This window comes from Petromyzon marinus, chromosome 8, assembly GCF_048934315.1.
Source record: "Petromyzon marinus isolate PM22_M1 ecotype Great Lakes invasive population chromosome 8, UKy_Petmar_22M1.pri1.0, whole genome shotgun sequence".
NCBI classification, from domain to species: domain Eukaryota; kingdom Metazoa; phylum Chordata; class Hyperoartia; order Petromyzontiformes; family Petromyzontidae; genus Petromyzon; species Petromyzon marinus.
This window is the reverse complement of record NC_133674.1, coordinates 4539803-4828160: the sequence shown is the minus strand read 5'-3', so window position 1 is coordinate 4828160 and position 288358 is coordinate 4539803. Positions and strand designations below refer to the sequence as shown.

Here is a 288358-nt window from a genome sequence, read left to right as displayed (position 1 = left end):
TACCATGGAAGTCCAGTTCACTATGGAAGTCCAGTTCACCATGGAAGTCCAGTTCACCACGGAAGTCCAGTTTACCATGGAAGTCCAGTTCACTATGGAAGTCCAGTTCACCATGAAAGTCCAGTTAACCGTGAAAGCCCAGTTTACCATGAAAGTCCAGTTTACCTTAAAAGTCCAGTTTACCTTGGAAATCCAGTTCACCATGGACGTTCAGTTTACCATGAAAGTCCAGTTCACCACGGAAGTCTAGTTTACCACGGGAGTCCAGTTCACCATCGAAATCCAAATCACCATGGAAATCAAGTTCACCATGGAAGTCAAGTTCACCGTGAAAGTCCAGTTCACCATGGAAGCCCAGCTTGCCATGGAAGTCAAGGTCACCATGGAAGTCCAGTTCAAAATATAAGTCCAGTTTACCACGAAGATCGGTTGACCATGGAAGTCCATCTTCTTTGGTTCTTTCGGTAAAGTCACGTAGAATGAGAATAAAATAAATTGATAAAATAAAATAACACAATAATATTCTCACGACGTTTCGGCCACAACACAAGCGGCCTTCATCAGGTGAAGGGACGAGACTGTCTGGTAGGACAGCGCTGTCCTACCAGACAGTCTCGTCTTATTTTATTTTATCAATTTATTTTATTCTCATTCTACGTGACTTTACCGAAAGAACCAAAGAAGATGAATCATTGCAGTCACGAAAGCTTTAAATCGAAACATGGAAGTCCAGTTTACCACGGGCAGGGGTCGGTAGCTTTTGGCTACGGAACCACATGCGGCTCACTAAGGACTGTTTCGTGACGTTATTCAGGACGACCGTCTCGTATTCATGTGCATTGTGGCTCTTGAAATATTGTGGGTTTTTTTACCGAATTAAAAAAATGGCTCTTCTTGTTTTTTGATTTGCCGGACTTATCGTAATGTCCAAATCGTAAAAAACCCGGAACACAGCGAAACAGACCTCTGGCAAGTATATCTACGTTTAGAATAGAAGGGACTTCAGTTGATTGTTTGTCATGGTTCAGACCAATTGTATCCAGCCGGAGGGCTCGGCGGAAAAAGTGAAAACTCTCGTGGGAAGGTTGCGAATTCAAATCCTGGTTATGGGGTTCACTCAGCCCATAGTCCTTGCAAGGTCGATTTAAAAAAAAACAAGTAGCCACTAGAGAATTCAACAGTGGCTACCACTCTCGTCCCCGTAGGAATGTGGAATTTCCACCAGTGGCTCAGGACGGTAAACTAGGAGATTAGCGATTGCCTCGGTGCTGATCTGAGCGGGACATCGCTGCGCTTGCTTCCACCACAACGACAATCAATGCGTGGCCACTCGAGAGAGAGAGAGGCGCGACCCCAGCCGCGTCGCTCATTCACAGAGCGCCCAGCAGGCGGCAGCGGAGCAGCGCCACCACGGGGCCCTCGCGCCCGCAGAGGCGCGGGGCCACGCGGTGGCGCTGCTGCCCCCAACCCCGGCCGTCACTGCTCGCCAGAGCCCCCCCCCCAGCCTCCTACTTCTCAAGGCGGCCACTGCTTGCGGTGCCCACAGTCGGTGGCTCGCTGCACACAAAGCGACGCGTGCAAAAAATACAACCGGTGGTCCTGGGCCTGCCCACCCTTCACCAACCCGCACTCACCAGCGCGGTGAAGTATGGTCGAGCATGTTTTTGGTCTGTTTCGTAAATATGAACTTTATAGCAGGATCAGAGCCCATTGAGACGTCATTATTGCAATTGGTTCACGTGGGCCCGATCGCGGAGTCGAGGGGGCTGGTGAAGGAAACTGAAAGGGGACACATCCAGCAGCCTTGAGACATCCCCCTGTCCCCTCTGCCCTTGATATCCCCCATACCCCATATCCAACTTCTGCTGTCCACCAATGCCGGCAGTGGCTCCGTGTGGCAGCATTCATTGCTTTCATACCCGTGCATGTGGGCATCACGCGTTGACTTCATGAGACCCTCCAGGCTTGTAAGGGAGGGCGTGACGTTCGGGAGAGTTGTTTGGTGTTGTACACGCGATTGGTAGGAAACGGAGTGCCCGGAGAAAAACCGCACGCAAAAGAGAAGAAAACAAAAAAAACACTCCACGCGAATAGATTCAATAATTCCATCAATATAAAGGCATCCTCTGGCCACCGCTGTGCAGTAGGAAACTGTTTTAATGACGCGTGTTTACCCAAGAACGTCCCACGGAGGATCCTGCCAAGATTTGGCAGTGGCGATTTCGCTCTGTGTAGTCCCAATTGAGGTATTTTGCAGGTAAGTGCATAACATTGGGATGTCTTGGTCAATACCAGTTACATGGGAGGACCTGGGGGAGAACATACATACTCCAGAAAAAGGCGCCCGAGTCGGCAATCGAACCCAGGGCCTGCCTTGCTATGAGGCACTCGCGCTACCACTGCGTCACCACCCTGCCGCCCAGATTTGTTCTTGTTTGACACCAGATCAACAGGAGGAATACTACAGAACTAGTGCATCATTTGACTTCTTCCGTCACGGAGTCATGAATATATTAAGAGGGCTCATCATTTCACTCGACATGTTGTGGAACGCAACTAGGCTGTCTTGGTGTCAGTGTTATAGGCGTATGGCACTGCCATCTATCCATAATAATGTTATATCATTGTGATCTATATTCCCGAGTTCACGCACGTGGTCTGCCACTGTCGTAGGATGACGTGAACACAATAAAGAGACTGACGTGGCGTAGCCAACAATTTTCTGAACAGTGTTCAGGACTGTTCTGGCTGAAATCAAACACTATACTAATTACCATTTATTATACTTTGCATGTTAGAGCAATGCATTATTTAATTGCATGGTGCGGGGGTTTTACTGTCAGTCTATCTCATAGCGTGGCGACTGTATTTAAGATGTGCACGTTATTCCCAAGTGCTTAAACACTCTTTGATGAGCACATTTACCAGGGTCCTGTTTCTCGATGCAGGACCCTGCTAAACCGAGATTCTCTGGACTCAGGGAGGCTTCCGTGGGTAACTTAGCAGAGCACGTTGCTCGTGTTGCATTTTCTCCCCCCCCCGCCCCCCTAGTTCACATTCAGACCAGCGCGCAGTGATGGACGCGAGCAGGAAAGTGGACACTGTGGGGGGCTGTGTTGGCTGTCGCGGGACGGGTGAGAGGTGGGTGGAGGGGGTTGACGAGGTGGGGAGGGGGGGTGCAGACCGGGGACCCCATCCTGAGGCGTGAGACGGCTGAGCGGGCTGGCTGGCTGGCTGGCTCTCCGGCTGTGTCTATGTTGCCCGGCACCGGTTGCCGGGTGAGTTTGGAGTCTGCGCTCGGAGCGAAGTCGCCAGCCCACGTCACTCCGCGCATTGAGAGGCCGCCCCGTGTCGAATGGGACACGGGACCCTGGCGGCGGGGCGCCCTTTTTAATTAACTCGCTCGCACCACCTCCAACCTGTTGTCGGCCCAATCGATCGATTAAGCGACACGGGCCGTGCAGAATAGGGAGCGGGGGGGGGGAGAGGCACGGAGGGGTGGCGCGGTGGGGGTGAACACCCCAGAAATAACAATATACTGTAATGAAAAGTGAATGAGGGCGCCCGCCTTTGTCTAGCGTTTGCGATAGTTCAACCCCTACTCACACCGCACAGCCCTAACCCCGCCAGCTCCCCCAAGCGAAGGCTCCTCCATCCCACACCCCCGTCTCCTCCCTGTGCGGAGCCTTTGTCTCGCTGGTCCGTGGAGGGGGCCGCTGTATAAACCGTGGCTATAATTTCCCCGAGTGGTCCCCGTGCTCGGCGCACCCACCGTCTGCGGCGTCGTGGCTGCCTCCCGTATGTCTCGCTCGCGCGTGCGAGGCGACACGCGACTCCCAGCCCAATCCATTACGCGTGGCACAAAAGCCCTTGGCTTCGACTGCATCGTGTCGCCGCACAATGACTCGTACTCCCCGTGGCATGTACACACACAAACACACAAGCAACCGCTAGACCGACAACTTATCCAGCTCGGAGAGCGCGAGTTGGGCTGTTGGAGCGCCCTGGTTTATTTATTTATTTGTTGATCACAACTCTGTGTGTGTGAAAATGTTTTCTGTGTGACCAGTGCGCGTCAGTTCGCAACTTTGTTCGGGGAATTCTTTGTACAGGTCACGTCCAGTATCGGGCACGATAATATCGGAGTGTTATGGATATGTGTACTCTAGTGATCCCTACTCCAAGCCGGCCGAGCAGCGATCCGGAAAACATCGAGTGAGAGATTAAGCCCGACGTTTGTGACTGTATTTAATACTTCTTGTAATACCGCGTCTGTAACGTGTACTATTCCATGTATCCTTAAAATTGTAACATTTGGTTGTTCAATTAGGGTTTAAATGACGTATCGAATACTTCGAAACAGAAATTTTAAAAATGATTTTACAATAAAATAAGGATATGAATACTGACATTAAAGTGCTGCTCCTCCCATAATCGGTTACCATCAGCGCAGTTTAAGTGCTCATCTGCAACGGCAGATATAACCTATCCACTGCCGGATGAAGGCCTCCCAACACGTCGCCACAATCCATCTCGCTCGCACGCATGATCCGATCTGATCGTTCCATCTCCGCGGAGGTCATGGCTGTCTGGCGTGTTCGCTCTATTGGCTACAATTCCGTCATTAATCTTGGCCATTGGCCATCATCATGCCTTCTGGCGATGTGTGGCCCGATATTTTGCTCTTAATAATCAATGTGATAGACATGCATGCACGACGTCTCTAATTTGAGTGAGTTCTCTGATCCACGTGTTCCTTTCGGTCCCTCAGTGTGAATCAGAACATGAACCTCCCGGTATTTATTTGCACACGTTTCAGCTTGGGCTCTGTGGTTTGTGTCAGTATTTCCGACCCATGTATCATGGCAGGTAATACGCACCGATCGAAAACGTTCAACTTTTAAGTTGTTTTGTTGCTACATTACTCTCTCGCTTTTCTTTAAATTTTATTTCCAACAAAAAACCCCTCCCGTCATATTCTCGCTTCGACTGTTTCAAAAATGCTGATCCCGGTCCGCCGTCAACGATTTCCCTCTCGATGTAAACAACTCTGCTGCGTTCCACACTCGAGTCCCTCCAGCAAACTGGTACCTTGTGCTCAGCAAACGTACGATGCACCATCAATTGTGGTAATCTGTACGGCGACCCCTTATTACGTTTATTCCAAGATGAAAAAATCACGTCAACTATAGACACTGAATAGCTGCGCCTATCTTCACCCATGCGGCATAACACACGGGCGCCAATACGTGCTTCGTGCCGGCAACTTGAGTTTCGCAGCTCACGAGTAGCGAGTTCATGATGATGGTGGTGGTGGTACTGTCGATTTTTAAGTGTTCTGCACAAAACTTAGAACAATGTAGGACGTAAGGCTGACCCTGCCCCGAAGCACCAAACAATCCTGATAATCTTCTTTGGTTCTTTCGGTAAAGTCACGTAGAATGAGAATAAAATAATAAATTGATAAAATAAAATAACACAATAATATTAACACAATAATGTTATTTTATTTTATCAATTTATTATTTTATTCTCATTCTACGTGACTTTACCGAAAGAACCAAAGAAGATGAATCATTGCACTCACGAAAGCTTTAAATCGAAATCCTGATAATGTTTCTAGACATGAGCCGACGAAACTGATGCTGTTGGGTGACCGATGTGTGCATCGGTCACCCAACAGCGATCATCGCCTCCGTTGGCACAATCCGCGTGAACCCTTTCGCGGCTCGTGGCTCGGCAAATCAAAGGCGGCGGCGGCGGCGGTGCTGCCGCTTCCTCCGCGCGGATCAATGCGTCGTCTCCCCAGGGCCGCGCTGCGCGACCCGGCGATCGCGTCCGCCAGTTTGCAGACGCTGCTGCTGCTGCGTCTTATGGATTTTCCCTCCCTAGCGGACAATGACTTCGACGCACGCGTTAGGAGTAAGAGCCACCGCAAGCGTCCATCATTGGATCTCTCCCCGAAGATTTCAGAATTTAAAAAACCAATAAAACTCTGCATCGTAGCACAAGCAAGCAGTCTTTGATCAACAAACCCATCGCGGGTGGAGACCACGGGGCGCATGCGCGCACGGGCTTATGAGACGAGCTGCATCTCTGTGAGTGACAGCACTTGTATGGAAGGTCGGCACATCCTGAGATTCGTGGTGGGAGGGACCGTGTTTAATGGGCGCCAACTGATATTTGTTTCCGCATGCGTTTGGGCTCTCATATCATAATGTGGCGAGCGCGGAAAGTATGTTAACGTGATTGCGAAGATTTTAAAACAATGACATTGGATTTTATTTTTTTTCTTTAAAGCTTTCGTGACTGCAGTGATTCATATTCTTGGTTTCTTTGGTAAAGTCACGTTTAAGGGATACAATAAAATAACAAAATATATATAAAACAATAAAATTCTCACGACGTTTCGACTGTAACACAAACAGTCATCATCAGGTGTAAAAAAACCAACGGCAAGAAGCATTTGAAAGAAGTGGCGGTTTGTATTTATTAATTTATTTTCAAACGTTGTTTGTATTTATTTATAAACAGTGTTTGTATTTATTTCTTTTTAAAAACGTTGGCACCACGGATAGCGATTTGACAGTTTGTTTAGAAGGACGAGTCCATCTATGTTCGGAAAAGAGGAGGGGGGAGACGAAAATTTAATGTATGCTGTCTGAAAGCCACCGTAAGCGTGAACAATCAATTAAGACCCGAAATGGTTTATCAAATCCTTCCAATGATTGCTAAGCCAGAATCCATCTTCTCGGTTGAAATTGTCTCTGTGTTTGTATATGTGGATAGCCTCATAAACGAATCTCTCATGGTAGCCCGATGGCTTGCAAAGAACCTCTGTCTTGGAGAAGTCAATGTCATGTGAGCCTACTGAATTATAACAGTAATCTGCCACGGCCGAGGTGTTGGTCCTACCGTGTTTAAGGTCTGCTTTGTGTTCACGAATGCGGTCCGAGACATGTCGTTTGGTTTCTCCAATGTAACTACTACCACATAGGCAACTTAGTTTGTAGACACCAGGGTACTGTATGTCCGGAATCACATCTTTTACAGATGGAACCAGATCACGGATTTTATGTCATGTGTTGAAACGGACCTGGATCTTGTGTTTGTTCAAGATTTTGGAGATCTTTTTTGTGATCCCCGCAATGTAAGGTAAAGTGATAGTTTTGAAAGGCTCCTCAAGAGGGTCCTTCTTCATGGTTTGAGTGATAGCTTTGCGGATTGTATAGTCGGAGTAACCATTAGCCTTAAGAGCTTTGTGTACGTGCTTGAGTTCACTGCCTATGTGTTCCCGGTCGGATATGCATTGGGCTCTATGGTGCAGAGTCTTGATGAGAGAATTCTTCTGTGATGGATGGTGGTGGGAATCCGGTTTCAGATAAGCATCCGTATGGGTAGCTTTCCTGTAGACAGAGTGGCTCATTGAACCATCAGGTCTCTTTTTTTATTAGGACATCCAAAAAAGGTAGCTTGCCATCTTTTTCGACTTCCATGGTAAATCTGATGGCTGGGTGTATGGAATTGATGTGATCGAGGAATTGGTCTAGAGCAGGCCGGCCATGTGGCCAGATGACAAAAGTGTCATCCACGTACCCCTTCCATAAGTTTGGGCGCAGAGTGGCAGTCTGGATGGCGTCAGTCTCAAATTTCTCCATAAAAATGTTGGCTACAACCGGAGATAGGGGGGAGCCCATTGGGGTACCCTCAGTTTGTTTGATGAAAAGAAAAAATGCCAAGTGAAGTATGTATTGGTTAAGCAGTGTCACACCAGGGGGGGTACCTCAGTGTTTAGTCCTTGATGAACCAAGTCTTCAATGATTGCGATGGTGTCAGGTACTGGAACTTTGGTGAATAAGGAAACTACATCAAAACTGACAAGCAGGTCGTCTGGGGACAGGGAAATACCCTTGATTGTCGATACCAGGTGAGTAGAATTTTGTACCGCAGAGGTGGTTTTTCCAGTGAAAGGCCGCAGGATTTCAGACAGAAAACGAGCCAGTTTGTAGGTGGGGGAGTTGATAGTAGAGACGATGGGACGAAGGGGTGTATCTACTTTATGTATTTTTGGTAATCCGTATAATCTTGGTGGCCTGGCAGCAGAAGGTTTCAACGAAAACTGTTTAGTTTGATCAATTAATGCGGTTGAATCAGAAATTATTTTGTTGGTTTGTGTGACGAGGCTGTTGGTGGGATCTCTTTTTATTTTTGTATAGCTGCCATCGTCGAGTAATTCTTTAATTTTGTTGTTATATTCTATTTTATCCATGATGACAGTAGCATTGCCCTTGTCGGCTGAGAGGATTACAATGCCATCCCTCTTTTTTATTTATATAATTCAAAACGCTCATCTTTGCTGAGATTTCTAGCTAGCATCTTAGCGTTTTTGAGGGTTGCAGCGGTTTCAGATCTTGATACGTCTGCAGCGATACATTTGGTCGACATGTAAGGACAACCTGATTTCCAAATTTAACCTCCTCTCCAACAAAAGACCGGACCGACACACCAAAAAGCTTGATGTTAACAAAGTCGTAATTAATCGCAGTAACAGTTCTATTTCCGATGGGCTGAAATCCGTTTTAGCTAAAGGCCTAAACTTTGCAGTCAGACCTAAACACATACCAGTTAATGATATCATTGCCCAAGTAGACGTTGCTCTCAAGGGCCTGGGTCACATCGCTGCAGACGTATCAAGATCTGAAATCGCTGCAACCCTCAAAAACGCTAAGATGCCAGCTAGCAACCTCAGCAAAGATGAGCGTTTTGAATTATATAAGTTAAAAAAGAGGGATGACATTGTAATCCTCTCAGCCGACAAGGGCAATGCTACTGTCATGGATAAAATAGAATATAACAACAAAATTAAAGAATTACTCGACGATGGCAGCTATACAAAAATAAAAAGAGATCCCACCAACAGCCTCGTCACACAAACCAACAAAATAATTTTTTATTCCACCGCATTAATTGATCAAACTAAACAGTTTTCGTTGAAACCTTCTGCTGCCAGGCCACCAAGATTATACGGCTTTCCAAAAATACATAAAGTAGATACACCCCTTCGTCCCATAGTCTCTACTATCAACTCCCCCACCTACAAACTGGCTCGTTTTCTGTCTGAAATCCTGCGGCCTTTCACTGGAAAAACCACCTCTGCGGTACAAAATTCTACTCACCTGGTATCGACAATCAAGGGTATTTCCCTGTCCCCAGACGACCTGCTTGTCAGTTTTGATGTAGTTTCCTTATTCACCAAAGTTCCAGTACCTGACACCATCGCAATCATTGAAGACTTGGTTCATCAAGGACTAAACACTGAGGTACCCCCCCTGGTGAGACACTGCTTAACCAACACATACTTCACTTGGATTTTTTTCTTTTCATCAAACAAACTGAGGGCACCCCAATGGGCTCCCCCCTATCTCCGGTTGTAGCCAACATTTTCATGGAGAAATTTGAGACTGACGCCATCCAGACTGCCACTCTGCGCCCAACCTTATGGAAGGGGTACGTGGATGACACTTTTGTCATCTGGCCACATGGCTGGCCTGCTCTAGACCAATTCCTCGACTACATCAATTCCATACACCCTGCCATCAGATTTACCATGGAAGTCGAAAAAGATAGCAAGCTACCTTTTTTGGATGTCCTAATAAAAAAGAGACCTGATGGTTCAATGAGCCATTCTGTCTACAGGAAAGCTACCCATACGGATGCTTATCGGAAACCGGATTCCCACCACCATCCATCACAGAAGAATTATCTCATCAAGACTCTGCACCATAGAGCCCAATGCATATCCGACCGGGAACACATAGGCAGTGAACTCAAGCACGTACACAAAGCTCTTAAGGCTAATGGTTACTCCGACTATACAATCCGCAAAGCTATCACTCAAACCATGAAGAAGGACCCTCTTGAGGAGCCTTTCAAAACTATCACTTTACCTTACATTGCGGGGATCACAAAAAAAGATCTCCAAAATCTTGAACAAACACAAGATCCAGGTCCGTTTCAACACATGACATAAAATCCGTGATCTGGTTCCATCTGTAAAAGATGTGATTCCGGACATACAGTACCCTGGTGTCTACAAACTAAGTTGCCTATGTGGTAGTAGTTACATTGGAGAAACCAAACGACATGTCTCGGACCGCATTCGTGAACACAAAGCAGACCTTAAACACGGTAGGACCAACACCTCGGCCGTGGCAGATTACTGTTATAATTCAGTAGGCTCACATGACATTGACTTCTCCAAGACAGAGGTTCTTTGCAAGCCATCGGGCTACCATGAGAGATTCGTTCATGAGGCTATCCACATATACAAACACAGAAACAATTTCAACCGAGAAGATGGATTCTTGCTTAGCAATCATTGGAAGGATTTGATAAACCATTTCGGGTCTTAATTGATTGTTCACGCTTACGGTGGCTTTCAGACAGCATACATTAAATTTTCGTCTCCCCCCTCCTCTTTTCCGAACATAGATGGACTCGTCCTTCTAAACAAACTGTCTAATCGCTATCCATGGTGCCAACGTTTTTAAAAATAAATAAATACAAACACCGTTTATAAATAAATACATAAATAGATAAACTACGTTTGATTATAAATGAATAAATACAAACCGCCACTTCTTTCAAATGCTTCTTGCCGTTGGTTTTTTCACACCTGATGATGACTGTTTGTGTTACAGTTGAAACGTCGTGAGAATTTTATTGTTTTATATATTTTATTATTTTATTGTTTCCCTTCAACGTGACTTTACCGAAAGAACCAATAATATAATGACATTGGAATTTAATACGTGCCGCATATAATCTTATATTCATTTACAGCCCTTTATCATCCACTGTTTGATGAAAAGCATTCGCACACTTGTTCTTATAGACCGAATATACCATCTTTTTTTCCTGAAATAACCAGATCAAGTCTACATTATAGACTGCCAGTACGCTGACTCAGGTTAATAACCATTGCTACAGTCTACATCATAGACTGCCAGTACGCTGACTCAGGTTAATAACCATTGCTACAGTCTACATCATAGACTGCCAACACGCTTACCAGCTTAAAAACCAGGCTACAGTCTACATTATAGACTGCCAGTACACTCACCGAGGTTAAGAACCAGGCTACAGTCTACATTATAGACTTCCAGTATGCTCACCGAGGTTAAAGAACCAGGCTACAGTCTACATTATAGCCTGACAGTACACTCACCCAGCTTAATAACCATTGCTACAGTCTACAATATAGACTGTCAGTACACTCACCAAACTTAATAACCAGGCTACAGTCTACAATATAGACTGCCAGTACACTCACCAAACTTAATAACCAGGCTACAGTCTACAATATATACTGCCAGTACACTCACCAAACTTAATAACCAGGCTACAGTCTACAATATAGACTGCCAGTACACTCACCAAACTTAATAACCAGGCTACAGTCTACATTATAGACTGTCAGTACACTCACCAAACTTAATAACCAGGCTACAGTCTACATTATAGACTGCCAGTACACTCACCAAACTTAATAACCAGGCTACAGTCTACATTATAGACTGCCAGTACACTCACCAAACTTAATAACCAGGCTACAGTCTACATTATAGACTGCCAGTACACTCATCAAACTTAATAACCAGGCTACAGTCTACATTATAGACTGCCAGTACACTCACCAAACTTAATAACCAGGCTACAGTCTACAATATAGACTGCCAGTACACTCACCAAACTTAATAACCATTGCTACAGTCTACAATATAGACTGCCAGTACACTCACTCCGATTAAGAACCAGGCTCGTCTACAGCAGTGGTTTTTTTCATTTGTATTTTTTATTCACTTTCTTTTGAATATACATTTTTCTATCTACGTGCCTTTACCGAAAAAAAAACAAATAATACGACCGAATATACTGTCTATGAAATAGAATTGAAGTGAGCATTAGCCTCAAGGCGAACCTTTTTCCACGCCGACAAAAACCACAAAGGCTACATTTCAAAAATTATGAACACCGCATTTGTATTGATCGCGCGCTTTGCGAGATACGGAAAAGGAATGGGGAGTTCTGAGCAAGCACCCCTTGACCAATGAAGGGCACATCATACAAAGACATAGATCCCCCGTATAGCCTACCTGGGCACTCTGTTGGGGGCAAGTGCTGAGCACCTATGGCACACAAAAGGATGGGAGGCCAGCACCTCGCCCGACCGCCTTTGTCTGCCTAGTAGCGATGTTTACACACCGCACCAGGTACTCATTTGAGTCTGAGTCGACTTACGGGAAGCCCAGGGCCGGTTCAGATAATCGCCACTGGTGTTGGCCGTGAGCGGGAATTGAACTCTGGCCGCCAGGTTCGTAGCGCAGCGCGCTAACCGCGACCCTACCGCTCCCCACTCATCATATATATATACACACACACGGATATTATTCTTACAGGCTCTTCGGTAATTCCACTAAAAGTGATCAGACTCAGGATTCTTGCAGCCAAGTTGTTAGGAACGGAAAACTGTTACACGAGCAACCGGCCACGTTTCACGCCGCTCCATAAACTGGTGTGGTAAGACGAAACCCCTGGATGGAGCTGTGACACGGGGCCTTCGTCTGGCTTCGAGTGCCGCCGTTAGAATACCAGCCCCTTTAACTGTTCCACATGCGGTATAAAAACGCACGCTCAATGTAACGTTCAGAAAAGGTGCGCTTAGGAATTCAGGCTGTATGCCACGTCGAGAGCGCGGTGGCTTTCAGCGACGAAACGTGAATGCACGTCCCGTCGAGTATAGCGCGCGCTCTGCGTGGCGACGAACTCTGTGAGCAGTGCGCCAACCACAGCGACACCGCTCACACGCGCACGCAGACATCCCTCTTTATCCAGGTGCTCTAGCGAACCCCCTATTAAAACCACAGCAGCATATGATAGTAGAGTGCTGAGTACTCAGTCGCCTTTGTCTCCCCAGCGCTGGTATTCACGCACGAGCAACTGTGCGATGCAATACCGTCTGGGTGTATACATTGTGCAGACGGCGGCGTTAATTCAAGGCATAAATGTTATGCCGAGTCAACCTATCGACATGGCAGAAATAAGTTCAACAAATACAATTCCCCACGGTCAGGAACTCGAGCCCCAGTCGCGCACGGCTCGTGGCGCAGAGCGTTCACCGCTCAGCGCCACACGCGCGCGCGCATTCGTAACTAAGGAACCCAATAAGTGCATAGGAAAGTCCCCACTGTGGCGGCGTGCTGGTGTGGGTCTAGCCCCCCGCTCGCGGACAGGTCAATACTCCACGCCAGCCGCAATTACTCGACACGAGGCAGTGCCGCTAATCCTGTTTGGTGCATTACACGCGACGCTGTCGCTCGCCCCGCATCGACACCCGAAGCGCCACTCACCACCCCCACTTCATTCACTTCGCCGCTCCCTAGCGGCCGCGTGTCGATGTCTCCCATTCCCTTGGCTATGCGATGATCCGCAAGCGGCATCGTTGCATCGAGGAACTGAAGGCGGTTCGTGGGAGTGCACTGGATGAATTGGCTCGAGAGATCACGCACGAACAAGCGATTTCCTACTCTCAAAGTGAGCATCCCGGAGGCGCTCATCTCGTGTTCGTAGCACTGAACCAGGGGTGGAGTGATATCTACATTCCTATCGCGGAGGCGAGTCTCAGTGATTATATACAGTGGCATAAAGTTGTTTCAGCATATAACCTTTGTTTAACACGAAAAAACCTGCATAGGTAGTGTTCAAGCGTTGAAGGCAACCTTATGTTTAAACCATCGACCTTCCAACTGCAATGAGATATCGTCACAGGTTTCTACCAGGACGGCGCTTTGTTCAAATGCCCATATTTACGTCTGATCAATGAGCCTGAACACATTGAACAGTGTGGTGAAGTATGGTCAAGCACCCCCCACGACCTGCATGGCGTGCAGAGGCCGTCATATAGCAGTGGATTGACAGAGGAGCGCGCTGGTAGTACATCACGATCACTGCGGTTGCATGAAGAGCGTGTGTGTGACCCAGTGTCTCACTAGGTCACACACACGGCTCACCCTCCCCCCCCCCCCCCCCCACGATCTTCCTCCCGCACAATGCGCCAAACGGACCCAGAACCGAGGCACGATGGGGCGGTATTTCTCTCCTCCCCGTCACGGACCCACAACGGAAACGGATCAATCGAAAATCATTGCACAGAGGCCGCCGATCTGCTCGCCTCAAGACCATCCAATTCAAATGTCTACAATGACACCCACCGTACTATTTGTACTTACTCTTTTTATTTGACCGGGTAAGGCCCCACTGAGCTTTGTAGCTCTTTTTCAGAAGCGACCTGGCCATCATAAACTAGGTGGCTTATCATCACGTGGACATTTACAGCAGCCAAATATTCTTAAACGCATGATTCTAAATGTGGAGGGGAAAACCGGTGGACCTGGAGAATGAAAATACACGCTGCCACGGGGAGAGCGGGAACATGAAACATCCACAAATATACAGGCGTCAGGGTCGGGATCGAATCCACGACCTGTTGTATACCAGGGGAGGTTGTTAACATCTCGCCACCGTGGTGCCACCTTACAAACCAAAAACGAGCCAAGTTCGACAGAAACTCATCACCAGGTGACTCCAGATGCCCACAAGAACCGACTCAAACACACAATCACGCATTCCTGTCCGGACAAAAGCAGAATTTTATGCGACCATCACCAAACTTTACAACTAAATTAGTGCCCTATCAATAGCAACAACACTTCTAGGCATCAAACCCTGGTTATCTATGGGACCTTTTTTGCCAGTATCAAAATTATGAGAGAAAAAAAAGTATAGAATAAAAAATAATAGGTTTTACCGTTTCTGAAAATGAAACAGGTGTTTAGATTTGATTTGGCGCTTTCGTGACTGCAGGAATTATTCTTTGGTTCTTTCGGTAAAGTCACGTAGAAATAGAAAATAATAAATTAGATGTTAAACATCAAATAGATGCATTTCGTGTGGTTAATGCAGACTTAATGCCCTGCGAAATGTATCTATTTGACGTGTGAACATCTTAACACCTGATTTATTGCCAGAAAATGTAAAACCTATTCTTAACCCCCTGGGTATCTCAACATACCCAGCACGCCCTAACTCCAAACATACTCAGCGGCTCATCAAACTCTACTGAATACTTGAAACGTCCACGAGCCCTCCTCACTGGACCAACACCCTAAACCAGTTAGCCCCCCCCACCCCCCGGATCAATCACCTGGCACACAAAATACAGTGACATGAGACAGATTTTGGTTATCCATTCATGAGTAACCACTCCATGAATATCCCCCACCTTCCTTATAACATCACCCCCCCCAGCTAACATAGGCAGCCCCACATCCTTTCACATAACGTCACCCCTCACCTTCCCTCCCTACCCGCTCCCTCAATGAGTTAAAGATAAATCCAACCAACCCCCGCAGGGTCCCAACGAGAGAGACCCCGAGACGAGCGAAACTCGCGATGTTCATTGTCGGAGGTGCGTTCCACATTTTTCAGAAAATGCGAAGCACAACGTAGAGGAGAGAGACAGAGAGTCGTGCAAGCGCCACGTCCGTGCATTGCTTGGCGACTCACACGCACGCGGTTACACGGCACGCCGCGGGGTGCTTTTATACCGACAGATATCAACACAAACGCGGCGCTCGGCCGATGACTAAGCCCCGCTTATTGCGGTTTGGTAAACACGCAGGTTGAGCGCTTGTCAATGCGCCCGTCGTCACTGACCGAACCCACGCACGTGACACGCGACACGCGCACACAGACACAGATGCCCAAATAGCTGCAGGGGGCAAGCGGTGTTAGCGAGCACCTATTAAGGGCGAAATCGTATGTACTGTATGTATGTTGAAACGTGTTAACCGGACGTGCGGGGGGGGGGAGAACAACAAACTAAACACAACAAGCAGTTCTAAAGGAATGATTTTCAATCTAGATTTTAAAGTGCATATCTCCCAGTAGCTTCCTAATGGTACACAAGGTGGAGGTGTGGTTATCAGAACCACAAACAATGAGTTCGATGTTCATACACCGCACCAGTTGCTCATTTCACGTTGAGTCGACCCAACAGTTTCCCAGAACTGATTGCCCCTCATGTTGTTATCTGAACTCGCACACAAGACATACAGAATAGCTACTTCGCGTGATTTACGGAGCACTTTGCAAAATGAGTGTCCGACAGTATAACACGCGTATACTGCACACGTACGTATATGCTATGTGCATACGAAATAGATATGTGTATATATATACTGTACATATATGCTGATGAGCAGTATTTTTGTTTTACACCGTACATATGAGTTCACGAATGCGTTAAAAGTATTTTATTTATTTTATTTGGGGACGCACTAATGATGAGACGTTCGACATCGGGGTGGGAAACGCTTTGAGAGCGAATATCTCTCGGAGTCAGTCCACGATGGTCATCACGTGGTTCATTTAAAGTGTTTTCGTTGCGCAGTATGACAAATAAGCGCTATGGAAATTTGAACAACGGTTGCTTTCGACAAGTCCGTGAAAACAATTGCAAAAATATTCCATACCTTCGCGAGACTTTGTTCAGTTGTTAAAATATCTAATAATAAAATACGTGGTCGTTAAGAATATGCTCAAATCTACACTTACCACCACGTTAATATATTATTCAATATGTGTATCTACAAGAGGAGGAGATTAAACGCATTAAATGTCTAGATACATTAAAACATGAAGAAGCACCTTTGTTCTCGATACTCGGAACTAGAAAACAAAACAAAACCCCGACTCGGTGGGTGTTGCGCGCCTCTCATCGCGAATAGTATCCATCCACCCCTCCTCCTCCTCCCCTCCGCCTCCCTTCCTACACACAGCATCCACCTTCATCCTCCACCCCCGCCCATCCCACCCACCCCCCCGCCCCAAAAGAAGAAGTCTACACCTCGGGTCGCGCGCACGACGCACGCGCACGCACGCGACCCGCTCGCGTCCATTGGTCCCGCGCACGCGACCGGCGCGCGCCCCGCGTATAAAGCGCGCACGCGACTCCGCTTGGGCCACGCAGCGCGCGCGCGCCAACCCCACAGACACGCGCGCACACGCACACACGCACGTGTGTGCGTACCTACACACAGACACGCGCGCGCGCACGCCCCCAACCAGGTGCCACTAATCAGACACACAGTGAGTGGCACAAGGTCGCACAGAGACTCTGATCCGTGCACAAATATTAAGGGGCACCATTGCGTGTGGGCGTGTGCGTATGCGCGACAAACAATTGCCTGTTCAGAACTCGTACGACGGGCAGCATCTGTAATCTCTCAATAACTCGCATACTGCTTGTTTGACTGTGCAGCAAGACACTCTACATACACACAGAGAGATAGAGAGATAAGGAATCCGCATTTAGGGCTGCACTCTCATCTGAGCGCGACCCGCGTGTGGCCACCCCTTCTCTCTGGTCGTGATCCCCCCCCCCGGCTGGCTGCATGCTGCTGCACCTGTGCGGCCTCGAGATGCTCACCGTGGCGAGGGAGGGCTTTCCGCCGTCGCCTCGAGAGTGGAGCGGCTCCGAGAGCAGCGGCCGCGACTCGTGGCTGCAGCAGGGGTCGCCGCCCTCCGCCGAGTCCGCGGAGCTGGAAGCGGACGGGTTCATGCTGATGGGCGCGGAGGGAGGAGGCAGCAGCGGCGGGTACTCGCCGCCAGCCTCGGGCAGAACGCGTCGAGAGCTCTTCAAAGGTACTCCCTCCCCCCCCCCCCCCCCCCCGCCTCTCCTCTCTGCCGCTCTCCCGTCTCCCTCTACCTGTCCAACCCGAACTCTATCCGCCTCTAACCCTCGATCGTCCCGGCCACCTGAGTGGCGCACACCTGTTGGATCACGCGCCTTTGATGTTGAAATTTTGCAAATGCCTCCTTTGAAAAGGAACACTTTTAGTGTAGCTGAAGATCATAAAAAGATACAATATACATTTCAAACCAAGACATGAATGTTCCTACCCTTCAAATGCCTCTTCATGCCTTACATATGTAGCCTGGGGAGAAATCATCGTTTTAATAGTGATATCATGTCAATGTGGATTTCAGACTCAGTTATATCACTTCAGGTGACAATCATTTTCCAATGTCCAATTAGGAACGTTTTTTAAACATCGGAAATGTGATGTGTGTAACAGAGCCATGAATTATTTTAGAAATATTCATTCAAGTGCGTTGGTTATTTAATATTAGTACAATATTAGTACAATAAAGTACAATAAAACCAAGCTTTGGTTCCTCTCGGTTATTGTATTAATCGTAGGGTTCAAAAGATTAAACAGATTACACTCCACACGGGGTGTTGGGTCGAGTTCCAGTGGAGCACCGTGCACGCCGGTGCTTCAACTCCATTGCACAGCCCTCGTCAGTGCCCACGCCGTGTCGCCACGCTGGTCGGTGCTTGATGGTGACAACGGTCTTAAGACTCGCCAATGATGTTAGTCGTCGCCTGGAATTGAACCCAGGTGGGTCGGTTTCCTAGCGTGGTGAGCTAACCACAGCGCCCCGGCTCCCCCAGCCTAGTTTTACATTACTTGGACGAACCGAGTGAAGGTGAAACCAACGCTGTGCCCATCCCTGGTGAAACCTTACACCGTGAACAACCTTCAGAAAACAGCGCCCTCCAGGGCCGATTTAAACCCAGCAGCGCTGATTATAAAAACAAACAGACAGCGAGTTGTAAAACAGCACGCGGGCGTCCCGACACCGCGGTGGCGTGAAATTGTTATTGCCCCTTAAACGTCTCGGCTGGCACAGCTCACGGGCCTCCACGCGTCAAGCGTAATCACCTCGCCTTGTTGCAAAACTCCAATGTCTGATGTAGGTATTCCGCTGCATACGTCTTTGCCTGTTTGCTTCTTGAGATATTGAAACTGATTTTGAACCAACTGCCCTGTGCAGCGCCCCCTTAACGAAAGAGCTGGACAGAATCGCAGACAATAATGACGACGATGATGATGTGAATCATCGTCCAGTGATCGTGTCGCGTTGAGGCCACAGAAATAGCAAGCCGAGTGTGTGGCCTTTTGAATGAGACACTTTAATCGTATGTACATCATCATTATCATTCAGTAGTATTCTTATTTCTCCATCGTTTTTATTTACCTAGCGACATGTAACGGGGCATGTATATGTTAGGTATCGTCAATTTATTGTAATTCGTTACGGAGTAACTATTGTATAAGTGCTCGGATTAATAATGCACGCGATATAGTGCCGGGTGTTGTGTGACACTGGGCGCAGAAGCGCCACTTCTCGTGTCAATGTCTTTAGAGCTTAATCGGGCCTCGAGGCTGAGCGCAAGCCCCAAGCATCTGCGTGGCTGATCTCGGCGTACGGTGAAGCAGTGCACGTGGCGTTGCACCACAGACCTTCAGGAGTTTTACCCTGGTTTTAAATAAATACGTGAATGCCAACGTTACGTGGTTGCGTATATTCGGGTATTGCATGTTGCCCATAAGTATACTAATTTTCATATAGCACTGTTCAGAATTAAAAAAGAGTATTCAATCAAACAATTACGGATATATCTAAGTGGTGCGAACGTTGATGCGTGAGCATTCACGTCGCGGTCGTCTTAAACGCACTTTGCCCAACGACCACGCGTAAGTGAACGATGAGCCGCTAACAAATACAGACACCGATTGATCGTTGCCCTCACCCTAAACCAAACTCCGTCGGCACAGCGCCGCTCCGCGCGAGCTCTCGCCTCTGCACCAGAGCCCTGAAACCAGCGTCTGTCTCCCGTCCCTCCTTCTCCCTCCCCCTGCTCTCCCCCAGCTCTCGGCGGCGGCGGCGGTGACGGCTCGCTCACGCCGAGCCCCGAGGAGCGGCCCCTGCAGGGCCTCGCGTTGCGCCCCGAGTTCAGGGGAGCCGCCGTGGCCGCCTCCGCCGCGGCTCCGGTGGTCGTGCAGAAGCAACGGCGCCTCGCGGCGAACGCGCGCGAGCGGCGCCGCATGCACGGCCTCAACCACGCGTTCGACCGCCTGCGCAACGTCATCCCCTCGTTCGCGGGCGACAAGAAACTCTCCAAGTACGAGACACTGCAGATGGCGCAGATTTACATCGGCGCTCTCGCCGAGCTCCTCAAGGGGGAGGCGGCAGCCGCGGCGACGGTGACCGACACCCAGGGCGTGGGGCCCGGGAAGGCGGAGAGCGACGACTGCGAACGCGTCAAGGTGGAGCCCTGCCTCCCGCGGCGAGCCGAGGCGTGAGATCGCGGGGGACAGGATTGAGGCGCGGACGGACGCGTTCAAGTGATGGGTGGCTCTGGTCAACAATTCACGAGGACTCGAACGCACGCGAGACACCCTCGTGCCAGAGGCAGTGCATATACTGTATATAGTGCATACTGTACGGCGCACGTGCGACTTGGGGCCAGCCAGAGTCGCGTCGTCACGGAACGGCCGAAGCGATTCGTCTCATTGTTGCTTGGTGATGGAGACGTCGGCGCGTTTTCGCCAAAAAAGACTCGGACGAAAAGGAACATCCGCCAACAACACGTGAATTGGGCCCTCTGTGTGTGTGTGTCCTCTCTATAGACGAGCCGATTGCACGCGTGTGTGCGTGTGTGTGAGGTCTGTGTATGAAGCACGCCGCTTTTACGCGCTAAGTTGTCCGCGTGTGTGTGAATCAAAGACCGCCAATGGAACACGACTCACGCACAATGCTGTTTAGAATGCGCGCATCGGATTGCTAAGAGTCCATTTTGCGCACAGAATGGTCCCGTGACATTAATGCCAGTAGAACTTGTCTTGCTATTAATACGCCCCAAGAGAAGTCTCACAAGTTGTTGCCTTTTATCATTATATGAAAACAATCGAATGTTCTTCTTACGAAAACATGCGCCTTAAACAAACAAAAATGCCCAAACAATTCTTGACATTTCACGTCTGTGGCGTCCGACAGCTACAAATGTGATGTTCCCTCAGAGAGGCGACAACGGCTGCAGATGATCGTTGACCCGAATATTGCCATAGGAGCCTTGCTCGAGACGCGCGTGCGAGATGACGGCGCTGCGCGTCTGACGGCAACTGTCGCGCGTTCCGCAAAGTCTCGCGCGTTCCGCAAAGTCTCGCGCGTTCCGCAAAGTCTCGCGCGCCTCCACGAAGGGCCGCGACGAATGGGGATCGGAGCGCGCGAATTGTAATGCTCGCGAGTGAACCCGCGTGCTTTATGTACAATCCAAGCGCTTCCAGTCCGACTTTTAAGTCAAACATGTTTTAGAAGTCTATGAAATAATATGAATACACCAATGTTGACCGTGCCACTGTGCTAGTTTTGTATTTAAAAAAAAATAAGTTTGAGGTAGGCGAGTTGATTAGGGAAAGCGGGTTGGGTACGTTTTCGTCATGTTCTAGACAACTCCACTCTCCGTCAAAAGTGAGTGGTGGTTCGTTTCACTCGTGAGAGCTCACACCGCTACGTGGCGGATGTCACTCAACGAAGCCAATCGACTCGTTGCAGACAAAGTCCGTTCATGAGAAAACCCAACTGGCCAAGTGAAACACAGGCAACCAAACCGAGGCGCACTGGCCACGCGAAGCAGAGAGGACGCGTTTATCGCGAAGTGCATTCGGCAGACAGTTTTCGAGACTCTTGTCTACGGCGATGTTCATGTCGCGCTATTGTGCTCCACTCATCGAGTCCACGAAGTGGCGTTTGTCGAGTACAGTACAGCACGTATCGAAACAAAGAATGCACTTTTTTTCCATTGCGAGAGAGAAATAGACACACGTTCAAATTGGTAACAAGATAACACGTTAGAAATACTGCAATGACACAACATGACATCGTTGTTATTTCCATACGGTGCCTGGGTGCGTGTGTGTGCGTGTACACGGTGGGGAGCGGTAGTGTAGTGGTTAGCGCGCTGCGCTACGAACCTGGCGACCCGAGTTCAATCCCCGCTCACGGCCAAAATCAGTGACGATTATATGAGCCGGTCCTGGACCTCTCCCCTAGGTCGACTCAGCCTCAAATTAGTATTTGGTGCGGTGTGTAGACATCGCCACTAGGAAGACAAAGGCGATCGGGCGTGGTGCTGGCCACCCCCCCCCCCCCCCCTCGTGTGGCGTTCTGGCCTTCGTAGGTGCTCGCTAACAGCACTTGCCCCTACAGTCTGTTACAGACTATACGGGGGATCTTTGTTTTTTGTACACAGTGTGTTGTGACGCGCGCACGTCGTGTTCACGGGTGCCCTGTGAGCCCCGCATCGTGGTCATGGCCAATGAAGTCAGCACCGCGGCGACTCCGCGTGCGCGGACTGTCACCGCGTCCCACGTTTGCCTGTGCTCGTGAATCGAAGCGACTATTGTTGCGTTGGACAAGGGTGACCAACGCGTTTCTCGAATATTTTTACGCAATTGTTGTTGTAATTTATAACTTATTTCTTTATATATATAAAAAAACAATGTCATTAAATGGAGAAAATAAAATGTTTTTTGAAATGAACACTCTTCGTGTATATCGTTGTTTAGCTACCAGAGAGGGCTGTCACTCACACACCCTACGGTCACAGACACAGGGCGCTGTGAACCTGGTCAAGTGAGTTCGATTCTTGGCCACGGCTATATGAGCGGTGAGTGAAATCCGAGCTGCTCCAGTCCTCACACCACCCACCTTCACCATCCTGCAATGACCAGCGTGGTGAAGTATGGTCAAACAACTCCCTTCACCGACACTGTATGGGGAGGCCTTCATCCAGCAGTGGAGTGACACGTGGACCGTCACGTATTATTATATATTAGCACGCAGGTACATATGAGGATACTGCGTGCATAAAACACGCACGCACACGTCAAGCTGGCGCACAATTCGTTTCACGTGCACACACGCGCACGAGCCATTTAGTCCAAGTACTGGGCACCTATCATTCGGTTGTCATACATATCTAATAGAAACCCAATAGGCGCCCACAGCCCGAGTCAGTGGACACTGAATTAATTGGGCACGCCCGGCGAGTTACCGAGTGGAGATCCGCATTGATGGGGGCTGAACACTAAGAGCCGCCTTGTTATTGCGTGCGCGTGTGTGGCGTGGTGCTACAAAGCGCACGGCGTGTGGTGGGTGGTTGCACGGGTGACTGGCTGGGTAGTGAGCGGCTACGAGGATGGATGGTGAGTGGCTGGATGGTTGGGAGACTGGATGGATGACTAGCTGGGTGGTGAGTGGGTGAATGGATGGATGTTTGGCCCTTTGATGAGTGGCTGAGTAGATGGATGGGTGTGCAAGGTGGCTGGGTGGCTTATAGCCTGCATGGCTGTGACTTTAATGCCTGGGTAGTTGTGCCTGTAAGTAGGTGGAAGGAGGCTGAGTGGCTTGGAGTCTCTGTTGCCTGTGTGGCTGGGGGAAGAGTCGGGGCTATAATGTGACTACCACGCGACCCCCCATCTTTTTGTGCGGCTCCGCGAAGCTCCGATTCCAATTCAGCTGGGCGCTCAATGGGCCCTGTTTAAAACAACTCTTTCAAAAGTTTAACAAAACGCGGGGAGCATTGTGGCCGCGAATGGGAGCTGGTATCGTGTTTGATCTGCCGCCTGAAATGAACACTTCCCGGCACCCCTCGAATGCGCGTTGGTTCTGGCCATGCTCACGGTAAACTGCGGCGGAAGACGGAACGATTGCCGAGAATTAGGGGAGAAGTGAAGAGTTCTGAATAGGAATTTGGCTCGAGCTGAATTCGCCGCTCGTGCCATCTCTCGTTTGTGTCGAGGGATCGTGTTTACACAGCGCAAGGGACGAGGAACCCGCGTGAAGATGCGGGCAGAAGAGGGCATCGCCGTCAGAAGAGATCGTCAGCGTCCCACACACGGGGCTGTCTTCGCTCTCGTCAAGGACATGTCTCACAAGTTTGAGAGCGACATCATCATTCGCCGCTGGATGAAGAACTCCCAACACCCCCACCCCCCCCGTCCCCACGGTCCTGCGATGCCACAGTTCCGTCTCTGTGCATGATAAGCAAATATCATCTCTGCATCTCCGCGGTTTTGTCTGTCATTCCATCACAAGTCTCGTCCATCAGCTATCATCGCTGCTCGCGATGTCTCCTGCCGAAGCCCACCTTCTGTCCTTAAGCCAAAATGAAGTTTCCGATTTGCCTTCTCTCCGATCCACGCGTTCCTCACTTGCTCGGTGCAATTCCCGTCTTGCACGTTTCGTTGCAAACTCTTCGGCTTCTGTTTCAGTCTTTGCGGGTGCTGACGGCGTGTGATCCACACGCGAAATCAGCGGACAAGGATCGCAAAACACTCACGAAGAAAATGAAACAACGGCTGAAATGTAGAATACCAATGGGAATAATAACATTGTGCAAACATAAATCAACAACTGCATTTTAATTACGCTGCATTGTTAGGGCCAAACGGCCAGTGAGACTTGTAGTCAGCGAAAGTATACCTATGATTTAGGCGCGTAGCCTGCGATCAGGGTCATTAATACTTTAAGCAAAATTACTTATGCTGTACGAACAACAAATAATCAGAATCTGTATTTATCCGGCCTGATGTACACATTTAAAACACAGGCCCAAAGGCCGAAAACTTCAAACGGCCATGCACTGTCGACGGTGTAATCTTTGGGAGTGCACGCGCTTCTTCAAGTGAGCCAGGTTTATAAGATTAAGATAAAGAGAAGGAGGGAATTGCAAAGTAGCGTAGTGCGAGAGAAAAAGCAGAAAGGGAAGCGTTACTAACTGTTACGAAGCTGTTTTATTTTTCCAAGTAAGGCCCACTTAGCTGTGTAGCTCTTTTTCAGAAGCTACCTGCCCACGAATAAAAGCTCAGCGAAGTGGCTTATCACGTGGAAATGTATAGCGGCCAAATTCTCTAAACGCGTGTTTCTAAATGTGGAGGGGAAAACCGGAGGAACCCGGACGAAAATCTACGCGACCACGGGGAGAGAGACACGCAAACTCCAAATATACAGATATCGTCAGTGTCGGGATCGAACCCATGACCACCTGTATACCAAGCGAGGTAGTTAACATTTCACCCCCGTGGCGGCCCCTATGACCTACAGAGAGGTGGTTGAACTAATGATGTATCTCACAGACATAGTGGGCAAACTGGCTGTGTCCAGGCTTTGTCTGTTACGAATTTGAGGCGTTGTTAATGGGAGAAATGGACTAAAGTTAGGTTAATACACCAATCATCCATATGTATCTGCATATACACACACATTACGCAAAGACAAACGCGTACACATCTATACAGACACACACTACATACATACATATCTACCCAGACGTAATACACACAATGCATACATACATACACATGCATATCAACACAAACGTACGTTAAATACACACACAATGCATACGTACATAAATACATATGTACACATACATACGTTATATATATACACACACACAATGCATACGTATATACATACAAACATACACACGTTATATACACACAGTATCACACACACACAGAGTCCACGGCCGCGAGTTACACGCGGAGGGCGTGGGTTGGAGATGAATCTCAGTGACAGAATCTTAAATGCGTCGCCCCGAACCACGGCTTCGCCGAACATCAAACACAGGGCAGGAAACCCGAGACGGCGCCACTCGGGCCCGGGATGTTGGAGCCCGGCACGGCGCGATGCAGCGGGGTGCCCGGCCAGGGCTCCTAGCAGTGCGAGCAGCAACGAGGAAGCGTGCTCCATCCACCATTCGGGGCTTTGTCCGTCGGCAGACTTCAGACATCCGCACATTACAAAAGTCCTTCGCCGCTATTGCCCGCGAACTATGTTGCCGCGATCGTTGCAGAAGGCTGTGAGTTCTAGTCTTGATTGGGGAGTTGAATGAGCCCCATCGTTCCTCTCTCCAGGGCCGATACAATTCCTCCCGCCCCCGCCATAGGAATGTAGACTATCCACCTCTAGCTCAGAGTTGTGTACATGAGATCATCACCAATGCCTCAACACTAATTTTGCAGGAAATCGTTCAGACTTGTTTTAGTAACGGAGTAATGGATAGCTATATCTTCATGTATGTTGGCCTGCACATTTGTGGTTTGCGTGTTCTCCCCATGGTCGCGTGGATTTTTCTCCGGGTCCTCCGGTTTTCCCCTCCACATTTCGAACCAACATGCGTTTAGAGTATTTGGCTGCTATAAATGTCCATGTAATAAGCCACTTCGTGGAGCTATCGTATATAGCCAGGTCGCTTCCGAAAAAGAGTTATACAGCTCAGTGCGCCTTACCTGTTAAAATAAAATAAAACAGTTTGTCAGTTTAACACGTAGTAGGCTTTCGCGACCAATATCATCCATAATAGAGTTTTGTTTCTGTTAGATCGCGTAAATATATAAATGTGTCGTTAAAACCCGCCGCCACCCGACATAGCCAAGTAGTAAGGGTTGTCACGTAAACAGAACGTGGCCAATTCGTCACTAGTACAGCACACCGGTGTGTTGGAGAGCCAAGCCACAACATTTACAAACTAATTACAACTATCTTCATCAGGCGACAGCCAGATTTGTGGAGAAAATTGTAAATAATGTGACGATGCGAATTATTCTAGATTTGAAGTTTTCGGTTATTTATTTATTTCAATTAGTTATAGCAAGTTATTTATTTATTTATTACATACGTGACTTTACCGAAATAACCAAAGAGTATCGATACGGATTAGTTGGTCACGTTTGTGATATCCCCTCGCTAGCGTGGTGGGGTTTTTCCAGGCTCGTCAGTTTTCCTCACGAAGAGCTCAACAAAACATCCCACTGCAGGATCCTCGTGAAAAAGAAGAGCTCTCTTTTGACGCGGTGAAGCTTTCCTGGATCAACAAATGGCACCGATATTTAATGAGCGCTATATCCTTGACCCCCATCGCCTACCTACGGTGCGATTGTCTCGACTGGATGCTGTTTGATTGGTTTAAAGGGTCGTTGGGCACGCGTCCAACGCAGAACTCTCAACTCAGTTAAACGCACTCGTGTGAGCATGCCATGGTAGCGGTAGACAAGTGCAAACATGGAAAACTCACATTAACCAATAATATTAATGCCTTCAGAGGCGATATATCACATCGAATTAGCAATGTCCTTATTTAAAGTACCTGTCACAGTGCGCGTTTACAATCCCGGTTAAAACAATGAACCTTAGATACATTTACAGTTTCATGCTGTGCATGGCTCTATAAAGTTGTGTCTTAGAGCAAACCGCACATATTCCATCAAGCCGACTGCCGGAAAGTCCTCGTGGTGAAGTCTGAATGAATGCCACAAAGAGCGTAGCAACGCGAGTGAGATGAGCAAGGGTCTCGTGAATGTTCCCAGTCGCCGGGCACTCGCACCAAGCACTCACAACTCTCCCCTCCTCTGTACGGCTACATCTTTGTGATGATGCCAGGCGCTGCAATCCCAGCCTCTGTCACTCCTCTCACATGATCACACAACGCAGCTCGTATGTTGTAGATACACACCTAGGCTGCGTGTGCCGCGCTGTCCGACACGAATTTTAAGTTCAGTTAATACCAACATTAACAAACAAAAAACCCTTTTAAAGTGACTTCCAGATGCAGTGAAGTCACAGCAGCAGCAGCAGCAATCCGAGGACGTCGCTGGCGGTCAGAAGAAAGTCGTTTAGCAGTGATGTTCTCATTCACGACGTTTCAAACCCGGTGTCTGCACTGACAGTCTGGAACACACTGCCACGGTGTGTAGCTGCAAGAACAGAATTGTCTATCATTGCGTGTTCGTTTAAGAAGAACAAAAAAAAAACCCTTTGCCGTTAAAGTTTCGTACAGAGCCACATTGACGAGGCACGGCGTGCGGGGCTGGGCGTCTCTAGCGCAGAAACAAAGCGATACAAGAGGGAGACAAGGAGGAGAGGATGAGACTCGGAGCGAGACACAGGCTCTGGTCGTGCGGACAAAGGAGGCTGGAGGAGAGGGCATAATGAGGCCGTGTTCTATATCGGGTTCTGCCAGTGAAAGGCGCTCCCCGCCCCGCTGCTTTCTCCCCTTGCGCCTCCGATATTAACCCTTTGCGGGGTCGCCACCTGATCAACGTGGCGAGCAGCCACCCCCCCCCGGCCTCCACTCCACCTCGCCCCGACCCATGCGCAGCGAGGAGTAGTGGTTATTAGCCCAGCAGCGAGGCGTGTGCGCGCGCGTGCTACGTCTGCATGTGTGTGCCCACGTGCGTGGGGAGCGGTAGTGGTCAGCGCGCTACCTTACAACCCCGGGTTCGATTCCCACTCACGGCCAACGCCAGTGACGATTATCCGTACCGGTCCTGGAGCTCCCATCGGTTGACTCAGCCTCAAATGAGTACCTGGTGGGGTGTGTAAACATCGCCACTAGGGAGACAAAGGCGGCCGGGTGTGGTGTTGGCAACACCCCCCCCCCCCCTCGTGTGCGGTGTCAGCCTTCATAGGTGATCGCAAACAGCACTTGCTCCTACAGTCGGTTAAGGCTATACGCGGGATCGATCTTTGTATTGTCCCCCACGTGTATATGTGCGCGTGTTTGGGAGCGTTAACGTAGCGGTTGGTGCGCTGCGCTACGAACCCGTAAACCCAAGTTCGATTCCCGCTCACGGCTAAGGTCGACTCAGCCTGACATGAGTACCTACTGTGGTGTGTAAACATCGCCACTGGGGTCAAGAATTGCGCTGGCTAAATCATAAGGACATCTACTTGTATGTATCTGTGTGTGTGTTGAACCATGTTTCACAGAGCCGAGACTCAGGAGTTCGATCCAGGCCGTGGTACAGAAATCCCATGAGTAAATCGATGGCCCAGACTAGACATAACATTCATCGATACCACCAGAAACTGCAAAACAAATTTCATCACAAAACTAATAACAGTGAATAATCAGACACAATATTCAAGTATTTGGGTCATTACAATTAATCGAATAACAACACAAATACGTGGCCACTTCAGTTTGTACCGATGTGTGTATGCTTTACATCCGAAGAGAGCTTCCTATATACTACATAACACGCCGATATTAGGAGGCCACTGGAGCTATGCACTTTTAAATATATATTAACGTTTCCCTCGCACCTCAGATTATCACGGTTGATAACACACACGCTAAACACACACACACACCACCCACACACACCAAACACACCACACACACTACACACACACCATCCACACGCACCAAACACACCACACGCCACCCACACCACCCACACACACACCACCCACAAACACCACACACTACACACACACCACCCACACACACCACACACACAAACACACCACCCACACACACACCACTCACACACACCACACACACACCACACACACCACCCACACACACCACCCACACACACCACACACACCACTCACACACACCACACCCACACCACACACCACACACCACACACACACCACACACCACCCACACACTCACCACACACCACCCACACAAACACCACATACACACAACACACCACCCACACACACACCACACACCACCCACACACACCACATACACACCACACACCACCCACACACACACCACCCACACACACACCACTCACACACCACCCACACACACATCACTCACACATACGCACCGCCCACACACACAGAACTCGCACACACACCACACACACACCACACACCACCCACACACCACACACACCACACACAAACACCACCCACACACACACCACACACACACCACTCACACACACACTACACACACACGCCACCTACACACACACCACACACACACGCCACCCACACACACTCCACACACACACACCACACACCACTGACACACCACAAACCACACACACACCTCACACACACATACCACACACACACAAACCACACACACACCACAAACACACACATACCACACACCACACACACCACCCACACACACACCACACACACACCACCCACACACACACCACCCACACACACCACACATACACGCCACACACACACGCCACCCACACACCACACACACCACACACACCACACACCACTCACACACCACACACACACCACACACACACATACCACACACACACAAACCACACACACACCACACACACACACATACCACACACACACACCACACACACCACCCACACACACACCACACACACACACCACCCACACACACCACACATACACGCCACACACACACACACCACTCACACACACACCACACACACACGCCACCCACACACACCACACACACGCCACCCAGACACATCACACACACACACACCACTCACACACCACAAACCACACACACACACCACACACACACATACCACACACACACACCACCCACACACGCCACCCACACAAACCACACACACCACTCACACACACACACCACACACACCACAAACCACCACACACACATTCACACACAAACATACCACACACACACACACACCACTCACACACACACGACCCACACACAACAACAACCGCCATTCGCACTAAGTGGCGGTGACGTCACCACGGCGCTTGTGCCAGGCTATGTGTACTTTGAGGCCACGTGAAGTGTCGAACACCCGCTGGCAAAAGGTCACGGGACAGACCTAGGTGCCACGGATCGACTGAGATAACTGGCCGATGCACCACCTGTGCCCCTTACTGTGCGAACTTGCTGTGCTTTAGCCACCCGGCGCTCCGCTTGTTGTTGTGAGCGTCGCTCCTCCGCCCTCCGTTGTTGTCGGAGGGCGACTGCCTCAAACTGCCCAGGAGCGTCCTTCACGAGCCTCCTCCTCCACAGAGGCCGATCTTGACACCGCTGGCTCGAGTCATCGGCAAGTCCACTCAGCTCCACGTCCTTTTGTACCACATCACTCCATCTCTTCTCTAGCACGTGTTCGAAATAGATGTTAAATAATGTTGGAGCCAGAGGACATCGCTGTCGCACCCCAAGGTGAACAGGTAATGGCTCCGACTCCCGGCCACGTAGTTTTACTGGGGCCCACACACACACACCAACAACAACCGCCATTCGCCACTAACTGCCGGTGACGTCACCACGGCGCTTGTGGCAGGCTAGGTGCTCATTGAGGCCATGAGAAGTGTCGAAGACCTAGGTGCCATGGGTTGGTTGACTGAGATGACTGCCAGATGCACCAACTGTGCCTCCCCACCGCGCCAACTTTCTGCGTTTTATCCATCCGGTGTTTTTCTTGTTGTTGTGAGCGTCGCTCCTCTGCCCTCCGTTGTTGCTGGAGGGCGACAGCCTCCAACTCCCCACCAGCCTTCTTCACGAACCGCCTCCACAGAGGCCGATTTTTGACACTGCTAGTTCCAGTCATCAACAAGTCCAATCAGCTCCATATCCTTCTGTACCACATCACTCCATCTCTTCTCCAACCCGTCCCGCGCGTATTTAATCCCCCATCTATCCGACCAAACAGAAGCTGCGTGGGCATGCGGTGGCTGGGCATGCTGGCTACATGACCAAGCCAACGCAACCTCGCTTGCCGGAGGAGCTCACCGATGGGACTTTGTCCAGATCTTTCAAGGATCCGTGAGCTCCTCGCAACATCTAGTCTGGTTAAACCCAAAATGGATTTTAGGCAAGCCAGCCTGAATGTTTTAAACCGGCGCAAATTTTCCTTTTGTGGGGTCCACGTCGTCTCGTAAGCATAGAGAAGGGAGGGCATGACTGTGGCCGAGAAGACACGGAGCTTTGTACGGAGCGACAGGACAGGTAGCTTCCGCACAGCGTTACGCAGCTGATGAAAAGATATGCCGCTCGACCAATTCGGAGTGAGACCTCGGCTGCCAAACCGGAGTTGGTCACATACACACACCGCACACACGTATTCGTATATACCACCCACACACACCACCCACACACAGCGCCCAGGGCTCTATCTCAATCACTCAATTAGAACCCCTCCCCCTATCTTCCCCCCTGCAAACAGGGACGCGACAAAACATCAAAGATTAGAAGCGCAGTGCAGCGCACGCCTCTCGCGTGTTATGTTTCTCGCACACGCTGCCGTCTCCACACGCTGTGAATCACGGGTTGAGGATGCGGGGGGGCGGGGGGACGATGTTACACAAACAGGCGCACAACAACTCCAGGGCGAGACGGTGGCGTCTTTGCGAAAGGTAAAGGCACAGCCTTGCAATTGTTTTGGTCGCCCCACTGCTCGTGGAAGGGTCTACGCTAGAGGGCCATATTTTTGGCCTACTCTAACAGACGTCTCGGAAGAGGTGACTACCCACACTTTACCCCACCGCGAAGCGACTGTGAGCGTCTTTGTAAGTCGCGACATAATTAATTGTGCCGACACGGGAGCTTGCGGGAAATGGGTGTAGGATGTCAACAATTAATAATACAACCAGCTTCATCAGGCGATTTACCAGAATGGTGGCCGCGAGGAGTGAACGAAACTCTCGCGGCCGGCACTTGGCAGCCTACCCGTTGCTCTACCGACCAGGGCGATGTTACTGAGTAAGCAGCAAGCATCGCCACAGCATCCGAGCTTCAAACGTAGTGCCCTTCAAACGCCAACACGACCAGGACATTGCGCGCTAAAGTCAGTGGGGCACACACTCGTACGTTCCATCCGAGGTGGCACAACACCGTCGCTGTTTAAAAAAAAACGACAATAGCCATGGATGATATTTGAATGTGATCACTATTGAGCATGCTGTTACGTAAGTTTTAAATATATTGATCACTTCAACAATTTGGTGCCACTGAAGTGTGTTTCCCGTCTCGGGTTGTACCGGTGTTTATCCCTGCTCTCATAACAGGGCTGTAGTTGTAATGTAAATTGCCTTTATTTTACCTGTAAAGCCTCACTTAGTGTGGCGACTTTTTCAGGAGGGCCCTGAATGTGAATGTTCACTAAATCGTTTTCGGTCAATTTCACCATTCGTTCCTGTGCAAAATATGGCATATTAGTGGCACTATCGATTAAAATTATCTTGTTCGGCATCTCTATATTCGTAAATAACGCTCTGGTCTTTAAAGAAAAATATACAATAGGCGACATTTCTGGTAAGGACCCTTCATCCTAGCACAATTTTAGCATCACAGCGAGCTTGGAAGTGGTAACTCGAAATACATTTTTATCCACAGTAACAACCTATCCTGTTGGCCAATCTATGTGCTCTAGACTCCCACAATCGTATTCAACGCTGTATGAGCATACAGCTGTGTGCATCGACGAGTGATTGGAATATTATGATATCCACGTGGACAGACAATAATATTACATTCGTTAACGTCATTATTTCGTGCATAGCGGTAAGAATTTATTCCTACTAAAACAATGTTCGCCCTTTATGCGTTTCACTCATCCATCGTAAAAACCAGCGAAACCAGCGGCTACAATGTTTACCCAAGAAAGCTTCCCTCCTTCACCAAAAGTGTCGCTCGGCACAACTTTTTTCACGATTGTTGTCGGTAAAAGCCACACACGCACGGGGAAGGGGGAGGGGGGGGGCATTGCCGAGAGTTCAAGAACTCCTCGCACACACACGCACGGTGTTCGCCCTGTCAGTCGCCGTCGTGTGTCATTGCAATTGTCACAATTCCCGATGCGCCGCATTGCCTCCTCTCGCTGTGTGTGTGTGTATTTGCTTACAGTGGCCCTCCGCGAATAATGCACGCCGCGACACCCGATATCCAGGCGCGGCAACGCACGCGGCGGCAGCCCGCCCCCGCCCCCGCCCCCCCCACCACCGGTTTGTGCCGAGCGCACAAAAGCGAACGCCCCCCACAAACTCGGCCCCGAAAACCGAGTCAAGTGCGCGCGTCAGTAGCGCGGCGCGCATTAAGGGGCCCGCGCTGAATGAGCGAGCGTTGTGTGCCCGGTCCCGCTGGGAGCTCGGGCTGCTCTGCACGGGTTACCCTAGCCTGCCGCCTTTGTGCGCGTGTGTGACTTGGGGCGTTTGTACGTGTAAGCGAGATCTGAGCACGCAGGGTGGGGGGGGGGGGTGCTGAAGGCGGAGGGCGGGGGGGGGGGATGGGCAGGAAGATGAGGAGGGTGGTCGTGGTGAGGTTGGTGATTGTGTGGCTGTTGGTGTCAGTGATGGAGCTGCAGTTTTAGGGGAAAGCTCTTCGCTTTGGTTTGTTCGGAAGACGAACTTTCATGTTTGTGCCTTTGAATCTTTGATGGGCGAGACGACGTCCCGAGGGCGTGGTTATTTACGCGGGTGGGTGTTGCAGATAATGCCTTGATGCGAGCTCATCATCTACGCCATAATCGTCGAAGTCGATAGGGACCGAGCTCCACAGGTGACAGTGAGTTAAGTGGCGCTAATTAATTACTAATTTAAACGAGACACTGCAGCCGTTAAATTTGTACCTTAGCTTATTAGTCGTAATGAAATATATCCAGGAAAAAAAAAACAATCTTAGTACACTTATTTTCAGAAAGGTCCAGCTTTGGGACGTTTGATTAATGATATTGATGACGGTCGTGCTGTGTCCATGCACGGGTTAAAGCACTCGCGGTGGTGGTTATTAGAGTGAGAGTTACGGGTGGGGCGATTGGATTGCTGTTGATAGAAGGGGCCCCACCAGTCCGGTATAATGCCCACGTGTGCGCGCGTTGGGCATTCACGTGAGCGAGCAAGGGGGAGGGGGGCGTGGAGAGTAGGGGGCTGTGGGGGGGGGAAGAGAGCACATAACGGGGACTGTGAAGTGTGGAGCGACACACAAAAGGGGAGCCACCCGTCGCAACTGTCCCCACTCTTAACAAGGAGGATCTCCGACACCCCCCCCCCTCCCCCGAACCCTCCCCTCGGGTCTCCACCTCTCTCCCTCTTGCTCCTCAATTCACCTCCCGTCTCTCGCTTCGTGCACCGGCCTGGAGGAGGGAGATGCGACCGGTGAAAAGAGAGGAGGCGGACTGCCCCCACCACACTCCCCGCGCACACAGCCCCTGAGCGCGGCACGTGCTGTGCGAGTGTAAATACGGACCCTCGCCTCATAATGGACCCGTGCCTTTTGAGGGTCCCCCGCTCGCGTCGCGTGGTAACGCGTCCCCGTTTCGCTTTCTCTTCTGCGCAGGGACCTCCGCTCTGAACGCAACTGAACACCGCGATCTTTATTTACGTGCCTGTCGGCGAGTTAACTCGAGCAGCACGCTCCGTGCAGCAACCCCTCTCCCCCCCCCGCCGCCGCCCCCTCCTCACTCGAACCCCTTCGGCTTTGGTGCGATGCCACGCAAGGACTGTGGCCGCGTCCCCCGGTAACGCCACCTGCGGTTCTGTGCACGACGGCGGCGCCCGAGCTACGGGGACAGCGGCGTCAGTGGCGGCAGCAGCAGCAACAGCAGCAGCAATAGCAGCAGCAACAGAAGCAGCAACAGCAGCAGCAGCCCTTCGCCGGGGACGTCGCTGCTGCTGATGCTGCGCCGAGCACGGCCACTCTCTGCGGTGTGAGCGATGGAGCTTGCGCGTTGATGCGTTGTGTTGGCGCCGGAGCCAGACTTTCATGCGACGCCTTTGAGCCTTCGGACAAAGCAACGTCACGAGGGAGTGGAGCTCTTTTTTTTAAGCATGAACGGGCGTGCTCATAAATGTCTGCATATCGCGTGTGGGTGTTAATCATCTGTCATTATCGTGGTCGATAGGGAATTTGCTCCAATGTCAATTGGTATTACGGAACTATAATTAATTAGACTAACTCATATGAGGCAGCTGTTTAGTGTTAATTCTACCCCAATGGCCAGTGAGCAAGGTACATTTATGAGTTTAATTAGGGAATATTTTCCGGTCACCAGATATCGCGACCCCCACTGTCTCTCGACGTTGCACAGTCCCAACTCGAATACTTATTCGGCCGATGCGCGCAGCGGCTGAGTAATGATTGGCGAACGCGTAACGTGGGACGTGGAGTAAAGCGTTTGCAGTAGAGTGTGGGGTCCTTCGTGTGTGAATGGGCGACCCCACTCGACCCAGTACCATTCAGCGTGAACGTTCGCAATCGGTGGGTGCAACGATCGGACATCTCGCACGCAGTGGGTTTGCAATGTAGAGCAGCCGTTTATCTTGATGGAGACGACGAATATCCAGCACTTGTTAAGGACCGGCCAAAGTTCACGTTGGCGAATTGACGTTGGTGTATTCTGCGATGTGATTGTTGTGCCCGCCTCGTCGTGATAAATGGATCAGCCGCAGGTGAATAGGACCAAAAGAACGCACAATCCCAGTTTATGCAACTGCCTTATCCGTAAAGACACTTGCGCGTCTTCTAAACAGATATGGTCAATATGATATTCACGTACTCTTTGGTTTTATTCGGTAAAGTCACGGCGTTTCGGAAGCAACACAAGCTTCCGTCATCAGGCGGGACAACCACAGCAATTTTTTTTACCGAATAAAACCAAAGAGTATGGATTCTTGCAGTCACGAAAACTTCAAATCTAGAATGATATTCACGTATTGGCTACGTTGTAAGCCACGCGTGTACTTAACGGAATTAAACGAATTATTCTCAGCAAAACACCGCTGTGCAGCGGTGGCAGTGTCATTATATCACCGTGTGCTGCACACAGGACACGAACTGGCACCACCGGCACGGCACGGCGCTCACAATCCCGCTTAGCCGCTCCTGACCTCACGGACAAATACGTCCCACGTATGGTATCTATGTGTGTATGTTGAACATCTTTCGCACCGTACATAGCCAAGCGTGTTAATCGGAGGTGCGGCGGGAGGACAACAAGCGAAACATAACAAGCAGTTCTCACGAAATGAGTTGTCGACCGAGATTTGTGGTGACTCGGCTCTGAAAACACCACCAAAACCACCTTCCCCATCATCGCCACCACTTTCATCACCTCCGCCACCACCAAGGTGCTGAAGTGAATATGAACCAGTGGTCTGTTAATTAATACTACTTCTGAATAAATGTGTGTGGATGAGAAATGGCACGAGGCATCCATAATTCTTATATGAACCCTCCATTAATCGTCGATTGTTACTCGAGATGTTTTATGTAGCCGGTCACAGACCGTGCCCCGTGGTATTATCGAGCTATCGTCTCACTCTTCACACCTTGACAGCACGCGCCACCTCGGCGATTCGCTCCTTGGGCACAGTTTCCCCCGCAGTAAAACCGCCCCGCTTAAAAAAATCACAATTTGCGCTCTATGCCATCGGCCACAAACCCCATGATGCGGTCCACCGCAGAGTCGCGCGACATGCAATGGATGATGGCTCGCGCCATCTCTCATCCCTCGTTCATCCGCCTGCATTCACCGAGGCGCACGGAAACGCGCGCGCAGTTTCGCGAGACGCGCGAAGCTCCCTTACGACGGCTCCACGGAGCAATCAAATAACGCGGCGTCGCCCCCCCTCCCTCGCCCCCATTCCGGCGGCGTCTCAGCCACCCAACTCGTTCCGTTCCTTCCCTTCCGACTCCATTCCCTTTCTTTCTTCCATCCCCAGAGCAGACAACAGCTTTGGGCCGATAGCGAGGCGCGCGCGTCCACCAGCTGCTGCGACGCGCGTGCGCCCCTGCCGTCACATTTGCATGTGCGTCCCGGTGTGTCCGTGTGTGCGCGTGAGTGTGTGTGTGTCCGTGTGTGTGTGTCCGTGTGTGTGTGTCCGTGTGTGTGTGTCCATGAGTGTGTGTCCGTGAGTGTGTGTGTGTGTCCGTGTGTGTGTGTCCGTGTGTGTCCGTGAGTGTGTCCGTGTGCGTCCCGGTGTGTCCGTGTGTGTGTGTCCGTGTGTGTGTGTCCGTGTGTGTGTCCGTGAGTGTGTGTCCGTGTGTGTGTGTGTCCGTGTGTGTGTGTGTCCGTGTGTGTGTGTCCGTGTGTGTCCGTGAGTGTGTGTGTCCGTGTGTGTCCGTGAGTGTGTCCGTGTGTGTGTGGAACATCTTCGCCGGTTAGAAACATTTAGGCTGGCCTGCCTACGATCCATCCTGGGTTTAACCAGGCTGGATTGTGTGAGAAGCTCACAAATCCTTGAAAGATCTGGGCACGGTTCCATCGGTGAGCTCCTCCGGCAGGCAAGGCTGCGTTGGCTGGGTCATGTAGCCCGCATGCCCAGCCACCGCATGCCGAAACAGCTTTTGTTTGGCCGGATCGAGGGGGCTAAACGGGCGCGGCACGGGCTAGAGACGACATGGAGTGATGTGGTACAGGAGGACGTGGAGCTGAGTGGACTTGCCGATGACTGGTACCAGCGGTGTCAAGATCGGCCTCTGTGGAGGAGGCTCGTGAAGGACGCTACTGGGCAGTTGGAGGCAGTCGCCCTCCAACAACAACGGAGGGTGGAGGAGCGACGCTCACAACAACGAGCGGAGCGCCGGGTGGCTAAAGCACAGCAGGTTGGCACAGTAGGGGGCACAGGTGGTGCATCACCCAGTCATCTCAGTCATCTTAGTCAGTCGACCCGTGGCACTTGGGTCTGCCCCGTGACCTCCTGCCCGCGGGCGTTCGACACTTCACGTGGCCTCAAGGTGCACATGGCCTGGCACAAGCGTCGTGGTGACGTCACCGCCACTTAGTGGCGAATGGCGGTTGTTGTTGTGTGTCCGTGTGTGTGAGTGTGCATGTGTCCGTGTGTGTCCGTGTGTGTGAGTGTGTGTGTCCGTGTGTGTGTCCGTGTGTGTGAGTGTGCATGTGTCCGTGCCTGAGTGTGTCCGTTTGTGGGAGCCGTAGTGTAGCGGTAAGCGCGCTGCGCTATGAAACTAGCGACCCGGGTTCGATTATCTGAACTGCTCCTGGGCCTCCCCTAGGTTGACTCAGCCTCAAATGAGTGCCTGGTGCGCTGTGTAAACGTCGCCACTGGGGAGACAAAGGCGGTCGGGCGTGGTGCTGGCCACCCATCCATCTCCTCGTGTACAATTCCGGCCTTCATAGGTGCTCGCTAACGGCACTTCCCCTTTCAGTCTGGCAAGGCTATACGGGGGATCTTTGTCTTTGTTTGTGTGTGTGTGCGTGTGTGCGAGTGTGTGTGTGTGAGTGTGCATGTGTATGTGTGCATGTGTGTGAGTGTGCATGTGTGTGAGTGTGCATGTGTGCATGTGTGCATGTGTGCATGTGTGTGCGAGTGTGCATGTGCGAGTGTGCGTGTGTGAGTGTGCATGTGTGAGTGTGCATGCGTGAGTGTGCATGTTTGAGTGTGTGTGATTGTGCATGTGTAAGTATTTGGGCATGTGTGAGTATGTGTGAGTGTGTGTAAGTGTGCATGTTTGAGTGTGTGTAAGTGTGCATGTGTCCGTGTGTGTGAGTGTGTGTGGGCGTGAGTGTGTATATGTGTGTGAGTGTGTCCGGCAAAAACAACCCCCTTGCCTCCTCGCGGTGCCGGACGGGCAACGCTGTTGTGGACAGTGCTGTGGGGGGGAGGGCCAATTCCGATTGGCCTTTCCCCTCATGGCGTCTATGACCACCACGGTGGCTAAATGGGGGCTCTGGACGGGTGCGAGGGGCTGGTAACCCCTCCACCTTCAAAGAATTACCACTAAACCACGACTGAAATATCTAACTAATAAGCTTGTGCCGGAGGCCCCAGGGGGACAGGCGTCTATGACATCTGGCCAAACCCCACTTGGCAGAGCCAGGAGATTGAATATTTACCCTCGGGGCTCCTCCAGAAACAACGAAAAGCCACTACGGATGGCCACGTCGAATGTTCGAACGCTCACTGCAGAGGAGAGGCTGCCACTCCTCTGTCGGGAGCTGGACCGGTACTGCCTGGATCTCTGTGGCATTCAGGAGGTCCGGTGGACTGGCTCTGGCTCCTGCCACCATGAGGGGTGAACACTCCTCTACTCGGGGCAGGAGACTGCCAAACAACAGTGTGTGGCTCTTCTTCTGAACAAAAGAATGAAGGGGCCGTGGGAGCGTGGCGGTGAGGTGTGGGAAGCTGTAAGCCACAGGCTACTTTGGGCTCGCCTTCCCATCAACGGGAGGCGAGGAGTGGTGGTCGTGGTTACTTATGCCCCCACCGAAGACGAACATCCGTGGAGGGATGCAGGCAAGGCCAATGAGTCAGATGCCTTCTATGACCTCCTGTCACAGGTGCTGGCTAAAGTGGCCCCTCGGGATAGAGTCATCTTGTTGGGTGCCTTTAATGCCCGAGTTGGTCATGATGCTGGCACCTGGTCTGGAGTGATTGGAAGGCATGGGCCAGATCAGCTCAATAACAACGGTAGGAGGCTGCTAGATTTATGTGCAGCCCATGGACTTGTAATTACCAACACGCTGTTCCGGCATCGGCGCATCCATACAACATCATGGATGCATGCCGGGCCCAAGCAGGAACATCTGCTGGACTACATAGTGACAGACCAGCGGATGCGAGCCCATGTCCTTGACACCAGAACCTACCGTGGAGCTGATCTGCCCATCGACTAGTCATCTGTAAGATATGTCTGCCATTATTCCACTCCGGTGGGGGGTGTACACCCAGGACCCCATTCCAACCTAAGGTCGCCTGGTCTCAGTTAGCTGATGAAAGATGTAAGCGAGAATTTCACCATCGCTTGCAGCTGGGGTTGGCATCGTCCCCCACTCCTCTTGATGCCGAGGGTAAATGGGCGAGGTTTAGGACTGTGACTCATGCAGCTGCAATGGCTGCTTTCGGTACGTGGTCCTGACCTCCCCAGAGACCCTGGCTGAGAGAGGAGGTGTTCAGGATGGTTGAGAAAAAGCGACAGGCCCAATCTAATCGTCTACAGCATCCCACGTCAGAGAATGAGGAGGCTTACCGCAGCCTTCGCTCGGTGGTTCGGAGAGCTGTGAGGCGCTGCAAGGAAGGGTGGTGGTCGCGGGTTGCTGAGGAGATGGAGTCTCCCTCAGTAGCCCGCGATCACAAATCCCTATGTAACTCCATCAAAACCATTATTAGGGGAAAAACGGTGATCCAATCTCCGACTCCCGGGAACAGGTTTGTAGATTTGCTGAGCATTTCTGTGAGGTCCTGGGGGAGGGGAAATCCCTCAGCCAGGAAAACATCGTGGCACGAAGTGTGGATGACCCTGCTGAGGCTGCGGTGCCTCAAATATTGGAAGAAGAAGTCACCCCCTGTGAGTGTCTGGCTGAGTTGCCATCTGTTGAGGAAGTAGTGAAGGCGATCTAAAGTCTGAGACCAGGAAAGGCACCGGACAGAGATGATCTCCCAAGTGAAATGCTGAGGAGGGTGGCGTTTGTGCACAGACTGCCCTACATGACATCATAACAACAGTCTGGACCACTGGACGGGTTCCGCAGGACTGAAAAGATGCCCTGGTGGTCCCCCTCTTTAAGAAGGGGGACTGCAGAGACTGTAACAACTACAGGGGTATCTCACTCCTCAGTGTGCCGGAAAGATCCTGGCAAGGATTATTCAACATCGCCTTGCTAGGCACGCTGAGGAGAGGCTTGCGGAGCCCCAATGCGGTTTCAGGAAAGGGCGGTCCTGTACAGATGCCATATTTTCTGTCCGTCTGCTACAGCAGAGGTGTAGGGAATTCCAACAAGACCTACATCTCTGCTTTATTGACCTGGTCAAGGCCTATGATACCATCAGTAGGCCTGGGCTCTGGGTTATTCTTCATGCTTTTGGAGTCCCTGACCCTCTGCTCACGATCATTAAGGACCTTCATGATGGTGAGCGGGCCCGGGTAAAACTACGTGGCCGGGAGTCAGAGCCATTCCCTGTACACCTTGGGGTGCGACAGGGATGTCCTCTGGCTCCCACATTATTTAACAACAATTTTGACCACGTAGTTCGTGAAGCCTTCAATAGCTGTACCGGGGGAATTTCCGTTTGGTACAGATATAATGGGAGGCTGATCGATGCCCGGGTGCGGTCAAGGGATGGCTCCCTATTGGTCAACCACGTTATGTATGGCGATGATTTGGTAATTGCTGCTCATGCAGAGGAGTTGGAGACACTACTGCTGAAACTGGAACGTGCCACTAAGAGGTGGGGCCTTATCATCAGCCCCACTAAAACTAAGCACCTTCCTGGGTATTTTGTACCATCGAACACTCCACCCCCACAACTCCCAATCGGTGATGGGGCAGTTGTGGAGAGAGTGGAGAGTTTCCCATACCTGGGCAGTGTGCTCATGACCGGCTCCGGTTTAACAGCAGAGGTCTCACTCCGAATCAGTCGAGCGGCAATATCTTTTCATCGGTTGCGTAACGCTGTGTGGAAGCTACCTGGTCTGTCGCTCCGCACTAAGCTTCAGGTCTTCTCGGCCACGGTTATTCCCTCCCTTCTCTACGCTTGCGAAACGTGGACCCCCCTCATGGAGCATCTTCACCAGTTAGAAACATTTAGGCTGGCTTGCCTACGATCCATCCTGGGTTTAACCAGTTTGGATTGTGTGAGGAGCTCACAAATCCTTGAAAGATCTGGGCAAAGTCCCATCGGTGAGCTCTTCCCGCAGGCAAGGCTGCGTTGGCTGGGTCATGTAGCCCGCATGCCCAGCCACCGCATGCCTAAACAACTTTTGTTCGGCCGGAGAGAGGGGGCAAAATGGGTACGGCACGGGCTAGAGAAGAGATGGAGTGATGTGGTACAGGAGGATGTGGAGCTGAGTGGACTTGCCGATGACTGGTACCAGCGGTGTCAAGATCGGCCTCAGTGGAGGAGGCTCGTGAAGGACGCTACTGGACAGTTGGAGGCAGTCGCCCTCCAACAACAACGGAGGGCGGAGGAGCGACGCTCACAACAACGAGCGGAGCGCCGGGTGGCTAAAGCACAGCAGGTTGGCACAGTAGGGGGCACAGGTGGTGCATCACCCAGTCATCTCAGTCATCTTAGTCAGTCGACCCGTGGCACTTGGGTCTGCCCCGTGACCTCCTGCCCGCGGGCGTTCGACACTTCACGTGGCCTCAAGGTGCACATGGCCTGGCACAAGCGTCGTGGTGACGTCACCGCCACTTAGTGGCGAATAGCTGTTGTTGTTGAGTGTGTCCGTGTGTGTCCGTGTGTGTGTGTGCGCGCGTGCGTGCGTGAGTGAGTGTCCTTGGGTAGTGGTAGTATTTGTTTAGCGCACTACGCTGTGAACCCGGCGACCCGAGTTCAATTTCCGTTCACAGCCAACATCGATTATGAAAATGTGAACCGGTCCTGGGCCTTCCCGAGAACAACTCATTAAGTGCATACCTCGTGCCGTGTAAATGTCGCCAACTCTGGGTATACAAAGGCGGTCGGGCGTAGTGCTAGCCCCCTCGTGTGCCGTGATGCCCTTCGTAGGTGATTGCGAACAGCACTTTCCCCAATAGCCTGTTAAGGCTATAGCGGAGGACTTTGTGTCATTGTTCATGCGCGTGTGTTTACGCGACCGTGTATGCGGGTGGTAGTGCACGGTGATGGTGCAGCGGTCTGCGCACTAGGCTATGAACCCAGCCCTGTCACGGTTAACGACAGTTCAGCGGCGTCAGGTTAAAATGAGCGACTTGTCGAGTGTGTACGCAACTCACGATCACAGGACAGAGAAAGGCGGTCGAGGGTCAGTGTCAGTAACACGCTATGCCCTCGTGTGCTATGCCGACCTTAATAAGGAGCACAACTTGTCGCAGGACTCTCCGACGCGTCTGGAGGGGTTTGTGCCTGTGAATGCGGCTACTTTGTGGGGTTGCGGTGGAGCGGAAGATGATGCACAGCCCTGCCGGTGAGTTTCATCCCGGGTTTAACACCTGGTGGCGAGGCGCCGCGCCTGTAGCCATTTGCATCTGCAGCTGAGCCGGTTCGCCTTGGATGCGGGATCCTTTCACCTTCTTAATTGTGCAGTCCTCGAACCCAGCAAAACAACGCGTGCCGAAACATCGCCCCCTCTTTTGTGCCAACTATCATCTCCAACTCGCATTGGGCATTCCGAGTTGGCGGATGTGAGGAATTTAAAATCTACCCACAAGCCCAAAAGATTGGACATCCATTGGAAAACATTATCAGGATTTATCCAAAATAAACCGCGTATGACTCTGTAGAGGAAGAGTTCTGATGTGTAAATAATGGACCTCTAAATGTGTTACCTAATATCAGTATCCTTTACATTGGCTACACGAGCCTGTAATAGAGCACGTTTTTTTAATCAAGGGTTGGTGGATCACGCTTATTTGTGAAAGTTAAAGCTGAACTTCGAAGTGGCCAACAGATGACAGTAACACAAGTAGGGGTTCTTGTACCCATCTGTGCAAAATGAGTTTCACCTCTACGCAAATCTCCCTTACAATAGAACTGGGCCAAGCACCTTCCAGAAAGTAGCCTTGAACACTCCATGACCGTGGCATCACCACTCGCGGTCCAGGACTCGCGCTCAGCCACCGTGAGCGACGACTCTCAGACGGCATCGACCGCCACGCACGGGAGCAGGGGCAGAAAGACGAGCCCTCGATCCGGCTCCCTGCGGCCCGCCGCCGCTCGCCGCTCGCCACCCGATACGAGCAGTCGCCCCTTTCTCCTTCTCGGCCGTCGCACGCGCTCCGGAATGGGCGCCCCCCTCTCTCTGCTTAAATAATTGAAGCGCGCGGTCCTGGCTCCACGGCTTGCCCGCTCGCCCGCTCGCCCGCTCGCCGGCTGCCTCGGCTATCTTGCTCCGAGCCTCCCCCCCCCCCCCCCTGCACCACCCGATCCCTTGACCAAACTGAATTTTTTATGAGCGTGATCTGTTGATTAATCTTCAATGTCTGCTGTGTCGGTGTGTGTGTGTGGGAGTTAATGTACTGCGCTGCGAAGCCGGCGACCCGAGTTCGATTCCCGCTCACGACCACCAACACAAGTGACGATTATCTGATCCGTTCATGGGAATCCCCTAGGTCGACTCAGCCTCAACTGAGTACCTGGTGCAGTGTTGTTAACATAGCCACTAGGGAGACAAAGGCGGCTGGGCGGCCTTCATAGGTGCTCGCAAACAGCATTCGCCCCAAGAGTCAAGTTGAACGTCTTTGTCCTCTGTCTTTGCGTGTGGGATTGGTACGGGGCTGGTGCTGGCTTGGAGAAGCGGCTGCTGTTGTTGTATAGGGCTCATTTCTTGGCTTTGGAACTGTTTTGTTTGAGGTCAGAATGCCACGTGAACGCTTGGGGATATTCATAGATGCCAAGATTTGAGTTTTCTCCAAATGCGCCTCGGACGTTGCTGTTGTTTAACAGTCAGCTGTGAGCTGTCGTACTCACGGGAGATGCCGCGTCTTATTTAGCACCCGCACAACCAATCCGACGACCCTGGACGTTTAGACAAAGTACAATGAATTTAGTGCCCGCACAACTAATGGTGTGACTCTGGAAGTTTAGACAAAGTACAATGTAAAACATTTTTAAACACATATAAGATGATTGCAAATATATTTATTTATCAGATATACATGTGCTAGATATCGTCCGGTCTCTTCCCATAGCTAAAAAAGATGTACAATTTAACTTTATTGGACAAATATCTCAGTGCCAACAAATAAAATACACGCAAATTCATCCATTGTTATCTCACGTATAGAAACTTGGCTCCGACTGTGAAACTTGGCAAGATATTCTTGGTTCTTTCGGTAAAGTCACGTAGAAGGGAAATAATAAAATAACAAAAAATAATAAAATAAAATTCTCACGACGTTTCGGCCACAACGCAAGCAGGACGCTGTCTTTGTTCAGGTGAAGAACAAAGACAGCGTCCTGTCTTTCCGACAGCTATGTTCCTCACCTGAGGACGGCTGCTTGCCTTTTGGCCAAAACGTCGTGATAATTTTATTTTATTATGTTTTATTTTTATTATTTTATTATTCCCCTTCTACGTGACTTTACCGAAAGAACCAAGAATATGAATCCCTGCAGTGACGAAAGCTTTAAATCGAAACTTGGCAAGACCTTGCAGAATAAGAGTCGAGACTCAGTGAGGCTGTTCTGGGTAAACAAGCCCGCATGGCCTGTATATCTGGGAACACAATATAAGCATTCTGGTTGCTCATGTTCGGCCTATGCTGAAGGACAAACGATTACCCATTGCCTAAGAAGTCAACGTTCCTTGTTCATGTTTATAACTGTGTGCGTTAAAGACGACAGAGTTTAAACGTTTTGATCCGCCCTCACGTCAATGCAATGGAGAATAAAGAATAGTTCATCTTTGAGCGAAATCAGCAGGGAATCTACAGATTCAGTAACGATAGTGTGAGGTGTGCGCGCGCCCACGCAAGCACACAGTTACACGCGCACACACACATGTGCACGTACACACACATGTGCACGTACACACACATGTGTACGTACACACACACATGTGCACGCACACACACACATGTACACGCACACACATGTGTGCGCGCACCCCTTGCAGACTGTTGGGGCACCGTGCTGTGAGCTTGGTTCAGTGACGTGGCCCTGCGGGTGCGCATTTGCCACTTGTTGCAGAGGTGCGCGGTTCAATTTCAGCGGCCGCCCTGATTATTACTGCGATTGTAATAACCATAAAATATGTATATACTACGCGCCATTTATGCAAAAAAAAAATCCCCTCATATCTTTCGCAAGGGCAGGCCATTGTGTGTGACGACGTCAGTGTCAAAATTTGCCACGTTTTAACATCACGCTGCAAATTACTCAATTGGGACGATATGTACAGTGAGGGGAAAAAGTATTTGATCCCCTGCTGATTTTGTACGTTTGCCCACTGACAAATAAATTATCAGTCTATAATTTTAATGTTAGGTTTATTTGAACAGTGAGAGACAGAATAACAACAACAAAATCCAGAAAAATGCATGTCAAAAATGTTATAAATTGATTTGCATTTTAATGAGGGAAATAAGTATTTGACCCCTCTGCAAAACATGACTTAGTACTTGGTGGCAAAACCCTTGTTGGCAATCACAGAGGTCAGACGTTTCTTGTAGTTGGCCACCAGGTTTGCACACATCTCAGGAGGGATTTTGTCCCACTCTTTGCAGATCTTCTCCAAGTCATTAAGGTTTCGAGGCTAACGTTTGGCAACTCGAACCTTCAGCTCCCTCCACAGATTTTCTATGGGATTAAGGTCTGGAGACTGGCTCGGCCACTCCAGGACCTTAATGTGCTTCTTCTTGAGCCACTCCTTTGCTGCCTTGGCCGTGTGTTTTGGGTCATTGTCATGCTGGAATACCCATCCACGACCCATTTTCAATGCCCTGGCAGAGGGAAGGAGGTTCTCACCCAAGATTTGATGCTACATGGCCCCGTCCATCGTCCCTTTGATGTGGTGAAGTTGTCCTGTCCCGTTAGCAGAAAAACACCCCCAAAGCATAATGTTTCCACCTTCATGTTTGACGGTGGGGATGGTGTTCTTGGGGTCATAGGCAGCATTCCTCCTCTTCCAAACACGGCGAGTTGAGTTGATGCCAACGAGCTCCATTTTGGTCGCATCTGACCACAACACTTTCACCCAGTTGTCCTCTGAATCATTCAGATGTTCATTGGCAAACTTCAGACGGGCATGTATATGTACTTTCTTGAGCAGGGGGACCTTGCGGGCGCTGCAGGATTTCAGTCCTTCACGGCGTAGTGTGTTACCAATTGTTTTCTTGGTGACTATGGTCCCAGCTGCCTTGAGATCATTGACAAGATCCTCCCGTGTAGTTCTGGACTGATTCCTCACCGTTCTCATGATCATTGCAACTCCACGAGGTGAGATCTTGCATGAAGCCCTAGGCCGAGGGAGATTGAGAGTTATTTTGTGTTTCTTCCATTTGCGAATAATCGCACCAACTGTTGTCACCTTCTCACCAAGCTGCTTGGCAATGGTCTTGTAGCCCATTCCAGCCTTGTGTAGGTCTACGATCTTGTCCCTGACATCCTTGGAGAGCTCTTTGGTCTTGGCTATGGTGGAGAGTTTGGAATCTGATTGGTTGATTGCTTCTGTGGACAGGTGTCTTTTTTACAGGTAACAAGCTGAGATTAGGAGCCATCCCTTTAAGAGTGGGCTCCTAATCTCAGCTCGTTACCTGTAAAAAAGACACCTGGGAGCCAGAAATCTTTCCGATTGAGAGGGGGTCAAATACTTATTTCCCTCATTAAAATGCAAATAAATTTATAACATTTTTGATATGCGTTTTTCTGGATTTTTTTGTTATTCTGTCTCTCACTGTTCAAATAAACCTACCATTAAAATTATAGACTGATCACTTCTTTGTCAGTGGGCAAACGTACAAAATCAGCAGGGGATCAAATACTTTTTTCCTTCACTGTATGTATCGTCCCAATTGAGTAATTTGCAGCGTGATGTTAAAATTTGGCAACTTTTGACACTGACGTCGTCACACACAATGGCCTGCCCTTGCGAAAGATATGAGGGGATTTTTTTTGCATAAATGGCGCGTAGTATATACATATTTTATGGTCATTACAATCGTAGTAATAATCAGGGCGTCTGCTGAAATTGAACCGCTCACCTCTGCAACAAGCGGCAAATGCGCACCCGCAGGGCCACGTCACCGAACCAAGCTCACAGCACGGTGCCCCAACAGTCTGCAAACGTACAAAATCAGCAGGGGATCAAATACTTTTTTCCCTCACTGTAGCAATCATCATGGGCAGACAAATTGCCCCAGGTTACTCTTGCAATGAGACCTGGTGAAACAAAGACAAAGGAGCTAGTACCTGCTGAGGTGGGAAAAGTGCATGACAAGATGTTATGGCCTGGGCCACACCCGGTCACCTTTGTATCAGGCTGAGTCGATCTAGGGGGAGGCCCAAGGCCGGTTCTGATATCACTCGAAACTGATGTTAACCGTGTGTGGTAATCTAACCCAGGGGGTCGGGTTCATAGCGCAGTGTGTTAACCACTACGCCACCGCTCCCCTACCCGCTGCCCCCTCCCCACAATAACAAAGATCCTCCGTGTAGCCTTAACAGACTGTTGGGGCAAGTGCTGTTAGCGAGCAGCGCCTATGAAGGCCAGCACGGCACACGAGGGGGTGGGTGGCCGCCTTTGTCACTAGGGAGACAAAGGCCAGGCCGCCTTTGTCTCCCTAGTGGCGATGTTTACACACCGCACCAGGTACTCATTTGAGGCTGAGTCGACCTAAGGGAGGCCCAAGACCGGTTCAGATAATCGTCACCGGAGTTGACCATGAGCGGGAATCGAATTCGGGTGGCCAGGTTCGCAGCGCAGCGCGCTAACCGTCGCACTCCCGCTCCCCTCCCCACAAAGACACGCACAGTACACACAGACACACGCACACACTCGCACTAACACACGCACATGTTACACACAGACACACGCACACACTCGCACTAACACACGGACACACGCACATGTCACACACAGACACACGCACACACTCGCACTGACACACGGACACACGCACATGTTACACACAGACACACGCACACACTCGCACTAACACACGGACACACGCACATGTTACACACAGACACACCCACACACTCGCACTGACACACGGACACACGCACATGTCACACACAGACACACGCACACACTCGCACTGACACACGGACACACGCACATGTCACACACAGACACACGCACACACTCGCACTGACACACGCACATGTTACACACAGACACACGCACACACTCGCACTGACACACGAACACACGCACACAGTACACACAGACACACGCACACACTGACACACGGACACAAGGACCGGCGCACGCACGCACGAAGGACGCCTCCCCTCTCTCGGGTTGGGGTTAAATCGCTCTCGCAGCCCTCCACCGTCAGATGCTCTGAACAGGCTCGCGTTTTGTTCAATGCGAGGTCAGATGTCGACCTTTCACCTGGGGTACCTCTGGGAATATTCATTTGGCAACGCGAGCCGTTTGCGGTCGGGCTGAGCACGCGTGGTAGTGGAGGTGGGGAGTGGTGGCGCAGCGGTTAGTGCGCTGCGCTACGAACCCGGCAGCCCGAGTTCGATTCCTGCTCACGGCCAACACCAGTGACGATCATCTGAACCAGTCCTGGGCCTCCCCTAGGTCGACTCAGCCTCAAATCAGTACCTGGTGCGATGTGTAAACATCGCCACAGGGGAGACAAAGGCGGCCGGGCGTGGTGCTGGTCTCCCAACCTCTCGTGTACTTTCCGCAACAGTTTGTTAAGGCTTTATGGGGAATCTTTGTCTTTGTTATTGGAAGTGGTGATCCACCAACCCTTGGATGAGGCTATAGGCAGGCGCCACCGCGTCCCACATACGTGCAAATGATCTCTCAACAGGTGCTTAGATGTTGTCCCCGACTCACAATTAGTTTAAAGTGGAGATAATATCAGGATAAAGACCCCCCGCATAGAGGTATCACCCGGAGAGGCAAGTGCTGTTAGCGGGCACCTATGAAGGCCGGCACGGCACACGAGGGGGTGGGTGGCCAACACCACGCCCGGCCGCGTTTGTATTCACCATGGCCACGTTCACACACTGCACCAGGTATTCATTTGAGGCTGAGTCGACCTAGGGGAGGCCCAGGACCGGTTCAAATCATCGTCAGTGATGTTGGTGGCCGTGAGCGGGAATCGAACTCGGGTTACCGGGTTTGTAGTGCAGCGCACTATACTACCGCTCCCCACACTCTCAGACACAAAAACAAAGATCCCCCGTATAGCCTGAACAGACTGTTGGGGCAAGTACTTATGAAGGCCAGCACGGTGGGTTGCCAGCACCACGCCCGACCGCCTTTGTCTCCGCAGTGGTGATATTTTACACACCGCACCAGGTAGTCATTTGAGGCTGAGTCGATCTAGGGGAGGCCCAGGACCGGTTCAAATAATCGTCACTGGTGTTGGCCGTGAGCGGGAATCGCCATGCTCCTAGCGCAGCGCACTAATCGCTACACCACAGCTCCCCATTGACACAAAGACAGACACACACGCGTACACAGACACACGCGTACACAGACACACAGACACACACGCGTACACAGACACACACACGCGTACACAGACACACACACGCGTACACAGACACACAGACAGACACACACACGCGTACACAGACACACACACGCGTACACAGACACACAGACAGACACACACACGCGTACACAGACACACGCGTACACAGACACACACACGCGTACACAGACACACGCGTACACAGACACACACACGCGTACACAGACACACGCGTACACAGACACACACACGCGTACACAGACACACACACGCGTACACAGACACACAGACAGACACACATGCGTACACAGACACACACACGCGTACACAGACACACAGACAGACACACACGCGTACACAGACACACACACGCGTACACAGACACACAGACAGACACACACGAGTACACAGACACACACACGCGTACACAGACACACACACGCGTACACAGACACACAGACAGACACACACACGCGTACACAGACACACAGACAGACACACACGAGTACACAGACACACAGACACACACACACACACGAGTACACAGACACACAGATAGACACACACACGCGTACACAGACACACAGACAGACACACACACGCGTACACAGACACACAGACAGACACACACACGCGTACACAGACACACAGACAGACACACACGAGTACACAGACACACACACGTACACAGACACACAGACAGACACACAGACAGACACACACGAGTACACAGACACACAGACAGACACACACACGAGTACACAGACACACACACGCGTACACAGACACACAGACAGACACACACGAGTACACAGACACACAGACACACAGACAGACACACAGACAGACACACACACGAGTACACAGACACACAGACAGACACACACGCGTACACAGACAGACACACACGAGTACACAGACACACAGACACACAGACAGACACACACACGAGTACACAGACACACGCGCAGCTTGCTCCGCGTCCCTGCTGCGGCCAGCGCATTTGCATATCGCATTGTGCACTTGGCTGCCGCTACAGTATCGCTGTTGTCATTGTAGGGTGACCGCGCACAGGGCGCGCCTCCGCTGAGATAAGGAGATAATTCTCCGTGACTGCGCCCGGCGGGGGGGACGGGCGGATGGGAAGAGACTGGGATCTTAGAGGGGGGCTTTCATTCCCTATGCGCCCGTCTCATAGACGTGGGGGTTCGGGCCCGGGGTTCCCCTCTTTGGCACGGCTGCGAACGCACTCGGCTCGCATTGCCATCCCAACGCCTCAGTGGACTTGAAAAGCGAAGAGATAGAAAGGCCCAAAACATTTCCAGCTGTGAGCCGCAAGTTGAAGAATCCGTGAAGGGCCTCTCTGCTCCCAACCGTTACCTTCTTACCATGGTGTGTAGATTCATAAAGGTTTATTATTTTCTCGTTTCGCTGCATTGCAGAAAAAAAGGAGCGATTTCCTGGGGCGGTGCTCATCTCATCTTTAGAGCACCGAGCTACTTATGGAAATTCCACGTTCATATGACAGGAATGAGTCAACAAATAGGGCAACTAATTTTGCCTTCCCCACCACAGGAAGGGTCACGTGTGAACCCCCATCCAGGATTTGATCTCGCAACCTTCCGATTGCGAGCCGCTCGCTCTGCTGCTGAGCCACCTGGCCGAGTAACCTCGCAACTTTTGATCCACTCTGGCTACGCTATAGAGGAGTATGAAACACAAGAATATGTTTTGCCCTTTCTGGCAATAAAGAGGTGTTAAGAAGTTCAATCACCAAATATAAACCTTTTGCAAGGAATCAGAATAAGGCTATTTCTGGTTGTAGGCCAATCGGTTTCAAAGAATGCATACATTGGCAAAGTATGTTTGTTTGCATGTTCACCACAAGTACGTGTGGTTAATACAGACTTGATTTCTTGCAAAAGGTGTCGGTTTGTTGTTTGAACATTTTAACACCTATTATATTGCCTGAAAGGCTAAAGTCTATTCTTATGTTTTATACACTGATGCTGCCAAAAAGGTACCATGCTATAGAGACTCAACATCTTGCTGAAACATTGATCCATCGGCCCATGATAAGTATTGGCGATTTAAACTCATAGGCTGTTATATTTTACGGAGATAATAGATAGATTACGAGGGCCCACTTGGCTAAACCAAAACCGCGCTCTGAGATGTCTCATTGAGGGCGCATTGTGAATACAAGTACTGTATGATGATTATAATCTTCATAATGATTACCTACAATCCGCCATTACAGAGCATCAGACACAATCTCCCATCAAAATCGCTACCACAACAGCCCTTCCTCAACAGCACCATGCGCTCTCCTCTGCTGGCCGCCTGCTCTTACCGCTCCTGCTCCCTTCGTTACCGTCCTGTATGGGCGCGCTTTGTAGCCACGGCGGGGGCGTTGACGCGCGATCTCACTCGCACGAGCGCCGCGTTAAACACGCGCGCGTGCGGCCTGTGTCACCCGTGAAGTTAAACGGTCAAAGGTAGAGAGTTCTTAATTGGTGCGGCACTGGGCCTCAACGCGAGAATGGTCCTGAGTTCGACTCCTGACTCGGGCGTCTTTCTGTGTGGAGTGGCTATATTCCTTCCTTGTTTCTGCATTGGTTTCCTCCGCGTTCTCCGATTTCCTCCCATAGCAAAAAAATAAAGTCAATGTAATTGGTATTGGCCAAACATCCCAAATCTGAAAAATTACCTGGTCATGGCTCAGTTGGAATTACAATCAGCAGCAGCAGCAACATCGCCACCTACTGCGAAAATGTGGCAGGACCCTCCTGAGAGAGAGTCTTGAGACTCAGTGATGCTCTCCTGGGTTAAGAGGATGAATAATAAATTTTGATTTAAAGCTTTCGTGACTGCAGTAATTCATATTCTTAGCTCTTTCGGTAAAGTCACGTTGAAGGGAAACAATAAAATAATAAAATATATAAAACAATAAAAAATAGGATGAATAATAGTTCTGGTGGTAGACTGTTAATTATCTCGACAACCCAAAGCTGATATTAAATAGCACAATTCAAAAAGTGCACGCATTCCTCAATAACGCTGCCTTTAAAACATAAAATAGGCGACGTTTTGTGCAATGACTCATCGTTGTCATGTTACTGCCTTCGGAATTGATGCAATTTGAACTTATATGCTTTGTTTAGTTATTTAAGGGCGACACAGCGGTTAGATGTCATCTTCCTCGCCTGGTATGCATGATGTCGGAGTTCGATCCCGACCCTGACGCCTGCATATTTGTAGTTTGTGTGTTCTCCACGTGTTCGCGTGGATATTTTCTCCGGGTCGACCGGTTTTCCCCTCCACATTCAGAAACATGGAATGGTATTATTTCGATTATTTTGTTGCTATAAATGTCTAAATGATGGGCTACTTTGTTGAGCTATCATTTGTGGTCAGATCGCGTCTGAAAAATAAGTTAATACCTCAGTGGGCTTTGCCTGGTAGGATGGGGATGGTTTAGTTGAATGCGTTTGTGTGTTTGGGTGATTTGTTTACGTTTCTTGTACTTTGCACTACTATCACGTGTTGTTGTACTGTTTGTTGTTGTGACGTTCTTACCCCGTGCCCCTACTGGACATTTGTGAAAAAGAGCTTTATAGCTCATCGGATTCCTCCAGTATAAATACATCTTCTGATTCTGATCTTCATAGCAATGTGTGGTTTATGTCTTAGTGTCTCTTTTGCGACGTTCACCAAATTTGATCACGTAATGCGCTATTGACGTCACGACACGAGACGAATCTTTGGTTTTGGAATCTCTCGCTGAGCAGTGCCAACTAATTCGCGATCAATTTTCGCGAACATCGACATAAACACATAGACACAAAAAACATAAACACAAAAACAGACATAAAACATAGACATAAAGCATAGACATAAAACATAGACATAAAACATAGACACATAAAAGTACGCGAACGTATGCACGTAAAAAAAACACACACATTCCCGTATGAATTGTCCGACGCAATTAGTGTGTGCACAGTCACGAACGCAATACAAATAAGTAATTATCGTGTATGTTGTGGGGTGTCACTTGGCACTGAGTGATTGGGATGGTGTGGGTGGCTCTCTCCGTTGCCCCTCCGCCCTGCGCTCAATTACAGTCCCGTTCCTCATCGCTCCCAGCCCCTCTGCACTGGAATGGACTCCCTCTCGCACATCATCATCAACATGAATAATATTGGTCGCGAAAGCCTACGTGCTAAACTGGTGGTGGTGTTGGCCTCCTCATCCCCTCTCTCTCCCCCTCCCTCCTCCTCTCCCTGTTATCGATTTTCCTATTTCGAGCACCAACTCTCTTCCTTTGCCTTCCCTCAATGCATTTATTTCCTTATAATCTTTCACCCCCGGGCCCCCCTTTTACCTTCCTTAACCACCTTGACTATCCTCTATTGTACCCCCCCCCCCCATACCCTCATTCTCTTGGGCAACCTCCACCTCAATTCTCCATCCATCTCCGCAGTGCTTCTCGTTCTAACCGGCTCATTCCATCTCCACCTCCTTCCACTGGCCAGCCCCTCTGCACTGGAATGGACTCCCTCGACACATCAAACGGTGAACCCACTCTCTCTATTCTCAGCTAAAAACCTTAAAGCCCCATCTCTATTTTCACTCGCCGACCCCATCCTCGTCTACCCCTTCCCCGCGTCACCACTGATATCCTTCCCCGTCTCCACAATCATCCTTCATCGACTCATTAATCTTGTCATCTTCACCTCCGTTTCCTCTCACGCATCATCATCATCATCATATTTATAACGTTCACCGTGTCCATTCCATCTCGCCCCATGCCCCATGGTGTGTTTCTGTACCGTCGTCAACCCACACATCCGGCAGCACCCTGGACTTCATTTTCCTCTTTCACTGCGCAGATTCCCTCACCACCGCTGGCCTCCGCCCCCCTTCCGATCACCTTCTCCTCACCCTGACCATCACTTTACCCTCCCCTCCCACCTCTATCCCCTCTCCCGTCACCCCCTCCCCCTAGTTCTGCCGCAATCTACGTGCTCTGGACCCCTCCTTGCTGATCTCCCTCCTATCCTTGACCCTCCCTCCCCACCTCTGACTTTTCGTCTCTTCCCCCTGACGACGCCGCTTCTACTCTTTGCTTTGTCTCTCTCTCTCTCTCCACCCTCGCTCCTCTGCCTTCCTTTTCACCATTCTCTCAGCCAATCCCCCACCAACCCCCAGGCTTTCCGCCTCCCTCAGACTCGACCAGCGCTCGGTTCGCAAAGTCGAGCGTCGCGAGAACGCCTCGTCCTCGGCCCAGACCCACTCCCTTCTTTCTAGACTTCTTGCAGATATTTAATCAGCAAAACAGTCCCACTTCCTATCCCTCATCTCTTCCCTTGCCCCCCATCCTCGACAACTCTCATCCACCATCAACAACTCGCTCCCTCCCTCTGCTTCTACGCTTTCCTCTCCTCCCAATGCCCATTCCACTCTGGCCTTCTGCTACCATTATCCTCAGAGGTTGAGCTCATTCGTTCGTCGAGTTTGGTTATCACACCCCCACTGCTCTATCTGCTGCTCTTCCCTCTCCTATCTGCGCCACTGTCCCATGTTTCTCAGCCTTCACCCCGACACCTTCATCTGAGCTCTCCATAATAATTTCCAAGACTCATCCTACCTCTTCCTCCCTTGACCCCATTCCTGCCTCCCTCCTTCCTTGCCTCCTCCCCTACCGTGTGTCCCTTTGTAACTCCTCCCTCGCCAAAGGTGAGCCAACCATTCCTGGCAATTATTGCCCTATTTCGCTTTTTCTTTTTCTAATATTCAAGAATGCCTTGTTCATAACCGCCTCTCACTCCATAATTTATTCATATTTCCTCTATTCACAATTTCAGTCCGGGTTTCGCCCTCTTCATTCCACGGAAACAGCCCTTCTCAATCTCTGCAACCATCTTGCAAATTCATTCCATGCCAGTCTTGTTTACATTCTCATTCTTCCCGACCTTTCCTCCGCCTTTGGCACTGTTGATCACCCCACTCTGCTTTCCACTCTCTCCGACCTCGGCATCTCTGGCACTCCCCTCTCCTGGCTCGTCTCACCTTTACTAACAATACATGTGCATGTATTGTTAGTAAAATTGCGTGCTAACTTATACTCATGTGCATTTTTGTACACTTCATGACATTTAGTTACGAATCTTTTTTTTTTCATAAATGTCGGCTAGGAACGCAACTCTTGTTTTTAACATTACGTCTACGGGAAATTAATTAGCTTGAAGTAATTTCAAGTAAAGTAGCATTTTCCAGGAACGCATCCCCTACTTATAGCGGGGGATTCCTGTGTTTCACATTTGACGAGACGATTATGGCGATATATTCTTTGGGTCTTTCGGTAAAGCCACGTAGATAGAAAAAAAATCTAAATAATATCAATATCACGACTTTTCGATCGCAACACAAGAAACCATATTTGTTTTCACCTGAAGACGATTGCTTGTGTTGCGATCGAAACATCGTGATATTGTTATTATTTTGATTTAAAAAAAATATCCACGTGGCTTTACCTAAAGACCCAATGAATATGAATTCCTGCAGTCACGAAATCTTTAAGTCAAGATGTGTGGCTATATGTTATAGCCGAACTAATATTCAATACAACCTGCTCTCTGAAAGCATATATCATTTGTAAACAAAATAAATGCTTCTGCACTGCTGCTCAGGGAAATTAAAATCGACAAACTCAGATATCGCGTTTATTTAAATTGTGTTTTTTTTGTTCCATTATTCCCACCCCTCTCCCCTTCTTCCAATACCTTCACCCTCCCCTCGAAATATGCTATTTCCGATCGCCATCCCTACCATGGTAGGGCTGCGAGGAGCCCACGTGCTTCCAGCGGGTGCCCTTTTTGAGGGGGTTTCGCCCCGAAATGTTACGCGTTCGTGACCTGTTTGTTTGTTGGGTTCTTGAACAATAATATACCAACAAAAACACTTCTGCACAATTTATTTTAATCTCAACTTTAATTCTCACGTTTCGCCTGTGCTCCTTCAACTGCACTGGCTTCCCGTTTACTACACCGCTGTCTTTTGAAATACCTGACGCTAAAATTTAAATATCTCTTTGGCCTTGCCCCACCTAATATCGCCTCTTTCATCTCCTTCCGTCCCCTCCTCTCGTCCTCATCGTTCCTAATCTTCTCTCTGTCTGTCCCTCCTTCTGCCTGTGCCCAATCCCGTTTTCGGCCCTGCTCCATCCTTGCATCCCTCCCACTGGAATCAACTTCTCCTAGATATTAAGCAGTCCCCCTCCTGAACCTCCTTCCATCCCTTGCAAAGCTTGGAGGTTTCAGGTCATGGAGACATGCGATATGATCACGGCCCGACAGCAGCTGTGAGGCTCTTGCAATGAGCAATGTCAGGAGCATAGCCCAATATTAGCACAACAGCAGATGTAGCAGTCACCTGTGCCGTCTCTACAACGTGTGCAAGACGGGCACGCACCATTAATGGTCGCAACTTGACCGTATATTAAAAAAGGAAGAAAGTCAAAGAGTATCCTCCGCATAGCCTGAACAGACTACTGGGGCAAGTGCCGTTAGCGAGCACGGCGCACGAGGGGGTTGGATGACCAAAACCACGCCCGGCCGCCTTTGTCTCCCTAGTAGCGATGTTTACACACCCCACCAGGTACTCATTTGAGACTGAGTCGACCTAGGGGGAGGCCCAGGACCGGTTAAGATAATCGTCACCGGTGTTGGCCGTGAGCGGGCATCGAACACCGGTCGCCGGGTCCGTAGCGCAGCGCGCTACCCACTACCCCACCTCTCCCCACCGTAGATACACACACACACGTTCACTCAGTCTCTCGCGGAGACACGCCTGGGAGAGGGGGCTAGGATGAGTGCTCACGCGTGTGGACCCTGGAAGGAAGGGGGGAGGGGTGGAACGTCGGAGGGGGGTGGAGATGAACGACAGGACATAGCAGGGGGTGGGGGTAGAGAGATGGCAGGGGCGTGGGGGTGCTGGTGTTAGGGTCGCAGGGAGAGAGGCAATCGGTGGGGGTGGGGCGAGCCGAGAGCCCTCCCGTCACTCCGCGCCGCACGTCCTCGTGTCCGCGCCTGACGCTCGGCACGGAACCGCGTGGCGGGCGCCGAGGTGAATTCTCCGCGTGCCTGCATCTAGGAAACCGTGCCACAGCTGACGAGCTAGAACCGGGCCACATGCACACAGCTCCAGTCGTGATCATCATCAGCATCATCATCATTATCCGGGGCTGAGTCTGTACAGCTTCAGTAATAATCACGGGTCATATGTATGCATCATCATGGTCGTCGTCACCATCATCAGTATCCCTGGACACCATCTCCCTTGACACAGAGATGTTATCTTATTGAGTCCTCGCGTGATTTTAAATCAACTGATATCATGAGTGAATTTTGTCCTTGTAGCAGCAAGCCTATCTCGAAGGCGCTACATTTCACGTAACAACAGTAAGCTATTATCAATCCAAGTTATTATTGTAAACTGACTTGGGCGAATTGGAGCGATAATGATTAGGATGTTGATTGAATTGCTGTGATGGTCGCTCAGTACCACATCTGAGAAATACGTTTAAGAAAATAATTTCGCACGAACTTAAAGTTATGGCTCCTCTCAGTCCTCATCGTGAAATATTAAACTAAGAAGCATTGATGTTGCAATCGTGTTTGTAAGTCACAAGAACATGTGACGCCACTATCGAACACTTCTATTGCCTCCCATGTAAAGTGTCTTGCCACTTTATTTAAACGACGGTCTTTACACTAATTTGCATTCTTAGAGACTGATTTATATATAAAAAATGAATTAAAAATGTGCAATACTAACAATTTGGAAATAACATCAAAGTTCATTCTTACAATCTGGAAAATCTCTGTTCGTTAAGTGAGCCTCTCACTTTGAAACTTGACCCAATGGATCAAATTGCACGACTTATTTAGCATGCAGTGGAAATTCTCAATGACCATCCCGGCGCTCACGTGATCTTTAAAAACAAGCAAGGCAAACATTTGTTTTTTGTTTTTATAAATGCGCAGCAATTGAATAAATGTTACGTTTTCTGGCCACAAAAGTGATCTTCTTTACATAATCATCGAGTTGTATTTGGAAGTTTCCAAAATTGCACAAATGAGTGTGTGTACAGACAAGTAGGAGGAAACCGGGGTGTCAGGTTTCTCCCACTCATACGAAGGGGTAACACCCATAATGTCCGTACAAACGATATTTAATCATTATCAATTGCTGTACTGTCACGTCCTGGCCACATCACAGCGAAATAAGTTAAACATCATATACTGTACATACATACTTAAGTAGTTTCATATCCAGTGACCTAACCAGGCTTCAATATGCTTAGTTTCCAATGTGTGCTGTAAAACATTGTTAGTTAAGGCTCGCAAGCTGACAGCCCTCCTGTGTAATACAGACTCGTGTCTATGCGTGGTGAGCGACAAATCCACTGTGCTCTGAAAACCTCCTTTAGGTCGCGCTAAATGTACATTTCATATCTGAAACGTACCACCATGTACCATGCATAGATACGGACGCAAAAAATAGAAAGATCCCCCGTATTTATCTAACAGACTTTTGGGGTAAGTGGTGTTAGCGGGCACCTATGAAGGCCGGGACGGCACACGAGGGAGTGGGTGGCCAAGACCACGCCCGGCCGCCTTTGTATCCCCCATGGCCACGTTTACACACTGCACCAGGTACTCATTTGAGGCTGAGTCGACCGCCTTTGTCTCCCTTGTGGCGATGTTTACTCACCGCAGCAGGTACTCATTTGAGGACGAGACGACTTATTGGTAGGCCAGGACCGGTGTTGGCCGTGAGCGAGAATCGAACTCGGGTCGCCAGGTTCGTAGCGCAGCGCGCTAACGACTACACTACCGCTCCCCACAATACGAACGCAAAGACACACACAAAGATCCCCCCCCCCCCCCAACAGAGCCTTAACAGACTGTTGGGGCAAGTGCTGTTAGCGAGCACGCACACACACCAACACAGCAACGTAAAACTCCCGCGGCTTTAATGGGAGCGAGGCTCAGTCGGGTGATGGGCGCCACGACGTTGGGGATGGCCCCGCAGCCGCAGCCGCCGCCGCCGGCGCCACGCGCAGCGGGGCCACGGTCCCCAGAGACGGGCCCACGGGCCCACGGGGGCCCCCGCCAAGCATGGGAATGCCCTCACGTCGGTGTCCGCTTTAATGTTTTTGTCGTCGTCGTCATCATCATCATCAGCGGCAGCCATGATCAATCTACTGCTGGACGAACGCCTTGCTCAAGCCACCGCCTTCATGTGTTTACGCTTTGAATGTATTTAAAGTTATGAATAATTGTGTGGGTCTCCTGTAAGTGACACGCCCCTATCCATAATGTGCATTACATATACAGTACAGTGTAGGTGGTGACTCTTTAGGGTACTTTAAAGATGTCTTTCGTAAAATAAATAAAGATCCCCCCCCCCCCCGTATTGATCTAACAGACTGTTGGGGCAAGTGATGTTCGCGGGCACCTATGAAGGCCGAAACGGCACACAAGGTGATGTGTGGTCAACACCACCTCTGGTATATATATTTTTTTCATCACAGGGTTCGAATTAAAGAGGAATACATTTCCCCAATGGGCAAAGGCGCGTGAGTGCCAAGTGCGGTCGTCTGCAGACTCCAGAGGAGCAGCAGCAGCAGCACGACACGTCGCTTGTAGGAGGGACTGTCACTGTGTTCCCCGATCTTTCTTCAGTAAATAAAGTGTTTGCTAAGCGTATGGGCTTAACGTTCTATGTTAACTGCACACAATGAGGTTTAGAAAGTAATAAACATTACGGGCAACATGTTTAAGTTTAATACGTTATTCAATGCGTGTTAATTTAATTGAAATTAATAATGATATATTTTTGGCAAATTTAACATTTTTGTGTTTGGTTTACAAACTGCCATTTTCCGAGCCGCTGTAATTTACCTAAGCCCTAGTCTTCCCGGTATTCGATAAGGAGCCTTCTGCTTTGAAAGTGCTCCTACCCGGTTGTAAAACTCATCTCAATATCGCAGCCCGGGGGTCGGCAACCTTTCAAAGAAGAAGAGCCATTTGTTTTGTCTTTGACCAACATAGTTCGAGCCGCATCACCACGCAAAGCCACGTGTACATAAACATAGTAGCAGGTAAACAGCAGATGTCAACACACATTCTGACTTAAATAAACAACATGGGTGATGGAATAAACTTCGTCTATTTAGTTTCCCCCCCCCCCTTAGTCTTTAACAATACAGTTTGACTGTTGTACATTTTCTTGTCAACAAGGCATTCCATAGCGACCCATACCCTCCCATATATAATCACTTCTCTTTTACGTTCAATTATGTTTTAAGATTTAAGTAAAAAAAAACGTCTGCCACCAAAGAGGACAGCCAAAGAGCCCCAAGGAGGGGAGGTAGCCAAAGAGCCACCGCATGCGTCTCCCGAGCCGCATGTTGCCGACCCCTGGCGCCGAAGTGCGCAATTCATGAGCAATCGTGGCTGATATCATTGCTCCCCCTACTGGAAGTGGTCGCCAGGCTGAAATTCATGGGGCCAAAAATGTCCAGCGGTGTCCGTCGAGGCAGGCAAACGCTCAACCGGTTTTACCATTCCACCGCCTCTTCGGCAGTCAGACCGGCTTGCACACATGCCGCCAGATGCTGTCGGTAATGTATGTACAGTATGTTGAACTTATTTCGCACCGTACTTAGCCAACCGTGCTCATCGGAGGTGGGCATCGTTTTTGCCTAATCCCTGGCCAGCTGGCACAAAACGTAATGTGCATTAAACGAATCCACCGCTGGATGAGGGCCTCGCCACACCGTGCGAGGTGTGGGGATCTCGGGAGTTATTTGACCGTTCTTCATCACGCTGCTCAGTGCGCGTTGAAGCCAGGGGAGGCATAGACGTGGGAGCAAAGTAGAACATTTTTTTCTTCTGCACTGCACATAACGGAGCACAAAATCCACAGCCGCCTATGACAACCCAGAGTGCGTTTTGTTCGCACAACCAAGCGCTATCCAGGCTCAGGACTGCTGAGCTTCCGAGATGTATGCTTAACTTCTTCCGCACCGTACGTAGCCAATCGTGCTAATCGGAGGTTGCGGGGAAGGACAACAAACTAAACCACAGAAAGACAGTTCAGAATTTTTTTTTCTCAAAAACTCAAGAAAGAAGACATCTTTCTTGTTGCCAATTGCTTCGCGTGGACCGGTTTTGGGGGCTCCTCCGAGAATCCACGCGAAGCTGCGAGAGGTCTCCGCTTGCCACCTGGCGGTCATCAGCAGATCCGCACGTTGCTGCGACAGCGTCAGCATTGGCGAGAGGTGGGGGGAAGATCAAGTTGTACGGTACTCTTGGCGCCGTCACTCCGGTGGTGCAATGGTTGGTCGCACGCGATTGCGAGCTCGATTCTCGGCCACGGATAACATCAGCGGCGAGTTTCAATTTCACCAACAACCCTTACTGCGGTTGCACCCGACTCAAGAGCCGCATGGCTCACAGGGCTATACTTAATAAATGAAACTTTAAACTTGAAAAGGGCCATCATACAACGGTCGATTGAGAATGGTAAAATTACAACTGTTTAGAATGGCTTGTGACTATGAATCCATGTTGTTGCTCAGCTCGCCGTAGGAATGTGGAATTTCCACCAGCGGCTCAGGACTGTAAACTAGAACACTGCGTCGGTGCTGATCTGAACTGGACATCGCTGCGCTTGCTTCCGTCACAACCACGATCAATCAATCCGTGCGCTTGCCTCTCCCCCCCGTGGTGGCCACTCGAGAGAGAGGCGCGACCCCAGCCGCGTCGCTCATTCACAGAGCGCCCAGCAGGCGGCAGTCCTCGACTGACGAACACAATTCGTTCCGAAGACCCGTTCGTAGATGGAACGGTTCGTAAGTATGAATACAGTAATCTACTGTATATTTAAATGTACACACACGAAGACTCACGCCCAGCACGCGGCTGACTAATTTACATCTCGCGGAGGATCGCTCAGCTGAACAAAATAATAGTGCTATGGTTCAGTTTGCAAGCGAGAGCTCGCGTTTTAAGTAAACAAATGTCATGGAAGCTGGTTCGTAAGTGCGGGTGTTCGTAAGTCGAGGACTGTCTGTACTGTTCAAGGCGGCCGCTACTGGCGGTGTCCACAGTCGGTGGCTCATAGCACACATTGCGCCGCTTGCAACAATTCAACCGTGGCAAATGAACGTCATCATTCACAAGCGGACTGACAAACGTATGTAAAAGAATCACCCAGAATGTGTCAGATTTCGTTCCCTCCGGGAAGTTAAACTGACTTGCACTTGGTTAGTACTCAGACGAGAGAATGGAAATACCAAGTGGCTTTGCTTCGGCTGTACAGGAATTTCTTAATTTGTGTGCGGATCTTTTGAGTTTGATCCTCCCATATTTGGCAGTCTCTCCGGGTACTCTGGTACCCTCCAATTCGCCAAGCACTCGTTAATGGAAAACATCCTAAAATGCAGTACCCTCATTATTCTTACTCCTCTCTATCACTTCTCATCAGCAGATAATAGATGCACGTGGGGGGTCAAAAGAAAATGAGCAAACATTTATTATTACAGTATCCTTTTTTAAAAAACTAAACAAAAATTAAGGGTAATGTCAAATAACAGTCTGCAGGCGACTCACACGTGGGGTGTAAATGATGCCAAGGCAAGCGGGCACCAGTAGCTCGGACTTCACACACACGGAGATTCATGAGCAACGTGAGCACGGAACTGTACATCGCATTTTACACGGCGTATAACATATTCCAATACTATTCATACAGCAGAGTAATTACAGTATGGGCCCAACGTAACGTGTTGCTTTTCTATGTTAACATATTCATAAGAAGGAGGGGGGGGGGATATATCGTTTGTATATGTCCGGTAATGGTTCATGTTAAAACATTTACTTTATACTTGAGGCAGCATAAAAAGGCAATGAATTAAAGATCCAAAGGCAGCCAAGTTTAAAGTGTGGAGCTGTAGTTGAAAGGGGGATAACAGATGGGGGTAAAGGCTCAAATCTGAACTTCCATTCCGCTCCACTGCAAGTACAGTCATCGTCACATGATCACCCAATATTCATCAAAGCAAAACTGCATAAGGTAAATTAATGTAACGTCAGACACGACCGATAATGGATAACAACAGGAAGAGCTGACTGGTGGAGCGAGAGATGACGTTTTGACGTGTTGGGTTAATATTCAAGCAATAGTACGTTGACATCATTTATCCAGATATCACTACACACCTCCAGATGAGCAAACCATAATAACCACAGTAAATCAACTTATTCAGCTGTATTTCTTTCTTGTTGATTTCATTAGCGTCAGCTCGCATGCAACAATCATTGCCAGGGATAAGTTGGAACGTCTGAAATGTAAGCAAATTCTATTTTGAGATTTAGAAGCTTTTGACACTAGGCTTTGTTCAGGGCCCACGTACAGGCACTGCATTGTCACGTGGTTCAGACCCGATGCCCTGCTGCTCAAGGCATTTAAAATGATCAGCCATCAATTCAAGTTTGTAGAAGCAGAGTGATTTTTGGGTGTCCAATGTTAATGGACATATACATTCATAGACTCGGGGCTAAATGCACATCTTGACAAAATGAGCACAACACAACGCCCTCGGTGATGCCATTTATGGAGACACCAGAACATTTTAGCCAAAAAGAGGATCAGCCTGCAGGCCCTGCCTCAAATCTCATCAGATTTGTTTGGTTATCCTCGTGGCTGGTCACTCAAAACAAGTGCATATCGCACAGTGCTGGTGCAGTATATCCCAATAAGACCACCCCTCACGATACAGCCGTAACAAAGGAGAGCACTGTGCCTGCAAAGATACGTTGGAACTTTACGGCTCTTAGGCAATAAAGGATTTGTACTCTGACACCCAGTGACTGCACCAGAGCTGCCGGATTAATGCTCATCATGGACAACGTTATGCTTTTGTAAGAAGGTATATTTTTTTTCCAATAAACGGTATGCACTTTCTAAGCATGAGCTAGCAACGCCAATGCTTGATGCTTTATTTTAAAGAACTCAATACAACGCTGAATATAATAACAAGGTCTGTATTCACATATAAAATCAGTCAACCGTTCCGCAATTACTTTCTCTTCTGCTGTATACACACACACACTGGACAATTCTATATTAGTCACTCCTTTTTCAGCAAAAGTAATTTTGTGACTCTCAAACTCCCTCTTAGTGCCTCCCCATGACCCACATATCCAAATTATTTTCCTCATGACCAATCAGGAGCGTGTAGAGAGTGCAGTTGCCTAATTTGTATATAAGGCAATATGCATAGTACTAAATGTACCCAGCAAAATCTCAACCCAGCAAACCTTTGTGGTACACACCAAGGGAAAACTCCTTCAGTAGGATACTGGAAGAACAGACATCTGCAGTCAAATGTTGGATTTGAAAGAGCTGAAGGATCTGGCAGAAGTAATAGCGAGGTGTGGTGGCATTAATGCAATTGGGCATGTTGACGTCTGATTTGATAAATATTGATAACCAAACGTGACCAGGATGAGACTTAGGATTCAAGTTTGAGAAACTCCCAAGACACGATTGGTATAAAACACTCGGCGAAAACACGCCTACGTGTGCACCGCTTAATAGTACATCAAATCAGGAGATGTCACCGAGAGGTTTGCTTAACAAATGGCCAACGTGCTTCTTTTCAACTATGAAATTCCACCCTCCCTCCCCTCCCACCTCGGTCTTTGGAAATGCAGCTACGCAAACTGTTATACGAACTATAAACCAATAGTGAAAAAATATACAAACTCTATATAAAATAATACAAGTCCTATGTACATGATACAACACCACGTGGCGTGCTCTCATTCATGCCTGGCAGACGAGCGCGGGGGCGTGAAGGCCCTGCGGCGCTCCCGGAGCCGGTAACCGACTCTGCGTTTGTCCCCCCGCGCATGCATGGGCTACAGGAGCAGGGGGCCAAGGTAAGCATTTCCGTTTCGCTCTCATTCCCGTCTTACAAACGTATTAGCTTTAATAGCGTAGAGTACCATTGCGTGTTGCATGTGAAAGTAAACTTGGGAATTAGTTTGCAATTTTCCACCGCGGGGACCTAATTTAAACCGTGGTCACGTGGTGGGTGATTCGAGCAATTAAGGACGCAACAACAAAAGCAGCAACGGGAATCGAGAGCAGACGCCACGCGCCACTAAGCAGGGGTGGTGATGTGACCACGGTGCTTGCTGCAGGATAGGTTCCCTTTCAGAGCACTGAGCACGAGTTGCCAGGCAATGTTGAGGGATTTCATGAAAAACTGAAGCTCACGAGCATGTTGAATCTGCTTGACCTTTGTGATCAGACACTGAATAATTTGTTAACTTGACGGCATTGAATAGTATAATTACAATGTGGGCACATATACGCACGCACACACTCACTGCACTAATTCCAGGATGGGGTGGCTGTAAGCGGAGTTCGACATCGCAGGCTACTCATATCGTATCGCATTATTCGCTGTGTGTGCATGTTGACATTTGTAAGGGTCGAGCAAAGGAGCTCAAAGGACAATGCATTATGCAAAGCAAGTGCCAATTCAATATCATCAACATTTTACACTCGAACGTAAGTTTACAAAAGCAGATTGAAGAGAAAAGCAGAAACACATATATACGTACATACACACAAACAGGGTAGTTAGCACAATAACAATCTGAAATAACAAGAGACCACGACACACTTTTCTTTCACAATCCAGTTCAAGATGAATCGTTTGGCAAGAAGGGTGCTAAGCGCTGGTGCGTTGGTACTGTGTTGCACACACTGCTATTACTGCCGAGCTTCTGAATCTACATTAAAACGTCTCATTCCATTACATCCAACACATCCGATTAGCACGGTTGGCTACGTACGGTGCCGAAGTTCAACATTCATACATATCACTCCGATCTCCATTTTGCTCTCGAAGCGCCCTATAGAAATTATCACTGCCACCTGTACATTCACGCAAACCTCTTTCCCCTGGATACCCGGAGAGACCATCAATGGGCTGTTTTCATCATAAAGGTCCTCTTAAAACAAACCCAACAATTACATAAGTAACCACTCGGTTCCTCCAACTCACTCCTGTAGCCTCACAAGTGCCTCCTTATTCCTATTAAAATGCAATTTGCTCAAAAACTTTGCTACTTGCACCTACTTTTTTTCTGGTGCCCTCCTGCTCAAGATTTTTTTAAATATTTTCACGTGTTTTGTTTACGACCATTAAATACCCCCTGTGTTAGTTGTGCAATATTCCTGAAGGGACCCTGTAGTAACTCGTTCTCTGCAATATCGATGCACTTGTTGTTTTGTTGTTGCTGTGCTCACGCACCACGGATCGACCTGGTAAAACAGCTAAGCAACCGGCAAAACGGGATCATGTTTGAAACAAATAAAATGAACTCAAATGCAAAGTTCAACAGTTCACTGAATCATTTAAATGTCTGGGGCCTCGAACACACATTGATATTTCGTGCCGAAGGTTTATAAGGAGAGTGACTGCACCCGCTTAGTTTACGTTGCCACCGGAGCGGGCTGCTACCTGGTGCGCACACAGAGGTCACTCAGTTTAACACAGGCTTTCGCGACCAAAATTATTATCTATAATAGAGGTGTTTGGGTGAGATCGCATAAATGTGTTGTTAAACTCGCCACCACCCGACACAGCCAATTAGTAAGGTTTGTCACGTAAACAAAACATGCCAATTCGTTACTGTGTGCTGAACTAGTAACGACTGTGTTGGGTGGTGGTGGGTTTAACAACACATTTATATTTATGCGATCTAACACAAAAAAACCTCTTTTGGAGAGGTCAATCGGCCTTACTAAAGGCCAGTAAACCGACAACAGCTGCTGGAACAATCCCACTGCCAGTGCCATTCGAGCTCTCACATCGACTAACACCAATTTCAGGACAAGTGTTCCATGTTGAAAGCAAACGTGTTTTTTCACTAATGGAAAAAAAAATTTTCAATAAAAAACACAAACACTGCAGCACTTTTTTTTCACTGAATGCCACCTCACAAGTTATGTCGAATGACGTTTTCCACATGACAGGCCAAACACGAAGCTGTCATCGCCAAACTCCTGGCAGGAAATACGAAACGCGGCTACTCGGCTTGAAGGTGTTAACACAAAACCCGAGCTCTTTGTTGACGTCTGTAATGGCCTTAAAACGCATGACCAGGAAAATGTAATTCAAGTATAAGGTCCATTTCCAGTTTTCAGAAGGGAGTTTTCGTTCGATGCAATGACGATAAAAACAATTGACTGTTTACAGTGCTGTGGAAGAATTAAACAAAACCCAGAATGGGTTCGGGGTTCACTCGATGTCACGGAGTAGAACTTTTGAATGACTTTCCAATGATCGATGTTTCTTCTTTCGGAAGTTTGCAGGCTTTTGCGGTGATTACGGAGGAAGTTAATAAACAGCGAGGCATTGTAGAACAATCTAAAGGCTACACAAAAGAAAATGGGAATAAATCATTGAGTCACCATACAGGCCTGTAGCCCAAGGTGTTTCCACTAGTGCCTGAAACAATACTCCACTGTGACGAGACTGCGAACACACCAGCACAACTGAGTTGCACGAAGTAACCTCTCCAGCACGGCTATGACTTTAATCGGCGGCGGAAGTCAGGCCACCAAACCAACTGAAAGGCAGGCACCACTTTGGGATTCATCCACCATCTTCACCGTCTTCGTGGTATCTCTCAAATGTTGGGTTTTTTGTTTTTATCGCAAAGGAACTTGCAGAGGCAGAACTTCATTCAAAATAAGCACAGTTTTCCTTGAACATCCAGCAGTGGACAAATGCAGAGCCGAGCAAAAGCAAATGTTATTTCACCGCAGTTTGTGTCAGTGCTTTGTCACATGATCAACTCGCAGATATGTACCGACTGGACCACACACAATGGGCAGCGGCTTCAACGGCAACATTTTGCTGATGGAAAAAAATGCTTCAACGTAAAATGTCTTTTGCCCTCCGCTTGAGATCGTGCAGAAAATGCCAACTATTAGATATTTAAATATTAAAACCACGGGAAAAAAAATCTTCTTGCTTTGTTTAGCTTTTAAAAGTTAATCAGGTTATTATTGTTTTTGTTTCCTCGGCATGCACAGAGGAGGTGGCCCGTCAGATCTTGACATCCTGTGCCTCCGCCATCTTTGCGAGGGTCTTCTTGACGCGTAGGGCGGTGAGCCGCGACGACGGATTGTGGGCCCAGCACTCGGCCATCACCTTCGCCAGCGTCCGCAAGACCTGCGTGCGTGCGGGAGGGGGGGGAGATGGACACGTAGCACGGCTCAGTAACCTGGCACGTTGCAGCGCTGCGTAATGGAGAACGGCTTACGCACGGTGATGTGAGGTGATTTTATAAAGCCCATTGGTCATCGGGCTGAGACCATCGCAACTTGCTACAGTTGAGGACCCAGATTTATCACAGGTGGCTGCCCGCATTAGAACCGGGGAGCTATGTCAGTGATTCTAGCTCAGTGCTCCAACTCCCAGGTTTTAACTGAAGCTTGGGGGTTAGGCGAGACTTTTGTCAGATTGTTTGTAAATGTATTCTCTTGTACATAACACTACAACAACCCTGAGGTTAAACAATGCGAGTGATGTCACGGATGAAGCATCCAATATCGGTGGTGACCCTGTGATGTTAAGATTGGTGCAAGGTGACCCAGGTAAAAAAAAACAAACGTGGAGCATCCAAGACAAAGTGTGTTCCCAAGCTCATTTCCCAAGCTTGCTTGGTGTCAGGTCGGCCTGGTAGGGCTGCTATGGAAACGTGAGCTGAGCTTGTGAACCTAGTTCAAGCCACTGGCTGGTGCAGTATGCATCCCAGTGGCCATGGACTAGGGGCATGTTGTGTTGCGTATGCGAAGGTTTATGAGACACAGGTAGCGGAGGAGTCACCTCATCAGAGTTCCAGCGGTTGGGCAGCAGGGGGCGCAACCTTTTCACGCACACGGCATCACGCATCTCCTGGTATGAGGGCTCTGCCGAGGTGATGTCGTGGAAGGGAGGCTGATACTCCTCCACCGTGCCTGCACGGAGCAACGACATGTGACGGCACCAGCCGGGTCAGTACCATCAGCACAAAAAGACAAAGATCCCCCGTATAGCCTTATCTTAAACTGGTGGGGCAAGTGCTGTTAGTGAGCACTATTGAAGGCTGGCACAGGAAAACGAGAGGGTGCGTGGCCAGCACCACACCCGGCCACCTTTGTCTCTGCATTGGCAATGTTTACACATTGCACCGGGTACCCATTTGAGGCTGAGTCGACCTAGGGTAGGCCCAGGACCGGTTCAGATCACTGTCACTGGTGTTGGCCGTGAGTGGGAATCGAACTTGGGTCACCGGGTTCGCAGCGCGCCAACCGCTACACTACCGTTCCCCACAAATGCACAAACCGGCACACATGAGGTCTGTGACAGCTGGCAAGTACACGCACCAGAGCACACGCAGCGGCGCGCCACCTCCCACAGGACGAGCCCCATGCTGTACATGTCGGCCATGAGGTAGGCCTGGAAGTTGGGCTTGTGCAGTCGCTCGTCCAGCACCTCGGGGGCGCAGTACCGGGGCAGCCCCAACCGCGGTGTCGGCGGCAGGTCCACGTCGTTCGTTTCACTGCGAGGAGCATGAGGCCAAAGAAGATCAACATACATACCTTTTGACAGCAATTACCATCATGAGCACTTCAGTAATCACCATCACCTTGACACACCATAGCCGCCACCACCACCACCACCACCACAATCTATACCAATCACCAGCACTACCACAAGCACCCGTAGCACGCTGAACACACGAATAACTAGTTAACACAAAGGACCCCCCCATATTGCCGTGTTGATTGTTTAGGAAAATGCTGTTTGCGAGCGCCTCTCAAGGTTGACAGCTACGACACGGCCGTCACGAGTACTTGGAGCTAGCGGCCACCGCCCCGGAGTGCACCCACCTGTTGTACTTGGCCGCGAGGCCAAGTCCGGCGATGACGCAGGTGCCTCCGCGCTTCACCAGCAGGCTGCGTGAACTCAGGTCCCGGTGCGCGATGCCTGGCTTCCCGCGCGTGCCGTGGATCTCGGTGTGCAGGTGGCACAGCCCCGAGGCGGCCGAGTAGGCGAGTCGCAGGGCGCCGCGGCCGTCCACGGTGGAGGAGCGCAGATACTCGCGCAGCGATCCGCTCTCATGGTACTCCGTCACCAGCAGCAGCTGGGTCCACGAACCGGTGCCCTTGATGTCGGCTGCGATGAAGCCTGCGTGATGGACCCAACACTAGTCAATCCCTCATCTTACACCTTAACATTTGCACTGTATTTTAATTTATCCACGTATTAGCTTTACCTAGGGTCAATTTATTTTGTCAGCATCTTCCATGACTTCTAAGAGATCCCCGCCATGTGTTTGTATCTCACGCCACCTTTCTTGAAATTCTCCTTGGCACAACGCAACCTCTGTTGTTTATAGCACGTCTTTATTTCCCCCTATTATTCTATTACGAAGACTTTTTCTCCACAGTCTAATGAGATCCCATTCTCACCAGACTTCCATAGTATCTCAACCTCACTTATTTTATCTCACCGAACATTAAGGCCACCCCTGCCACTCTTATTATTAGTGTTGTATAAAACACTCTGGAGGGAGCAGTGGCACAGTGGTTAGCACACTGCGCTATGAGCACTGCCACAGTTCACATCCACAGTCAATGATAAATTAACTAGTTCTGGCCCTCTCTTTCACCAACCCACACTGACCGGTACGATGCAGTATGTTAAAAAAAAAATCCTGCACGACTGACACGTATGTATCTTGAACTTCTTTCGCACTATACGTAGCCAACCGTGCTAATCAGAGGTGCGGGAATGGGGAGGCCTTCAATGAACAAGGTGCTGCACACTACATTATATAACTCGATTTTGACTGTCCTGTACTACCCGTACAGGACAATAATTATTATCCGTCGCTGGACACCCAAGCCGAGGGTCCTGCGCCGGTGCACACGATTGTGAAGCTTTGGTAGTTACAGCAAAGCCTTGTGAGCGACCTCGAGGAGTGCCCTCGTGATGCAACTCTGCCGCCTACCAAGGATGTTTTCATGCCGCATGAGCACCGTCTGGTAGATCTCCGTCTCGCGGAACCAGATGGCCTCCTCGGTGGTGAAGAAAACCTTCACGGCCACAGTCTCGTCACGCCAGCGGCCCTGCCACACCTCGCCAAAGCGCCCACGCCCAATCTCCCGCACCAGCGCTATCTGCTTCGCGATCGTCCGCTGCACCTGCGGAGAGGGCCGAGGAGGTTTTTAATCGCACGTAATTTAGTAACCCGTCCTCAATATTCATAATAATAATAATAAACAAGTATTTCAACAGGAAAGCAAAACAGACAAATCCAACACTTTCTCTAAATGATGAGGAAGCCCATCACAAGAGGAAAATACATGAAGGGCAGGAAACAAATGCCTGATGGGATGGGCAGATTTTCAATTCCTTGGAGTTGTGTGTCATGTTACAAGTGGGTAACTTTGAGCGTGTGAAGCCGGAGTAGATACCAGTAGGGGGAGCCCAGAGCCGCTGCCAGAACTCTGGCACTCCTCCAGCAGATCCTCCAGGGTGTTGCCGCGGGGAATGATGAGCTCATCGCGCTCCGGCCACTTCTGTCCTCTGCGCCTCGCTTCCTGGCGCCTGTATCTGCGCGCACGCATGCAGAGGAGACCACGTGACCGCACAAGCGTTATCAATGGCTAACAAAAACAAAACACACGTGCCGACATTGTGCAAACCCACCGAAGCGATCGCGACAAAAGCAAAGGATCAACGCGTGCCCATCGCTCAGCAACTGCCTTCCATCACATTCAAAAGTCAACGGTGGCAGGACTCGGAACAGACCGGCATCATCATTAAAAAAAAGTTACGACTTTACACAGGCCACAAATAGGCAGATTGTCTCGGAGAAGGCTTACGAGTCTGACGTGTGGCTGCGGTTGATTCGGCACTGCGCTGGTGGTCGCCGTGCTTACCACGCGTGACTGCAGAGATTCCCAACACACAGCCGTCCCAAACTGTGGAGAGCTGCCCCTTACGGCGCAGCTACAAGGCGGAATGAAAAGGCTGACTGAACTCGATGACGCGGCAATCGAGAGGATGAATGGATTTTCACTCCTATTGAGTTGTGAAGCCAAAATCAAGGTGAGCAGAGACGGGGTGGGGGCCCTCACCGCAAGTACATGAAGACGATGACAATGACAAGGACGATGAAGCAGATGGCAGCGGAGATGAAGAGGGCCAGGCGGTGCACGCTCGAGTCCAGGAAACCTGACGGTACAGCGGTGGCGGCACGCGGGTCAACGGGGCCCGAAATTTTCCCGACAAGCGCAGCACCACAAAACAATGAAGCCAATAGGAGGGAACACAAACAGAACGAGGAGGAAAAACATCAGAATGGCAGGGAACAAAAGAGAAATTGTAACCCGAGATGCAACACAATGATTGCCTACAGCATCTGATGGTAATCGTAAAAAACAATATTAATAATATAGTGACGTTCATGGCGAGTTAAAATAGTTTGGCTAGTGCCAATGCAAATTCGACTAATACGCTTGCCCATGAGCACTGCTAAATTCACTACATGAATACGTGTACAACTCTTTTTTCCTTCTGTTTAAGATGAATACAGCTCTTATTTTACAACTTACAATATAATCAGTCCTTTACCTATTCAGGAAACTATTGAGTCTCAAGATACCAATTCTTTAGTGATAATTTTGTAGGTGGAAGGAAAATTTAAAACCCAGAGCAAACTCACACACAAGTGGGCACAATGCTAATAAATCCACAAATGCAGAAATACAGATTCTACTACTGTCAGTTTTATTATTATCATAGCTAGTTCACTTTCGCGATGTGCCCTCATTTCAGCAAATAAAATGGCATGCAAGAATGTTGTAACCGCCCGAGTGGCAAGCATGTGGGTTGAGGAGTTAGGGGTAATGTTGCTATGTACACTCACCGATGGAGGCCCCAGGTGGCGGCAGCGTTGGCCGTAGCTCCTTGTTGCAGTAGTTGCCCTCCACGCAGCACTCGATGGTCCTGCGGAACCGGGACTTGGGGGAGTCCTGTCAAATGGGGCCCACAAAAAGAACTTCACTAAAAATGCTGCTCGGAATGGGCGTCGAGGCGCAAAACAATAATGGCTTGGGCTCAAAGTCCTGGCACGCCTCCTGGTCTGGTTCAATGTTATTTTTTTTGGTGGCATTATTTTTGGAGTGGCGCAGCCATCTTAACATCTCGGCGCCTACTGACGCATGACGATTGTTTAGGAGGAAGACATCAGTACGCACATACTGGAGGTTGCGGGGGAGTCGGAGGAGGGCAAGAGGCTGGGCGAAGCAGTGTTGGCTGGCCCGAATGAAAACCTGAAAAACTAATTACATAATTGCACATTTTGTTCGTAACTAAAAACGGATTGTTGAATTGTGGTCCCAAATTATTACAATTCGTTGAATCACAGGATAGGTGAAGCATCACGTGCCAACTGTCTACACGGATCGGCTGAACGCTGCGTGCTGCGGCACGGGGCGTTGCTGCGTGGGCGATGGCACCATGGTTTCCGTGGGGGCCACGAGGAGGAGGCTCTCACCCGGCACTGAAACTCTGAGCCCTCGCGCTGGATGCACCCGGCCGTTGTGATCACCTCCCCGGCGTCGTCCTCCTCCACGATCGTGAAGCAGTAGCCGCTCGCCCTGATGTCGGCACACAATTAGTTATAATTGAGCACGTGTGGTGTTTGTGCCGTGCTAAAAGCGCAGCACCATCACGACGGAAGGCGCAATATGTTTCACAGACACAGTCTGCAGTTGTTTCCAAGTCAAGGGTTGCTGTTTTATTTGTGTAATCCCAACTGAGTAATTGGCAGGCAATTTTCAAATTTGGCAAATTTTAGACCATTACGCAGGCACACAATGGCCTACTATTGGAAAGTATTTATATAGGTGAAAACATCGTTGGCTAGGCTCATAACACGTGAAACAAAAAATATTTTTGGAAAAAATGAATGGCTCTACTTATCCAGGAAAGTCTCACCGAGTCTCAAGACTCAGTTTCAGGCACTGTGGACAGTTAGACAATTATGGAATATTTTACGTTTGGGAAACTAGGGTAGGTGGAGAAAGCTCATCCATAAGAGAGGAGAGCTCCCGTATCTTGCAGAGAATCCATCAAGCAGTGACAATGTTTGTCACTGTCAGGCTAAGGGGTCAACGCGGCCAACGCAGACCTCACCTCACTTTGACATTACATTCTTTCATCTGCCGGACCCCGTGTAGGGGTTTGTAAAGTTGGCAACTCATCTCCAAGGCAACCACTTTACTCATGCGAGTACCTTTTCAAGTGTCTATATAAAACACGTGTTATGAATGTAATCATCCACTACACAGAACCAGATTTTACGCTTGCCATAACTGGTTTTATAGGCGGTTGTAAGTACGTTCCCTACTTTACAAGGTGTTCAGACTCAGAAATCTATAATTGAATACCTAAAATCAGTATGCTCATTCGTGTAACCAAGCGATTCATACCTAAATGACTGAGCTTCAAAGTAAGCTGCACATGAGGTGAACGTGACTTTTTATCACAAATAATCGACTCTCCCACCGACAGAAGCTACGCAGAGCGGCGCATGATGGCCCAACGGCCGTCCTATCATGTATAAGCGTTTCTTTATACACCTGGCCGTAAAAAGACATTATCGGCGAATTAAAGGAACCTGTGGCGTGTTTGACGTGAGGATCGCACGGCCCATGGTGCCCAGTGCTACTCCTCACCTGCAGGTGTTGTTGACACTTTCCGGAGGGCAGTGCTGGCTGCAGTAGCACAGAAGGTTCCTGGGCGGCTCTGGGATCTCTCCGTCGTCAGTCCCGGCCGTGTCTTTCTTGCCATCTGCTTTGCTCTTGGCCCCGGCTCCCAAAAGCAGGCTGTCGGGCCGCTCGGCCGCTACAACCAGCAGAGACACGCCACCCGTTAGACGCGTCCTAGCCAACATTACCTATTATACGCGTCCTAGCTAACGCCACCCATTACACATGTCCAAGCCAACGGCACCCGTTAAACACGCCCTACAAAAAACTGAGTCATGGCCACCCGTTACACGCGTCCTAGCCAACGCCAACCAAATGTACTATTACATTCAGACTTGGACTGAGCTCCACTGAAGATGATGGTTTAATCACAAACAGCAGATGCCCAGATTTTAATCCAGGACCTCAGCTGTGTCGGCTCAGTGCTCTGAAACCCTGAGCCACGTACCTCATGGTTGCTACGAATTCGCGGGAATACTGTTGCTCATATCCCAGTGCACAGCTGATTTCACAGCTCGTGACTCCAGGAAATGAAAATCTCCTTCGTTGGTCCATTAAGAGATACATTGACATACACTCTGCATAAACGAAGGGGCAGCTGTGGGTACTTCAACTATCCACCGGGCACAGTGGTAACCATTAAACAATATGCTACCGGCTTACCCAGCGGCTATAAACGAGAGAGACAACGGAGCGAGCTGTGTTAAAGGGGCCCCACTTTCCCCGCGTTGGTGTCGCCTGCGGGCTTCCCACTCCCGGTTCTCCCTGACACGTTCGTGCGCATCTCCCTCCGGGGCACACCTGTGGCTTGCAGCGCCAGCACGGCCAGCGCGACGGCTCCCACGCTCCACGCTCTCCACCACACCCACATCTTCTCCTCGGCAAACCTCCAGCAGAAACCTTGCAGCTCCCAGTGACACTCTGTGCGGCAGAAGTGCAGCCCAGGACGGAAATACTGGTGCTCCTTCTCGGTTGAGTTGTTGTTGCACGTCTAATTCTTATTGGGAAGCAGTCACTGGGTATCTGTACATGTTAAGAGAGAGGGGAGGAAAGGAGATGAGGGAAATGGTTTATTATTCATAATTGTGGACGAACATTTTTCCCAAGAACAGAGTGCGCAAAATGCAACGCACGCCTACCTGCATTTAGCGCAGCCTGCGAGTGAAATTGTGATGCAAACATAATAAGCAATGCACCAAAAGCAAGTAGGTGACGTTAGACACATGGATTTTGTAAGGGAAACCGAGAGGTGAACCCCTATCCAGGAACTCGTATAATTCTGTAGATTTTTCTGGCAGGAAAGGTGTTGGTGTTCTACATGTCAACATCAGATGGCTTGTGATTAAATTAAGTCAATTAAAACTAGAAGTGGCGAATCTTGACGCAGACATTTTTTGCCTAACAGAAACATTTCTCACTCCTGCCGTCATAGACTTGCAGATTGCGATTGACAACTACAACCTTTTTCGGCTTGACCGAGGACCTAAAGGAGGTGGAATTGCCATCTATGTTTGTAATACTATTGCATGTTCACCAGCTCACTCCTTGTTTAAAAAATGTTGTTTTGAAGGTCTGGCTCTCAGAATAACTCTCCCAAATAATCAACAGATATTGGTAGTGTACTGCTATCGACCGCCTAGTGGGAAGGATATTGAAGCTGCATCTGCACTGAGAGCTTTTTTGGGAGCCTCCCTAAAGGTGAAATAGTTTTAGTGGGTGATCTAAATTGGAATTGGCTAAACCCGCCGGCCGTGGCCACAAATTTTGCAGATGAATTTAATCTGTTTCAATTAATAAATGTCCCCACAAGACCCAACCTAAAAAATCCGGGACAGTCATCTCTGCTTGACGTCCTATTGACAAATTCCCCTCACAATTTCACACTGACTGGTGTTCTAGGTAATAACCTTAGTGATCACTCCTTCATTTTTGGGGTGAGATCATCAGCCAGACCCAAATCCCCCCCCTAAATTGGTTGAGAAACACTCTATGAGACACTTCAGCACTCAGGCATTTACTAATGATGTGCTTCACTAGGATACTGACAAGGTCTGTGATATCCCCAACCTGACTACGGCTTGGGAGACCTTCAGGTACACATTTCTCCAAATTCTTAACAAACATGCTCCGTTGGTTAGATTTAAAATTAAAGGCAACCGCCCACCATGGTTTGATCCTTTGATTACAAAGCTCATGAAAACTAGGGACAAGGCTTGGGCATGTGCTCAGAAAAGTAATTTGGTCAATGACTGGCTAGAATACAGGATTTTAAGGAATAGATGCGTAAAAAAAATACGGCATGCAAAAAATGCCTACTTTTCCTCCACTCTCCTGGAATCACATGGGAATGTCAGGATTTTCTGGAAAACAATCAAATGTATCGAAAAGGCATCCAAAACAGACAATCTGCCCGTTGAGCTTAATCGAAATGGGGAATATTTTTCAGATCCCAAAAAAATAGTTGACAATTTTAACCTTCATTTTTCTGAAGCTGGTAATCTTTTTGATAATGTATTGGGAGTCACCCCTGCTCATGCAAATTCCTACACCCCTGTCCAAACATTAAACGAATTTAGTTTCCAGTCAATCCACGAAAGTAATGTTCTGAAACAACTGTCCTACCTCAAAGGGTCCTCCTCTACCGGAGCAGATAGTATTCCCGTCTTTGCTCTACTAACTGTTGGTCACCTAATATACAAACCTATAGCCCATATTTTCAACCTCTCCATCAAAGAAGCGTCAGTTCCTCTAGAATGGAAACATTCCTATGTCTGTCCACTTCATAAAGATGATCCAAATAACGACCAACCTATCTAAATGTTGTCCCCGTTGATGAAATTTTTTGAAAAATTGACCTACCAAATTAGCAGTTTCCTGTCCACCAACAATCTACTACATCTAAAACAATCTAGGTTCTGAAAAAAAATACAGCACCACATCTGCTGCATTAGACTCTCTGAATCACATTTACAGTACCCTTGATAATAAGCAGTACTGTGCCTGTCTTTTTCTAGACCTGTCCAAAGCTTGATACAGTAGACCACAACACCCTGCTTAGTAAACTAAGTTGCCTCGGTTTTTCCAAAAATGCAGTAAAATGGTTACAAAATTACCTCTTTTCTCTCACCCAAACTGTATTCACAAATGTTTAAGGGTCAAACAGTGTTAAGATAACAAAAAGGGTTCCACAGGGTTCCATCCTCGGCCCCCTTTTGTTCTCTCTATGTCAATGACTTGGGCACTGACCTGGATCATTCCAGGGTAAATCTTTTTGCAGATGACACGATACTGATTACTGCTGGCCGCTCTCCAGATGACGTGATTGCTAAGCTACAGGGTGATTTCAACAAACTACAACATCAGCTAATTGCTCTTAAACTAGTCCTGAATACCTCCAAAACCAAGGTGTTATGCTTCTCACCAGGACTAAAGCAGGAAGTTATTTTTCCCCAATTACATTCCTTAAATAATTATCAAATAAAGCAAGTCAAGATCTATAAGTATCTTGGGCTCATCCTGGATTCAAAACTGAATTTTGAAGATCACATTGATTATATTGGTAAAAAGACAAAAATAAAATTGGTTTTCTGTATCGACACAAGCACTGCTTCCCCCCAATGTTCCGTTTGGAATTGATAAAAGCTACCATACTGCCTTTACTTGACTACTGTGACATCGTGTATAAATCAGCCCCAAGTACTGTACTGAAGAAGCTTGATTCCATCTATCACTCGGCCTTAAGATTTACATTGAACTGCCCATATAAGACTCACCACTGTGATCTCTACATTGGGTCAAACTTAACATCTCTTAATGTTCGACGGCTTGTGCACCAGATCTTATTATTCACGATGTACTTACAAAAAAATCCGCAGACTACCTGCTGGATCTCCTCTCTGTTTCAAAGAAAAAATTTGACCTCAGGTCTTCGCTCGTTTACCAGCTTCACATTCCCTATTGCCGTACAAAAACTGGAGGAAGGGCCTTTGCTATTGATGCCCCCAGGGTCTGGAATGCTATTGCTAATAAACTGCAACTTGAATCGCTACCAATGAGATCTTCTCTCAAAACTGCTCTAGAGGAGTTGTACACCCCTAGCTGCCACTGCTATTCATAAGGCATAAAATAAAATAAAATGTTTCGCTCCGGATGACGCTGCAAAGTATTATCTGTATTTTGATTTAGCGTGCTGATCTTAAAGGGGCATTGAAAAATTTGATACTCCGACTGATGCTTCTGTTGTTGTGGAGTAACTCATGCAGCCAGCTATGGCTCTAGGATTTGGTGTTACATGTTATTTATGTAGTTTATTGTAAAAATTCGGTCACAGTCCCTATGATCACTGTTACATTGCAATTATGGCTTTATTTTTTGGTGATTTCGAAAAGTTTTGGTTTGGACATGTTTGTTTTGTTGTAGTACGGAGTTAGACTGATGGCCTTAATCTAAGTTTTTTTTGTGGTTGTTGTTTGACTTGCATCCCACTGGGATTTTTTTGCACACAGCGTTGGTTTACGGTGCTTTTTTCAGGAATATTTTGCTGTTTTTTTTCATGGATTTTCTGTTTGCACAGTCACATAGTCACTTTTAGATTTTTCTTGTTCGTGTTATTGTTTGTTGTGGTTTCACCCGATTCAAGAGCCGAATGACTCACAGGGCTATACCAAAATAAAAAAAAATAAACTGAAAACTGAAATACTATGAAGAAATAAATGTATACAGTACTCACTGGGGGGGGGGTCTAACAGCTTGTGAGTTCAAATAGCGCGTTCGACTCTAATTGTCGAGCCATCATAGGGGAGCCAACGAAGGGCGCACAATCTGATTGGAAGGTGGAGAACTACTCAAATCAGATTGGTCAGAGTAATTTGAAAGAGCCTGGGAAAAACTAAATGCAAATGAGGGGGCGTTTGGAAGACCAGGTACCTGTTGTGCAGGCCCTCGTTAGAGAAACTGACCATTCCTCCAGCAGCACTCCACGGGTTGACACACACCTGTGTTGTTTTTTTTGACAGCAGTAGTGGCTACAAACCATCATTCCCTGGCAAGGTGCGGATACGGTTCTGCGCAGTAATCAATGCCTGTTTGTGGAACTTCTAAAAACACGTCTGACACGGCCACCACCGTACAAGCAGGAACACTCTTGCTTTACGTTGGCCCAATGTCTGTTACACCCTGTGAGGGCAATCCTACACTAATGTGGAGTTGACAGTACCTCAAGAGGAATAGGTTATTCACGGATGGATGTAATTTCAATGCAAAATGTGGAGCTATCAGTCAATCAAATAGTGGAATTGAGAGCTCCAATAAGAGATTTTGGTGATATATTCCAGCATTGTGTGCCATGAGTTGGGACGCATGACACTGATGGAGCGTCATAAAGAAGACACGGGGGATGCGGCACCCATTCGTCAGAACCCATACACAACGAGTCCAAGTGATAGAGCCAAGGTGAAAAAAGCAGTATTGCGAGATGTTACAGGCCGACATCATTATCTTGTCCACAAGTCCTTGGGGCGCTGCAGTATTTCTTGTCAATCTGATGGCTTCCTGTGGTTTTACGTAGATTTCCGTAGTCTCAACAAGGTCTCACTCCCTGATGCTTACCCTTTGCCATGCATGGACACATCTTGGATGTTCTTTCTGGAGAAAAATTATTCAGCACTCTAGACTCATTGTCAGCATTTTGACAACTTCCCATTGATTCTGAGTCTCGACTGTAGACAGCGTTCAGGACCCCCACAGGGGCGCTTCCACTTCAATTGTTTGCCTATTGGGATACCAACATCACCAGCCACTTTCCAGCAATTAATGGTGTCAGCATGAGGTGCACTGCAATTGGACGTGTTTCTTAATTTATTTAGAGAATGTCATTGCCTTTAGACGGTCCTTTGAGTAGCATTATTGCCGACTGTTTGAGGTTTTTTTTTCCAGGCCTTGGAAGGCGAATCTCAAACAGAAACCATCTAAATGTCACTTGGTTCAGGCTTCAGTCCGCTACTTTGGCGTCGTCAGTCCTTGAGGGTTGCAACAGATCCTGATAAAACCACTTGTGTGCAAAACTGTCCCAAACTCCAACGACGGTCTTGGAAGTTCAGAGATTAATTGGCTTTGAATCGTATTATTGGCGCTTTTGTGCCACATTTTGCTACAATAGCAAAACACCTTTATGTTTTAACAGTGGAAAAAAAACCAGAAACTTTATTGGGGGTTGATCGCATCGGTGCACTTCGTGCAACAATTCGGACCGTATTTTTACAGCCGCAAATTTACAGTATGTACAGATCATACAGCACAGCAGTGTCCTTTGCGCGCTGACCAACCATCAGGGCAGTTAGCCAGATTGGATAGAGCACCTACAAGTGTTGTTCACCACAAGTGGCTACGTTATGCAAACGCTGCCACTCTTTTACGGCTGCCTCCATCTGAGTTGTGTGCATGTACCGCAGGATCTGTAATGTGCAAGTCCTTTAACATGTGTTGAAGAAAACCTCCACGCCTCAACCCGACTCAATTGTGACTATAAACCGAAAATTCAATGAAATAATAATAGATTGTGATTTTTAGGAAACTGTTCCTTATTGAACGATAAAAGCAACATCCTTTCACCAACAATCTCAGCAATTGTTGAATACAATTTTAATCCAGAGAACACAATAAGTGGTCACGTACTGCAAGCGTGGGTTTTGCTTGCATGGCAAATTTGGTTATTTTAGCTCCCCTCCCCTCCACCCTCCCGACCCCAACTATACCCCCCCAACCCTAGGCCTGCAGTAAAAGGCGGTGGTGCTCTGTGCATCATAATGAAAAGAAAAAAAATATATGTGCGTGCCGAATATGGGCAGGCTTCCTAATCAGTTAAAAGGTCTGGCTGGTTTGTGTATGTACAGACCGCCGGACCAGCTAGCCGTGAGTAACAAGGCAGGCGCCAAAACGCAGACCGTTATAGCGCTGCTATTAAAACTTGAAACGGCCTTACGTAATTGGGCGAGCAAATCTGACCCCGCAATCCTGGGAGGAAGCTGAGAAATCTAGCTAAACGGCACACAACGGGCGTCATTTAGCTCTAACCAATGTTTCCTGCGGACAAGGAATGTAAATGAGCACCGGCCCAGCAATAACGACTCAATTTGGTAGAGAAGTGGTCGCAGCTTAATACCAGGAGCACCCAAAGAAAGTATATACTCATCATCTTTACAATGACGCACATAAACCAATGTAATAATAACGTCAATTATTTATCCAGGAGAAAGCCTAAACACCGAGTCTCGAAACGCATTTTTAGGACAACACTCCTCTTTTGCCAATTCCAGGAACGGGAAGAAGCTGCAGTACCAAAAGGAACCCATGCAGACACTAAGAGAAAACACGCCAAGTTCCATACAGAAAGGTTATAGCCACGGTGGACGTAAGCATGAGCCAGAGCTTTTAGAGCCACCAATGTCCGCCTCTGAAGTGCTGATTCGGAGGCATGCGCCACATATACAGTATACACGCAGCATATTCAGTACTGTATACACACATGCTCGCTCGCAAAATTTGATAATCTACTCGACCAAAAGTCTTTCCAATTTAATCTCATTTAGTCCTTTCAAAATTAAAAGTAAATATATGTAGTCGAAACACAAATGCAGATCTCCCAGTCCATGTGCGACCAGTAACTTGGATGTATCAATACCCCCCCCCCCCAAGCAAAAACATCAGAAATCAACCGATGTCACGACGTTCCTTTAGCGCAGCACCGCGGAAAATGTTTGCAATTTTAATTCCACTTGAGAAACTGGCAAACAGACCTACAGCGAAAAATCATCAGCTATGGGCTTGTGAACAAAAAACACTCTAAGGTACTGGGTACTTGGCTGTACAGACTGAGGGAAAGTGCCGTTGACAAGCACATATTAAGGATGGAATGCTACAGTGAGGGAAAAAAGTATTTGATCCCCTGCTGATTTTGTACATTTGCCCACTGACCAAGAAATGATCAGTCTATCATTTTAATGGTAGGTTTATTTGAACATTGAGAGACAGAATAACAACAACAAAATCCAGAAAAACGCATGTCAAAAAAGTTATAAATTGGTTTGCATTTTAATGAGGGAAATAAGTATTTGTCCCCTCTGCAAAACATGACTAAGTACTTGGTGGCAAAACCCTTGTTGGCAATCACAGAGGTCAGACGTTTCTTGTAGTTGGCCACCAGGTTTGCACACATCTCAGGAGGGATTTTGCCCCACTCCTCTTTGCAGATCTTCTCCAAGTCATTAAGGTTTCGAGGTTGACGTTTGGCAACTCGAACCTTCAGCTCCCTCCACAGATTTTCTATGGGATTAAGGTCTGGAGACTGGCTAGGCCACTCCAGGACCTTAATGTGCTTCTTCTTGAGCCACTCCTCTGTTGCCTTGGCCGTGTGTTTTGGGTCATTGTCATGCTGGAATACCCATCCACAACCCATTTTCAATGCCCTGGCTGAGGGAAGGAGGTTCTCACCCAAGATTTGACGGCACATGGCCCCGTCCATCGTCCCTTTGATGCGGTGAAGTTGTCCTGTCCCCTTAGCAGAAAAACACCCCCAAAGCATAATGTTTCCACCTCCATGTTTGACGGTGAGGATTGTGTTCTTGGGGTCATAGGCAGCATTCCTCCTCCTCCAAACACGGCGAGTTGAGTTGATGCCAAAGAGCTCCATTTTGGTCTCATCTGACCACAACAATTTCACCCAGTTGTCCTCTGAATCATTCAGATGTTCATTGGCAAACTTCAGACGGGCATGTATATGTACTTTCTTGAGCAGGGGGACCTTGCGGGCGTTGCAGGATTTCAGTCCTTTACGGCGTAGTGTGTTACCAATTGTTTTCTCTGTGACTATGGTCCCAGCTGCCTTGAGATCATTGACAAGATCCTCCCGTGTAGTTCTGGGCTGATTCCTCACCGTTCTCATGATCATTGCAACTCCACGAGGTGAGATCTTGCATGGAGCCCCAGGCCAAGGGAGATTGACAGTTCTTTTGTGTTTCTTCCATTTGCGAATAATCGCACCAACTGTTGCCACCTTCTCACCAAGCTGCTTGGCAATGGTCTTGTAGCCCATTCCAGCCTTGTGTAGGTCTACAATCTTGTCCCTGACATCCTTGGAGAGCTCTTTGGCCTTGGCCATGGTGGAGAGTTTGGAATCTGATTGATTGATTGCTTCTGTGGACAGGTGTCTTTTATACAGGTAACAAGCTGAGATTAGGAGCACTCTTTAAGAGTGTGCTCCTAATCTCAGCTCGTTACCTGTATAAAGGACACCTGGGAGCCAGAAATCTTTCTGATTGAGAGGGGGTCAAATACTTATTTCCCTCATTAAAATGCAAATCAATTTATAACATTTTTGACATGCGTTTTTCTGGATTTTGTTGTTGTTATTCTGTCTCTCAATGTTCAAATAAACCTACCATTAAAATTATAGACTGATCATTTCTTTGTCAGTGGGCAAACATACAAAATCAGCAGGGGATCAAATACTTTTTTCCCTCACTGTACATTAAGGCTTTCAATGCCTCAATTCTGGCTGTACTGTAATACAGGATACTCATTTCAGGATCAGTCAAGCTAGGTGATAACCACTTCCATTCTAGATGCCACGTGCGTACTGGTGTTGTGTATGACCAGTAATCAAACCCACTATGGTATGATGTATCACAGTGCACTCACACTACACATCACATTCGGAACTTTTCAGGATTATTTAATTCTGAATTTCAAATGTTAAAGGAGTGATGTCAATCAATGTCAAGCAACACCATTCTGGTGGGAAAGTAGCCGTTTAGATTTACCCTTTCGTGAATAATCTTAAAAAATAATTTCAGATCGCCCAAGATTTCGCAACTAGACCCGATTTTCAGATTAATCCGGGGATGGAGAGCACATCCCGAGATTCCACACGTGTGTATGCATACAGTAAGAACCTACAACAGGCATCTAATGTAAAGTTAAGACTTTGCATTACAATTACTAAATTAAAAGTATAAATGTGATTACCTTGTGGTCGCAAGTCATTTTACGCTACCTCAGTACCAACAGACATTTAAACACTGTGCCTCCCTTCACAATCCGCTACCTAACCCACAGTGATGGGCGTCGCCAACGCTGGCTAACGTTACACTCGGCACCTACAACATAATCTCGTTACGGAGCCACTCTCCTTTCCACTGGGCCAGCTTAATTACTGCCCTCCTTATCTGCCTGATCAGTTTTTAAATAAATGCCTAAAAGCATATCCCTTTACACGTCAGCATCACTAAACCAAACACCTTCCAATACTTGGAGGATAAAGCAGGTTCACCCCAGGCCTCTTGTATTCTTGTGGCCTTTCATTGCTGTTGCTTAAACAATAACGACCAGTGCTGTACAGGCACGTGCATCTCGCAACCGTGTATAATCCACAACACATGGAGGTGCATATACATTTAGGATGTCGTAAGGCAATTTAATGAGTGTTTAAAGACGTGGGAGGAAATTGGAGTACGCGGAGAAAACCCACACGCTCGTGGGGGCAACACTATCCCATAATGTGGCAAGCCAGGGTATGGCACCTCCTTGACGCCCATGGCATGAGAGTTTCATAACACTTGTGCGATCCACCAGCCCTTGCCTCCACGGTGCTGGGTTACAGGGATGTGCCACGACCACCGATTTTACAGGGTATTTGGCCTACTCTTCGAGGGTTAACCAGATGTGCTGGAAGAGGTCGGCGTGTCCACAATCTACCTCACCACAACGCAATCTGCCGTGAGACTGTGTCCTACCCATTTTTTACTCTGCGTGGACAGAGGGTGGGGAAATTTGAGAAACTTAGCTATTGTTTTAACTACCTTGCCATGAGATGGAATGTAACCGGAAAACTCTGGTTTGCAAGTCCAGTGTGCTTGCCAATACACGCCGGTGGCAGGTCCATTACATGTACGTATGTTTATTGAACTTATTTCGCGCCGTACGTAGCCAACCGTGCGATTCGGTGGTGCAGGGGAAGGACAACAAACTAAACACAAAAAGTGCCTATTATACAACAGAAGGCAGGGCTGTAGCTGGGCCATCGCTCATTTGCTGAAGGAAGGTGGGCTGCCAATCCTGAAAACATGGGTGCACATCCTGGCCAGGGCTACCAATTGACTGGACGATCATTCCCATAAAGTAGCTGAATTGAAGACTGTTGCCAGGAGATGGCAGGACAACGATGGGTGGAATATAACCGTGTTGGGCTTCGGTATGTGTTGTACTCTGGTACGTGTGGGTTTCCTCCGAGTGCTCCAGCTACTTCCCACATGGAATTGGCCAAATATACCAGTGAGGCTTTCCTGGTTAAAGCCCATTATTATTATAAATACTACAATCAATTGCATGGGACTCCAAGTCCAACAAGTTGGTCCTTGCTATAGGAATGCAGAATTTCCAGTGGACATGAGGAAGCAATACTCCACAATGAACTACTAATAATCTGTTAAATGAATGGCAAACAAAATCTGGTGCCAACACCTGCAATTATACCATCACCACACATTGAGTGTGGGTACACACTCGGGGAAAACACTTCAAAACACTTACCAGTTTTTTTGTAACAGGTGGGGGCAAACACATTGCAAATGCACGTAATGTTTGCGGTAATGCCGTTTGGTCAAACATCATTTCAAATAGTATATTAATAAAAAATAAAAGCTTCAATCATACATGCAAATTGTGCAATTATCTCAATCACAGCCAAATTAGTTTAATTTCAAGGCAAACAGTGTTATGTACACCGATTTGTTGCAAAGATTTACAAGACCCGTTATCTGCCTTCTGTTTTTTTACCCCATTCAATGGAAGTTAGTGATCTTTAATCATTACCAAAACAATGAAAAGTAGGAAATTGCAATAATTGCCATCGACCAAACAGCACAGCTGTATCAGAGTATATGGGCACACAGAAAATAAAATTAGTTAAGCAAGCAGACGAGCATGAAAGGGGCATACAAATCTCTACAGTTACCCTCTCCCGGTCACATTCATGCTCTGTTTACCACGTGAAATATAAAACCTTAAAGCAGCAGACATTCCTACCGAGCACACTAAAAGTCACTCACGCCTCATCACAAAGTGTATAGGCGTTCTGTTTATTAACCAACAAAAGCACGAATATTCAATTTCAAAGCATGTTTATGAAACACGTCTAAAACATAAGAATTAAAACACGTGTGCGCGCGCGCGCACGTACGCGCGCGCCAGCACTCAAGCACAAAATGTGCAGCAAAGATGTTCACGCAAGCGTGGCGTGGCTTGCCCAGCCGTAATCTGCCAACCTGTCAAGCCAGACGAATGTGGCTCCAGCTCAGAGACATTCCACAACAACTTAGATTCTCTGCGAAGGAGGAGGAGGAGGAGAAGAAGAGACAAACGCGCTGTCTGGCTGCTGGCGACCGTGCTGCCCCCCCCCCCCCCGACTGCCCCCCACTACCGACCGCTCGACGCCACCACCGCCACCACTCTTGAGACGTTTCACGCCGTTGGACGAGCGACGACGCTGGATTAACTTGTCAGAAACCAGGAGGGGCCGTGCAGGGGGACGGACAGGGGAACCGGGTTACAAAAAAATCCGTCAAAGTCCACTTGGCCGTCCTTAACTGCAAAATGTCGCCGTGTAAACTTTGTGCCGGGCGCAAAGCCACCAGGCCATATTTCTGTCCCAAGTACAGATGTGTGTAGGTGTATTTGATTTTAATTATTTTCATTTTTGGAATTACACACGGGATAAAAATCGTCCCCCTACTCTGAAAACTTAGCCGGAACCTGTGTGAAAAAGCCTGGCGACTCGGTGAGGCTTTCCTGGGTAAACAAGGGCAGAACACATGCAGCTTGGTTTCATTCAGTTTGGGCGGCTGGTTGCGTAAAATACGAGAACCGATTTATTTTCTAAATGTGTGTTAAATGACAATCTAAGGTCACCGGGCATGGTGAAATGTGATATAAACTAAGCATTATTACTATTATCATTTGTAAAAAGGGGCTGGAACAGTTTTAACGTGCCTTCGAACAAAAGCAATTGTATAGTTGAATAAAGGTAAATGATTAATTGAAGAAAAATAAACGTAACACTTTAAAAATATATATTATCAGTTACCTTTAAAACAAATAAAAAAACAAGTTACGTTTGTGTCGAACCTTTACGGGAAATTATGGGAAATTTATTTTATTTCCAAACGAGCAGAGAACAATCCAACGGTTTGAACGCCACTCTGCAGGGGATCAAATGAATCTGCCGACGCCTGGGCACTTTTGCTTTGACGGGAGACAGCCAAGGGAAGGTTAACAGTTCAGCTGTATTGCAGAAATATTTTCCCTTCCCCATCTTCAATACGCTGCCGACTGGAAAAAAGGAAACTCAACAATTTCAGCGAGGATTTTGTTTCATTTCATGGCTCCGTTATTTATATATATTGCATGCGCATTCCTACTCATGTCTGTGTGCAATCCCATGCGCACCCCCCTCCCAATGCCACCACCTCTCTCTCCCCCCACCACCAACCCCGCCTTTCCTTTCCCCCTCCAAAAGCAGGCTCCAGACACACCGGCACCACCACTATTGTTCCACGGTCCAGCCAGCCCGACTCCCTCCCCCAACCCTATGCGCAGCCAACCTCTTCCCCCCCCCGCACCAATCGTGCCTCAATCAATTACCTCCTCCTGCAGCTCACGGGGCCGTGTGCGCGCTTGCACGACCCCTCCCCCCACCTGCATCCCCGCACGCCCACGTGGGCCCCCCTTCTTCCTGTGCAGCCAATCCTGCAACTAACGCTACACCCCACCTATCCTGGCAAGAAAACCTCCTTCCATTACAGGTCAACATTCTTCGCTTGCTTGGCCTGTCAATAATCCCTTCTCATGCATGGCGGGCAAACACAAAAAAGGCAACATAGAAACAACAGCGTGAGCAAGTGTGTGCGGAAAGAATCAAGAAAAATCAAACAAAACTGTCACAAAAGCGACGTGTGTGTGTGTGGAAATAGTGCACTCGAGATATGACAGATACTCGGCATGATAACATCCTACAACCCAGCGATTAAACACATTCTCATAATTTGGAGTGTGGCAATTTTATTAAAGAATATATTTTTTGTGTTGCCATCTTGTTTGTAATGCATCTTTTATTAAAACTTCATCGCTTCCACAGTTTTATCCACTAAGTTATCCTAAATTTAATATTAGCATACACGTTCAAAGACATTGCAATGAAACCAATTATCGCACGCACTCGTCGATACGTGTACAGTGAGGGAAAAATGTAGTTGATCCCCTGCTGATTTTGTACGTTTGCCCACTGACAAAGAAATGAAGTCTATAATTTTAATGGGAGGTTTATTTGAACAGTGAGAGACAGAATAACAACAAAATCCAGAAAAATGCATGTCAAAAATGTTATAAATTGATTTGCATTTTAATGAGGGAAATAAGTATTTGACCCCCTCTCAATCAGAAAGATTTCTGGCTCCCAGGTGTCCTTTATACAGGTAACGAGCTGAGATTAAGAGCACACTCTTAAAGAGAGTGTTCCTAATCTCAGCTTGTTACCTGTATAAAAGACACCTGTCCACAAGCAATCAATCAATCAGATTCCAAACTCTCCACCATGGCCAAGACCAAAGAGCTCTCCAAGGATGTCAGGGACAAGATTGTAGACCTACACAAGGCTGGAATGGGCTACAAGACCATTGCCAAGCAGCTTGGTGAGAAGGTGACAACAGTTGGTGCGATTATTCGCCAATGGAAGAAACACAAAAGAACTGTCAATCTCCCTTGGCCTGGGGCTCCATGCAAGATCTCACCTCGTGGAGTTGCAATGATCATGAGAACGGTGAGGAATCAGCCCAGAACTACACGAGAGGATCTTGTCAATGATCTCAAGGCAGCTGGGACCATAGTCACAGAGAAAACAATTGGTAACACACTACGCCATGAAGGACTGAAATCCTGCAGCGCCCGCAAGGTCCCCCTGCTCAAGATAGCACATATACATGCCCATCTGAAGTTTGTCAATGAACATCTGAATGATTCAGAGGACAACTGGGTGAAATTGTTGTGGTCAGATGAGACCAAAATGGGGCTCTTTGGCATCAACTCAACTCGCCGTGTTTGGAGGAGGAGGAATGCTGCCTATGACCCCAAGAACACCATCCCTACCATCAAACATGGAGGTGGAAACATTATGCTTTGGGGGTGTTTTTCTGCGAAGGGGACAGGACAACTTCACCGCATCAAAGGGACGATGGATGGGGCCATGTGCCGTCAAATTTTGGGTGAGAACCTCCTTCCCTCAGCCAGGGCATTGAAAATGGGTCGTGGATGGGTATTCCAGCATGACAATGACCCAAAACACACGGCCAAGGCAACAGAGGAGTGGCTCAAGAAGAAGCACATTAAGGTTCTGGAGTGGCCTAGCCAGTCTCCAGACCTTAATCCCATAGAAAATCTGTGGAAGGAACTGAAGGTTCGAGCTGCCAAACGTCAGCCTCGAAACCTTAATGACTTGGAGAAGATCTGCAAAGAGGAGTGGGACAAAATCCCTCCTGATATGTGTGCAAACCTGGTGGCCAACTACAAGAAACGTCTGACCTCTGTGATTGCCAACAAGGGTTTTGCCACCAAGTACTAAGTCATGTTTTGCAGAGGGGACAAATACTTATTTCCCTAATTAAAATGCAAATCAATTTATAACATTTTTGACATGCGTTTTTCTGGATGTTTTTGTTGTTATTCTGTCTCTCACTGTTCAAATAAACCTACCATTAAAATTATAGACTGATCATTTCTTTGTCAGTGGGCAAACGTACAAAATCAGCAGGGGATCAAATACTTTTTTCCCTCACTGTAATCAGTGGCACGAGAATATGTTTGAATTGCCAAATGCGCCGTTACATGCCTCGCGACGTCTAGGAATCCAGGAAAGAAAAAAACCCAATAACCAAAGGACGAAAAATGTTTATCTCATCGTCGGCATGGAGAGAGCCAGCTGCCAGCCACACAACGGTGCTGCCGAGTGAACGCAAACCCCCGGAATATCCCCCGGCCACTTCAATTCAAACCCACTGCCGCCCGAGGCCCATCGGGCACCAGCGGCAGGCAGATGGCTGACGACTCGCCCTCATAGAATTTCCTTATTCCTACCCGAGGTGTTTTGTTTTTGAATAAGAAGTAAAAGGGGCTCCCACTTTGATGCACAATGCTCTTGTCAAATCATACGGAGTACGAATCTGCGTTTTTGTTTGTTATCAGCATTACCAGCTAGACGTTTTAAAATCGCCCTATGGTTTTTGTTGTTGCTTTCCTCATTAAACGGGAGCTTATTAAGTAGGGAACATAGCAGGTAAAGTACAGGTGCTGCTCCCGTCTTTAGATTATAAACTGATAGATGTCATTTGAGGGATACCTCACATTACACCGATTACGGAATGTAGAAAATGGACGTACGTCTGCACATTTCTACCACACATTACGTCCCATAATTTCCAATGAAAATTTCTCACAGTAATGACACGTTGACTGACTAATTTACATCTTGGTAATAGCACACTTTAATGAGTCATAAAGCCTGAATATGTGTGTATGTGTACTTTTTAAAGACTCAATAAGAAGAATTAGCTCTTAACTTGTAGATCATACCTAGGTTGTGTCTCAAGCTAACAAAGTTCAGTTACGTCAATGAGAAAATATTGCTCATTGTTCATGAGGGTCCTGCTAAGTGTTTTGCACTGAGGGGCGATGTTGATGTTGCTGCTGCTGCGTGTAATCCAAATTGAGTAATTTGCAGGTACATTTTTCAGCATTGCGATGTTTTGGAAAATACCAGTTACATTGTATCGTTCCTTTATAGCTGTGGGAGAAAACCGAAGAATCTGGAAGAAACTCATGCAAAACAGTGGGAGAACATACAAACTCCGCCAAGAAAGGTTCCCAACCGCATCATCCCTGCACGATGTGACATCATTGGAATGATTTATTAGAGTGGCTTGTCAGTGATGTCATGAGAATGCTGCAATTGAATTCTCCACTGTAACTTTAAAGTAATTATTCTCATTAAAAGAAGCTCAAAACTGTCATCAAAAAAGCCTAGAACACAAGAGTCCAGGCGGCTGGCAGCGTTTTGGTTGCGTATTCCATTCTCAGGAGTCTCAGGCCTCGTACTCTGGTGGCCTCCAAATCCATTCCCCAGCAGGGCTCAAATCCACGATGGACGTTCCAAACACAAGACGGGTCATTTGGCAGCCCTTTTGGGGCAATGCCTGCGCAAGCAGAATGTACAGTAGCCTCGAGCGCGCCTGGCTACATGAGAGCAGTCTCAAGCACAAAGACTTCCTGGCGTTGAGATATCAATTATTTCCTTCCGCAGAAACGCAGTCGGGCCGGTTTGGGGAGTTTGGTTAAAGGAGGGAGGGCAATGCAGACACCAGCGAACTGCGTGCTGCGTGGCTCCAGCGAGGCCACTGTAGCCTTACTCTAAACACAACGGGCGACGCACATTTGTCATCCGCCTCGCGCGCACAATAACAGTGTTATCAGCATGAGAACACGGGATGGGGGGGGGGGGAGTCATTACGCAGCATCAAATGAAAGTCCACATCCCCTTCATGGAAGAAATAAGTTACTGGAGGAATATGTGACCGTTTGAGAGTATAAACATCCAAGACAACAAAAATGCGATCATTTTAGTGCCAATATTATTTGTTTACAACAACTAAAATATCCCAAAAGGAATTGTCTGGCCCACAACTCAGTATGCACAAACTCAGGGGAATATTGAGGAGAGTTTGTTGGTGGAAAAATCCTATAATGCTCAGCCAAGGAAAAGGTCAAAGGACTGGTGGCACAGCACTCAAGAAATCAGCCAATGTGAAATAGCTCTTTCCTGGCTCCACTCAAACTTTTGTAATTAACGAATCCTGGCTAAGACCTCAAAAGAGCTGTTGGTTCAAGACACTCTCAGTGTCATCGGAGCACATTTGACGCTGACCTCTAATGACCTACATAATAACCCCCATTATAACTTTATCCGTACGTTTCCATCCCATAAATGCAAAAAAATATTTAGTGATTTTTGCCTGGTTGAGCCTCAGTGTTTGTTTGCTATGGAAAAACGTAGAGCCAATACAGCATCACATCAGTGTTACTCATTTGAGCTTCATGTATATTTTTTATTTGTGCCTGTGCACCATGGTCATCGTAGTATCACCGAATAATTTGCTTAATCATATCACATTTAAGAAATTACCTTTGAAGCTATGCCACAAAAATACTTCCTGGTTGTCTGTTCGTTTTGTCTCTATTGATACAATTCCTTGATTGTACTTGCTTAGTTGGTAGCTTAACGTGCACCTCGAAATAAAAAAAATACATTAAGCCCTTAGCACTGAGATAAAACCAAATTAGGTGAAAGCCGACCAGGCTGGGAGTATCAAATGCACTAAACTTGAGAATGTAGGGTTTTATCTCAGGCAGTTGGGTGGAGGTCTACAGGATCTTAGCGGTGCTGCCTCAGTGCTCCGACACGGGCATTAGTATGAGCCCATATAAGCCACCCAGGTCACCGGATTGTTAAGATTCTGAAGATTAAATCCTGGCCACGGAGGCCCATGGTAAAGTCAAAGGATGCACTCGCCTAAGTTGGTCAAACAAATACATTTTGGGGGCAATTTTCACAAAGTGTGTTGCTGAAAGGTCCTACATGCTAGTAAATATATGGGCTTATGAAACTAATGTTGTAGCAGGTATATAGCATGGTCAGCTCAATACCACCCATGTCCTAACACCCAGCACTGGTAATCAGCAGTCACATGACATTGCTTTAATTTAAAATTCCAACCCTCTTTACTGAACCGGTAACGATCGGATTTATGACTCATGAAATTCTCACTAAGTGCTCCATTCTTGCTGAATGGGCTTATTTCATTGAAAGGGTATTGGAATCTTGTAAATCAATGGATTTGCATGTCAATGTTTAACAACACAAAGCCAGCCTACGGTACAACTATGAATGCAACTTGTATACACAGCTAGCATGCATGCATGTAAACATGTCATCTTGCAAAGTGAACATGCTTACAATTAAATCACTTAAACATACATTTTTATAATTTCCACAATTAAATGATCTCTTGGTAGAATGTTAATAATCACATTTGTTTCAAGTTTCAAACAATAGTTTTTTGGACTTTGTAAATATGAATGGGAAAATAATCTGATGCCAAGTGTCAAACGTACTCAGGAGAATTTCACGTGGCCGTGCGTATGTGCATCACAACGCTGGCACCAAAACTACACATTTCACCACGATGGACCGTGCCAACGTACTCCTGCGGTGACTAACGTCTACACAGGGCCCCGGTGTAATCATGGGCCAATTTTGGGATAAAGAGAGAGAACTTTAAAAAGACGCTTACACAAACCGCAGGGGTGCACAAACCAAGCGTTGCACAAGTTCATTAAAGCGGTGGGTGTATGTAGCCTGTGGCAAATTTTAATGTAACATGTTTCAATACAGTAACTTGTATCAAAACAAACAATAAATCCCATTAAAGGTATTTAATCTGTCGTTCGAAAGTGTGGTCTGCTCAAGACGAGGCATGTGCAGTGTTCAGATACACGTGGATGACAAAGTGCCGCGCAAAGTGCGATTCAAAGTTTCGAGCAGGCCAACGATAAGCTGACCGCTGCATTCTGGGGCCCACCTCAATTTACGCTCTGGCTAAGTGCCAAACAGAGCAACATTTGATATTTATTTAATTAAATGGAGTACTGGATGCGAGAATGCCCACCACTGAAATTCGACCTACAGCATATTAAGCACAAGTAGTCTGTCCACAATCCCTTGGGTCCTTGCAACTGCCTATATTTACCAAAGTGCATGCAGTTGCATTAGAGGAGGGCATGAACGCGCACGGCCAGACTAACCCCGAGGAATGCCAAGTGAGCAGGGAAAACAATGACCAGCAGGTGTATTCCTCTCTATTACAGAACAAAAATACATTATTCACCAAACAGCAGTAAAACAACAACATATCGCTATGGGTATCTGCATAGTTCACACATTGCTTTTGAGGCATCTTATGCAAGTATATTGAACTTCTTTTTTCGCACCGCCGTGCTAATCGGAGGTGTGTCTACAGTACCGAAATAGTTTCTCGACATAACGCATCGAATAAGCATATAACGCACTCATTATTTGCGATTTAAGAAATTTGTAATCAAATGTTTAGGTTAATGGAATGGATGAGAAAGCGAGTAGACAGACCGACAGGTGACGAACAGGCCTGGTGACGGAATGGCAGCCAACGGAGGGAAAGTGCCCGAGAGGACATGCAGAGGGGATGGCGTGATGATATCAGCTCGTGCAAAGGAGGGCGATGATTGTGAGATCGCAGGACTGTGGTATATGGCCTTCATCTAAGAGTGGAGTGATCATGGTTGATGATGATGCTGAATAATGCACAAAAGCTATTATGGACACAGAAAGTGTGAGTCGGCAACAGTAACAATGAATCATAACAGTAGGCGAGTTAATTTTCACTAAATATACAAACTAAAGTAGTATACGATTTATTTTATTAATGTTCTGTATTCCTACGGTAGGCTAAGATACATGTCCATGACATTCATTTTTGAGAGCAATGTGCATTTATAACACTTTAAACTCTCTAATATTTATCAGTACAATCGATTATTAATTTAAATAGTATCTAAATAAAACAGTGTAAATACACATATATACCATGTTCTATTTATGACAATGTCCTTTGCTATTATGAACCCCTTATTTTTCTCATTCGTGTCAATTTATCTTTGTATTATTGGATTCACGCTGGGACCTATGCCTATGATTTGGCACTTCTGAGGCAAGGGCTGGTAAAATAGATAGATTCGTGACATTACAAACTCGCTGGGCTTGGAGGGGTCCGGGAGATGGAAGTACAGCAAAGGGGTTTGTAAACCAAACTGTGTGGATCTTTGAGTGTTATCCCCTTTGTACGTGTGGCAAGTTGTTCCCACAATCTGTGGTCAGTGCACAGCTGGTGGTCCAGAAGGCAGTGGGAAATGATCCACGGAACTAGTGATAGCTTGCCAACCGCGAATTTACTAACCGCAACATTTGAGTATACGCTGATTTACTTCTGTATACCGCTTTACCAACGGCGAGCATCTCTGTTTGAATACAGGTAGTCCCCGACTTACGATGGTCCGACTTACGATATTTCGATCTTATGATGGCAATAGCGATATGACAGGCAGGCAAACGCAGCAGCGTACGAGGTACGATACTGTACTTTATCATTACCATCCTCATCTTTCGACAACTAAGTAAATGTAGCCATCAACAACCTAACATCGTTCAAGTATGCAGACGACGGACAGAATCTTGGTGAGTACAGTAGAATATGATACGTTACGATACGTTCAATGCATGTATGATACATAGCTTTAGCGATTTTATTTTAGGGTTACCACGGTACGATACATACGTTCAATGCATGTTAAAAGTTTTTTTTAGCAGATAGGATTGTTTCCTGAAAAAACTTTCTATGAAATTGCAGTTTATATAGGCAGGCTAAGAATTTACCTTGTTTTTTACTTTAAATTTGACTGTGCAATACAGTATTGTAATTAATACATACGGTATATAGTTTATACAGTACAGTACTGTAAATTGCTCTGTTTTGCTAAATTATCACCATTCTTTAAAACTTCTGGGTAGGCTAGGCCATTTTCGACTTATGATGGGGTCATCGTAACGCATCTCCATCGTAGGTCGGGGACTACCTGTATATGCAAGTCGCACCGAATCGTGAAATCAAAATTGACGCTGCCCACGTCAATTTTGATTTCGAGACGCGAGGCACTTCTTGGTGTTGTGTATCTTTGGGGAAAAGTACGGTGTTAAGGAAATCACATAATGTAGTTATTACTTCATTGCATTACAGCATGCCATCATTGTATTGTGTGATACCATTGTTACAAATTTCGCAGGGCTGCAGCGCTGCTTAGCTGATCAAGCTGCCCATCCCTTTTGTTGTACTGTACAGTACACATTAATACTTTGGGTCTTTCGGTAAAATCACATAGATAGCAAAATAATAACAAAAATCACATTTCGATCGCAACACAAGCAATCGTCTTCAGGTGAAAAAATACAGCAGGCGGACTGCTGAGGCAGGAAGAAATATAGCGAGAGCTACTGCAGCCAGAGGTTATAAAGGTTTGAGATGGGTACAACCCAAGGGTAAGTGGGCAGGGCTAAAGATGGAATTTGCAAGTAAATGTAAGATTGCAGAGCTAGGTATACCTCGGCCATTGCATTGCTAGAGATTAGCATGTCAATGTGTTAATGTAACCCACAGTTATGGTGCTGAAGAAGCCATTGTATTGCTCGAGATGAGAGATTAGCATGTCAATGTGAGACGGCTCCCACAGCAGCAGCTGTGTTAATGAGAGAGACATTCAGCCTATTAAACAACGAGCGACACCGCCGCATCGAGGAAAGGGGAGCAGCAGCTATGTTAGTGAGACATTTAGCCTGTTAATGTAAAGACATTTAACAAGGTAATGCAACTCAGAGAGTCAAAAATAACTGCTAACATAGGCAGGTAGGATGGAAGCATCACAGCCAGTTATGACTTTACCTGGTTAATAACGTCCTTCCAATGATTGTTCAGTTTGTACACATCTTCTCGGTTGAAATTGTCTGTGTTTAAATATCTGGATGGCTTCATGAACAAATCTTTGTTGAAAGCCAGTGGGTTTGCATAGTACCTTCGCCTTGGAGAAATCAATTGCATGTGTTCCCACAGCGTTAAAACAATGATCAGCCACGGCAGAGGTGTTGTTGGTCCTACCGTGTTTCAGATCCGCCTTATGTTCACGAACACTGTCTGAGACATGTCGCTTAGTTTCCCCAATGTAACTACTGCCGATGGCACAGCTTAGTTTGTAAACACCCAGGGTATTGCATGTCAGGGATCACATCCTTCACAGATGGGATCAGATCACAAATGTTATGTACTGTGTTGAATCGGACCTGGATCTTGTGTTTGCTCATGATTTTGGAAATCTTTTTAGCAACCCCTGCTATGTATGGCAAGGTGATGATTTTGATTGGGTCCTCAGGTGGTTCTCTCGCGACAGTTGGGGTGACAGCTTTACGGATTGTGCAATCCAAATATCCATTCATCTTGAGGGCTTGGTATACAAGCTCCAGTTCACTGGCTAAGTGGTGATGGTCGAAAATGCAATGAGCCCTATGTTGTAGCATTTTGATGAGGGAATTTTCCAAAATTAATGTCTCACTAAAATAGCTGCTGCTCCATTTTCCTCGATGCGGCAGTGGCGCTCACCGTTTAATAGGCTGAATGTCTCTCTCATTAACACAGCCGCTGCTGCGGGAGCCGTCTCACATTGACATGCTAATCTCTCATCGAGCAATACAATGGCTTCTTCAGCACCGTAACCATGGGGTTACATTAACAGATTGACATGCTAATCTCTAGCAATACAGTGGCTTCTTCAGCATCGTAGCCGTGGGGTTACATTAACACATTGACATGCTAATCTCTAGCAATACAATGGCCGAGGTATACCTAGCTCTGCGATCTTACATTTACTTGCAAATTCCATCTCTAGCCCCGCCCACTTACCCTTGGGTTGTACCCATCTCAAACCTTTATAACCTATGGCTGCAGTAGCTCTTTCGCTATATTTCTTCCTGCCTCAGCAGTCCGCCTGCTGTATTTTTTCACCTGAAGACAATTGCTCGTGTTGCGATGCATTCCTGCAGTCACGAAGGCTTTAAGTCAAGTACACATTAATTTTGCCTTAACCATGGACCCGAAGCATGCAGCGAGTGGTGAAGCTGAGTGTTGCGTCTGTGGCCCGGAGGAAGAGGGTGGGCTGAGCCCCTCCTCCTTTTAACCAGCCCCTTCACTCATCATCTCATTGTCATCGTTAATATTAAAAGGTATGTAAAGTTAATGTAATGTTTTTATGTTATTCAGTGTTTAGTTCATAAATTGTTTACTTTAATAAAAATATAGGCAACTTCGTTAAGCTATGACGAGTCTAACCGCGGCCGTGCTTCCCCTAACCGCCTAATTCCCATAGGCCCCTGTACTTTACCAACTGAGGGTTTTCAATATTCATGGATCCAAAAGGCTCCACCTCGCCACAAGTATGGATCGATGAGGGTCGACATCATTGCGATTGCCCTCTTGCTCGCTCGCCCACCCGCCCGCCTGCCTGCCGCCAGTACGGGTCCCGCGCGGCACCTTGAGACACCAGTGAATTATTTATCCCCTTGCATCACACCACTGCCCACCTCCGATCCCAGCTTAGAGGCGAGTGTGTGGAAATAGGGAGTGGTGGTGCTCGTGGTAGGGCATTATAATATACTGTCATTCGACGCCCCTCATGTGATGTGCGGGAGGAGTGTGCTATGGGGCAGATCCATCCTTGTATGTGTTTTTCCATGGAAATTACTCTTTTTTATTCCTAGCATCCGTACAAAGGCTAGGATAATATGAATAATAGTCACATACATAATATTTTTGTGCAGATCGATTCTGATAAAAGTATTGGGTAAGAGGGGTAACAATATTTATATAGCATCTAAATACAAAGGTGTGTCCTGTTGCTGTGAGAATAATTCAGATAAACAGAAGATAAAAAAAACATTCACAACAATGTAAAAGAACAATTATGATCGAGTAACAAGATGGGAGTTGAGTGCAGGAATTCATATTCTTGGGTCTTTCGGTAAAGTCACGTAGCGGTCTTCATCACGCCCGATGAAGACCGCTTGTGTTGCGATCAAAGCGTCGTGGGTTTTATTTTATTATTTTAAATTTTATTATCTGTTATTTTTATTTTATTTTCTATCTATATGACTTTACTGAAAGAACCATGAATATAAGGTTCAAAGAAAATAACTAAAAATAACAAAAAAATACGTTTCGATCGCAACACAAAACTAAGATGCAAGACAAGCAATCGTCTTCACCTGGCTTTACCGAAAGACCCATAGAATATGTATTCCTGCAATCACGAAAGCTTAAGTCAAGATGTAACCCAACATCTTTACGTTTTTTACGGAGAATTTGAGGATGCACACGAGAAGGAAAAGGGAGGTGGGAGGGTGAAGACGTGCGAACTGTGGAAAGTGGTCACGGAGAGGTAACTCGTCATTGGCCGAGGAGAGGCACAAGGCCTGAAGCCTTGGGGGCGGTGACATGGCCGAGCCGTAGTGGCTTCTTCGCCACTTGTTTCAGAAGTTGGTGGTTCGAACCCTGCAGGTCGCACGCTAACACTGCAGTTGTATTTACCATTAAAAACACGCCATCTCCTTCACAAAGTAAGTTAAATATCCCGTGGCATCATACAACGGAGTCGACGGTTCAAAATTACCATATTCGGAAATATATTCGCAAACGTCTTAATTGGAAAACAAGGAGTAATCGTCCGCCCTGGACTGCAACAAACTTGGCAAGATCCTCCCGAAAGAGTCTTGTGACTTATTGAGGCTTTCTTGAGTAAACAAGCAAAGTCAAAACACAAAAGTATCGTCTGAATGAGGGGTAAGTAAGCAGAATGGGTGGTGTTGGTGGAGAGGCCAGTGTGCAGAAAGGATTATTTGTCCACAGCACACACCCCCAGGGGTAATTAGGCCCAGCAGAGCGTAAAAACGGGCGGCTGCAGAGAGGCAAACCCACACTACTGATGGTGTTTTCACGAGTACAAAGGGGCGCTGGGAGCCTTTGAAACAGATTACGCACATATGGAGTTACTGAAATGTGGTCCTCTCTGCCAGAGTGACTATAAACAAAACTAAACTATGATCAAGTGCTGTTTATTTCATATATTATGTGTGACCCAAACGAACCCATAATGAGGAACTGGTCTTTATATGTTGAACAAAAATAAAGTATTCAAAATAGATATGGAATCAAGATGTTGCTATTATAAACTCACCATTTATTTGCAATCGTGAAAATAAGACTTCACCATTTGATGGGCAAGAAGCGGTGGGTTTATGGAGAGAAATGTCACCGCCATAGGAATGCGGAATTTCCACCACTGGCTCAGCCTGGAGAGATTAACGTTTTCCAATGCTCACAATTTTGAGCTATGATATTGTATTGTAAACACTCTTTTATCCCTGCTTGGTACACCCTGCTTCTCTAGCCTGTAACTGGAAAATGTGCTCAGTTCTCCCCTTCCAAAGGAGATACTTTGCCTCGATAGGCTTTCACTTGATTAAAAAGCAAGGTTAAGGTGATGACACACTTGCTGGGTTCAACAATGTTATCACTGTTGGGGATGTGGAAATACATAGCATCAGTGTCCTGAAAGAACCAATTGTTCATCTATTGCTCCCCAACAACTGTCATTTATGACTCTGCGGCCAATATAACAAGAGGCTTGCCGGGGTCGTGACCTCAATATAACGGGCCGGATATACTCAGTGGTGTAGCATGCAGCAGAGAATGTCCATACCTAGGTGAACTTGCAGTTAAGAGAAATTATATATTTACATAAACAGGACCTTATGATACAATCTAACATTAACAGTAATGCGGTAAGAGGTAACAGTTTGTACAGCATCCGGCCAGGTGGCTCAGCAGTAGAGCAAATGGCTCAGTCGGAATATTGCGAGTTCAAATCCTGGTTGGGGGTTCACTCAGCCCATCATTACTCATGGGTTGATAAAATGACTACCACTTTTTTTCAGCAGAGGATCACTGCACTCAAAATATAAGCAATATCCTCAATGTAATAACATATATTTTGTCATTCACTTGTATTGCTTAATCATTAAATGTTATACATGCAGAAGTAAACTTGAAAATAATTTAGACAATGTGTTCACACATTCACGTGGCAGAATTTCTGCATTGCGACAACACCAGACCGCGAACATCAGAGGCTGTTGCTGTATCGGTGGACTGTGATGGGCTGCCACATTTGGCAGCCCTCTGAAGGTGGTTCTACATGGGGAACCCTTTGAAAATGCCGCTGCTGTACACGATACTGTTCACAGATAGTTGTGCGATACCGATTATATTTACCATGATAGATTTCTAGCTGTGGTCCAAGTGCTTGTGCAAGTGCATAGAAAAAAATATATAGCTACATTATGCCATTCCCATAAATATCTAATACTATATATTCTTTCAATAGAAAGTTTGAACAAAAATGGAGCCATACTCTTTGGTTCTTTAGGTAAAGTCATGTAGGTAAAAAAATGAATAAAATAAAATAAATTACCTACGTGACTTTGCCTAAAGAACCAAAGAGTATGGATCATTGCAGTCACGAAAACTTCAAATCTAGGAAAAATGGAGCCGTTACTTCTGAGACAGCCCCCTGTCCAGGATAATAAAATGCCTCTTCACTTTGATTAGTTGCTTAAATATTTATATGATCACAGTACCAGTCTCATATCATCACATGACATCAAGTTTCATCAATATGCTGATGATACACAATTGTACACCGCAGTGAAGTAAAAGTTAGATATGAAGAGCCTCGGTCACCTGGAAGATTGCATTGCGAGTAGTGCAGGTGTGGTTTGCACGAAACGAGCAGCTACTTAATCCAGGAAAATTCGGAGGTTCTGCTGGCTGGCACTCGGGCTCAGGCGAAAACATTTGTGGGAGGATCAGGTGTGGCAGTCACAGACTCCAGGATTCAGTTTTCTACTCATCTAAAGAGCCTTGGCACCATACTCGACCAGACTATTTCATTTGATCACCACGTGCAAAATATATTCAGGTCCTGCAATTTTCATATCAGGGCTCTAGGACACATTTGACCACTATTAAGTCGTGACATAGCCAACACTGTGGTGTAGTAGCATAGTATCGACAAGGCTCGATTATTGCAACTCACTACTCTAAGGGACGCCTGGAAAAAAACATGACCAATCTGTAGCGTGTAAAAAATTATTTGGCACGTGTCGTAACGGGTACTGCAAGATCCGACCATGTCCGTCCAGTGCTCGCCGAGGTTCATTGGCTTCCGGTTGCTGAACAAATATATTATAAGCCTGCACTCCTTACAGACAAAGTGCTTGCCACAAATGAACCACAATACCTCTCTCATCTCCTCAAGGAGCATAAACCATCACGCGAACTCTGGTCATCCTCGTAGCAGCTTTTGGCTGGACATCGAAGAAAGACGGCCACTGCATCGCGCGTTTGATGCACTTCTGTGGCCGTCTGGAATACTCTTCCTTCTGATATTAGCAAGCCTATGCACTTTTAAATCATCTAGATTGAAAACTCATTTCTTTAGAACTGCTTTTTGTGTTTAGTTTGTTGTCCTACCGGCACAACTTTGATAAGCATGGTTGGCTACATACGGTGCGAAAGAAGTTCAACATGAATACATACTATACCATAGAGACTCGAGCATCTCCATCCTCATCGCCTTTGACCAAACTAACCAGAATGTGCCAGATCTCATAAGGTCACGAATGCGAAGCATGTTTCAGCCTGGTTATTACTTCGATGGGAGGCTGCCTGGGTACACCAAGATTATATCATTACACTGTTACGTGCCAATATGGATTGCATTTCCAGGAATTTAGGTGACTTCCTACACATTAAATACTTTGAATGGAATTCATCAAACATACCAGTACAGAAATATTATTTTGAGTTTTGAGATTGTCCTGGATATACGATAAGGTATATTATGACTGAAGCGTACATGTACTGTATTTGTAAAGCTGTTCGCTGGCACTTCAAGCCCTACTTGACAGCTCCAACTGAATGATGGTGCATGTTGCACTGTCAGATTGCTAACTCCAAGTAAGCCCTACCACAGACGGTACAACCATTCCCAGGCCAACAAAGCAGAGCCTCAGACTGGTGCACACTCAAGACTGTTACACTGAAAGCGAGGCCACTGTTTAAACTCCGATAACCACACTACCATCCACCTCTGCACAGAGTTCAGACACCTTAATTTGTATGAGCATTTTGTTATTTTTTTCTTTACCATAGAGTATCGTTAATAAGCGATGTACTAAAAAACAGTAATGTTGAGACTCACCATTTAAGAGAAACTGCAGTTGAATGCTCATCTGCTGAGCAAGACGTGGAATGGATATTCTTTGGGTCTTTCGGTAAAGTCACGTAGATAGGTTCAAAGAAAATAACGAAAAATAACAATGGAATGGAATAACTCTCAAGAGCTCAGCACGCACGAGGCACGGACGAATAACGAGAGCGGCTCCTGCCGCGCACCCATAAGCCACAAAGTGGCCCGCAGCGATTGTTGTGGGGAAACTCGGGAGAGAAACCGTCAAGCACCGGAAGACTACCGCACATCCTGAATGAGGCCCCGGTTTGTCGTTTGGAACGCCGGTTCGACTTGTACAACTTCCCCTGCACTCCCCGGCCTCTCTCGGCACTCTCGATGACTCCCCCACCCCATCTCGCCCCCAATGCGCCCTCCCCTCCCTCCCTCGGCACGGCGCGGTCTACAGCCAAGGCGGCCGGGAAGCCTGCCAAGCCAACAGGGGCACGCCGATGTCTTGTGCGTAAACAGGTGTGGGATTGTTGCAAGGATCCCCACCGGACGGCAAGTCTGGAGTCGGTACCTTCAACCCACAGTTTACACCGTTACCGAGAGCGCTGCCTGCAACGACCCGCACTGCCCACCCATCTAACCACCACCGTAACCCCTTGCAGGAAACGAGCAAAACCAATCCCGGTGCTCTCTCACGGCGGCGAGCTGCATGCCAACACTGCAGTCGACAGCTGTCGCTGGCTTTCCCCGTGTGCAGATGACGAGGATAAAACGATGGGTGCCATGTCAGAGGGATTACCTATAGATGTGCACACATTTCTGCTGTGCATTTAATACCCATGTAACAACGTTATTCTACTCCCTCTCCCACCCAGCTAAGTTCTTTATTCAAATAATCTACTATCGCATTTGAGCAACTTTCTTTGTATTTTTCTCATTTGTTAAATGTTTTGCAGTTTTGTTGAAATCATTATCGTCAATTTTACTTTAGCAAACCGTAAAAACGTACACTCTTTGGTTCTTTCGGTCAAGTCACGTAGGTGAAAAAATAAAATAAATTAAATTACGACGTTTCGGGCGCAATTGTTTTCTTGCTGTGGTTGTCCCACCTGATGACGGGCGCTTGTGTTGCGCCCGAAACGTCGTGATTTATTTTATTTATTTTATTTTTTCACCGACGTGACTGTACCGAAAGAACCAAAGAGTATGGATCCTTGCAGTCACGAAAACTTCAAATCTAAAACGTTAAAATGGAATACATTTTACACAATCATAATTTAATAGATGCATCATGAGCGTAAGAATCCGTTTTTGTATTGATGAAATAACGTGTAAATTACATGCATAGCATCCGATTAATCTCTTCCGCTGGATTTTAACAACATACTTTTGTTGGATAGACCTCTATAGGATTTAATTCATGGATAGACATGTTTTGTATCCTCTGGAACTACGAAACAACAAACCATAAGATACATGCAGACCCTGACTGCATCACGACTGTACGCTCCAAATTCCACGTGTCTCTTTTGGCGTCTTTGCACTCTTCACTTAACAGAGAATGTATTTTCGGGGCACAACAACTATGTTTAGACGCTAAAATGGGGCCTTAGGAAGGCCCAGGGGATAAGCTGTTTACAAACTTGATATTTTTCTTTCTCTATCAAATTACAGATAAGTGTCTTTTTCATATTTTTGGCGATGCTTAGGAAATTCTAACAAGTGGCTAGCAATACTGCTTAAGCCAACATTCCATCCCAATTGGCCACGTGTTAAACAGTAGGCAACCAAAACCGCAAAACGTAGAGAAATAGGCCCGCAGAGAATGCAAACAGAAGACTCTTCAAAGGCCCGCCCCGTACATTCTTAGCCCATCCGCCCAACGCACCATGCATGGAAAGTTTCAAACAAAACAGCATCATCATCATCGTGAGCCACGGTCTATCTATTGCTGGATGAATGCTTCCCCATGCTGTCACTCTATCCCTCCATAGTACCTGCGATGCCACAATCCATCTCGCTCATGCACATGAACTGATATCTCTGTGGTGGTCATGCTCTCCGTTTGTTTGGGGTGAGAAACATTTGTGTTCCTCCCACAGAAATTCGATAAATTGTCGTGATTCAGGGTCATGATTCGATCCAGAAGCAATTTTTTTAACAGTTCTAAGAACGGTAGAGCCTCTGGTGGCTATAAGATTCACATGAACCCGATACGTACAACATACACATTTTAAAAAACATTGATTTTTATTCAAGTGATTTAATACAAGTATCGCGAGCTTAATAATCTATATTGACCAATTAATTAATTCATCGTTCTACCCATATCCATTGGCCATCATCCCTTCTATCAACGTTTCCCTGCCAAACCTCACTTCATATTACCGTGGCCAATTCATGCCTATTTCCATAAAGCAGGGCATAGCCAACAACGGTCTGTTATCCTCTCTCTCATACTGTCTCTCTATATTGTCACGGTGAACAAAACTGGAGGACACACACTTGGCTTCCGGGGAGTTGACGAGACAGTATTGCGATTCAAGCACGTTCACCGACATGCAGGCAAACGTGAAGCGCAAACGCTTACTTACTACTGTCCGGCCTCTAACACCGAAAGCTCACCGAGACATAATTCTGGGAGACACAAAGGCAGGAATTGGCTACTCAAGGATGGAACGAATGTAAACTCTTAACGGTAAATAAGAAGTAATATGTATGTTAAACTTCTTTCGCACCGTACGTAGCCAAACATGCTAATTAGAGGTACAGTGGAAGGACAACAATCTAAACAAGCAGTTTAAAAAAAAGAGTTTTCAATCTATATTTTAAAGTACATAGCTCCAGTGGCTTATTAATTTCGGAAGAGCATTCCAGACGGCCGCAGAAGCGCATCCGAAAGACAAGCGCATCCGAAAGTGTGTAATGCATTGCAGGGTCATGATTAACACTGGACAGGATGGTCAACTAGGCACCGTAACACGTTCAAAACCCCATAACCCAGCGTGCACACCAGAATAAAATATAGAAACTATGAACTTGACACCACACAAGCTCCAGAGACACCAAATATGGCCTTATCCACACGTAATTAAACAAAAATATTTGTGAACATTTTTTCCCCTAAATATCAGAGCCAAAAAAAGCAAAAGCCAAACATGCTGGCCAAAAATATAAACGTCTCCTGTACCCAACGGTGGAATGTTTTAAAAGCACGGGGTAAAAGGGCTGCGTTATCTGTGCATTAATCATTTTGAAATCTGTGTTGAACGCAAGGATGGCTTTTTCATTGCCTCCCCCCACCCACCTCTCTCTCAACTCCCAGGCCCAAGCAAGGGGGGAAAGAAACGTGGTGTTTTGCGAGTGGGGCGGTGAAATTCACCAAAAAGTGCAAACATGTGTGTGTGCGCACGCCCAAGCGGTGAGGTCACGATGGCTGGAAGAGTGGGGAGAGAAACTCCCGGGAAGCAAAGCCGCCATTTCACACACACATGTCCATAATACGTCCTGGTGTCCACAGCAAAGAATCAAAAAGGGAAAACTTGACGCTAACACGTATTTAAATCAAATCACTGCGGGGCTATGGAAAACGGTAAGGTAACGGAGGTGGCGTGCGTAACGCATATTTCGGAGTGTCTGAAGAATGAAACAGTCCCAACGTCAAGGAACAAGCGCCTGGTTATGGAGAGAGTCATTTCACGACCTGAGGAGCTGGACAAGGTGGAAAGTGAAGCCTTGGCAGTATTTTAGCCAACAACAAAAACAACAGTTACTTCCACAATGGAGGGCACACACCCCACACACACACACACGTGTAATCATTGTTGAAAAAGTGCCCAAAGCTAGTGGATCACAAATGCATAAAACTGAAACACAACAATAAGAGTCTAAAGAGGTCAATTAAAACCTTCAGCTGAGGGAGAGTAACAAAAGCCATGTAGAATAAATAATTGAACAGAACACGTCCATTAATAATTAAACCAATAGCCAGCCTTGCTCTGAGAAATAATTAAAGTGCATGGAGTGGTCACATGACGTGGTTTCTGAAGTTTTACAAATGGTCTGTTTCATAAGAATGATGGCGTGAAGACACATTGTTTACGTACGTAGTACATTACGGACAATGTAACGTGAAGACAGTACCGAGTATAATGCACCATAAAAAATAAATATCCAAAGCCTGTGAAATTGTGAACAGATAATAATAGAAGTTATTCATTAAAACCATAGTACTGTATGAGTAGAGGTTTCATACGAGAGAATAATAACCACTAAAGTTATGAATTAAAAAGTCAAAATACGTGTGTTTAATTTTACTAAGGGGAAATGATGTCCGATTCACAAGTCACTCTTCACAAACATTTATGCCCAATGTTCTGTTATTGCGTTTTCTTTATTACGAGAGTTAACCATATAAAGATGTCACCTTGAAATGATTATGTTACATTACTCAGTGATTTACTAAAATGTTTAAACACGACTTTGGTCATTTTGTTTCCAACAAAAGCCTTCACGCAGATCCACAGCTGCCATTATCTAAGCATTCCATGGATATCGTTTCTTTACAAAGAGCATTTTTCTCCAAAAGAAAATAGTTTATCTATATATATAAAAAAATGAAACTCCGCTTTCAGGCGGTATATATGTTTTTTTGCCATTATTGTGGAAAAACCAATGATGCTGATATTAAGCACTTTGGGTGCTGTCTGATCTCGTGGAAAACATCCCAGCCGACACGTATCCTGAACGCATCAAGAAAACCCAGCAAAAGACTCACAACGGCACATAAGCAACGCAACGAACCGCTGGCCCATTCTTAGCACAATTAGCGATTGTTTTATTTTGCTAACAATTGGTAAATAAATATAGTTGTAAAAAAATCCTAAAATTTAAGCAAAACGCATTAAAAGTACGTAGTCTAACGTCAGAAGGAAATGGGGCTGCATTTTCCCTTTAAAACTGCGCACCTTGGTTTCTAACTGCACACACATTCCAGCATAGCTGAGCAGAATGACTTGGGCTTCTTACTAATTACTCACAGATTTAGCAAAGCAGGCGCCAAGACAGAAAACCAGCAGAACGTCTAGGCCATAGAATCTGGCCAGATAAGGTTACAGACAGCACCCCCGACTCCCTCATACACACTGGCCCCTCAAAAACATCGAACTCAAACAGAACAGGAAGAAGTCAAAGGGAAAAAACCACCGCTCGTACACTACGGCACATCTTATTTCAAGTCAAGCAATTTGAAGAGGTCGCAGATGGAATATATTTTTCACGACAAAGCCTACGTTTGTTCGCGCACAATAACAAAAAAGGCTATGATTAAGCAATGGCCACAGGTAAAGACAACATCATTATACTTTCACAAAATCATCTAACTCTCTGAACTACCATTTGTAGGAAGATAGTAACAAGAGGGTTTGGTAAAAGCATGTATAAAGAACACAAGGATATGACGCTGGGTCTGCCATCAAAGATGGGGTCCAATTTGTGTTCTTTAAATGCGTAATAATGGTTCCTCTATACCATGGCAGCAACCTTACTCAATATGGATCGCATTTGTATAGGAACCAAGACTGGATTAATGTGGTATCCATTAGATGTATTCTTTTACCGCTGCTGTGAAACCAATGGCTAGTGTGGCATAAGGAACTCAGTAGCACAGGGTGCCTGTGAGTTGACAGTTATTCTAAAGTTAGCAGATTAAAAATAATGACTTAAAGCTTTCGTGACTGCAGGAATTCATATTCTCTGGGTCTTTCGGTAAAGTCACGTAGATAGGTTCTATGAAAATAACAAAAAAACTACGACGTTTCGATCACAACACAAGCAATCGTCAACAGGAGGAAAGCTGCTGAATGCAGACTATCTATGGGTGTATAGTCCAAGGGTCATAAACGAAGTGGGCAGGGCTAGTCATGTTAATGTGAAAAATTAGCATGTTAATGTGAAAAATTAGCATGTTAATGTGAAAAATTAGCATGTTAATGGCAGTTCGCAGAGCAGCAACGGTGAGCTCGGTGAGCTGGGCGAGCTCGGTGGCTGTGTTAATGTGGGAAATTTTACCTGTTCATGTAAAATCAAAGAGCCTAAAATAACACCCCAACCGTTGGGAAAGAACCATCTGAGGACCCAATCAAAACCATCACCTTGCCATACACAGCAGGGGTCACCAAAAATATTTCCAAAATCATGAGCAAACACAAGATCCAGGTTCGATTTAGCACAGTACATAAAATTCGTGATATGATCCCATCTGTGAAGGATGTGGATCCCTATGTCAATCTCTTACATTGACATGCTAATCTCTCTCACTTTAACATCACTAGCCCTGCCCACTTCGTTTATTACCCTAGGACTACACCCGATAAAACAGTCTGCACTCAGCAGCTTTCCTCCTTTTTCCTCCCGATGACGATCACTTGTGTTGTGATCGAAACGTCGTAGTTTGTTATTTTTTTATTTAATTTGAACCTATCTATGTGACTTTACCGAAAGACACAAAGAATATAGATTAAAAAATACTTTACAATATCCTGCAACTAAAATGGGCAAAAATTAGGAAAAATGTTTTCTTCATTTGCTTTTGTGGTTTAATGACATTTCTGAAGGTGTGCCTAAGTTCTGTTTTCCTCCACCAATAATGCAACCCCTGGTGCCTAAGTGATGCATTAATTGCACGTTGGAGACTCATCGCTGAGAGAAGCCAATTATTACTACTGGTAATGGGCAAGCACAAGAGAATTACCGCGTAAAGAGCAATGGGCTGCTGTTATCGCCGTGCCACTCCACAGCCCCCTCTCCCCACTACGCCCCTCACCCACATGGAGGGCCTTAACTGCTTAGGACAGTCAATGGGAAAGGACCCCAATCTTATCACAATGCTAGCACCCACCCCATTCCACATGAATGTGAAGTGGCTTTCCTTACAGGTGAAAATTCATAAGCGATTGTTAATCCACTCACTTTTTCTTCTTTGGTTCTTTCGGTAAAGTCACGTAGAATGAGAATATCATCAGGTTAAGGGGACGAGACTGTATGGAGGACAGCGCTTAAGGCCGCTTGTGTTGTGGCCGAAACGTCGTGAGAATATTATTGTGTTATTTTATTTTATCAATTTATTATTTTATTCTCATTCTACGTGACTTTACCGAAAGAACCAAAGAAGATGAATCCTTGCAGTCACGAAAGCTTTAAATCGAAATTTCCACTCACTTTTGTTGCTATATTATAATACATATATCTTAACTGGTGAAGCTTTCTAAATTTGACATAGCTGTATCATATAATGTAAAATATTTAATCAGTGTCAGTACTTGTTTGCTATGTATTTGGCAACTGATACCCTGGACACCCTTGTGAACGAAATGTTCTATATCAAGGGATATTCCAGATGAAATATTTTAATTAAATAAACATAAAATATATTGCAAAAAAAATGTGCTTTGCAATTCTTTGTGCAACGTTAACCTGTAGTAAAGACAACACGGGTTATTAATAGTACTTAAGACCACACATTGTCATTGAGTTTCAAGTTACTCGAAGACTGCACACTACAGAGGCGAAACTGACATTTTCACCAAAAGAGCAGACCATCAAAATCACTCTTTTACGAGGCAGACATTAACGGTGTGAATACATCACGTAATGTTAGCCATGATTGCTGACGGACACCACCATGCTTAATGTAAACTTGAGGTTTCAAGGCAGATCGCTATGGACTGCACAATGTTCACCATTTACACAACACAAACCAGTGCAGAACTTTGCATCTGTTTCCACCAAATTAGTGTCAAAAAGTTACTTAAAGTCAAGCAACAGCTCGAAACTACCGCAGAAGTACTTAAAAGGTCTGATGAATGTCTAGGTAGCACATCATAAAGTGGCCATCACTGACAAAGAAAAGCGGCAAAGCACACTGCCACCCTCTTCCGTGTGGTATCGCGTGAACACAAAACATAGCGGGGGCCCTGGGTGTTTACATGCCGAGTTTATCACACGTCACACTCAGGTCTCAACAAGGCCTCCAGTGTGTAACTGTGTGGCACCAACCAAACACAGAGGGTCAAATCTGGTACTGTTTACACACAAGGACCTCTGCACTGTGCTCTTATCAAATTAAAAAACAAGGATTCAATTCCATTCAACGCAGCCCAGATGGGGCCTTCTCAAAGGCTATAAACTGGTGCAGTTATCATTTAAAAATGGAAAGGGAGACCACTGAATGTACGACTCCAGGATTTGTATATCCAAAGATGCTTACTGTAAATATGCAGATTGTGATAAACTTAAGCACAACAATGCGTTTCGATGACAAAAGCACTACTATCGTGCGGTAACCACCTCTATTTACCCATTTCGGCTATTTTTTTGAACGGGGAAAACAGTTGCCACGTTTGTCCCAGCAAATTATTCCCACACAGCAAAGTGGGTGAGGCATTTTCTGGGCCCCAGCAAGCCGCCGGCTGGCGGGTTGCGGCAAATGCCGAAATGCCAGGGGTACAGTGGTGCAATGCGGCCGGGGGGGGGCCTTGCTGTAACACGAGACACGAAGCCCATTACTGCAGGGCACAGACGCCACAATCAATCGTTCACTGGGGCTTCTTGGGGTTCAGTGGAAATTCCTTAAGGCTCCCCTGCAAAACCAAAGCATCACAAACACATCACAAGCGACACAGCCGACGACGCATGCAGCAATGGCGAGCCTCGATGAGATAAACCACAGAAAACTGAACAAAAATGCGCCGGCGTGCCCTTCAGTGACCACGCCAGCATCAACAGAAGCCATGCGTCGATTCAGCACCACCAACTCAATGAATTGTCACAAACTGATGCCGAGATTCCATATTAAAAAATCTATCATTTTTGTCACGCTTTATCTACGCGTTTGTACTATTCCTTCTTTTATAACCTCACTTGTACAGTATTATTTGCTCCAAAAGCCTAAACGTGACATTAGAATATGAACGTCAGAAGTTATAACCTATTCTACACACAGTATGATGTATCACGGACATTTGAATCAGTTTCAATAAAGGAAATGATGTAATGTTACATTGCTCTTAAACAGCCAACGTTAATAATGTGACCATGCCTGCCTTCTGTTAAGGGGATATACGGGCGATGCGGGAGGCAGTGGTCCAGTGGTTACTGCACTGCACAACGGATCCCGCAACCCGATGTTTGACTCCCATCCATGGCAGCCAGCCAAGGAAAGTGCCATCAGAACTCGTCTCGGGATTCCCTGAGGACCACTCAGCCCAAAAAAGTACCTGGTGCAAAGTGTAAACATCAGCTCTGGTGAAACTAAGCCAGCTAGAAGTGGTGATGGCCACAGCACTCCCTCGTGTGTAGTACTGGCGTTAATAGGCAATTGCCAACAGCCCTTGTCCCAAAAGTCAAAACGTTGAAACGGGGGATCTTTACCACAAACATGGGCCAGGGACAGTACTTTCCATGGACGATATAAACAGAAGTGCCAATGCAATGCCGGCAAGATCAAACACGGAGGCCCCAACCGCTTTGTTAATGGGTGCTCTTGAAGAGCAGATTCCCAAGATAGTCCATACCATGGAGCCCTCAAATGGTTTCTCAAACACTGCACGGTATGTTTTCTAGCCAACCGCAGCTCACGAGATGTCTCACATGGCCTGTGCGTCCACCATTTATGGCACAGCACAATCGTATTCTCCTGTCTCTGATGGATATTTAACACCCATATATATTCAAAATTAAGATAATTCTGCACAAAATGAGCAGCACAAAGTACATGATGAAGTGGCCAGGGCAAAAGTTAGAGTTTCACTAACATGGACAACTATACTTTGATACTTATTTTTCGTGATTGGCATACCTTTCCTTGATTTTGCACTCCTATTGTTTGTTGTACTAACTTGCTGACCCACCCCTATTGGACATTTGTGAAACGGAGCTTCATAGCTCATCAGATTCCTCCAGTCTAAATAAAAATTATGATTCTGAGTTAAAATGGCCGCAGAGAAAAAGTAAATAACGTGTTTGTCTTGTGCAGTTTTGCTCATTCAAAAACCTGGACAATTCTCCCTTCATAGCGCCGCTCTGTACCTTGAACAGAAAACGAAAAGGGATGGTCTGTCTTATACTGTATATACCATTCACAATCCATGTCATTATAACAATATATTATCAAACACGGCCCAAATGAGACTCAACACTTTCATTGGTCAGCTTGACCAGTTCCTTTTAAATAATCTTTATGATGATGGTAAAGGCAGTATGTTACGTAAAATAAAACGTAAACATTGGAATTGCATACATCATACACACCAGGCAAAATACAGAATACAGCAGCAATATTTGCAAAGCACTCACAATAATGCGCAAATGTACAATTAACGACCAAGTTAAAGATTAAAATTTTAAGGGTAGGGGTAAGTAGGCAGACATTTTCTAGTTTACCTGACTTGCACATAGCTCGTCAATCTAACTACCCGTTCTGCAAAGCACCAGAACGATCCGATCCTCTTGCCACAATGTACTGTGACTGGCTGGTTTATAACAATCATTACTGCCATAGAAAGCAAAAATTCGGCAGAATACTGTGTTCATATCTGGTGCGGAGCACTAAGTTGCCGTCTCACTCACTCTAATGATACCCTTCATTGATTCCCTAAAGCAGTCAGAATTATCGATGATCCAGCACTAATTAATTCACTCGCTCATTCGTGGTTAGCTACCTCCTTATCACTTTTCTATTGCTACTACCACGGAGAGATACTGTTCCCATTAACTTCGCCGATGGATTGACTCGATCTACCGGGCACTGTTTCGTCTCAAACACAGACCAACACCGTACACAGAGGCCATCAAACAAGCCCTTCATAAAGTACTGGATAAATGTGTTCATGAGTATTTAGGTAGTGTATCCCGTGTATTACAGTAGCAGTGCATATGCATTTTGAGTATTAGTACGGTTGGATACGCACGGTGCGAAAGAAGTTCTACATACAATGCTGTTTAAGGTTATTTCCAGGGGTCGTCAACCAAAATAACAAGAGTAAAAAAAATCGACATTTTAAGAGCCGGAATGCATGTGCTGAAAACGAGACGGTGGTCCTTAATAATAATAAAAAGTCACTTAGCAATCCTTAAAGAGCCGCAGGTTGCTGACCCCTGGGGGGCATTGCCGGTCCAACCACTACACCTCAAGTCACAGCAGCACTTCTCTCTCCCCGCTTCTTCTCTCGCGCCGTTTCATTGTTTTTTTTTATTTCCTCCTCCTCCCCATCGTCTCTTTTCTCAAGCTCGGAATAACCTTGCTCAACCCAAGCGTTGACTCTTTTATCCATGACAACTTTCGGCAGGCAGGCGCTGTGTGTTTGCTGGTGACCGCTTGGCGTTTTGAACCTGTGCTCGGGGTAAACTGTGTAAAATAAATAGGAGACCGGGAAGTCGATTTGAGCAGCAGATATTTTTTGTTTGACCACGGCCCCAGCACGATGTTTCTGCAAGGTGAGGCCAGGCACGTAACTACCAACTCAGCTGCTGCTGTCGCTCTCCACGTGACCACACAGACTGCATTGATTTGAAAACCACTGCACATCTAACACATTGCACAGGTATTCTTATATGCGCTATTGTACGTGCTATTGTATGTGCATATAAACACGTACCAACACGTATACAACGATCATGAAACAATGTCCTTTAGAAACTACTGCATACATTTGTGCACGAGTGGTTTGGTCGTGTACCCCGTGTTTGACAGTAGCAGTGTATATGCACTGTATTCTGAATATAAAGCTGTACAGTATAAGCCGTGCCTGTACTTGAATGATGCCGTGTATACAATCCCACATACCGGTATTAGCGTACGTATGTGATCCACGTGGATACACACGCATATTGGGTTTACATACGAGCATCAAACCACACACAGCTCTAACATCATGGCTGTATTACAGGCGCACCACCAACCTTAAGCCTCAGTCTAACCATGGCATTAACCAAACACGAGCGCTGGCACGACTAACAGCAACAGCCCCACTACTTGTTTGAGTAACCAAAAAACATTAGCACGACCATACCACTGTCTCTAGCTCTAAAGATGTACTAATAACCCTAACTGAATGTTATACAATACTTCGCCCTAATTCTATCCCTGGACTAGACGCGGACATGACCTGGCTTTAAGTATAAAACTCACCTTTACCCACAGCACTAACCTTAACTGCATCTCTAGTATCAAAGGCTTGACCATACCAATAACTTAACCGTAATCCTAACATCATTTGGCTTTAATCGTAACGAACCCAATCACTGGAATTCGTAGATTTCGCCACAACACGAACCCCAGCCATAACCTTAACACAAACAGCAACACCCAAACCTCACCCTTATCTCCACTCCTAGGCTAACATTACTTTAAAAAAACACATTAACATCAGATCCGACCCAACACACATCGAGTGGTTTTCATAATAAAACACGAATCGCGTGGCCACGAAACGTTACCGATCCCACCCCACAGGCACCTCGCGAGCCTCAATCACTGCCCCCGACTAAACCCACACACACAACCCAAACGACCGCAGGGTAACCACGCCACGGACCCCCCCATCCTCCTACTCCCGCGTCCAACAACCCCGAGGAGCAACGAACCACTCGTCCACCACAGCCGTGCGTGCAGCGCGCAGCACGACACCGAGTGACCGACTCAACAAAAACAGCGGCGGCGGCGGCCGCGGCGAAACACGACAGCCAGAGGCGTTTGAGACTCGCACAGGAACCACTCTCGGACCTGACCACGGCGCGGACTTACCTACGACAGCGCGAACACAAACATCGGGGGGGCCGGCCGGGGATCTTGAGGAACCTCCCAAAAGAAGGAGAGGGCCCGAGACTCACGTCGAACACCACCAACTCGTCCACTCTACCACCACCTCCCCCTTCTCTCTCTCCTGCCACATGGGCCTCTGCGATCGTCCACTCACGGAGCCCACACTGCGCCCTCCGTATGCAAATCAGCGTTTCGACGCATCACGTTCTCGTTTGTATCGCCGCCAGGATAAAGCGCCGAAAGTTACTGGAATACATCGAGTTGTCCAAGTGAGAGCCGAGAACACACGAGGTGCCGCGTTTATGGACGTTAAAGAAGAATTGGGCGACGTGGCGAATGTAAATCCGCGTCCCTTTAATTTGTTCGTTTCGATCGAGTTCGCGTTCGCGGCTCTGCGCCGCGATGACGTCCCTACGCTTATGCGTGACGCTTTAAAAACCCGGTGACGCCATGTCACCAGTCGCGAGGCTGCACCGAGCGGTACGTGCCGCCGCGACATGACGTCATTCGTTAGTCGGGAGCATAAAAAAAAAGTCGTGCGCCTAATCGATTATTTACGAAAATTTCATGAAATCATATGAATAGTGCACGTTAGGACCGGCTATATTGCCGTAACACCCTTGACTCGTTCTCTGCACCATTGACATTTCCGTCGTGATTGCGGCCTGCGCTGTACACGCCACGTTTGTCCCGCGTACAACAGCCGGGAAGCTGGCGAAACGGGATCGTCCGCGTAAGAAATCAAAATTTATTCAGCGACGTTACGAATGGACCCAGCCTGTGACTAAACCACCCGCAATCCGCCCATCTTTTTGCGCTTAGCTTGTTATCATTCCCCCACCCCCGTCCACCTCCCGATTAGCGCGGTCGGTGGCTACGTACGGTGCGAAAGAAGTGCACGTGTAGTACTTACGTCTCGGACGCTGAACGGGGCTGAGCCTGGATAGCGCTTGGGTTGTGCGAACACAACGCACCCCGGGTTGTCATAGTTCGGCTGTGGAGTTGTGCTACGTTATGTGCATTGCAGAAGGATAAAACAACAACAACATTGTTCGACTGTACTCCTTTGCTCCCACGTCTATGCCTCCCCCGGCTTCAACGCGCACTGAGCGGCGTGGTGAAGAACGGTCAAATTAACTTTATAGCGGGAACCCCGGGGTCACATAAACTACGTTGCGACGTCTCTTTATGCCTGTTGAAGGTGAACGATACGGCAATCTATTTCTCTCGACGAGCTCTACACGATGCGCTAATCAAAGTTTAAACGTTTTAAATTTCGAATTAAAGCTTTCGTGACTGCAAGGATTCATCTTCTTTGGTTCTTTCGGTAAAGTCACGTAGAATGAGAATAAAATAATAAAATAACACAATAAAATTCTCACGACGTTTCGGCGACAACGCACGCGGCCGTCTTCAGGTGAAAGGTACAGACCTGTCGGGACGACAGAGCTTCAATGAACAATGTTAAGATTCGTAGCGACTTTTAAGCTGGTTGGGAGAAGTGAGGCACCTTGACAAAGGGGTTTACATATCAAATAGCTGAGGGATTAGCTTGTGACTGGTCACGGAAATGGCTATGTTAAAGTCAAAACCTACACATCCACAGAGGCAACTAGTAATTTAGCATTGAAATAGCTAAGGGATTAGCTTGTGCAAATAGCTGAGGGATTAGCTTGTGACTGGTCACAGAAATGGCTATGTTAAAGTCAAAACCTACACATCCACAGAGGCAACTAGTAATTTAGCATTGAAATAGCTAAGGGATTAGCTTGTGACTGGTCACAGAAATAGATGTTAAAGTAAAGGCCTACACATCCACAGAGCTTCAATGAACGCTGTTAAGATTCGTAGCGACTTTAAGCTGGTTGGGAGAAGTGAGGCACCTTGACAAAGGAGATTTACATATCAAATAGCTGAGGGATTAGCTTGTATTTAAATTTCGATTTAAAGCTTTCGTGACTGCAAGGATTAATCTTCTTTGGTTCTTTCGGTAAAGTCACGTAGAATGAGAATAAAATAATAAATTGATAAATTAAAATAACACAATAAAATTCTCACGACGTTTCGGCCACAACACAAGCGGCCTTCATCAGGTGAAGGGACGAGACTGTCTGGAGGACAGCGCTGGAGCGAACAAAGCCACGCTCAGATCGTGACCTTTAAGCTGTGTGATGAGAAACAAAGCGCCTTGACAAAGGAATTAGCATAGAATTTAGTATTGAAATGGCTGAGTGATTAGCTTGTGACTGGTCACAGAAATGGCTATGTTAAAGTTAAAGCATACACATCCGCAGAGGCACCCCTTGACAAAGGAATTAGCATAGAATTTAGCATTGAAATAGCTGAGTGATTGCCTTGTGACTGTTCACAGAAATAGCTATGTTAAAGTCAGAGCATACACATTCACAGATGCACCTAGTACAAATCAAACAGGAGAATTTAGCATTGAAATAACTAGGAGAATTTAGCATTGAAATAACTGAGTGATTAGCTTGTGACTGGTCACAGAAATGGCTATGTTGAAGTCAAAGCCTACACATCTGAGCTATTCACAGTAACTGGGTATACACTACACTATACAATGAATACTATATAGTGAACCAATAAAAAAACAAAAATATAAATTACCTAATTGTTATCAATAAACTCTATATATTCTCCAATCAGCTAAGCTACCAACAATAAGTCGTTATATATCACAATGCTATATGGCGTAAAAATGGGTGGATTCTTACCCTCAACTTTAGCACCACGGATAGCTACGAGCCCCGTTCAGACGGACGAGTTCATCCATGGTCGGAACGGAGGAGGGGGAGAGAGACAGCTGCGAGGCGCTGTTATACTCCATGTTGTAAACCATACCATTAACCGTGGTGTGAGAGGTATTAAGAGTCAATGCCAGCGAAAGAGCTGCGGTCTGAAGGTCATCGTAAAATACAATTAATTAAGAACGGAAATGGTTTAAAACATCTTTCCAATTGTTACTAAGCCAGAATCCATCTTCTCGGTTGAAATTGTCTCTGTGCTTGTATATGTGAATGGCCTCATGAACGAATTTCTCATGGTAGCCGGTTGGTTTGCAAAGAACCTCCGTCTTGGAGAAGTCAATGTCATGTGAGCCCACTGAATTATAACAGTGATCTGCCACGGCAGAGGAGTTCGTTTTACCGTGTTTCAAGTCTGCTTTATGTTCGCGGATGCGGTCCGAGATATGTCGTTTGGTTTCTCCAATGTAGCTACTACCACAGAGGCACTTTAGTTTGTAAACACCCGGGTACTGTATGTCTGGAACAGCATATTTTACAGATGGAACCAGATCACGTATTTTATGTACTGTTCTGAATCGGACCTGGATCTTGTGTTTATTCAGGATTTTGGAGATCTTTTTAGTGACCCCTGCAATGTAGGGTAAGGTGATGGTTTTGAGTGGCTCCACAAGAGGATCCTTCTTCATGACTGGAGTGATGGCTTTGCGGATTGTGTAGTCGGAGTAACCATTAGCCCTGAGAGTCTGGTGTACGTGCTTGAGTTCACTGGTAATGTGTTCCTGGTCGGAAATGCATTGGGCTCTATGGTATAGAGTCTTGATGAGGGACTTCTTCTGGGATGGATGGTGGTGGGAATCCGGTTTCAAGTAAGCATCTGTATGGGTGGCTTTCCTGTAGACAGAGTGGCTCATTGAACCATCAGGTCTCCTTTTAATAAAGACATCCAATAAGGGTAGTTTGCCATCTTTTTCGACCTCCATGGTAAATCTGATGGCTGGGTGTATGGAATTGATGTGGTCGCGGAATTGGTCTAGAGCAGGCTGGCCATGTGGCCAGATGACAAAGGTGTCATCCACGTACCTCTTCCATAAGGTCGGGCGTAGAGTGGCAGTCTGGATGGCGTCAGTTTCAAATTTTTCCATGAATACGTTGGCTACAACCGGAGATAGGGGGGAGCCCATTGGGGTGCCCTCAGTTTGTTTGTAGAAAGTTCCATTCCAGGTGAAGTATGTGTTGGTTAAGCAATGTCTCACCAGGGGGGGTACATCAGTATGCAGTCCTTGATGAACCAGGTCTTCAATGATAGCGATGGTGTCAGGTACCGGGACTTTGGTGAACAAGGACACCACATCAAAACTGACAAGCAGGTCGTCTGGGGACAAGGACATGCCTTTGATTGTCGATACCAGGTGAGTATAATTTAGTACCGCAGAGGTGGTTTTTCCAGTGAAAGGTCGCAGTATATCAGGAAGAAAACGTGCCAGTTTATGCTGATATACTGCGACCTTTCAGTGGAAAAACCACCTCTGCGGTACTAAATTCTACTCACCTGGTATCGACAATCAAAGGCATTTCCCTGTCCCCAGACGACCTGCTTGTCAGTTTTGATGTGGTGTCCTTGTTCACCAAAGTCCTGGTACCTGACACCATCGCTATCATTGAAGACCAGGTTCATCAAGGACTGCACACTGATGTACCCACCCTGGTGAGACATTGCTTATCCAACACATACTTCAACTGACGCCATCCAGACTGCCACTCTACGCCCGACCTTATGGAAGAGGTACGTGGATGACACTTTTGTCATCTGGCCACATGGCCAGCCTGCTCTAGACCAATTCCGCGACCACATCAATTCCATACACCCAGCCATCAGATTTACCATGGAGGTCGAAAAAGATGGCAAACTACCCTTTTTGGATGTCTTTATTAAAAGGAGACATGATGGTTCAATGAGCCACTCTGTCTACAGGAAAGCTACCCATACAGATGCTTACTTGATACCGGATTCCCACCACCATTCATCCCAGAAGAACTCCCTCATCAAGACGCTATACCATAGAGCCCAATGCATTTCCGACCAGGAACACATTACCAGTGAACTCAAGCACGTACACCAGGCTCTCAGGGCTAATGATTACTCCGACTACACAATCCGCAAAGCCATCACTCCAGTCATGAAGAAGGATCCTCTTGTGGAGCCACTCAAAACCATCACCTTACCCTACATTTCAGGGGTCACTAAAAAGATCTCCAAAATCCTGAATAAACACAAGATCCAGGTCCGATTCAACACAGTACATAAAATACGTGATCTGGTTCCATCTGTAAAAGATGAAGTTCCAGACATACAGTACCCGGGCGTTTACAAACTAAAGTGCCTCTGTGGTAGTAGCTACATTGGAGAAACCAAACGACATATCTCGGACCACATCCGCGAACATTAAGCAGACTTGAAACACGGTAAAACGAACTCCTCTGCCGTGGCAGATCACTGTTATAATTCAGTGGGCTCACATGACATTGACTTCTCCAATATGGAGGTTCTTTGCAAACCAACCGGCTACCATGAGAGATTCGTTCATGAGGCCATTCACATATACAAGCACAGAGACAATTTCAACCGAGAAGATGGATTCTGGCTTAGTAACCATTGGAAATATGTTTTAAACCATTTCCGTTCTTAATTAATTGTATTTTACGATGACCTTCAGACCGCAGCTCTTTCGCTGGCATTGACTCTTAATACCTCTCACACCGCGGTTAATGGTATGGTTTACAACATGGAGTATAACAGCGCCTCGCAGCTGTCTCTCTCCCCAATGTAGCTACTACCACAGAGGCACTTTAGTTTATAAACGCCCGGGTACTGTATGTCTGGAACTTCATCTTTTACAGATGGAACCAGATCACGGATTTTAAGTACTGTGTTGAATCGGACCTGGATCTTGTGTTTATTCAGGATTTTGGAGATCTTTTTAGTGACCCCTGCAATGTAGGGTAAGGTGATGGTTTTGAGTGGCTCCACAAGAGGATCCTTCTTCATGACTGGAGTGATGGCTTTGCGGATTGTGTAGTCAGAGTAACCATTAGCTTTGAGAGTCTGGTGTACGTGCTTGAGTTCACTGGTAATGTGTTCCTGGTCGGAAATGCATTGGGCTCTATGGTATAGAGTCTTGATGAGGGACTTCTTCTGGGATGGATGGTGGTGGGAATCCGGTTTCAAGTAAGCATCTGTATGGGTAGCTTTCCTGTAGACAGAGTGGCTGATTGAACCATCAGGTCTTCTTTTAATTAAGACATCCAAAAAGGGTAGTTTGCCATCTTTTTCGACCTCCATGGTAAATCTGATGGCTGGGTGTATGGAATTGATGTGGTCGCGGAATTGATCTAGAGCAGGCTGGCCATGTGGCCAGATGACAGAAGTGTCATCCACGTACCTCTTCCATAAGATCGGGCGTAGAGTGGCAGTCTGGATGGCGTCAGTTTCGAATTTTTCCATGAATACGTTGGCTACAACCAGAGATAGGGGGGAGCCCATTGGGGTGCCCTCAGTTTGTTTTAGAAAGTTCCATTCCAGGTGAAAAAGTTTAAACGTTTTGTTTCTTCTGCGAATTCGTCCTCGCCGCTGCGCTTGGACACGACAACAGGATCCGCACCAGGTGGGTCGCGGCGTTTATGTGCGCAGTGGGACGGAGTCGTCAAAAAATAAAATAAGATTTTGACTTCATTCGGGACCCCATGGTCCCGCCATGAGGTTCAAATAACCCCAGAGAGCCCCACAACTGGCACGGTGAGGCGAGGCCCTCATCCAGCAGTGGATTCGTTGTAATGCACACATTACGTTGTGTGCCAGCTGGCCAGGGATTAGGCAAAGACGTACAGTGAGGGGAAAAAAGTATTTGATCCCCTGCTGATTTTGTACGTTTGCCCACTGACAAAGAAATGATCAGTCTATAATTTTAATGGTAGGTTTTCTAGATTTGAAGCTTTCGTGACCTGCACATGTTCACCCCCTCTACACCGTTCATCATGCTAAGTCCGCCAATTAAATGCTAATTTTTATGCTAATTCCTTTGTCATGGCACCTTGAGTCCTCTCACACAGCTTAAAGGTCGCGGTCTGAGCTTAGCTGTGTTCACTCCAGCGCTGTCCTCGAGACAGTCTGGTCCCTTCACCTGATGAAGGCCGCTTGTGTTGTGGCCGAAACGTCGTGATTTTTGTTTTACTTTTTTACCTACGTGACTTTACCAAATAGAACCTAAGAGAATGGTAGGTTTATTTGAACATTGACAGACAGAATAACAACCAATAAATCAAACAATGTTATAAATTTATTTGCATTTTAATGAGGGAAATAAGTATTTGACCCCTCTGCAAAACATGACTTACTACTTGGTGGCAAAACCCTTGTTGGCAATCACAGAGGTCAGACGTTTCTTGTAGTTGGCCACCAGGTTTGCACACATCTCAGGTGGGATTTTGTCCCACTCTTTGCAGATCTTCTCCAAGTCATTAAGGTTTCGAGGCTGACGTTTGGCAACTCGAACCTTCAGCTCCCTCCACAGATTTTCTATGGGATTAAGGTCTGGAGACTGGCTAGGCCACTCCAGGACCTTAATGTGCTTCTTCTTGAGCCACTCCTTTGTTGCCTTGGCCGTGTGTTTTGGGTCATTGTAATGCTGGAATACCCATCCACGACCCATTTTCAATGCCCTGGCTGAGGGAAGGAGGTTCTCACCCAAGAGTTGACGGTACATGGCCCCGTCCATCGTCCCTTTGATGCGGTGAAGTTGTCCTATCCCCTTAGCAGAAAAACACCCCCAAAGCATAATGTTTCCACCTCCATGTTTGACGGTGGGGATGGTGTTCTTGGCGTCATAGGCAGCATTCCTCCTCCTCCTCCAAACACAGCGAGTTGAGTTGATGCCAAAGAGCTCCATTTTGGTCTCATCTGACCACAACAATTTCACCCAGTTTTCCTCTGAATCATTCAGATGTTCATTGGCAAACTTCAGACGGGCATGTATATGTGCTTTCTTGAGCAGGGGAACCTTGCGGGCGCTGCAGGATTTCAGTCCTTCACGGCGTAGTGTGTTACCAATTGTTTTCTTGGTGACTATGGTCCCATCTGCCTTTAGATCATTGACAAGATCCTCCCATGTAGTTCTGGGCTGATTCCTCACCGTTCTCATGATCATTGCAACTCCACGAGGTGAGATCTTGCATGGAGCCCCAGGCCGAGGGAGATTGACAGTTCTTTTGTGTTTCTTCCATTTGCGAATAATCGCACCTTCTCACCAAGCTGCTTGGCAATGGTCTTGTAGCCCATTCCAGCCTTGTGTAGGTCTACAATCTTGTCCCTGACATCCTTGGAGAGCTCTTTGGTCTTGGCCATGGTGGAGAGTTTGGAATCTGATTGATTGATTGCTTCTCTGGACAGGTGTCTTTTATACAGGTAACAAGCTGAGATTAGGAGCACTCCCTTTAAGAGTGTGCTCCTAATCTCAGCTCGTTACCTGTATGAAAGACACCTGGGAGCCAGAAATCTTTCTGATTGAGAGGGGGTCAAATACTTATTTCCCTCATTGAAATGCAAATCAATTTATAACATTTTTGACATGCGTTTTTTTGGATTTTCTTGTTATTCTGTCTCTCACTGTTCAAGTAAAGCTACCATTAAAATGATAGACTGATAATTTCTTTGTCAGTGGGCAAACGTACAAAATCAGCAGGGAATCAAATATGTTTTTCCCTCACTGTAACCCACTCCAACAGAGTATATCCACAATGGAGCTACTGAGGCAAGTGCGAGAATTTGTAATGCCCCATAAACCATTCTTGTATCGCACTGGAACCAGGTCATTAGAGGTAAATGTGTCACTGGGGGTGAATCTCGAGATGATGCCTCATTGTACTTATATCGATCTCGGTCACCGCAAACTTTATGGTCGTGGCTTGTCTTGGATTATTGTTGGTAATGCGTGACCAAAATGTGATTCACTAACACAACCAAAGGTGAGATCTATTAGGCAATTCGCTGATTTTCTGGACCAATGTTTTCCCATGAACATTAACTTAACCACACACTCCAGTGTTCATATTCAAAATAATGGTTAAAAGGTAGGGAAACTCCAACAATGTAATCTTGATTTGAAGCTTTCGTGACTGCTGGAATCCATACTCTTTGGTTCTTTCGGTAAAGTCACGTAGGTAGAAAAATAATAGATCACGACGTTTCGATCGCAACACAGGCAATCGTCTTCAGGTGGGACAACCACAGCAATAAAAAACTGCTGAAGTAGGCGAGATATCTGCCGTGGCACGAGGTTATATAGTAGGCCTCGGCAGTAGGGGGGGGAGATAGAAGGGGGTATTGATAAATAATTGACCTTGAAACCCAGTTAATAGGCCAATATACGCAAATACCAGTTTTATTTTGTGGATGTTCATGGATGGCTCTTGCCTATAACATCAGCCAACCCAACGGCATGTCTGACGGGCCACACTGCCGATTATATTCAGTTTAAACTACGGTAGTCCAGGGTTCTCTGCAAAAACATGCTCCTGGAAAACAGTGCAGAAGGGCTCGAGACTGAGGGACACGAATCTTCGTCTCATCCCATACATCGCTGGTGTCTCATTACAGACGGAACTCTGTTCGTCTCATCTCACACCGCACCCTCGTCTCATCCAACACAGAAATCCCATCTCATACAGAACTTTTATCTCATCCATGACAGAACCCTCATCTCATCCAATGCAAAAAGTTTGTCATCCAACACAGAACCCTCATCTCATCTGAAACAGAACCCTTATATCTAAATGTTTCCCACGTATTTTACCCGTCCTAATCGCCATTGCTAATCATTTACATTTTGTCACCTGTTGATGAGACAATGTACAGTAATATCAACTCCCTGCCTTGGCCTCAATTCTAATCTCCAGTACGGTAGACCATTGCTGCATGCATTGCTAATATAGTGAATTACAATTTGTCACTATATAAACATTTTAATACCTCTTAATAATACCACATTATATATCAACCTACAACACGTTTGAACTTATTTACGTTTAAGGCATTGCGACATTTCTACAACTGACATTAACACAAAAGATTGAAACACATTACAAAAATATTCATGTCACCCTAAATGTAATTTTTTGTAGCTGTTTTAAACTTACCTGATGCTCACTGTTTTCTCAAAGACACCAAGAGGACTTTGGCCTGATGATTGGTCTGGGGAAAACCGAGCCATCGTATCCCCAGCTATCAGCTTAATGCTGTGGACTGGTTCTGCTACCTTGCTAGTACTGTACTGAGTGATGCATCGCTGGACTTAATTTGGCCGTCTGTCCTTCAGACTCTGGCCACAAGACTTAAGTTGGGTACCAAGTGTAAAGTCTACGCGGGTAATCGTGATTTCATTTAGGACAGGGGTAGGGAACCTTTTTTCTGCCAAGGGCCATTTGGATATTTATAACATCATTCGCGGGCCATACAAAATTATTAACTTAAAAATTAGCCTTTTATATTTGGTCAAACATTTTATTAACTCACCCCTAATGTGATGGCTGGAACTGCTTCTCTTTGGTGAGGTGTGTGATGTTAGCTGGTATTGATGATGTTGCTACTCGCAACTGCTGGTCCAGGTTTGCTCCTAGATTTATTGAATTTCGAGCCCCGCCTGCGATTGCCTTGGCAGCGCCACACCAAATGATTTTGCGGGCCTCATATGGCCCGCTTGCCGGACGTTCCCCACCCCTGATTTAGGACCAAAGACATGGGCACCGTAGCAATGGCATCTGAGACAGCTTGACAGGGTTCAACAATGCCACCTCAGGTCCTTGATGATGATTTTGCTGGCAGAGCAGGGTGTCCACTGTGGAAGCGATTGGTCGTGTAGGGATACTTGCCATGTCCACTGTATTGAAGTATATAGGCCAATCTTTCCAAGGCTGACCATGTAGTCAGAATGAAGGATGGAAGGCCACCCAAGGACATCATGCATGGGCAATTGAACCCTATGGTGGGACCCCGGGGTCCCATAAGCCCCCGGCTCTCGCATAAACATATATATATTATATATAATGTATATAATGTAAACATTATATTATAATGAACACAAAAACTTTGCTCTTTTTCACCAATGGGTTTGAAGGATGGTGGCAAGTGTTGCCTTGTTAAACTATGCATTTAAAACTGAAAATTACTTCCCTGCAGTACCTATATTTAAATACACTATCGAAAAAATAATTTACACCCCTCTGTCAATCAGTGTTTCTCAGTGTGGATTTGTGAACACAGTTTGTAAACAGTACATAAAATAGTATGCGTTTTCAATGCGCTGTTCATATTGTAACAAGCGTTTATACCAATGTTACTCTACAGAGTAGTGGGTCGCCGCTCCTCTTATCCACATTGATACGCGCGGTATGTGGGGACTATGGCTTAACCGCAAAAAAAAACGTATCTGCACAGATGCATACGGACAAGAGAAGTATTATCAAACAGGAGGAATTAACGGTGCAACGCATCTCATCTGTTAAATATCTGCAGGTAATAGGATTGTTATCGATTGATCCTGGCTGCAGACATTGGTAGGCCACAAATAATAATGAAGATAAGAGAGCAGTTTGACTGTATTATGCATACCGTTATGACAAATAAAGGACTTAAGTCGTAAAAACTAGATTCGAAGCTTTTGTGACTACAGGAATTACTCTGGTTCTTTCGGTATTGTCAGGTAGAAAATCAAATCAAATAGAATACGTTTCGGTTGCAACACAAGCAACCATCATCAGGTAAGAATGAATGATAAAACACAGACACGGGAATAGCATAGGCAGACACATGCAGAGAGAGACGCACAAAGACACGCCGAGCGAGACACACACCAAGACAGACAGGACAACGAATCTGTGCCGAGGCCTTAAATAGAGAGAGGGGGGAGGAGCCGGGGCACAGACGGGACTGGTAAGGCGAGACCAGCTGACAAACGAGGGGACAAGGAGGGAGCAGTGTGGAATTCCGGAACAGTGGCCGGAGGAGAGACAATGGTTTAGAGCAAGAAAATAGAAAGTTTGAGAAAGCAAATTTAGTAAAATTAAGAAGCGTCATGCAATGCAACACAGAGGGTCGGTTAACACACAGTTAACGCATAGCCCTGGTTGATTAACGTTCTTCCAAAGGTTGATACATTAGAAGTAAAGTGTGAGTTGTGAGTAAACCAGATTGTGAGTAAACTAGATTCAAAGCTTTCGAAACCATTGCCTCTCCTCCGGTCACTGTGTTCCGGAATTCCAGTAAAAATCACAACCTTGACACATGATTTATGAGAGCTAATGTAACAAGTATGCACATAAAGGAACACGTGCTCATGGTAAATCTAAACTTTATTGAGATAAATTGTACATGCATACAATTTCACATGCAAATTAACACATGAATGAAAAAACAACTCTTATGACCCTAAGCACCATACTGCTTACATACCAATGTATATGCAAATTTGTAAAAATACAGTGTCTATATTGTCAACTTTGGATTTGCAGTCTGATATGGATGTGCAGCTTTACCAATTAAAACGTGTATTTAAAAAAATCCTCAACAACGTCCAAATTGTCATTAAATTCTCAACACGACCGTATGTCTCATTGCTAATAACGATGTCACTGTAATTTAAATATTGTGAAAATTATTTCAACATTTAATGCTTTAAACTGGCCAAAACACCGCTTTCACTTGCAGTGCCTAAAAATAGTTGGATAACTTTTCACGCAATTACCCTTCTTCAGGGACGATGAACTGTACGTTTAAAAACACAGTATGGTTGACATATTGGGCGACACTTAAAACATCTCAGGCCCAACAGCTAAAATCCCAATGCTATAAACACGCACGCCTATTTCACCAACAGAAACTACTCTTAAGATATTTTCCCAGTACAGGTCTGCGATGGGCACACGCCTATTAAACCTGCAAAAAACAGCTTCCATTTCGCACACACACCTGTCACAATTTGGTGAATTCATCAAAATCAGCCACAATTCCTTACACCAGAGTCCAAAAAGGAAATAAAAGCCACGTAGCAATATAAAAAAAAATACTGAACATTTTGTTTCAGAGAAAACAAATAGCATGCCAAGCTACGTGTTTAAACTCAGTGCACACCAATGTAAACCACAGTCATCGGAAACGTTGCAACGCTTTTTTTTGTTATTGTCAGGAACAAAACCAATCAATTAATGGATTTCGCACAAGGCAACAACAATAATCAACATTACAGTGAAGCTGCTGCTTAGACGAGTATTCTTGATTCACAACAACACTTGAAGCTGATTTTCATGGCTCAATTGTTGAATGTGACGTTTGCTGGCTGCACGATTTATGCCTCCGGGATTTAATTTGATCCACAATAAACGTATCACTGTACAGCTTTATTTCAACTGCATGCATAGCTTTGTCTAGACAGCCATCAAATCTGCATCTCCGTCCACCTACATTGTTGTATTGAATGTAATGTATGTATTACAAACATCTATCTTCAAGGCACAAAAGTTGGATGGCTACTCGACAGACTCGTCTTTTGTCTATTGCTGCATAACCTTAGACACAACAGAGAATACTGTATAACCTAATTTCGATTACTATTCAAACCGTGCCCCTCAAGCCCTTTTTGACATAGGAAAAACGTATTCACTTTAAAACATAATATCTTATTCAAATTAGTGTTATCATGCATGAAGATAGAATTACTACATGGCATAGTGTCAGTGATTTGGCTTGTACACAAAACGTTCACTTTCAAAAGCTGGTGCTGTGTTGGCATTTACTTCACGTACAGCTCTCCTCTTCTTAACATTGACACATTGTTGCAATATAGCGCCCCCTTTCAAAACATTACAGTATTAGAATATCAGAAAAACACCACAATCCGTACTATATAGACTCCGTTTCCCAGTCAGAACCTCTGGCAAAACAGTACATTATTTTGTCTCACTGATATAACATATCCTTTGCCTACCACATAGATACCCACATACCTCTCCAGACTCCTATCCCACATCCATGCCTGTTAAAACTAACTTTGGGCATGATCACCATCACTACCATCGTCCGTGTGAGGACCAATCCCGTCAAAATATCTATCGCATGCACCACCATCACCTGCATCACAGTCACTATTGCACTGACCAGTCATGCTGACAATCCATCATGCTGCCGCATTAAATTTTAGGCCATCCATTTGTAAATGAATGCCGTCCCGTGGTGTAATGAGACCATTGGAAATCCTTGCCGCCGCCTCTGACAGCTGAATCACAGAGGGGTTGACCGGTTGGTTCACCAGCGCATCAGCAAGTGCACTGCGTATTTTTGGAACCAATTGTTTACACAATAAGGCACCGTTCTATCAGCGCAGCAAACCACGTCTCTCTGCATGTCACGAGCCCGGCGACTTGTGAGAACAGCCCTGTGATCCACGCAGACCAGTGCACGGGGTTAAATATAGAGCATTACCAGTGACGGTACAAACTGGGCTAGCTGACCTTTGCCCAAAGGGGAGTGTATAAACCTACAAAGAAATAAATACTCCCGATATTTTTGGAACGTAAGCACACACCGCTGTTTAAGATTTATGCAAATCTTATAATTATCTTTCTAATGTGGGTATTTATTTATTAAATGAGCAAGGGAATTCAAACTTTAATGGATTTAATTTTAATGCCAATGCTTGGAATTTTTTTAATCGCTTTTTTCAAATTAACGCCACTGGTAGAAGTTATTGTTGTGTGCATTTTGTCCCACTTTAAAATTAATCTACGAGTGCATAGATATTTTATGCCAAAAAAGCATGTGTCAGAAACTCAATCGATACAAATGCTTTCACGTATGAGTGTAGCGTGTGTGTGACCAGGTTTAGACATTGATGGCATGGGCATGTTTCTTGCAGAGTGGCTTGTCTTTCTTGGAGTAGAAGGGCTGTCCCTCAAGGTTCACATGACACACCTACACAGTGAAATGCAGCAGAAGTTAAAGACTCAAGAATGAGAAAGAAAGCAGACGACACATAGAAGCCAGACTATTTTTGAACAGTTGACCACTGCAAACACAGCAGCAGAAGGCAACTGATACCGCCAACAGCAGGGGGCTGTATCCCCTCTGGGTCAGAAAATCAGAGCCGGCTGCCTATAATGGTACCGGGAGATGCCATCTGGTGAATGAGATATTTAAATGGAGGTCTTGTATCGCGTGTCACATCTCAATATGAGCATGGAATGTCAACCTGGATACATACATCACGTTGGAAAATTTATTATATTTGTAATTTATGGAATGCTCCTCCCTTGGAATTGGGAAGATCAACTGCCTTTCATGCCATTAGCATGGTTGGCTAAGTACGGTGCAAAATCAGAACTATAAATTTTTAAATATATACAGTGAGGGAAAAAAGTATTTGATCCCCTGCTGATTTTGTACGTTTGAACAGTGAGAGACAGAATAAAAACCAATAAATCCAAAAATGTTGTAAATTGATTTGCATTTTAATGAGGAAAATAAGTATTTCAGGAGGGATTTTGTCCCACTCCTATTTGCAGATCTTTTCCAAGTCATTAAGGTTTCGAGGCTGACGTTTGGCAACTTGAACCTTCAGCTCCCTCCACAGATTTTCTATGGGATTAAGGTCTGGAGACTGGCTAGGCCACTCCAGGACCTTAATGTGCTTCTTCTTTGACGGTACATGGCCCCGTCCATCGTCCCTTTGATGCGGTGAAGTTGTCCTGTCCCCTTAGCAGAAAAACCACCCCCTAAGCATACTGTTTCCACCTCCATGTTTGATGGTGGGGATGGTGTTCTTGGGGTCATAGGCAGCATTCCTCCTCCAAACACGGAGAGTTGAGTTGATGCCAAAGAGCTCCATTTTGGTCTCATCTGACCACAACACTTTCAACCAGTTGTCCTCTGAATCATTCAGAGGTTCATTGGCAAACTTCAGACGGGCATGTATATGTGTTTTCTTGAGCAGGGGGACCTTGCGGGCGCTGCAGGATTTCAGTCCTTCACGGCATAGTGTTACCAATTGTTTTCTTGGTGACTATGTTCCCAGCTGCCTTGAGATCATTGACAACATCCTCCCGTGTAGTTCTGGGCTGATTCCTCACCATTCTCGGCTGATTCCTCACCATTCTCGGCTGATTCCTCACCATTCTCATGATCATTGCAACTCCACGAGGTGAGATCTTGCATGGAGCCCCAGGCCGAGGGAGATTGACAGTTCTTTTGTGTTTCTTCCATTTGCGAATAATCGCACCTTCTCACCAAGCTGCTTGGCAATGGTCTTGTAGCCCATTTCAGCCTTGTGTAGGCCTACAATCTTGTCGCTGACATCTTTGGAGAGCTCTTTGGTCTTGGCCATGGTGGAGAGTTTGAAATCTGATTGATTGATTGCTTCTGTGGACAGGTGTCTTTTATACAGGTAACAAGCTGAGATTAGAAGCACTCCCTTTAAGAGTGTGCTCCCAATCTCAGCTCGTTACCTGTATAAAAGACACCTGGGAGCCAGAAATCTTTCTGATTGAGAGGTCAAATACTTATTTCCCTCATTAAAATGCAAATCAATTTATAACATTTTTGACATGCGTTTTTATGGATTTTGTTGACAGGATTAGATCCAACAATTGGCCAAGCTGTGGTCCTATATTTGGATGTTTGGTCAACTCCATTAATGTTTATTTATACATGTGGGAGGAAACCAGAGTGCCCGGATAAAACCTACGCGAGCAAGGGGGTAACACTTGATCCCTGTACAGATAGGCAACCTTGATGTCCACGGGTAGGGAGTTTCATGAATTTGCGTGATCCACCAATCCTCAAGAATAACATCAACAAATAGAATATGACACTCACAGCGCAGATGAAGCAGGTATCGTGCCAAGTATGGCCAAGGGCCTCGATGAATTTGTCTCCAGCCTCAACGGGAAAGTCACAACCATGGCACTTGGTGCTAAACAGCACCACGTAGTCTGTGAACACACACAGAGCACCACAGGGAAAGTTACACCGGGCTGGGAAAACAAGAACAAGCCAAGCTGCAGGTGTATTTAGTGACACCAGGTATCTACAACAATACTCCCAGTACTGATACACACTGCACCCATTTATTGAAAAATGCATAATGGACAAGTATCAGAATTGGCCAGCACTCATGTGGAAAGGAGGATCGGGACAAGTCGGTCCAACAGTGTCGCGTGGTCGCTTGAATGCAAGTTCCGCACAACGGTGAGGAGTGGGGTACCTTTCTCGCAGTAAGGCTCGCCGTCCTCCATGTGGAAGAGGCTGTTTCCAAAGGGCTTGCCACAGGATGCACACACAAAGCAGGTGGTGTGCCACGTCTGCCTCAGGGCGTGCATGATCTCCTGCAGCCAGAGGGCACAAGCGAGAGCAGAACGTGCAGCAGTCATGAACGTGTCGCCCAGTGAAAGACTGAAATTCGACGGAGGAAATGAGATCAGCTCGTGTACAGGAGTGAGACGGGTTGTGGTATCGCAGAACTACGGGGGATCGCAACGATGTGGGGAAGCCGACAAACAGTAGTGCGAGAACATGGTCGATGATATTGTCGATAAACACAATATATCACTCATTCTACCATGGAATGGATGGTGGGTTATTGCTTTATACACCGGGTCAGCGACTTTTCATTCACCCCATGTACATATGAATAATATGCACTATACAGGCAGTCTCTGACTTACGAATGCCTGACTTACGAATATCCGCACATACTAACGAGCTTCCATGAGATATACTCTTTGGTTCTATTGGGTATTATTTTCACCTACGTGACTTTACCAAATAGAACCAAAGAGTATGGATCCTAGCAGTCACGAAAGCTTTAAATCTAGAATTCCATGAGATACTTATGTTTTAACCATCCGTCGTGCGAATGCAAACTCGCACTTGCGAACTGAACTGCGGAACTATTTTGTTCAGCAGAGCAATCTGCCGCGAGAAGTAATGAGTCCCAGCATTGCGCTATCAGTGAGTGTTCGTATGAATGTGTGCACTTGTGCACATGTTGTGTGCAAAAGTGAGTGTGTGGGTGTGTGAAAGTGAGTGTACGTGTGGGTGGAGTGGCAGTGTAGTGGTTAGTACGCTGCCTTACGAACCCGGCGACCGGAGTTCGATTTCCGCTCAAGGCCAAGACCAGTTACGATTATCTCAACCCACCCTGGGCCTCCCTTAGGTAAACTCAGCCTCAAATTGAGTACCTGGTGCAGGAGACAAAGGCGGCCGGGCGTGGTGCTGGCTACCCATCCCCTCGTGTGCCGTTCTAGCCTTCAAAGGTTCTTGCTAACAGCACTTGCCCCAACAGTCTGTTCAAGCTATACGGGGGATATCTGGCCTTTGTTTTGTGTGTGAAAGTGATTGTGTGTGCATGCACATGTGTGTATGTGCACGTGCGGGTGAGCCCCCATGTGTGTGTGTGTGCGCAATTATGGGCACTTATTGCACCCCTTTTGACAAGCAAGGCAGCATCAGGATTCTAGTTAAGTGAAATTAAAACTTTTTTTTTACATTTTCTTATAACTTTCTTTTGTTTACTAAAAAGTATATATCACAGTTTTACATACATATGTACAATATTTGTTCTTATTTATGAGTTTAACAATGCTTCCTTTTTTTGTTGAATCGTAACATATTTTAGAACACTGACCATATGGGCATTTAAATACAGTACATTGTTGTGTTCTGACTTACGACTTGTTGGACTTACGAACGGGTCTCAGGAAAGGAACCCGTTTGTAAGTCGGGAGCTGCCTTATAAATAAATAAATACGAAATGGACATATCTTACAGCTCGGGTATGGTCATTTTATACTGAATCTACACATCAGATTCATACAAAAATATCTGTTTATTCATTTACTTGGTCATATCATACATGTAGGATATGTTCATCTTGCATTGAATCTACATGGCTTATTTGTTTATTATGCTGCTGAGCACCACCCGATGAAAGGTTTCTCTTCAACCTCCCACACACACGCACGCACTAACCCCCATGATCTTCTTGCGGCACTTGGCGCAATCCGGAGCAAAGTACTTCTCGTAGCAGGTCTCACAGTACACGTTTCCCTGCTCCTCCACGAAGCCGGTCTCAGTCAGCGTGGTGTGGCACTGGGCGCAGTTGAACTCGGCCGGATGCCACGATTTGCCCAGCGCCACCAGAAAAGGGCCGCTGAGGGGTGCCAGGACACGCACAACACGCAGGGGCACGCGGCGGCTCCCGGGGAGAAGGCGAGGAGGTGGGGGGGGGGAAATTCTGAAACTGTGTAAACTATGGTTTAATGTTTCGCCGAATATTTCCCGGGGCGCTGCCATACTGGAGTAGGTGGCATGTGACTGTTGGCAACCACAGCCATGCCAAGAGAGGTATACCGGATACACTCTGCAGGTGCAGAAATACTTTTGGGGTGACTGATAAGGACAGACCTGGCTGAAATCCACAAATGGTAACTTATGCTTGATATTGGTCTTTTTTAGTCATTCTCATAATTGTATTCAAATTGTGTGATTGGTATCATTTCGTGAGATAACGTGTGCATTTGGAACTCTCGTGAGGCATCCATGTTGGTTGGAGAACTACCTGCGAAAGATTATATCACAAAACAACTCCAAATGGCCCCTGATCCACACGGAACACCCTAATCTCGCAAAATTAAGCAAATGTGAAAATTAACGTTGTACTTTTAATTCAATCTTTCGTGACTGGGGTTATGTCCATCGACTTACTGTGCTTGAAAAGCCAATGTAATCATGGTTACCTCAGTGTTTTGACCCTGGGGCAACCTGGTTACCTCGGGTTGACATTAGACTGAGAAACCCAAACTGTAACTGGATGGAAAGACAGCGGTGGGGAGTGAGCAGCACGCAGTGTAGAGGGAGAGACAGAGCTTCATCTGTGGGGGAGCGACAACAGTGGAACCTCCACCGACACAAAACAAAACCACGGGGCGACTCACCGGATGATTTGATTGCACTGGCCGCACATGGGTGTGCGTTGGCTGGGCTGGCAGTGCTGCGCCCACTGCACCTTGCCGCGGCTTGGCGAGACGGCCTGCCCGTAGCCTGGGCCCGGAGCGACGGCGTGGATAGGAGCCGAGGATGGGGCAACCGGCCCACGCTTCGCCGGCGCGAACGGCGGCGCTGGCGGCCCATGCTGCGCTGGCGCACCATATCCCTGACCGCCGCCACCGCCGCCGCTGGCCGGTCCCACCGACTTGGAGATCGTCGTGGTGCTGCGATCCGCCGTGTACTTCTGCGCAAACTGATCATCGGTGACCCACGGGGGGCGGCTAGCGGGCCCACCGGAGGGAGTGGCCTCGGTGCTCGGCAGATTGATGGTGATGCTGCTGTTGACATGTCCTGAAGCGGATTTGAGAGAGTGGCAAGTAGGGGCAAGTGGCACGTTACCACTGTGATGAGGCACCACATCAGAGAATACTCCAACTCATCGACACAAGGTACACTGCATAACCTACCGAGTATACCACATAACCCACACCGAGTATACCACATAAATCTTGACTTAAAGCTTTCGTGACTGCAGGAATTCATATTCTTTGGGTCTTTCGGTAAAGTCACGTAGGTAAAAATAAAATAAAAAATCACGACGTTTTGGCCACAACACAAGTGGCCTTCATCAGGTGAAGGGACTGGACTGTCCAGAGGACAGCGTTGGAGTGAAGACAGCAAGCCCAGGTCGCGTCCTTTAAGCTGTGTGGGAGGAAACAAAAAACGCCTTGGCAAAGGAATTAGCATAAAATGATGTATTGGACCGGCACGGTGGGGGAGGAGAGGGGGGGGAGTTTGCATAATGTTGGTGTTAAGGGAAATAAGCTGCTGTGAAAGCACAAATCAGATTTGAAACACGGCAGAACGAATTCTTCTGCCGTAGCTGATCACTGTTACAACGCTGTGGGTGATCACGATATAGTTTTCTCCGATACCAAGGTTCTCTGCAAACCCACGGGTTTGTATCAGAGATTTGTCCACGAGGCAATTCAGATTTACAAATACAGACACAATTTCAACCGAGAGGATGGTTTCAAATTAAGCAATCATTGGAAAGATGTTCTAAATCAAACCAAACATTAAACTAATTTTCAATGGTACAGTATATGTATTCAAGTAGTGGTATTCCATACTTTCACAGCAGCTTATTTCCCTTCACACCAACATTATGTAAACTCCCCCCCCTCTCCCCCCCCCCCCCACCGTGCCGGTCCAGTACATCATTTTATGCTAATTCCTTTGTCAAGGCGTTTTTTGTTTCCTTCCACACAGCTTAAAGGACGCGACCTGGGCTTGCTGTCTTCACTCCAACGCTGTCCTCTGGACAGTCCAGTCCCTTCACCTGATGAAGGCCACTTGTGTTGTGGCCGAAACGTCGTGATTTTTTGTTATTTTATTTTTACCTACGTGACTTTACCAAATAGAACCAACGAGTATGGATCACGTAGATAGGTTCAAAGAAAATAAAAAATAATAAAACTACGATGTTTCGATCACAACACAAGCGTTCGTCATCAGGAAGAGGGGGTTAGCTTCTATAGGTAAACTGTTTATAAAGGTTTGAAATGGGCGTAGCCCAAATGTCAGCAGCCAATGGTAATGTAAGTGGCGGGCAGTGACCGCGACGGTGGTGGGTTTTCCCACCAATCAAAGGGCTGCCCAGTAAAAATTAGCATGATAATGTGAGATCGTTGAGAGGTCTCCACGACGGGTGCCCTGAGGTGGCGATGTTAATGTGAGAGATTAACATGTTAATGTGAGAGATTAGCATGTTAATGTGAGGGATTAGCGTGTTAATGTGAGAGATTGGCATGTTAATGTGAGAGATTAGCATGTTACTGTAAGATATTAGCATGTGAATGTTAGAAATTAGCATGTTCATTGGAAGATCGCAAAGAAAAAACCTTGAGCGAGGTGAGCGAGGTGGCTGTGTTAGGGTGAGAAATTTTACCTGTTAATGTAAAATCAGAGAGCCGAAAATAACAACTAACATCAGAAGGTGGTAGAATGGGAACATCACAGCCAGTTATGACTTCAACTGGTTGATAACGTCCTTCCCATGATTGCTCAGTTTATACCCATCTTCTTGATTGAAATTGTGTCTGTGTCTATATATGTGGATGGCTTCATGAACGAATCTTTGTTGAAAGCCAGTAGGTTTGCAAAGTACCTTCGTCTTAGAGAAATCAATTTCGTGGAATCATTGGAAGGACATTATCAACCAGTTTAAGCCATAACCATTTCAAACCTTTATAAACAGTTTACCTTTATAAAAACATTTTTTTGTTATTTTCTTTGAACCTATTTATGTGACTTTACCGAAAGACCCAAAGAATATGTATACCACATAACCCACATCGAGTTTACCACATAACCCACACAAAGTACTTCATATAAATGTAAGGGATTGGCAAGCCACCCTCACGCACACGCACCACGCAGACACGACATCTCCGCTCTCACTATAACACGCACCAATCACACGTGTGGGAATGCGCTGGACAGGGGTCAGGGGTTAAAGGGTAGTGACGTCACTCGGACCAGGCGTGCCCGATGTGGATGTGTATTGGGAGCGAGGGCAGAGATGGAAGGGTTAAAAGGGGCTGTGGGACGTGTGTTTGGGGTTGGTTTTGGAACGAGTGTTGCTGTGCGTTGGAGAAATAAAGAAGTGCTGGAACCATTCTCCAACTCCTCTTCATAACCAAGAGTATACCAGATAATCCATAGTACACCACGTAACCCACACAAAGTACTTCATATAATACAGAGTACACCACATAACCCACAGAGTACACCACATAACCTACACAAAGTACTTCATATAGTGCAGAGTGCACCACATAACCCACACACAGTACTTAATATAATGTAAAGTACACCACGTAACCCACACTCGGCATAATACACAATGAGCACGTAGCATAGCCTCCACACATTAAGAGTGAGAAGCACGTTGGAGCGAGAGGTTTCGAGCGGCACCTGGCGCTGGCTGGTTGGGCCGGATCGTTGCCGTTGTCACCACGTTGGGTCTGGGGCTGTGGCCCACGGTGGGTGGGGGTCCAGAGTGCAGCGCGTGGGAACTGCGGCCGACGGAGACACAGCCAGGACGTTTCGACTGCAAATTGCCTTTATCTATTGAGCGGGTCGGCGCGCCGTGAAGATTCACACTCGGCTGTGACGTAACGGAGACGGACGTGGTCGCACGCTTCTATACTCCAGCACCGAGTTTTCACGTTGAGTCGAGGTCACAGTTGGCCAAATGTGACTTTCATTAAGACTGTAAATACTAAAGATGCTATGTTAATTTGTATTACTAACAGCTGTGGTTAAAGGTAGGCAGCACGTAATGACAAATGCGGGAAGACACCACCTCTGATTTAACGAGTCAGATGGTCTGGTAAAGAGATCGGTTATCATCAGCAGCTACCATGTTCTCTCCACTGATGGATGAAGGCCTCCCCGTGTTGTCACTATCTCTCACAGTCCTACGATGGAACAATCCATCCAGCACCAGCGTGTGAACTGAGTTCATTGCTCCATTGCCTTGGAGGACGTCCTCTTTGACGAGTTCCATATCTTGGTAGCCACTCCGTTGTTATTTTTGACCGTTGTCACTTCTTGCCCGTGGTGCATCCTGGTCAAGCCCTGCTCAGTTTTCTTAATACTTTAGTTTGGGTGATGTCATTAACCTGCATATGTTCTCAAATCCATGCATTCCTCTGTTTCTCAGTATTTCTTAGTACACTTTTCACTTTTTGATCTATATATATTTTTAATGACCCCAGTGTTTCAGAGTTACGTGTCATAGCAAGCAGTGCACACTGATTAAACACGTGCTTATTTCGGCACATTGGTACTGAATGTTACTTTTCATTACACAGCAGAGTATGTTTACCTGGCACAGCTACTGAATGCACAACAAAATGAAAATGATGAATAGGCACAGAGAACAGGTTATTTATATCCAAGTATGAGCAGTCCCCGACTTACGAAAGGGTTCCATTCCTGAGGCCCGTTCGTAAGTCGAACAGTTTGTAAGTCGGAACACAACAGTGTACTGTATTTAAATGCCCACAGTCAGTGTTATGAAATGTATTTCGGTTTAACAAAAAAAGGAAGCATTGTTAAACTCATAGAACAGGTTGGAAAGTTGAACTCAATCATGAAGAGTCACAGTCATCATCAATCTGAAATTTCTGCACCATATAAATGGCCTTAAGTAGACAGAAGAGTCACCCCGTTGGCAAGTTACTCGCAATCCAAGGTTTCACAGTACCTAATTTGCTTGGAGGCAGCAGAGGAGGCTGAGTAGGCATAAGAGGAGGTAGAGACGCTCTGCTGGAAAGAGGAGCTGCAAGCGTGGAGTCATGGAGAAGCAAGAGTAGTTACGAGTAAATACATGCCTCATACCCAGCCCAGGCAGGATACATCTTACGGCGTGTGGCCTCCTGCCAGACAGACTAGATCCCCAATTTACACAGTCGTCAGCGAGGAATAATGCACTTGCAGAAAAAGAGGAGAAATGAGTACCACATAATTTCTGAGAAAATTACCATAAACAACAGGAATTGTAATGGGAATGCAGTGAGCATGAATCAAATGTTTTACTGGTCTCTAAAGGCCATAAAAAGTTCGGATTTTTTTTCTGATACCAAAAGTGTGCTTTAGCTTAAAAGTTATATGTCTCACTGACAAGCGATGCCATGTGCTAGTATGAGTATACGCTGTGTTCGATGGTTAAATCGTATCCTGCTTGGCCAAAGTAGAGTGTCATGACATATGTATGTCTCGGTGGAATGTGTGATGGGTGCGGTGAATTTTAAAGCCGTGTAGGGCTGGCTGCAAGCGGTGCATGCCAAGGCAAAGTCCAGCGGGGCGTTTGTTGAGCGGATTTACGTGACTTTAGTTAAAAGAGACTGCTCCGAAATTCCATTCCAACCACGGTGTCTACGCTTAGCAATGCCGTGTATTTTTAAAGGTGCTGCACGATGGTTCCGTTCTGATCACTTCAACATGATTAATTGTTTCACCCATGCATCTTCCAAGAAAAATTACGTTGACGTCAGTGGCAGACAAACAGCATGGTTTAGGGCTCGGAGAAAAGCAGAATATGTATACAAAGCAGTACTCTCGAAAAATATCATTGAGTGTCGAAACTGTTATATAGGAGGATCCTCCATAGGGAAGTTTGGCCACTTCCCTTCATAGAAACTTTGCATGGTGGTGACAACTAAAATACCTGGGAGAAAATCTACACGTGATGAAATAGATATTTTTTATCCATTGAGATAAATCACCAATTAATTTACTACACTGACATCTCCTGGCCACCTCGTAGCACTGCACGTTGAGTTGTGTCCACAGAAATCATCCTCATCCACCAACCCTTGCTGAAGAGTTGCTGGCTTATTGGCGCGCGCCACTGCAGACCGCCCCTATTTATGACATGAAAAATGTGAGATTTTGACCCATGAGAGGAACAGCTGTGTGGCAGTGTAATTAAAGAGAGAAACCAGGGAGTGAAATTTGTTGACTCACAAGACAATCGGAAATTAATCACGGTGTTGCCACCTGCTACTTCCTGAGATACCGCTTGTACTGTTTGACTAACGACAATAAACCACGCGACCAGGGTTTGTAGTCAACAGAACTGGATTTGACTATCTAAAGGGGTCAATTGCAAAATGTTCTATATATTTGAATTGCTGAATACATTTAAATATTTCAAATCTCGGGTTTGGACTGAATTTATTAGAAAGGGCAGAAAAGCACATTTTGGTATATTATTTTGGCAATCATTAGTGATTGGAATGAACCACAGAAAAATCTACTTTAACCGTGGATCATGATTACTGACCAATTTTCAAACCTCCATATTGTCGCTGAAGGGGCAACTTGTGATATTTATGTTAACAACTCACAGGTTAATTAAAATCTAACTTAACTCCAGAATATGTTAAAGAGCTCATAGCAGCATCTCAGCCTAGCGACTGAATGTGGCAGCACTATGCCAGGAGTCCCCACATCACCACCAAGGGATTGCCCCTGCTCCATGATGAAATGATGCTCTGGGGGTCTGGACAAGGAAAATGAAAACGGTTGCACATGTAATTCTGTATTATTGGGGTGCCGCTGTGGCAAGATGTTCACTCCCTTGCCTGCTATGCAGGATGTCGCGGTTCCGACCCTGATGCCTGTATATTTGGAGTTTGTGTGTTTCTCTCCCTGTGGTCACGTGGATTTTTCTCCGGCTCGTCCGGGTTTTCCCCTCCATATTTAGAAACATGCGCTCAAGATTATTTGGCTGCTTTAAGTTTCCACATCATAATCCACTTCGTTGAGCTATCTTTCTGGCCAGGTCGCTTCTGAAAAAGCTATGTTGCTCAGTGGGGCCTTACCTGGTAAAATAAAAAAAAATAGTTTAGTTTAGTTTAGAAAAGTGAAGGCAGACCTAGAGGACAAAGCGGCAGACAGCGCAGCAGATGCCTGCGCGCTTGCATTTGGCGCCTTTGGAAGCGGCTGGAGCTTTGAGGTGAAAGGCAGAGGTGAGCTGAAGATAGGAGAGAGAGAGAGAGTGGCGTGGGGCACATAGGTCAAGCAGAAACGCTCATGTAAGGATGGGTCACGACAATCAGAATGAAAGCAGGGAACATTCAAGCGTCAAGCAATAAGCTCCTGACATGCAATGCACTTTTGTCTTCCCCATTCATGTGTTACACACGTGTGTTACATAATAAATGCGTGTAGGTAAACTTCACTGATGCACTTGATAGTGTATGCAGTGGACTCATTTACAAACATAGCAGTACTTATATGTACAGAGACAGAGCATATGTATTTTTTTTACTCCCAAATTGCACTCCTAACATCAGTAATAGAGAATATGAATTATACACTAATGCAAAGATAATAGTGTTTTTTTCTCATTTACTGGTGGGACAAGCGCTGTTAGCAAGCGCCTACTAAGGTCAGCACCTACGTTCGGAGTGCAAAGTATAGAAAAGGTAAGCAAATCACAAGCAAAACCAAACTATTTTTTTATTTTACCAGGTAAAGCCCACTGAGCAATTAGCTTCTTTTTCAGAGTTATTGAGTTGATTGGCAGAACCAGCCAGGTGGGGTAAAGCATGGTCACTAATACCGTTTCCAATAGTCTGGTTAACGTGGAAGAGTAGACCAAATGCCACTACGAGAGTTTGCTCTCGTAGAGACCCTTCTGCCGGTCGTGCCATGAGCGATTGCAGGACCGCACCTTTGGAAGGACAGCGTCATAGGTTACGGCCCCAATGGCCCCCCATGACACGTTCGTGCCGCCAGTACCTTTTAGACGCCTGCACAGAGGCCGTGGCCACTTGCGCCTGGTTGGCCGAACCGCCATCATAAGCTGGAGCTCCGTGCGGTCTGGGAAGAGGAGAGCGACAGGTGGAGCAAGCCGCAGGCAGGGGAAGAGGGGCGCATCACCATCAGCGGAGTGGCAATTGGACATTAATGAAGATGGCACACACTGGTTTAAAACATGTTTTGCTGCAATAAACTACAAAGACAATAATGGTCTCGAGCATCGAGACTGGGCCCGGCATAGGGAGAGCACGCTGCATTGTCCAAGCGCAGCAGTGCCATCCGCTGCGTTGAGACACCAATGGGGGCCGAGTGGACAATTACATAAATAAATTAACAAAACCTCAAGTGAGTTTTCCCCTCAACTTCAGACTGTTTAGAATGACAAAATCATCACTAGCTGGTGCTTTTATGCAACCGATAACTGGACTCTGGTGTATTTAAACATCCAAATAGGTGAGCAACTCCACACTCCTGACCGCGCGGTAGCTCTGCAGGTTTCAAGCTCTTGTGGGGAGGCTTGACCATCAGAGAAGGGCGTGCTGATGTCGGTTACTAGGGGACCTACAGAAGACATCTTACCCCCCCCCCGCCCGTCCGAGAGATTGGAGGCTCAACCAGGACTCCCAGAGGTGGGGGCAAAAAGGGGGAATTTAGCCCAGGCCTCACACCAAAAGAAGGCCTCATAACAGGCCTGTTTGTTGTTTCTAATAAAGGGGGCCCACATGGTATTCTGCACCAGGCCTCCAGGAACATCTGAGTGGTCCCGGGCAGAATCATGCATGGATATGGACCGGCGATGAGAGGACCCCGTTTCGGACATGGGTCCCCGGCTTTTGCATCAGCGCAGACATCGGGACCAGAAGCGAATCCAGTTGGAAGGGGGCTGTGGGGTGTGGGTGACGCAGGGAGGGAAGGGAGGGATGTTCGCGTTTTACCCGTGCTGGTTTTCTCCCGCCCTTGACTCATCCTCACTGAGTTAGAGCGACGTGCGAGTGTTTGCAGGTATCACGATCGATCGAGCCGCACGTGGGAAGAAGATGCGAAATGGAAAAAAAAGTGTGATGGTGCATTCACAGCTTTTTTTTTATCTTCTTCTGACAAGCACATGATTAATTTACACTCGCACAATCAAATATCGCAAAGGCATAGTGGGCTTTGTGTGTGACGAAAAAAAAATACACCCGTACAAGCGTTTTATGCGAATTTCAGAGTTAATATCATAAGCTCAATCAATGGACAGTTCATACAGATGGATTGCATACATCAGACCAGAAAACCTGAATGAATTGCACAAAGACGTGAGCATGCTTATCACTCACATTAGCCAGTTCAATTCCTGGGGTGTGAATTGAATTCCAGATGTTGCCATCTTTCCAATTAAATGCCTTTTCATGTTTTTCTGGCGATTACAACACAATGGTCATGCACATAGAACTCATCCGCAGCAGGCCATGCTCATCAGGCAGCAAACGTATATTAATTGTATTACGGTTGCATTTGTATTTTTGCATCCGCACCTCAGATTAGCGCAGTTGCCTCCGTACGGTGCGAAAGAAGTTCAACATACAAACATCTCACAGCGTTGTGAGATGAAATTTTGCATGAATGACGGTATATACAAATGTATAACAACAATTATGTTTACTATACTGCAGATAAGACATTTCTTACAGAGACTCGCCCAGGAAAATGACATGGACAAATATATGGAGCCTATCTGTCCCTGCAACGTGGTATTTTCTCTTTTGTGAATAATAATTGTAGCTTTTTTTTTCTCCGTTTATATTCAAATTGTGCTATCGACGCCATGCCTTGAGATGCAGACATTTCCATTCGGTACTCTTGCAGATAGCAGTGCATCACCCTGTGTCAGAGAACAGCTCCAGATCTACCTTTGAAGTCCCTTCAATAGAAGTCTTAATCTACACTAGGTGGCACATGTTTATACGGGGTCTACAAAGAGTGTCCTTTACATGGCAATCGGATACAATAAGCATACAATGGGAATTTACATGGCATCGAAACGAAACTGCATCTCAAGCTACTTTAGGGAAACTGCAAGCATATTTATTGGATACGCTGAGGCAAGCAGTTATGCGCAGGGGGAAACAGAGATAGGGGAGATCCGATTGAAGTATTTCACTATCAGAAGTGAACTGCAGACAAATAAAGTAAAACATCAACTTTAATACGATGCTTTTTTGTGCATCCATTGACTATTGGACTCCCATCGACTCTCCACTTGAAAACCAAGTATATTCCCGGATGACGGACACTGAGATTTTATTTTAAGACGTAGGCGTTTTACCAGCAATTACAACTAGCTTCACTAGCTTCATAATTCCTGGTGAAACGTTGTACTCAGATTGTAAATGTTGTGGCTTGGCTCTCCAACACACCGGTGTGCTGTACTCGTGACTAATTGGTACGTTCTGTTTACATGACAACCCTTACTAGTTGACTGTGTCCGGTGGTGGCCGGTTTAACGGCACATTTATATATTTACGCGATCTAACCCAAAAAAAACTGTATTATGACTGAGATTTTAACTCGGGATCTCAGCGGTGCCCGAGCTCAGTGCTCTGGCAAGGCCGCTGTGAGCCTCCTTAGCCACTCGGCCATCTCCTGGTTGTCCTCCATTGAACTCACATGGAGACAGGATGAAGATCGGCAAGTGAGTGTGCTACGTTCTCAGGACGATAAACTCTGAGGACGTTTAAGTCGAGGCGGAGTGCATAGATGTTGGAATTGTCAACCTTGACTGGCATCCTGACATACGAATTACATTCTTGAAACAAAATACTGAAGCAATAGAATAAAATATGGAACAAACTGTACAATGCTCATTGTTATGCCGGCTAAAAATGCATCTTGGAACGCAGACCCCTTGGGGTTTGGTACCCCATGGATTTTAATTAACAAAGGCAGGGAAGTTGATTGCAGTTGCGAGTGAACAAATGAAACTCCCACGGGAATCAACCCGAGGTTGGTCACCAAGAATCAACTCAATCGCAGTAATAGAGGAGACCGCAAATAAATGTTGCTGTTGAACTGCAATAAAAACTTAATTTGTGAATGTGAAAGTGAGCAGGTGGACGAGTGGGTGAGTAAGCGGACGGTTGTGTGGGTGAATGGGTGAATGACTGAGAAATGCATGAAGGAGTGAGTGAGATAACAAGTGAGCGTGTGAGTGACGGCTTCATGACAACCAAATGGAAACAAAAAAAAGTCCGATTGATTGGTTCAGGCTGTGGGCATGACAGCACTGCATCTATGCACACTGCAGTACAGTTATATGTAAATACATATGAATACAATTGCTTAAACAATAATTTCTTATACAGTTAATCATCCACAGTGCTAAATATTACTGGTAGGAACCTCCTGGTTACACCAGCCCACAGGGGATTAGTGTCCGTCCGTCCGTCGTGCATCCAAAAATGGGAGGGGTGGGGCTGGGTGGGGAGGGGCTGGGTGGGGAGGGGCTGGGTGGGGGGATGGGGCTGGGTGGGGATGGGAGGGTAGGGGGGGCTGGGTGGAGAGGGGAGGGTGGGGAGGAGCTGGGTGGAGAGAGGAGGGTGGGGAGGGGCGGAGTGGGGAGGGTGGGGCTGGGTGGGGGGTGGGAGGGGTGGGGCTGGGTGGGGAGGGCTGGTCACCCCGTGGTGCCCTTATAAAACTCACCATTTAACCTACTCACGCCGGCTTGTGCCCGCCCTCACAGTCGGGAATATTTGGGGAATACACCACACCGCCGTTGACCCTGCCCATTGACTGAGCAACCCAACGTTCCTACCAGCTCCCTCCGCAGGAATGTGTTTAACATAGATGCGTGAAATGATCTGATAGGATGTTGTCTGGAATGTGGGATGGTAGGAAAGACAGCACTCAGACTGCCAGACCATCCAATAACGATACATATGGAGAACTGCTCAATGGATGTGACACATTCTGACAAAACCACAAAGACATGGAATGTAATGTTTAGCAGTAGCTAACACAATACATACTGGTTTTAGAATTTGCAGAAAATCAGCATGGATAAACAAATGTTTGGTACACGTGTAAATATTGTTGGTTTTCTTTTTGCATTCTCTCCTAAATGATGGCACTTGAAATACGTATACTCTTGAGGCATATGACTGAGTACAGCTTGCATGTTAACGGGAGAATGCCTCTACACCTTGGTGACATTGCATGTCTCAGATCACGCTACCTGGATTTCTTCACGGATTCGCCATCCAGGTCTGGCTCTGAAGAGGAAACAAGACACGCATCAAGGTCAGCGATCCTCACGGCACGATCGGCCGTGGCACACACAAGCGGCGACGCCGCCGCCGAGCGCGGCAGTGTGGGAGTACGCACGTCCTTCGGTGCCGGTGAGGTGCGCCAGTATCTGGAAGGAGCGCGACTGATGAGCGGCGGTGCCCTTGGCGTCGTCCCCCTTCACCACGGCCTGGTACACGTGCGACGACGTGTCCACGTGCGGCTCTTTGGCGGCGATGCTGCTTGCCATAACAGCGGACGTGCGCGCGCGTTACTCAAGCCCGGCCTCGTGCGCCCGAGCGCTTGTGCACGCGCACACACGCACACACGAGTACACACGCGCACACACATCCACACGCACGCATGCATGCAGTCACATGTATGTGTGCACCAGTGCTGCCAGACAGATTCTTTACTCCAGTGGCCGCTTGGTTTTGAATGTTCCATATTTTTTTACGTCATTAAGCAACACAACTTAAGGGAGAAAATCGCTTAAAACTGATTCGTGCAACAGGCCAAGGGCTAACGAGCAAAATTTTGCATTCTGGAGGATTCCACAGAGGTTTATTTTGGTATAAGGCAACACTAAACTTTAAAATCTTTTCTACTCATTATGTAAGCTCTGGTCAATTTCTTCTTTGCTTGGCAAAGACAGTTTACAGTTCCCAGCAGAAATCAATGCTTGAGCTCAAAGCAATAAACCATTGTAACATTTACCCAAGTACCAATTGCAATGCTATTTTAAATTGTAACTTGTTCAACAAAGTCATTATTTATTAAAAGCTGTGCAGAATTACAGCTCAGGTGCTAATAATCAACTTATGCATATTTTCATATTCCTAATAATAACCATGAGTGATGAAATCATTTCATGAGCTGGGACTGCGGGGACTTGGGTGGTGGTAGTGGTGGCTCCGGGAGGCCTTGATCCAGCAGTGGATTGACCATGGCTGATGACGATTGATAACCACATAGAGTACATGTAAATTTTGACTAACTTTCGTGACTGCAGGAATACATATTCTTTGGTTCTTTCGGTAAAGTCACGTAGATAGAAAAAAAAATGAAGTGAATAAAAATAAAAAGAATAAAAATAAAATAATAAACAACAAAAAACACTCATGTAGACTGTAGCCTGGTTCTAATCGGAGTGTAGACTGTAACCTGGTTATTAAGTTTGGTGAGTGTACTGGCAGTCTATAATGTAGACTGTAGCCTGGTTCTTAATCTCGGTGAGCGTACTGGCAGTCTATAATGTAGACTGTAACCTGGTTATTAAGCTGGTATTGGCAGTCTATGATGTAGACTGTAGCAATGGTTATTAAACTGAGTGAGCGTACTGGCAGTCTATAATGTAGACTTATTCTTGGTTCTTTCAGTAATTTTAATATAAAAATATTTATATAAAAACAAAAACCACGATGTTTCGATCGCAACACAAGCGGTCGTCATCAGGAAAAGGGGGGTTAACCTCTAAAGGCAAACTGTTTATAAAGGTTTAGAGATGGGCATAGCCCAAGTGTGTCAGCAGCATGGGCGGGGCAGCTAATGTTAATGTAGGAGAAAGCAATGCCAATGCAGTGGGTCTACATCAATCAAAGGGCCGCCAGGCAATCATTTGCACCTCGCTCCACATACCCACACTGTTGACGGTGGAGGTTGACAATAAAACACAAATCAAGTCATGACCAAAAGTGGCTGATGACACCTTTCCAATGATTGCTGAGTTTATAACCATCCTCTCGGTTGAAATTGTGTCTGTGTCTGTATATATGGATGGCTTCATGAACAAATCTTTGTTGATAGCCAGTAGGCTTGCAAAGAACCACTGTCTTAGAGAATTAATTTCGCGTGAACCAGCCGCATTAAAATAATGATCAGCCACCGCAGAAGTATTGGTCCTACCGTGTTTCAAATCTGCCTTATGCTCACGAACACGGTCCGAGACATGTCACTTAGTTTCCCCAAGATAACTGCTGCCGCAGATACAACTTAGTTTGTAGACGCCGGGATATTGCATGTCAGGAATCTTGTCCTTCACAGATGGGATTAGATCACAAATTTTATGCACTGTGTTAAATCGGACCTGGATCTTGTGTTTGTTCATGATTTTGGAAATCTTTTTGGTTACCCCTGCTATGTATGGCAAGGTAATGGTTTTGATTGGACCCTCAGATGGCTCTTTGCTCACAGTTGGGGTGATGGCTTTGCGGATTGTGTAGTCAGAATATCCATTCGCCTTGAGAGCTTGGTGTACGTGTTTGAGTACACTGGTTAGGTGTTCATGGTCGAAGATACATTGAGCTTTATGGTGTCGCGTTTTGATGAGGGAATTCTTCTGGGATGGATGGTGGTGGGAATCAGGTTTTCGGTAGGCATCAGTATGGGTTACTTTCTTGCAGACAAAATAGCTCATTCAGCCATCTGGTCTCTTTTTAATTAGGACATCCAAGAAAGGTAGCATGCCATCCTTTTCTACCTCCATGGTGAATTTGATTGCTGGGTGTATGGAATTGATGTGGTAAAGGAATTGGTTCAGAGCTGGTCGGCCATGTGGCCAGATGACAAATGTGTCATCCACGTACCTCTTCCACAAGGACGGGCGTAGAGTGGATGCCTGGATGGCATCCATCTCAAAATTTTCCATGAAAATATTGGCTACAACCGGAGATAGGGAGAACCCATTGGGGTGCCTTCCGTTTATTTGAAGAATGTTCCATTCCAGGTGAAGTATGTATTGGTGAGGCAGTGTCTCACCAGGTCTGGTACATGAGCATGCAATCCTTGTTGGACCAAATCTTCAATGATTGCAATGGTATCAGGCACAGGAACTTTGGTGAACAAAGAAACTACATCGAAACTAACGAGCAAATCACCTGGGGACAGTGAGATTTCTTTAATTGACGATACCAGGTGAGCTGAATTAAGTACAGAAGAGGTGGTATTACCAGTGAATGGCTGCAAGGTCTCAAAGACAGATATCGGGCCAGTTTATAGGTGGGTGAACCAATGGTAGGAGACGATGGGACGAAGGGGTGTACCTTGTTTATGGATTTTTGGTAAGCCATATAATCTGGGTGGTCTAGCAGCAGAAGGTTTATAGGAAAACCGTTTGGTTTGTTCAATTAATGAAGCTGAAGCAGTGATGATACTGTTCGTTTTTGTAACGAGACTGTGTGTTTTTTTGTTGTTTATTATTTTTATTTTATTTTTTATTATTTTTATTCACTTTATTTTTTATTATAATTTTTCTATCTAAGGGACTTTACCGAAAGAACCAAGGAATATGGTACATGTAACGCATAATCTTACTTTCTATCGCTGTCAGCAAATTACTCGGTTCACTGATGACGGGGAAAATTCACGGATGTGCTTAGCACAAGTCTGAAAGTCATGTAGGCCTCTAAGCTGACCCTGCCCAATGAGAAAATGCAATCAACATCCAGGCTACCGTGTTTTTGGTTCCTAACTTCATAAAAGCAAGTTTTCAGATGTGTATGGTCATGGGCAAATACTTTAATGTTTGTGCCAAATTTAAGCTTTTTAGCCCTTCTAAATCGGCATAAGTCAATCACTCCCTCAATTGGAAATACGTATGAAGTAAAAATTGTACAAAAAGTATCTCATTAAAGATATTGCACCTATTTTGGGGAATATCCGAATTTGGTCCAGTTTATCTTGCATAATTTTTTTCCTTTTTGCTAAGGTCGTCCCTGACGGAGGAAGCCACACACTGGTGCACATTCATGCAGCAACACACCGATTCGTGCGCGTGCACTAACCCAACAACACATGCGCAGGCTCGCACAACCAAAAACAAAGCAAATGCGTACATACGCGCACGCGTACACACAAACATGCACGTATATGCATGTACACATGCGCATGCACGCTCGCACGCATGCGCGCGCGCGCGCCCGCTGCCTGTACCCCGGGACATCTGTCCCGCGCACGTGGGTCTGCCCAGCGATGGCGTCCATGATGGAGTCCTGTGAGTACATGCTGATTGGAGTGTTGTACTGCGCGTGGATGATGGTGGCCTGACCTCCTGGGCCCGTCACTGCGATGGGCTTGTGCGCAAAGGCCAGGGAGTCCTTTAGGAGCGCCGGGCTTGGCGGTGGAAGGGATCGGGTTTTGGATCGTTGTTGATTTGCGTCATTTACATTTGTTTACGGGTCGGCACAATTTAAGCACAGACACCGGGGAGGCGGGGGGGGGGGGCGAGATGGTGCACGGAGGTGCGCAAACAGGGGAGGTCGGACGAAAGAAGAAAGAGAGAGGCAGAATGAACGAGTGAACGAGTAGGGAAGAGAAACACGCTAAGTTTACATTGAAAAGTAGGATAACTTTACTCTGCGTATTCTCGTCGATTAATTTGTGTAAGCTGACTGATAGCTTCCACAAAGGTAATCGTTGCCCATTAACAGCCACTGGTGTGTCTTGTACTCTGCCTTGCAAACTGAGCAAATATCTCTTGATCAGAAATTTCTGTAACTGGATAGAATCCTTCAAGTGTATCCAATTTCGATCTTGACTGTATTCACCGCATGCTCATTGTAAACATATACAACATAACGGGTGAGAAAAAAACATGCTGTTCACCAGCAGGATCATGATGGGGGGTTTTTAAAGGATGTTTGTATTTTATGCACTACATAGATGTTTCAAGCAGTGAATGGAAACTCAGTGAGAGGCAGCTTAGCCAGGTCAACAAAAGCTTCCACTTACTGGTGGGTTTCCCATTCACTTTCTGCAACAACAAAAACTAATGCTTCTTTCCTCAGTGAAAACTTAAAAATTGACAGGATGTCAAAAGAAAATATGCCGTGTCACAATGATGTAAAAATAAAATTACATCTTTTATTTTTGTCAAATGCATTTAAGACGCAGCACACGAGCGTCACGTTGAAAGTAAGTGCAGCATAAATGCTACCGAATTGCAGACACGTTTGCAATTGGGATGCGACTGCAGTAACAACACAAAATCACAGTGCATGACGCCAGCAGAGACCACGGAAGAGGAAGAACCCCGTGACGGAACACGACGAGCCGAGCGAGAGCTGCACGGACAAATGCTGCTTCAATATCAACACAGAGTCATCGCTCCTACGTCGTCACAGAAACCCGGTAACAGAAACGCACGCGCGTTTCTTCTTCATCTTCATCTGTGTCAGGAACTGACACAGCCATGCTGATGTCAGAGCTAGTGGTGAATAAGAGAAGAGCCCCTGGCAGCAATTCAAGACTCCTCTTGAGAAGGTTCGTCGGCTGAGACTCCAGGTTACTTCTTTTCATCCCGAGCGACAGAACAACTCCCGTTTTTATTTATTTAATTTTCTTAAAGTTGTACGTTCTTGCGTGGGATCTTACAAGTTTGCAACAATTCACTTACCTCGTCACGGCGAAGCTGCAAAACAGCTGTGAGAATTGCATTTCTGCCGCGAATAAATGGTCCTGATGGCAGCTGCAAGATGTTATTTGATCTTGCAAGGCTATATTCGGACACTGGGCACGGTCGACTTTAGAAGCCAGTGATCCCTATAGGGCCGCTGCGCCTCTTGCACAACATTTAAGATTCGCAGTACCACTTGATCAAATCCCAAATATGAAGTTTTAAAAAAAAACACTTACATATTGTACATCCTCGTTAATATAATGTACACGTGACATTGATTTAACACAATATTCAGAGTAAACTGCAAACTGCTTGGCAACTCAGCCAGCCACATATCTGATATGTATGTATGTGTGCACACATAATATTTGGATGTGTGTCCATGTGTGGTTCTTGTGGCTCTTTGGTAAATAACTTCATGGTGAAGGGGTAACCAGACCCTTCCACCAAGCTGCAGGCCTGGGTAGGTGCGTATGCTTGCATGCGAGTGTGTCTGCTGTTATGCACGTGTGTGGGCATGTAAGCTGCATGTGTGTGATTGTGTAGTGTAGTGGGGAGCGGTTGTGTCGCACTGAGTGCACTGCACTACGAACCCACCTACTCGATTTCGAATTCCCACTCACGGCCAACATCAGTAACGAATATGAGCTTTGGTTGACCCAGCCTTAAATTAATGCCTGCTGCTGTGTGTAAACATTACCAATGGGGAGTTAAAGGCGGCCGGGCGTGATGCTCACATCACGTGTGCCATGTTGGCCTTCATAGGTGTTGGCTCACAGCACTTGCCCCAAAAGTATGCTGCTACACGGGGGGATCTTTGCCTTTGTCTAGTGTGCACGTATCTATTTGTGTCTGTTCAGACACTGAAACCAGGGGGTTTACTGTGCTTATTTTGTTTGCGATGAGTCTGCCAACTTTTTCCATAATGTCGTTGCGGCACAATGGCACAGGTGCCACGGTGACATTAGTATCAATAGTGGTGAATGACAGCTGTGTGTGTGTGTGCGTGATTGCATGTGACTTAAGGCCTTAAGGTGCACATGGCCTGGCACAAGCGTCGTGGTGACGTCACCGCCACTTAGTGGTGAATGGCGGTTGTTGTTGTTGTTGCATGTGACTGCACCAAAGGAAATTGAGAAGTACTTACTTAGCCGTGTTGGCAGTGTACACCTGAAAAACAAGATTGAAATTACTTAATAATGTCTAACTGCACACAGTGGAAATGTGCAATAATCACTTTAAATACATTTAGGCCTACTCTCTGGTTCTTTCGGTAAAGTCACGTAGATAGAAAAAATAACAACAGAAAACACGAGACCAAGGTGCTCTACAAACCCTCGGGCTACCATCAGAGATTTGTTCATGAAGCCATCCAGATATAGAAACACAGACAAAACTTTAATCGACAAGATGGAATCAGATTGAGCAATCATTGGAAGGACGTGATTAACCACGTCAAGTTTTACCTGCTATGATATTCACTCACCCACCCGTGTCGTCTTGGTTTCCGGTTACTAATTCAAGCTCATTGATATGCTAATTTTTCCAGCCCCACTCGTCCCTGCACGCCACAACCCCTCCCCCCTCTCCCCCGTGAACTCCTGCAGCCACGACTCGACAAAACTCCTCCTCCCCCCCTTTCCCCCCCTCTCGTGCCTATATGCTTTATTTAGTTATTCTTTTTTCCATCTACGTGACTTTACTGAAAGAACCAGAGAGTATGGATTTTTGCAGTCACGAAAGCTTCAAATCAAGACTATATTTAGGTATTTTTTCAACTACATTTTTTCCAAGGCACCTTCCATGACAAAAAACTTTATTTGATTCAATATTGATCTATTTTGTGCACTGTTTGAAATTTATTCTGTCGTTAAATATCGTTTTATTAACCGATGATTTCTATTTGGTAAATGTTTGTTCTGATTTATATTTGTTTCAATGTGGCACTTTGTTTTTTTTATATTCTTGCGTTTGCCATTTTAGTGACCCGGGTCACCCTTGCAAATTACATTATCTTGGTTAAATATAATAAACTTCAACGACCCAACACAGGTGGCTTCTCATTCATCCTGAATAGCAGTCGCTTGGTGGCAGGGTGAGGGTCAAGGTGCAAGTCCCGTACCTGCTGCTGAGGAGTCACGGCTCGTGTCCCATCAGCATGAGGCGCACCTGTGGTGACCCGACCCTGGAGCTTGGACCTGTGAGGTGGAGTTGATATCGGCGACATAGAGAGCGAGCAGAGAGGAGAGAAATTTAAGAGTTTTTAACATGCAGTTGGCTTTTGCGACCAATATGATCAATAAGAGATCTTGGGTTAAATCGCATGAATATAAATGTGTCCGAAACCGAAGTGTTTCGGCCTCACTGTGCGCTGCGTTACACCACTGTCCGAGTAGTTAACCTCGCATTCAATAAACATTCAGAGCCAGGGTGAACATCTGACTCCGACGTATTTCATTAATAGAACGAGGTTAAAACTGATGGAAAAACATAGCACAAAATACAGCATCTGTTAATACTTGCAATATCAATACAATGAATGAACACTGCAGCATCATAACATTGTCTTAGATAACATGAAACTCAACAATAGGTCCTGGATGGACCAGGCACCTACATTAGCAGTGAATACCCATACAACAAGAGAATAAGCTACAGTGTTCAGTTCAGTTCAGTTTATTTTGGTATAGCCCTGTGAGCCATCCGGCTCTTGAATCGGGTGCAACCACAACAAACAAAAAAACAAAAACACGAACAAGAAAAACATCTTAAAGTGACTATGTGACTGTGCAAACAGAAAATCCATGGAAAAAAAACCGGCAAAAATATTCCTGAAAAAAGCACCGTACACCAACGCTGTGTGCAAAAAATCCCAGTGGGATGCAAGTCAAACAACAATAACAACCACAAAAACTTAGATGAAGGCCATCAGTCTAACTCCGTACTACAACAAAACAAACATGTCCAAACCAAAAAACGTTTTCCAAATCACCAAAAAATAAAGCCATAATTGCAACGTAACAGTGATCACAAGGACTGTGACCGAATTTTTACAATAAACTACATTAATAACATGTAACACCAAACCCTAGAGCCATAGCTGGCTGCATGAGTTACTCCACAACAACAGAAGCATCGGTCGGAGCATAAAACCCCTCAATGTACCTTTCAGATCAGCACGCCAAATCAAAACACAAATAATACTTTGCAGCGTCATCCAGAGCGAAACATTTTACCTTATTTTACGCCAATGAAATAAGGTCACTTTGTGTAATCACCATACTGCAGCCTAAATGTACAACGCTGCATATAACACTGAACTGTGGATGAGATACTTCTTCATCCTTGCTCAAGAACGCATTAAAGTTACATGGGCACAAGTCTGGCTCGACTTGTCCAACTATAAATAACATTCACAATAATGCAAGTGGCAGGCTTCGTTGTTAACTAGGCCTCATATGTATCGTAAAAATTTAACAGCATTATAACGGCATTTACAGCATTATGACGGCCTTTCTAACATTATAACAGCATTCCCAGTATTATAAGAACATAAACAAACTTACAGACAATGCTTCTTCAAGTCCCACAATGAACAGATGCACCTGTCTTCACTGAGACGCTATTTGTGCCTCCATTTTGTACTCTGTATAATGGCTGGCACCCCTTCCTCGTGGCTTAGAGAACCTTAAATCGTAACTTCTTGGTCACGTGACCAAACTCAACCCCATATCAGGAAGTTCCTGTGTAAGAACACCCCCATATCTGCCGTGGGGCAGAACAAGGAGAATTTCTCCGCAATTCTGGCTGTCACTTGATGAGGCTGGTTGTATATTTTTTATTTAAAGCTTTCGTGACTGCAGTAATTCATATTCTTAGCTCTTTCGGTAAAGTCACGTTGAAGGGAAACAATAAAATAATAAAATATATAAAACAATAAAAATTTATTGTTTCCCTTCAACGTGACTTTACCGAAAGAGCTAAGAATATAAGGCTGGTTGTAATCACCAGCGAAACATAATAAAAAGAAATGCAAATGGCGTGGGTTGTCTCTCCAACACACCGGTGTGCTGAACTAATTATCACGTTTTGTTCACGTAACATACCTTACTAATTGGCTGTGTCGGGTGGTGCCGGGTTTAACGACACAATTATATTGATGCGATCTAACCCAAAAACCTCTATTATGGTCAAGATCTTTTGTTTGCGCAGAATAGTGGTAAGGTACATATTGGCACGATTTCAAATGATCACATCAACAAACGCATGACCCAAGCACCGTCATATGTCTACTGGTTATGCCCCACAGCTGTAAGTTAATTACTTACGTGTGGGGTTGATGGATTATGCGGGGATGAGAGCCATTGAGTGTGCCAGCCACCTGATCCATAAGGTAACAATGGGGAACCTATGGTAGCCGAGTGAGTTGCTGGTGGGTCTAGCTGCGTGACTCTTGTCCCTATTTATATGTGGCTGTTTTTTTGTCCTTGCGTTCAATTTCCTCCCACACGGGACATATGAATATTCATCGCTAATATACAAGTTGGTCGACCAGCACCAAAGTAGAATCCTCTCCACAATTTCCTTTCAAAAATCCGGTGAGGCTTTGCTGGGTAAAGATTTCAAATCATTACAGCATTATTCAACAATAACTGGCCACTATATGCTTATATAATCTGGATTAGTTTTAAATCTGAAACTTAAACCAAGCTGAATTTGGCATGCTTAAATCAATATATTTCTTCCCTGGGATTAAAAAAATGCATAAGTAAACATGTATTCCTTAAGGGCTCAATATGCTATGATATAATTATGCGTTGTTGGTCATATATTATTAACTCTTGTTAGCCTATTCATTTGAGATACAGCTGCATATCGATGCAGTTGCATACAAACACATTTCAGTATGTTATTATTTACACAAGTGGCTTTAAAGAATGCACTTTAGGCAGAGCCCAAGGGCAGGCAATCAAAAACAATAACGATGCCCTGTGTGTTCACCAGCAGTAATTCAAAGAGTCTCAAGACATTTTCAGTATAGTCCCACATCGGGGTGTTTGGCCATATGGGCTCAATTAATTTCAGCCGGGTCTGTCTAGGCCAGTGACCTGGAAAACTTCTCCACAACCGACACACAACATCCAGTATACCTATCGCGATGGCAGTGGGTAATGGTCAAGTGCTACCTGCTCCAGTCTACCAGTGACCCAGAAAACATTCAGTGAGAAATAAAGAACCCTGACATAACCATGCCCATGGGAGAGGACAGAATGTCAACAGTTCATGTTTGTAGATCCCCTGGTTACAAAATGAGACATTACAAATATATCCCATTTGGCAGGGACAATTCTAACCCTAACAGTGCAGGGGTCACTGAAAATGCATCGACGTGTTTAGCAAAAAAGTTCCCGGTGCCAGGAGAGGGAGCCACAGCCAAGCTGATTGAATTACTGCTCAACATACAAAGGTATAGGGCCCAGTGGATGCGCGTTGCCCTGAAGGATTACACAGAAACCACACAACCTTAATTACTTGCAGACAAACATTGGTCCTGTTTGTATTGTGCACGTCTGCTATGCAGCTTGGCCCCTGGCCATCCTCGACAGTTGTCAGAAATTAGTGCAATCGTCTAGCGCGCCTAGGGCTGCCACCTGTCCAGGTTTGGCCCCGGACAATCTGAGAATTGGCAGGAATTTTTTCAGACCGACTAGCTGGAGCTAGTGTTATGTTAAAACTGTATTTCAGTTGACTGCACAGTTTTGATAGACCTAGGCTGGCTGAGCAATACGCCCAGGTTTGGTTTGCGGTGGACACGGTGGCAAAGCTATGCGATCCTGCGGAAGTGTTAATTAATGCAACATTGAGGCCACTGGCTGGAATGACATGATGGTATTAATGGTTCCTTGTCTCCATTCATCTTTGCAGCCATTTCTCAATCAAATTAAAAGTGTGTTGTCTTCACAAATGCCTCCTTGCTAAAAATAAAATTGGTTCTCATCCCTTAAGGTTGCATGGAGGTGCAGTATTTGCTCTGGATACAGAGTTCGCTATTAACACTACCCAGTTAAAGAGGGGGTTGTTTATACGCCAACCCCTGCGTGCCAACGCACGCATTTACAAAGACAGAACGGTGTGCCACGTATATTGCTGCAACCAAATTAACGTCTGCCACGAAGATTAATGACCGACAATGTAGAAGAAAAAATAATACAAGCACCAAAACAAACACATTGTCATAAAGCACTGAGAGAGATGGGGTGAATGCATCCCCTTGTATGCAGTCATGAGGAGGTTGCCGAGTGACTCCGTGTTCAGAGTCCTGAGCCAGCACAGCTCAGGTTGAGTGGCTCCGGGGTCAGAGCCCTTAGCCGGTACCGCTCAGGTCGAGTGGCTCGGGGGGGCTGAGCCCTGAGTCGGCACTGCTCAGGTTGAGTAGCTCCGGGGTCAGAGCCTTGATGTGCCATCGCTCAGGTTGAGTGGCTTCGAGATCAGAGCCCTGAGTCGGCACCGCTCAGGTCAAGGTGGCTCCAGGGTCAGAGCACTGAGACATGCAAAACCCTGGCGTCTACAAACTAAGCTGTGTCTGTGGCAGTAGTTACATTGGGGAAACTAAACGACATGTCTCGGACCGTGTTCGTGAACATAAGGCAGATCTTAAACACAGTAGGACCAATACCTTAGCCGTGGCTGATCATTGTTTTAATGTGGTGGGCTCACACGAAATTGATTTATCTAAGACGAAGGTACTTTGCAAACCCACTGGATATCAACAAAGATTCGTTCATGAAGCCATTCACATATACAGACACAACTTCAATCGAGAAGATGGGTATAAACTGAGCAATCATTGGAAGGACGTTATCAACCAGTTTAAGTAATAACTGGCTGTGATGTTCCCATCCTACCACTTTCCGATGTTAGTTGTTGTTTTCGGCTCTTTGATTTTACATTAACAGGTAAAATTTCCCACACTAAAACAGCCACCACGCTCGCCGTTGCTGCTCTGAGATTTTCCATTAACATGCTAATCTCTCACATTAACATAGCCACTTCTGTGCCCTCGTCGTGGAGGCCGCCCTCCGATCTTACATTTACATGCTAATTTCTCACATTAACATCACTAGCCCCGCCCACTTCGTTTTTGTCCCTTGGGCTACACCAATTTTAAACCTTTAAAACAGTCTGCCTCAGCAGCTGTCCCCCTCTTTTTATCCTTCCTGATGACGAACGCTTTTGTTGCGATCGAAACGTCGTAGTTTTTTGTTTGTTATTTTTTGTTATTTTCTTTGAACCTATCTACGTGACTTTACCGAAAGACCCAAAGAATACAAGGTTACAATGTCCTGTTACATTTAACACCAACTTCCACACTTTCTGTTAAGCTGGCTTAAGTTTGATCATCCAAGGACAAAGATGGGGACGTCTGTGGTCTGGGCAAAGTTAATATTACCACGCTACAGCCTTACACTGTGGTGCAGAAGGAGCCGTGAGGAGAAGATGCCTGCACAAGAGTCGGTCTCATGGCGTGATGGAGGAGGAATTAAGAGAGATGAATGCAGGTGTACGGGGAGTGATCACCGTGACCAGGGAGAGGAAGGTGTGGGAGAGCTTTGTCCCAGTCTCTTTGTTGGTGGCCACGTGGTGACCGATGGAGGAGAGGAACAAGGTGTGAGGACAGAATGTGCTATACATGTGGTTCAGAATAAAACATGCTATTAGTCGACGAAAAAAAAGTACGGCGTATATATTTCACCCTACGGAAATAATCTTACGTGAAAAAAAAACTGATATACATTAAAGTAAAATATTAAGGTCTTCATCTTCCATCCCCTCGCCCCTCCACTCTTTCCTCACCCTCCCCTGCCCTTTCGTGACTCCTAAGTGCCCCTCTACCCCTCTATTGCAGTCGCTTATTCTCAGCCCTCACATCATTCTATTATTTTGTTACCCTTTATAAACTATAAGCACTTTGAGTGAAGGCACTCTATAAAGATGAGTGCAATAATTTATTTCACTATAATATTGGCTTGGTTTGAGCAATGAAATGCAAGGTGTGTTTCACTGGCATCATCATCAGTCATTTACAAATGGTGGCCTATTGGACGGTCCGAGATGTTCTTTTCGAAATCGTGGGGTGGAAATGTTGTAAATATACAAATACGACAATTTTCTGGGAACATCCTCGGTATGAGAAACACTTTTTGGTTTCCTCAACGTTTTCTTCCGATGTATTGGCTGGGAGATATAGAGCATGGCAGACAGATGGACACTTGTGAATTATATTTAGATAAATTTCAATTTAAAGCTTTCGTGACTGCAAGGATTCATCTTCTTGGTTCTTTCGGTAAAGTCACGTAGAAAAGTTCTGATACCTGACACCATCGCAATCATTGAAGACCTGGTTCATCAAGGACTACATACGGAGGTACCCCCCCTTGTGAGACATTGCTTAACCAACACATACTTCACCTGGAATGGAACTTTCTACAAACAGACTGATGGCACCCCAATGGGCTCGCGCCTATCTCCAGTTGTAGCCAACGTGCTCATGGAAAATTTTGAAACTAACGCCATCCAGACTGCCACTCTACGCCCGAGCTTATGGAAGAGGTACGTGGATGACACCTTTGTCATCTGACCACATGGCTTACCTGCTCGAGACCAATTCCTCGACCACATCAACTCCATACACCCAGCCATCAGATTTACCATGGAGGTCGAAAAAGATGGCAAGCTACCCTTTTTGGATGTCTTAATTAAAAGGAGATCTGATGGTTCAATGAGCCACTCGGTCTACAGGAAAGCGACCCATACGGATGCTTACTTAAAACCGGATTCCCACCACCATCCATCCCAGAAGAACTCCCTCATCAAGACTCTATACCATAGACCCCAATGCATTTCCGACCAGGATCACATTGCCAGTGAACTCAAACACGTACACCAAGCTCTCAAGGCTAATGATTACTCCGACTACATAATCCGCAAAGCCATCACTCCAGTCATGAAGAAGAATCCCCTTGAGGAACCAATCAAAACCATCACCTTACCCTACATTGTGGGGGTCACAAAAAAGATCTGCAAAATCCTGAACAAACACAAGATCCAGGTCCGATTCAACACAGTACATAAAATCCGTGATCTGGTTCCATCTGTAAAAGATGCTGTTCCAGACATACAGTACCCGGGCGTTTACAAACTAAAGTGCCTCTGTGGTAGCAGCTACATTGGAGAAACCAAATGACATATCTCGGACTGCATCCGCGAACATAAAGCAGACTTGAAACACGGTAATACGAACTCCTCTGCCGTGGCAGATCACTGTTATAATTCAGTGGGCTCACATGACATTGACTTCTCCAAGACGGAGGTTCTTTGCAAGCCAACCGGCTACCATGAGAGATTCGTTCATGAGGCCATCTGCATATACAAGCACAGAGACAATTTCAACCGAGAAGATGGATTCTGGCTTAGTAACCATTGGAAAGATGTTTTAAACAATTTCGGTTCTTAATTGTATTTTACGGTGACCTTCAGACCGCAGCTCTTTTGCTGGCATTGCCTCTTAATACCTCTCACACCACGGTTAATGGTATGTTTATAACATGGAGTATAACAGCGCATCGTGGCTGTTTCTCCCCCTCCTCCGTTCCGAGCATAGATGGACTCGTCCATCTGAACAAAGCTCGTCGCTGTCCGTGGTGCTAACGTTGAAAAAGAAAAAAAAATTTTTTCGCCATATCACATTGTAATGTATAATGACTTATTGTTAGTAGCTCAGCTGATTGGAGAGTATATCGAGTTTATTGATATTGATGTAGTTTATATTTTAGTTTTTTATTAGTTTACTATATGGTATTCATTATATAGTGTAGTGTATACCCAGTTACTTTATGTTAATAGCTCAACTTATTGAAGAATATATTGAGTACCTTTATTATATTGATGTAGTTTATACTTAGTTTTTTCACATCGGTTTATTGTATGATAGTTGGGTAGTTGCAGTCCTTTAGCGTCCATATACTAAATGCCTCTGTTGATATGTAAACTTTGACTTTAACATAGCTATTTCCGTGATCAGTCACATGCTAATCCCTCACATTAACATCATGCTAATCTCTCAGTTACATGCTAATTTCTGCCTTTAACACCCTGCTGATCCAACACTTTAACACAGCTATTTCAATGCTAAATTCTCCTGTTTGATATGTAAACTCCTTTGTCAAGGCGCTTTACCTCTCCCACCTAGGCTAAAATACGCTGCGAATCTTAGCAGCGTTCATTGAAGCGCTGTCATCCCGACAGTTCTGTTCCTTCACCTGAAGAAGGCTACTTGTGTTGTGGCCGAAACGTCGTCATAATTTTATTGTCTTATTTTGTTTTATTGTTTTATTCTCATTCTACGTGACTTTACCGAAAGAACCAAGAAGATACATTTATATAATTAGAGTAATGGGCATACTGTAGTGTTCCCGCATTATTGCCAAGTGTGATGAACTGCAATAAGAGACAAGAGGTGTAGACGGGATTCAAATGTGTGGACTGAGTCTAGAATGGATTCATTTTTAAATCGGAGCCACTGATGTGCCCGACCCGCACCGGCTCCACAGGACACGGCTCGCTTTAGCAGTGAGCGGGTGGCACCGCCGGGTTATCTGCAGGGCCTGGAATGCAGCGCCTCCATGGAATTCACGACTCATATTCCTTCATTTAGCTTCACAGCTGTGCCCGTCGATCCCCTTCCATCACCGCCCGCCCGCCCGCATGCCCGCCCACCCAAGCTGCTACCTGTGCACAAGCACGCGAGTCCGAGCTCGGCGTGCGTCACGGCGCGCGCCGCTGCCTTGCCGCACGCGGCCACGGGCCATCAGTGCTTGTCATCTCCTGCGGACGTTCTCAATGGCACACGGGCTCGTGCGTTAGCACGCATGGCAATTTCGTCGTCTCTATGAATCCAGTGTTCGCTACGCTTCAACCAAAAAGTAATTAGTGCCGTTTGAACATTTCTTCAATTAATTTTATTTGTAAGCTTGTTTGTCTCGAGAGACAATTCTTTTTGAGCCTTTCGATCCCACTTGTAGGTTATGCAGCGCCTAGAATGACTTAGTAGGCCAATCCTTGAGTAACAATCCTTGCCACAGCAATTGCAAGTGAATGCAGTGGCAGCTCCAGAGGTGTTTGTTGCTTTTTCTTTACGTTGCTCCCTCTTGGTCTGCCAAGCAGTGTGTCTTTTCTCCTCGCCTCTCCTGAGGCCTGTTTTCACAGCCTGCTGCCAGCTGAGTCGGTCGCCGGCAGTTTTCTCCCAGTCATTTGGGTTGATGTCGCAGCTCTTCATGTCCCGTTTACAGACATCTATGAAGTGGCCCGTGTGCCTGATGCCAGCTCGCCGTACAAGACATCTTCGGGTATTCTGCCATCCTGCATGCGGCGCACGTGTCCAAGCCATCTCAGGCGCCTATGACCGAGTAGAGAGTACATGCTGGGAATGTTGGCCAAGTTGAGAACTGAGGTGTTGGGAATGTGATTTTGCCATCTGATATTGAGGATGCGCCTGTGACATCGGAGGTGGAATGTGTTTAGTCGATGTTCTTGATGGGCGTATGTTGTCCAGGACTCAGACCCATAGAGGAGAGTGCTAAGGACGCAGGCCCGATACCCTTGCACTTTGATGTTGAGCGTTAGGGATTTGTTCTCCCACACTCTTTTAGTCAACCTGAACATAGCTGTAGACGCCTTCCCAATGCGCTTGTCGGTCTCTGTGACAAGGGACAAATTGTAGGTGATGGTAGAACCCAAGTAGGTGAAGTCCTGAACGACTTCCAGGGTGCAGCTGCCAATGTTTATGGAAGGGGTGTCTCTGACATCCTGGCCCATGACCTTGGTCTTTTTTAGACTGATTGTCAGGCCAAAGTTGTTGCAGGCATTGGCAAGGTGGTCGATGAGTGTCTGCAAACCTTGTTCTGTGTGAGCTGTTAGCAGAGCATCATCAGCAAAAAGGAGTTATCTAATGAGGACTTTGGTTTTGGATCTGAGACGGCCAAGGTTGAAAAGTTTGCCATCAGATCTTGTATGAAGAAATACTCTCTCTTCTGCTGTCCCAAAGGCATGTGTGAGCATAAGTGAGAAAAAGATTCCAAACAGTGTTGGGGCAAGCACGCACCCCTGCTTTACACCGCTGAGTATGGGAAATTCCTCTGAGGTGGTGCCGCTGTGCTGTATTGAGGAGTTTGAAGAGGCATCCCCTACTGATGAGCTCAAAGGCTTTAGTAAGATCAATGAATGCCAAGTACAGGGGCATTATCTGTTCTCGACATTTCTCCTGTAGCTGACGCAAGGAGAAAATCATGTCAATTGTAGACCTTCCTGCTCTGAAGCCACACTGAGCCTCAGGATACGTCCTCTCAGCTAGTATCTGTAACCTGCTGAGGGCCACACGGGCAAAGGTTTTCCCCACGATGCTCAGCAGGGAGATGCCGTGGTAGTTATTGCAGTCCCCACGGTCACCCTTGTTTTTATATAGGGTGATGATGTTGGAGTCTCTCATGTCTTGAGGCACTGCTCCTTCTTCCCAGTACTGGCAGAGAAGTTCATGGAGTTTTGCGAGGACGTCGGGTTTTGCACATTTCAGTACCTCAGGTGTGATGCCGTCCTGTCCCGGTGACTTGCCGCTGGCTAGTGAGTTGATGGCGTTGTCACGTTCCTTCAAGGTTGGAACATTGTCCAGTTCGTGTATCGTTGGTAGGGGCTTTACAGCAGCAAGGGCAGCTTCTGACACACCGTTGTCTCGTGAGTAGAGCTCTGAGTAGTGTTCTACCCACCTGGCCATTTGCTCTTGTTCATCAGTGATGATAGCCCGCGTGCTGGATTTAAGGGGGGCAGTCCTCCTGATGTTTGGACCAAAGGCTGTCTTGATGCCTTCATACATGGCACGGATATTGCCAGTGTCAGAGGCGAGTTGGATTCTACTACTGAGATTCACCCAGTAGTTGTTGGCGCAGCGTCTGGCGGTCGTTTGAGCTGCACTGCGAAGAGCTATCAGAGCCCTTGACGATCCTGTACTTGGGACTTGCTTGTACTTCAGGAGCGCCATGCGTTTGGCTTGGAGGATGGGTTCCAATATAGCCAGGTGTTCCTCAAACCAGCTGTGTTCCGCCTTGTCTGCTTGCCGAAGGCATTGATGGCTGCATTGAAGATGGCGTCTCTGATGTATGCCCAATATCGTTATCAAAACAATATTCTTGACATCAAGTGACCCTTCCTGCTATAAAGTCACTTGGCAGGTAGTAGTAGTTATTACTCACCATTGATTTACAGTGAGGAATGCCAAGAGTTTCCTCCTGACGGGTGATGAGTGACGACTCTAGTTGACCTTAAAATGTGGCGCCATAAATTTGGGAAAATATTTCCATCACGAAATGGTGTAAATTCCAAAGGGAGATTAAACGATAACGATATCGTGAGCAGCGTTCTCAGTGAGTAAACACTCTACACACACCTGCGCGCGACAACAGCTCGCCTGTGTTTGTTTATCTGCACATCCCCCTGAAGGCACTTCACTTGTATTATTAAGTCAAGGCAATGTCCCCGAAAATACGAAGCATGCCCCGTATTCGTCCCATTACCTCGAAAACATTTTCTCTGCCCTCATTAAACGGCAATGATGCGCGCCTCGTTTCTCTCGAACTGTCTTTTGTGTGTTTAGTTTGTCGTCCTTCCTCCTACACCTCCGATTAGCATGGTTGGCTACGTACGGTGCGAAGGAAGTTCAACATACGTACGTACGTCTCAAACAAAACAGCGTGGTACAAAATTTGCCACAGTTCTAAAATGCCTTCATCGTGAGCCATTACACAAATACTGTACACAACACGGGAGCATTCAAGCCGACTCAGGTTTCACGCTGAAGCCGTTAATATTTAATCGTCACAAGCAGCTGTGGCCTTGCCCATCACCTTTTGATAGCCCTCCCACTCATCCATTATTCATGCCCAACGCACTGTAGGACTCAAGTGGCAAATGCAGTTTAAATGACACGCTCATAATGTTTATAAAACAAGGCAATTTGTGTTTAATTGACAATAATAATCACACTTTTAGTTTTCCAAAGTGAGTCTCGATTGACAGTCAAGAATAGTTTTGCCACACCCCAGGCCTTGGACGTTCGGCAGATTCGTTTCGGGTAATTTTGTGTCTGGATACGAGCGTGTCTTAAGATACTGCTCAATGAAGGCAAAATAAAAAAAAATGTGAAGCAATTCAACCTCAGTGAATATATAAGCATCTTCCACACAAATAGCATACACAAGCTGCAGTGCACTACTGCAGCAAGAGTCAGGCAGAGGCAGGTGAAATGGAAGCAAAGCAAGTGTACATATTTTAAGTAGCAAGGCATTGTAAGGGCCATTAAACAACGATGATACCAATATGCAATTCTGTCACCTCTCCTGCTTTGCCACAAGTGTGCAAGTGGTCATCTTGTGCCCTCAAGTTCATGACGTGGACACATATCCAAGCAGTATTTGGCTTCCCTGTACATGGGTAGCCGGCAAGGTGGTTCAACGTGAGAGTGAGGGGCTCGCAACCGGAAGGTTGCTAATTCAAATCCTGGTTGGGGGTTGAGTCAGCCCTGCATCTATCTGGGGTCAATAACGTGAGTGTCACTTTGTGGGTTAGTCATCAGTGGCTCCGGTCATAGGAATAATTAATTGCCATGACTGCATCAGGAACGCAAACAGGAGATGAACAACCGCCTCAATTCTCATTTGAGCTGGATATTGCCGACTTGTTTCGTGTACCAGTTGTCCAACCCATCCCAGGGTACATATTGGGGGCTCCATTTGTGAATGGGGCTTCTGACGCTCACCAACGCTGCTCACCATTGTCCTGCAGATCCCACATCTATGGTTACAAAATCCCTTCCCTGGCTTCTTTGGCACGCATGATGTTACTGCAGTGCTGCTGTGCACTTCAACAAATCTAACCCTTTTTTAACTCTAGCTGAGAACCCAATGAAACGCAAAGTCTCTTTTCCTAAGAAAGACCCTGGTTTAAACAAGAACGTACAGAAACAATGATAAAATATCAGATTAAAAATGTACGGCAAATAATGCAAAAAATACACAAAGAAATCTAACAACGAAATAAAACTTCATCTTAATTGAACGTAAGAAATTCATTTGAAAGTACAAATCTTCATTATCCGCAAATCTTAAATCTCACGATGTTCCTGAGGCTCCATGAGAACTAAAATTCTGCAAGGAAAGAATGCAACAATGTGCGACTACTTGGCAAATTATTTCACGAATTTTATGGCGTCTCCTATCCACCACCACGGAGTGTTTTTGTTAATCTGCCGATGCGACATCCTCCATCACACCGGACTGCATACACAGACACACACTGTGCGTCTGACTCCCGATGTCTATTTTCTGCAGCAGCAGGTTGTGCTGACCCTGCCATAAACGTGTAAAAACTAAAAAAAGCGTGCCTGTATTTGTATTTAACAAGAACCCAAATAATTCCTCCTACAGTGTTGATCTCATCACGACGCAGCCACAGGGAGGGCATCGCCGCCCCGCATTGTTATGAAAGGGTGGGTCTGATTGAGTGATACTTCCATTCGATCAGAAGCGTTGCCGAGAACGGCTTCAATCATGGTCGCAGTGGTTGATGAGAAAACACGGAGCTTGGACGAACGCTCCCGCGTGGCACGAACCAACACGGGGAAGTGGTCAGGCAGCGCAGGCGTCACCACGCGCCGTCATGGCACACGTGCGGGGAGACATGCCCCCTCCCCCTGCCTACCCCCCACTGTGCTGAAATGTTCACGATCCCCTCAGGGCCACGTTTCCGTTGGGTGTTGTTCGGTCAGCAGGAGGTGACAGCGCGTTCCTTTGCCACACTGAGTGAATGTTGGATAAACACCTGCAAGGAAAGGTTGGCGGGCGTTCTCTGACACTTCATTATTATTATTATTGCAAGAACACCCTTCAATTATTCTTTACTTCATTCTCAAGACCCTTTCAAGAGGGTTATGCACCACGATGATTGATCAATCCCCAATACTGTTTGGAATGTGCAAAGAACAGAGGGTGCCCGGAGATAAGCGATGCACGTGAGGAAGGAGCGCTACCAAGCTCTGAAGAAAAAACGAAGAATCCGTTGACGTCCTGCCATCCCCTGGCCACCTGACAGCCACGGCCGTAACACCTGGCATTCACAGGCAGTCTCCCATGCAAGGTACTCACCAGGCACAACTTGATAGGCACAAGGAGTGAAATGTGGCCGGTTGGTTAAGGTGAGGAAATAAAGAACGAATGCATTGCATGAACATCTACCTGTGTTGGGCCCATGGTGCCTGCATAGTGTCACATTGCTGGCTCCGACCTAATGTATGTGTAGTGTACTAATTCAGAGACACTAGTAGGAGGCACTCTCTTTCTTGTTAATTCTGACCTTCACAGCCATAGGGGATAAATACATACTGGGTCAGGACAGCCAACATGCTTCCAGACATACTTGTCGAAGAGGCGAAGATCATGATGATGGCAGCTTGACGAGTTCCACTCCAGATGGCAGCAGCCCCGACTGTAAGTTGGAGCTCGCCTTTTATCCTCCCCAGCGTGGCCAGGCTCCGCCCTCGGTCCCCCCCCAGAAGGCTCCGTGCTTCGCCCACAGGTCCAACTGGAAGAACGGTCTGCTACCCCCAATCCCATTGTCTACCAATTTACCAACGCCACGCGCTACAGTGACTCATTCAATGTCACTACATCTGTATGTTGAACTTCTTTTGCACTGTATGTCGCATCTGAAAGCGCACGATGCAGCGGCCGTCTTTGTTCCATGGCTATAACAACGCTGCTTAAAACCTCACCCAGCACTGTATTGGCACACTCTGGGCATTATGATGTCATGAAATATCTCCACACGAAACTAAAATGTTTTGGCCTGTCGACCTACTGGCTAATAGAAACAAGCCCAGAACTCACGTGCTAAAACAAATGCTGCTGGTTAACGTATGTGAAAACCCAAAGTAATTAAATACAATTACGTGGTGTCAAGATACTGACACGTTACGGCATCATACTATATTGTATTCGAAACAAAGTTTTGCTGGCTTGCCTGGCTGGCTCATGACGACGTCATCCCACAGCGTTGAGCTGGGTTCGAACGTCGCGCTGACGTCACGCCTCCCCCACCCTCCCCGTGACACTCAGATATGATTAAAGGCTGTCATCCCAGGTGCCCACTAAGCAGAGCAGCAATACATTTTATTCAGGTTTGGGGGAACCTTCTTTGTGACAATAGAAAACCGCGCAGCAACTGTGAGGGGTGACAATATCCAGTGGCTATGGCTCGAACACTGTCCAACTGTATAGTGGCTATGACCCCTCATCCGTTCTCAACTGGACACTTGCCATGCCCAGAAATCATGTGAAGCGCTTACACGAGCCTGGAGATCACATGACAAGAGTGTGGCGATGCTGTGCTGGACAAAGCTGCCTTAGGCAGGCAAGAAGGAGAACACGATGAACATCATTTTTTAGAGAATAAAGTCAAGATCTGAGAGTCTCTGTGCTTAGATGAACACCAAGCCAACACTGAACAAGTATCGAAAATTCCACATTGCAAAGGCAGGGGCTTCCAATTTAAATAAAACATTTAGTTAACACACATTTCAAGTACAATGCCTCAGTGACATGGAATAATATATAATTACGGTCCCAGAAGGCCTTCGGTCTCAATAGTTTATCGCCTCATTGTAAATAAATGTGGTTGGATTAACTGACTGTCTGGCTCACCGGCTGATAAAACCACTCAGAACTTCTCACGTGAAAAAAAATCTGTAATTATCCAAAACACAGTATGAATATTCACAGCCATTGTTTTTAAAGTGCTGCTATGTTTAAGATAGCACTGCATTTTGTTCACACATTTCGAAATAAAACTCTAGTGGGCTACGTGATACAGCAATATGAGCCCATGTTGGGCTAGTAGTAGCTGTTCAAGCAATATCGCTTGCATTGAGTCGCTGTGTGGAAACGAAGGGGCCTTAGTGGGGATGGCTCGGTGGAAGTCGCAGGCTGCAGTGCTCCAAAAATATTTTAAAGGGGGTTCACCACCCTAATTATTACTACGACTACCTCAAGTCAGCGTGGCGAGGGTGACTCAGTGTGTGCGTGTCAGATTCCAGTGGCTCCTATCCAGAGCTGTAAATCAGAGGCTCGGCTTCCCAACACCTCCCATCCCCAAACACATCTCACACCCTTCCTCTCCGCAGCGTTCTCTCTCGTACACAATGCTCCCTATTTAGCCGAATAGGACGGTAAGAGGCATGGTGCTGTTCGTGAACATTTTAATAAGGTGACCGTGACACGCGAGGGGTTGGTGTGGGCCCCCGCCTCAGCAGGCTGCCTTTGACTCCCCAATGCTTATATTTGAACATGACACCGAGTATAAATTTAATATTGAATCGAGCTAGGGGATGGCTGGGATGGGTCCAAATACCACTTGCCACTGATGTTATTCATAGCTGGAAAGGTAACCAAACTCAGGTGGCCAGGATTGTGCTCTTTGTAAGTGCGCAAATCAAAGTGCCACCGGCCTCCAAAGATCCTCCTTATCGCCTTTAACAGACTGTTAGGGCAAGTGCTGTTCACGAGCAGCTATGAAGGCCGGCGAGGTACACGAGGGGGTGGGTGGCCAGCACCACGCCCGACCGCCTTTGTTACCACAGTGGCGATGTTTATACACCGCACCAGGTACTCCTTTGAGGCTGAGTCGACCTAGGAAAGGTCCAGGACCGGTTCAGATAATCGTAACTCGTGTTAGCCGTGAACAGGTATCAAACTCGTTTCGATGGGTTCATAGTGACGCATGCTAACCGTTGCGCCACCGCTCTCAACACACTTGCACACATTCCACACAGAGACGCTGATCCTCATTTAGCCTCATAGCTATATTGGCAAGTGCTGTTAGTGAGGAGTCGAGGTGCCAATGCTGGCCATAGCACTGCATGAGAATTCACGTGAGGCTGAGTTGATCAGGATGAGACAGAACAAGCTTAAATACAAATTGTTGATTGTGCTTTATACGGGGAGATATCAAACCCTGTACACTGGGTACTGTACAACGTGTGCACACAAAATAAAACTAAACTATCAACTATTTTTTTTATTTTACCAGGTAAGGCCCACTGAGCTAATTAGCTCATTTTCAGAAGGGACCTGGCCACAAATGATAGCTCAACGAAGTGGCTTATCGCGTATAAATATATGGCAGCCAACTACTCTAAACACATGGCTAGCCATTGAACGAAGACGGTCACTGCACCGTGCTCTTTCAGATGCGCTTCTGCGGCCGTCTGGAACACTCTTCCTTCAGATATTAGGAAGCCACTGGAGCTATGCACTTTTAAATCTTAATTGAAAACGAATGTTAGAACTCCTTTTTATGTTCAGTTTGTTGCCTTCCCCCACACCTCTGATCAGCGCGGTTGGCTACGTATGGTATGAAATAAGTTCAAGATACATTTCTAAATGTTCAGGGAAAAACCGGAGGACCTGAAGAGAAATTAACGCGACCACGGGGAGAACGTGCAAACTCCAAATATAGAGGCATCAGGGTCGGGATCGAACCAACGACCTCCTGTAGTTATCATCTCCTTGCCACCATGCCCCCCCCCCCCCCCCCCCCCAAATAACCTCTTCCATGCTCAGCTGAGATATTCTGTATAACTTCACTTGCAATTGTATATTACATGTATCCTCGTCACTCTTACACACTAGTGCAATTCCATTTGTAATTTTATTTAGCTCAATTGTACTAGGAATGACTTTTAAATGTAATTTGTCTGATCCATTTTGCATCACAGGAAATGCAATGAATGTAACATTTATTGGAGTCTGTGCTGAATTTCTTTGGTTGTTTTTTGTTGCTCTAAATTGACATTTCGATGTTTTTCTCCGATTTCTATTTGCTTCATTGGTGTACTTTGCTTTGTAGTATTGCTTGGCATTTTAGTGACACGGGTCACTCTTGCGAATGAAACTCATTATCACCTGGTTAAACAAAATAAACTTCAACTTAAACACTGCCACTCTCTCTCTCTCTCTGCTCTTATAAACAAATCACGACACCTTCTACCCATTTCATGCACCTTCATAACATCAACATCTGCGTGCAGTTGCATCGTGAGTGGAGGGATTTGTTTAAGATCACTCGGGGGTCAGAGTATTCGGCGATGGATTTTACAAAAGGAAAAAAAAAGATAGAGGAATGCAGCCCCCGTGCAGTTCAAATAACACCTCGCACCGTCTGCTCAGAAATAAATCTAAAGGAAGTTATTTGGTAAGAGCTGTTTCACCAGATGTGTACCAAGGAGGACATCCTAAAGCTGGGCTAGAGGCAGCAAAACATTCCACTCTGGCAAAATTCAAAATCAACCATCCATGCGTGCCCCATTGTGCGGCAATAATCTCGGGTGTTGGTTCTCAGTCTGAAGTGGAAATTCTACATTCCTATGGTAGAAGGTGGGAACGAGTATCTCCACAAAATAATCACCGTTGACTTTGAAACAATTCGTGCAGCTGCATGAGGTGGGTGATTACTTCGCTCACGCCGGAGGGATCATGAGGCTGAGTCAACACCCGACCTGAACTTGAACTCACAACTATGATCACACAAAAAAGGCTTTCTCAGCCACCGGCGTCAGTACCAGGGCTAGAATGTGGTGCAAGCGCTCATGGGAATTCAACAAGGGTCCCCTAGCAGCAGGTGTGGCCAATTTGAGGTTAACTGCAGACAGAATGTACCGACGAGTGTATTGTGTTTCACCTGAACCTAATCAGCCTTACCTGGCCATTCACATACTCTGTGATAAATCACTCAGCGTGTTTGTCTCAAGTCCAGGGTGTCTTGACAACGATACAGATGATGCGGCCTGCATTACAACACCTGTTCCACCGGTGAGCCACTCCTAATATTCCCACTCCCCCCCCCCAGAGATTCAACTGCATCACAAGGTAAAAGATATGAAGGGAGACTGGTAGGCAGACAGACACACAAAAACAAAGATCCCCCGTGTAGCCTTAACAGACTGTTGGGGGCAAGTGATGTCAGCAGGCACCTAAAAAGGCCGGTACAGCACCATGCCCGGCCGCCTTTATCCCCCTAGTGGTGATGTTTTTGCACCGCACCAGGCATTCGTTTAAGGCCGAGTCGACCTAGGGGAGGCCCAGGACCGGTTCAGATAATTATCACTGGTGTTGGCCCTGAGCAGGAATTTAACTTTGGATGCCGAGTTCATAGCACTGCGCGCCCCACAGACAAACAGACACACACCCACACAGGGCGCTCTGTGAAACTGACACTGATGGCTTGTTTTCTGAGAGCTGTCATGCTGTGGCCATTTGCTAAAATAAAGTCTTATCCCAGCTCTCCAAAATATCCATGGGGGAGCCCACTTGGGGGCCCTGCGCTGGACGGTTCCAGTAACTCAAAGTGCAGCCGTTGCTTCTAAATCATGGCTCACTCACGGCCACAAACCTCTCAGCCGCACGACAAATACCTCGCACGCTCAAAATCTTCTACAAAGTTCCCTGGCTGCAAAACGGAAGCCTTCCTCACCCTCCAACTAAAGCCGTTCGCGAATATCACAGTGCGCATTGCAGTGACGATGAAGTCAACGTGAGTTTATGTTTCCTGAAGATCGTGGCAGAATTTGTTTTCTCTTGATGTTCATTTTGTGCCAGGGTAACGGTGAAGGTCCTAAGGGCTTCAACAACATCGTAAAGCTCGGATGGAATTGAAAATCCAAACATTTCTGTTTCTGGTTTCGTGCTTTGAGGTTTAACCAAAAAATGTATAAGATGTAAATAAAAAATATGCACCAGTAATAAGAAAGTGCAATAATTGTGAGGCACCCTCGCGACCACAGTTATGTGTATTTTTATGCACCATGTATTTGAAAAATTGCGTACATTCTAAAAGATTTCCCAACTGTGCTGCCACGGAGGAGTATTTAACCTTTGTTTAATGAGCGACTCTTATTAACAAGAACTTTATCCAAAACAGTATTTTGCCTAACAATACCAAAGCTTTGCTCAAGCTAAACCAACAAGTCACCTAAAAATGTGAAATGAAAACAAAGAAAGAAGAATTAAATGGCAAGCGAGTGGAAATCTCATCACCCGTGATGACCGCACACACAGAGAGAAGGAAGGAATGCATTGGAACGAGGCGGTCTCGCAGAGAAGAAATCCCCACTCGGCCCCAACTGTGAAGTGCAAGGACACGGCTGCTTTTTAGTTTCCACCAGTCACATCAACATTGGCCATTCAGCTCCCCCCCCCCGCATCCCACCCCGTGCCGGCACAGACTTCCACTACCCACTACTGCACCACATCTGCTTTGCCACTCTCCTGCTGCAGGTAGTGGGGTGCCATGGTGATGAGACGTTAACTACCTCACCTGGTATACAGGAGATGGTGAGTTTGTATGTCTCTCTCCCCGTGGTTATGTGGATTTTTCTCAAGGCCCTCTGGTTTTTCCTATCCACATTCAGAATAGTCATGCGTTTAGAGTATTAGGCTGCTATAAATTTCTCCGTGATGAGCCACTTCGTTGAGCTATCATGTGTGGCCAGGTTGCTTCTGAAAAATAGCTATACAGCTCAGTGGGTCTTACCTGGTTAACTTAAAATAGTTTTAGTTTTAAAGTTACAATCGAGCGCTTTGCACATTGGCTCACTCAGGAGGTTTGTTACGGTGGTTTCCTTTTCATTAGTTTTTCCTTTTCGCTAATTAACGTCAAACTGTCATTATTGTCTGAAGACTCTTTTTTCAGGAGTGTCCTGCAACGTTGTTTGTAGTCGTGGGATGATGTTACCGTGCTGTGTAATCCCAATTTAGTAATTTGTAGCAAATTTAGCAGAATTGGAATGTTTGGCCAGTACGAATTATATTGTATGTTTTATTTATTTAACTATGAGTGGAAACCAGTAAACTCCAGCAGAACAGAGGGAACATACAAACTCCACAGAAAGGCACCCCGATTGGGGATTTGAACCCGAACCCTTCTTGCTGTGAGATGCAAGTGTCAGCACTGTGCCACCACCCTGCCACATAACTGTGCGAGGGGCGAGTGCGCAAACTTCACACACACTCTCACGTCCTGGTCAGCAGCCTACATGCATTGCCTCCCCATAGCCATCATCTTTATACCAAGTAATGGCATGTCTCTCGCATGGGGCGATATTCACATCTTTAAAAAATGGCCAAATGCAATGCTTTGATAATTATTTGCCCCATTAGTGATGATGGAGAGCATTAGCATGTTTTTGTAAAAAAAATTATACAGAGAGGAATATTCTAATCTATAATCTCAGTGCGATACCCCTGCAACTCTTCAAAACCAGCAGCCACAAACATTATCAAACGTTCTAAAATGATAAGTGATCCGGATGAAACCCGCCAGATGGTTTTCGCTGAAGTGCCCTCAATTATGGATTCATGGAACACACACCCAAAATACACACACGTAGGCTATGTGACTCTGACTTCATGACTTGAGATTGATGCTTCGTTACCGATAATAAAATGCACTAAAATGATGGTCAGGGGTGCTTCAGCAACATCGTTGCGAGGCTCTCATCTGTTCACAAAACGAAAGTGTTATTTAAACTTACGTGGTGAGAAAACATTGATCCAGAAGGCCAAAGGCTCGACTAAACGTTAGCTTTTTTTTAGTTGTATTGCCTATAACACTTAACAATGACACATAATGAGTTTGAAAGCTTGCTGTGTTTTAGATTGTGCTACTGTAATGTGTATGTTTACATGCAGCAGCAGCGCGGTAATTGTGAATATGGCCCTCTGGCGACTGTGACTGCTTTGCTGTGATGTTGAACACGGCCCATTAGTCGCTGCTGTTTGTCGATTGAGCAGACTTGGGGTGGAGCTGGAATGGCGTGCCTCACCGCTGCAGAGTGAGGCGCAGGTTGCCCACGCTGTTCTTGATCTTCGTCTGCGCCTCCAGGTGCGTCATGCTGTCAGTGGGCGTGCCGTCGATCTGCAGCACCACGTCCCCTGGCACCACGGTGGCCTGAGCCGCTTTGCTACCCGGGCTTATCTGCACGCGGTGGAGAGACGGGAGCGGATTTGAGGACACGTGAAGGAGCGCCGCTCACGAGCAGCAGGAAGGGCACACGGTTCCCGCCTAGTCGCGCGTGCCAAACTGGGCACCATAACGCACATTTGGCACTGCCCATCTCACCCCCGCACTTTTAATTTTGTGTGATCGGCAGGGCGCAACGACTTATTTCAACGGGGCTATCCAAGATACACGAATGTGGGCCCTCCTCCCAATGGCGGAGCCAGGCTTTTCAGGTAGCGGGGGGAAACCCCTCCAGCAATGAAACATGATAGGAGTTGTTAGTAATAAGTAAGGACTTGTCCCTTGCTTTTTATGCGACGCGTGTGCGGCAATGGCACAGCCATCGATTGAGGGTCGAATTCGAACCGCGTTGTGTGATCGGCATCGCGCTCACTGAAGGTGAATGCCTTGAGGGAAGTCGTGTACTGTATACGCAACTGCGCACAATTCTGTGAGTCACTTATAACTGCTTTACTTATTGCCAATTATGGACTCAGACTATTGTCCTATTATCTCATAGAGTCCCTGGCGTATAATAATATGCTACACAGTGGCAGTGGGAGTCGAAAAATGCCGATTTGTTACTAATAAACCCAAATGATCTGATCGAAATTAGGGATTTCGGTCGGATCAATGGGGGGGGGGGGGGGACACGTGCCACTCCACCCCCAACTGGCTCCGCCAGTGCCCGCTCCTTTCCCCCGACTCACTTTTACTGAAATAGCTACGAATGTTTTTAACCCCGTATACAATGATATATATATAGGCTATAACTATACATATTGTTCTCATACTAGCAAAAAAATCTTCTTAACGTGTTTTTACTTGTTTATATCTGTTGATTCGGGGCCCCCTTGTGGCCGACTGGGCCGCTATACATCGCATAACGCTGCCACGTACGCCCCCCCCCCCCCATAGCTGCGTCCCTGGATATCCGCCATACAGGTAGTCCCCGACTTACGACAGAGTCTTAACGCATCTCAATCGTAAGTCGGGGACTACGTGTACATTGCTCTCAGCCTTGTTGAGCCACTGGGTAGGCACGGCTATCGGGAACCGCACGTTCAGCACTGGCCATGTGACCCCGCTCTTTTCATGTTGTGTGGACATCGGGCATATATTGCCCTTGGCCTTTGCCCATACCGGGCAACTCAATAGCTGACCCTGTAGTTGGGCTACCTACTCGAAAGAGCTTGGAAAATCGTGGCCATCCCAACAGCCGGTGCGACCTTCGATTGCAAGAAACAGCCAGTGGTTACATGTAAAGTGCGGTAACAAATATAAAACAAGCATGTGCATTGCTGAGATGTGTGTTTTTATGAAGTACTGCAGATAGTGAACACAACAATTATGGAGTAAGACAAACCTACGTAATTGCACACAGCAGCACAAATGATGGAGGAGAACTGAGTGTAGGCAGCAACGTGGAACATACACACTCACCGCTTTGAAAAAGCAACTGAGCCATAATCCCATCAATTAGCGTTAACCACCAGCAGGCATTTAATTTGTTCACTTGAATAATGGGTGCAAATATGTATATATTTTTTCCTTCACATTTCAAACGTAATATTACCTATCGGTAATTTAATTGCCTACATTAATAAACATATACAGTATTTTACTACGACGCATCAGCTTTCATGCCACGGAGAGAGAATTACGAGATTATTTAACAAGCGCTCCTCATGCATATTTCAATAGAACAAAGCGGCCGTTGTCAGAGAGGCGTATGCCGGGTAGTGGCAGGCTGAGTGGCTCGCAAGGGTTTAGTCAGCAAGTCCAAACAGGAGCAGGTGCAATGTAGCCTGTACTACAAAGGCAAACGTCTCCCGTATAGCCTTAACAGGCTGTGGAGGCAAGTGCTGTTAGCAAGCACCTATGAAGCACCACGCCCGACCGCCCTTGTCTGCCTAGTGACTCATTTGAGGCCGAGTCAACCTAGGGGAGGCCCTGGACCGGTTTAGATATACGACAATTTTATTGGCCGTGAGCGGGAATCGAACTGGGGTTACCCAGTTTGTAGCACAGCGCGCTAACCACTAAACTGCACACACACACACCCTAAACACAACGTCCAGTTTATAACTACACTGATTGTGGGGGCAAGTATGTATATATGTTGAACTTCTTTCACAGCGTATACGTAGCCAAGCGTACTAATCGGAGGTGCTAATCGGAAGTATGATAGCGAGCACCTATTACCAACGATACCATAAAAGGGGTCGTGCATCTCCCCAGTGCTGGTGATTAAACACCACACACAGGCACAGTTCTGATGCAACGTACCGCCCATGTTAGGACAAGGGCGAGAGTCGAACCCGGGTTACCAGGCTTGTAGCACAATACTGCCCCATCACTCACAGACACCTTTCACACACGGAGTAAACAGTGTCCTTGGTGACAGAACCATGACTTCACATCTCCTCACTTAATCCACTGCAAGCCACATTACCACTCAGAAAATCATTAAAACTGACAGCACACACTATTGTGATAGTATCCAAGTGCTCTGCTATAGAGCATCCTTCCGCACGCCTGAAGCAACTTTCACTCATTTATATGCTCACTATATGCGTGTACATAATCATTTTACAAATATACAGCCCCCTTGTAAATCCACTGTTGGATGAAGGCCTCCCCAGGCTATCAAACATAGGCGTTGTTTGATCATACTTTGACCAAAGAAAGGAATGCAAAACAGGTTGAGATACCGCTTGCCCTGGGTTCTGGGAATCGGAACTAACTAAGGTTCATAGCACAGTGTTAACTAATGCACCACTGCTCCTCTGTGTATATATTACATTTCTCCCATTGATGGTCTTAAAAACGTGGCTCCCCCTCAGGGCATACGTACGCCAGATACGTACGCCAGGGGCGCTAATGTGATAGCTCGAGAGACAACAGCTGTGTTCTTTACTCACCCCTCCATTGCTCACTCTCTGTATAATGTCACACGTCCCAATGGAGAGCTTATATACATTTTGAGATACAGGGCATGGATTTCAAATGTCATTATACGGAGAGGTTATTCACTGCAATGCACCTTTTCACATTTGCTCATCTCCGTTCAAATGCGAATTAGTAGGCAGTTACGCATCGCAACCGATTAAAGCCCTGAACCACGAAGTGCAGCCGAAACGATTGCCGAATTAATGTGGTATGTCCGTGGTAGTTCAGCTACTAGTCCATAATGAGGGTCTCCTTCATGGTCCTTTAGTTTCCTTCCGCACCGATACTTTGCCGCCAGCGATTGTGTGGCTTCTGAAAGCTCATTCTGGAACTGTTCTGTCGAAAACGTCGTTCAGTTGGCTCATTGCGTTTTGCTCTAATATCCCCCAGTGTCTTCACAGCAAGTTCCTCTCACAGAGGGTTTTTTTTTCCATCGCAATCTGTTCTTAGGCTGTTGTAACACGGCGAGAATTTCCGAGGGAGATTTTCCTAGTTTAGCGCTAAAACTTGACGTTGCCTGATTGCTCTTTGTCCACGATAACTCACCAGGTGCCAAACCTCGTACTGACAGGGCCTGCTTGTAACAATGACCTGGTGAATCAGGTGATGCTGCATATACACCTTATTTGGGAACAATATAAGAAAAACTTAAACATATTTTAAATGCAAAAAGTATTTGATTTCTCTCACCCCCATCAACGGTTACTTAATCACCCCACGAACTCTTCAACTTGCCCATGTACGGTGCACATCTGACAGAGGGGCTTTCATCCCCCATGACCTCCCCCAAAAGACTATCACTCATCGGCCTCAACTCTCCGAAGCTTGCACACACACACAAGCATACAGTGAGGGAAAAAAGTATTTGATCCCCTGCTGATTTTGTACGTTTGCCCACTGACAAAGAAATGATCAGTCTATAATTTTAATGGTAGGTTTATTTGAACAGTGAGAGACAGAATAACAACAACAAAATCCAGAAAAACGCATGCCAAAAATGTTATAAATTGATTTGCATTTTAATGAGGGAAATAAGTATTTGACCCCTCTGCAAAATATGACTAGTACTTGGTGGCAAAACCCTTGGTGGCAAAACCCTTGTTGGCAATCACAGAGGTCATACGTTTCTTGTAGTTGGCCACCAGGTTTGCACACATATCAGGAGGGATTTTGTCCCACTCCTCTTTGCAGATCTTCTCCAAGTCATTAAGGTTTCGAGGCTGACGTTTGGCAACTCGAACCTTCAGTTCCCTCCACAGATTTTCTATGGGATTAAGGTCTGGAGACTGGCTAGGCCACTCCAGGACCTTAATGTGCTTCTTCTTGAGCCACTCCTTTGTTGCCTTGGCCGTGTGTTTTAGGTCAATGTCATGCTGGACTACCCATCCACGACTCATTTTCAATGCCCTGGCTGAGGGAAGGAGGTTCTCACCCAAGATTTGGCGGTACATGGCCCCGTCCATCGTCCCTTTGATGCGGTGAAGTTGTCCTGTCCCCTTAGCAGAAAAACACCCCCAAAGCATGTTTCCACCTCCATGTTTGACGGTGGACAGGTGCCTTTTATACAGGTAACAAGCTGATGGTGTTCTTGGGGTCATTGGCAGCATTCCTCCTCCTCCAAACACGGCGAGTTGAGTTGATGCCAAAGAGCTCCATTTTGGTCTCATCTGACCACAACACTTTCACCCAGTTGTCCTCTGAATCATTCAGATGGTCATTGACAAACTTCAGATGGGCATGTATATGTGCTTTCTTGAGCAGGGGGACCTTGCGGGTGCTGCAGGATTTCAGTCCTTCATGGCGTAGTGTGTTACCAATTGTTTTCTTGGTGACTATGGTCCCAGCTGCCTTGAGATCATTGACAAGATCCTCCCGTGTAGTTCTGGGCTGATTCTTCACCGTTCTCATGATCATTGCAACTCCAAGAGGTGAGATCTTGCATGGAGCCCCAGGCCAAGGGAGATTGACAGTTCTTTTGTGTTTCTTCCATTTGCGAATAATCGCACCAACTGTTGTCACCTTCTCACCAAGCTGCTTGGCAATGGTCTTGTAGCCCATTCCAGCCTTGTGTAGGTCTACAATCTTGTCCCTGACATCCTTGGAGAGCTCTTTGGTCTTGGCCATGGTGGAGAGTTTGGAATCTGATTGATTGATTGCTTCTGTGGACAGGTGTCTTTTATATAGGTAACAAGCTGAGATTAGGAGCACTCCCTTTAAGAGTGTGCTCCTAATCTCAGCTCGTTACCTGTATAAAAGACACCTGGGAGCCAAAAATCTTTCTGATTGAGAGGGGGTCAAATACTTATTTCCCTCATTAAAATGCAAATCAATGTATAACATTTTTGACATGCGTTTTTCTGGATTTTGTTGTTGTTATTCTGTCTCTCACTGTTCAAATAAACCTACCATTAAAATTATAAACTGATCATTTATTTGTCAGTGGGCAACGTACAAAATCAGCAGGGGATCAAATACTTTTTTCCCTCATTGTACTTGTGCCAGCGGTGGGAATCTGGGACATTCATCCAAGGTGACTGCTTGCCTTGTCGATCGAGCCTGGACATGCCACGGCCGCACACCGGGGGGACACATGCAGCCGAACCCCCACAATGTGCACAATGGCGCCGGGATTACGTGTGCGGCTGTTGGCCCACGTTCCGAATCACAAACAGCGAATGGAGCGTCTCTCCGAAATGCTTGGCAATTCAACGGCTCATACAGGGCTGTTCATTGCAATTGAAGCCACAGAAACAGCTGCCGCCACTGTAGCCTTTTGCGCTGCCAATTTGACAAATAAGGGTTCCTAGTGTTACTATTTTTATACCTTCAGCATTGTTCCAGGAACCAAATGTCACATTTTAAAAGATCATCGAGGCGATGCAGAGGTGGGCCTGAATGCTGCAGGAGCGAACAAATTTGTGCATTTCTGCAACCCCACACTTAGCGAGCAGCTGTTGTTGTCATGGCGTTAAGAGATCTCAGTCGGCACTGTCACTCATTTCTCTGCTCGATGAGCCAACGCTATTATTTTGTGAGTAACCGCAGCGTACAGACTGGGTGCCACAGTGCTCGACATGGGCCTCTAGGATAGGCCCCTGGGCACCACTGGCTGCCAGGTGTTGCTTGCAGATACATGTGGTGATTCACCTTTCTGCTCAGCATGAATACTTCATTAGATTTTACCGAGCGCAAAGCAAAGTGGATTTCTCAACACAATGAGCACACGTGATAGCAGACCAACGTCCACAAAATGTTAAATAATCAAACGCGGTTAACATAAGTGTATGTTATTATTGGTTGTATAGCGCTTGTTTACCCAGGAACGCCTCACTCAGTCTCTAGACTCTTTTTCGGATGGTCCTGACAAGCTTTTGCAGTAGCAGGGCCATGTTACTGCTGCGTGGACTCCAAATTGAGTGATTTGCAGGTAATTATTCCGTATTGGGATGTTTTGACCAAAACCAGTTCTGTTGTGTGTGAAGGGCTGCTTCAGGAAGCAGCCCTTCTTCAGCACAGAGAACACAACACAGGTGATAGTTACTCTTGGTCGAGAAACACACAACACAGGTAAATTGTTACTCTTGGCAAAGTAACACACAACACAGGTGATCTTCTTTGGTTCTTTCGGTAAAGTCACGTAGAATGAGAATAAAATAATAAATTGATAAAATAAAATAACACAATAAAATTCTCACGACGTTTCGGCCACAACACAAGCGGCCTTCATCAGGTGAAGGGACGAGACTGTCTGGAGGACAGCGCTGGAGCGAAAAAGCCACGCTCAGATCGCGACCTTTAAGCTGTGTGAGAAGAAACAGAGCGCCTTGACAAAGGAATTAGCATAGAATTTAGCATTTAAATAGCTGAGTGATTAGCTTGTGACTGGTCACAGAAATGGCTATGCTAAAGTTAAAGCATACACATCCGCAGAGGCACCCCTTGACGAAGGAATTAGCATAGAATTTAGCATTGAAATAGCTGAGTGATTAGCTTGTAACTGGTCACAGAAATAGCTATGTTAAAGTCAGAGCATATACATTCACAGAGGCCCCTAGTACAAATCAAACAGGAGAATTTAGCATTGAAATAACTAGGCGAATTTAGCATTGAAATAACTGAGTGATTAGCTTGTGACTGGTCACAGAAATGGCTATGTTGAAGTCAAGGCCTACACATCTGAGCTATTCACAGTAACTGGGTATACACTACAATATATAATGAATACTATATAGTGAACCAATAAAAAAAACTAAAATTTAAATTACCTCAATGTTATCAATAAACTCTATATATTCTCCAATCAGCTAAGCTACCAACAATAAGTTGTTATATATCACAATGCTATATGGCGAAAAAATGGGTGGATTCTTACCCTCAACTTTAGCAACACGGATAGCTACGGGCCCCGTTCAGACGGACGAGTTCATCCATGGTTGGAACAGAGGAGGGAGAGAGAGACAGCTGCGAGGCGCTGTTATACTCCATGTTGTAAACCATACCATTAACCGTGGTGTGAGAGGTATTAAGAGTCAATGCCAGCGAAAGAGCTGCGGTCTGAAGGTCATCGTAAAATACAATTAATTAAGAACGGAAATGGTTTAAAACATATTTCCAATGGTTACTAAGCCAGAATCCATCTTCTCGGTTGAAATTGTCTCTGTGCTTGTATATGTGAATGGCCTCATGAACGAATCTCTCATGGTAGCCGGTTGGTTTGCAAAGAACCTCCGTCTTGGAGAAGTCAATGTCATGTGAGCCCACTGAATTATAACAGTGATCTGCCACGGCAGAGGAGTTCGTTCTACCATGTTTCAAGTCTGCGTTATGTTCGCGGATGCGGTCCGAGATATGTCGTTTGGTTTCTCCAAAGTAGCTACTACCACAGAGGCACTTTAGTTTAAATAAAAAGAGATCCCACCAACAGCCTGGTTACCAAAACGAACAAAATCATCTCTGATTCAACAGCATTAATTTATCAGACCAAACAGTTCTCGTTGAAACCCTCTGCTGCCAGACCACCAAGATTATATGGCCTTCCAAAGATACACAAAGAAGATACACCCCTTCGTCCCATCGTCTCTACTATCAACTCCCCCACCTATAAACTGGCACGTTTTCTTGCTGATATACTGCGACCTTTCACTGGAAAAACCACCTCTGCGGTACTAAATTCTACTCACCTGGTATCGACAATCAAAGGCATTTCCCTGTCCCCAGCCGACCTGCTTGTCAGTTTTGATGTGGTGTCCTTGTTCACCAAAGTCCCGGTACCTGACACCATCGCTATCATTGAAGACCTGGTTCATCAAGGACTGCATACTGATGTACCCCCCCTGGTGAGACATTGCTTAGCCAACACATACTTCACCTGGAATGGAACTTTCTACAAACAACTGAGGGCACCCCAATGGGCTCCCCCCTATCTCCGGTTGTAGCCAACGTATTCATGGAAAAATTTGAAACTGACGACATCCAGACTGCCACTCTACGCCCGACCTTATGGAAGAGGTACGTGGATGACACCTTTGTCATCTGGCCACATGGCCAGCCTGCTCTAGACCAATTCTGCGACCACATCAATTCCATACACCCAGCCATCAGATTTACCATGGAGGTCGAAAAAGATGGCAAACTACCCTTTTTGGATGTCTTAATTAAAAGGAGACATGATGGTTCAATGAGCCACTCTGTCTACAGGAAAGCTACCCATACAGATGCTTACTTGAAACCGGATGCCCACCACCATCCATCCCAGAAGAACTCCCTCATCAAAACTCTATACCATAGAGCCCAATGCATTTCCGACCAGGAACACATTACCAGTGAACTCAAGCACGTACACCAGGCTCTCAGGACTAATGGTTACTCCGACTACACAATCCGCAAAGCCATCACTCCAGTCATGAAGAAGGATCCTCTTGTGGAGCCACTCAAAACCATCACCTTACCCTACATTGCAGAGGTCACTAAAAAGATCTCCAAATCCTGAATTAACACAAGATCCAGGTCCGATTCAACATAGTACATCAAATCCGTGATCTAGTTCCATCTGAAAAAGATGCTGTTCCAGACATACAGTACCCGGGCGTTTACAAACTAAAGTGCCTCTGTGGTAGTAGCTACATTGGAGAAACCAAACGACATATCTCGGACCGCATCCGCGAACATAAAGCAGACTTGAAACACGGTAGAACGAACTCCTCAGCCGTGGCAGACCACTGTTATAATTCAGTGGGCTCACATGACATTGACTTCTCCAAGACGGAGGTTCTTTGCAAACCAACCGGCTACCATGAGAGATTCGTTCATGAGGCCATTCACATATACAAGCACAGAGACAATTTCAACCGAGCAGATGGATTCCGGCTTAATAACCATTGGAAAGATGTTTTAAACCGTTTCCGTTCTTAATTAATTGTATTTTATGATGACCTTCAGACTTCAGCTCTTTCGCTGGCATTGACTCTTAATACCTCTCACACCATGGTCAATGGTATGGTTTACAACATGGAGTATAACAGTGCCTCGCAGCTGTCTCTCTCTCCCTCCTCTGTTCCGACCATGGATGAACTCGTCCGCCTGAACGGGGCCCGTAGCTATCCGTGTGGCTAAAGTTGAGGGTAAGAATCCACCCATTTTTTCGCCATATAGCATTGTGATATATAACGACTTATTGTTGGTAGCTTAGTTGATTGGAGAATACATAGTTAATTGATAACTTTGAGGTAATTTATATTTTAGTTTTTTATTGGTTCACTATATAGTATTCTTTATATATTGTAGTGTATACCCAGTTACTCTGAATAGCTCAGATGTGTAGGCCTTGACTTCAACATAGCCATTTCTGTGACCAGTCACAAGCTAATCACTCAGTTATTTCAATGCTAAATTCGCATAGTTATTTTAATGCTAAATTCTCCTGTTTGATTTGTACTAGGGGCCTCTGTGAATGTATATACTCTGACTTTAACATAGCTATTTCTGTGACCAGTTACAAGCTAATCACTCAGCTATTTCAATGCTAAATTTTATGCTACTTCCTTTGTCAAGGGGTGCCTCTGCGGATGTGTATGCTTTAACTTTAACATAGCCATTTCTGTGACCAGTCACAAGCTAATCACTCAGCCATTTCAATGCTAAATTCTATACTAATTCCTTTGTCAAGGCGCTCTGTTTCTTCTCACACAGCTTAAAGTTCGCGATCTGAGCGTGGCTTTTTCGCTCCAGCGCTGTCCTCCAGACAGTCTCGTCCCTTCACCTGATGAAGGCCGCTTGTGTTGTGGCCGAAACGTCGTGAGAATTTTATTGTGTTATTTTATTTTATCAATTTATTATTTTATTCTCATTCTACGTGAATTTACCGAAAGAACCAAAGAAGATGAATCCTTGCAGTCACGAAAGCTTGAAATCGAAACACAGGTGATATTTACTCTCGGTTGAAGACGTCATTTTTCAATGTGGTGCCTCACGAAGAATATAAAGTTTTGCAAAAACAGCTGGATCGGTTTTTTTACATCAACAAATATTAATCAACAGATATGACGAGTAAATGTAAGCTTACGTATAATGCACATTTACACACGGCTGATAAGTAACCTGGCTAATCCCTCACCTTCCCCAAGTCAAACCTAGTTGCTGGTGATTGTGCTGGTGTCAGGCAAGGCAACGATCCTTTTGGGCTCTTCCCAACGTTTGTCTACAGGCTTTCACATCAGGAGGTGTGCAGCAGAGTGGACATAAATACACACACTGGTTCCCATGGAGCCTTACAGACTGCTGGGGTGATTTATATTTGTGAAAAGCTACGGAGGCCGGCACGCTGCATGAGGGGGTGTTTGAGGGTACACCACATCAGGCTCCTTTGCCTACCCACAATGCTGATGATGATCACACACTGCAGCATGTACTCGTCTTAATTTTAAGTTAATCTACGAGAGGCCCAGGAGAGGTTTCAAAGGCACTTCCAACTCACAGGTGTCGTCTCAGAATTGAAATGAGGTCGTTGGGAATTTCAATGCAGTGCTTTGACCATTGCACATGACATATATGTGCACCCACTCACAGCACCCACACACTCATATACACGGACACTGCTCACGTATGCACAGACAAGAGACACACTGAGCCTTGTGGCTCACAGGAGGCCTCGTTCTCTATATAAACCTGCGACCACAAAGGGCCCTGTGCCCTATAGAAGGGTTATGGGTGATCACTGGCAAAAGTCAGGTTATGGGTAGGAGGGTGAGATTGCGTGGGAGGATTAGTGGTTATGTGAGCGAGTGGGTGAGAGGGTACGTCAGTGCGTGTGTTGGTGGGTGGATGAGTGGATCTGTGAGTGAGTAAGTGAGTAGTGAGCGAGGTCTTACCCGCGAGATGGTGAGGGGCATGTTGAAATCCTTCCCACCCTGCAACCGGAAGCCCCATGGTGCGGGCCCGTGCAGCGTCACTGCGTAGTTGCTCATGGTTCAGCTCTGGCCAGGACTGCAGACAAAAGACAAACACACAGACAAAGAGCCCGTCTGTAGTTGACACAGAGTGCGGGGGAGCACTGCTGCTCATGAGCACTGATGAAGGCCATCACGGCACACGAAGGGGTGGTGGGGATAGGCGCCACGCCTGGCTATCGCCGCCTTCGTCTCCTCAGAGTAATGCGTTTATACACAGTACCAGGCGCTCATTTAAGGCTGAGACTACCTCGGAGAGGGTAGGGACCAGTTCAGATATTCAAATACAGAACCCACACGACAAACAATGACACCTGACCTCTGAGACAGAGTTTAACTTAAATAAGTGATTCTATGCAACACATTAGCTATTACATATTGATTTAGACATTCTGTGTCAATCAATCATTCTGTTTTTCTTAATATTTAGTCTCCCTCCATAGACGTATTCTCTATTAAAATACGGACTGATCATGTGTGGCGATAATATGTATGTACTTTTAACTTCTTTCACATTGTATACAGAATGGGCACCCTTCATGGCTGCAGTATGTCCAAGACGAAGCAGGTTAACTTCATGCAAGACAAGCAATGAACCGCTGGTACAAACTTGATAAAATGTACATAATTATAAACGCCTACACACCTACTATGAAACCTCTCAGGTAAATTGTTAACTAGCACAAGTTAATTGTGCGAGTGTTGTGCAATGGCAGGTGCTCACATTCCATTAAATGGCTGAACCCAAGTCGCTCCTGGACAGACACAGAATCCATCGCGAGATTGCAATAACACTGCCAGCAGGGCCGCAGACATCACAAAGTGGCTCCTTTACCTCGACAGCGCAAGTCAGAGACCCCAGCCCAACAGTGGCTACCATTGATCGACCCCAACAAGAAAGCCATTGAGAGGCTTTGCCTTCTTGAGAGCGCCAAACATTTTTAAAACAGATTTCCTTTAAAAGGCAGAATCAAAACGTGCGGTACTACAGCGCCCGCCACTGTTAAATATAAAGAGGTCCTTTCCAGATGAAAACCACCCATGTTTTGCAAAATCAAGCAAAGGGTTTTGCGAAATGCAATGCAGACACTCATAGAAAACACGACCCCACAATCCTCACATTCCTCCACTGGCTTTAAATCAAGTGGCTAATCGTTACCTCCAAAAGTCTGGCATTGCCTATCATCTATAAAAAATGGTGTGTGTGTGCATCGTGTGTTGGAATATTTAGTCTCGTCAAAACATCCGGCTGCCGGGCGGCTCAGCGGTAGAGAAGCTCACAATCAGAAGGTTGTAAGTTCACAACCTGGGTGGGGTTTGATTCATCCCATCATCCCTCTGGGATTGATACATGAGTACCGTGTTGTGGGGAAGTGAACAATGGTTGTGTTATAAACTTGTCCATGCCATAGCACTGGGGAAGTTTCACCATTGTCTCAGGGCTGTAAACAGTATTGAGCATAGCCTCAATGCCAATTTGAGTAGGGAATAAATGTCTTTATATATATAAAAAAACACTTTCGGTGGTTCGCCTATAAATAACTACAATTTGTTGATGACCTCCAACAAAACTTGCTTTATTGTATGTTGTTAAAAAGTATCGGTGCTTGTTGGCACACTATCACCAGGAGAAATATGAAGGGGTGGCAGGTGATGCAGACATAATCTGCACCACAATTATGGGGTGGGGGGGGGTCATTTCTGAAATTTAGTCGCTGCTGCTGTTGCTGCAGAGTGTGTTGTGGGGTGAGGTGGTGGTGGTGCCCTGCAGACCACACGGCTGTGCAGTCTAGCGCCCGGCTGCCACTTCATCAAAATGAACGAAATCCCCAACGATTAATTTACGTGAAGCATGTACTCAGTGCAGTGGGGGGAGGGGGGGGGATGGCGGCATGACAGCGCGTCACCTGCAAACACCTTTTTCAAAGGAACATCTCTCTCTATCATGGGGGCAACGCGCTCGCTTGGGAAACTGAGTCAGGGTTAAGGGAAGCACCTGCCTGGCCTCAAATAGGCTCTGCTGCCACTGCTGTGAGTCACTGTGAATTCTCAGTGTGGCCACGTTGTGAGCGATGTAATCTCGCAGACGAGCCCCCCCCCCGCCGCGCTTCTTGGCACAGAGACCTGAGACCCACGGGGTGCTGCCACCTCACTGACACGGGGATCAGTGAAACAACTTTAACCCTGAACATTACCTCCTGCTCCCTCCCTCCCTCCCTGCTCCCAACACCCATCCCAGCCTGGCCTCCCCACACCACCACCACCTTCTATCAGTGTCACTCACGCAAGGCCCTCAGCTGACCTTTCTGGGATACCTCAGAGGAATCACAAACTGGCCTCACATTTTGATTTAAAGCTTTGGTAACTGCAGTAATTCATATTCTTAGCTCTTTCGGTAAAGTCACGTTGAAGGGAAACAATAAAATAATAAAATATATATAAAACAAAAAATTATCACGACGTTTCGACCATAACACGTGACTTTACCGAAAGAGCTAAGAATATGGCCTCACATTGATCTAGATTCTTATATCTTGAATTTTTGCACTGTAGTAATAGTTTAAAAGGTCAAAGCGACTTCTTCAAATTGGAATGTGTAAGTGCTCATTCTCATTGACAGCCACAGCCAATGATGGAAATCTCATTCCTATGGCAGGCTTGACTCAATGTTTATTTGAACCACTGTTAACATCCTATAAAGTGTTATTAATTTTGTCAACTCAGAGGCATAAAGGGCTGAGCCAAGCCCCTATTGGAATGTTAACTTTCGACCTTCCAATTACTGGTGTCTTATATGGCAGTTACAGTTGTACCCTTTACTTTAGCAGGTAAACCACAGTGACAGAATACATCTCATGCTCAAGCAATATCCGAGATAAACACTAATGATCATGACCAGGCATGTTCATTCCACTGCTGGATGTGAACTTCCCCATGCCATCACCATCCCACGCAATCCAGTGATCCTAATGCTCCATCTCCGCGGTGTCCGTTCTGTTGGATGTGTTCCTTCCTTGGGCTGCCATTCTGTCCCCGAGATATTCCACAAGTCGTAATCCCTTTCAGAGGAGATGTGCTCTGCCAAAGCAAATGTACTTTCTTAACAGTCATATATACGTATGTATGATTAACTTCTTTCGCACTGTACGTAGCCAACCGTGCTAATCGGAGGTGCAGTCAATGTGATACCTCTGTTTTTGCATTTGATCCCTGATCATGAAATAAGATGCATATGAAACACGATAAATAGGGACATGAACTGAGATACTGAACGTGACTGGAGTTATTCATTCAGTTTATCATCATACGCACAGAGATTCAGAGAAATTAAAACTTAAACTGCACCATCTATGATCTTATTTAATAAGTAAATACGGTTTATTTCCATAAATGAGCATTGAGGTGATGTAAATTTTCTGTATGAAGCTCTAAGATAATTATGTAATTTCCACATTCTTATGGCAGGGTTGAGTCTACCTGTAGGAAAAAGCACTTTGACATCCCCACAAAGGTGGCACTCGATGTATTGATTGGGACAAAAGATGGCCCAAGTCAATTCCAAAACTGGATTTGACTAAACTAGAACAGAAACGGTAACACGTACGTTTCATGAACCTGTAATCACCCTTCTGATGCACCTTACAAAACTGCACCATTTGGCTTGCCCGTCGGTACGAATCCGAATTTAGAAGCGTAAGTATGGGGGGCATGGGGGGCCCGTGTGGCGTAGCCGCGGGTGACCATTGAAATATATTGAAGGGGGGGGAGGACACGAGATACCGTTTGAGCCCATTCCAAAAGTTTGTGGGGGTGCGCGGGGCGAGGTGGATGCTTTGTTTGCCCTCAATGTTCCCACACCCATGCTCACTGCCAAATGATGCAGTTTGGTTGAAGGCTTCTGGTGTTATCCCGCATGCCGTGGGTGTGGAAACTCAAAGGGTACAATTAGGGGAGTGCAGTTCTTCATGCATGCCACGCAGACGGCATGACGAGTAGAGATCGGTATCTCTGGCTTCTACATAAATGCTGTAATCAATGCCACCACTATCCTTCTGAAGACCCTTATAAAATATACGCATAATGCATAAATGTTGTTGTACACCAACCAGTAGCACGCTATTCTTTATTTACATTTTGCATCAAGTCAACGGCACTAATCCTATAGATTGGACTGACTCCAACCATGGGAACCTGGAATATCAACACCATTGGAGATGGTGTTGAGATTCACGGTCATATGTGCTGGCAGCTAAGCCACTGGGACATGTTTTGACACAGAAAAGCCAGGGGCTTCACTGTGTTGCAAAGATTCATCAACAAGACAAAGTCCTGCTTGGGATGTTTGGTACAACTATAATCAATATTCCAATCTGCATCCATCCTTGCCGACCTTCCTTCAGCGATGCCAAGCCTTTAAGGACACGATTGCCATTAAGGGAGGTATTTTGAATGCCTAATTGCGAGCCCTTTTATTGCAGGAATGTGCCTCCTAATCTCTGAGATGGCTCGTCTCCCTTGGCTGGAAGCTTCTCTGAGCATTCTGCTCCGCTGTCTGCAGAGACGATTACGCGCGCGTGTGTGTGTGCGTGTGTGCGTGGCGAGTACGTGAGTGCGAGTGCACATATTATAAGGGCGCAGGCTGGAAATAGCCACTGCTAAATTTACATCGGGACCATCTAAACGCGCACGGCGCTCCTCCAGAGCGCACGCCGCTCGCCTTACATGGGAGCTGCATACTCAGCAGCCCGCGATTTCCAAGCGGCTCCGTTTTCTATTCCCCCTATTTTGTCCTTTCTACCAACCACTTGGTGGCAAATTAAATATAACCGAGTGCGCAGGCAATGCTGTTGGCTGTGGGTGTGTGTCCGCGTGTGTCACAGTGAATGGGAGCACAGCATATAACAATCCAGGGTGACCTGGATTCGATTCTCCGCCATGTGAAGCATCACCGTCAGCGTGTCGTCGTCGTCGTCCCTTAACGTGTCTTGCTCACACATCAACTCGGCCCTGACTACCTCACTCTTTGTGTGGGAGATTAGCACTTGGGAGACAAAGGCGGGCAGGCGCCCTCTCGGAAACAGTTTGGGCCTTAGTAGGTGCTCGCTAACACTTTGCTCCTACAACGTATAATGCTAAACGAGGGATACCAATCTATAGACTGTACTTGAGGCTGGACAAGGTCAAATATTGGCAATACACGCCGTAACTAGGGCATTATTGTCCGTAAATAGTTGAATAGAGACCTGATAATCACTGGAAATCCTGAATACACACGCACACACCACACGTGTCCAATCACAGGAGTTTGCACCTCGCCAATCGTGTAAATATATTTCCTTAATTTGCCTTTTTCTTAAGCCTAATGCATGTTTTATATTTTTAGGCCGTGTTAATAACCAGCGTGGTGATCCATATTTTAATGGGATTACAGGACGTGCCGGAAAACTAATAATCATCGCCATTTAACATGAGCATTGGGGATTGACTCACCCCATCCTCTGTTGCAACTGAATGAAATAAAGTTTACTTTTTATTTATTTTATTCATAGAATGAGTACCACTCTGTGGGAAGTCAACAGTGGTTACCCTATGGATAGACCCATTCCTGTCATAGGAATGTGTAATTACTGTCGCCGGCTAAGGGTCCGTAAACAGATGAGTACCCCCCCTCAATGCTCATTTGAGCGGGAAATCGCTTTGAACAAAAACTTTATTTGGGGTATTTCAGAGGCTGTAGCATGTTGCATCAGCACAGGCTGTTGCGGTGAACACGAAGAGCCAACGTTCCTGCCCGACACCTGCCCTGGGCTTGTTAACTCCTGTAGCGCGGAGTCGCCTCAGCCATATGCCGCAATGTAAAGATGTCCTCCTCGTCATCCGTGCTATGTACACCCAGTGGGTGTGTGTATGGGAGGAAGCGTCGTTACCGCCTGGATGTGCGTGCGCAAACAATGGCAAGCAGCAGCATGCCACTCGCTCAACTACGGCAGCCTCCTAACTCCTCTACCGTCGTTCGCAGGAGATAAATCAGCAGCTGCTGAATCTAAACGCGAAATAACACGAGAGATTAACTATATAACAAGGGCGCCCGACACCACACACACACACGAGCCCCATTGTATCGCGCCCTTTAACTGTTGCCATGCGCCCAGCCCTCACCCAGAGCGAGCAGTTACTTTTGGCCGACACAATACAAGAGGGCAGCTTTTGCTCGTTGCTCAGTGGAGGTCACGGAGCAGTGAACAACTCAGCAGCTTTTGGCTGCTCGCCATCGAGCAAAGACGGTCGCCGTTTTAGGATGAGCTTCTGCGGCCGTCTGGAACGCTCCTCCTCCTTCCGATATTCTCAAGCCACTGGGAGCCATGCACTTTGAAATCATCACCTAGATTGACAATCTAATTCCTTTAAAACTGCCTTTTTTGTGTTTAGTTTGTTGTCCTTCCGCCACAACTCCCGATTACTTGGCTACGTACGGTGCGAAAGAAGTTCAACACACGAGGATGGGGTGGCATCCACGGGAACCCAGCCAGCCCTCGAGACGCGCTCGCCGTCTCACTCTGGGCGACCTCGTGCTGCAGCGCTTCACGGTTCGAATCCAGCCGTCGCCCCTCATGTTATTGCTGTGGGTGGAATGACCACGCTAACAATCTGTACTATGCGCCGTCTGTCTCAAATAAAGACATTAAATATCCCCTGGCGTCATTCGCAAGAGCAGGCCAATGTGTGCCGAACTTTGATAACATTCTAAAATTACCCGATGCGGACTATACATGGCAACCAACGCCCCATACTGGCAAACTAACACCCCAAGTCTATCGCAAATGAGACTCGCCCTGGTCTCTTGACTTAACCACCTGGTTAAACAAAAGAAAACGCGCGTTGTTCTCTGCGCTTTTATCGCGTCAGCTTGCAGTTGATTTACTACTGTACCGCCTTTCGCGAGACTCCATGTCAGTCCATCCACCCTTCCATCCGCTCATCCACCAATGTCATATATTGATTCACCAAACCATCCGCTTATCCATTCATCACTCAACTATCCATCCATAAAGCCGTTAATCCACTCATCCAGCAATCCATTAATGCATCCAGCGATCCATTCATCCACTCATCGCTTAACCATACAACTCAACCATCCACCCACACATCTATTAATCTATCCCCCTGCTTTTCCTCCTTCCCACCCCATAAACATGTAATCCTCTTGCACCATCTGGCGCACCAGTCCATCGTGTCTACCTTAAGACGTCAGCGTCCCACATCTCCGTGTGCAGGCGCCCGCGCTCTGCACAGATCATGGGCGAGCGACGGACGATTTATCGGTTATCGTCATCAAGATCCGCCACATTGCGCTTGCTTTTCAACAGCTCCACCTTCATCTCAATGCATGGAATCGGCGACTTCGGCAAAACGCATGCAAAGTGCTGAACGGCGCGGTACACGTGGTGGGGCAGTACACGCCACAACGCAATAAGTACGCGTCGAACGGTAACGCACCGCGCGCCTCCCACCAAAGCGCACATCACACACAGACACAGGACAACAGTTTACAACTTCACAACAGTTTACAACTTCGCAACAGCACACACACGGGGGCACTGCGTATCGCGGCGGTGCGCATCGCAGTTTCACACCGCACGACCGCAGCGCGCAGTGGGCGCGCGAAGTACCCGCAGCACACGGACAGCGACTCGGCGTGCGGCGAGGCGAGACGCTCACCGCGCTCGTTGGCTCTCTCGAACGCTTGGGTGCAGCAAAGGAGGCGAACTCGTCTGCGGCGCTGCTCCGCTTTGCCTGCGAGCGCCTCTTTTCAGCCCCCGCCTCCAGATAAATTTAGCGGCGGTTCCTTTTACGTCACCCACAGGGCGCCGCCAACCTCGGCAGCCACCAACCACCCCCAACCAGCAGCAGCTCCCGACACGCGGGGCGCATCCCTCTCCTGCCACCCGCCCCCTCGCCCCACCACCACCGTCTTGTCCCTCAACGTCCATTACGTCAGCCTTAATTAGAGTCACGGCACGTGTAGTCGACTCTGGCGATGCCCAGTTAGCCGCCTTTAGCTGCTGCTGGCAGTGAAGGGCGTGAGCGGCTGTGCCCTGGGCCAGCCTGGGGCCGCAGCGAACGAATGAGGGTCACCAACCACAACACAAGAGGCCGCGTCTTTGCTTGGGCAAAAGGCAACAACGGCAGCAGCCGGCTGCGTTCTGGCTTACCGCGTGCACGCGTCCTACCTCCTCACTCTTCCTTGATTGGTTGCGGGAAGAGATAGATCTCAATGAAGTTATCGATCTCGATAAAGTGTAGAGAACGAAACGAGCTGTACACGATTGCAGACCATTGCAGTCAGCTTTACATCTTACCCGGTATTTTCCTGAACTCCAGATCTCGCGACCCGCCTGGCGATTGCTAAACAATGGCTCGAAAGCGACGGCGTGCTTGTGTGAAGGTGGGGAGCGGTAGTGGAGCGGTAGTTATCGGTAGTGTAGCGGTAGTTTAGCGGTAGTGTAGCGGTAGTGTAGCGGTTAGCGCGCTGCGCTACGACCCTTGCCACCCGGGTTCGATTCCTGTCACGGCCAATACCAGTGACGATTATCTGAACCGGTTCTGGGCCTTCTCCTAGGTCGACTCAGCCTCAAATGAGTACCTAGTGTGGTGCGTAAAAAAAACATCGCCACTAGGGAGACAAAGACGGTCGGGTGTGGTGCTGGCCACCCACCCCCTCGTGTGCCGTTCTGACTTTCATAGGTGCTGCTCGCTTACAGCACTTGCCCCTACAGTCTGTTAAGGCTATACGGGGGATCTTTGTCTTAGGAAGCCCTCTGAATTGAAAGCGGCGCTCACCAGGTCACGTCGGGATAATATTGAGCCACCGTCAGGTGCGCGCAGTGTGCAACGAGCACATTTGTATTTTAGCGGAGAAGAGTGGTAAATCATTTAAAGGCCGTCCTTTGCGGGTGGTCAGGACCACTGGCGGGCCGTGTATTTTACACCTAAACCCTGTGCCATTCTCCCGCAATTAAACCGCCTTCAAATAACCTCACCATGACACTAGGGCTATAGGCTATTGTCATTCGATGTAACCACCCCATATTCACTGTCTTGGCCTCGCTGTGCGCTGCGTCACACCACTATCCGAGTAGATAACCTCGCATTCAATAAACCTTCAGAGCCAGGGTGAACATCCGACTCCAAACGTATTTAATGAATAGAGCGAGGTAAAACTGATGGAAAAACACAGCACAAATACAGCATCTGTTAATACTTGGAAATATCAATACAATGAATGAACACTACAGCATCATAACATTGTCTTAGATAACATGAAACTCAACAATAGATCCTGGATGGACCAGGCACCTACATTAGTACTGAATAGCTATACAAGAGAATAAGCTACTGTGTTAAATGAGGGCACATCGTGTAATCACCATACTGCGGCCTAAATGTACAGCACTACACATAACACTGAACTGTGGATGAGAAATTTCGTCATCCTTGCTGTCAAGATCGCAATAAGGTTACATGAGTACAAGTCTGACTCTACTTATGCAATTACAAGTAACATTCACAATAATGCAAGTGGCAGGCTTCGTTGTTAACTAGGTCTCATATTTATCAGCATTATAAAGGCATTTACAACATTATAACGGCCATTATAACATTATAACAGCATTCCCAGTTTTATAAGAACATAAACGAACTTGCAGACAATGCTTCTTAAAGTCCCACAATGAACAGATGCACCTGTCTTCACTGAGACGCTATTTGTGCCACCATTTTGTACTCTGTGTAATAGCTGATACCCTGCCGTATGGCTTAGAGGATGTTAACTTCCTAGTCACGTAACCAAACTCAACATCCAAACAGGAAATTCCTGTGTACACACACCCCCACACATGCCGTGAGGCAGAACATTCACAGTGATAGTAACCTTTATCGAGTGGAATAAAGTGATTTAACACGAGGCTCAACACCTATGAGAGTTACAATGCACTAATTGCGGAGACATGAATACATGGTGACTGAAACCATCAAGTATGTACCACTAATTCTAGATTTGAAACTTTCGTGACTGCAAGGATTCATACTCTTTGGTTTTTTCGGTAAAGTCACGTAGGTAAAATAAATTAAAATAAAATAAAACAATTAAATCACGACGTTTCGGAGGCAACACAAGCTTCCGTCTTCAGGTGGAACAGTCACAGCAAGATCGCTGCATCAAGTGGGGAGGCTCTGAGAGCCTCGAGCTTAAATACAGGTTAAGGGGGGGGAGGAGCCAAGTAGGACACATTGATGTTGTGCGGAGCTAAGTTAATCCGTCTTTTGTTATGTTGAGGGTGCGGGGGATGCAGTGGGTCACTGCACGGGGGCAATGGAAAAATGGAAACAAAAATTGAAAAGTTTGGCAAGAATATGCTGTGTGCTTATAAGGTAGCTAAAGTTTTGACTTGGTTTATGACATCTTTCCAGTGGTTGCTTAATTTAAAACCATCCTCTCGGTTGAAGTTGTGTCTATGTTTGTATATCTGGATGGCTTTGTGGACAAATCTTTGGTAATAACCGGGAGGTTTGCATAGTACTTTGGTATCAGAGAAAACAATCACTATTACACAGTATGACAGGATGCTGCATCACAAATAGACATCACATAGCCCAAATCAATGTCATTACCAAAGAAACAAAAACAAACTCACAACAACCAGTCACATTTACTCATACGACCACCAAGAAAGCAAAAATGCCATAAAACACAAATAACACAATCAGGATTCAATAGGCTTCCCCACGGAAAACAATCTAAAGCACTACATCTAAAAAATCTAAACGTCACGAAAGAAAGTTTGAATAAATCTTAGATGATGCTACGTTACGTGCTAGATAGTTTTACTTCATTCTAGATTTGAATCTTTCGTGACTGCAAGGATTCATACTCTTTGGTTTTATTCGGTAAAGTCATATAGGTAAAATGAAGTAAAATAAAAGAAAACAATAAAATCACGACGTTTCGGAGGCAACACAAGCTTCCGTCTTCAGGTGAAATAGTCACAGCAGAAAATCTGTGTTGAGTACACAGCTCTGAGACGATTGGGTTTATATATAGGTTAAGAGGGAGGGAGGAGTCAGAAAGGGGGCGTGGGTGGGAGGGCTGAGTCAAGCCGCCTTTTGTTAAGCTGCAGGGGGTTCGAGTGGAAGGCTGTGGTGGACTGCCAGTAGAGGATATCATCTCTCAGGTCGATGTAGCCCTCAAAGGCATAGGACACATCCCAGCAGACGTTGCGAGAGCTGAAATAGCCACTATTCTTAAGAATGCTAAGAAACCCATTAGCAACATCAGCAAAAATGAACGCTCTGAACTCGCGAATTTAAAAAAGAGAGATGATATAGTCATCCTCTCGGCCGAAAAAGGCAATGCCACTGTCATTATTGATAAAATCTCATACAACAACAAAATCCAGGACCTACTCAATGATGGGAGTTACTCAAAAATTAAAATGACCCTACTAACAGCCTAACGATAAAAAACAACAAGATTATTACAAGTTCGACTTCCCTAATCGAACCAACCAAACGTCCTTCCCTAAAACCCTCCGCTGCAAGACCTCCCAGATTCTATGGTCTTCCCAAGATCCATAAAGAAGGTACCCCACTACGACCCATCATGTCCACTATCAACTCCTCTACCTACAAGCAGGCCCATTTTCTGTCAGATACTCTGCTTCCCTTCACTGGCAAGACCACCTCACCTGTACTTAACTCAACCCAATTGGTCTCTATGGTTAAGGACATTGTACTGCCTCCTGACGATATCCTCGTCAGCTTTAATGTGGTCTCTCTGTTCACCAAGGTCCCAGTACCTGATACCATTACAATAATTGAAGATCTGGTCCAACATGGACTAGACCCCGATGTACCTGCATTGGTTAACCACTGCCTCACCAACACCTACTTTACTTGGAATGGCACCTTCTACAAACAAAATGAGGGTACCCCCATGGGTTCCCCCTTATCACCAGTGATAGCCAATGTTTTCATGGAGAAATTTGAATCAGACGCCATCAAGACATCCACCCTCAGTTCTTCCCTGTGGAAGAGATATGTGGATGACACTTTCGTCATTTGGCCACATGGCCTCCCAGCTTTGAACCTTTTCTTAGACCACATCAATTCCAGACACCCTTCCATAAAATTCACCATGGAAGTGGAGAAAGATGGCAAGCTGCCATTCTTGGATGTTCTGTTTGAGAGGTCTGATGGCTCTTTGGGACATTCTGTTTACAGGAAGCCCACCCACACAGACTCCTACTTGAAACCTGATTCCCACCACCCGACTCAGAAGAATTCTCTCATCAAAACGTTATACCATAGGGCTCATTGCATTTCTGACCAACACCACCTGACCAGTGAATTAAAACATGTACATCTGGCCCTCAAGATGAACGGTTACTCTGACCGCACCATCCGCCAAGCTGTTTCTCCCACCATACAGAAACAACCACTTGACACTCCGAATAAAATCATCACTTTACCATACATAGCAGCCGTTACTAAAAAGATTTCCAAAATTCTAAACAAACACAAGATCCAGGTCCGGTTCAACACAGTGCACAAAATCCGTGATCTGATCCCATCCGTGAAGGATGTTATTCCTGACTTACAGTAACCCGGTGTTTACAAATTGAGTTGTACCTGCGGTGACTGCTATATCGGGAAGACGAAGCGACATATCTTTGACCGGATTCGCGAGCACAAATCAGATTTGAAACACGGCAGAACGAATTCTTCTGCCGTGGCTGATCACTGTTACAACGCTGTGGGTGATCATGATATTGTTTTCTCCGATACCAAGGTACTCTGCAAACCTACCGGTTATTATCAGAGATTTGTCCACGAGGCCATCCAGACATACAAACACAGACACAACTTCAACCGAGAGGATGGTTTCAAATTAAGCAACCATTGGAAAGATGTTATAAATCAAGTCAAACGTTAGCTGCCTTTTAATTGTACAGCAATTCTCAGTGGTGGTATACCAAACTTTAGATGTTTTTTTCCGCATGTGTTGGCAGTCCACCACAGCCTTCCCCCCGAACCCCCTGCACCTTAACAAAAGGTGGCTTGACTCAGCCCTCCCACCCACCCACGCCCCCTTTCTGACTCCTCCTCCCCCCCCTTAACCTATGTATAAACCCGATCGTCTCAGAGCTGTGTACTCAACACAGATTTTCTGCTGTGACTATTCCACCTGAAGACGGAAGCTTGTGTTGCCTCCGAAACGTCGTCATTTTATTGTTTTCTTTCATTTTACTTCATTTTACCTAAGTGACTTTACTGAATAAAACCAAAGAGTAGTTTTACTTCAGTTAGCTAACTGGCCCTCCTATCACGCCACACGAAAAATGCTGACGTCGGTGGCTAGGCCAGCTAGAAGGCTCCGGCGTGTCAAATAATACGCCCAACATGGCAAACTCAAAATCTGATTGGTTAAAGAAGATGACAATCAACAACATCGTCCCCATTTGCTTCAACAGCAGAGTGGATTCACTCGACATTCTGAAGGCCTCAGGGTAGATTTTTCACCCAGACAGGTAGAGACAGCTGCACAAGTGGAAAATCTGATTGGATAAAAGCTCTAATTTATTAGCAGCACTGGAAGAAGCGCAACTGAGGAAGAGAATGGCAATGAAATGACGTTAATAGACTGATGGGAACAAACTTTGTAAAATACATATAGTATTGATGCAAATATATATTGAATTATTTAAAAAAACATTATTTTCTGATTCTGACAATCTCTAGGCCAGCAGAGAAGGCCATGCTGGCCCTGACGGGCCGCCTCTGGTCAGGACTGGAGTTTGGACATCCCAGCCTCCAACACCACTGCCTAGGGTAGAAGCCGGGTGTGTCCTACTGTATTTGTGTACCGTATGTTGAGCTTCTTTCGCACCGTACGTAGCCAACCACGCTAATCGGAGGTGCAGGAGTGATGCACGCCAGGAATGCAGCGACTTTGCGGATCACGTGGATCACGACAAGATGGGCTCTGTTTGATACCGACTTCTGCAATTGCCTGCCACAAGACAGTGCGGCAAGTAGGTGCATTTGGGTACGTAACTATCCACCATACCCAACCATTTCTAGCGTAAAATGTAGTAACTGTAGCCCTTTGGGAATGTTTTTAAAAATGTTAAAATTGGTAAATAACCGAGCTATTTAAGATTACAGTACTTATATTTCATAAGTGATTCAATTTTTTTGCCCAAATGGTTGAATCGCGTGTTCTCGAACACTGATGGGTCTCACACCAGGATATTCGGGCCATTTCCACACTCGTGTCTCAGCCAAGAAAACCGTGGGGTTGATTCCCGATTTCGAGCGCCTTCTGTATCATCTTCTCACCTGGTCTGCATTAATGTCCTCTGGGTTCTATGGTTGCTGCTGTTTTCCTGCTACAGCAAAAAAATATATGTACAGTAAGTGGTATTAGCCAAAACATATCAATGCTAAAAAATGAATAACTGCAAATTAACCCGTTTGGGAGTGATTGCACGTAGCAACAACAACACCTAATCACAGCGACAATCACTGCACCGGAGGATTCTGGAGCCAGAGCAACGCGAGGAGAGGCTCAACGACTGTGGTCAGATGTGGTCCCCATTGCTGGCTTAGCCCACTTCGTTCCCGTCGGTTTCATATTGGGCATGCTGGGAATTCGGACTGACTGCAGGGAGCATGTGGATATGTCGTGTTTACGCTGACTTTATGTGGGGTTTTCTTCCTGTTATCCCCCCCCGCCCCGTGGTTTGGGTTTGCTTATGCTGGCTTCACCTTGCCCGTGGACAATCCCCGTGTAATCATGACAAGCGTGAGCCGGCTTCGCGTAGCCAGGGTTACATGTAATGCCCTCATTGTGACTTTCCTTGCTGGAGCTCTTGGCCACGAATTCAATTTATAAATAACTACAAGGTCACCGGGTAGAGTTGTTATATCCTTGAGTTGGGGGTTCAAATTCATAAGGTGTACTGTTTTAATACCATATGTAAGAAAAGGAGAGGTTGTATCTCTTACCCATAATTAGAACAATAAAGCAGCGCTAGATAGCATGATTCGTTCAGGGTTGCCCAGAGGGAGGGGCCTGGGTGGGGCTATTTTCAGCAAACCTTACACGAAAAAGAGCCTCATAACGGGCCTTGTTTTTGTTACTGCTGTTGCTGCTCATGAATAAAGGGGCCCATGTGCCATTCTGCTCCAGGCCTCCAGCCCTGGGCCTCCAGAAACCTCTGGGTGGCCCCATGTGTCGTATATGAAACGTAAAACATCAGATGCTTTGCACTGAAGTTTACAACGTGTAAACTCACTAAATGTGATCATCAGCTTAAAGCTAGACAACCGCAGTCTGTGAGCGTGGCCCCAGCTGGATAACTCACGGTGGTTGTATTTTGGGCGCATTGCCATCACTCCCCTATCTGGATGCGGGATGGAATTTTCTACCCCCTATGCACATGCGCCACTCCCTGTGGTGTGACTGCCAATGGAGAACATTTAATTACACTACTTATCTTTATTCCATGGGCTCATAGCTAAAAACGTATTTCACTAATTGTCTCTACCACCTGAGGTTGGACACTTCACATGTATATAAATTTATTTATTTATTACCTTCCGATTTGTAAAAAGAGTCTGAAGGTGCCGTGGTGCAATGGCCAGCACATTTTTTTTTCTAGATTTGAAGCTATCCATCACAGTTGACTTTTCCACTGAATGATCCTGCCTCACCAGGTGGTCCTTGTTTTACCAACCCTGAAAGCATGACTAACGATGGATGATGATGATGATGGAATGAATATGATGATGAACGATGACGACGATAATAATGAAGATGATGATGACTGAGACGACCGTAAATTTACGATCTCACAATCAGTATCCACATTTTTCTCAACACCCCGATCTCTCCCCCAGCTTCGTACTCGAGTCGCACACCAGTCGCCAGTCATTGTTTATTGGGGACAATGACTGTCTCTGGAACGTGAGGGCGGGCAGAGGGAGAGGCATGCAGGGCAATGGAAATATTGGGGAGGAGATGCTGTCGTGACGGTGGCGCTGCGTGAGTTGATAACAGCCATGTGCATAGGAGCCAAGATTTTTGGCAAACCGCGTAGGATATATATTTTTACAGCGAGTTTCCATTCGCAGGCTCGAGGTGGAAATTTCTAGAACTGGTTCTGCTGTTTCTCACTATGCCCTTTGTTGTTGATCAATCACATTGTTATTAGATAACTTCCCCCCCTCCCCCCAGAATAGCCTCATTTTCATTGGTCCTGCTGGAATGTCGGACCAATGTTAACCACGTTTGGGAGTAAACTGGATTACCCGGAGTACAAGGAGATGGCCCACTCCACACAAGTATGCAAGCAATGGTAGCAAACTACCTGTTGTACTTCCCTCTTACACATGCCAGATCCATCTGTGTGATTCACCAACTTCGCTTCTAAGTTGCTGGAATGCACTTGTGGCACATTGTTAACAATACAATTGTTAGTTTAGTATAGTGGTTTAATGTAACGTTAATGTAGGCTTCATTTCGAATAAATATTCCAAATATCACACATAACATGCATGTGTTGTGGGTATACATTTCGCGGAGACGTCTTCTAGAGACAACGCGTTTATTTTAAATAAACAGTAACAATAGCTGTAACACCAAGGGGTACGGGCCCTTCACCCGATAACCTAAGGGAGGTACAGCCTCCCTTCTAGCGGGCTCTACAGACTCAGGACTACGCTCTCACGGGTCCTTCGCTACGGGACCTAGGGGAGGCTAGGCTGACCCGACCTAGCCAGGGTGTACGGGTCTCACCGCTGGTCCGCTACAACCCGGCTCTTACAAGAGCCTAAGTTGAGGGTCCCAGGGTGCTAGTCTTCAGACGTCTTCGGGTCTTAAGTGGATAAACACTGCCGGTCCTGTTGAGAGGACCGGATTTTATACACAAGTTAGGGCATACCCCTCCCCTAGCCATTCCTCCACTCTCAAACCTTCCAGAGGGTTCTGGAAGGGTTGGGAATGAACTGTTAGCCCCCAGCCCCCACCCCTTGGGTAGCGAGAGTTGGGAAATTGCACAAATGTTGTGAAATTCCCTTCCTATGGGCGTCGAGGTGCAATACCCTGGCACAATGCGCATTGTTATGTCCATTCTGTATGAGATAGAGTGTTGCCCCCTCGCATGCGTGAGTTTTCTCTGGGCACGTATGAACACAATTGGCTGAAAAAAACATATGAATATATCAAAGACAGCAGAGCTTGGGAATTGTTGATAGCGCCGGCTCGCCACCTCGCTGTCTTCCCAGTTGCCTGTGGTTGCTCAGTGACTGTGGGCTTCAACTCGCATCAGTGACGACGCCGACGCTACGTAAAATGAGACATTATTATCATTTGCTTCGTATGCTACCATCAGATTTACACTTTTTGTAAACTCGAAAATCATAAAAGCTCAAGTGAGTCCCACGACTTCTTGACGGGGAGTGGTTCTTCGTGTGTGGTAGGAAACACCCAAAAGGAGAACCTGCTCATCATAGGATGGGTTACAACTCGGAGTTCTGCACAGATTTAAAAACTCATTCGCTGCACTGCCCTCTCCTTACCACATCTCACGACCAATGGGGTTTGAGAGTTTTACAAATATATGTACAGTTAATCGATTATCCAACACCGCGCGATTATCCGGCGCCCAACATTATCCGGCGGTCCCGGCACCAAAGGCTGTAACCAGTCCGGCGATCGGCATCGTGTGCGTGGCAAAAAAAGTATCTATGCTTGATTTCAGTGTAAAATATTATATACAGTACATTATACACTACACACAACAACTTAAACAACTGAAATACTTAACACGTAGGCTTCCACGGCCAATTTTATTCATAATAAAGGTTTTTGGGTTAGATAGCGTAAGTATAAATGTGTCGTTACCCTCCACCACCCGACACAGCAAGTAACGTTTATCACGTAAACAAAACGCGCCAATTAGTTACTATTTCAGCCCACGGGTGCGTTGGAGAGGAAATCCACAACATTTACAATTTGAGTACGAAGTTTCGCTGGTAATTATATCCAGCAAAATCGCCCGATGATGCTGGATGAAATTACCAGCGAAACGTCGTACTCAAAAAACATATGAATGGTAATACTGCACGTATGACTACTAACTACAGGTATAAATGCAGAAAATATACACTGTGATCTAGTGAGAAGTGTGTTGTGTAATTCGGTCGTACGCATCAGTTCGGCGATTGTTGTTGAAACAAGAGCGGAGTAGGAGTACGTACATCACCCCATGATACAGTATTCGAGATTAAGGGTGGTAAGTACGGTACATCAAATGCAGTAACGTTGGTCTATTTGTATGTTTATGTATGCCAATTTCATATAGTAAACTTCCACCTGGTTGCATACAACATCGCGAGTGGAATGTTTTGTTTCGTTTGTTGATGTGTTAAAAGTAATAACAAAAAGATGGAGGTGTTTTATGCAACTGGCTTCTCGCCCACGATGTTCCAGCCAAGGACTTTTCTCGTCGGATACATTTTAATGATCGGTTCCTCTCTGGGCATTTTCCCAACGTGGTTGATATCCGTTAATTTTAGTGTTTGGGTACTTCCCTATTACCACGTATTCTCAATGATTTTACAAATTAGGGAAAACAACTTTAGGTGGGTACCTTTCACTTCTATTCGTACTCAGCAGCAATCGTCTTTGTTTACTGTTGCTCCATAAATACATCTGCGAATAAAACTTCAATGTATAATGATATCTAGTTCTGGAATCTGGTGTCTCATGATATAGTCCAGAACATAGGGGTAATGAGTAAAGCACCTGATATCACCTCCCCGGGACTTGTAGCAACATCTCAGTATTGGTCACTATTTGCAAGTATTACGCTCTCAAGAGTCCCTGCCTATACATGTCAGTACCAACCTTACGAGTCAATACCTGGCCGAATGCAACGCGTGCACACACACACACACACTCCGGTCCACCTTATAGACTGCTAGATCAAGTGCTCTGAGTAAACACTAATGAAGGCCAGCAGGGCACATGAAGGGTTGTTGTGGCCAGCACCACACCAGGACAAGCTCAGATATCACTTAGCATTGATGTTAGCCGCAGCCAGGAATTGAACATAGGGCGCCAAGAGTGCAATGCAATGCTAACCACTGCGCCAATGCTCGTACACACGCATGCCCACACATGGGGCCGCTCCCTTTGCAGTTGAGAGCATCTCCTCTTTAAGAGGGGACACCCAGGAACACTGGCATTACCGTGCTGAGATCACCACCCCGCAAACTCCTATACTATGTTGAACCATTAGAGCCGAAGAAGCCTTAATCTCGCAATGCACCGATTGTTACCCGAGGGAAGCCTGATGGTGTTCCAAAGGATATTTATATATGGCTCTCCACTGCCCAACTTTCGTTTGAAGCATGCAATTATATTTAATACGTACTCTTTTCTATTTACTGTTAAGACTCAAATATAGAGCCTACTTGCACCTTACTCTGGCGCCTCTTGGTCACAATATATGACCTGTTTTTTTATATTTGCGTGTGTTTTGTTTATGACTAATAAATACCTCGTTTGTTAGACGTGCAATAGTCCATAAGGAGCCTGCTGTATCCGTTGTCTGCAATATGTATATTGTTGCATTTTGTTTGGTTATTGTTGTGCTCACGCACCATGGATTTACCCTGGAAGTTAGTCAGGCAACTGGCTAAACGGGAACTGGAATAACACGGAGAAAACCCACACATACGAAGGGGTAACACTAAAAATGTTCACATGAACGGGTTCACAGGAACGGGTTCACAAGCCCACTTTGCTGTAATGCCATATGTGCACGCAAACCGCCAACCTTTGCTTGGAAAGTGCAGCAGCAGTATCACAGACGTGACGGGGAGGCACGTGGCAGAAAGAGAGAGAGGAATGCTCTTGCAAAACATCCACACACACAAGCAAGTGGTCCCAATCATTGGCAGGCAACAAAAACCCCGGAACATGACACCACAGAATCACCTTAAAAGTTGCCTCCGCGAACCTCAGAGCTGAACTATGCTGAATAAAGCGCGAGAAGAAAAGAGTTTGATGATTTATGTTATGCCTACATCGGCGACCGGGTTGAAGACCATTGACTTCCTACAGGAGAGAACCAGGAGCACCACTGGAGTATGGAGTGAAATGCTCCAACCGAGCGGAGCGAAGTTCTGTCAATACAAAAATCCGCTTGCCTACTGCCCTCTACAGGCATTTTTGCACTGCAGTCCGCAACGTGCGCGCAGCTTTGTGTGTGAAGGTAGACGCTGTGTCCACAGTGTCAATGTAGTTCTTTTATTTTTATACAACACAACAAACAACCGTGTATAGTCGTATCGTATTCAATCTATCTGACTGTCACACTCCACAGTTTAAGTTTAACATGTGTTTTGTTCATACAACGAAATGAGCTAACAGAGTGAAGAATATATGACAGCGATATTCACATTTTAATTGCAGAATGTTCCATTGTACACAAATAAATCGGACATTGTAACTCGTGTTTGGCTAAGGGTTCGCTACACATAGTATAATACATTCTAAATATACAGATACAGATTACGTTTTTTTATCACAGGAGAAAAATATTGTACTTAAAAATCGGAGCATCGACAATCCACAATTAAAACTCTTTGTTCGCGATCCCTGACAGTTACTTTTCAGGTCACCCTATCGGATTCACAAGCAGCGTGATTTATTAGAACGCACACATTGTAGATTACACACTAGAGATGTAACGATCCACGAATCCGTTGATTCATATTTAGTAAGCACACAATATGTGCATCGGAGTGTGTGTGAGATCCAATGCTCTTGATTCAGACGTATTTTGTGTAATGGGTCCTCATGACTGTTGCAGTCATCAGTAACAACAGCATTCTCGACAAAGTTCAAATAATAATAGTCTTGAAACACATTCCCCCAATTCTACAACTCATCGAATCGTTACACCTCTATCAGGTGTGTAGTCGGTATTGCCCTACAGAAGTGACACTTCAAACATGCGTTACAGAAATGGTCTCGTATCCATTTGGTTAGCTTGCAAGCGCAGTACATTATTCACTTCAAATCATGTTGTATCCATTTCCGTATTAGAGTGGAAATAGTTTAATGTGCAAATATCTTAAATGACTGCTCTGTATAACTATTTTAAATATTTGAAAACAGTGTAAAATGCCCAATCACAAAAGTCTTCGCATGGCCAGATATACAGCCCGTCATTTTACTATGCATCACTGACTAGCTATTTATATTTGTTTAATTAAAGTAAAATTTCAGTTTATTTAGCAATGACCAGGGGGTATTTTGTATACCACCTATTATTATGATTTCCATTTTTGTTATTACATCAGAGGAACTCTTAAAGAACTGGCCATCTTGTTTAATTAGTTTGCTTGCTGTTCTTTCTTTTATTTTTGGATACGTATTTAACGTATTCTAAAACTTAGCGCGCACTCAGACATACACAACTTAGTGAACATATTCGTGCAATAGTCTCTTCAAATTGTCTTTCATTTGACCGTGCACACAACCTGTAGTCCAGGAAACAAAACTCTCTCTCTGTCACACACACATACACATCCCTCAATCAATAAACACGAGTGTGCTTGGCTGTATTCGTGATGCAGTCCGTGCTGGACGTTAATTGGAGCTTGCGAACATGACCTGACCTCGCAAGACCTGCCCCAGGCGGTCAGGCGGGAAGGTTTTGCACAGAGAACTCTACACCACTTCCGTCTCATTTACCGCCTCCTCATTATAAGCTGCTAAGACGCGAGGGTACCATCTGCTCCATATGCGCGCGAGCGCGCACACACACCCGTGCACGCATACGCACACGTGCAATGCGCACCCAGGGGAAACTATCGAGGGCGGGTGAAGAATTTTTACCCAATTCAATTAAAATGTCTAATTCAATGTAATTAGCATAACGAACTCAATGGGGCGCATTGCACATTATTTTTTTAATCCAATTATCATCCATGTTTGACAGGAAATAATCTAGGATGAGTGAGCATCTTAACAGAATGTGCCAGCCCTCGATCGACGTTACTAAGATACCGTAGTAAATATGCTCTGATCTCGTGAGGTACAAGCACTTGCAACTACGCATCATTGCAGTTCCATTGTAATTTAATCCCCAGTATTCCTTGCGAGAGACCTATCACGTCAATGGACTCCAATCTCATTCGAAAAGGCTGTGTTAATCTCACGATGTCTTATTTACCCAACAACCGTTTGACATCATGGCCGCATTGGGACACTTGCCAGGGCTCATATCTCACTCCACAAAAATAGACACGAGAAATATAAAATTAAACGGTTCGTTGTCATTGAGACAACAAAAAAGCAGGCGTGTGGGTGTGCATATAGAAAAAGCTACTTTGTGTCCAATCTACAACCGTTCCAATGAAGATGGTTCATAAAATTCGCACGCACAATGATGGGGGCTGTCAGAATTGAATGCCGTGTATATCAAGCTCGTGGGCCTTACTCTGGGCCCACTGCATGCCCGCGTCTATTTTGGGGGGACCCTGCCGTGCGCGTACAGAAAAGCGTCCAGAGCAAGCGGGGGAGTGGCTTCACTGACAGACGAAGCTCAAGGCCTGCACACGTGCGCAATTCTTTCAAGATGTGACACCGGCGGTGTGGGGCAGTTTGACCTACGGACCGTAGGGAATGCTCACACTTGTAGGAAAGAAGGGATTGATAATATTATAAATGATGATAAATACATTTGAAAAAATCATTCGGTTACCATTAGCTTCTACCATTGGTAACATTTTAGACAAGTTTTGCTTTCGTTGAGCCTCTTCAGCAACATGTAGCTAGTTGAAACTATATAAACTATTTAAAAGACAAGTTTACTCCCTGTGACTCCCATACTTGTGGACTGGCTTTTGAATGCCTTCCTGGAAAGTTTGCTGATGCAAAGATTTATCTTGTTCTAAAAAACCCAATCGAGCAGCATTTTGATAATTTCATAGTGCACGGCAACACTGTTAATCGTTGTTCTACAAGTCCATATCACTGGCATACGAGGTCACCAAAATGCTGCAGGATAAACGAAATAAGCTGTCATTGTATTATACTTTTGTATTTGCGTTCACAAGGGGGTATTTAGTAATAGCCATGGTGTTGTGCACGTAATTCATCTGGGACGTGCGATGGTGGCAGGGAAACAGTGAGCTCCACTTCGCGTTTTCTATTTGCAGGTGGCACAGGGAAAACGCTTGTGCCTCAAGCAAGAAAAACCCCGATTCAATCCCTGACTTGGGTGCCTATCTGTGTGGAGTTCTGCCCCTCGGCTCGCCACGTTCATAGCACAGTACGTTAACCGCTACGCTACCGCTGCCCACTCAGTAATGTATACACCCCTCCTCCTCCGATTAGCACGGTTGACTACGTCCGGTGCAAAAGAAATTCAACATACGTACACAGGGTGGTCTAAATGTTTAGAGAACTAGGACATGAATAGGTATGTCATGATTCAAACCCTGACTACTCCACGTTTATGTCATGAAATGTCAGGATTTATGGTCATTTTCTTTAACATTATTTTCTCCTTTTATCAACTTGTTTCTTGGCTTCTCTTTTTGCCTCCTACAATTTGGTTCACTCCATTTGTAAGCATTGAAATTTTTTGTATAATCTGCATGAACTTTAAATGGTATATTACAACGCACGCGATTCAATGCACTTACATTCAGTAGAATAATATATTGTCTCATCCACGAATGGATGCTTCCATACATCGGCGCGTTCCGTTGTACTGAATATGCACAGATTTGTGTTTTGTTTGACATGCCATTCTTTCGTTTTTATGTTTAACTCAGGAAAACCTCACAAAGGCACAGACCGATTTCCTCAGGAGGTTCCTGCTTTGGATGTTTGGCCAATTCCTCTTTGATACATTTTGCAAGCAGAAAAAATATTAAAGTGGCTGGAGAAAACCAATGCATATCTCATTGCATTGCAGGTGGTGGCAGGCAACTGGTTCCATCTCTGCAATTCAATAACCCCATCTCTGGAGGCCCATCACCATCGGACTCCACCAATAATTAATTGTACGTTGCACTGTACTATGAGGTTAATTCTCATGGAGACAATGATTACTAGGTGATCGACAACAAACTGAAAGATGATCCCATTCGAAGCATTCTTGAAGGCAGTAAATTGTCTTCTCTCTCGGAAATTGATAAAAGCTACCATGCTGTCTTTACTTGACCACTTTAACATTGTGTATAAATTAGCCCCAAGTACTGTACTGAAGAAGCTTGATTCCATCTATCCCTCGGCCTTAAGATTTACATTGAACTGCCCATATAGGACTCACCACTGTGATCTCTACATTGGGTCAAACTTAACATCTATTAATGTTCGACGGCTTGTGCACCAGATCTTATTTATTCACGATGTACTTACAGAAAAATCCGCAAACTACCTGCTGGATCTCCTCTCTGTTTCAAAGAAAAAATTTGACCTCAGGTCTTTGCTCATTTACCAGCTTCACATTCCCTATTGCCATACAAAAACTGGAGGGAGGGCCTTTGCTATTGATGCCCCCAGGGTCTGGAATGATATTGCTAATAAACTGCAACTTGAATCGCTACCAATGAGATCTTCTCTCAAAACTGCTCTAGAGGAGTTGTACACCCCTAGCTGCCACATAAAATAAAATGTTTCGCTCCGGATGACGCTGCAAAGTATTATCTGTATTTTGATTTAGCGTGCTGATCTTAAAGGTGCATTGAAAACTTGATACTCCGACTGATGCTTCTGTTGTTGTGGAGTAACTCATGCAGCCAGCTATGGCTCTAGGATTTGGTGTTACATGTTATTTATGTAGTTTATTGTAAAAATTCGGTCACAGTCCCTATGATCACTGTTACGTTGCAATTATGGCTTTATTTTTTGGTGATTTCAAAAACGTTTTTTTGGTTTGGACATGTTTGTTTTGTTGTAGTACGGAGTTAGACTGGTGGCCTTAATCTAAGTTTTCTTGTGGTTGTTGTTGTTTGACTTGCATCCCACTGGGATTTTTTGCACACAGCGTTGGTGTACGGTGCTTTTTTCAGGAATATTTTGCTGTTTTTTTTCATGGATTTTCTGTTTGCAAGTCACATAGTCACTTTAAGATGTTTTCTTGTTCGTTTTTTTAGTTTTTTTGTTTGTTGTGGTTGCACCCGATTCAAGAGCCGAATGGCTCACAGGGCTATACCAAAATAAATAAACTGAAAAAAACCAAAAAAACTGATTGAGATTTAGAATGCAGGTGCCATGTCAGGCACGTGGGAGATCAGTGCAGTTGGGGAGCAAGTACAGTAAACCCTCGCTATGCATGAGCTTTGGTTTCGCGAGTTTCGCATATTCGCGAGTTACTAAATGTTTATTAATTTCCTATTCGTGATCCGACTCGAGAATTCGCGAGTGATCGTAGTGCCTACAGACCACCGACACCGGAATGTGGTTACATTTGAAACTGCCTGCGAAGATTAGGCACGCCCCCTCGGTTGCCCCGCTTTGTCCTTAAGTCTTGCAGTAATCCCACTCTGAACTCGCTATTGTCCATTTTTACTTTATACAGTATGTATTCGCTTGTTAATTACCATTAATCATGGTTCTCAAGCGTCCAATGAAAGAATGTGTCTGCTGAAAAAAGGCAGATGAAAGGGATGAGTTTGAGTGAAAAGGTAAGAGTGTGAGGCTTGATGCCAATGAGAGTGCATCCGCGGCAGGCTAACGTTTTGGTATAAATGAGTCGACCGTGAGGTCCATTATTAAAAAGAAAGTGAACGAAATCAGGGAAAGTGTTGCAGGCTAACGCTCTCCATAGTGTGAAAAATTATAACTGTGCGTCGTTATCAAATGCCTGCATCTCCTGAGGAGTTTCTGCATTCGCAAATTCTGCATTCAGGAGCGTTTTCAAGAATGTAACCCTCACGGATAGAGAGGGTTTACTGTAGTCGTACGGCCCAATGGTCATGTAATCAACAGTCCCATACGGGCTACTGAGGTGGCACAGCATGTGACTTGCCCCGTCCACATGGCCATGTGGCATGTTATCTACGTTGGGCCTGATTCATGGAGTGGCTGTCCATTTTCAGCCGATATTTGGTGAAAACTTGGCAAGGTATCCATCATGGAAAAGGGACAAATTACCCTTGCAATGTGATGTGTTTGGACTATTTAATCAAATATGTGAATTTGGCCCTTTGTGATCACTTCAATCCCTTCGGTGTGTTCACGGTGGGTATTAGAAGGTTTGCATTCATGCGATGGCGACACCAAAATGCGAGAAAATGATTACAATCGCATCTCAGTTTCTGCTGGTGTTCTCACACATCACGGAGATACTGGGTACCACCACCCTGTGCCCCTGACTGAGTGTCAGATCGTTCATCTGAATACGTTCATCACCACTGCTGTTGCCTGTCCTGCCGGACACAAGGTTGGCCCCGTCTTCCCCCTCTCCGCCTTCAAAAGCCTCGTTCGTGTACGGGATCGGGCGCAGGATTCCCTTGGGCGACTTCTCTCGACCCTGTGGGCACACGGGGCCAGAGGGCAGAGGGAGGACGCAAATATCGGTCAAGTGACCTGCAAATAACCATGTGTATGCTTCAAGAATCATGTTTTTGTACTGTTTGTTGTGGTAACGTTTTTTTGTGTGTGGAATATTTGCTGGTTTATTCCAGGATGTTTCTGTTACGCGTTGTCGCTTTAAGATGTTCTGTGTTCAAATTTTGTTTGTTGCGGTTGCACCCGACTTGAGCCGCATGGCTCACAGGGCTATACCTAATGAATAAAACTTGAAACTACCCACCACTACTTGACATATGTGAAAAAGTGCTTTATAGCTCATCAGATCCTCCAATATAAGTAAATATTCTGATATTAGCCGAGTGCAGAAACAATGCACTTCGTGAAAGTGGCTGCATTTAGTGGACGTTATATTGATTGTAGTGGATATTGAAAAGATTCACGGATACCACCAAGTCAGTTCGTATTCTACAGCTTATGGAGGGTACCCACCAAGTTAAATCTGCAAAGAATTAGAAAAGCACCAGTGTGCTGTGCGTTTGGAACGTTTGTTCTTGCGCCCTCTCATGAGTTGAGTCTATTACGAATGCATGCTGCCCTGTATTTTTTTTATGACCTACAGATCATCAATACGTTATTGGTGAGTTATTTTTCAAGTTTAATTTTACAAATAACACATCTGAAAACTGCCCAAATTAAACTGGAAAGGTAATAACGATATGATTCAAGTACTTTCCCTCCCAATAAAAAACAATTATTATCGATATGCTTGTGCCAGATAAATAACAATAAGACTAATAGTGTAGACAATATTATAGGCAGACAGTATAGGATTATGTTTGGACTTATAATGGTATCCATATCTTTGGTAAAATGGAAACAATTATATTTGAAATTGATGCTTCAGATCTGGCAGATGTGAAATATGCTACCACATTCATGTAGAGACAGTTTACTGGTTTCATACGTGACTTCAATGTAGAGGTAAAAATACCACCTCCCACGAGTCCCATCATACACACACATATTGACAAAGCAAAAGTGCAACAAGCAAACACTCCGAAAACATAAGCGCTCTTCCCTCTGGTTTTGATACTCGGGTTCAGTCAATTCCTTTTAACACCTCGACCAAATGCAAATATCAGAAATGTTTTCCCCTCAACATGTGTTTGCCTCTGATGAACATTTACATCGATCCAGCACAGAAGGACACAATTTTGAAGATGAACATTTAAGGCAGTCTAAAATAACGTTGTGCAGGGAGAGTATGGTAATACAAAAATATACAAATGCACTCTAAAGAGCCTCGCAAAAGACGTAATGAATTAATATATTTATGATTGATTCTGTAATTTATCCACAATAAGGCAAAATGTGAGGAGGCAACAAAAGACATTATAAGATGATTTAAGAGAACAGGTTAAGCGCACTGCCTCATTATGAAAGCACAAGAAGGAGGCGAATGCTTTGGACGATAACCACGGAAGAGATTGAGTGACATAATTTGAGGACAGCACTTCACAGCTAAATGCCTTGAAAATGCCACAGAACTATTTTTCCAAGTTGACACCGATAGTTAAAAAATTACACTTTTCCGATTCCGAACGTGTACTTTATCGGTACCAAGGCTCCCACACGGCCATGCGGGAGGGTGTGTGGCATAGTTTGGTTATCATAGAGTGCGGTCGTGTTGCTACAGTTCTCTGCGGTGAGTACAATGTCTTTAAAAACTATGGCGCTACACCTATCTAATGTGAACCGTTTGCGCATTCTGAGATGCATCGGTAAACGGGACCCACCATGTAACTTTCAGACGTCTTGGATCGGGTTAACTCATTTTAAATAGCACCAAGGTCCCAGTACCTGATACCATCACAATAATCGAAGATTTGGTCCAACATGGACTTGACCCCGATGTACCGGCGTTGGTTAAGCACTGCCTCACCTACTTTACTTGGAATGGCACCTTCTACAAACAAAATGAGGGCACCCCCATGGGTTCCCCCTTATCACCAGTGATAGCCAATGTTTTCATGGAGAAATTTGAATCAGATGCCATCCAGACATCCACCCTCAGCCCTTCCCTGTGGAAGAGATATGTGGATGACACTTTCGACATTTGGCCACATGGCCTCCCAGCTTTGAACCTTTTCCTATACCACATCAATTCCAGACACCCTTCCATCAAATTCACCATGGAAGTGGAGAAAGATGGCAAGCTACCATTCTTGGATGTCCTGTTTGAGAGAAGGCCTGATGGCTCTTTGGGACATTCTGTTTACAGGAAGCCCACCCACACAGACTCCTACTTGAAACCTGATTCCCACCAACACCCGACTCAGAAGAATTATTTCATCAAAACGTTAATCCATAGGGCTCATTGCATTTCTGACAAACACCACCTGACCAGTTAATTAAAACATGTACATCTGGCCCTCAAGATGAACGGTTACTCTGACCATACCATCCGCCAAGCTGTTTCTTCCACCATACAGAAACAACTACTTGACACTCCGATCAAAATCATCACGTTACCATACATAGCAGGCGTTACGAAAAAGATTTCCAAAATTCTAAACAAACACAAGATCCAGGTCCGGTTCAACACTGTGCACAAAATCCGTGATCTGATCCCGTCAGTAAAGGATGTTATTCCTGACTTACAGTACCCCGGTGTTTACAAATTGAGTTGTACCTACGGGGACTGCTATATCGGGGAGACGAAGCGACATATCTCTGACCGAATTCGCGAGCACAAATCAGATTGGAAACACGGCAGAATGATCATTGTTACAACGCTGTGGGTGATCATGATATTGTTTTCTCCGATACCAAGGTGCTCTGCAAACCTACCGGTTATTATCAGAGATTTGTCCACGAGGCCATCCAGATTTACAAACACAGACATAACTTCAACCGAGAGGATGGTTTCAAATTGAACAATCACTGGAAAGATGTTATAAATCAAGTCAAACGTTAGCTGCCTTTCAATTTTTTGTACAACCATTTCCTTTTCTCAGTGGTTGTATATCAAACTTTAGCTACCTTATAATTGAACAGCTATTTGCCGCCGCTTTCAAAAAATGCAGCATGTCTCTTCCTCCCCCCGACCCCCCACGCAGCATAACAAAGGTGGGTTTTACCCACTCTTGTGCAGTGGGAAGTGGTTGTTATCCGCAGCAATCTATCAAAAGGCTGCTTAACCCAGCCCTCCCACCCACCCACGCCCCCTTACTGACTCCTCCCCCCTCCCTTAACCTGTATATAATCCCGGTCGTCTCTGAACTGTGCTCCTGACACAGATATTCTGCGTTGACTATTCCACCTGACGACGGAAGCTTGTGTTGCCTCCGAAACGTCGTGATTTAATTGTTTTCTTTTATTTTGTTTTATTTTATCTACGTGACTTTGCCGAATAAAACCAAAGAGTATGAATCCTTGCAGTCACGAAAGCTTCAAATCTAGAAAAAACACAACTTATGAAAGGATTTACATTTGCCAATAGGTGCGATTTAGTGTTAATGGCAGTGAAATGCAATTGGGAAGTGAGCCATTTTCAGGGTGACAACATTCCTGCTGATTTTGACACACTTGGATACGCAGGAAAGGATAGCTTGGGTCAAAATACTTTTTTTGGAGGGGTCCTGCTAAGTTTTTACACGAGGGGGTGACGATTGGTATGTTTAATAATTTACTATTTTGCAAAAAATATATAAGCAAATTTGGACCATGGCACTGACACACAATGGCCTACTTGGCCTACTTGTCTTCGAATTAAGTGGGGGAATCTTTAACATAAACAGTGAAGGAGACGGCGGCGTACATTGTGGATAATACACCCACAGCATTAGCCAGAGTGCCTCCTAAGTTCGTTCAAACTGCGGGTGGAGAGACGCGGGGGATATTTACAAAACTTGCCCCCCATTGTTTCAACTGCTGAGATGACAGAATGAACCTGCGACCTGTGAATTGCTCGCCCGGTGCCGTTAATCATTCAACAATGGCAGCATCAATACAAAAAAAGAAACGCGTCGTAAATGCTTCTTTTAATGATGTGTTACAGACATACCTGAGTGCTACCAGTTTCAACGAGTGAGATATTGTCGATGTCGAGCGATGTCTGCAAGGTAAAGAAGACAATCACATTACTTTAAGCAGTGCTGCCATCGTCCCAGCTTGTAGCCCACATCTCACTGTGTGAGACACACTGTAGTGCTGCTGTGGTGCCACGACCGCGGAGCCACTCCGCCAGCACCGCGACTCCCCCCCTACCCCCGCCCTGAACGCACACACGCCGCACACATACACACGTACCGTATTTTCTCGCATATAACCCGCGGGGTATACCACTTTTTACAACCAAAACAAGACCCTGCGGGGTATATGGAGGTTGCGGGCGATCCCAAAAATATTTTACACGTGTGACATGTCATAACTCGTTTAATTTTTCATGGTAGGACTATCCATGATGCAATACTTACCTTTGACTAAAGCACTGCTGAATAAACCACTAACACTAACATTGCACATGTTATCACGTTTTAAATTATTCGAATTGTTTGTACAATGAAACGACAGTGTTCGAAGTGGGTGCACTTTGTTTACCGTAATACTTTCAGTGGCTGTAGGGGGGTGCGAAAGATTCAGCTCAGGCTATGGATTGCACAATGGGAAGGGCCTTAACAAGCGTCTACCAGACGCGGAATCATAATTGCTGAGTTTCTTACGCCGCTGCTATTGGCTGAGCACTATACAGTCGCGACCATGAGCTTTGTTTAAAATTTCCAATGGCTTTGTTGCCAGGAGGCAATGGCGTTACCGTAGTGCCGCTATTGTTTGCGCAGTGCACAATCTTCCAGTGCTAAAACTGTACAGTCATATGATGAGGTCGAATGCTGGTAAGCCTAACAGTACGCTTACTTACTTATCTACCAGTTATGTGTTACTTATTTATTGGATCTTTACTTTTGTTACTTATTTACTGTTTTAAGTTCACTCGTTTCCGGTTAGTTTGTTTTCTTTTTGCACGTTATGATTTTAATGTTAACTATTGATAGTGGAATGTATTACAAATGTAAACTTTGTATTAATATTATGGAATTAAGCTGCGGTAACGACGTTAAAGATATGAATGCATGTGGGGTATATAACGATGCGGACTATCTGAATTTTTTTTACCCAAAACGCTATTTTTGCGGGGTATATGCGTCTGCGGGTTATATGCGTATGCGGGCTATATGCGGGAAATTACGGTAGTGTCCCTGTGGGGGATCGCCTGGCACCACGGGTTTTCATCTGAAGAGCCCCTAGGTGGGAAGTCCCGCGGTTTCCCTGTGCCAGGAGATTGGCCAATCCCCCCAGGACAAATCACATTGCGGCCCCCCTAAATTGGCTTAAAATTTTATGGGCGCACCAAGGTTCACCGGGCCAGCCGCAGTGAGTCACGCATAATATCGGGGAAAGGGCTGGGGTAAAATATTAAGCGAGCAGGGCAGATAATGAGGGCGGGGGGATCCTAGCACCCCTGACCAGGTACACACACCGGGTGTGTATTTGCCAGCCAGGGACGCCCTCCCAGAATAAACTGGCTGAGTCAGGAATTAATGGATACAGGCACAGAGACAATGAGCCGAAAAATTACGTACCATAATGCTCTGGGTAACGGCAGAGAAACGTTTGAAAAATCTAAAGGTAGGCGCACGATTGGCTACACAGGATGACGTAATGTAACCCTGGATTTTCGATATCCCAGGGCAAAAAAAGGGGAAACCCGAAACGGTTCAGGACTCTTGTGATCTCCAGCCGCTTGGCGACCCAGACCGATTCCCTGCCTCTTCGAGCCGCTCGCAGCGTCCGTGAGACGCCAGCGAATGTCGCCATGAGACATGCGTTAGGCAAGGTTCTCTCCCATCTCCATCCCTCCGCCTCTCCCCGTGTTCGTGCAACTCCGTGAGAACGGCTGCGAGGTATATAACAGGGCACGTAAGTGTTTGGGGGGGATTGGGTAGTGATAGGATAGGCTCTGCTTGCAGAATATTTCCTCAGTGCAGGGTTTTGCGCTGTGAATAAACGTTAGCACAGAGTATCGGTGCAGTGTGATTTGTCTGTGTGTATGTGGAGCAACTGTGTGGGCGGACGAGCGGCGAGGGCAGAGCCGCAACATGAAGGCTCGTTAAATGAATCGCCTGCAGGTGCGCACGTGTTCACGCTACTGCTGTAGTGCTAGTCATAGTGCATGCGCGGGTTAGGCTATTAACCGCCCGCACAAGCGCGCACATTCGCGCTGCCACTGGAGCATTAGTCATAGTGCGTGCGCGGGTTAGGAGATAAACCGCCCGGAGAAGCGCGCGCGTTCGCGTCGCCACTATAGCGCTAGTCGTGGGACGTGTGCGTATTAAAGTACAATCGTCAGCAGGGGCGTGCGTGTTCACGCCGCAGCTGTAGCATTAGTCATAGTGCATGCGTGGGGTAGGAGATAAACCGCCCGCAGAAGCGCGCGCGTTCGCGTCGCCACTATAGCGCTAGTTGTGGGACGTGTGCGTATTAAAGTACAATCGTCAGCAGGGGCGTGCGTGTTCACGCCGCAGCTGTAGCATTAGTCATAGTGCATGCGTGGGTTAGGAGATAAACCGCCTGCAGAAGCGCGCGTTTTTGCGCCGCCGCTATAGCGCTATTTGTGAGACATGCGCGTATTAAAGTACAAGCGCCAGCAGGGATGCGCGCGTTCGCGCAGCCGCCCTCGCATTAGTGGTGGTGTACGTGGGCGTGTGTAGAATAACCCCGAGCGGTGGTAAGCCAGCGCTTTAGTCATGTCTCTCCGAGAAGGTGCTAGCGCGGGAGGACCGATCACCCGCGGGGGCCCGGCGGGAGCGGAGCAATGCGGTGGAGTAGGGAGTGGAGGAGGGAGTGGAGGGGGCAGACGTCACGCCCCACCTGCCCGGCGAGGGCCTCATGACTACGTAGCAGTGATCTTTCGCAACTTAATATGGCCTCAAAGTCCATCTAGCCTGGAGAAAGCAGTGTGGTGATGTCATCACTGCTTAGGAGGTAAATATTGTCTATTTTCTGTGTGTTCTCTGTGGGGAGGAGGTAGTGTGGTGGTTCACATTCTGTGCTACAAATCCCAGTGGCCTTGGTTCAATACCCATAAATATATACCATCAATGGGAAGTGGTGTCTGTTAATACAGTGACCCAGGATGCATTCCTGACAATGTACACCATTAGCATTTTAAGGTGTCTGAAGTGGGCCTGGAAATCTACGTCAAAACTCAGCCCAAAATAATAATCTGTTGCACGGATATGAACATCATCTATATACGGCATGCAGCTATTGTGTATATCATTCACAAGTTGTCGTCCGCCTGTCACACTCTACCTCCCAGATGGTACATAGGAGGCACAAATGAAGAAAACCAAAAAATATTCTCTTACAGAGACATCCCTGAAAAATTGTCGGGTTTCCGGAATTTCAATAAAAAAACACCTCGGAACATCCAAGAGCCCGCCATTTGTAAATGACAGTAATGATGATGCCAGTGGAACATGCCGTTCACTTCATTGCTCAAACTGGACGCAATGAGCCAGCAAGTGTCAATATGAAACTAACAGCACCTTGCATTTCTGTGTAACATGTCAGATTGTTGCGTAGCCTTTTTAGATTTAATGTGTAATGAGAGAGTGCCACCTGGGGGGTTACAGGGGACATCTGCATGGGTAACCAGTATCCAATCTGGAGTAGGGATTCGAACTAGGCAAAAGGTAACAGGCGGAGCTATGGGGAATATACGGGAACCATCCAGAAGGTTCCACGAGGGGGTGTGGTGGTAGGCGGAGCTTAGCTCCGCCAGGAGGCTTGTAAGCGGAGGCAGAAGAGGACTCGAGGTCGGTGTGGGAAGCCTTGGGTCCGGACTGCATCGCCGCTCTACCTCTCCTTGCCAACGACCATGTGGCAAACCTCCAGCGAAGCAACATCTACTCCGGGCACGCCGCCAGCCAGCGGCGTGAACGGAGAGCGAGAATTAGGCGTATCGTGGCAGTGGATGGAAACGGATCGTCAAGGCAGGGAGGGAAGCGAGAGAACTACCCAGAGGGAGAGAGAGCGCGGAGCTGTGCAGACAAGGTTAAATAAAAGACACCAGTCCAGAGTCGTCGCGGAAGTCGTTTATTACATTGGAGTCAGAAGTGGTTCTTCTGGAGATGGAAACATACAACGGTGAGAGAAATGTCCAAGCATCTCAAGAAGAAGAACCCGCCTGTTGCATCTTCCGACGACGACGGAGCGGGCGGTGACCCAGGACCTGCTGACCCCGGGATCCGTGGTCCCGGTTACTGGTGAAGTCGCCGCGCCAGAAGCGGGCAGCGCGTTTGCGGCTTCTTTGCCATGGCAGTTGGAAGACGACTGGAGGAGGATGGAGGAGCAGCTGGAGTCACTGCGGGCAGTGCTTCTCCAGCTGGTATCGCTCATCGACTCGTCCACGTCGTCGGGGCACCCGCAGGAGGTACTGCTGAGGGGTGACGTGCAGAGGCTCGAGACTGGAGCCTCGAAGGGTCCCCCTGCGGAAAAGACGGCCGCCGTCACGGGCGCTGGGGAGGCATTCGCCATTACGTGCGCAACGGAGACCACGCGGCAGGATGCCACCATCTTGGGCGGCGCGACTGAGATGCGGCTGGAGCCCGCCATTTCCAGTGTGCCGCGTGGCACGCTGGCTGCAGGGGCCGCTGCTCCTGCTGGGCGACACGGGGCTGAGCGCACCCGACGGCTTTCGCACGTAAAATAATTCGTCGCTGCCGGCGGCGATTGGAGTGCCTTCACTCGGAGATTTGAGGCAGCATTCTGGTCAGTGCAATGGTCTGAGGAGGAGGCACTGGTTGCTTTGCCAACCGTCCTGGACGACGATGCACTTGCAGTCTTTAGATCGATTCCCCCTGAGAAAAAAAAGATGCTTCAAAGTGTTTACGCCAAGATGGCAGAGGTCTACGAATCACCTTCCGACACCAGACGAAAGTTTATTCAACGGAGAAGGGGGAGCCCTGAGTCTCCGCTCGCCTACCGAAGTGCCCTGATGGTATTGGCTGTAGCTGCCTACCCCGATGTTAACCAGGAGGTCCTTGACTCATTTGTCATGGACCACATGTTGGCATTGGCAAGGGACATGGGGGTGGTCTTGCCCACTTGCGGGCACAATGTCCAGACGTCCCGGTGGGCTGCTAGGTGTCTTCACGCGCACGAGAGCCTGCAGCGATGGTCCCAGATGGCTGCGTGGACAGGCGACCTTGCTCGGGACGGTGAGCCCAAGGGATGGTCGCCGACTAAAGTGGTGGAAATCCCGCATGAGCATGCGATTGCTGAGGGCGATCTGGCCGCTGCTGTGCCTCGTTGGGGTCGGGGTCGGGACGACCCTTCGCGACGCCGGAAGTTCGGCGGCCCGCATGAACGTGAAGACGGGGGTGCCCAATGGTCAGCCGTGACCTGCTTCAGGTGTGGCCGCCTGGGCCACTTTGCGAAGGAGTGCAGGGGCCACCCTTGATCGCTGACTCCGCCTGCTGCTCCGGCTCCTGCTGCTTCTCCGACGGATCACCATCATCCCTCACAGGTGAGTCGGTTCACGTTGGACACCTGGCCAAATTCGCCACCTCATGCATCTCATACCACGGGGCACGGTTGTTCGAATCGCGATTCGGGGCTGACGGGTTGCATTCGGGGCTGCGTTGGCCTGTTTTGGTGACCCAATGGAAAAAATTGGCACGTCACGTGGTTGCGGCGGCTGCGGGATCCTCAGCTGAACCTGGTTCCATTCAGGGGGTGGATGTCTGCGTCTTAGTTGACACGGGGGCTTCCGCTATGATTATTTCGGACTTGATTTTTCAGTTGCTCGTCCCGCTTTTGCCACTTGTGTTGCTGCTAACGGGGGTAGCATGGGCATCATCGGTCAGGTGGACGCTCATATCGCAATTGGGGAGGTCGCCGCGTCGGGGCCGGTTCTGATCTCCAGGTCCTTGGCCGTGCTTGTTGGGTACTGATTTCCTTGGGAAAATGCCTAAAAAATCTTGGTGGACCAGGGCTGCTTGTAAATGCCCTCAGGTCGTAATGTGTTCTTTCTGCCCTCGGCACTGGTTGCTCACCTTCGGGTGCCGACGTGCAGGCACTGATCGATGTCACGGTTGAGATCCTGCCAGGTTCCCAAATGTTGGTGCTGCTGTGCTATTGAAAAGGGGGTGGCTGCAATAGTTCGGCAGCTAGGGTGCTCCTGACCCCATCTAATGCCGCGATGCGTGGTCTGACGCTGGTCGGCACTCAGACGATCATTCGCTCTGAACAGGCACCGTTTCTTCAGGTTCTCAACGGGGGTCCAGATGAGGTTGTCGTTCCCACCGGCACTGTTTTGGCCCATGCTATTACCGCCGTTACAGAACGTGCCGAGGTGTAGCCACACCGAGTGGTGGGGGCGACGCATACTCCTCCTGGTTCAGACGATAGATGGATTGCGGAGTTGTGTCGTGAGAATTCCGTATTGTCGCCCAAACAACGGAATGGGTTGCGCGCGTTTGTGCGTGATTTTTCTGACGTCTTTAGCTAGGACGATTTCGGCTTGAGGTGCACATCCCTATTTATCTCACCACATTGGAATGGGCAGGGCCAGCCCTATTCGCCAAAACTCGCACCGGTTGAGCCCAAGGCAGAAGGAGTGTGTACAGAGCGCTGTCAGTGACATGCTGGCCGCAGATATAATTTCACCATCTAATAGTCCTTGGGGTGCACCAGTTGTGCTGGTAAAGAAAAAGGATGGGAACCTCAGGTTTTGTGTGGATTTTCGTAATTTAAATAAGGTTTCAGTGCCGACGTGTATCGACTGCCGCGTAGGGATGACTCCCTTTATGCGTTGTCCGGGGCGCGGTAATTTTCCACTCTCGATTTGTCGTCCGGGTTTTGGCAATTGCCGCTGGATGACTCGTCAAAGCCGAAAACCGCTTTCAGCATGCCTAAGGGACTCTTTCAATTTACCAGCTTTCCTTTGGGCTTAAATTCGGTACCGGCTACCTTACAACGTTTGATGGAGCTCGTGTTGGCTGGCTTGTAGTGGGATACGTGCCTCATTTATTTAGACGATGTGATTGTATTTAGTCGTACGTTCGATGAACACCTCCTACGCCTGCGCTCCGTGTTTGAGAGAATGCGCTGTGCCAACCTCAAGTTTAACCTAAAAAATGTCATCTGCTGCAGAATTTGGTGTTGTTTGGGCCACGTGGTAAGTTCCAACAGTATCATCACGAATCCGACAAAAACTGCTTGTGTCCGTGACTGGCCTACCCTTACATGTGCGGGTGATGTTCGCAGTTTCGTCGGCTTCACGTCATATTACTGTCGATTCGTGCCAAATTTCGCTATGGTCGCTAAGCCCTTGCATGCGCTGACTGCCAAAAATCAGAGATTCAAATGGGGCCCTGAGCAGAAAGCGGCGTTCGTGGCACTTTTCACTCACTTGTCCGACGTGCCGACGCTCCAATATCCCGATTTTTCGTTTGCCGTTTATCCTCGACAGCAATGCCAGCGATATGGGCATAGGCACCATTTTATCTCAGTCGAAAGACAGTGTGGAGAAGGTGGCCGCAGAAATTCGCTATTGCGTCACCAGGAGGGAACTGTTGGCCAATGTCTATTTTGTGCGGCTGTATAGGCCTTACCTTTACGGCAGAAAGTCTATTGTCGCACTGATCAAGCGGCTTTCCAATACTCATTGAAGGTTGAGCAGCCAGTCGGTCAGCTGTCTCATTGGCTCGAGATATTACAGGAGTTCTCATTCGATGTCGTTTATCGTAAGGGTTCCAGGCATTGTAACGCCGATGCACTGTCTCGACTGCTGCCAGTGACTCGTTGCACATGTTCCTCTGGGACAAGTCATTGCTCGCCTGTCGCTTTGCTACCGCATACTGTCATGTCCGTGGTGAACGAGTTTTCCTTGCATGGGGCAGATGTGCCGGCTGACGATGTATTGCAGTTGCCGCGCTCCATATGGATGCACGAGCAACTGTTGGATGACTCCTTAGGGGCTCTGCAGCATCAGGCGGAACAGACGCGTGAGGGTTCTGTGTCAGTGGAAGGTGATTGATTGGCTTTTCAGGAGGGCCTTTTGATGTGGAAGGATGACATAATGGACGGCGCATTGTAGTTCCCGTTGCTCTCCGTGACAGGTTGGTTCGTGTGTTGCACGGTGAAAAGTTGTTGCACCTTGGTGTTCAAAATCCTTGCTAACATTGCAACGGGATTATTATTGGCCCGGTATGACAGCCGACATCTCTAAACTTTTTCGCTCCTGTTATGAGTGCACTCGACAGAAAGCCGCCTTGCCTGAAGTGCCATCCGCTGCTGCAATCTATTTCCGTTACACGCATCAATGAGTTGGTGGCTTTTGATGTCCAGGGGCCATTCCCGATCACTCCCAGGGGTAACAAATACCTTTTGATGGGTGTAATATATTATTTCTGGTGGCCAATGGCTTGGCCCTTACCTGACCAATTCGCATCCTCCATCGCTGATGCATTTTTGAATGGCTATGTCATGGACAAAGGCGCCCTGGAGCAATTGCTTATGGACCAGGGCCGGAATTTATCTTCTAAGTTGCTACCGAACGTTAGCGACGCTTTGGGCACCAAAAAGATTAGGACGTCACCATATCACTCTCAGACTAATGGGATGGTCGAGTGTCTAAATCGGACTTTGACAGCTATGCTCTGCCAGACTGTGGATGCCAAACAGGCCGATTGGGATTTGCACGTGCCTAGCGTGCTCGCCGTTTTTAGGATGGCTCCGCACGGTTCCACGGGATTTTCTTCATTTTTCCTCATGTACGGAAGGGTAAATGTGCCGCCTATTGATGCTCAATTGAGATCGCCTGTTGGTGGCGCTAAACTGACCCTGGCTGACCATGTGCGGGACTCCCTGTGCCGGAATTCTGAGGCGCGGGAGGTCGCTCGGGTTAACACCGCAAAAACGCAGGCGCACAATGAGCGCTGTACGTGCAGGTCCGGCAATGACTTGTCGTAGTTCGTCGGTGACCGGGCCTGGCTGCATTGCCCTCAGGTGCCTGTTGGCACCTCTCCCAAACTGCACAAGCCATAGCATGGGCCGGTTGAAATGGTTGAGGTTAAGCACTCTCAGTGTGTACGTATTCTGGCGAGTCGGCGTCGTTGGTTCATCCATCCATCATGGCTGAAACCCTTTGTTCCTCCACGTGTTGCTTTGTCAACTCCACATATTGGGTTGCTGGGGTAGGACGTATCCGATGAACCGGAGGGGGTGCGGTTGCACGTTGATCTTCCGAAAATTTGTTTTGCTGTCCACAGCATCTGAACCCTTGACTGCCGTCGCGGACGATGGCCTTGCCCAGTCCGTCCCTGTTACATCAGACCCCTCCGCTCTTCCACCGACCGCTCCACTTCCAGCCGCACTGATCGACGCGGAACGGGATATGGCTACCACGGAGGGCCCGGCGTCGCGGACCCGTTCTAAAACGCCTCGATTTTGCTGATGTTCCGGTTTTATCTTCACTTTGGTTACTCACCTTTTAATGCTGGCTCGTACAGTTCATGTTGCTTTTATGTCTGTTACACACCCTTGTCGTTGCCGCGAGGTCTTTAATTGCATCTCTCCATTCTTAGCCGGGACGGCTAGTTTTTTCATCATGGGGGGGGGGAGGGGGTGATGTAATGAGACAGCGCCACCTGGTGGGTTACAGAGGACATTTGCACAGCCACCGCTGGGTAACCGGTATCCAATCTGGAGTAGGGAATCTAACTAGGCCAAAGGTAATGGGCGGAGCTACGGAGAATATACGGGAACCATCCAAAAGGTTCCACGAGGGGGCGTGGTGGTAGGCGGAGCTTACCTCCACCAGGAGGCATATAAGCAGAGGCAGGAGAGGACTCGAGGTCGGTATGGGAAGCCTCGGGTCCGGACTGGATCGCCGCTCTACCTCTCCTCGCCAACGACCATGTGGCGAACCTCCAGCGAAGCAGCATCTTCTCCGGGCACGCCGCCAGCCAGTGGCGTGAACGGAGAGAGTGAGGCGTGCCGTGGCAGCGGACAGAGACGAATCGTCAAGGCAGCGGGGGAAGCAAGAGAACTACCCAGAAAGAGAGCGTGGAGCTGTGCAGACATTCTGTTAAATAAACGACACCAGTCAAGAGTTGTCGTGGAAGTCGTTTATTACATATGTAGTAACTAACTCAGAGACACTAAGAGTTGGAGGCACTTCTTTATTAACAAGCACCATCGGGGTTCAACACTTTACAATAAGTCCATCTATGGTCAGCGACGTTACTCAGTCAGGACAGTTGGTAGGCTGCCTGACTGGTGACGCCCCAAGATAGTGAAGATAGAGAAGACGACAAGAAGGATGGTGAAGACGACCAGAAGAATAGTGAAAACTTCAGCAGCATGACGGGGATCCCACTCCATACAACAGCCCCGAGGTCCCCTACAGGGGCCCCTCTTATACTGTCAGCATGGCATGGCTCTGCCCCCGGCCACGACCCCTTTCTAGAACCTACCAGTGGTTCTTGGTGTGCCCCTTCTGTGGCCTTTCCCCGATACCCCCCTCTGGTGTATAACCTGGCCTGCTGTAAGCAACAGATCCCCTTCCCTGCCAGCAGCCAACGCTATGCTGCTACATTACTATTCTATGCCACTACATATATATCATGTAGTGTGTAACGGGGAACAGCTTGAATGATCAAGAGAGTTGGCACCTTTTGACCACACAATTCCTTTTGCTACAAAGCGGCGGCAGTCTCCAGTCCTTGTGACGTTTTGCTGTGACCATAAACAAAGCTCAGAAGTTCACGAACATTGGGTTGCGCTTACCCCAAGCTGTCTTCACATATGGTGAATTGCATGTCACACTCTCTAAGAGCTAGCAGACTACAGGATGCCAACGTCGTCATCCTTAACACGAAAGGGTAAGGGGAAATCAAGGGTCATCGAGGTGTATTTAAGTCCCGTGGTGTCTATGTGGACATCTTATAAATTACATTAAAGCATACAGGTATGTAGACACTAATTATTCAAAGAAATTGCAGAGGATCATACGAAATCCATATCCCTTGCATTTCACTTCGGTTATATCTCATGGAAATACACGGCGAGTGCTCGTCATCACGTAAACAAGCAGCAGGCCATGGTACCGTGGCCGTACCACTCCATCGTGTCGCTGTGCAAGCCTTAGTAGGTGCTCAGTAGCCATATTCATTTGCACAATCCTTCAAACTCCCACCTTTTCGAACATGCCGGAGTCATGGCACCTCGCTTTCCCCAGGTCCTGGCCCTCGATGGTATCTCGAGGAAGGTCATAGGAGACCTGACGGCTGGCTGGCCGGGTCCGGATCCCTGACTCCCCCTCCACGTCCGTCCAGCACTAGTGAGAGCGGGTGACAAGCCGTCCTCACACGGGGTGTACAGTCAGATGCTCTCCTCAAAGTTCTGCTTAAGTAAAAATATAAATACATTGTTAAAGGAATGTAAATGAGACACTGTGTCTCCTGTTTATACCACTCAAGATCAGGATAAATTATTTACGTATATTTGTATTCAGGATTCAGTGAGTAAGAAGGAAAAAAATGTAACAGTGGAATAATTTCCCCTCTTTCTAATTGGATACCCAGTGGAAACTTAAATGATCACGATGTTACACATTCTATTTACTCTACATGAACGATCAATGCCAATCTATTAGCTGCTGAAAGAGGTATTTTGCTTATGTAGTTTAAAAGATATATATAACTCCTTTACACTCCCAATCATACCAATGACTTATTTTGATATTTTAAATAGGGCTCTTAAGGCTCAAAAGAAGCTGTTTTAATTGAATGTTAATGCACACTACTACTTACAGTCACGTCTAACAGTAAATATGTAGTTACATTTTTTTGAATGGGTGTATTTTTCTACTTTTCTCCGACCTAATTCTAAGAACTATTGACATCACGTTGTGAAAATAATAAAATTGTATTTTATTTTTTGTACTGTCATTGGCGACTGGGCTAACGCCGCCTGCACTGCACGAGAGGGTCTCAGAGCGGTGCAGACGTCACCGTCGTGAAACTTCCCCCCCCCCTTTCCCCAGAACCACCTGGCCATCTCTGTCCTGGCTCCTTACCGACTCCGAGTCAGAGGTGCAGGTCGGCTGACGATGCCGGCGCACCGTGTCACCACTACACGACATCTGGCTGGAGAGCGTGGAGTGTCGTGTCGACTGGAAGCTGCTACCCGACAGAGTCCGCGAGCCCTTGCGGACGACGCCGAACAGCGAGCGAAGGCACGGCACGTACTTGCCGATCGCCTGCCTGTACTTGGGGTGCGTGATGGCATACACGATGGGGTTGTGGATTGCCGACGCCTTGGCGATGATGGCAGGCACGGAGTTCATGTAGGGCGTGAGCATGTCAGCGTAACTGCGGAGACAGGCAGCAGCCAAGTTAAACAACTCGAAGAGTTGAAGCGGCTCGTATCCTGTAGACATGCACCAAGTAGTTAAGGAGTGAATCACTCCTCTGGTGGTGCAATGAATTGTCACAAATATGGATTTGCAATTCAGTTCCAAGATCTTTTTCTTAACTTGCTTAATCATCTCCTCTATTGTTTCTCGTATTTTACGTCCTGTTTGCACTTCTTTGTGCACTCCATGAGCACATAATCCATCGTTACTAGCCTGGTACCTCGGTCATGGGTCCCGGGCTCTCTGACAGAAATTTGATGATATGGTCATAAAGAAAAGAGTTAAAAATACTTTCAAACATTCATTAGGGTTTGAACGTACAATGCTATAACTGGGCGGTCAGCTATTCTACCAGCTGGGTTATGGGATTCTGCACTCATACAAATGTGGAACAATCAAGTTACCTTGATTGTGCTGGAGCTTGTAAGATCTCAAAAGCTAAACAGGTTTGAGCCTGGATAATACTTGGATGGAGGACTGCTTGGGAATGTTAGGCATTATAGGACTGGGCTGCAAGATCGTTATGAGTTGGCAATGGAGCAACAGGTTACTCAATCTATCTGTACTGAGCTTTAAGTACGTATTACACTCGTGTGTGTCACTTTTTGGCAGGAATTCTGGTTCCCTCCCACATGCCAAACACTCACATATAATGAATGGGCCAACCACTCCAATGCAGGACCCTTCTTGAGTGCTCATTGAACCTCTCCTTGGTAAATAGTGGACATTTGTTATTGTTGCTATTTCCTGCAAGTAATTTGTCATGGAGCAATATATTATCCTATCTCGAGGATTTTGTATAGCGCTTTTGTCAAAGTGCTTTACAAGAGTTATAAATGACACATTAGTATTGGCTGATGGGGAAAAGGGATGGGGTTTGAGTGTTGGGGAGGGGAAGGGATGGCAAGGAAGGGTGGTGATAGGAAAAGGGAGGGCGAGGTTAGGAAGGGGGAGGCTGGTTAAGGTTTTAAGGATGAGGACAGGAAGCAGTAGAGGGATATGCAATTGAAAAAAGAGTAATCTTAAGGGAGGAATGAAACATGGTTTAGTGAAGTTGCCTGTTTGATGTGGAGTGGCAGTTTATTTCAATGGAGGGGAGCCAGGAGGGAGGAGCAGAAACGTGACTGAGCACAGGGAGGGGGAGGGGGCGTAGTGAGGGACACCAGAGATTGTGATCGCTGGGGCCGAGATGGGACGTAATAAAAAATAAGAGAAGCGAGATAGGGTGGGCCAGAACCATGGCGTGATTTGTAAACGAGGGTAAGGAATTTGAATAAACAGCGGTAGTAGATGGGAAGCTGATGGAGTTATGGAGTTCGACAAGGAGAACAGAGGAATGGGTGTGGTGTGGATGATTAAAAATAATCCGGGCCGAAGCGTTTTTAATTTTCTGGAGGGGAGCAAAGGTGGTCGAAACGGGGTGAGGGAGATGAACATGGTGGAAAGGGGAGCAGGAGGTGAAGAGGTTGGAGACAGATTCCCACCTGAGCATTGTAAAGAAGTTTAACGTTTATTTTGTTTAACTAGGCGAGGACTCAAGAGATCAGGATACATCCCATTTGGAAGTGACCTGGGTCACCAACATTAAAACAACATTAAACAAAGTACAACAATGAAGTTAATAGAAATCAAAGCAACAACAAAAAACTATAATCATAAATCAGAGCAAAAACAACCAGGAGGTGGCGAGTTAGGCAGGAGAGCAGCAGGACAAACGTACCCAGCCCAGGCCACAAGCGCCACACACGAGTATGGAGACCAGGACACCACATAGAGCAAGATGACAATGAGGGCGATCTTCGCAAGCTTCCACTCGGCATTCATCCGTTGCTGCTGCTTCTGTGATTCCTTACTATCATGGGCATCCCCCAGAGTCTTCACAGCCCTGTGCGGACAGTCACACCCCAGGGGCAAATTGAACAAGTCCAGCAAGTGTCGGCGAAAAATAGATGTTGTAAATGCTGACTGATAATATATAATTATAAATATCAAGTTTGAATTAATGATGATGACCAACACAACTCACGTTACCAAGTCCACAATACAGATAATTCACACGTCCATCCCTCTAGTCAACGTGGTGACAGTAAGGAAATTGTTTCATGGTGTATATTGCTGTATTGTGAAGTTGTAAGGCAATTGTTTCATGCTGTGTACGAGTGTATATTGCCATCGCAATATACAGCGTACACAACGACGTGACAAACCGTATACACAATACGTGACAGACCATGCACACAAACACCTGACAGACCGTGCGCACAAACACGTGACAGACCGTACACACAACACGTGACAGACCATACGCACAAATAAGTGACAAATCACGTGACAGACTATGCGCACAATTACGTGACAGACCATACGCTCAAACACGTCACAGACCATGCACACAAAAGTGACAGACCACGTTACAGACCATGCGCACAAACGCGTGACAGACCATGTGCACAAACACGTGACAGAGCATGCGCACAAACGTGTGCCAGACCACGTGACAGGCCATGCGCACAAACGCGTGACAGACCATGCGTGCAAACACGGCACAGACCATGCGTGCAAACACGGCACAGACCATGCGCACAAACACCTGGCAGACGGTGCGCACAAACACGTGACAGACTGTGCGCACAAACACGTGACAGACCATGCGTGCAAACACGTCACAGACCATGCGCACAAACACGTGACAGACCGTGCACACAAACTCGCAAGAATGCCTCACCTGTTGGTGTTCTTGATGGCTGCGAAGATGCGCACGTAGCAGAAGATGATGACAATGAGCGGGATGAAGAATACGAAGCAGAAGAGCAGCATGGTGTAGGAACGTACGGCTGGTGTGAATGTCACGTAATCCCATGTGCACGACGTCATGAGTCCCTCTGGGACGTAGGCACCTACAAGTGCCAAGAGAAGCATAAACAGCCGGACTAAAGACATGGTGCCGAGATGTTAACTCCCTCACCTGGTTTATAGGAGGTCGTGGGTTCGATCCCGAACCTGACGCCCGTGTATATGGATTTTGCATTTCTCTCTCCCCGTGGTAGCGTGGATTTTTCTAGGGTTCCTCCGGTTTTTCCCTCCGTATTTAGAAACATGCGTTTACAGTATTTGGCTGCTATAAATTTACACGTGATAAGCCACTTCGTTGAGCTATAATTTGTGGCCAGGTCGCTTCTTAAAAAAGGACTATATAGCTCAGTGTGCCTTAACTGGTAAAATAATAATTATTCACAGATTAGTTTTTAACTCAAACAACAGCACTCATCTTTGCAGATATACATCCCGTGTTATGTCCTAGGAAGTCTGACTAGAGTTTGAAGCTTTGTTCAAGGTCAAGACGTCATGGCCAAAGCCAATGATGCCACCACCGTAACTCCTCGTCAAACAATTCCTACCCCTTTTTTTCTTCTTGGTTCTTTCGGTAAAGTCACGTAGAATGGAAATAAAATAATAAAAATAAAACAATAAAATAAAATATTATGACTTTACCGAAAGTCACGTAGAATGGAAATAAAATATTTATTTTTATTATTATTATATTTTTTTCCCATTCTACGTGACTTTACCGAAAGAACCAAGAAGATGAATCCCTGCAGTCACGAAAGCTTTAAATCGAAATTCCTACCCCCCCCCTGCCAGATCCTGCAAGTGGTGCACAGTACATGCGCAGCGACCTCCAGGATCTGTCCTCATAGTCTCCCCGCATTTGGTCTTAGCAGTCTTCCCCTTGGTTGCTGTACTCATGGAGACCCATTCAAATGGCTGTCTCGGCAACTGATCCTCTCCCATCCTGCACACATCCAACCCAGCGCAACCATTTTCGCCTTAAGATTTGTTAATAAGGAAAATAATGAAAAAAAATGCATGTTGTGATTTTCAGGAGTGCTAAAGTGGCATCTGCTAGTAGATATCACCTTGGTAGTGGGTTGTGTTGGTAGTGGGCTTGTATCATCATTGGTAATGGGCGCTGTTGGTGGAGGTAGTGGGCTGTGTCAGCGTTGGTAGTGGGCTGTGTTGTTAGTGAGCTGTGTTTGGTAGTGGGCTTTGTTGGTAGTGGGCTGTATCAGCATTGGTAATGAGTTGTATTGGTGGTGGGTTGTGTTGGCAGTGGGCTGTGTCAGCGGTGGTAGTGGGATTTGAACTTGTGGTGGTGGTGCCCATAAAAGCATTGGGCTGGAGCTTGTGTCTCACTCCAGCCAAAGAAGGGTGGGAGGCTCCAGGCGAGCGAGTAGAACCACACGGCCGCCGTGATGTACATTGCGCGCCGTTTGGACATGGCTCCTATGGAGGCGAGGGGCCGAGTCAGCACCAGGTAGCGGTCAGTGGCGATGACCATGAGGGTGACCATGGACGCGATGCCGAAGAGCGCTCCGCAGAAAGCGTACAGCTCGCAACCTGCATGTGTGTGTGTGCGTTTGTACATGTGGTAGTGCAGTGGTTAGCATGCAGCGCTACGAACCTGGAGACCCGAGTTCATTCTCGCTCTCAGCCAACAACAGTGACAATTATCTGAACCAGTCCTGGGCCTCTCCTCGGTCGACTCAGCCACAGATGAGTAACTGGTGCGTTGTGTAAATGTAATGTTGTAGACTTTTATTGGTTAGCCAAAACCAGGCTATTGTGGGTTTGAATGGGATCCTAGGTAGATGCCCACCACCATAGTGGAAGAATAGTAGGCACATCTTAAAGGTAACAAGCCAAAAATTATCAGTGGAAAGATTTGCCACATTAGGTCCTGTTGTCAAGGACCAGCATTCACTGTTTCATCACTATATAGTCCAGCAGATGCTCTTGCTTGGGCTCAGCATGTATCCATAATGTTGTGTGGATGCACTGATGGAAGAACAGTGTGTTGGTGATCATAGCCCATCGGCTCCATAGAAGTTTAACAGCTTCCTCCCATTTTTATTGAGCTGATCTGCCCCTTGCCTTCTAATCAGTCTAGCCCAGGTACATGTGTAGTGACGTAATGCGCGGGGTTTGCAAACAGCGGGTGCATTTGAGGGCGAGCAGGTGCAAGCATGAAGACATGGAGTAGCCGCCATTGAGACCCCAGCAATTAGGGGGAGAAGCAGTAATTAACCGGGTGCATTTAGGGACAGGCAGCTGCGAGCGCGGGAATACGGAGTAGACGCCAGAGAGGCGAGAAATGGAGATGATAAGAGAGAGAGCACGTGCAGGAGGTGCCGCTGAGGCGCCAGCTTAATGGGAGGTAACTGAGGACCCTTAATGAGGAGGGGCATATAAGGATGTGTGCGGAGCAACACGGGGACGTTGGTCGGAGCTGAAGGAACGAAGAGGACAAGAACCGGGGAGAAGAAGCCTGGGACCTCACCCTCTACACCTCGTCCTCCCCAGTGGGGTTGGCTGATCCCCACTGGGGACAAGGACGAGGTGGAGGTGTGAGAGAAGAGTGACAGGCTAGCGAAGTATTAAGTGACAGGCTAGCAGAGTATTGAGAGAGGGAGTTTAGAGCAAGGGTGCATTGTGCTAGTGTGAGGAGCATCCATACGGGATGTGAAGTAATAAAGTGACACAGGAGAAAAGCTAAAAGTGTCCGTGTGAATACACCACTACATTTGGTGTCGAATTGGTCAAGAACCTATGTCGCAGTCATGTCAAAGAAAGCAGCTAAGAAAAAAGGAACTTACCCGTCGACTTCTCCGATGACGATAACGACGGAGACATCATTCTTGGTTTAACACGTAGGCTTTCGCGACCAGTATTAATCATAATAAAGGTTTTTGGGTTAGATCGCGTTATTTATAAATGTGTCATAACCCTCCACCACCCGACACGGCCAATCAGCAAAAAAGTGTCACGTTGACAAAAGACAAATAATTCACTACTTTAGCCCACCGGTGTGTTGAAGAGTGAATCTACAACATTTACAGTTTGAGTACGACGTTTCGCTGGTAAATACATCCAGCATCATCGGGGAAATCACCAGAATGGTAAAGCCCTCGCTTGCTCCCGGTTTTAATAGAGCAGCAGGGTGACGTCATCATTTAACTCATATCAGGTGCAGTAATTTGAGGCGGAGGGGGGGTATTGTAATTATATAATCGATTAGTAATCAGCCAATGGTTATGATTAGTAATGAGTTGTAGATTAGTAATTAGTTGTAATGTGTGTTAGTGATTATATGCTATGTTAGTAATCCGTTAATTAGTATGTGTTTCCCCTATAAGGAATTGTAATGTGTATTCATATTCTTAGCTCCCTCGGCAAAGCCACGTTGAAGGGAAACAACAAAACAACAAATATATATATTCTATTGCTTCCCCTCAACGCGACTCCACCGAAAGAGCCAAGAACATTAATTACTGCAGTCACGAAAGCTTTAAATAAAAATGTAATGTGTATTATTTAATAATACGCTTCCAGGCCGCACTAAGCCTGTAGCTGTCAGAGCAATTAAAGTTATTTTTATTCCTCTCAATTTCAATGAATTCTCTAATTAGTCTTTGCCAGTAATAATTAGTTTTACACACCACTGCAACATTATCAAAATCAATTGAGTGTCCTTGTTGACAAGCATGTTCTGCCACTGCCGACAGTTGTGTTTGAGATAATTTAACATCAGCGTAAGACTAAAAGAACATCAGAGAAATATTAAATTATCTCAAACACAACTGTCGGTAGTGGCAGAACATGCTTGTCAACAACGACACTCAATTGATTTTGATAATGTTGCATTGTTGTTTAAAACTAATTATTACTGGCAAAGACTAATTAGAGAATCCATTGAAATTGAGAGGAATAAAAATAACTTTAATCGCTCTGACAGCTACAGGCTTAGTGCGGCCTGGAAGCGTATTATTAAATAATACACATTACATTTTGATTTAAAGCGTTCGTGACTGCAGTAATTCATGTTCTTGGCTCTTTCGGTGGAGTCGCGTTGAGGGGAAGCAATAGAATAATAGAATATATATTTGTTGTTTTGTTGTTTCCCTTCAACGTGGCTTTGCCGAGGGAGCTAAGAATATGAATACACATTACAATTCCTTATAGGGGAGACACATACTAATTAACAGATTACTAACATAGCATATAATCACTAACACATATTACAACTAATTACCAATCTACAACTCATTACTAATCATAACCATTGACTGATTACTAATCGATTATATAATTACAATACCCCCCCCCCCCCCGCCTCAAATTACTGCACCTGATATGAGTTAAATGATGACGTCACCCTGCTGCTCTATTAAAACCGGGAGCAAGCGAGGGCTTTACCATTCTGGCGAATTGCCTGATGATGCTGGATGTATTTACCAGCGAAACGTCGTACTCAAACTGTAAATGTTGTGGATTCACTCTTCAACACACCGGTGGGCTAAAGTAGTGAATTATTTGTCTTTTGTCAACGTGATACTTTTTTTGCTGATTGGCCATGTCGGGTGGTGGAGGGTTATGACACATTTATAAATAACGCGATCTAACCCACAAACCTTTATTATGGACATCATTCTTGCCATGTTCCCCCGACGCTGCAGATCAGCTGGCGGGCCCAGAGGACCTGCTGCTGCCGGCACAAGAGGGAGAGCGCGGGGCGAGCCCGGTCTGCCCGCCAACGAAGGATTGGCGAGACATCGCTGCCCATCTGGAGAGGATGCTGCCGGCAATTACTTACCTGTTCAACATGCTGATCATGGCAATCCAGGCACAACTTCGGCGGTGGCGCTGGTGGATGCGCCGACTCTTCCCGCCACTTCAACGACGGTGATCGCGCAGGAAGCTGCTGCCATTCCACGAGCGTAAGCAGCTCCATTCCAAATTTTGCACCAGATTTGACGGCTACTTCGCCTGCTGTGCGGCCATCTCTGATGTGCCGGTTGCCTCCGGTCCGTACTTTCTCCACGGCTGGGGGCGACTGGACGGCGTTCTGCTGTCGCTTCGAGGCGGCATATTATTTGGTGGACTGGTCTGTGGATGAGGCGCTATGGGCCTTGTCGAAGTCCCTGGATGATGATTAATTGGCCACCTTCTATTCCATCCCCGAGGCTGATCGTTCTTCGTTCACCGATGCCTGCTCCGCGATGGCAGCGATCTTCGACCCACCATTGAACATCCGCAGAAGATTCCTGCTCAGAAAACGGGGGGACACAGAGACGGCCCTGGCGTTCCGCAGCGCTCTCTTGGCCCTCGGACAAGCGGCCTACTCCTCCATGGATCGAGCAACTCTCGACTCGTTCGCTCTGGAGCGGTTCTTGGCACTGGCAAGGGAGCTGATGACGACGACCTCATGTCCCTCCAAGTCACTCGAAATATACAAGCTCACCTGAGCCTCAGAGGATGGCCTGCAGTAATGGCGTGCTCTGATGGAAAAAGGGACTCGGAGTCCCAAGATCGACGGTGTGAAGAAATGCGAGGTGTGGACACCAAGGAGTAGGCCGCCGACTGGGCCCTCTAAGCGGGCATGCTTTAACTGCGTTCGGAGGGGACACATCACCAGGAATTGCGTTCTGTGCTTCGGTGGTTCGCCCAGGCCCCCTTCAATCTCGAGTACCAGCACCTCCTCATCCCAAGGACCACAGGCGAGTCGCGACGCACCATACACATGACCGTTTCCCTCCCATCACTCATCCACAGCGCACCTCGCCTTCATTCACCCGGTTACTGTTCATCCTGTCGCGTCGGAAGCTCGCCATGTGGGTTCGCTGGATGCGGGTCCGCGGGACACTGAGCAGTGGTGTTGCGTTGACCTAACGAGTCGTCGGTGCCGCGGTGGGATCGTCTGATGTAATGGGCCTTATCCAGGGGGTGCAGGTCCGGGTGTTGATCAATACAGGTGCCTCGGCCACCCTCATTTCGTTGCCTACTTTTTGCTCATTGCCGGCGTCACCTCGACCTCTGGAGCAGGTTGACGGGCCATGTGAAGCGGCAAATGGGGATAGTTTGGGGATAGTCAGTCACATGATCGCAATGGTGCAAATTGGAGAAGTGGTAATGGACAGGCCTGTGTTGATTTCTAAAACTCTGGCAGTGTCCTGCACGTATTTCTTATGCAGGATGCCCCTCAAAATAATGGTGACCATGGGTGTATTCAGATGTCATTGGGGCAGCGCCTGCATTTTTTGAAATCCCCCACAACATATACATCAGTTAATGCAGTTGTGCAGGCTACGGTTAGCCAGACAGTGCACATTCCGCCAGCCATGCAGATGCTTGTGCCATTGCGGTTGCGTAAGAGCTTGGCCCTGCTATCCGGAGGAGGGGATCCTCTTGACCACGTCTAACGTGGTATCGCGAACACCCTCCTTGGTGGAGGCACTGACTGTCATGCCGGCAAACCGCGATCCCTTCCTCCAAGGGGTTAATGCGGGCTATACACCAGTAATTATCCAAGCCCACACCGTGTTGGCACACACAATGGCGGCCCCATGCATGGAGCAAATGGCGTGCATGTCAGGGGTTGTGGGGAATGTCTAGCCTGCTAGCGACATAGAACTCGCGTGGATGCAGAGCTTGTGTCAGGAAAACAAGGATTTATTGACAGAGCAGTGAGCGTGGCTTCGGCGACTTTTGCACGAATTCCAGGACGTTTTTAGCAACTGTAAATACGAAATAGGCTGGACCACCCTGTTGCAGCACCATATTGATACGGGGAACTCACCTCCCATTCGATTAAATTCTCACAGAATGAGCCACCATAAAAAGGAATATATTCATCAGATTGTGGAGGAGATTCCGGCTGCAGACATAGTCTCTCCCTCCACCAGCCCTTGGGGCGCCCATTGTATTGGTTAAGAAACGTGATGGCTCCTTGCGATTTTCGATTGACTTCCGAAAACTCAACAAAATTTCCATAGCAGACAGATACCTGCTTCCTCACATGGACGAATCCATGGATGCTCTGTTCGGTGCACAATTCTTCTCAACCCTCGATTTGCTATCAGGATTTTGGCAACTGCCCTTGGACGTAGAATCGAAACGTAAAACAGCGTTCAGAACACCACAGGGATTGTTACATTTCAATTGTCTCCCGATGGGACTTCACTCCACGCCGGCCACCTTTCAGTGTCCCATGTAATTGGTTCTATCTAGTTTGCAATGGGAATCGTACCTTATTTATCTAGATGACATCATTGTCTTCGGTCGCACTTTTGACGAGCACTTGTAGCGGCTGTGCTCTATTTTCTCTCGAGTGCGTGATGCAAGCTTGAAATTTAAGCCATGAAAATGCCATTGCAAACTTCGGTCAAGTATTTGGTCCATGTCGTCAGCGCATCAGGGGTCGCTACCAACCCGGATAAGACAGCCTGCATGCGTACGTGGCCGACCCCAAATCGGTTTGTAAAGGATTTTGTGACAATTGTCAAACCGCTCCATGCTCTATCAGTTAAGGGACAGAGATTGAATTGGGACAAGGTGGAAAATTATTCTTTTGCAGCGCTTTGTGACTTTGTAGCCAGTGCGCCACCGCTCATTTATCCAGATTTCGCCAAACCCTTTATCCTGGCTACTGATGCCAGTGATACGGGCATAGGCGCTGTCTTTTCCCAGGTCGTCGACGGAGTAGAGAGTCGTGGCATACGGCAGCCACGTTTTGTCTCCCACTGAGCAGCAGTATTGCGTCACACGCAGGGAGCTGCTTGCCATGGTCCATTTCATACAATTGTACTGCCCTTACTTGTACGGCAGGGACTTCCTTGTCCGTACCGACCACGCAGCACTCCAGTACTCCCTGCGTGTGGACCAACCCCCCAGTCAAATGTCCCGTTGGATTGAAATCCTCCAGGGATTATCCTTTACTGTACTGTATATAAGAAAGGGTCGCGCCATGTGAATGCAGATGCATTGTCCCGGCTGCCGCCGCCCGGCTAATGCAAGTGCGTGATGGGCTCAGTTCGGTGCGGACCGCCATTGCAGAAATCGCCCGAGATGGTCGCCGCAGTTGACTCGGTCCCGGCCAGCAATGTGCAAGCACTGGCCGACCGCATATTAGGCCTGAACCACAGCGAGTGGGGATGGCTCCAGGTTGAGGATGCCTCCCTGCTGAATTTGAGGTGCCGGGCTTCCCGACAACCGAGTGCTGCGGGGTGCACTTTTCTGCAGCTCAGTGAGGGGCTCCTCCTACGATGGGATATAGAGCTTCAACGGTTTTGTCTAGTGGTTCTCACGAGCCTACGAGGGAGACTTATGCACGCGGTGCACGAAAATTGTATACATTTGGGTGTCAAGAAAACACTCTCGACCTTAAAGATGGATTTCTATTGGCCAGGGATGGACAACAATGTGTATCTCTTCATTAAAGCTTGTCCAGAGTGTGCGCATCGGAAGTCATCCGCACAACAGCACAGGGTGCCGCTGCAATCCAGAACAGTGTTTCGTGTGAACGAATTGGTGGCATTGGACATTTTGGGACCATTTCCCGTTACCCAGAGAGGTCACAAATATTTGCTAGTCAGATACTATTTGGTTCTTTCAGTAAAGTTACGTAGGTATAAAATAAATTAAATCACAATGTTTCAGAAGCAACACAAGCGTTCATCATCAGGTGGAACAGCCACAGCAAGAAAAAAATTGCTATAGTGGGCAAAAGAGCTGCTTGTGACAAGAGGCTATATAAGGCAAGAGAGGAGGGAGGATCCAGGGAGGAGAGATAGAGAGGGTGGGGGTGTGGGGTAGGGGGAGTGGAGCTCTGCAACTTGTGCCACAAAAACGCTGCAACTTGCACCGCAAGTACGACACAATGCCAGAGCTGGGCAGTGAGCGGGCCTGGGGGGTAGAAGGCTGAAGAAATTGGAGATGTGGATATGAAGTCAAACTATAAAGCAGTTAAGGTTTTACCTGGTTAATAACATCCTTCCAATGATTGCTCAATTTGTATCCATCTTCTCGGTTGAAGTTATGTCTATGTGAATATATCTGGATGGCTTCATGAACAAACCTTTGATAGTAGCCTGACGGTTTGCAGAGCACCTTGGTCTCGGAAAAAACAATATCATGAGAGCCCACAGCGTTATAGCAGGGGTCTGCCACGGAGGAGGAGTTAGTTCTGCCGTGTTTCAAATCTGCCTTGTGTTCGCGAATATGGTCCAATATACAGTATGTAATTTCCTTTCCCCAATGTAACAATTACCACAAGTGCAACTTAGTTCGTAGACTCCAGGGTATTGCATGTCAGGAATAACATCCTTCACGGATGGGATAAGATCATGGATTGTTTGTACTGTACTAAATCGGACCTGGATCTTGTGTTTGTTTAAGATTTTGGAAATCTTTTTGGTAACGCCAGCTATGTATGGTAACGTGATGGTTTTGATCGGCGTCTCAGAGGGTTGTTTCTCCATGGTTGGAGAAACAGCTTTGCGGATAATGCAGTCCGAATATCCATTCATCTTAAGGGCCTGGTGTACGTGTTCCAATTCTCCCCCCACACCCCCACCCTCTCTATCTATCGTCCCTGGCTCCTCCTCCCTCTCTTGCCTTATATAGCCTCTTGTCACAAGCAGCTCTTTTGCCCACTACAGCAATTTGTTTCTTGCTTTGGCTGTTCCACCTGATGATGGACGGTTGTGTTGCTTCCGAAACGTCATGATTTAATTTATTTTATTTTATACCTACGTGACTTTACCGAAAGAACCAAAGAGTATGGATCCCTGCAGTCATGAAAACTTCAGATCTAGATTTTCTAATCAGAGTTGAGTAACTCACCCGATGGCCAATGGCATCGCCTTTGTCTGACAAATCAGCGGCGTCCATAACTGAGGCTTTTCTGCAGGGATATGTGCTTAATGAAGGTCCCCCAGAAAATCTGCTCACTGACCAGGGTATATTTTTTTTCCTCCAAGCTACTGAAGGAGGTGTGTGACTCCCTGGGCATCAAAAAGATTCAGACTTCCCCCTACCACCCACATATGGACGAAATGGTTGAACAATTACACCGGACCTTGACATCCATGTTGTATTAGCAGGTAAACATGGCTGAGTCCAATTGGGACTTGTACATCCCGGACGTCCTTGCCGCCTATAGGCTGGCACCCCACGCCTCGACGGGGTTTTCACCCTTTTATTTAAAGTATGGTAGGGAACCCGAACCCACACATTGATACAATTGGACATGCGTCCACTGGGCAAGGCATCCACTGTGCCGGTTCCCATGCATGTGACCCTCGACTGGTTGAGGGAGGCTCAAGAGGCCACCATAAATAACTCGGCCCAGCGGCAGGTGGCCAATGAACGGCTGCAAGATATACAACCGCCACGTGACCCATGGAGGTTAGGAAACAGGGCATGGCTTCATTGCCCTCAGGTGCCCATGGACACGTTGCCCAAGCTGCATTGCCAGTGGCAAGGTCCCGTTGAGGTCGTAGATGTTCGACGACCCTAGTGTGTTCGCATTCAAGTCGGGCGACGTCATTGGTTCGTACACCCGTCACACCTCAAAAGATTTGTACCGCCACATCTTGATGCATAATGCAAACAGCGGGTGCATTTGAGGGTGAGCAGGTGCAAGGGTGAAGACATGGAGTAGCCGTCAGAGGGGCGGCAGCAATTAGGGGGAGAAGCAGTAATTAACCGGGTGTGTTTGGGGACAGGCAGGTGCGAGCGTGGGAACACGGAGTAGACACCAGAGATGCGGGTGATGGAGATGATTAGAGAGAGCACGTGCAGGAGGCGCCGCTGAGGTGCCAGCTTAATGGGGGGTAACTGAGCACCCTTAATGAGGAGGGGCATATAAGGGTGTGTGCGGAGCAACACGGGGTAGTTGGTTGAAGCTGAAGGAATGAAGAGGACAAGAGCCGGGGAGAAGAAGCCTGGAACCTCGCCCTCTACACCTCGTCCTCCCCAGCGGTGTTGGCTGATCCGCCACTGGAGGCAAGAACGAGGTGGAGGTGTGAGAGAAGAGTGATAGGCTAGCAGAGTATTACGTGACAGGCTAGTGGAGTATTAAGTGACAGGCTAGCGGAGTATTAAGTGACAGGCTAGCAGATTATAGAGAGAGGGAGTTCGGAGCAAGGGTGTGTTGTGTTAGTGTGAGGAGCATCCATACGGGATGTGAAGTAATAAAGTGACACAGGTGAAAATCTAAAAGTGTCCTTGTGAATACACCACCATACATGCATCATGACCCACTTGGGAATGAAAGTCCCTCAACAGGATGACTCTATCCTGAAGCCACTAACACCTGGGACAGGAGATCATAATAGGCATCCGACTTATCAGCCTTGCCTTCATCCCTCCACTGATGTTCATCTTCGGTGGGGGCGTTAGCCACCACCACCATTTCTCTTTTCTCATTGATGAGGAAGTGAGCCCACAGTAGCCTGAGACTCGCAGCTTCAACCACCTCACTGCCAAGCTCCCATGCCCTCTTCATTGTTGTGTTCAGAAAAAGAGACACTCCCTGAGTGGAAGACTGTCCACCCCTCATCGTGACTGAAGCCATTCACCATACGGGGTGTATTCCGCAGAGGTCGAGGCAATACCAGTCTAACTCCTGACAGAAGAATGATAGCCTCTCGTCCCTAGTGAGTGTTTCAACATCCCACGTGACCAACCCCAGTGGTTTCCTGCCATTTCTGGAGAAACCTGGAGGGGGGGGGGGGGGGGTTAAGTCTCCTGGCCCCATCAAAAGGGGTTTGGCCAGGAGATGTCACAGATGCCCGTGCCCCCGGGACCTTCGGCACAAGCTTAGTTTGATCCTTTCTGTATTTTTTGGTAGTTTAATTGAAGGCGGAGGGATTACCAGTCCCTGGCACGCATCTCGCTACTGTGGCAGCTGCGAACACTATAAATCTTCCATCCAATGGAATTGTTCACATCACAACAGTGTTACCAACTGGCAACTACCGAGGAGGTGAGGGTTGTTTGCCACAATACACTCAAAGACAAAGATCCCCTATATAGCCTTAATAGACTTCTGGGAAAAATGCTGTTCATGAGCATCTATGAAGGCTGGTATGGCATACAAGGGGATGGGTGGTCAGCACCATGCCCGGCTGTCTTTGTCTCACTAGTGGCAATATTTGCACAGTGCACCAGGTACTCATTTGAGACAGAGTCGACCTAAGGGAGGCCCATGTATGATTCATATAATCATCACTGGTGTTAGCCGTCATCAGGAATCGGACTCAGGTCACCTGGTTCATAGCGGAGAATGCTTACTAATACACTACCGTTCCCCACTCAGTAATGCACACACACATTCGCACCTCCGATTAGCATTTACACGCACTCGCACACCGATGCTGCTCACTCTGCATAGTTTGCGTCACCCACCCTTCTCCCCGAAAATCCAGCGCTTGTGAAGACTCGTGACGAAGAAGATGGGTGTCTGTGTGATGGACATGAAGAAGTCGGCGAAGGCCAGGTTGATGATAAAAATGTTGGCCGGCGAGCGCAAACTCTTGCTCCTGAACACACCGGTCACACGCACGTGAGTGTAGGTGGCACATGTAGGACTAACTTGATTGAACGTTCTTTACCTTAACTATGCGACAGCGTCGATGAGAGATGCAGTACCTATTGACTAAGAGCAAATATAAACTATTACGACTGCTGCGGTTATTGTTATTGTAATCTGCCTAACTATAAAAATATAAAATTTGAGCAATTATCCAAGCACACTCTTGTGATGACATTATAGATATTTTAACAATGACATCATCATTATCATCATTATCTATTATTAATACATTCCTGAACGGTATATCCAGATAATCTCTTTTGCAAGGGTGCAAAAAACAATATAAAGAAGACTGCAGAAAACTAAACAAAACAATCTTAAAAATCAATCATTCAAAAGTAATACATTTCCCAATAACTATATATGAATTGTACTTTAACAATTGAAAAAGCTATTGGTAAAAGCTATAAGATTCCACACATATAGAAAAAGAATCACAGGTCTGATACAACATGCGCCATTCGAGAAACATGGCCACCTAAAGCCATCCGTCAAAAATTATAATAGATGGGAAGTTGCTATAGTTGCCTGCATTGTGAAATTACAATTTATTATATTGATGATTGGCAATCTACCATCCTCATACCATGCCACACACCATCATCATATTTGTAAAATAAAATGTGCTTGTCAATACACTGCTGCATGAAGCCCTTTCCACACCTTTTCGGTCATGGGGGTGTTTGACCATACTTCACTCTGGTCACGGTGGGCTGGTAAAGGGGGGGAGGGGGCCTCGGGACCGGTTCAGGTATCACCACTGATGTCAGCCGTGACCATAAATATAACCCAGGTATCAAAGTGCCTAACTCAGTTTACTAACCACTGCCACCACCGCACTCCTCCCACCTATTTTATAAAAATCTAAAAAGGAACAAGAGGCAAAGTAGAAAAATATTAAAGCAAACTGAAAACAAAACCAGCATACTCAGGTGCACATGAGCTGCAGTATCAATATTAATTCCAATGTGTTTATATATGAGGGCCAATTTTAATCAGGGCTGTGAAAGAGTGATTATAATCACTCTTGATTATAATCACTCTTTCACAGGGCATGTTAGAGCTCGCATTGAGGGCCAAAGTCCTCAACGCGAGTTCCTTCCACCCCGGAAGAACAGTGCCAGGAATCTTCGTGCAATAACACCATCGTGAATAAGGAGCTCGTTACTGGCCCCAAAACTAACTCCCAGGGTTCGAATCCTACCCAGGGAAGTAGTCAGCCCTGAATCGCTGGTAGAGCAGGCACAGTAGATGTGATGCACCGCCTTCATAAATGTCACCACAGCCAGACTATCGATCACATGATCCAGCACTGCCTATACTGCCGATTCGTGAGCAATATTACCGACATCCAGCAAGCCTCCACAGGGACTATTAAATGGCTCAATAACATCACTAGACACACATCCTTTTGGTAATTTCACCTTGCAAAACGAAGAAATGCATCTAGTGTCATGCTTTATAAGTCATTAGTAAGTCCAATGTCTGTAACAAGTCACCTTTAAGTTAAATTAGGCGAACAAATCTAATATATAAAACTCTTAAATTAGTCATTTGTGAGATTTAAACGTTATAATATAGCACGTGGGAGCAAAATACATTTATATTAAATCAATGATTACTCTGCCCGTGCACCTAGCATAACTCATGTGAACCACTACACCCTTAAGTACGCTCTTAATTTATCTTTCAATGCCTTTCATCTGGGCACTCAGCGGTGGAAATTCCAATGCTTTTTTTCAGAGAAAACAACAAATAATCTTGATAAAGGCGCACGTTTTTTTTAAGTTCTGCAGCACCTTCTGTAGAGACGTGAAGCTTGCTGCTCTGCAGGGATAGTGCAAATGCATTTGAGACCCATGGGCAATATACACAATCACTCATTTTAACACCTTTGATGGCACTGACCTTTTTTAATCGATGACATTTCATTCCATTTCTATAGTGTGGGAATCCACAGAGACGCAAATAAGTGCTCCTCCTCTTCATAAGACTCGTGGAAAACGTGTTCACGAGGAAACGAGCATATGTGCTGTGCGATAAAAAGACTCTAGTGCTTGGTGACTTTTCCCAGGGAGCATGAAATGGCCGGGACACATCTCAACGGACTCAGCAAGGGGTAGTGGGTTCATTTGCCGACCATGATTGAATCAACTATTTCATAATTCATCATCATCACTATTGTCAACATAATAATTGTATCCATTATCATAATTTATTTCCAATTGAATACTTAATTATGTATAAAGCTATTCAATTGTTACCAAAAATTTATGAATGTATCATTTATTATTTCATATAATCATCCTCATCATAATTATCTATTAATTCGATCCTTGTTACTCCTAAATTTATAAGAACGAGCACCCGCTAACCATGCTAAACCACTCACTGGTAGATAAGTGGTTCTTATACAATTTCATTGAGATATACTGGTCCTTGCCATATGAACATGGAATATCCACCACCAACTCAGTAAGTTATCTTCTCTATTCTGGATATGAGCGTAATTAGCAGTCTATACACCAGGGCAGCATATTACTCCATCAAAATCCCAAACTATGCCGTGAAACTGAATGTGTTAAACCCTTGAGCCATCATTGATCCTGGGTTCTCGTTCTCTTCCAGTATACCTCAACCTTACAGGACCTCCTACTTGCATCTGCGCAATATCTACACCTGCCACTTCCTTGCCCCAGCTGCTGGTTAGACCCTCACACCCATGCCTCCATCACATCTCAACTCAGCACTAAAGTTGTCTGCTGTGCAAACATTAAAAAAACCTTTCACCTCTAAATTCCGGATGATAAAAATGCTACTGCCAGGATTCTCACCCACACGTGAAAATCATTACCGCATCGTCTCAATACTCCGAGCCCACGACTGGCTCTCAATCCACTCAAATTAAATTTCTAAGTTACCCTTCGTCATGTTCAAGATCACCTATGGATTAGCCCTGCCTACCTCTTCCCTCTCATCCCTGGCCCTGGTAAAATTCTAGGCTCAAGACCTTCCTTCATTCCTCTGGCTGTGACTTTAAAAAATTCAATGAAATGAAATGTTCAAGTGGGGTATGCCCCCAATGCTAGAAAACAGAGCAGCTGCCACTGCATACATGGTTATACTATACTCCGTTACTAATACCAGTTCAATCGTGTTCGTTTAGCTAAGGAGGAACCTGGAGAACCCGAAGAAAACCCATGCAGAGAGGGGAAGAACACACAAACTACACACAGAAAGGCACACGAGTGGGGAATGGAATTAAGGCTTCTTTCTGTGAAGAACAAGCGTTACCACTTTGCCACCCTATCGCCCACGACCCCCACGACTCCCCAGATGCTAAGACGCATACCTGCAGAAGACGTAAATGACGAGGAAGTTGCCGATGATCCCTGTGAAGCCGATGGCGATGACCACCGAGCCGATCGTGTGGTGCACGTGGTGAGGGATATCTAACATTGGGAACTTCTCTCGCTGCGATGGCAAGAAAGACACATTCCATCAACTGGACCCACAAAAACGTATGTATTGGCAGTACACCGGTGCAGCATAACACACCGGTTCTCATAAAAACAGTTATAAAATTAACATTTGAAATAACATTCGTCTTCCGACTGCTTCAACATCCGTAAAACTGATTTTTACGCCCCACCACCCCACAATATTTTCTGACCCTGGTTGCGACTCGCGGGGAAATAATAATGATTGCGAAATGTGCTTTTTTATACCGTGCACCACGGTCCAATGTCGCCAATACGTTCACATATTGTATGATTATTATCAGCTATAATCTATTCACTGCCGGATGAAGGAATCTTCAAGCCATCCCCATCTCACGGTCATCCGATGCAACAGTCATCTAGCGCCTGCACAAGAGCCAATTTTGTTGCTCCATATGTGTGGTGAGCATCCTCCTCTCGGGCACGTTAGCTCATTAGTCACGACCACTAGCCATAATTCCTTTTCACGATGTGTCCCGTCCAAGTGCACTCACTATTCTTTATACTTATGTGTTTAACTTGAGTATGTTCTCGAATCCACGTGTTCCTCTAATGTCTCTCAGTATAACTCCAAGCATGTACCTCCCCATGATTCACTCTGCACCTTTCAGCATGTTTCACGTTGTCGATGTCTGTTTTTTATTCGCTTGTCATAGCAGGCAACATACACAAATTCAACGCTTCCTTTTTCTAGGTACATAGCTCTGTTGCCTTTCTTTATTAAATTCAGTTTTGTAAAAGCACTCCACCCTGTTCTCCTCTGCCCCTCTATGTAATCATATAAATCGTGGCCCGCCTTCAATAACCGGTCCACACATACTCCGATGTGTTTTCCAAATGTATCCCTCCAACAAGTTAGACGCGTCAGATTGGGTGGTTAAGACGAACAGAGTGGCAGTCAAATGAATGAACATGCCTGAAACTATGTCTAGCATGGCGCCGGAGCAATGAGATCGCCTCATTTTCAGGAACTATACTGTTGCATCACGACTCCCTGAGGGATGATGTATTGGGAAGGCCTTCTTCCAGCAGTCTCTCGATCATGGATGATGATGATATTCAAATAAATTTATATATAATTTCGCAGCTCTTCTCAATCATTGTGGTTTGCTGTATTAACATACTTCACTTTACTGGTCAGTGCAGATGTGGGAAATGGGGTCGAGGACCTGTTCAGATGTCATTCACCATTAATGTTAGCAATTGGGGCGAATCGAACTTGTCATTGGGTTCATAGTTCACTAAACACTGCACAATCACTCCCGCATACTGTACAAATGTCAATCGATTATGATGATAATAAACCCATAAGTGCCAATCCACTGCTGGATTAAGGCATCCCCACGCCTTGCAGATAATTTAGATTTGAGCGTACTTCACCACGCTGGTCAATCCGAATAAGTGAAGTTCAGACCCAAAAAGACCAGTTCAGACATCCCTCGCACACCAATGTTAACCAAAGCCAATAATCGAACTTAGGTCACTGTATTCATAGCACAAAATGCATCAACCACCACTCCACAACCTGTCCGTCAATAAAAGTGGGTGTCCGTTCATCTGTCTGAGCTATTGGTGAGAAGAGACATTGAACTGTGAATAAGGCCTATTCACAGTGGAGCAAACGGCGATGTGTGTGATTGTAATAGCAAAACATAAAGCGGCACGTCTTTACAATACAGTTGCGGGTCATAGGTGTTTGACAAGATCTTGTTGATTAACTTAATACCCTGGCAATCGCAACAGCTCTGAAGTAAAATTTTGATTTAAAGCTTTCGTGACTGCAGTGATTCATATTCTTGGTTCTTTCGGTAAAGTCACGTTGAAGGGAAACAATAAAATAATAAAATATATATAAAACAATAAAATTCTCACGACGTTTCGACTGCAACACAAGCAGCCATCATCAGGTGTGAAAACCAACGGCAAGAACATTTGAAAGAAGTGGCGGTTTGTATTCATTTATTTATTTTTAAACGTTAGCACCACGGATAGCGATTTGACAGTTTGTTTAGATGGACGAGTCCATCTATGTTCGGAAAAGAGGAGGGGGGAGACGAAAAATTAATGTATGCTGTCTGAAAGCCACCGTAAGCGTGAACAATCAATTAAGACCTGAAATGGTTTATCAAATCTTTCCAATGATTGCTAAGCCAGAATCCATCTTCTCGGTTGAAATTGTCTCTGTGTTTGTATATGTGGATAGCCTCATGAACGAATCTCTCATGGTAGGAAAATGGCTTGCAAATAACCTCTGTCTTGGAGAAGTCAATGTCATGTGAGCCTACTGAATTATAACAGTGATCTGCCACGGCCGAGGTGTTGGTCCTACCGTGTTGAAGGTCTGCTTTGTGTTCACGAATGCGGTCCGAGACATGTCGTTTGGTTTCTCCAATGTAACTACTACCACAGAGGCAACTTAGTTTGTAGACACCAGGGTACTGTATATCCGGAATCACATCTTTTACAGACGGAACCAGATCACGGATCAAAATCTTGAAGAAACACAAGTCCCAGGTCCGTTTCAACACATTACATAAAATCCCGTGATCTGGTTCTGTCTGTAAAAGATGTGGTTCCGGACATACAGTACCCTGGTGTCTACAAACTAAGTTGCCTCTGTGGTAGTAGTTACATTGGAGAAACCAAACGACATGTCTCGGACCGCATTCGTGAACACAAAGCAGACCTTAAACACGGTAAGACCAACACCTCGGTCGTAGCAGATCACTGTTATAATTCAGTAGGCTCACATGACATTGACTTCTCCAAGACAGAGGTTCTTTGCAAGCCATCTGGCTACCATGAGAGATTCGTTCATGAGGCTATCCACATATACAAACACAGAGACAATTTCAACCGAGAAGATGGATTCTGGCTTAGCAATCATTGGAAGGATTTGATAAACCATTTCGAGTCTTAATTGATTGTTCACGCTTACGGTGGCTTTCAGACAGCATACATTAATTTTTCGTCTCCCCCCTCCTCTTTTCCGAACATAGATGGACTCGTCCATTTAAACAAACTGTGAAATCGCTATCCGTGGAGCGAACGTTTAAAAATAAATAAATAAATACAAACCACCACTTCTTTCAAATGTTCTTGCCGTTGGTTTGCACACCTGATGATGACTGCTTGTGTTGTAATCGAAACGTCGTGAGAATTGTATTGTTTTATATATTTTATTATTTTATTGTTTCCCTTCAGCGTGACTTTACCGAAAGAACGAAGATTATAGCTCTGAATTTAACCACCTGTGACCACGCACGCTGTATATTGTCATGGTACAGTCTCTCTACTCAAACGCGCGGCGTTGGGGTGGCTGCTCTTCGACACCGGTGTACATTCCACATTCCAATGTCAGGGATCGAAACCCGAGAATGGCCCGTAGTTGACTCTCTAGAAAGTTGTATTTATTTTATTGACTTAAGAATGATGGTGTGCTGATTGTAAATTAAATGTTTACCAACATCACCCGATCAGGTAAATTATATAATTATGTTTAGAATAATAATTTACAGACGTTATCTATCCACTGCTGGATGAAGACTTAACCCACTCTGTGGCAGTAATAGGAGGTTGACCATACTTCACCACACTGGTCAATGTGAGTTTCGTAAAGGGGGGCCAGGACAGGTTAATATATCACTCGCCACTGATGTTAAACATCACTAGTAATCGAACTTGGGTTGCTGTGTTCATGGTGCACATTTAATTCTACATAAAAGAATGGTGCGTGTTAAAATGAACGTGTGTGTGTGTGTGTTACAGTCAAATGATGAAGCGTGCCTGCAATTAGAGATGACAAACTCCTGACATGCCATCTCTGTGACGGGAGGCTTGCACCAGTGTTGCCCTGACCATACACTCTACAGCTCCATATCTCATCTGTGATGTTCTACGAATGAATCAAACTCTGACCTGGGGTTTAAAATAGGCGAGAAGCTATCATGCATTTGACCAACGCTCGCCCGTGTGCTCGTCGAACTGCAATGTGTTTGATTTTTTTTTCTAAAGCCAAGGGAACATGCTAAATCATGACATCACTTTCAAAGTGGGAAGTTACAGTGAGGGAAACAAGTATTTGATCCCCTGCTGATTTTGTACGTTTGCCCACTGACAAAAAAATGATCAGTCTATAATTTTAATGGTAGGTTTATTTGAACAGTGAGAGACAGAACAACAACAAGAAAATCCAGAAAAACGCAAGTCAAAAATTGTATAAATTGATTTGTATTTTAATGAGGGAAATAAGTATTTGACCCCCTCTCAATCAGAAAGATTTCTGGCTCCCAGGTGTCTTTTATACAGGTAACGAGCTGATATTAGGAGCTCCTAATCTCAGCTTGTTACCTGTATAAAAGACACCTGTCCACAGGAGCAATCAATCAGATTCCAAACTGTCCACCATGGCCAAGACCAAAGAGCTCTCCAAGGATGTCAGGGACAAGATTGTAGACCTACACAAGGCTGGAATGGGCTACAAGACCATTGCCAAGCAGCTTGGTGAGAAGGTGACAACAGTTGGTGCGATTATTCGCAAATGGAAGAAACACAAAAAGAACTGTCAATCTCCCTCGGCCTGGGGCTCCATGCAAGATCTCACCTCGTGGAGTTGCAATGATCATGAGAACGGTGAGGAATCAGCCCAGAACTACACGGGAGGATCTTGTCAATGATTTCAAGGCAGCTGGGACCATAGTCACCAAGAAAACAATTGGTAACACACTACGCCGTAAAGGACTGAAATCCTGCAGCGCCCGCAAAGTCCCCCTGCTCAAGAAAGCACATATACATGCCCGTCTGAAGTTTGCCAATGAACATCTCAATGATTCAGAGGGCAACTGGGTGAAAGTGTTGTGGTCAACTCAACTCGCCGTGTTTGGAGGAGGAGGAATGCTGCCTATGACCCCAAGAACACCATCCCCACCGTCAAACATGGAGGTGGAAACATTATGCTTTGGCGGTGTTTTTCTGCTAAGGGGACAGGACAACTTCCGCATCAAAGGAACGATGGACGGGGCCATGTACCGTCAAATATTGGGTGAGAACCTCCTTCCCTCAGTCAGGGCATTGAAAATGGGTCGTGGATGGGTATTCCAGCATGACAATGACCCAAAACACACGGCCAAGGCAACAAAGGAGTGGCTCAAGAAGAAGCATATTAAGGTTCTGGAGTGGCCTAGCCAGTCTCCAGACCTTAATCCCATAGAAAATCTGTGGAGGGAGCTGAAGGTTCGAGTTGCCAAACGTCAGCCTCGAAACCTTAATGACTTGGAGAAGATCTGCAAAGAGGAGTCGGACAAAATCCCTCCTGAGATGTGTGCAAACCTGGTGGCCAACTACAATAAACGTCTGACCTCTGTGATTGCCAACAAGGGTTTTGCCACCAAGTATTAAGTCATGTTTTGCAGAGGGGTCAAATACTTATTTCCCTCATTAAAATGCAGATCAATTTATAACATTTTGACATGCGTTTTTCTGGATTTTCTTGTTGTTATTTTGTCTCTCACTGTTCAAATAAACCTACCATTAAAATTATAGACTGATCATTTCTTTGTCAGTGGGCAAACGTACAAAATCAGCAGGAGATCAAATACTTTTTTCCCTCACTGTATGCTCTAAAACATCAACTCACACACGAGTTGTGATATGAATTAGAGTTTCATTTGTAGAATGAGTAACTCCTTTAATTAGCAAACTACGCCTGCTTGTGCTAATGGCCTTTCTCGCCGCCAGTGAGGACACGCAAAGACTTTGCGCTTCGCTAATGAGAGCCGCGAGCGAGAGTCGCTTAAGCACAGCGGGCAGGCAGTCACACGCAGTGACGGGTGCACAGATCATGCATGCATGAGTCGCTTGACTTAATTAATCCCTGTGCCGCCATGCGCACTGAACCTTCCCCACAACACGTGACCGTCTCCCCTCTCTCACACACGCGCGCACACACACACATCGATTCATACAAATCTCAACCTAAAACGAATGTGGTGCGAAACGTAGGGATTTGGGACAACTTCTGTCGGCTGGCAGAAACTCATTTTTGGCACACAGAAGAGGTGGTATGGTAGACGCACTGCAGAAGGTATTCATTTATGGCTAAGCAAATCTAGATGAAGCCCAATACAGACTAATATCTGATGTTTCCTCCCATGTATGGGAAGCGAACCCAGGTCGCCGGGACTGTATTGAAGTGCGCAACACCTCTTGGACGCATATTTACGCACAGCGCTCAAGACAAACAATGTGTGGGATATATTTTTTATATTAACTTATTATTTTAAAGATTGAACTTAGACATTGGTTTCCTGTGTCCTCTTCTACCTTTCAAGACGGATATTACAATTTAAAGAGAATCCCTCAAAGGGAACATTGCGAGCGATGTAATTGCGTTTAAACTCAATCGAAGCCAAGTCCCATGCCAAGAGCGGTGATCTGTGTGCGCACGGGGCGCCTATATTTACGAAAGCTTTATGTGCTGCTGCATGACTGTGCCGTGGAAACAAAGAATCAAGGGTTAGTGGATCACGTCAATATTTGTGAAACTCCCAAACCAGTGGGGCTGCAAGGTTACCAGGAGATGGGAGTACGGGCGGTCCTCGACTTAAGAACACAATTAGATCCTTAGACCCATTCGTAAGTCAAGCGGTTCGTAAGTCAGAACACACCAATGTACTGTGTTTAAATGCCCATACGGTCAGTGTTATGAAATGTGTCACGGTTCAGCAAAAAAGGGAAACATTTTTAAACTCATAAATAAATAAAACATATATTTTCATGCAACACTGTGAAAAAGTAATGCATAATAAAAAAAACATTAAAGAAAGTAACCTAAAAAGAAAACAAAATCTGTTTTATTTGAACTTATTTTGAGTCCTGATGCTAGCTTGCTTGTCTAAAGGGGCATAATGAGTCACCACAATTGCACTCACACATGGGGCATGCACATACACACAGAAAAATACACAAAACACAAAGACAGACAAACAAAGACAAAGATACACACACACGGGGCACACGCACAAATAAAGACGCACACTCCAACGACAACGTATAGCCTGAACAGACTGTTGGAGAGCAGCATTTATGAAGGCCGATACAGCACCACGCCCGGCCACGATTAACCATCATTGACTCCACAGTGGCGATGTACACAAACCGAATCAGGTACTATTACTAATTTGAGGATTAATCGACCTAGGGGAGGCCCATAACCCATTCAGATAATAGTCATTGGTGTTTGTCGTGAGAAGGAATCGATCTTGGGTCGCCGTGTTGGTTGCGCAGCACGCTAAACGTTACACTACCGCTCCCCACACACATACAGGGGCACGTGCGCATGCACACTCACTTTCACACAGACTCACTTACACACGCAATTTCGCACATATGTAGTGTCTTAAAAATTAGTCACACCGACACGTTGTAACAAGTCACCTGCTTACACTTTATTCACCTATTCTTGCGCCAGTTGTAGGCACTCCTATAACTATCGGTACGGTCACTTATATTTAACTTCTTCCTGCTCGTATCTACTTTACACCTCACGTATCCTGCACTCCGCAGCTCTGCTCTCAGCGACTCCGCATACAGTGTCGTCGCACACAGCGACTCCGCACACAGCTTCCTCACACACAGCGTCTCCGCACACAGCGTCTTCGCTACACAGCGTCTCAGCACACAGCACCTTCGCACACAGCGACTCTACACCTCCACTGCTGCCCTCACCTATGCTCCCTCAGACCCGCTCACCCGTCTGTCCTGGGCAGGGGGATCAGCCAACACCCGCCTGGCGACGGCGTGAGGGTTGAGGTCCCATTAACGGCTGGAGCAGTAGTGGCGAGATGTCTTCACACTTGGTCCCCGGCAACAACTCCCCACTCCGCTCACACCCTTATATTCCTCTGCTAATTATCCGAGACCTCTCGTGCATCTCGTTAGGCTCCTGCCAGGCTGGCGCCTGTTGGCCCATTAATCAACCCTTATCTCCCATCTCCCTGGCAACACCTCCGGTCTCAACGTGCACAACCGGTCGACCCCACTTGCACCTGCTTAGCCCCTTACAACTGGCGGTCTATCCGTGCAAACCTCACGTGCACCTATTTGCCCTCAGTTTATCTCGGATAACTGTGCGCACCACTTATTTCACTGCTCTACACATATGTAGTGAGTCCTACTGAGTGGCAGACGTTGTTCTTTAGAGGCAACACATTTATTATAAAATCAACACATTAACACAAAGGGGTAACTGCCCCTTTACCAGATACAGCTTAGGGTGGTGACCACCCAGCTAACTACCCTATATGGAGGAGTTACAGCTACGAAGGGTCTGACCCTCACTCGGGTCCCGGCCACGTGTTGATGCCTGTAGAGCTTCCAGCTTGTAGAATGCAGCGACCCCGGTCTCATTCAGGGACCCACCTTATATCCTCCCGGGTCGGGGCCGCTCCGCCCTTCGCCCCGCCCGCCTTCTCGAGCCTTCCAGCTCCCTCGTGATACCTCTCGAGAGCTCTCCCCGGACACGTGATCACCCCCTAGCCCCCCCACCTGGGGCCCGCTCTGTGGATACTCCGGATCACGTGTCTACGGGGTCAACCAGAGTGCCATGGCCCAGGGCAACCCTGCCCCTGGGATGACACTCTCCCACTCCCCCTGGTGGGAGCCCGCACTACATGCTATGCGTGGTGCCCCGCTATCCCAGTGCTCACCAAGCTCCGCTAGGGCTGGTGCTACACCCGCCTACAGGGTGTACGCGATGACAGTGCATCGCACGCCGTGCTATGCTAGAGCCGGCCTCACAGCAACCCACCCGGTGCTGTCCGCGATGTAAGGACATCGCACGCCACAGCCCTCTCGGGCCAGCACCATACAGTGACATCCCCGATGTCACTACATCACCCCCCCCCCCCCCCCCTTCATAGCATTCAGCCGTCCCGGCTATCAACTCCCCCCTCCAAACGAACAATCAAGTGAAATGCAAGGAAAAACACAGTGTGCCTCAATAATACAAGAACAAAAATAAATACCTAAACCCACCTGTACAAAAATTGCACTATACACAAATGTACAAACCAACAGGGAGAAGGGTGTAAACGAACAAACCCATAATAACAACACCACATCTACAAGCAATATATATAAAAAATGCGTAAACTCTCCGGATCCCCCCTATCATCACACCTCCCACCTTCACCGTGTAACAACGCTCGTGAGCTCAATGGTGGCCAGGATCAGCCAATAACCACCACGACTCAGCGGGCACGACGAGCAACTGACAGCGTGGGAGCGTGTGTGCATGGGGATCACGAAAAACGAGTCTTTGAGCGAGTGCATGATGCCGGGCCCCTAGGGGAGTTGGGCTTGCTCACCATGGAGGTCCCGGGGGGAATGTGTAAATGTTCCACCGAACACAGCTCCACACGGAGAGCAGTAGGCCGGGTCGATGGAACCTCCATGCCCAAAGCCTGCGAAGCCGGCATGCGCGGCCGCGCAAAGGACGTTAGTCGCGTGACACCTGGGAGCAGAACAGAATCGCTTCGCCCGGGATCAACCACAGCTTGAAGACCACCCAGTCGCCACAGGTAGCCGCAAACTCTCAAGCAAAGGGAGGCCGATGCTGGAGAGCCGGGATGTCCCTCAGCGCCGGCGACACGTCTTTAATTTTGGCGGGCTGCGTGCTCTGCGCCGTCGCCAAAATGGCGGCCGAATGCGCGGGCTGCGCCACCGAGTTTCCCACCAGCTGCGAAATGGTGGCAGAGTCGTCGTCCACAAGCTGCATCACCGCTCCCTCCTTCACCGGCGAATCCCTGGGACCGAAGTCCGTGAGGAGCAAAGTCGCAGCGTGGAGGAGCTCCTTGAGATGATCGTGCGCCTCCCGGAGGGTCGTCTCCACCGACGGCGAAGCATCGAGCACCCAGATGGCGCCTTGCTCCGCTGGCAGCGTCTCCCCTGCATCCTCCAAAGCTGTAGGCGGCACGAGGTCCTCGTCCTCGCCGTCCGACGTCCTGCTACGTGGTCTGTGATGCGTAGACATAGTCTACAGCTAGCTGTATAAACTAGTGTGTTGGCCACTTCCGACACCAGTTGTAGTGAGTCCAACAGAGTCGTATACTTTGTTCTTTAGAGGCAACACATTTATTATAACATCAACACGTTAACACAAAGGGGTAACTGCCCCTTTACCAGATACAGCCTAGGGTGGTGACCACCCAGCTAACTACCCTATACGAAGGAGTTAAAGCTACGAAGGGTCTGACCCTCACTCGGGTCCCGGCCACATGTTGTTGCCTGTAGAGCTTCCAACTTGTAAGACGTACAGCTTTCACCTTGTAGAATGCAGCGACCCCGGTCCCTCTCAGGGATGCACCTTACATCCTCCCGGGTCGGGGCCGCTCCGCCCTTGGCCCCGCCCGCCTTCTGGAGCCTTCCAGCTCTCTCTTGATACCTCTCGAGAGCTCTCCCCAGACACGTGATCACCCCCTAGCCCCCCCCCACCTGGGGCCCTCTCTGTGGACACTCCGGATCACGTGTCTATGGGGTCAACCAGAGTGCCATGGCCCAGGGCAACCCTGCCCCTGGGCTGACACTCTCCCACTCCCTACTGGTGGGAGCCCGCACTATACGCTATGCGTGGTGCCCGCGCTATCCCAGCGCTCACCAAGTTCCGCTAAGGCTGGTGCTACACCCGCCTACGGGGTGTACGCGATGACAGTGCATCGCACGCCGTGCTATGCTAGAGCCGGCCTCACACAGCAACCCACCCGGTGCTGTCCGCGATGTAAGGACATCGCACGCCACAGCCCTCTCGGGCCAGCACCATACAGTGACATCCCCAATGTCACTACATCACCCCCCCCTTCATGGCATTCAGCCATCCCGGCTATCAACTCCCTCCTCCAAACGAACAATGAAGTGAAATGTAAGGAAAACACAGTGTGCCTCAATAATAGAAGAACAAAAATAAATACCCAAACCCACCTGTACAAAAATTACACTATACACAAATGTACAAACCAACAGGGAGAAAGGTGTAAACCAACAAACCCATAATAACAACACCACATCTACAAGCAATATATATAAAAAAATGCGTAAACTCCCGGGATCTCCCCTATCATCACACCTCCCACCTTCACTGTGCAACAATGCTCGTGAGCTCAATGGCGGCCAGGATCAGCCAATAACCACCACGACTCAGCGGGCACGACGAGCAACTGACAGCGTGGGAGCGTGTGTGCATGGGGATCACGAAAAACGAGTCTTTGAGCGAGTGCATGATGCCGGGCCCCTAGGGGAGTTGGGCTTGCTCACCATGGAGGTCCCGGGGGGAATGTGTAAATGTTCCACCGAACACAGCTCCACACGGAGAGCAGTAGGCCGGGTCGATGGAACCTCCACGCCCGAAGCCTGCGAAGCTGGCATGCGCGGCCGCGCAAGGGATGTTAAGTCGCGCAACACCTGGGAGCAGAACAGAATCGCTTCGCCCGGGATCAACCGCAGCTTGAAGGCCACCCAGTCGCCACAGGTAGCCGCGAACTCTCAAGCAAAGGGAGGCCGATGCTGGAGAGCCGGGATGTCCCTCAGCGCCGACGGCACATCTTTAATTTTGGCGGGCTGCGTGCTCTGCGCCGGCGACAAAATGGCGGCCGAATGCGCGGGCTGTCCCACCGAGTTTCCGGCCAGCTGCAAAATGGTGGCAGAGTCGTCGTCCACAAGCGGCATCACCGCTCCCTCCTTCACCGGCGAATCCCTGGGACCGAACTCCGTGAGGAGTGAAGTCGCAGCGTGGAGGAGCTCCTTGAGGTGATCGTGCGCCTCCCGGAGTGTCGCCTCCGCCGACGGCGAAGCATCGAGCACCCAGATGGCGCCCTGCTCCACTGGCAGCCTTTCCCCCGCATCCTCCAAAGCTGTAGGCGGCACGAGGTCCTCGTCCTCGCCGTCCGACGTCCTGCTACGTGGTCTGTGGTGCGTAGACATAGTCTACAGCTAGCTGTATAAACTAGTGTGTTGGCCACTTCCGACACCAGTTGTAGTCAGTTCAACTGAATCGCAGACGTTGTTCTTTAGAGGCAACACATTTATTATAACATCAACACGTTAACACAAAGGGGTAACTGCCCTTTTACCAGATACAGCCTAGGGTGGTGACCACCCAGCTAACTACCCGATATGGAGGAGTTACAGCTACGAAGGGTCTGACCCTCACTCGGGTCCCGGCCACGTGTTGATGCCTGTAGAGCTTCCAGCTTGAAAGACGTACAGCTTCCACCTTGTAGAATGCAGCGACCCCGGTCCCTGTCAGGGACGCACCTTACATCCTCCCGGGTCGGGGCCGCTCCGCCCTTGGCCCCGCCTGCCTTCTCGAGCCTTCCAGCTCCCTCTTGGACATTCTGGATCACGTGTCTATGGGGTCAACCAAAGTGCCATGGCCCAGGGCAACCCTGCCCCTGGGCTGACACTCCCCCTGGTGGGAGCCCGCACTACACGCTATGCGTGGCGCCCGCGCTATCCCAGCGCTCACCAAGCCCCGCTAGGGCTGATACTACACCCGCCTACGTGGTGTACGCGATGACAGTGCATCACACGCCGTGCTATGCTAGAGCCGGCCTCACACATCAACCCACCCGGTGCTGTCCGCGATGTAGGGACATCGCATGCCATGACCCTCTCGGGCCGGCACCATACAGTGACATCCCCGATGTCACTACACATATGTACACGTGGGTGTACACACATGCACACTCACTCCCAGTGCGAGGCTGACTCATCACATCTCGAGGATCGCTGCACTGAAGAAAATGGTTCCATGGTTCAGTTTGCAAATGTCAGTTAACATTTAAAGTCAATGTATGTTTTTAAAATATATATTTCATTGAAGCTGGCTTGTAAATGCAAGTGTTCGTCAGTCAAGAACTGCCTGTACAGTGACACTCCCATATGCAACATGGGTTTTCTCCCGCCACTCCGGTTTTATCACACAAGCAACACACATTATCTAAAAAAAATATTACCGAGTCATCTAGTTGTAAGACTCTTATTGAAAAGGGAATTCAAACTCCATGAAGCTTTCCTAGACAAATAAATTGCATACAAATATACATGCTTTATATAATAATTGAGTAAGACTCTTTTTTAAGTGGTGGTTTTAGGATGTTCATAGGATGTTTACCGTCAACTTTATGCAGAATTTGTTTTGGGTAATATCACCTGGCAAGAGGAGTCAACTGTTATGAATGCTGAAAATATCCAGAATGTGTTTAAGTGACAAGATTAAATGATAATAGGTTTTCCCCCTTTTTTCTGGCAACAAAACAGGTGTTAAGATGATTCCTTGTAAAATGTTTCAGTTTGGTGTTTTAACATCTTAACACCTGTTTTGTTGCCAGAAAAAAAGAGGAAAACCTATTATTACATTTTGGTACTGGCAAAGGAGGTCCCATGATGTAGATGCCACCCCGAGCTCTCATTACTCTGATAGTGCATTGTCTTTGGGCTGTACGCCTTTGGCGTCCTCTGGTCTAGCATCGTTTGAGACAAGGCTCAAAAGAAAGCTGACCCTGGTGTGGACCAATCAGTTTCAAGGACAATTCATATATTATCAGAGTATGTTTTTTGTTTGCATTCTGACCACAAGCATTGTGGTTAATGCAGACATGATTCCTTGTAAAAAGTTTCAGTTTGGTGTTTTAACATCTTAACACCTTTGGAACCTCCTTTGCCAGTAGCAAAATATGATAATTGGTTTCTTACCCTTTAATCTGGCAACAAACTGACACCTTTTGGCGTCATCTGGTCCAACACCATGTGAGACTAGGCTCTCAGGAAAGCTGTCTCGGGTGTGGACCAATCAATTTCAAGGACAGTGCATACATTATCAGAGTTATGTTTTTTGTTTGCATTCCGACCGCAGGTATTGTGGTCAATGCAAACATGACTCCTTGTAAAAAAGGTGTCAGTTTGTTGCCATAAAAAAGGGAAAAACCCTATTATATTTTGGTACTGGCAAAGGAGGTCCCATGACAAGATTAATGTACAATTTTTGGGAGGTGAATTTCTTAGTATGTCTGATGAAGGATATTTGTACATCTGCAAGTGTTAAGCAATACATTTGAAGCAATCTAGAACTTTTGGTTGGCTCTACTGACTAGTAAAACCAGCAGACTACATTGCTAAACATTTATATATGTACACAAAGAGAAAGGTCACTTTAATCACACAGAACCCGAGAGTAAGTGTTGTTTGTGGCCACCGAATTATGAACACGGTATACAAGTTTGATTACGTCATCACTATGCTCTTCTCCCTTTGTCTCCCATTTTGTTTTTGACACGACTGACCGGATAGGTCTGCCGTATTTGGGCTAAGTCAACCTAGGGGAGGCACAGTTCAGGTGTATACATCAAAGGCTGCCAACGACGTGAGTCTTAGCCAGGAATCAAACCCAATATGTTAGCTTAGTCAAAAAAACATTATGGCATGACTTTTCGCAACATATACATGACGTGCATATAAGCATTCAAACACTCTTATATATACACATTCATGAAAATACCAGTCAGCTCATATGATGAATTCATACTCTTCACTTAGTGGCATAAATACCAGCTGTTAGCACCAACCATAGTAAGCTCACCACCTATTATACACATCTTTAAATCTGCATTATAACTAAGGAGTATCGAGTATGGACAATAATCATTTAGATCATTGCTTAAAAAATGCATTTAAAAGTTATTCCAAGCAAATGAAAATAGAGTCTGAAAGTTTTTTTTACCAGGCAAGAACTTGAGGATTTATTTTTACAAGGTCGACCTGGTCAAGCTGGTGATACGAGTGAAATGGAGAGGTAACACAAGAAAACAAGGTATTACAAGTTATCGTAAACATTGATGTAAGGTACAGAATGTAATGAAATACATATATTATAAATTAACAATATCACAAGAAGAAAACAAACACTTCAGAGCATACTAAGTAAAACAGGCAATGGATTGTAATGGATCGGCGTTTACAGCAGCAAGCATTGATGGATAAATTCAGTGTCGTTGTGCTGCCACAATACACAGCATTGACTCGATCTGTTACCAATCATAAACGTGTATTCAGCTTCATTGCAAACCCACTGGAAAGTACTCCACTCCGTTGTCCCGGTGCGCAAACCGAGTCGGCTCCCTCCCTAGCGGCTGTGGAACTGCCACGGCAGGACACACAGCAACACTCCGCTTCGACGCCGTTTGCGAGCGAGCGTTTCTTACCATTTGGTCGCTCATGTTGCTGCCATTGCTGTCAGAGAGCTGGGGGTCTGCAGAAGGGCCCCCCAACGCAGAGCCCTCACCCCAAGCAGGGTCCACCAAGCTGTAGTTCCCCGGTTCTGCATCCACCCCGAGGGGCATCGATCCCTCCTCCATGAGGTCCGCGTGACGGCAGCTGCCACATATCGATCAAATTAACATCACAATATATTAATGTTTACCATCACGCGAACTCCGCTCATCCTCACTGCATCAGCTTTTGGCAAGCCAGCGAATAAACCCGGTCACCGCGTCGCGCACTTTCTTACGTGTATTTGCAATTGTCTGGAAAGCCCTTCCTTCTGATATTCGGAAGCCACTGGAGCTATGATGCACTTTTAAATCATCTACATTGAAAACTCGTTTCTTTAGAACTACGTTTTGTGTTTAGTTTGTTGTCCTTCCCCCGCACCTCCGATTAACAGTTGGCTAAGTATGGTGCGAAAGGAGTTCAACATGCATCACGAATACAATGTTATTCATTAAAATAATTGTTATCATCACCATTAATGTCATATCTATTATTGATTAAATGATGAGCAAAACCATCGCTATCATACATGAAGTAATACTCGTAACTTCAATCATAACCTATTTGGATTAAGGATGACACAAAAATCATCAATGACCACTTCAGCCTTCGACTACTGTACTGCAACGCTTTGACAATTCACTTGTTTTTACAAGGCAAAACACATTTAACGCACATCATGTCATTCGCCGCAACTATTTAATCGTAAAACAACCCGAATCGTCTGCTGAAGGCAATCAAATCTCGCGATGCACATTCGTGACTACTGCCACCGAACAAGAAGACCACATCAACAACACACCGCCGAGTGTTCAAGCTCTGCACGATACATGAACCGCTAATTAACACAACGAAGCCTCAGCAACACTGGTTGCGCTTTTCCACTCTACACACACATACCCCACGCATTACAACCACAGTGCAACACATCCCGAGAGCGTGCCCATGTAGGGAGAGGGAACATGCACTCCCTGGTGCGACGACGCTCATCGCAACGGATCCATTCACAAAAAAAAAACCTCCAACGCCAACCTTTCTCTCCGACACTGAATCCACCACTGGCGCACCTCGGAGCAAATAGAGGACAGCCTCTCGGCGATTGTGCGCGTGTGCTTCAAATCTGTAACTTATATAGGTCTTGCATATATATATAAATATATACACACTCACGCACACGTACGCACGCTGCGCCAGTATATGTACATGAGCAAGAGACGCATGCGCGCACAGCGACGGCACGCAGTGTAATTAAGCGCCCGAGAGCAATTTCAGGAGCAAGATCAATGGTCGAAAGTGGGTTAGAGAACGCCAAAGAGTGGAGAGAGAGTGCAGCAGCAGCAGGAGGAGGGGAGGCGAGCGCTCGGAGTGACGGCTGTCCATGCGCTTCTGGCGGGCGTTCTGTACCGCACGCGTTCTCCATAAGTGTTACGTGCGCCTCCGCGTCTCTCTGTCAGTGTGGCTGTGTGTTTGTCTCTATGAATCTCTGTGTGCGTCTCTCTGCGTCTCTGTGACTGCGTCTCTGTCTCTCCCCGTCTTTGTCTATGTGATTCTGCTCTCCATTTCTCAATGTCTTTGTCTCTTCCCCGTTTCTGTCTCTGTTGCTTTTTCGCCATGTCTCTTTAGGCACAGGCTACCAATTAGTACTCAATGCATACAGTCATGAAACAGAGTAGGTCAAATAAATGTTTACTATCGTAATGCATAAAATAAAACAACCATCACATGAAAACTGTTCTTAAGTGATCAATGACTGGATTTCGTGAGCGTTATTAATGTTGTCGTGTTGTGTTTAATGTGGTTGTGTGTGCGCGTTGACATGCCACCAGCAAGTCCAATTCCATCCGCTTTAGCCCCCCCCCGCCCTCATCGTTAGAGCTAAATTCTGACCCGATGCGCCCTGACAAGTTGACAAGTGACGCAAATGAACATTGTATTTTTTCTGGATTTTCTACCCTGTCCGATGCATTGAATCCCCTAAAGCACAATGGCAAGCAGAATGGCAAACCCACACGTAGTACACTCAAGTTCAAAGATACACATGGACTAGCCGGACACACTCGGGACGCATGTGCATAACATGCATAGAGTACCAGATTCCGCCTTATGCCAGTTGCCATCGTCTTTGGTCGGCAGCACAGAGTGACCCGATCATTCCACCCACTGAGAGATGGACCCAGTGTTTGGCACTCACTGCCCGTCATTGTCCCTGAGTTAGGATATTAAAATTATTTTGCTGCTATAAATCTACACATAAGCCACTTTGTTGCACTATCGTTTGTGGACAGGTCGCTTCTGAAAAAGCTCAAAGCTCAGTGAGCTTTACCTGGTAACATAAAAAATATTTAGTTATATTTGTATATTTTTGAAAGTTATTTGTTTACCTTTTCTATACTTTGCACTCTTATCGTGTGTTTGTATTCATACTCTTTGGTTCTATTCGGTAAAGTCACGTAGGCAAAAAATAAAATAACAAAAAATCACGACGTTTCGGCCACAACACAAGTGGCCTTCATCAGGTGAAAGGACCGTGCTGTCATGAGGACAGCGTTGGAGTGAAAACAGCCAAGCCCAGGTCGCGTCCTTTAAGCTGTGTGGGAGGAAGCAAAACGCTTTGACAAAGGAATTAGCATAACAAATGAGCATGATGTACGTAGGAGGTGCATGGGCCATGATGGACCAGGAGCGGGTGGGGACCATGACGGACCAACAGCAGGGGGGGGGGGGGGTAGAGTGAGTGAGTGGAGTGAGTGAGTGGAGTGAGTAGAGTGAGTGAGTGAGTGGAGTGAGTGAGTGAGTGGAGTGAGTGAGTGAGTGGAGTGAGTGAGTGGAGTGAGTGGAGTGAGTGGGTGGAGTGAGTGAGTGAGTGGAGTGAGTGAGTGGAGTGAGTGAGTGGAGTGAGTGGAGAGAAATAAGCGGTTGTGAAAGTTTGGGATACCGCTACTTGAAAAAATATAGTGTACCATTGAAAATAGTTTAATGTTTGGTTTGATTTAAAACATGTTTCAATGATTGCTTAATTTGAAACCATCCTCTAGGTTGAAATTGTGTCTGTGTTTGTAAATCTGAATTGCCTCGTGGACAAATCTCTGATGAAAAAAAACCCGTGGGTTTTGCGTCCTTTAAGCTGTGTGGGAGGAAACAAAACGCTTTGACAAAGGAATTAGCATAAAAATGAGCATGATGTACGTAGGAGGTACATGGACCATGATGGACCAGGTGCGGGTAGGGACCATGACGGACCAGCAGCGGGGGGGGGGGGGGAGTAGAGTGAGTGAGTGGAGTGAGTGAGTGGAGTGAGTGAGTGAGTGGAGTGAGTGAGTGAGTGGAGTGAGTGAGTGGAGAGAAATAAGCAGCTGTGAAAGTTTGGGATACCACTACTTGAAAAAAAAATTACTGTATCATTGAAAATTAGTTTAATGTTTGGTTTGATTTAGAACATCTTTCCAATGATTGCTTAATTTGAAATCATCCTCTCGGTTGAAATTGTGTCTGTGTTTGTAAATCTGAATTGCCTCGTGGACAAATCTCTGATAAAAACCTGTGGATTTGCAGAGAACCTTGGTATCAGAGAAAACTATATCGTGATCACCCACAGCGTTGTAACAGTGGTCAGCTACGGCAGAAGAATTCGTTCTGCCGTGTTTCAAATCTGATTTGTGCTCGCGAATTCGGTCAGAGACATTTCGCTTCGTCTCTCCGATATAGCAATCACCACAAGTGCAGCTCAATTTGTAAACCCCGGGGTACTGTAAGTCAGGAATGACATCCTTCACGGATGGGATCAGGTCACGGATTTTGTGTACTGTATTGAACCGGACCAGGATCTTGTGTTTGTTTAGAATTTTGGAGATCTTTTTGGTAACGCCTGCTATATATGGTAGTGTGATGGTTTTGACCGGAGTATCAAGTGGTTGTTTCTGTATGGAGGGAGAAACAGCTTGGCGGATGGTGCTGTCAGAGTATCCATTTCTCTTGAGGGCCAGGTGTACATGTTTTAATTCACTGGTCAGGTGGTGTTGGCCAAGCTGTTTCTCCCTCCATACAGAAACAACCACTTGATACTCCGGTCAAAACCATCAAACTACCATATATAGCAGGCGTTACTAAAAATATCTCCAAAATTCTAAACAAACACAAGATCCTGGTCCGGTTCAATACAGTACACAAAATCCGTGACCTGATCCCATCCGTGAAGGATGTCGTTCCTGACTTACAGTACCCCGGGGTTTACAAATTGAGCTGCACTTGTGGTGATTGCTATATCGGAGAGACGAAGCGAAATGTCTCTGACCGAATTCGCGAGCACAAATCAGATTTGAAACACGGCAGAACGAATGCTTCTGCCGTAGCTGACCACTGTTACAACGCTGTGGGTGATCAAGATATAGTTTTCTCTGATACCAAGGTTCTCTGCAAACCCACGGGTTTTTATCAGAGATTTGTCCACGAGGTAATTCAGATTTACAAACACAGACACAATTTCAACCGAGAGGATGGTTTCAAATTAAGCAATCATTGGAAAGATGTTCTAAATCAAACCAAACATTAAACAAATTTTCAATGGTACAGTAATTTTTTTTTCAAGTAGTGGTATCCCAAACTTTCACAGATGCCTATTTCTCTCCACTCACTCACTCCACTCACTCACTCCACTCACTCACTCCACTCACTCACTCACTCCACTCACTCACTCACTCCACTCACTCACGCCACTCACTCACTCCACTCACTCACTCTACTCCCCCCACTCCCCCCCGCTGCTGGTCCGTCATGGTCCCCAACCGCGCCTGGTCCATCATGGTCCATGCACCTCCTTCGTACATCATGCTCATTTTTATGCTAATTCCTTTGTCAAAGCGTTTTGTTTCCTCCCACACAGCTTAAAGGACGCAAAACCCACGGGTTTTTTTTATTTTTATCAGAGATTTGTCCACGAGGCAATTCAGATTTACAAACACAGACACAATTTCAACCGAGAGGATGGTTTCAAATTAAGCAATCATTGAAACATGTTCTAAATCAAACCAAACATTAAACTAATTATCAATATATTTTTTCAAGTAGTGGTATCCCAAACTTTCACAACTGCTTATTTCTCTCCACTCACTCACTCCACTCACTCACCTCACTCACTCCACTCACTCACTCCACTCCCCCCCCCCCCCCGCTGCTGGTCCGTCATGGTCCCTACCCGCACCTGGTCCATCATGGTCCATGTACCTCCTACGTACATCATGCTCATTTTTACGCTAATTCCTTTGTCAAAGCGTTTTGCTTCCTCCCACACAGCTTAAAGGACGCGACCTGGGCTTGGCTGTTTTCACTCCAACGCTGTACTCATGACAGCACGGTCCCTTTACCTGATGAAGGCCACTTGTGTTGTGGCCGAAACGTCGTGATTTTTTGTTATTTTATTTTTTACCTACGTGACTTTACCGAATAGAACCAAAGAGTATGGATCCTTGCAGTCACGAAAGCTTCAAATCTAGAATGTGTTTGTATTGTTCGTTGTTATAACCGTCTGACCTGTGAGAAAGAGATTTATAGCTCATCGGATTCCTCCAGTATAAACATGCTGATTCTGAAACCCCTCAGCCCAGATAACATCATGCAAAGTGGGGTTGACCTTGCTGAGGCTGATGTACCTCATATATTGAAGGAATTAGCCACCCCCTGAGACCAGGAAACACACCCGACAGAGTTAACCTTCCAAGCAAACGGCTGAGGGAAGGTGGCGATTTGTGCAGGCTGCCCTATGTGGAATACTTATTACCATCTGGACCACAGGTCAGGTTTCTAGGAATAAAAGGATGCCCTGGTGGTTCCCCTTTTCAAGAATGGGGACTGCACTGCTTGGAACAAATAGAGGGGCATCTTCCACATCAGTATGCCATGAAAGATACTGACAAGGATTATTCAAGGTCGCCTTGCCAGGCACATTGGTTTCAGAATTGTCAGTCCTGCACTCACGCCATATTCTCTGTCCGTCTGCTACAACAAATATATAGGGAATTTCAACAGGACCTACATTCCTGATTTCTTTACCTGGTCAAGGCCTATGATATTATGAATAGGCCAGGGCTATAGCATATTCTTCACACTTTCAACATCCCTAATCATCTGCTCACAATCATTTATGACAATCATGATGGTCGGCAGGCCCAGATAAAGCTACATGACTGGGAGTCAGAGCCATTTACTGTTCACATTGGGGTGCGACAGAGGTGTCTGCTGGCTAATGCATAATTTAACATATTTTTTGACGACATAGTTCAAGAACCTTTTCACGGCTGTACCAGATGGAAATTCCTCTGGTACAACGATGAAAAGCTTCTCGAACTGGAAGGCTCATCAGTGCCCAGCTGATGATCCTGTAATCGCTACTCACTCTGAGACGTTGGAGAAGCTGCTGAACCTGGAGCGTGCCACTAAGAGATGGGACTTTATCATGCACCCCACCAAAACAAAGCACCTGTCTGGGTATTTTATCTCGACTCAAGACGGAAATGTCCAGTGAACCTTACAAAGCCTAACCATAGCGCTTTTGTGAGAGCCTTTGGACTGTAAGAATGGCACGAATATCAATACACTCATTTATTTTATTCATAGAGACTCGTATAGATACGTACATACTCAAAGGACGCAGATAATTGGGACACATAACTCACACAGACTTTCACAGACGCACACAAACACCACCAGAGACACGCAGACGCACTCTTACAATACTTAAGACGTGCATCATGTTGTTCGCTGGACCAAAAAAAAGGCGCTCTTACCAACGCTCTGGCTACAGAGCCACAGAACCAAGTCCCAGCGACGTCACGAGCTCATTCGCATAACGGACGGCCTCGGTTTCCCACGCGTTTTCCACTTCACTTTGTGGTGCGCATATAATATGCAGTACAGCCTTCCTGGTGTTGGAATGTACACGTACAGCATTGGCGCAAATTCCCACAAAATGCACAACAATCGAGATAATTAACATTAGATACGTACTGTTCCATTGAACTGTAGGGGAAAAGTTGTAATGTTCTGTAATAATATGTGCAAATTGCTACAATAATAGTGCATGGCACGTTGTTACTCGTGGAAATGAAGACACGCGGAATAAGATGTTGCTGCGTTAACTGTGTTAAGTCCTGAACTTGTGTTAGGTGTAAAGTCTGCATATTGTCGTACATGGTGCACAATTTAATTAATTATAATTATTGCAGTTGTGCAATTGCACCTTATGGCGGGACCCGGGGTCCCATTAGCCCCGGCTCTCATATACACATTATATTATAATGTAAACAAAAACTTTGCTTTTTTTCACCAATGGTATTGAAGGATGGTGAAAAGTGTTGTCTTGTAAAAACTATGCCTTTAAAACTGAAAACTACTTACCTGCAGTACCTCTATTTAAATACACTATCGAAAAAATAATTTACACCCCTCTGTCAATCATCGTGTTTCTCAGTGTGAATTTGTGAACACAGTTTGTAAACAGACCATAAAATAGCACGTGTTTTCAATGCGCTGTTCATATTGTAACACGCGTTTATACCAATGTTACTCTACAGAGTGGGTCGCCGCTCCTCTTATCCGCATTGATACGAGCGGTATGTGGGGACTATGGCTTAACCGCAAAAAAAACCCTATCTGCACAGATGCATACGGACAAGAGAAACATTATCAAACAGGAGAAATTAACGGTGCAACGCATCTCATCTGTTAAATATCTGCAGGTAACAGGCTTGTAATCGATTAATCCTGACTGCAGACATTGGTAGATAACAAATAATAATTAACATAAGAGAGCAGTTTCACTGTGTTATGCATACCGTTATGACAAATAAAGGACTTAAGTGTAGGCAGTTCAGTGTAGGCAGTTTAAGCAGCTTTGGATATGATCCTGCCCATACCCGAGCATGGAGTGCATTCGCTTGTTCAGCTCTTCTGCGCATTCGTCCTCCCTGCTGCGCTTGGACACGACAATGACAACATAATGATCCGCGCCGGGTGGGTCGCGGCGTTTATGTGCGCGGTGGGACGGAATCGCCAAAAATAAATAAATAAATTAGTTATTATTTTGACTTCCGTTTATTCAGGACGCCGGGGTCCCACCATAAGGTTCAATTATGTGATGTAATCAAAGCTGCGGTGTAGCCATCACCCCCCCCCCTCTCCAACGCCCCCTTCCCCAAACGCTGGAGGGTTATCTCTGTACAGTATGCTGTATCTAACATCCCATCCCGTTTGTTGGTTTGTCTGTTTGTAGGAACTTTTTTTTACTTCATACAAATCAAAACATTATAGTTACGGGCACAAATGTGCCATCGTTTGAAAGTCCGTAGTTTGAGGATGTGCGAGCAAAAACAATAAAACTAATTCTTCAAAACTTTCGTTGCCGAGCGAAAAAATTAAAAAAAGCACAATGTGGACTACAAAACACAAAAACCCCACGACAAAGATTATCGATATCAAATGTTTATCTGCTGGCGGCAAGGGCCGTTAGCTTAGCAACAGGCGTCCGTTGCAACGGTGTACCGAGCAACAGGCGTCAGGTTTAGCAACAGGCGTCAGCCTTAGCAACAGGCGTCATCCGAGCAACAGTGTCCATAGCAACGGCTGGGTCAGAAAGTCAGGGGAGAGCATCAAGGGGCCTGGTGGATGGTACTGGAGGGAATAAGCGATTGAATGATGGAAGAACGAGAATGAAGTGGGCCTTAACCTGGTAAACAAAATCAAATTTAGAATAAATGAAATGAGTGCATGAATGATTGAATGAGGTAAAAATTAGAATGAGATGAATAAGTGATTTGATGAGATGGGAATGAGAATAACAGATGTGTAAATGATTGAATGAGGTAATAATGAGTGGTATGCGTGATTGAGGTAAGAATGAGGGGTTTGAGAAATGAGAGGCATGAATGATTACAAATTATCGCCCAATATCTGTACTACCATGTTTTTCTAAAACCCTAGAGAAACTGGTGTATAAAATAATGTTGAAACATTTTAATCAACACTTTTATATGAGCACCAATATGGATTTCGTAAAAACTACTCCACAGATATGGCTCTTTTAAAACTTGTGGATACCATTTTTGTAACCCTGAATAACAATATATACACCCTTGGCATTTTTCTAGTTTTATCCAAAGTGTTTGACATGGTTGATCATTAAATGTTACTTGCTAAATTGCATCATTACGGTTTTCATGAATATATATGTAAATGGCTTTGTAACTATGTATATGATAAAGAACAAGGTGTATTTGCAAATGGTTGTGCATCTACCAGGGTCAGGATATCCTGTGGCATCCCACAAGAATCTATCCTTGGACCCTTGTTGTGCTTAATCTACATCAATGACCTTACTGTTCTGTCTTCTAACTTCACATACTTTTTGATGATGATATCATCTTGATTTTATCACACAAACATTTTTAATCACTAATCAATGAAGCCAACAGAGGCATATATTTTTTCCGAATGATTTCAGATAAGCAAATTATCTTTAAATGTGAAAAAATAAAACTTTATTATAAGAAATATTGTAAAAAAAACAATAGCCAGAATCTATATTAGTGGGAATGAAATGGCTCAGGTTTCATCCACTAGATTCCTTGAAGTTTTAGTTGATGAAAAATTGCGCTGGAAAGATCACATTCACTTTGTCTGCAGTAAAGTGATGAAGACCATTGGTCTCATCAGAAATATGGGTAGTCTGGTTCATCAGACTTGCTTCCTAACTCTCCACTACAGCTTAATTTACCCGTATCTTATCTACTGCAATATTGTCTGGGCCAGTACATATGCTTCCTGCCTACATGAATTACACATCATCCAAAATAAATTTGCAAGACTGGCCATCTCCTCAAAGTGCTTTGCTCCATCTGCTCCGATGTTTAAGAAACTCAACATCACATCCATTTACAACATTAAGATACTCCAAATATGCACCTTTATCGATGAATGAACGTACCTCCACGACATCGTACCGAAACTCTTCAAAGTATTCTTTCAAGTTAATTCCCAAATCCATGCATACAACACGAGACACTCAGAACACCTTCACCCTCCTCACTGCCGCACAACGCATAGTTAATTCTCTATCAGATACAAAGGATGCATACTCTGAAATTCCTATTTTCACATTGCCAAAATATCATCATCTCTCATTAACGTCAAGCATAGACTACGGGACAGACTGATGAGCCGAACTACCCACGCTCACATACACATACATACCCACAGAAAAACAAACATGTTTTTTGAACACTAAGTTTAACATGTTTAATTGATCAATCAGTTTTGTATATAGTTCTTTATTTTGGTGTGATTTTCATATAAGCCCTCTTGGATTTCCAACCTCATCTAGACACCTTTTTTTACCTTTTTTATTTGCACTGTTTGTCTTTCGCTTCCTTTTTAGTGTGCGAATGAATCATACCATACATAGGTAAGAATGAGAATGAATGAGAGGATTAAGTTATTAAATAAGGGAGGAATGAGATACATTTATTTGACAAACTTTTTTATCTCACAATTTTCCTTATATGCTTTGTGAAATTAAGGTTAAGCTGTTTTGTAAAAATAATGTTTTACTGTTCGCCTAAACACAATGTATATGTAATGGGCTCGAAATAGGCGCACACACGATTTCTTGGGAGGCAACACTATTTATTGTTAATTCAACGTAACACTTAACATTGGGTAGTGACCACCGACCTATTCTGGCTAACACACACCATCACTCTCTAACACAGATTCTTGGATACAACTAGCGTGACCCAGCCAGAAGGGCTGCTGGCTGGATCCGCTGACTGGAGGCTTGACTCTCCTTATGAGGCATCTTCACGAGGCAACTTCTATCTTGACACGAGCAGCCTCGAACTTGGTGAGGAGGCTGCTTATATGCGTCTCGGCGTGTCCGGAACACACCCCGGCCACGCCCACCTTCGAGAACTCTCGAGAAGCTGCTCGGCTGTCCACGTGGCCTCCCAAGGTGGCCCGGGGCCCCCGGCCCCCACTTTCATCCGGTCACGTGTCCAGCCGGGTTCACTCAGAGTGCCACGGCCTTACACAACCCCCGTGGCACTCACTCACGGCCTTCAGATCCCCTGAACCGGCCCACACATGACGGGATGACGTCATGTGTGTGTGTGTGTGTAGACCCGCGTGGTAGTGACGCTCCCCCGCATCATGATGTCACACGTGTGCGTGTGTGTACACACTACTGTACATATGTAAATCAGAAAATTAGTGAGTAAATGACTGATAAATAAGTGCATTAAATGATTCAGAGGTTTGAGGAATGAGAAAATGGGCGAGAATGCATGATTGAGTGAATGGATGAGCGGAATGAGTAACTTAATTATCACCGATTAGCACGGTTGGCTATGTGAGGTGCGAAATACGCTCAATAAGCATACATTAATGAGAGCTGTATGAGTAAACTAGTTTTACTACCCGGCTTCACCCGAGACTTGGATTCTTGTCTTGGATTAATACACGGCCTACGCGGAGGGTTGGGGGGGGGGAGATGCGTGACGTCAGCAGGCACACTGCGTGATGCTGCAGCATGCGGGTGACATCACAGATGTGACGTCACCGCTCACTTGCCGTGCAAAATATATCCATTATTGCGCCCACCACCCACCCCCCCAAATACAAAAGTCAATTTTTGTATGCTTTTTGCATTGTGTACAGTCTGGAAGCTACCCAGACACAGCAACGGAGCACTTCCGCCGGCGCTGCTATCCCCTCGCACCCCTCCACACGAACGCACGTACACCCCCACTAAACGCACACATGCACCCAAGGGGCCCCAAGCGGGGATGTCCCATGGTTTCCCAGTGCCAGGAGATTGGCTGACCACCCCCCAGGCCAAATTGCATTGTGGCCCCCGTGAATTAGCTTAAAATTGTATGGGCACGACGAAGCTCACCGAGCGAACCGCAATGAGAACACTCACAGCACAGAGAAATAGGGCCTCGGGGGTAAACACTCAGCGAGCAGCACATACGAGGAGGTGGGAGGGAAATTCCTGGGCTGACTGCAGCTGTGAATTCCGGCCACCCCGATCAAACTGGTTGAGTCCGAGGTGGGGTGGACGGGGGCGTAGAGAATGGATCAAGACGTAATGGAAAGCAACGCTCCAGGTAGGGGCGGGGTATCGGTTTAAAATCGAAAGGTAGGCGCCCAATTAGCCGCGCAGGATAACACCACGTGACCCTGGATTTTGGATTCCGAGGGCATAAAAGGAGGGAAGGGAAAAACTTTGTCAGTTCTCCTCCAGCCATGCAGCTGCCCGGTCCGACTCCCAGCCGCTCGCAGCGTCCGAGCGACGCTGGCGAGTGCTGCTATAACACGACCCCAGGCAGAGACCTCTCGTACTCATGGGTAGCTGAGGGGGTGGAGTGTTCGACGACACAATACACAGGCAGCTGCTTTATTTTTGTGGGGCTGATGGTTAGTCCCCACCTCTTAGTGGCACGTTCCAGGTACAACAGCAGAGCCTCCAATGCCTTCTCAGAATGAGTAGCAATTACCAGGTCATTAGCATACAGAACATAGTTTATCCATAGGGAGCCATCCCTTGATTGCACCTGGGCATCGATCAGCCTCCAATTGTATCTGTACCAGATACATAACCACCGCCATTCGCCACTAAGTGGCGATGATGTCACCACGGTGTCTGTGCCAGGTTATGTGCACGTAAAGGCCAGATGCATACACATCTCAACACACAGATATCAACCTTTATATTACTGTACATCATTGTTCAGTATTCCTGTTAGATCACACCATGCATTACGAAAACCTCAACTTGTTATTCCTAAATGTCATTATAGTTTGAAACCAACCATGTGTTGTGCAGTACGACCATGCGGAGACTGAATTTACTGTAAGGGCAAATGCCGTTTATTAACACTGGTGCACACAACACTCTAACTCACACCCGAGGTAGGTGCTCTCTATTCTTTGTCCTTGCCCCGGACCCTGAAAACTATGTTGTCCTACCCTCGGTTATCCCCTGGGTCTCTCTCACTTGTCTGGCCGGGGCGGGGTTTCATCCAACACCGCCCAGCGACGAGGAGAGAGGAACCTCTCTCTCAGCCGATCCTTACTCAATACTTGGAGCCCTGCTCTTGGCTATCCCCTCGGCTCTCCCACTTGTCTGCCTGGGACGGGGGTTCATCCAATACTGGCCGGCGACAAGGAGGGAGAGACCTCTGCTAGTCGATCCTTTTGTGGTGCCACGACAGCGAAGCCGCTCTGTGGGAGCCGTGCCTGCGGAGGGGGTGCTGCAGCAGAGAAGCCACCCGACTTCCGTCACAGCACTCGTGGGGGTGCTCCACGGTTTCTCAGGGCCAGGGAATTGGCAGACCCCCCCCCCCCCCAGGCCGAATGATACTGCGGCGCCGTGGATTAACTTAAAATTGTATGACCACGGCGAACTCACTGAGAACCGCAATGAGAAAACACCCAAAGCACACGCGGATCGGCAGACAGGTGGGGAGTTGGGCAGAGTAGCGAGTGACAGGAAGAAAAGGGAGAGGGGGGGGCCCTCGTCTCCGCACCACGCGTGCAGAGACCTTGTTGTGGCACAACGTGTGTTGGGGCGGTACAGGAGGACATCCAGTGTGCCGTGCACTTGGTTGAACAATAGGGGGCGGGCGTCAGAGAGGAGACTGACCCGATTGGCCAAGAGCGTTAGCTTTGATGTAAGAGGATAAAAAGGGACGAAAATCAGGAGCAAAGTCTCTTTTGCCCGGGGTCTGTTGGAGTGAGGGACCGAGGAGTGATCGTCCCCTGCTACTCGAACGTCCGTGAGATGGGTCACAGAGCAGCCAGATCCAGTTCCCAGCAAAAGCCATGTGCAGCCTCGTCTTTCCGCGACTTCAAACACCACGAGGTCGGATCGTAAGTACGAAGAGGAGAGGTAAGGCAAAGGGGAATATCTAATAGAGAGAGTGAGTAGAGAGAGGTCAGGCTAATTGAGTCTTAGACCGTAGAGAGATAGGTTAGATCTGCCCTGCTGGTCTACACTGACACAGATAGGTTGGCTTCATTAATAGAGGAATAAATTGCCAGTAGACATTAAACTTTGTCGTTCTGTCTCTGTGAGTACGGAGGGGGGGTGCCTGGTGTTGTGAGCCCGTGCGTTGTGGTGTCCTGTGTATTCTGCCCGCGTGGGTACTCTCACCGCTGCGCAGCGCGTGGTTGGCGGGTACGAGAAGGGCACCATGGTGTATTTGCAAGGCGGTTAGTACAGCTATTTAAATCATGCCACGAGGAGCAGTAGCGAGGGGGGGAGAAGAGGAGAGCGGGGGGGCACAGGAGAACGGGGAGACGGGGGGCAGCCGCCCCGACAATTTGGCGTCAGAAGCGGTATGAACCCTCAGCGCTTTACCCCACGTAAAAATAAGGCATGTATTCACCGGCCAGGGGATTCTTTCATGGAAAGCATTGCCCGCAACGTCACAGGGGCTAAAAAAATTAATGGTTGGACAGACGCGCAGGCGTTAGAGCAACTTACAATACACTTAGATGGACGGGTGGCTGACTTCGCAGAAGCTCTACCCCCGAGCACACAAACCCAGCTAGCAGAATTAATGCACCAACTTGACCTGCGTTTCGGCGAAAGTAATGAGGAGGAGGCAAAGGCGGCCTTAGAGGCATGCCGGCGCCAACCCGGTGAGGACTTGCGTGACCGAGGACGTGCGCTCGCTAACACAGATCGCACGCCCAGGGTACACGACAAAAGCAATTGAGGACCTCGACGCCGAAAAGATCCAATGATACTTGGCTCGCACCGCGTGGTGGCCACCCGATTTAAGCCGTACATGTCTCCCCTTTAACATACTGGTCGAGCGCGCGTGTAAATGCGAAAGACTTGCTAGTGAGTGCGCACAGCTTCGGGGGCTGGGACGAGAGCGCATCATCGTGAGCCTGCTCCCAGAGGAGGAAGAGGAGGAGGAGGAGGAGTTCGCCAGGACAGTAAGGGGATGGACAAGGGAACCCCCGGGACCCTGCGAGACAACCCCGGGATGGGTAGTAGGGCTACAGACCGGCATGGGAGATATAGCTGGCCAGGTGGCCCACGTACGCGAGGAAGCGAATAGAAATATGAAGACCATCCAGTCTGAGATGGGTGAGCTACGCTCCACATTAGGGAGACTGGCCGGGCGGGTGGCCCAGTTAGAGTCCGACCTTGGACAGCTGCGTACTGGAAGGGGGAGAAGGGATGGGCAGGGGGCCTCCTATAGGACTGCCCCCTGGGCATGCTACCTGTGCGACCGTTGAGGGCATCTCATGAGAGACTGCCCTCAGATCGCCCACACTAGAAACGCGCCAGGGTTAAATGCCAACGCCCCCTAGAAATTGGACCATCTAGGGGTGCAATCGACGTGGTCCCAACACAAAATGACGATAATAATAATGGTGAGCGAGTGACCTCCACACAGATTCCGACCACAACACCCAAGGACGCGGTGAGGATGGGCGACTGGCTGCGGGAGCTGGTGGCGGGAATCACGGGGACCACGTCGCTGGTAGAAGGGCAGGTGAATGAGCAGCGAACCCAGATTCTACTGGACACAGGGGCGGTGGCCTCACTCGTGAGCGCCACACACTGCAGCGTGCTCGGGGTTGACGTGGTGCCGCCAGCAGGTCCCGGATTGTGTGCTGCACACGGCGAGTGCAGCCGGGATGGGGTTGCTGGGAAGAGTCTCACTCGAGGTCCGTCTCGGACACCAGGTGTGCACCCAGGAATTCTATGTCTCGAGTGTGCTGTGCCATGAGTATATCGCAGGTATAGACCTCCTGGAGAAACTAAGGCTTAACGTGCAGCCCTGCCAGCGATGCGCCACGGTAGAAGGCAGCGGGGAACAGGATGGCTCCCTATGGGACAAGAGCCGAATCGCCCCCGCTTCACACCCGTGGCCGCTACCCTGATGTCGGCCGTCACCATCAGACCGCTCGCCGAGATGCTGGTGCCAGTGGCAACAACCTCCGCCGACCCCACACACCGACCATCGGGTGAGGTAATGCTAACTCCTCACCCGGAGTTGGCGGCGCGGTACGGGGTTGTGGGATCAGCCTCGCTGGTCAACGCAGACGGGGGCCGACTGTTTATGCGGGTATTTAACCCACACAGTACCCCAGCAATGCTATGACGACGCACCCCGGTAGCCACTATACACCCCCTGCACACGCGCCACTCTAACGATTCGGTGTTTGCGCTCTGGGCTGAGAACCCCAGTCGCCCCGAGGATAACCAGGACCTGGCCTGGCGAGTCGGGCCGACTCCCCGAGCCGAGGCTGTCCCCCTGCTTGATGCGTTACACGTACCCTGGGCAGAGTTATCTAAGAGGGAGGCCGAGCAGCTGCGCGGGTTACTACGGGAGTACACTGACGTGTTCAGTGAACACGACTCGGACGTGGGTCGGACAGACCTTGTGAAGCACCAAATTGGCACCGGTGCTGCCCGACCCATTAAAATCCCCGCATACCGAGTGGGCGCACCTGAATGGGGCCAGATTAAAGAGGCAGTCGTGGATATGCTCCGTGATAACATAATCCAGCCCTCAGCGAGCCCCTGGTCTGCCCCGGTGGTACTAGTGACGAAAAAGGATGGGTCGACTCGATTCTGTGTTGATTACCGAAAGTTGAACGTAGTCACCCTCGGCGACGCCTTCCCCATCCCACGCATCGATGACACCTTCGACAGTCTCGCAGGATTGCGTCATTTTTCCACCCTCGATCTGGCATCCGGGTACTGGCAGGTGGAGATGGCAGAGGAGGATCGGCCAAAAAACGCATTTACCACCCCGATGGGACTGTTTGAGTTTCGGGTGCTTCTGTTCGGACTCACTAATGCGCCCGCGACATTCCAGTGGTTGATGGAGTTGGTGATGCGGGGCTTGCAGTGGGAACAGTGCCTAATTTACCTGGACGACATGATAGTGTTCAGTAGATCTCTGTCTGAGCACTGGGCCAGGCTACGGGAGGTATTCCAGCGACTGCGAGCAGCCCATCTCAAGCTCAAACCGTGTAAGTGTTACATTGCACAGCGCGAGGTGGGGTACTTCGGAGACCGAGTCAGCGAGGCAGGGGTGCACACCGATCCGGAGAAAGTACGCGCCATAGTGGATTGGCCACGGCCAAGGAACCTGATGGAGATCAGGTCATTCTTGGGGATCGCCACCTATTATCGTCGATTTGTAAAGGGATTCAGTGAGATTGCATGCCCCCTCACCCAACTAACATCCCCTAAGAACCCCTATCAGTGGATGGAGGTCTGCCAGACGGCCTTCACCACCCTCAAAGACCACCTCACCCACACCCCCACCCTGGCTTTCCCCGATTTCACTACTGATTTTATTTTGGACACCGAGCCTGCAGCAGTGGGCTGGATGCGGTGCTGTCACAGGTGCAGGGTGGGACGGAGCGGGTCATCGCATATGCCAGTCGGACCCTGAGCGGGGCTGAGCTGAACTATTGCGTGACCCGTCAAGAACTGTATGCCATGATCTTCGCGTGTAAACAGTTCCGGCCGTATTTGTATGGCAGGAAATGTCAGATACGCACCGACCATTATGCCCTACAGTTCCTCCTTACGTTCAAGGAACCGCGGGGGCAGAGGGCCCGATGGTTGGTGTAGTTGCAGGAGTACTCCCCTGCAGATCGAGTACCGAGCGGGGCGGACGCACGCAAACGCGGACGCCTTGTCAAGGCGGCCCGCGGTGTGCGCCGAGACGAGAGCGGAGGAAGCCTGCCAGTGCTTCATGGGGGGGCGTTGCCGACAAGCGGCGGGCTCCCGGGAGCGTGCTGAAACTAAACCCCTCCCCCGAGAGAGAGTACAGTATGCGCCGCAGAGACCCCTGCGGAAGGAGCAGGGGACCCGACGGACCACCCCACCCTGACCGGGCAGATCCAAGGGGACGTCGGCTGCGCCTTCCCAGGCCTGGACGACGAGCAGCTGAGACAGACCCAGCAGCGGGACCCGGACCTGGCGGCGGTGGCAGCAGCCCTAAGAGAGAAGAAGAGCGCCCTTCCGGGGCCCTGGAGTGGTCTGTATACCCGGTTGTGCATGCAGAACGGGGTGGTACGAGAGCTAACCGAAGCCGGCCAGCCAGGGTGCATCTGTGTTCCCGCCCAGGTGCGACACCAGCCGCTGAGGCTGGTGCACGACCACCCGCTCGGGAGCCATGACGGGGAATGGCGCACTCGGGAGACCCTGCGTCGCCAGTATCTCTGGCCCAAATTGGCACAAGACGTGGCTGCCTGGGTACAGGGCTGCCGCACGTGTCAGCAATGTGGGCCGAAACCGGCACGATATCAGTCGGACGAACCAGCTGGTTGGGATCGACCTACCAGGGCCATTCCCGCGATCCCACCGGGGCAACCGATATATTCTCGTAGTGGTAAAGTACTTCACACGCTATCCCGTAGTGGTGGCCATCCCTGATAAGACGGCCCTCGTGGTAGCCCGAGCGTTCGTGGAGCTCTACGTACTTAAGCACGGGATCCCCGAACGGGTCATTACTGACCAAGGTAGTGAGTTCGAGGCCGAGCTGTTCCAGGCACTGTGCCGCAAGTTTGAAATCCAGAAGGACCGAACCACGGCGTACCATCCCCAGGTGAACGGTATGGTGGAGCGGATGAACCAGACTCTATCCAGGGAAGCTCAAACACATGGCGGCCGCAAATCAGCAGGACTGGCACGAACACCTCCCCTACGCCCTGTTCGCCTACACCACTACGGTACACACGTCTACGGGACAGACCCCGTTCCTAATGATGTTTGGCCGTGAGTCTCGTCTACCCGCAGATCTGCTGTTCAGTGTCCCCCCACCACAACGGGAGGAGGGGAGCCGCCCCGTGGAACACCTGATGGAGGCTCTGCGAGAGGCCTGGGGCCGGGCCTACCTGCAAGGAGAGGCCGCGCACCAGCGGCAAGAGCAGAGCGCCCGACCTCGTATAGAGCCCCCCCTTCTACTCGGCGGGCTCTAAAGGGTGGCTGCACACCCCTCATGTCAGGGCCGGACAGGTAGGGAAACTGACCACCTACTGGCGGGGACCCTGGACCATGGGACGACAGATCTCCCCCTGGACGGTGTTGATTCAGGGAGGAGAGAAGGGCCGGGAGATGGTGGTGAACGTCCGCCGACTAAAACCATGGAGAGCAGCTCCAGCAGGAGGGAACCCCGCGGTTCGAGTACCCCGAAATCCCGGGGTCCCCACACCCCCCACACTCGGGGGCCTCACACGGTGTATGGGCCCCACGGTGCCCCGGGCCCCGAGGGGTCCCGGCCTGGGCTGGGGGGGATGGGGACGACGGCCCTTAAACCCTGCCGCCTCTGAGTTCGTCCCCCAGGCCACAAGTGCCGAGGGCCGAGGAGAACCATTGGAGTGGAGGAGGAAACCGCCACCGGAACCCCGGGAGACGGAGCCAGCACCCCCGAGGCCGGCCACGAGAGCTGGGCGAGTCCCGCGGACCTCGCGACGCTACCTCGTGGGGGCAACCCAGGCGAGGTGCTCCCGTCAACCTGGGATAGGGATTGGCACCTCGGGGGTCTATGTGGTGCCACGACAACGAAACCGCTCCGTGGGAGCCGTGCCTGCGGCGGGGGTGCTGCAGCAGAGAAGCCACCCGGCTTCCGTCACAGCACTTCCCCCACCACCCCCCACATGAACGCATACATGCACTCACGTAGGGCCTTGTGGGGGGGGGGTCATCTGCCCCTGAGTTTTATCCGAGGGCCCCCCTCGTGGGGGTGCTCCACGGTTTCTCTGTGCCAGGGAATTGGTAGACACCCCCCCAGGCCGAATGACACTGCGGCGCCGTGGATTAACTTAAAATTGTATGGCCACGGTGAACTCACTAAGAACCGCAATGAGAAAACACCCAAAGCATACGCGGATCGGCAGACAGGTGGGGAGTGGGGCAGAGTAGCGAGCGA

General features: G+C 46.9%; 4 protein-coding genes across 16 annotated transcripts; 1 reads left to right on the top strand and 3 right to left on the bottom strand.

The window, feature by feature from the left end:
• The first annotated feature begins 17513 nt into the window (after positions 1–17513).
• Positions 17514–22512, top strand: LOC116940379 (uncharacterized). The gene is made up of 3 exons (XM_076065504.1): positions 17514–17763; positions 18817–18872; positions 19794–22512. The coding sequence occupies exons 1-3, from the start codon at positions 17514–17516 to the stop codon at positions 20271–20273; spliced, it is 786 nt and encodes a 261-aa protein (XP_075921619.1). The 3' UTR covers positions 20274–22512.
• A 41879-nt stretch (positions 22513–64391) lies between these two features.
• On the bottom strand, positions 64392–119727 carry LOC116940150 (bone morphogenetic protein receptor type-1B-like). Of its 3 annotated transcripts, none has more exons than XM_032949464.2 (12): positions 119546–119727; positions 77532–77753; positions 76698–76866; positions 75515–75617; positions 74885–74990; positions 74094–74190; positions 73428–73566; positions 72962–73154; positions 71838–72135; positions 71331–71506; positions 70792–70922; positions 64392–70134 (listed from the first exon to the last, which is right to left on the bottom strand). In XM_032949464.2, exons 2-12 carry the CDS (start codon positions 77599–77601, stop codon positions 70009–70011), a joined length of 1608 nt encoding a protein of 535 aa, XP_032805355.2. In that variant the 5' UTR covers positions 77602–77753; positions 119546–119727; the 3' UTR covers positions 64392–70008. The 3 variants fall into 3 exon arrangements, with proteins under 3 accessions (XP_032805355.2, XP_032805353.2, XP_032805354.2); XM_032949462.2 differs by lacking the exon at positions 119546–119727 and adding an exon at positions 118615–119495; XM_032949463.2 differs by lacking the exon at positions 119546–119727 and adding an exon at positions 105834–106204.
• Positions 119728–130781: 11054 nt separating this feature from the next.
• LOC116940149 (LIM domain-binding protein 3-like) lies at positions 130782–198953 on the bottom strand. Of its 9 annotated transcripts, none has more exons than XM_032949454.2 (18): positions 198751–198953; positions 190954–191068; positions 179460–179611; positions 157605–157680; positions 156630–156652; positions 154018–154197; positions 150187–150326; positions 150038–150074; positions 146760–146795; positions 145804–145884; positions 144935–145033; positions 142760–142834; positions 141463–141563; positions 138432–138834; positions 137467–137647; positions 135701–135821; positions 135313–135428; positions 130782–133413 (listed from the first exon to the last, which is right to left on the bottom strand). In XM_032949454.2, the coding sequence occupies exons 2-18, from the start codon at positions 191047–191049 to the stop codon at positions 133324–133326; spliced, it is 2007 nt and encodes a 668-aa protein (XP_032805345.1). In that variant the 5' UTR covers positions 191050–191068; positions 198751–198953; the 3' UTR covers positions 130782–133323. The 9 variants fall into 9 exon arrangements, with proteins under 9 accessions (XP_032805345.1, XP_032805346.1, XP_075921643.1 ...); XM_032949455.2 differs by lacking the exon at positions 198751–198953 and adding an exon at positions 198702–198724; XM_076065528.1 differs by lacking the exon at positions 198751–198953 and adding an exon at positions 198271–198294.
• Positions 198954–211392: 12439 nt separating this feature from the next.
• On the bottom strand, positions 211393–276554 carry LOC116940148 (melanopsin-like). Of its 3 annotated transcripts, XM_076065527.1 has the most exons (12): positions 276305–276554; positions 275177–275311; positions 268331–268502; positions 252932–253053; positions 249393–249526; positions 238341–238544; positions 236872–237043; positions 235867–236031; positions 233808–234102; positions 232926–233066; positions 221724–221774; positions 211393–217655 (listed from the first exon to the last, which is right to left on the bottom strand). In XM_076065527.1, the coding sequence occupies exons 3-12, from the start codon at positions 268481–268483 to the stop codon at positions 217434–217436; spliced, it is 1659 nt and encodes a 552-aa protein (XP_075921642.1). In that variant the 5' UTR covers positions 268484–268502; positions 275177–275311; positions 276305–276554; the 3' UTR covers positions 211393–217433. The 3 variants fall into 3 exon arrangements, with proteins under 3 accessions (XP_075921642.1, XP_032805344.1, XP_032805343.1); XM_032949453.2 differs by lacking the exons at positions 275177–275311; positions 276305–276554 and adding an exon at positions 269465–270265; XM_032949452.2 differs by lacking the exons at positions 275177–275311; positions 276305–276554 and adding an exon at positions 269430–270263.
• Positions 276555–288358: the final 11804 nt, after the last annotated feature.

What these genes read in the sequence shown, in the direction of transcription:
- LOC116940150 (XM_032949464.2), bottom strand. Translation starts at nt 77,601, where the DNA reads ATGTGGGTGTGGTGGAGAGCGTGGAGCGTGGGAGCCGTCGCGCTGGCC. An exon ending in GCTGGCGCTGCAAGCCACAG is followed by an intron (nt 76,867 to 77,531) that starts GTGTGCCCCGGA and finishes TGCTGGTTGTAG; the next exon opens with CGGCCGAGCGGCCCGACAGC. An exon ending in ACCGCTGGAACTCTGATGAG is followed by an intron (nt 70,135 to 70,791) that starts GTGACTCCTCCG and finishes GCACGCACGCAG; the next exon opens with GTCTTGCGGACGCTGGCGAA.
- LOC116940148 (XM_076065527.1), bottom strand. Translation starts at nt 268,483, where the DNA reads ATGGAGGAGGGATCGATGCCCCTCGGGGTGGATGCAGAACCGGGGAAC. An exon ending in GTCATTTACGTCTTCTGCAG is followed by an intron (nt 249,527 to 252,931) that starts GTATGCGTCTTA and finishes CGGTGTGTTCAG; the next exon opens with GAGCAAGAGTTTGCGCTCGC. An exon ending in ACTCCGGCATGTTCGAAAAG is followed by an intron (nt 221,775 to 232,925) that starts GTGGGAGTTTGA and finishes TTTACCTTGCAG; the next exon opens with ACATCGCTCGACATCGACAA.
- LOC116940149 (XM_032949454.2), bottom strand. Translation starts at nt 191,049, where the DNA reads ATGAGCAACTACGCAGTGACGCTGCACGGGCCCGCACCATGGGGCTTC. An exon ending in GAATCCGTGAAGAAATCCAG is followed by an intron (nt 146,796 to 150,037) that starts GTAGCGTGATCT and finishes GCTCTAACTCAG; the next exon opens with TGAGGATGAGTCAAGGGCGG. An exon ending in ATACCTGCTTCATCTGCGCT is followed by an intron (nt 133,414 to 135,312) that starts GTGAGTGTCATA and finishes TTCACTGTGTAG; the next exon opens with GTGTGTCATGTGAACCTTGA.
- LOC116940379 (XM_076065504.1), top strand. Translation starts at nt 17,514, where the DNA reads ATGCTGCTGCACCTGTGCGGCCTCGAGATGCTCACCGTGGCGAGGGAG. An exon ending in GCGTCGAGAGCTCTTCAAAG is followed by an intron (nt 17,764 to 18,816) that starts GTACTCCCTCCC and finishes CGGCTGGCACAG; the next exon opens with CTCACGGGCCTCCACGCGTC. An exon ending in CCTTGTTGCAAAACTCCAAT is followed by an intron (nt 18,873 to 19,793) that starts GTCTGATGTAGG and finishes CCCTGAAACCAG; the next exon opens with CGTCTGTCTCCCGTCCCTCC.